We start from the raw sequence: 238,299 nt of genomic DNA, 5'->3' as shown, positions 1-238,299 counted from the left end.
GTTTGAATTTTTTATGATGAAATTCATTTGGGGGATTTACAGAATTATACAGAAGAGGGAGGCAGGTGAAGGTATAGATGAAACAGTATTAGCCATAGACTGAAGCCATAGCCATAGCCATAGGCTGAAACCGGGTTATGGGTACAGGGGGTATTCATTACACTATTCTCTCTACTTCTATATTTGTCTAATGTTTTCCATCACACAAAGGTTTTATTTTGTTTTTTGTTTTTGTTTTAGTTTTATGTGGCAAAGCCTAGGACCCATAGGTTCACATGCATACCATGAGAAAACCATTCTCATACAGATATCTGGGGTTCATAGCTATTTCAAAATCTACTTATTTGACTAGTGACTTTTTACTTACAAGAAAGAGAGTAGCATATCCATGTAGATTGATGACTAAATATGACACATATATGAAAAAAACCCCTCAATTTAGCATCCAAACTGTGTTTTAATACATTAGTGAGTAACTTTCAGAAAAAAAATATTCTCATTGCTTTCACATAGTTGATAAACAACATTTATTGAGTTCCTACTAGGAGCCTGACTTGGCATTTTCTCATGTTATCTCACTGATGAGATTATGAGAATATATTTCCATTTTATAGATGAGAGAACTAAGCCTAAGAGAGGGTGAGTCTCCTGCTCAAGGTCACAATAAGCAGAGATAAAAATCAGGGCTCTTTCCATGCTATCAGTGCTTAATTAAAACCAAACTCTTGAAAAGAAAAGACAAGACAGATAGAAGGTAGGACAATTTTCCTGAACTGAAAACTCTGGCAGGAATTCTCTTCTTCCTAATAGCTACCTCCTACCTCTTGATACTTACAAGCCAATCTGATATGCAAAATACATCAATTTCTGAGGGAAAAAGTGAAGAAAAACTGATAAAGCAGGGCAAAAACCTCTTTTTTAAATTTCCTGAATATCAAAAGTATTTTTGAACCTTTAAAAGATATTTTCAAACCATTAAAACTTTAAAATTTAAATAGTCTAATTCAAAACTATTGAAATTACCAAATGGAATTTCCTTGGAATTAGATATTATTATTAATTTCACAGGTGCTTACAGATTATGAGAAATAAAATATTTTGAAAATAGGAGTCATCTTATTCAATATTAAAGAAAAGCATATTACGGAAGAAATGGCCTTAAAATTATGTCTCTTTCAGTTCTTTCAAATTATCTAAAAGAAAGCTCTAAATTGGGATATTAAGAGAAAATAAAATATGAATTGGCGTATATCTTCCATGTTTTTTTTTTGAACCAATACATAGCTGTATCATATCATAACCTAATGATTTGTATATAATCAAGTATTTATTAAAATATTCCAGCAAAAAAAATTTTTTTTTATAGGCAACCACTCAAAACAGAAAGAGAATGTAAGTTAAGCAGAGATGTATAGTGAAAGGATCAGGCAATTGGAAATCAGAAGAAATGGGTTACAAGTCTGGCTTTGGTACTTAAGACCTTATAAAAATGGGCAAGTCATTTGGTGAAAGGCAAGATAAGACAGAAAAGCAAGAGTAGGAGAAAAGGACCTTGATAAAATTCAAAGTACAATTGGGAGATTTCAGGTAAAATTTCATAACTAGACTTAAAAATTGTATGTGGGAACACAACAGAGTTATTCACAAAGTAGATGTGTGTGTGTGTGTGTGTGTGTGTGTGTGTGTGTGTGCGCGCGCGTGCACTTAACCTGTCCGACATGTTGAACTGGCTATCATTTTTTTTTTAATTTTAAATTAAGAGCATCTAAATCTCCTGAGAATTTATGGTGTCTAGAGACTGAGAAATGGTATCTCAGTTAGAGGAGCAAATGTCAGAGCCATGACTGCGCACAGCTGCTGTAAATAAGTGACCCTCCCCCAGCCCCCACTGGATGACTGGAAATACAGCACATTAATTTTCCTAAACTCAATCTGGTAAATGGTTACATGTCATTCACTATTGATGCCAATGCTGTTTTGCTGAATGCCTTGAAAATAAAATTTTTGTCATGATTTAAAATGTTTCCCTTTAAAAATAATATACCAGTATTTAAAAATACCTGAGGTCTGTCAGTAGGGCTAGTTTAAGTATAGTTGGAGTAAACTGGGAATCAATTCAGTTAAGGCCAACTCCCACTACTAGACCTGTACTTCCTTCCCAGTATAATAAACAGAGTATGCAATTATGAACCTGGGAACAAAGTTCCCCTAGTTGGAAGAAAAGCAAATATGTCTGCAAATCTCAAATGAGATTAACAACTGAGCATTAACTGCAGAAAAATAAGTGCCTGAGGACCAAACCTCAATATTTGGAAGAAGCCCTTGTGGTTGGGGAAAAGTGAACCAAGGCACAATCTTTCATCTCTAGAAGCTAAATGTGGATGGAACTGCATGTGTGCACTGTTGCAGGGTGGAGACCATGTGCTATTTATCATATTGTCCCCAGGACTTAGCAGAGGGCCTGGCACAAAATAAGCACTCAGTAAATGTTTGTGGAATGAAAGAATTCTGCATTATAGTTTATACAGTGTTTCTCCAGCTTTTGAAAATGTGGCCCCACAGTAAGAAATACATTTTACACCAACTCCTGGTACATACAAATACAGACACACGCACACACATAACACAAAAGTTATGAAGCAACACTTTAGGGGAAGAATTCTGATAGTTTCTGTTCTCTTGTGTTCTGTATTATTTGACTTATAAAAAAAATTGGTTACGACCCAGTAAACTGATTTCATAATCCACTAATAAATCAAGACCAGTAGTTTAAAAAATAGATTTATGCTATTTCTATTTCTTAACTTCTTACATTTTTAGGCTTTACTAACTATAGATCACTTTTTAAAATGACAATTTTTATTGTTAGTTAGTTTACACTGTTGTGTTAGTTTCAAGTGGATAGCAAAGTGACTCGGTTATACATTTATATGTTCTTTTTCAGATTCTTTTCCATTATAGGTTATTACAAGATATTGAGTATAGTTCCCTGTGCTATATAGTAGGTCCTTGTCGTGTACCTATTTTATATATAGTAGAAAATCGCTTTTTTTTTAATCTGGAAGAAAGTTTAGAAACTATTCAGATCAACTCTAAAATCTTGTACCAGTTATAAGCTCACTGTAGTGAGATTCCACTTAGTCAATATTGTTGAATTATGAGTATTTCTCCACGAAAAGCAGATTGGCCCTACCTCACACCATACACAAAATTTAACTCAAAATAGATCATAGACCTAAATGTAAGAGCTAGACCTATAAATTTGTGGCCACCAGAGGTGGGAGGAGGGAGAATTAAAGGAGGGTGGTCAAAAGGTACAAACTTCCAGTTATAAAATAATTTAGTACTAGAGATGATAGATATTCACTAAACTTATTGTGATAATCATTTCATGATGCATGTAAGTCAGATCATTTATACGGTACACCTTAAAGTTATACAGTGCTGTATGTCAATTATATCTCAATAAAACTGGAAGAAAAATAATTTAGTACTAGAGATGTAATAAACAACATGATAACTATGGTTAACACTGCTGTATGATGTATAGGAAAGGCGTTAGGATTAAAGCCTAAGAGTTCTCATCACAAGGAGAAAAAATTTTTTTTTCTTTTTATTGTATCTATAAGAGATGATGAATGTTAACTAAACGTATTGTGGTAATCATTTCACAATTTATGTAAATCAAACCATCATGCTGTACACTTTAAACTTATACAGTGATATATATCAATTATTTCTCAATAAAAGGGGGGGAGAAAACTCTGTCAAACTAAAAATCATTGGATTGTACATTTAAAGTGTAGGGTATTTAGGGACTTCCCTGGCTGCCAATGCAGGGGACATGGGTTTGAGCCCTGGTCTGGGAAAATACCACATGCCGTGGAGCAGCTAAGCCCGTGCGCCACAACTACTGAGCCTGCGCTCTAGAGCCCGCGAGCCACAGCTACTGAGCCCACGCACCTGGAGCGCGAGCTCCGCAACGAGAAGCCACCGCGATGAGAATCTCACGCATTGCAAGGAAGAGTGGCACCTGCTCACCGCAACTAGAGAAAGCCCACACGCAGCAATGAAGACCCAACGTGGCCAAAAATAAATAAATAAATTTATTTTTTTTTAAAAAAGAAGAAGTGGGATGCATGCAGCACTTCTATGCTGGAGTGTAGAATGCTGAGCGGTGTCAATCTGACTACCTAAATGGCAGGCAAGGAAATGGTGTTTTTCAGTGATAAATAAAATGGTCCTCTTTGAAGTCCCTATTCAGCTGTGGCTCTTAACTTCCTATTTTATGGGACAGGTGGAAGGCATGAATCTATTGAATTAAGCTCTGAACCTTCTCCGAGGTGATAACCATCCTCATAATGTTTTACTTTAAACTGCAAACAAGGACCAGCTGCCCTAGAGGAAAAAGAACAAGCCATCCCCAACCAATTAAGACGCTAAAGGACTGGAGCAAGTAATCCTGGGCAAGTAATTGATAAGCTTCTTAAAAATCACAGTTTTTATGCACCTTTGCTCCCCAAGGACGGCCAGGCCCAGAACAGGATGTTCAGTAAATGGGATTGGAAAAAGGTAAGGAAAGTCAGGCCTCAAGTCCAGAAGACTAGGGGGCTTTCTGGCTGGGCATCTATCAACCCCCTTTGGACGGGTCACGATAAAGGGAGCAGCAGGAAACGAAGCTGCCCAGAGTCCATCTGGTCCATGCACGAGGAAGCTCGACCCCAAACTGCTCCTCAAACTGCAAACTTAAGATTCCCATGCCCCGCGTCCCGCCCCAGCCCCGCAGCATATGTCTGGGTCCCTCAGCGTAAAAAACACTGCTGAAAAAGTTTAAAAATTCTGTCAGAAGTTAATGAATACTTCAAATTTTTGCAATTAAAACTTTGTCGCTCTAAGTGAATAATGAATACCAGTGGGAAGTACAAATGCGAAAGCGGGGGGAGCAGAAAGTGTGCAGCGCCATTGCGTATGGGATAAAAACCAGGTGTTCCTAAATATGCTCTTCTTTCTTTTCTTTTTTTTTTTTTAAGAATGTCATCGAAAAGAACTTGAGGAAAAGAAAAAAACAAAACAAAACACCCGCAGACCACTGCGAAGGCGAGACCCGCGGGCCTGGAGAGGGAGGGCAGCTCCGGAACTCCACACCTCGGCTCTCCCCGACGTGACCGTGGGCATCTTCCTGGGCTCCGGCCGGTCCCTCCTCAGGGAAAATGGGACCATTTCTGGGTCGCCTCCCAGCGGCGGCTGTGAGGAACAAGCAAGGCCGGGCGCAGAGTAGGGGCTCCAGGGAAGGTGGGCGCGGCGAGCAGGAGTCCTACTGTGCGCGGGGCGGCGGCGCCCCGGCCGCTCCCCTCCCCCTCGAACGCCACCCCCCCCCCCCCGCCCCGCCGCCCGCCCCGCGCCCCCGCCCCCGCCCGCCCCCGGCCCGGCCTGGCTCAGCGGCTGCAGGCGGGGCCGACCGCACTCGGAGCCCGAGCCGGAGCCGCCGCCGCCTAGGGCGCTGGGTCGGCCACCGGGACACCAGAGCGGACCGCCAGGCCACCGCCGCAGGTCAGGGTCGGGCTGCCAGGGGCGGTCGGGGCAGCGGCGCCGGGCGAGGGCCCGTGGACGGAGGGGTTCGCCGAGGGGCGCGGGGCCCCGGAGGGACCCGCGCTGAGGCGCGCTCCGGGGAGCAGGGGCCGACGGGCTCTCGGACGGAGGGGCCCCGGGCGGACGGGTCGTGGTCCGAGGGCACCGGGGCTGACAGGTCGTGGTCCGAGGGCACCGGGGCTGACAGGTCCCGGCCGAGGGTCGCGCCCTGAGGAGACGTCCCGGCGCAGGGCTAATACACAGGCGGCGGAGGGCACGGGCTGCGCGCGGGGCGCGCGGGGGAGAGCGGCGGTCCGCACCGGCGACGCGAGCCCGTGCGCTCCGCGCGGCCGTGACGGGCCCTTCGGCGCGCGCCTTACCGGGGGTCTGAGAGAACCTGGGTCTCCGAGCCCCGGCGAAAGTGCGCAGGGTCCGAGAGCTGCTCCCGGGGTACTTCGGGGCCGGGCACGGGATCCCGTGCGGGTGCGTCCCGCGGCGACGGAGTCCGGCTCCAGCACCCCGACAGTGACCATTGCGGGGTCGTGGTGACAGTTAAGTTAGGGGCGCACTTGGGGGGTCACCCAGCCTAGGTGCCCTTAAGCACTTTGCTGGCGGTGAGCCGAGTGGAAGGGGCCGGGGATGGGGGCTGGCTTGCCGGAGGGCAGGGGATGGAGAGCGCGGCCCCCTCCCACCCCCGCAGTGGTCGGGAAGATGGCCTGCCGGCGCCTTGGTTCCTCCACGTGCCAGGCTCGACTCCTGCTCCTCGGAGCCTGACTGGGGTAGGTGGAGGTAGGGCAGCTTAACCGAAGTCTCTGGTCCCTCCGTGTAAGGGGTGGAAAGTGGGTGTGTATTTGTGGTACTTTCTGTCTCGGTATTTGGGGAGGAGCCTGAGGTAAGGAGGCAGAAACTGGGAGTAACCTATGTGCTGGTTTTATATAAGGTCACTTGTTAGGTAAAGAAGGGGCCTTTACCTCTGCTGGTGATCAGGAGGCTGCGTTTCTAAATTCTTAACTCCCATTGCTTAGGTGAGTCGGCTTCTGTAACTGCACTTTGTTGAAATGTGTTGGTGATGCGTCCCAAATTTGCAAGATGATGATCGTGGTGATGATACTATATCGTTACTGTTTTGTTGTGTTCTTGTCTTACCGCGAGAATTTAATTCACTTGGGTCTGAGAATAATGGTTGGGAAAATAGTGTCAATTATTTTAAGAAGCATAAAGTAAAAAAAAAAAACTAGTCTGTCATGAAGAAGCTGAAGTTTTCTTCTTTTCCTTTCAAAATTGGGGTCAAAATGTAAAATTAATTTGTATAGATCATCATCTGAAAACAAAACCAGGCAAGATGACTGAGTTGTATGAAAAACTCGATTTTAAAGTACATTATTTTCATGTTAACTTTTTATCATTCATGAAACAAATTGTAACTGGAGTTATTGAGAGAGCAGTGACTGACACCCTTTAGAAGGAGCTGGGCAGTTCTTGGACAGATCCCAGGTATCCGGTGGCAGTCTTCTTGTTCATAGCTAAGTGATCAATCGCTGACTGAAAAACAGGACCTCCTGATGGTCTAGATGATTTAGAAAACCCTTTTGGAATAGAGACTGACATAGACACTCATTGCAGCTTCTTTCTAAAGAAATACCTTCCACTCCTATGAACGTTCTGTAGAAAATACTCAGAGATGCTACCAGTTAGCTTTTGCAGTGATATTTCCAAAGATCTTTTTCAAGTTTGAAAACAATTTTTGTGTTGTCTGTTTTCAATGAGATTCACTCTGAAGTTAGTACGGCACCATAGTATTCTTTAATACACAAAATTGTAAAATGAATGCTGTTAGCTAAAAAGTGAGGTTGGTTACAAAAGCATCCATTTTGGTCTTAATGTGTACTTCTCATCATTCTCCTTTATTTAAATTATAATGATATGTGACGCTTCACTTGCCGATGATTATATCTTAACTTTAAAGGTCTTAGAATCAATTAGTGACCGACTGCTCAATCTTCTGCAAGTCAGTGGAAGGGGGGAAAAACCTGGTGATTTAATTTTTAAATCAGAACTTTTTCATGTTTAAACGTTTGTTTCTTGCTTTTATGATAACTGCTATGAAAACATGGCATCAGTGAAGTATAAAGTTTTGGAGAATTCCAGGCTAAGTTTTTTGGGCACTTTTTTTTTCATTCTTTTAAATTTAAAAGGGTATAATTTCTTTTTTTAATTAAAACTAAAATATACACCAGCGTCATATTCTTTATTAAACTTAGAATACCTTGAAAATAGTTTTGCAGTTGGCATTTTTAATAATTAAATACACTATTTTCTTTGAAGGGACTAGTTTCCTTACTGTTCGTTTCTTTGTATATTTTCAGAACTACATTTTAAAAACCATTAAATTGTAGTTTTAAAAAAAATCACATTAATTCCAAAATCCCCGTGACATTAAAGTTGTGTTGTTCCTGTGTATTAAAAATTTATACAGAGAAAAAAAAGTATGACTTTAGGATTGTGTATTAGAAATAATACATTACTGATCACAGCTAATTGCTCTTAGTAAGTTATATGACTATAAACAAATGCTTAGTTTTCTCTTCTGTAATCCTCTGAAAATGAGGATGTTTGCCACTAACCCTAATTATCAAGATCATTTTGTATTCGAAAGCTGTGTGAGTGGCACAGCTGTGGAAGCATACACAGGTATTAATAATACATTTCATTTAGTTTTCAAATTGTGAAATGGTTTTTAATAACGGGAGACTTTCATGAAAACAATATTAAAATAATACTTTACAAATGTTTTATATATCCTGGTCTATTACTTTCTCTTCTTTCATAGGATTTATATATGTCCAATGGGTAGGACAGAAAATGTTGGTCATTCTAATTTGTGGGTGTTCTGCTGAATTCACTGTCACTCGAACTTAGAAACATAATAATGCCGTAAGGTGTGGCAAATATACCGGAAGAACTTTTTGGTCTCGTAGGATTCCACTAAATAAATATCAGCTGTAGAGGATTTTTTTTTAATCACTAATCGAGAAAACTTGTTATGTCACCAGTCTATAGGCGTAAACATATGCCCCCTGACACCTTCAAAATTGTTAAAGTGAATTTCTAACTTGCTTTTCTTATTTTTCCTAACAGATCTCCTCATGAGGGTAGTTGACCTCTCTTAAGGCCCTGTCCCTTTCTCTCTTAAGGCCTAAAAGCAACGACAAGGGCAGCGATTTAAAACGCTTATTACAAAGGTCCTTTGAAACCGATCTAATTTGACTCCACAAAAGTACAGTAAGATCTGTAAATAACCACCTTGCTAGCATAGATAGCCCCAGTATATCAACATTCAGTTAGCTTCATAGCCTTCTAGATACAATTTTCAAATTGAAGATTATTTGTAACCTTCCTCGGCTTTGTCGTTTACTATTTGCATTGTATCACAATACAGAGGTAGGCTTGGGGGAGTTATATGGCATATCTTTTGAAGCTTATTTAATAAAAATGTCATGTTTTAATTTTTATTTACCTACAGTACTTAAGTAGGTTCTTGACAGGAAATCAGCTCAAATAAAATAGACCGTATTTTGGGGAAAACTTTCGGAGATGTTAAGACAGCAGCTATCCCCGATAATAGTATATACTTACATTATTTTTTTATTTTAAAAAACAGGTTTATGTATTCTTCATATTTTTCTTCAACAGTCAATGCACACCTATGTTTTAATAACAAATATTTACTTCAGAATGTGAATGTTTACATTTTTAATCATTTTGTCACAGCGAGGCAAGTCACTTATCCATTCTAAATCTCCATTTCCTAATCAATGAAATGGGAAAAGTAGTGCAATTATTGTTCTGTGCTCTTTTTTTTGTATGGCTTTAAGACTTTATCAGCAAACCTGTGTATCTTAAATGATATGACCTTGGCCCTGAATTTAATTGAGCTAATACTTCTCCCACTATTTAGTTCACCCTAGTATTAATTGTGAGATTATTGTTAAGAATAAACTGAAGGTAATGCTTGCCATGTGGTGATCGATTTATAAAACGTTTCTGAGATGAGAAATTTCATCATTATTCAGCTTAAAACTGTATTTCCTATTCTCTGGTGACTTCAGACAAAAATCAGCCTAGGAATCATTTTTGTTTTGCTGATAATATCTCTGTGAGTCCTGTGTAGACACAGTGTATATCCTTTCGTGTCAGTTTCTATGTCTAATGTGTTTAGAAGGTGCAGGCTGTGCTTTGATTTGATAAAGTTCTATTCTTTACATATTTTTATGGTGCACCCTGTAAATACTTAATGTGTGTTTGTTTTTTAGTGAGGCCTATGATCCTTCAGCTCAAAAGACATTTTAATATCACAGCTTAAAGACCACACAGTGGCTGTGCTTGTCATAAAACTTGGGGCTCTCTCTAAGAAACTGTAGCCAAAAAATAGACCTTTAGTGGCTTGAAAAGTGAATCTGCCTCCTAGGAACCCAACAGTTTACTAGCAGGGACTCACTGGAAAAGCATATAATTAACTGTGCATCATCCAAATAATAAATTTTAAATTCTCCTTATGGATTGTTAAATAATCCATTTTATTGTCTCCTTTGCAAGCAAGTAAGGGCCTTGGTTCCAGGCCTGAACCCCTCACCCTGTTCCCTGAGTATGCAGCTACAGAGCCCAAGTGGGGACCTAACTCAAAGGATGGGGGAGCAGAGGTCAAAGAAAGGCTTAGGCCAGTGCTTGTAGATGCGTGTTCCATGTTTTCAGTGGCTTCCCCTGTGCGGGTGGGGAGTGGGGAGCAGCCCTCATTTCCACTCTCTTCACGTTCTAGTTTGGCTTTCTCACAGCCATTGCTATACCTTCAGCTATTCCAGCGACCAGGCCATTCTCAACTTGAAAATCTTTGGAGGGACGGGCTGCAATGAGATTGTTTTCTCTACTGTGATTTCTCAGATGTAAAGGAGAGAAATGAAGTCATCAATTCATGTACCATGAATCATTTGCGATAGAGATTTAAAACCTTACAGGGAGAATTTACACTCAATCCTGTAATCGTTTAGTTCAATTTGCTTCAGTGTCTTGTTTAAGAAACATTTTTCTTCCACTTCACTGGTTTTTAGAAAATAAATTCATTGCCAGTTTTAACTGATTTTTTAAGGAGCACGTTAATTTGTGGACTCATCTAGGAGAATTGTGATGTGTGGATAAGCCTCTCTGAGACTGATTTCCTGACCTTCTGGGAAGAGTTCAGATTAGCGCAGACCTGGGGTGAGAAGTCTGCACAGTTTACCGCAGATAAGGAGAAGGTAGATAGGAGGGAGAAAAGTAGGGAAATACCCTGAGTGGGAGTGTAAGAGATCTGCGTGTGGGTTGCACAGTAACTGTACAGACACCTGGATGAAAGGGTTGGTTTCTAAGAATTTACCCTGCCCCTCGGTGACATCATAGACTTTTAGGACAGCTTTAAATTCTAAAGTTGCCACTTAGTACCGTTTCTCTCTTGGGCTGTATAAGTTGCTTCAGGAGAGGATCTGGGAAAGTGAATGCAAAGAGGATATTTTTATCCTGCGTGTTTAAGGAGTAACAACTATTCCTTTACAGTGAAGGCGATGGGGAAACATACCTATCAGACTGCCAGGGGCAACGATGAGGTGCTGGAAAGAACTCCTTAACCTTGACCCCACCCCACTGGCCTTCATTTTGCCGCCAACACCATCTGTGTCCTTTGAAAGTTTGGAGTCCACTTGCAAAATGCCAATATTTCCAGCAGGGTTAATTCTTTAAGACATCCTCAGCAAAAATTTGAAAGGTTAGCTCCTGGTTTGCTTGCTACCTGCAAACAAGGCTTTTAAGGAATAGTAAACACACTTGGAATTTGAAAGAGGGGATCAGGAGAAGGAAAAATAAAATTAAAGTGATTCATGTCCCCAGTTTTCCATAAACCAACCTTCGTGAAACCAAATATGAAAATAGCCACTTGAAATAGCCGTGATAGGAAGGGATATGTTCTCCCACACATGCATTTGTTTTTCTCTTAAAAATCAACACACGAGAATTCCCTGGCGGTCCAGTGGCTAGCACTCTGTGCTCTCACTGCCAGTGGGCCCAGGTTTGATCCCTGGCTGGGGAACTAAAATCCCACAAGCTGTGTGGTGCTGGGAGGGGGGAAAAAAAAATCAACATGCATTGTAATTCTTCCTTGAACCATTTTTTTCCTTCAGAAAAACAAATTGTCATTCCTAAATGTCAGTTTATCCAAGAAATCTTATCAGATTTAAGGCCAGGAGTTAGTTGTTGGTTAATGTAATTAGATATCTGAATATTACCTCTCGCTATGTCTTTTCTCTGTGACGTTAAACAAATTATGTAATCTCTTCATGAGTTCTTCCAGACTTTTAAAGTAGCTTTCTAATAGATTGAAATGAGAGGAGTCTTTCAATCATGTCATAAACAATATGCCAGAGACATACAAATAATGCCTAATACTTTGGCAGATCCACAGATCACAAAATTTTATACCTAGTTTATTTTGCCTTTTATTTTTTTGCCAAAAATAGTTATGGGAAGCCAACATGTATGTGATAGAAATAGAAGCTTAGCAGTCACCTCAAAAGCAAGTTCATTAATTCTGTGAATCAGCTGATAGGCAGTGTTTAACAAGTATAGGCCACCCTCATGGGTATGACTAAGCATATCGCTTACTTGTCATTCACTTTTCCACGGTGTTACTGAAGTCTGAATCTAAATCAGAGAATCCCCAAGTCTTACTGTACTCAGTGTTGTTCTTTTCTGTCAGTTGATAATTACCTGGGTTTTGTAAACAATGTTTAGATTGTGTATGGACAAGTACTTATAGAAAATCTTTCTCTTTTTTATATGGTGGATGGAGTTTTGAAAGAGAACAAACACATGAATGGTACATATATAAATGAAGAAGATACTGTAACAAATTATTTGCATATGTTAGTAAAATCCAGAAGAGTGAAGAAAACACTCAGGCATTTGCCATTGTAGGATTACTACATGTTTTCCTAAAGCATTTGGAACTAATTAGAAATACCCTGGCTTTATTTAAAGGCAATATAATATATTTTTAAACTTTGTTTTCAACAAGGTCCAAGTTTGTTGACTTCTAGGACTAGAGCAGTGCAATGTCTACAAAAACATAGAGTATTAATTTCTTGAAGCAGGTACTAACTGGTTTTATTCCTTTTTGTATCTCCAGCACATAGCATGGTACTTATTAGGTACTTAATACATGATTTTAAAAGAATAAAGAAATAATCTAAAGTGTGGTCCTTGGCCCAGCAGCATCAGCATCATCTGGGAACTTGGTAGAAATGCAAATTCTCGGGCCCCACCCCAGACCTATTGAATCAGAGACTCTGGGGATGGGGCCTGGTAATCTGTCCCTTAACAAGCCCTTCAGGGGATTCTCACGTGTAGTGTTTGGAAACCTCTCACTCCAGGTGATGCCTGCATCCCATCTGAGAGCCTAGAGCCCAATGCTCTGCGCAGTTAATTTGGATTATTTTTAGTACGCCTTACTTTTGCCTATAGTTAAGTCCCTTGCCATATTATCCTATTGGTAGAATCTCTTGAGGTCATCCTGTAAAATTACCTCCGTTGGTTTGGCATTTTATTACTTAGAGAAGCTCAGTCTTGTTTTCAATAAGCTTGTGTCCGTAGAGGCTCCCCGGCTCCCGTCTTAGTCCAAGCATCACTGGTTCCTCTTACCTTAGAATGGTTGCCACGAATCCTGAGTCTCCAAGTTCAAAGACTGGATTTTATAAAATCTCTGAGGATGATATGGCCCTAGAGGACCCACATTAAACAGACTTACAAGATATGGATTTGTAAACTTCAGTTCCAGTTTAATAACAGTAGAAAATGTGTCAGTCCTAGCGATTGTTGACAGTTTTTTTTTTTAATCCTAAAATTCTATAATTCAGGAATTGAAGAAACTTGTACTCTTATGTGTAGCTGATGTCCCTGTCACTTAGTTCCGCCTGCTAAAAAAGCAATTGGGCAATATATTACACCGTCTGCTGCTATACCCTCACTTCTGAGATTTTTTTCCAAAGAAATGTAGGACATAGGACAAGCCACATACACAAAGACCTTCATGCGAACATTGTTATAGGAACCAATATTTGGAAATAACTATTCAACAGCAGGGGAATGGTTAAGTAGATTATGGTGTAATCACTAGGTGGAATGTTATGTAATTATCAATGACAAATTAGAAAACTAGAGCAAACCTGAAAAATATTTTTTTTAAAGTAACATAAAGAATGTATGTGCACCGCTGATTGCAACCTTATATAAACATGTATATATAAAGTCTGGAAGGGACCATACAAAAATTATGACAGTTATATTAAAATAGTGAGGTATTGGGGCTTCCCTGGTGGCGCAGTGGTTGAGAGTCCGCCTGCCGATGCAGGGGACGCGGGTTCGTGCCCCGGTCCGGGAAGATCCCACATGCCGCGGAGCGGCTGGGCCCGTGAGCCATGGCCGCTGAGCCTGCGCGTCCGGAGCCTGTGCTCCGCAACGGGAGAGGCCACAGCCGTGAGAGGCCACAGCCGTGAGAGGCCCGCGTACCGCAAAAAAAAAAAAAAAAAAAAAAAATAGTGAGGTATGGAGGGCTTTTTGTTTTTATATTTTTCTCTTTTCCAGAGTTTAGCCAGTAATATAAAATTACGTCTATAATTAAAAGCCTACATTTATTGCTTTTTTTTAGTATGTCTGTGACGCTGATCAGTAAAGATCAAGCAAAAAGTAAATTAAACATTGAGAACCCCTCTAGCTTTTTTTTTTTTTTTTATGCGTTACGCGGGCCTCTCACTGTTGTGGCCTCTCCCGTTGCGGAGGACAGGCTCCGGACGCGCAGGCTCAGCGGCCATGGCTCACGGGCCCAGCCGCTCCGCGGCATGTGGGATCTTCCCAGACCGGGGCACGAACCCGTGTCCCCTGCATCGGCAGGCGGACTCTCAACCACTGCGCCACCAGGGAAGCCCCCCCCTCTAGCTTTTTTATTCCTTTAAAGCCATCGACGATAATGTGAGACATTACCTGAATTCATTGCTGTTATACCCAGTTTTATTTCATACATAATTTTACTTCATATATCGGGCTTCTCTGTACTCTGCTGGACTAGCCTGTATTTGGGTGGAAAAAATATCGTATCTTTGTCACAGCCTCTTAATTTTCTCAGCCATACATAAGGTTGGATTTTGTTGATTTCTTTGGGCCTGTGCACTCTTTGATCTTTAGCATACACCAACAACCAAGCTTTTTTTTTTACAGTGGTTTCCAGAGCTATTTTATTTTCAAGCCCCCCCTTTTAAGTCTTTCTTTAAAAAATATGTATATCTATTATGGGTTTTTTCCCCTAAAATTAAATAACCTCAGGATAGAGTTATTTGTCTTCTAACTCTTGACAGAATACTGAACTTATAACCATAAATAGCTGATGGAGAAGCACATGAAGGTAAACTTCTACTACAGATGGTCATTATGAGACCTTGATGTAATTTGTGATAATAATTTTTAAAATAACAAGAGCTTTAAAATAGCAAATGAGTAGAGGTTTCCCAATATATATATACACAAACACACACATACACAGCAATATATATATATGTGTGTGTGTATACAATACACATACACAGAGCAATATCCTTTGAATTAATTAATTTTTCCTTTTTTCTGTTGCATTGTTCTAGAAATCCCAAAGGGAATATTAAGTAGTTTTGCCTTTGACCCAGATTACAGGTTACATTTTTCTTGTCACTTTCTTTGGAACTTCTTTTGAGAAATTTATATCAGTCTGATGTCTTTGGAATAGTCTTTATCTAAATGAAAACAAAGTTTTAAAAGCTTTTTAGAAGCTTTATATCAGGGATACTAAGTAATATTTCTCTCTTCTTTCGCCTCCCCCCCACCCCGCCCTGCCCCTACCATTTCTGATGATTTAATTCTCAATACAGCCCAAGGCAAACCTCAGCTAACAAAACTCAGTTTATGGCTCTCAGAAGTTGTGGGTAACACAAACTTGGCGATGATACCCCCCCAGAGCAAATCTACTGAGAAGAAGCTCCTTTTTAATGAAGACTTAACTTCTTCAACAAAAATCTATTGAGCTCCTACTTTGTGCCGAGAGCTGTTTCAGAGAAGGAGGATAAAGCAATGAACAAGACAGACAAGTACATCCCTCCTGACGTTCATGACTATTGTTATCTAGATTTAACAAGGATGTTAATGGGCGAGATGGTGACTAAGAGTAGGCAGTAGCCTAATCCCTGCCTTGTGACCCGGCAGCATTGCCAGGCCAGCGTGGAGCCAGGTGGCTGTCTTTCAGTTATGTGTGAAGTAGGGAAAAACCTGTGTCCTTGAATATTTTTCCTAAATCTCTTATTATTAACGTATTTTAGGTTATATGTATGTAGTATGTATCACACATAATGTATAATGTATTTACTATATTACTTTATTTCTCTCTCAGTAGTAAAATTTATTAGCAAAAGATGTAGGAATGCATCTTTTGTTAATAAGCTATTAACTATTCTTGAAAATCCAAATGATAGGGTACTTACTTTGCAGAAGGGTTATTTATTTTATAATATTCTCAAAATGGATATATTTAAATGGTTAACTATCCATGTGAATATAGTTCCTAACTTTATTTACAAAAAAAAGTTATTTACACCTAACAAAAATGTAAAACAAATTTCACTGGGACTATCCCATTAAAGTGAAAAAAAAAAAAAACCACACAACTTTTTTTCCCTGGGAAATAAAGTTAGCTACTTACCTTTAAAAGCATATTTAGAACTTTTACATATTTGGAATATAATATTTGAGTAAAGGGAGACGCAGATCTTATTTCAAATGACCATCCTTTGGTCAATTTAAGTATTATAGCTATTTCCAACTTCTATATTCACAATCCAGTTGTCTGACTACCATTTCAGTTGTTTTCAAATTCACAGAAAATATATTACTGACCACTTAGAAATCCTGAACAGCATGAAACTTTTGGGAAAAAATGATAAGGAAAATAGATTTTGAAGGAATTTATATGAAGTTAAAAAGAATTAATTTTTTCATATATAGACATGGAATATTAAAGTGCATCTCAATGCAGATGTAACCAAAACCTTCAGATTTTACAGATTTGACCATGGTTTATTCAGAATCCATAAACATTTATCAAATGACTGCTTGCTTTTCAGCACCAAATATCCTTATATAGGAAACAAAATCTGCCCACCTGGTGACATGGCCTTATAGATGGTGGGACAGGTGCCTTTCAGACCGGGTAGGGGAACCAGCAGCTAGCACTAGGCAGGCAAATAACCACACAGTGAAAGCTGAGAAAATAATTAAGTGATGGGAACACAGCGTATTGACATCATTGTGTCTTTAGGCCATATCACGATTCCTGTGTATTTGTTTTTTTGTTTTTTAATAAAGTGCAGCCATTCTGCCCATCCCCAACAGATGGTGATGCCTTTTTAAAAAATATTTATTTTCTTTTTCTTTTCTTTTTTTTTTATTTTTTTTTTTTGGCTGTGTCAGATCTTAGTTACAGTCCGCAAGCTCTTCGCTAAGGCGTGCAGGATCTTTCATTGCAGCGCAGGCTCTTTGCTGCGGTGCGCAGGCTTCTCTCTAGTTGTGGCGTGCAGGTTTTCTCTCTCTAGTTGTGACGCACAGGCTCCAGGGCGCGTGGGCTCTGTAGTTTGTGGCACACGGGCTTAGTTGCCCCGCGGCATGTGGGATCTTAGTTCCCTGACCAGGGGTCAAACCCACGTCCCCTGCGTTGGAAGGCAGATTCTTTACCACTGGACCACCAGGGAGGTCCCAATTCATGTGTATTTGCCCATGCCTGCTAGAATGACCTCCAATCCTCACAAAATACAGCGCATACACACAATTATTTTGTTCTTATTATGCATGTTAAGCTTTAAACGTCAGGTTGATTTCCTTTGTCATACAACATGTGTGTGAAATATTTACCCTGGCCACCAGCTTTTGAACTCAGAAAATGCAAACTAACTTTAATCTTAGCTGAAGTAAAACATAATTAGAAGGCAGATCTACTCTGAAATGTAATTTTATGCGCTCCAGATTCTGTATCACACGTTGTATTTGCTGCCTGTTTGCTGTCAGGTCTTATAAGTTTTATGTGCAAGTTCTGTGTAAACAACATTGTGAATTCCTAGAGAGCAGGAATGAATGTTGTAATTCTTCTTATCCCACTTACATATATATGCCCTGCATACCTTCCCTAATTCACAGCCTACAGTACAGGGGACTTGGGCACATTATCAGTACTTTATAAGTACTTTAAACTTAGTTGGATATTGAGGACAACTTTGTGCTTTTTCAATGTGGGATTCTCAGTGCTACTGTTTTCTACATGTTTAGGGAATTGCCTAAATTACTCTCTAAAATGTTTATTTCCATTTTATTTAACATTTTTCGTAACACATAATGATATGAAATTAATGCCAGAAGAAATTTCCATTTTGCTCTCCTAAAGCGGGCAAAATGGGATATGAAAGGGAAAAAAATGTTAATTATAGCCTTCAGCCTTCTAGGTTGGATCTTTTACTTGTTCTGGTCAGAAGAACAGGTTTTTAAATGGCCTAAGGGCCAGAGCACTGTTTTATTTTCTTGCTTGGAGGCTTCCAGTGGCAACTGTAACAAATTCTGTTTAGTACTACAGCTGGAGAAAAGTTCATAAGGATGTGTGATACAGATGTTACTTAGACTTATTACTCATGCACAGAATAAAACCAGTTCCCTTTCAAACTTTTTGGCAATTGTTAGATAAAACACTACCTAGTTTTAACCTATTCATTTGTTTTTAATATATAAAATAACTATACGCTTAGCGATTTCATGTATGAATCACAAGTATTATTACCGTAATTGTTTCACAGTTAATCTCCTTTTACAAGATAGATACACGTTTATGAGCCACTTCAAATCAAAAATACCAGACAAAGGAACTGATGTACATATAAAAGCAAAGCAAATAGATGAACCTTTTTTTATGTGGCCTTGTGACATCTCTGCATGCCCACTTTTCTCAGTAGACCTTCATCTGTGCTTGTAGAACAAAGGTAGGAGTTCTTAGCAAGAGATCAACGCAGGGAATTTGCACCCTCTCCACCCTTGGGCACCCTGCCATCATCTTCCTGCAGCCACACCTGTTCATCTCCTACCAGAGCAAAGAGGTGACCCGTACCCATACGTACAACACTGAGAAGCGCAATGGCAGGGAGGAGAGCATGATAGAAGGAAGGATAAGAACTGACATGGGTTTGAAGCTCTCTCTAACTGATGGTCAAGACTTCACTTTCCTTAACTTGCTCCTCATTCATAAACATCCGGACACAGTGAGTTACACACAGTTTCACTAGGTTCTGGGCACAAAGGGAGACAGCACAGCTCCTAGAACTAGGAGTTTATAATCTACATGAATCAAAAAGGGTTAAACAAAAATTCAAAGCACTGTGTGATTAAAGACTAAACTAAAGAAGGCAGAAAACAAGCACTACGAAAATTCAGAAAATGGCGAGATCAGTGTGGAGTGGAGGGTAAATCCAGGGAAAGCCTGTAGAGGATATAGGGGTTGGACTAGACGTCAAAAGCTGAGGGATTGACAGGGTAACCTTAAGAAAAATGGCTTTAAAAATATACAGGGAGGGCTTCCCTGGTGGCGCAGTGGTTGAGAGTCCGCGTGCTGATGCAGGGGACACGGGTTCGTGCCCAGGTCTGGGAAGATCCCACATGCCGCGGAGCGGCTGGGCCCGTGAGCCACGGCCGCTGGGCCTGCGTGTCTGGAGCCTGTGCTCCGCAACGGAGAGGCCACGACAGTGAGAGGCCCGCGTACTACAAAAAATATATATATATATTTATATACATACAGGGAAAGAAACAGAAAGGAATCCAAGTACGATTCTGTTAATATGAAATACCCAGACTAGGCAGATCCGTAGAGATAGAAAGCAGTTGGTGGTTGCCAGGGTGTGGGGGGCAGGGGGCAGGGGGAGTGACTGCTTGATGGGTACAGGATTTCCTTTTGAGGTGAAGAAATGTTTTTGAACTTGATAGAGTTGACGGTTGCACAGCTTTAAGAATGTACTAAATATCATTGAATCACACACTTTAAAGTAGTTAATTTTAAGAATGTGAATTTTACCTAAAGGCAAAAAAAGTTCAGGGCTTGTGATGGCCTAAGAGGAGGGGGAAAGAATTTCCAGTGTAAGAAAACGGAGCCTGGACTAGTGAATAAGCGTGTGTTGGGGGGGTCATTTTGCAGAGATCGTCCCATTGGAAGTGGGTAGTATGCCAGTGTGAGGAGTGAGAAACGTGATTAGAGATGTAGATTTTAGGTCAGATGAGAATGGGTCTGGAATGTAGGCAAAGGAGTGTGGGTTTTATCTTGTAAGGAGTGTTGAGATTCCAGGTCTTGAGGAGAAGAGTGAGATGATTTAATCAGAAGATTAATTTGGCAGTAGTGTGCAAGGCAAGCAGCTAGGAGGCTATCGCGAAATCTGGACATAACATGAAGAGGGCCTGTCGGAACAGAGAGAGAGAAAGTGAGAGGGATGTCGCGAAGCAGTGAGTGGCCTCTGAGGACAGTTTAGGCACTGATGTGCTCCACACACACTCCTAGTTACTGACTTGGCACGAGGTAAGTGCAGATCTGAGGATAAGCATTTATCAATGTTTATATTAGAAAACAAACTTACACTTACCAAAGGGGAAAGGGGGGCATAAATTAGGACTTTGGGATTACTAGATACAAACTACTGTATATAAAATAGATAACCAGCGAGGATCGACTGTATAGCACAGGGAACTATATTCAGTATCTTGTAATAACCTATAATGGAAAAGGATCTGAAAAAGAATATATTTATGTATAACTGAATCACTTTTCAGGTGTACACACCTGAAACTAACACAGCACTGTAAATCAACTATACTTCAATTAAAAAAAAAAGAAATGAAAAACATCATTAATGGAAAAAAAAGTTTATATTCTCATGACATTTAGGCACACGGTTTTACATTTTATAAAAGTATCCACAACAACAACTGGGCTTCCCTGGTGGCACAGTGGTTGAGAGTCTGCCTGCTGATGCAGGGGACACAGGTTCGTGCCCCGGTCCGGGAAGATCCCACATGCCGCAGAGCAGCTAGGCCCATGAGCCATGGCCACTGGGCCTGCGTGTCCGGAGCCTGTGCTCCACAACGGGAGAGGCCACAACAGTGAGTGGCCCGTGAACTGCAAAAAAAAAAAAAAGTATCCACAACAGATTGAAAAAAACAAATGCCTTCATGCCAGTAGAGCTCCACTCCCCTAAAGGACAAATGGACTGGACTTACTGACTGGGTCCTATAAGGGCAGTCATCAGCCGTTTACTCATTTTTATGGCTCATTTTTATGGTACTTTACTCTGTGCCGTGTGTCGTGCTGGCTCCGGACAAGAGCAGTGACAAGGCAGACTGGTCCCTTCCCTTATGGAGCTCCTGGGTCATAGGGTCGACGTCATAGGGTCATAGGGTCGACGGCCTTGTCGAAGGATTGCTAGAAATTAAAGGGAGGCATACATGAGCTCAGTGTAAAGAAAAAAAGAGACATGTACCACAGTGTTCATTCCAGCACTATTTACAATAGCCAGGGCATGGAAGCAGCCTAAGTGTCTATCGACAGGTGAATGGATAAGGAGAGAATTCTAATGACTACAGTTGTCCAGCGGTGGGGACGGCTGCCTTGTGAGGCAGTGCGTGCTTTTGTCACTAGAGATTCATGCAGAATCTGAACGGCCATCTGTTAAGAAGTCTTGTTTGATAGAAGAAATTAATTAGGGAGCTTATAAAGTCCCTTCCAACTTTAAGCTGATTTCCTGTTCTACAACATTAACTTAGAGAACATATTTCTTTCTCTTTTTTTAAATGAAAGTGTAGTTGATTTACAGTATTGTGTGTTTCAGGTGTACAGAGCAGTGATTCAGCATTTTTGCAGATTACATTCCTATTTCTTTCTTAATTGACCATATTGGAACACCAAGGTGTACTACCATTTTCATCATACGGGTAACTACATTTCCCTAAATTTGAATGCAAATTTGATTTTTAAACATATCTGTGCAGTTAGTTCCACAGTTCTTTTTTAAGAAAGTACTGTTCCCTAATGCCTTCTCAGCATTCATTTATTTCCAATTGTCATATTTGGAGTAAGTTCCTCTTCCATATGATGTTTTTCACAAGCAACGTGAATTTCTGCAGAAGTGAGTTACGTAAATCACAGGCTGCTGATGTGATTCTAAATCATTTGTTCAATGTAACGCCAAGGTTGAACAAGACCAGGCATGGCTACCCATTTGGGGAATGTCTGTGGGATTCCATTTTGATGTGGGTGAAAGTTCAAATAACTTTTATTATTCAACTTATTTCACTTAGTTATTACAGGCTTCAACATTTTAGCAGCTAAAATCATCACAGATTAATTGTACTTGGGAAGATCCAGAGAACCAGACTCCTATAGGAGTGATAGCCTTACCATATTTGGGGGGAAATGCTGGAATGCTTTTAACTTCAGTAAGGGACATGATTTTCATAAGGATTGGTTTAGTGCCAATGGTATCTGGTGGAGAAAAACGTTAGCTGCAGAAGAAAAAATTCATTTCACCTCAAGCCTAGTAGACAGTTTTGTTAAAATAGCTCATTTTCGTTGTGTATTATTGAAACAGCTCATATTTTTCATTATAATCTATGTAACATTTCAAACTGTTCCTAGAACAGTGCCTGGCATATAGTAGGTACTCAATAAATATATATTTTTAAATTAATTAATTTAATTTTTGGCTGCATTGGGTCTTCGTTGCTGCATGCGGGCTTTCTCTAGTTGCAGTGAGTGGGGGCTACTCTTCGTTGTGGTGTGCGGGCTTCTCACTGCGGTGGCTTCTCGTTGTGGAGCACAGGCTCTAGGAGCGCAGGCTTCAGTAGTTGTGGCACGTGGGCTCAGTAGTTGTGGCTCGCGGGCTCTAGAGCACAGGCTCAGTAGTTGCGGTGCACAGGCTTAGTTGCTCCGCTGCATGTGGGATCTTCCCGGACCAGGGCTCGAACCCGTATCCTCTGTGTTGGCAGGCGGATTCTTAACCACTGCGCCACCAGGGAACTCCCAATAAATATTTATTGAATATTGTTCATCGAACATGGGGTGACGGTGGACAAAGCATTTCACATGGGAAACTATTAGCACAGGCACAGAAGTAGGGAAAATGTGAGTTTAGAGAAAAACTGTTTGCTGAAGGCAACATCCTTATGTAATTAGCGATGTGAACACTTTTTGGCTCAATAATTATGGTGGCTTCTTAATTTCTGCACAGTATTTAAAACACGAGTGATGACTTTCTGATGCTTGTATCCACAGTGAGCCGCTGAGCTAAAACAGGAAACGTCATTTCCTCTGACTCTGGTTTCGGAGCCTCTCCTCTCCCGTCTTCTTCCTCCTTGCTGCCTCCTGCCTCCCTCTGCCCCTCAATTCTTGCTCTAGCTCTGTTTTTATTCTCTCTTGTTCCCACCTTTTTTTCCCCCTTTTTCATTCTTGGTGTTTCCCATATTCTGTCTCTTTGTTTTCCTTCCTTTTCTGCCTCTGTTTCTCTCCCTCCGATTGTCCTCTTCCTTTTCCAGTTTCCCAATTCCTAATATCTCTTTTTTTGGTTTGGTCTCTAACTATAGTATGGAAATGAAATGTATTTTAATCTACGAATCAAATAAGGAAGTAGGGATTTTTTTCTTTATTGAGGTATAATTGACGTAAAATTGTAAAGTATTTAAAATATACATTGTGGTGGCTTGAAATACATATGCAATGTGAAAGGCTTCCCTCCATTTGCTAATTAAGATCCATCACCTTGCAAATCTCTCTCTCTGTCTCCCTCTTTTTTTTTGGTGAGAACATTTAAGTTCTGCTCCCTTAGCAAATTTTGATTATACAATACAGTGTTATCAACTATAGTCACCATGTTGTACATTAGCGATTTTTTCCTCTGAATGTAACATGAGCAAAATGCTTATGTTGCTATTTCAGAGACAAAATAAAATTGATTATCACTTATAACTGGATTTCAACTGATTTTTTAAAAAATTAGTGAATCACTAATCCTCAGATTTGGAGAAGGGGATCAATAGACCTTAATTCATAAACTTTAGTAAAGCACAGTAGCTTGTTGAAATAATTCCTAATTGTCTTTAACAACCTTAGGTCCTCTTTTTTTCCACATGGTAGATATATCAGATATAGCATATGGATCCTTTAACACCATCTAATATGTTTTATTACATCTTTATTTACACAGTTACACAAGAGCTGGAATATTAGTCTGTTTTGTTCATTATCCCCAGTGCTTAGAACACTGCAAACAAATATCAGAAGCTCAACAAATAATTGTTGACTTTTTAAAAAAATAAATTTATTTTATTTATTTATTTTTGCGGTACGCGGTCCTCTCACCGCCGTGGCCTCTCCCGCTGCAGAGCACAGGCTCCGGACGCGCAGGCTCAGCGGCCATGGCTCACGGGCCCAGCCGCTCCACGGCATGTGGGATCTTCCCGGACCGGGGCACAAACCCGCGTCCCCCGCACCGGCAGGCAGACCCTCAACCACTGCGCCACCAGGGATTTATTTATTTTTGGCTTCGTTGGATCTTTGTTGCTGTACACAGGCTTTCTCTAATTGCGGCGAGCAGGGTCTACTTCGTTGCAGCGAGCGGGCTTCTTATTGCGGTGGCTTCTCTCATTGCGGAGCATGGGCTCTAGGCGTGTGGACTTCAGTAGCTGTGGCACGTGGGCTTAGTAGTTGTGGCTCACGGGCTCTAGAGCGCAGGCTTAGTAGTTGTGGTGCACGGGTTTAGTTGCTCCGCGGCATGTGGGATCTTTCTGGACCAGGGCTCGAACCCGTGTTCCCTGCATTGGCAGGCGGATTCTTAACCCCTTCACCACCAGGGAAGCCCCATAATTGTTTCTTTTTAATTTCAAATCTACCGTTTCATTCGACTTCCTAATCCTAAATAGGTATCATGACTTTTTGGAGTAATATTACTCATTAGGATAACTTAGTTTATGATTGATTTATAAATGTAACCATAGGATTTCATGCTTAGAGAATGCTTTATTCCAGTTCAGTTTACACTTCCGTCTACTCCACAGTTTAAATCCTCAGCTAAGCTGTCATTTACCCATCCTTCTAAAGGACTCTTTCTTAATTAAGCACCAAAAAAGTACCCTAGCAATTGATAGTCATAGTTAATATTTACTGAGCACTTATTCTGTATCAGGCTCTATTTTAAGCACATTATGTACATTATCTCATTTTATTCTTCCAACAAACTGTAAAAGGTATACACTATTATCTCTGTTTTGCAGATGAAGAAACAAACACAGAGAGGTAAAAATAACCTGCCAGGTGATAAAACTAAGATTTGAACTTAAGCAGCCTGAATCCAGCCACCATGTCCTGCACACTTTAGCAAGAGTCTAATTTTCCAGTATGTAACTTGCCAGAGAATGAGATAACTATACCCCATACTACCGGCACCATTCCACTCTACCCCATACTACCAGCACCATTCCACACTTAACAATTATATCTACACAAGTGTAACCGTATTCAGATGTAACCATGGATTAGATCCAAGCTTTTAGTTGTTCTGGTTCACTGCAAATCCGTTTATGTGTCATGTAAGTGGTAAGCAACTTGAAAGTACTTACTCTTGTTACTTGTGACAAGGTAAGTCAGATCACCAGATCTTTACCTTATATTCAATTCAGTAACGCCACTGTCACTTAAAACCGACCACCCTTGGGAGATTCTTTATTTTCATTTTTCTCTTTCTCTTAAATTCCTCTTAATTCAAATAAAGTCATTTTATTTTGCCACCTCAGGATATAGACGTCAATTTAATAGCCAATTTTGTATGCATGTTGTAAAAATCTAGGGAAGGATGTGATTGGCTCATCTTGACTCTGGCTTCTAAGGGAATCAATCAGCAATTTGCGGGGTTAGTGGGAGACCCATGTATTTAGTTCAATGGGATAAAAATCAGTCGTTTGGGAGTGTTCATATACTTTCACCTTCCCCCAGTGCACCAAAGAGAATTTTCATTTGACAGCACAAAACCCGTTTCCCCTACCCTTAGAAAAGTTGATTTTACAAGGTCAGTTCCTAGATTTTTGTGCTGAAGTATTGGAGAATGAGAAGAAAGGGTCTGGACATGAAAAGCTGGAGGAGATTTAAGTTGCCCTATGTCATAAAGTGCTGGGAAAGAGATGAAGGAGAGATTATGACATTACTGGGCTGAGAATGGAGAAAGTGTTGAGTTGGGAGGGCTTTTGCTGAAGGTGAAACTTTGGAAAGTGTGGGGTGTGAAAAAGTCGAAGGGAAGGGGGAAAGGGATGTGAGAAGTGTTGCCTATGGTTATGAACTGAGCTTCCTTGAATGTACTTTGCAAGGCTGGAGTAGAGAATCGAACACCTTTTATCTAGCAGGGAGCGAGGAGTGGTCCAATATGTGTTGGACTGTGTGTCTTTGATTCTTCAGAGGGAAGAGATGGGTAGCCAGCTTAGGAATTGTTGAGTTGGAGGTTCCTGAAGAAACTCAGGGAGAGGTGTTCCCAAAAAATTGGAAATACAGATTTAGAAGTCTTGAGAGAAGACGTGGTTAGAGATGAAGATTTGGAAGCTGTAAGCAAGTAGATATGTTTATGGGTAAGAGTGAGGCCAAGAAGGAACTTGCAGAACACATAGGATCGAAAAACTCAGGAGGAAGAGGTACCAAGGAAAAGGACTAACATAGTAGTCATAGGGTTAGGATAAGAATTCAAAGTAACTGGTCACTAGGCAGCAAAGGGAGGAGACAGTTTCAAGAGTAGAGGATACACAGAATATCAAATGATGCAAAGGAAGAGACGGCGTGGTGCTGGAGCCAGCTCAGACTCGCTTGTGAAAGTCAATTGTTAAATTTTTAGGATTTTTGTGAGCCGACTGTTATCCACAGCCATTGTTAAAAGTTAGATTGTATATACGAGCAGTGAAACAAGTTATGATAAAAACAGAGGTAGTAACCACACCAACTGCATTGCTTCCTGATTATTTTACATCAATGCGGTGTTGGTGTGGATTGCATCTGTGAGGTGGGGATACCATGTAATATGCTGCTGCTGCCCGGGCTCTGCCCGACTCTGCTGTCGGCCCTAAGTCAGTCACCGTGGGCGTATTTACACCACAGAAATTAGCAAACACTACAAACCAGAGCATTTTTCCTGCAAGGAGAGCCAGTTGTTAAACACTTACTGGCACACAATTGGGCAAATAGAATGAAAATCAAGAAAAGTCTAATGGATTTAGCAAGAAGGAGACCACTTGTCACTTTTGCTTGAGTTTCAGTAGAAAGGTGGGTGGCAAAAGCCACAGTGAAGTGGGTTAAGGAGTGAAATAAGGGAAAGTGAGAAAAGAAATGCTCAAATAAGTTTGAGAACTAATGAGTTAAACAGCTAAGCAGATTGTTATTGTTGACACTGTTTCTTTTCTAGTTGTGGGGCTTACTGAGCATATACAATGCTAATGTACTTCACTAACCTCCAAATGTGAACAACATGTGCAAAGTCATCTTGTGGTGGAAGCTTTTCCATTGGAAAATCTTAAAGAATCTAGTTATCTATAGAACATATTTTGGGAGATGCTGCTATAATATTTCACAATTAAGATGATGTTGGTTGTAAGTTTGAGATTAATATTCTTATTAAAGTTTCTTAGTTCTTTAAGGAAATATTTTCAAGAATGAATGTTGAAATTTATTGAGTATTTTCTTTTGTATTTTTTGAAATAGTCATGTGGTTTCTTTTAAAATTCAACCTAGTGCTGGAACACATTATTTTAATACGTATTCCAATATTAAATCTTCTTTGTCTTTCTGAGATAAATCCAACTTTATTATGGTGGTTTATTCTTTTAGTATACTATTGCATTTGTTCATTAGCATTTTATTTTTACTTGTAAGTCCATATTAATAAGCGAGGTTGGTATTTTTCTTGTGAGGTTTTTTGTTTCTTGTTAGGTATCTTTCTTGTTAGGTTACCTTGTTAACTATTTTGTCTTGTTAGGTTTTGAAAAATTAATTTGGTCACTCTTTTTTTTTCCTACTCAGAAACAGTTTATGTGGCAAGAAACTTATTTCTTCCTTGAACATTTGAAAAAAATGTATCTATAAAATTATCTAGCCCCAGAACTTCTTGGGGAAGCAAGTCTTTGATAAGTTTTCAGTCGTTTTCATTTTTACTTATTTTCCTATTTCTTAAGTCAACTTTTACCATTTATACCATTTCAGACAAATATAGTAAGTTTCCCTTTGGCTTGCATTATTATCTACTTAGATTCTGGTAAAAAGCCTATCTCAGATATTAAAAAGCTGGATGAGTAGAACAGACCCTGTCTAGTGTGGGTTTTGTTGAAATGTGAGGGGCTTGTCTGCTCTCTTCACAGCCTGGTTCTCTGGCTTATATTAATGAGTAGAAGGATTTATAAACTAACGAATATAAACCAGTCTGTATTTAACTGACCAGATGGGGAACATGAAAGAACTGTAATACTTGATGTATACTGCCCCCAGAGTGGATCTCGTGTCTGCCCTACTTATTATATTTTATGCCTGCAAACTGTACCTTCTGTGGTACGGTGCAGTTCTGAATGGGTACAGAAAGACTACTGATGTTACTGGGGGAGGGGGTTTTAGGAAAGGTTATAGATTCTGTCTGCCTTTGAAAATCACAGAAACTGGTCCAGTTTTCTGTTTGATCCAACTCTTAGGGCTACAAGCTAGGAATACACAGCAGTTTCCAGAAATCTTAACTTTATCTTGTCTCTTTCTTGCTGTCTATTTCTTAGTGAATTCATATGTATTTCAAAGAGAAATTGGAATGAGTGTCAAGAAAAGCTAGTATGACTTAATCTTACCCTGTAGTCAACATTATTTAATTTTTCAGATAGAGATTTTGCTCACATTTTTCTTTATTAATACTCTTTCCTTTTGTTTTCACATATTTAAGCACTTTTTTGTTGACTTAAAGGTGAAAAAAGTCTAAATAGTAATCCATTATAAAGTTGTTTCTCATGCGCTATGCATGTTATATGTAATGGACAGGTTTGATGTGGGTACTCATTTCATTTTTGACTAACAAATGAAAGAGTGTTTGTTTCACATGGAGAGTAAACTGCTGTGATACAGATGAGCAGTCAAAAAGCAAAGCAGACAGGTCTAAAACCCTGACAAGCTCGCTCTTTCTATAGAAGAATATGCCCCATTATGAAAACAAAATTGTTACCGTATTGTTGAGTTCGTTAGGAGGTTTTCAGTTTCCAAACAGCAGTACTAAACAGTGTGAGTGAAACAAAGGAGCAAACAAAATACATTGGCTGTAGTTTACATTCTTTCAAAGTAGAAATAAGAAAATGGGAAAACATTTTATATTCATGATCCACTACGTTACCCATGCATTGGGTAATAGAATAGGTTTTGCAAATTCCAAGTGGAAAGGTGCAGCATTAAAAAAGAAAAAAAATTAGAATTTTGGGTAGGTTAGACTGTGCAGAATGTTGGGTCTGGATGTTGGGACTTTGAAGGCCCTGATGATAAGCCTTTGGCCCTGGGTACTGTTTTGTCTTTACGAAATGTACAGCTATTCTAGGATCCCTGAGCCCTTCGTAAGAGCCAAGGATACACATCCCTAGACCTTTGACATAGTTACTCAGATAATCTGCTCTCTGCATCTTCCTTTAAAAATCTGGTCCCCGTGAAATGTGCTGTATCTACTGTCCCTAAATGGTTGTGACGCTTTTACCTTAGGCTTAACAGCCATGTGCCCTCTAGAATGAGCTTATATTTTCATAAATGTAATCTTTGCTGTGTATAAATTTTATCAGTCCTCTATCTCTTGACGTTACTAACCCTTTTAAAATCTAGTTTTTCTTAAGTCTGCCCAACGTAGGTGTCTTCATTAATTTGACATAAAAGATGGATGAGACAAAGGACCCTGACTCATGATCAGTGACAGAACAGGAGAGTAGGCAAAATGAATCTAATCCATGTCTCTTTAGGAAGATTCTCCAGCCCTGAATGGTTTGCAAGTCAGTCTATTGGTTGCTTCTAGAGAATACAAAGCATTCTAGCTCAGGGAAAGCAAACAGTCATGATGAAATCCAACAGAGAAAATACATTCATCTGTGCTTGTACATTTTGGTATCCTAGGTTGTCTAAGAATTTTGAATATGTGTGTATATTAAAAATCTTTTTTCTTTTTAATTGTTCAGATTTGAAAGAAGCCAACTCTAAGCCACAGACATACAAGAAGGCCATTTCCTTAAACAAGAGTTGCCCTTTAACGGTAGGTAAACTCAGAATTTATTGTACTAAATTTGTATTTAGAAAGGTCTTTTTTAAAGAACATGCAAATGCTTCATAGTATTTTATTGTAACATTTCTTAGAGAGCTTTTATTTTGACTATCAGAATACTTTCTACTGTATAATTTACCAGTCAGTGGAAGAAAAGCACAGTAACGTATTTGTCTAAGACAAAACGAAGATAGACAAAACAAAACAAACCTGGGGGTTGAGAAATAACACAAATCCTTAGAAATAAGTCCCAGTACAAGTACATTATATTAGGTTCATGTGTTACTTGTAATTGAGTTGAGAGAAAAATTAAAATATCTTTCCTGATTCTCTGTAGGCCATGCAACTATGATCCCAGGTCACAAAGGAGAAAGTAGCTTAATTTATCCAATGCCCATGCCTATATACTTTATTTGGGGAATTAAAATCCCCAAATAAATAAAGTACTATAGTTATTTATTTTATTGTTCAAATTATTCCAGCTCCCAATGGCCAAAGCTGGAATAATTTGATAAATATAAATGTATATATATAATATCAAATATATTTGATAAATATAAAAAAATTTTTTTAAAACTATAGCACTGGATTACAACCCCCAAAATAAAAAATATATACACATCATTCCATACTGATATAAATAAATGACTGAATGAATAAATTGAAGGAGGAGAACTTTTCCTTACAGAAGAATTTAAATTAGTAAATGTTAAAGGAATAAGGGAAATGGAAAATTGCCATCAGAGAACCTCAGCAGCAGTTACTGCTACAGGCAGGACCCACTGATGAATACTCAGATTAGAAGGTGAAAGGAGGAGCAGAATATGGACAGAACCTCCAAGTATCTCCCTTTAAATATTTATTAGTTACAAAGAGAAAAGTAGTAAGTTTAAGCGAAGAATCCTGGCAGACACCACTTTAACCAAGTGATCCAGGTTAATAGGTTAATATCTACAGTACTAAGACATATTGAGCTTATATACCCCCAAAAAGGGCACATCAGGTCTTCAGTATTCTTCCCAAACATTCATAACGACAGTTGCATCATGAGAAAATGTTAGGCCAATCTAAATAGAGAGACATTCTACAAAATACCTCACCGGCATTCTTCAGCAGCGTCAAGGGCATGGAAGACAAGAAAAATCTGGGGAACTATACATTAAATATGTGCACTTTTCTGTATGTCAACTATACCTCAAAAAAGCCACTTTAAAAAAAAAAAAACAAAAGGAAAAGAAAAGACTGCGGAACTGGAGGAGATAAGGAGCAATGGCAACAAAATGCAATGTGGGATCCTGGATTGGGTCCTGGAACTGAGAAAGGGCATGAGTGGAAAAACTGGTGAAATCCAGATAAAGCCGTTTATAGTAGTGTGCCAGTTTTCATTTATTAGTTTTCCTCATTGGGCTGTGGTTGTAAAATGTTAACAGTAGGAAGCCCGGTGAAAGTGACGTGGGAATTGTCTTGAGTATCTTTGCAACTTTTCTGTAAACCTCAAATTATTTCAAGATGAAAAGTTCTTTAAAAGTTATATTGGAGTCACTCAGTAATCATTCTCGTTAGACTTTTACTGATTTTTAGAGTGAGTTTCTGTTTGTTTGCCAACCTTAGAACATTCTTCTCATGAAGGATACTCCTTGAGCTGTTTCTTGAGCTATGTTTCTGTCCATACACAGAGCCATCCTCACCTCCACAGGTTTGCTCTCCACTTAGTTCTGCAGCCACTCACTTCCAGCCCCGAGAAAACCTGTGAGTGGGGAAAAAAACCCCACTAGGCTCTGAGTCCTCACAGAGCACCTCTGAGCAAAATTTTTAGTTGGTGACGGTCAGGGTGTGGTTTCAGTGTTCAAACCAAGTCTTTAGATTTCATTAATGATCTCTTGGTCCACCAGTCTTCTTTACCCAGGACAACATTTGAACAAGCACTTAGAATTAGTAGCCTTGTATTTGCATGGTGAAGATGAGAGAAGGTCATGCTGTTTTTAGGTAAAATGTCTGGGAATTCTGTGAATATAAGCAGTACTAAGGGAACTTTGATTCTTAAAGGAAATCAATAGCTGTATTAAGTTTGCTTTGAAAAATCAGTTTAAATTTTAAAAATATATGTATATCAAAAGACCAAACTCTTGAAAGACCAAGTAAGGGGCAAGTATGTACTCTGGCGTCTGGAAATGAGTGTTTGGTCTGAATTCAAGCGTTTGGGCATGAGAAACAAAATGCTAAGTCTTAAGGGTTTTTGCCGGCAACTCTCTTACGTGTTCAACCAATTTTGGAAACTTTCCTGAAGGGTTTTTGCCGGCAACTGTCTTATGTGTTCAACCAACTTTGGAAACTACACCAGTTCACACACTTTAGGCGAAACAAGAAAAAACAGAAGTGGCATCTAAAATAGTCAGATTCATAGAGACAGCAAGTAGGGTGGTGGTGACCAGGAGCTGGGAGGAGTGGGGGATGGGGAGTTAGTGTTTCAAGGGAACGTAGTTTCAGTTTGGGAAGATGAAAAACTTCTGGATGGTAGTGATGGATGCACAGCAGTCTGAAGGTACTTAATGCCACAGAACTGTACATTTTTAAATGCTTAAAATGGTCAATTTTTATGTAATGTATCTTTTACCACAATTTTAAGAAGTGAAAAAGAAATAGAAGTCTTCAGCAGTTCCATTCCATTTCTTTCCAGGGTGCCCAGCTCTGAGGAGAATCTCTGCTTGGGGGCATTTCTCCTTAGGAGGAATCTTTTTTAAAAATCTAGAGATGATTTCCTGGACATCCTTTACCAACCGGCAGTTTAAATGGCCCCTATATCATAAATAGTGCAAGTAGCAAGGAACCTGGTACACAGGAAACAGTAGAGCTAGGTGGCTGGGAGAGTTGCTTGTGGGTTAATTTATAACTAAGACAAATGAATCTATAAAAAGAAGAAAAGCCCCATAAGAAATATGTTAACTGATGGTAAGGGAGAAAAAAAGGGCTTAGATAAAAGATATCTGAACTTGTTTGGTCCCAATGATTTTATGGCTGAGGAATTCAATTATAGGTGTACTGGGTGGAGCAAATCACAATTCTGTAAATTACTAATAGGACACGACGATCTTTATCGTTTTCTGTATGTGCTCACATGCAGAGTTCAGGCCTGCCCTCTGTAAATAAGCTCTCTGCTTAGCTATGCTGCTGTGTATGAATTCAAGGCTGCAGGACTGGAACATAGATAGGGTTCTAAAATATTAAAGGTGGGGAGGTGGTACAAACAGAAGTAAGATTAGGAACTGGGACAGATAAATGACTTTGCATTTGGACCCTTGCGTTTGTTTCATTTTACATTAAATTCTTTTAAGACGTTTTTGTTACTGAAAAGCTGTGAAAATATCTTTTAAAATAAAAAGACCACACTTAATCACACATAAACTACTATTCTAACTTCTGTATAGTTTCAGTTCTGGTTGACCTGTATACATGTTTTAATTGCTAACAGTTACAGTATATGTAGCATTTCTGCTTCTTTCACTGTTAGATTACATGTCTTTGTTCCTTTTTACCTGGCTTTCAGATGTCATATTGGCAACACAGTAGTCCATATTAGTGATATCACAGAATTTACTAAGCCAGTTTTCAGGTGGCTTCTAATTTTTTATTATTATACAATTACTGTTTATTCTTACACAGTTACATATAGTGAATATCTTCATGCACGTATTTCACTTTTTAAAAAATCATTTTCTTCAGATAAATTGCTTTAAGAGGAGTTTCTATGTTAAAGGGTCTGAGCAACTATATTACTCCTGCATTATTCATTTTTATGGCATTTCACATTGCTTTGAGGATATATTAGTAGCAAAATGAACAAAAACATATTTCCAAAGCGTATGTTTAAATGATTTCTGTTCATTTAAATCTATTATCATTTAGCTCTGGCTCTGTGTGTTTGACAGCGGAATGAGGGTGGAGAGTGAGGAGTTTTCACCAGTTGTTTAGATATTAGCATAATATGGCTAGTTTTTGGTTTTTTGGATTGTGATGGGGGTGTTGTTTATGTTTTGGGTTAGGAAAAAAACAACTTGGTTGCAATGAAATTGCAGATTATTTCTTGAGGCTATACCAAATTTAAATCAAATTTAAAACCTGTGCTGCAGGTCCCTATGGCCTTTAAGTCTGCATGTTGCTAGTTGTTATAAAGGAATGATTGCTTGCAAAAATGAAGGTTTAACAAAGTAGCACATCCAGAGAGAAGGATACAAATCAATTTTGTTAAAGGATTTATTTCAATCAAATATTTATAATTTGTGGTTTAAATATTTGAGGTGAATAGTAATTTTAGAATAAAGATACAATGATAAGAGAAAATTTTAAAATGCAAAATCATATGGTTAAAATGTACAATGAATAGAAAAAAGATTAGGGGTGTTTGTTTTTCCTTTGTATTCTGAACTTTCATTTGGGGGTTAAGTGTTACAGTTAATGACATGAAATAGAGATTACAGCTTTTAACTACAATGCAGTGTATTGTATTTTTTGCTATCAAATAAGCAACGTAATAACAACAATAAACATTTTAAACAAAAAAATTATCTATAATCTTAACATCCTTATTGAAACTATTTTAATTTCTACAAGTTGCCTTCCAGTTCTTAATACATATACATAGATTTTTAAATATGTGTATGTGGTATTTGAGAAAGTAAATACACAGCTATCCCTGACCCTCACTGTCTATAAAACTAAGGGATTGTGATAAATGATTTCTAAAGTATCTTTTCATTCAAAAGCAATATTTTAAAACCTAGCTGTGTCTAAACTATATAATAAATATCTTCTGGAAAAACATGTAAGTCGATCACAATGAGTACTATCTTTACTTAAAAACATGAGTCACTGTTATAAAATGTAGAGGGTTAATTCCTAAAAATTAAGCTTAAAAAGAACTTCTGTGATATTAACAGTTTGTTAAACTGAAGAATGCATGGTGGGGGAGGGGTTTGATTATTTGAGACTCTTGAGTAATAATTTCAATAAAGCAGTGTTTGTTCTCGAGTAGTAATTTTATTAAAACCTACTGTACAAATGTCTGATAGAAGAGGATACAAAAAATTACTTTTGGCGATTACTTGATTTTCATTTATAACCGCACTTTCATTCTCATAAGAGAAAAAAAATTTTTAATCTTTTTGTAATTTCTTAATTTTAATGTTTTCATGAACTAACAGTGTGTAAAATTATTGATTTTGGCAGGAAAAGTGTACATCTTCCTAATCTCTCCTTCGATGATTTTGTTTACCTTTTTAAAAAAAATTGCCAATAATGAGCTCTGCAGTCCTAGCTGTAGTATGCTCGATTCTTTGGATACTCCCAGTAACTCATATGTTACCAATAATGTGCATAAATTCTGCCACAGTATCGTATAGTAAGAGCTCAAACATTGGAGGCCACTATTATTCCATGGACCATAATGTGAAGCAACTGTGATCTCTGTGTTATTCTAGTTGTTGTTTTGATTTTTTTTTTCTTCACACTTATGAACTCCTTGTCCTTCAGTCCAGATCCTGTGATCTGAAATCATTTAAATTATTAAAAGCTTGATATTTTTAACCTTTTATACTCCCAGTAGACAGGACATAGGAAATTTAGTGACGTAAACATCTTCAATAATCTTTAAAAGTCATAAGACTTGGTAGCTGGGACAAACAATTAGGTATAAATTTCAGGGAAATACCATAATGGCATGACTTGTTTTCTTTTGTTAGCAAGCCACTTGGCTTTCCTCTCAAACCCAAGGAGTACGTCGTGTGGCCCCCCTTTTATGATTCCAGTTTCATCTGCATCACAGAAATATATGTTTCCCTAAGTTTACTCACTATAATTTGTGATTGCTATTTTTCTTATCTGCGAAGGAAGTACAACAGTTCCCACTGGGGAAATACCATGTTAAGTTGATCCTAAAATAAGAAATCTAAGGGAAAGGTCACATCCTAATAACTTGTGCAAATCTAAATTCCCATGGAGCTTTAAAATTATTTTGTAGCAGTAGAATATTAACAATGTGTTGTTGAACTTCTTCCAGATAGCATCATAAAATCGAGAGCACTTTTGTGTACAGAAATAACCACTGAAGAATGAGTACAATTGACAAGACCTAGTTTTTTTTAGTAATCCATTTTGAATATCCAGAGAAATCTAGCATGAATAAGAAACCACAAAATGCTTTTTGTTACTTTCACTGAAACTACAAGGAGTATTATTTAGGAAGTATTATAATAATTATATACAAACAGAGAAAGTGATTTTGCCAGCCCTGACCTCCCGTTATACTTTGGAAGAACCCTAATTCTAGAGAGAGTTGCTGCTTCCAGGACGCCTGAAAGTTGACGCCTGAACATCAGGACACCTGGGTTGTAGTCTGTCCTTTTCTGTTAATTGGCAATCGCTTAAATATTCTGGACCTCAATTTCCTTACCTGTTAAGATATTGATTGTGAGGACCAAGTAAGATTAAATATATACAGTGCTTAGAACATTTTTATAGTACTGTATATCTTTAAGATATTACTATAATCATTGCCTTGAGTTTTCATCTTTTCCAAATGAGGAAATAAAATGCTTATCTGTGTGATATGGCATATGTTCAAAGAATCTCTGCAACTATTCAATATCTCTGTAATATCTTTGTTCAGGAAAGGCATTAAGCTCTTTCACTGTGCTAATTCATTTCTAAATTTTTATTTTATGCACCTACATGAAAAGGGTGAAATGTAACAGATCTGTACCCTATCCCACATTCACCAGAAAAAGTGCTTATTGGAAGCAGTCCCACAAAGGAGACTAACTTCCTTTAAGTTCACATCCTTTTAAGAACTGGGATGAGTGGTGGCTGGAATGTGATGAGGTGACTTGACTTTCACCCTAAGTCATGAGTGAAAGCTAACAATGTTGCCAACTTGTGTCCTCAATATGTGGAGTAACTATTCTCATCCTTTCATCCATCAGACTTTGGAATAATAGTGATAGCAACAGCAAGTAAGAGTCTAAGGAGAATAAATTCTTTGAACACTTCTGCTCCCTGCTGTATTGGGGAAAAAATCTTTATGTGTGAAGCTACTGATTGCTGCTATTATAAATTTGTTTTTCCAACTTTTTAGTTTCCATCGATGTTGTCTTAGTTCAGATTTTCCTTATTCCTCACCTGAGTTATTGCAAATTGTCTGTCCGACTCAATGCACCATTTCCATTTCATCCTCCAAGTAGACAGAGTTCTTTCTCAAACACTGTGTTTGCATTTCACCCCACTTCCTGGGAGCATTACAGACTTCGTGGTCTACCTCGACCTACCCTCTCGGTCTCACTGCCTCCATTTGCATCATGGATATTAGGGCTCGGCCACTCCAGATGGCTCATCAATGTTCCCCTCACAGCATTGGGTTCATGCCTGGAATGTACCAATTATCGTATTGGATTATTGTTGCTTTTGTAGTTAGTTTTATGGAGTGAGCTTCTTTTTTTTTTTTTTAATCTTTCTCTTAATTTAGTCTTATTTTGTTTTTTTTATATAAACGTATTTATTTTATTTATTTATTTTTGGCCGTGTTGGGTCTTTGTTGCTGCGTGCGACATTTCTCTAGTTCTGGTGAGCGGGGGCTACTCTTTGTGGTGCATGGGCTTCTCATTGCGGTGGCTTCTCTTGTCGCGGAGCACAGGCTCTAGGCACGCGGGCTTCATTAATTGTGGCACACGGGCTCAGTCGTTGTGGCTCGCAGGCTCGGTAGTTGTGGTGCACGGGCTTAGTTGCTATGTGGCGTGTGGGATCTTCCCAGACCAGGGCTCGAACCCGTGTCCCCTGCATTGGCAGGCGGATTCCTAACCACTGCACGACCAGGGAAGTCCCTGGAGTGAGCTTCTTGAAGACAGAGACTATCTTCTGGGTGTCCCTAGCACTTAAAACAGTTCCTAGCAAGGATTATGCAAGTGTTACAATTATAATGTAATTAACATTAAATGATTCAGATATACTTTTATGTCTGCTAATTAAGCATAATGCTATTAGCATTCTTGCCTAAATGTTATTTTTAAATTTACCAATGAGAGATGCAAAACATGATGGAAAATTGAAGTAAGAAAATTCTGTGATATAATATGTATTTTACAATTCTGTAGATTTAACTTCTGCATAGGTGGGGACTGCCACTGCTGCTTCTCCTCTCGTCTCCCCCCACCCCCTCCTCCTCCTTCTTCCTCAACTCCTCCTCCGCCTTTCATTTTTTAATTTTTTTGCAGATATTGAAAATGAGTCCATAAAAGCACGTAGATACCTTATCAGCTACTTTTTGCCTGTGTAATTCAGGGATGAGGAATATTCAGCTCACAGACTTGTTATGGCCTTTCAATCTTCTATAGCATTTGAAGTGGGGCTGCTACAACCGTTATTCGTACGGAGGTTTTACTGTTGTTGCGGTTCCTATTTGTATATGTTGTTTATTAAACAAGTATTTCCAAGCCGCTTTTCTATATCCAGCCCTGTTCTAGACAAAGTGGAATTAGGCCATTCCTCCCTCACAGTCTCGTTTCAAGGGCAATACCAACACAGACCACATGAAAGAATTAAATCACAGAGCTGGGGTGATGTGTGTTTGAGGGAAAACGTGTAGTGCAAGTTCACAGAAGAAAGCACATCTGCAGAGCTGGAATACTCAGTGGTTGTTTCACGAAGTGCTTGCACCTGAGCTGAACCCCGGAAGTGTGGATGCGGAAACATGAGGAGGAAGAGCTGGAAATTTTAAACACGAGGAACATCATGGGGCAGGAATCTCAGGATGTCGGGGACACACTGTACTCTAGAGTCAGTGGGAGGTTCACGTAAGAGGGGAAGAGGGCTGAGCTTGGCAGGATACAAAGGCTAGAGCGAGGAACTTGGACTTCGTCTAGGAGGCATTGGGGAACTTGAAGATTTGGGGAGAGGGAAGTGGTGTGACAGAAGCTCCGTTTGGATGGGACAAGTGAAAGAGATATTTTGATAATGTGAGATTTGGTGAGTGAATAAAAAATAAAGAGGATGAAAGAAAAAGAAGAGTCAAAAATGAACTCCAGGCTGATGTATAGAGAGGTGGAAGAAATATGGGAGAGGGACTCTGTTTGGGGGAAGAAAGATGTTGATTTCAGACTTGCTGAATTTGAAGTGAAGGTGGAGTATCTCAGTAAGCCCTAGAGAGAGGTGAAGGTTCGGGACTGAACCTCGTTTCGGAGGCCAGAACGAGACACGTGGTTTTGGGTGTCATGAGCGTAGAGTGAAGAATGCTTCTCAGGAAGCAGCACACAGGTCAAGTTTAAAAGGGGAAGATGAGAGAGTGGCAAGAGTAGATCGGGTCATCACTGCCAAACGAGTAGAGCTTGAAGGAGAGGAAAAGAACACAACCCTTAGTGCCTCCTATGGACCGGGCATTGGGTGAGCAACTTCAGGTATACAATCTTATTTCATCCTCAAAGCAACCCTGTCGCATAGGAATTATGATTACCCCCATTTTACAGATGAATAAAGTGAAGTTTAGCAGGTGAAATAACGTGTCTAAGGGCATACTGCCAGTGCCAGGAGGAATATAATTTAAACTGAGATCCTTCTGACTCCCAAGCTCACATATTTTTTTTTTTACTGAAATATTGTAAAATGGCAGTGAACTGTCAAGAAGAATGAAAAAAGGAGTAATTCCATTAACAGCTGCAAGGAGGAGATCATTGTTTAAGATTATAGGTTAAGTACAGTGGGAGGAATGGGTATTTGGGGAGGTTAGAAGGTAATAGGTGGTGTATGAATGGAGGGAGTGATTTTAGGCCACTGAGGACTGGGGCAGCCAATAGGACAGCTCTCCTAGAAAAGCTGAATCAAGGAAGGGAGGGAAGAGTGCAAATCAGGGAGGAGGTAGTACAGGGCTGAGGCCTCAGAAAAGACATTAAGAAGAGGCAGACCCTGTGAGAAAAGACTGCTTCCACCAAGTTTGGAGGTTAGTGTCACAGTGGAGACCAGAAGAAGGGTAAAGGAAAAAGGTGTCAGACAAAGATTTTTTTTTTTAATTTACTTATTTTTTCCTATTTATTTATTTAATTTTTTGGCCGTGCCACACGGCATGTGGGATCTTAGTTCTCCCATCAGGGATCAGGGATCGAACCCAGGCCCCCTGTGTTGGGAGTGCGGAGTCTTAACCACTGGACCACCAGGGAAGTCCCCTATTTAGTTACTGATTTATTAAAGAATATTTTTTTAATTAAATTTACTTATTTATTTTTGGCCGCGTTGGGTCTTTGTTGCTGCCTACGGGCTTCTCATTGCCGTGGCTTCTCTTGTTGCGGAGCACGGGCTCTAAGCACGTGAGCTTCAGTAGTTGTGGCTCGCCGGCTCTGGAGCACAGGCTCAGTAGTTGTGGTGCACGGGCTTAGTTGCTCCGTGGCACGTGGGATCTTCCTGGACCAGGCCTTGAACCTGTGTCCCCTGCATTGGCAGGCAGATTCTTAACTACTGCGCCACCAGGGAAACCCAGTTATTTATTTTTAATTGAAGCGTAGTTGATTTACAATGTTGTGTTGGTTTCAGGTGTACAGCAAAGTGATTCAGTTATACATATATATATTCCTTTTCAGATTCTTTTCCCTTATAGGTTATTACAAAATACTGAGTATAGTTCCCTGTGCTATACAGTGGGTCCTTGTTGGTTATCTGTTTTGTATATAGTAGTGTGTATATGTTAATCCCAAACTCCTAATTTATCCCTTCCCACCCTCGCCTTTCCTCTTTGGTAACCATAAGTTTGTTTTCTAAACACAGATTTTTTAAAAGCACTAGTTGTAATGATACCTCCAAAGTTATAACTTACTTGGAAAAAAGCACATAAAAATAGACATGGTGGATACAAGACCTTAATCAATCACTTCCCCTCTTCTGGCCTCAGTTTTCCCATACGTTGACAGATTAGGATAGAGAAGACAAATGGGTCTCTAAGGACCCTTCCAATACTTAATTTTCTAAGCATTGTGGAACGCGACAGCCTTGATCTGTTCACAGAGAGGGCAATCATATAGCTTTATATATCAAAGGAACTTGTAGGAATAATTAAAATTAGAGTTACAAAGGAAATGCTTGGAATTTTAAGTCCTCAATTTAAAATTTCTGCCTGTATCCCTTTTCCCCCTTATTAAAAGTTATTAGAATGCCAGTGTGTTACCAACTGTAAACTCTTGAAGGCAAGGACCTCTATCCTATTCTCTGCTATGTCCTCAGCATTGAGCATAATGCTTGATACATAATAACAACTCAATAAATACATATTAAATGAATGAAAGTTGAATTACAAAATAAAGTGTTGCCACTATATAGGCTTCCCATGCTTTTTCTCCCCTTTCGTCTCCCTTCTCCATGACAATTCAGGGGTGTGTTAATTATGTCAAGATAGTCACTTTTCAATGTATCTATATCATTTTAATTGTTTTTTTCATTTGGTTACTATGTTGGTTTTTTGTAGAAAGGGAACTAGGTGATTTGACTGACAGTTAATGGAAGTCTTAGCGTTTTTCAAAATTATCTTTTGTAGAAACTTCCAAATTAATTAGTAATCTAGTTTCCCATCTTTTTTCAGTTTAAATTTTACCAAGAATATTGCCTTTATTAAAAGGAATCGTGTTTTATATTATGGAGGGAAAATGATTTAAAGAAAAACAGAAATCTATTCCTGAACAAATGTAGTGATGCTGGTGTAAGAAAAAAAAAAAAAAGCCACGAGAAATCATCCCAAGTTAGTAATGCGTCCCATCTTAAACACATGATTTCAGTTGTCCCTAGCTAGCTAAAGGTTACAAAATGTCACCATAATACCCTTTACTTCCTTATGAGTTCTTGCTCCCCCCAACACACTCCCAAATATGGTAGATGGAGTTGTAAAAACCCTGAAGTATGACAATATAGTTTATTACACTTTTAGCTAGAAGTATTCTGCCAAAATGAGCTGAGAAATAGAAGAAATGGATTTAAATTTACAGCAGTCCAGTGAGACAGAATATACTTTTTCCAGACCACTCAACCAGCAAGCCAGTTTGTAACTTTAATGCTTCATACATTGGAAAAGTTGCAGCTGTAACAAAATCAACAGAAATATCTCTGGCTAATGTACTTCAATGCGAAGATTGACTGCAGCAATATTTTTTCCAAATGCATACTTTTATAGAATTTATACTACTTTCCAGAATATTATCAGTTTTACTTAGTACTACTTTGGGAATTACTGATTCTTATCTCTCTGGTAGGAATTAAAACCAGAGCTGACATTTCACTGTTAGCCGACTCTGTCTTCAGCGATCTGGTGACCTGAAGATATCTGACTCCCTTTCATTACCAAGCTTCAAGTCTGCAGATTGTCGTTGCTCTTCCCTTTCCCTGAGGTAGAGATTAAGACTGTTTGTTTCCATGGGATACATGAAAATGCTGACTTTAATAAATGGCTGTTTGATTCTTGGGTAGAAACTGGAATATTGGGCAAGATAACCAAGTATCCAAAAATTGAATGATCAGTGGAAGCTTTACAGTTATCTTGGGTTTTGAGTCAAGATGGTAAGTAGCATAGATTATAGAATCAGCCATCCTATGAAAACGTGAACATGAAGGAAGATTGATTTTTATTTCTCCTTAAAAGTTTGTTCAGCTTTAAGTATTTTTTTCAAAATATGCACTCTCACCCTCTTATTTTGAGTGACCAATTTACTGTGGTATATGAACAAGTTGTGTTGAAAGAGGTTATCTTGTAATTTGAAATATGAGAGGTAGAGTGAAAAGAATCAAGTGGTAAAAGAGAAGGAAACTGGATGTTTTAACCCAATTTGCTTCTTCCTCTTTGGACTGCTGTTGATTTTATTTTAGCCGTTCTGTTTGCCTGAACATAGGCAGTGTCACCACTCCTGCTACAATCTTCTGGACTTAGAGAGTTAGAACCACCTATAAATCAGTAGACTGAGTGGAATCTTGGCAGATGAGGTCTCCGTCAGGAAACAAGCATTTTGTTTAGGCAATTCAAGAACCTGGCCTCTGGGCATTCAGTAAGAAGTCAGGGAAGGGAAGCCACGAAGAACAGAATATTTATTATGAATAGATGTCACCTTTCTGCACTCAGGGGTTTAATTCCAAACAGCCTGAGAAAAACTAAAGATACTTCTCTTTCTACTTACTTGGCAAGTTTTTTAACAGACTGAGGAGCCCAAATCAAAGGACAAGGACCACAGCAGAGCACGTAAGATGGCAGCTGGCGTGCATGCTTTTCTGGCTCTGTCGAGAAAGGTCTCAGACCCGAAGTCCGAAGAGGTAGTAAGAGGTCACTGTTCACAGTACAGTTGAGTTACATTTGGCAAAGTCCTTTGAAACATATATTCATGTCATAAAAGAGATGTTAAAATCCCAGGGTCTTTCAGCCAAGAATGGCACTTGCTTCCGTCAGAATCACTCATCAAGTTTAAAAACAAAGCAAAACAAACTGAACAAGTAAAAATAATTCTTTAGCATCTAAATAGCCCTGGCAAAGCTCTGCTGTTTCTTGCAAAACACTGTAAGGTAAAAATAGGAATAAATAGTATTATTTTCTGCTCTTAGAACCTACAGGGGAGAACAGTCGTGCTCTAACCTTTCTCTCCTGGATTCTGATAGCCACTTAATCATTTATTATCACCTCTGCTAGAATGGGATAAAAAGGGTAATAGGAAATCAGAATATTTAGATTTATAGTTCACCGTTTTTCAGTTATCCTTGAAGCCTTTAACATTCATCGCTAAGGATGATTAATAATTAACTTGAGCAAAGTTTGTACTACTTGATAGGTATAAACCAGTTACGGAGACCTCCATAATTCCAAAAGAAGCAGGTAGAATAGGGGATTAATCATACACTTCTTACTCATAGTTCTTGAGGTCCTTGACTGTAGAACAAGTTTTCCTATTAAAACAATGTGTTATGTATTTCATATCTCTATTAGATCATTAACAGTTTAGCAATTTAGATGTCCGCTCAGTAAATGACAAGCTGCCCATCTTCTTTCACTTTTTATTTATCATGGTAAATATCTATGTAACAAGATTTTGACATTTTAACCAATTTTAAGTATACAATTCAGCGACATTCATTACATTCACAGTGCTGTGCGACCAACAGCCCTATCTGTATCCAAAACTTCTTCATCACCTCAAACAGAAACTCTTTGCCCATTAAACAATTAACACCTCATCACCCATCCCTCAGCCCATGGTTCTCTATTCTACTTTCTGTCCCTATGGACTTGCCTATTCCAGTTATGTGGGATCATACAATATTTGTCCTTTGGTATATGGCTTTTTTCACTTAGCACAGTGTTTTCAAAGTTCATCCGTGTTAGAACATGTATCAAGAACTCCGTTTTATGGCTGAATTATACTCCATTGCATGTATATAACACATTTTGTTTTAATCTGTTAATGGACACTTGGGTTGTTTCCACCTTTTGGCTATTGTGAGTAATGCTGCAGTGACCGTTCAAGTATCTTTTTGAATCTCTGTTTTCAATTATTTGGGGTATATATACCTAGGTGTAGAATTGCTGGCATATATGGTAATTTTGCATTTAACCTTTTGAAGAACTGCCATACTGTTTCCACAGCTACTGTACTTTTTTACATTCTCACCAGCAATGTACAAGGGTCCCAGTTTCCACATCCTGACACTTGTTACATTCCATCTTTTTTTTATTATCGCTATCCTAGTAGGTGTAAGTGATCGCTCATTGTGGTTTCGATTTGCGTTTCCCAGATGACTAATGACGTCGAGCATCTTTTCAGGTGCTTACTGGACAGCGGTATGTCCTTGGAGAAAGGTCTATTCAAGTCCTTTGCCCATTTTTTAGTTGAGCTGTTAGCTTTTTGCCTTTTTATTGTTCTTCTCTCACTTTTTATTTTCTTACACACTTCTTTATGTAATCAAAAAGATCATTTCATTTGAGCTCAGAGAAATGCTTTATATCTGCCTTTCATTGCCACATATGTGGAATTAAGGTTGAATGCTTCTCATCCTGCTGCCAGAATTAGTACCTGAGAATCTGTCTCTCTTAAAATGAAAGAATTTTTCTACATGATTTGATGTTACGGAATTCCTTGTATTCTCTCCCAAATCGCAGTTTAATGAGCCCACATGTAGGGAATGATTCACTAAGAAGTACTCAGGAAAATAAACATCTACTTTCCTAGAATGATTTAATTTTAGACCTGGAAGAGACCATCTCTTTCTCAAACTGGGATCCACAGATTTTTGGGGATCAACAAATATATTCTTGGGCTTATAGAATTTCAGAATTTAAAAATATTGCATTAGGGGCTTCCCTGGTGGCTCAGTGGTTATGAATCTGCCTGCCAATGCAGGGGACACGGGTTCGAGCCCTGGTCCAGGAATATCCCACATGCCGCGGAGCAACTAAGCCCATGCGCCACAACTACTGAGCCTGCACTCTAGAGCCCAAGAGCCACAACTGCTGAGCCCGTGTGCCACAACTACTGAAGCTCGCGCACCTAGAGCCTGTGCTCCGCAGCAAGAGAAGCCACTGCAATGAGAAGCCCACGCATTGCAACGAAGAGTAATCCCCACTCGCTGCAACTAGAGAAAGCCCGCGCACAGCTACGAAGACCCAACACGGCCAAAATTAAATAAATGTATTAAACACACACAGACACACAAAGCATCCCATTGCTTTAAAAAAAAAAAAAGTAAAAAAGAAATATTGCATTGTTATATCAACAGTAATCTAAAAGGTCTTTATAAAAAAAAAGCCCAGATTTCACAATTCAAGGACATTTCCCTGGTTTCTTACATTAGTTTTCTCAACTTGGGGATAGAGGACCTCTGGGGAGTCTGAGGACACAACCTTGGCAGGTCTGTAAAATTTTTTTCTGCCTTTAAAATGGACCCACACATTAATGATGCTTAAGAAACTCTGATCAAATTCAACTCCTCGCCTTTTACAAAGGAGGCCTGGAGAAGTTAACTGACTTCCCAGAATAACACAGCAAGTTAATAAGACCAACCAATACCGAAACTCGAGTCTTTAGTCCAGTTCGTTGTGCTCATATGGGGATGCTGCAGGGATCATGTCTTCAGTGGGTTTATAATGTAGGCAGACAATGAGCAAGTAATAACTAAAACGATGAGTGCTACGAGGGAGGAAAAGGGTAATGAGTTGTTTGGAATGATTCCAGGGTGATTTCGCCTGATCTAAGGGTTTGGGGAAGTGATTTTTATGCTGATAATCAAAGAGAGAACAGGAGCCCGCTTAAGAAAGGAGTCAGCTGAGAGAAAAAACGATGTTACAGAGGAAATTATGTGTGAAGGCTCTGAGTGGAGAAAAGCATAGTTTAACTCGAGAAAAGGACTGGGAAGAGGCTTCAGAGGTAAACAGGGATTATTCAAAGCGGCTTGGATTTCAGACAGTCAGGAGTCAATACAGATTTTAAACAGCGGAGTGACATAATCTGATTTGAACTTTAAGAGGTCACTCTGGCTAAAGTTGCAGAATTGATTGGAGAGGAGATAAGAGCCGATTTAGGGAGACCAGGTGGGAAGTAATGTGTGAAAGAGGTGAGAGTAGTTTGGACTGGGATTGATAGCAGAGAGGGCTGAGAGAAGTGGCTGAATGTACTTACCAGGTAGAATCAGAAGGACGTGGTGACCGACCGGATGTGGGTGTAAGAACAGGCTGTCATGACTCCCTTTCGTGATTTGGCATGATCAGCTGGGAGACTGGTGGGGCCATTTACGAAGGTAAGGCTCACTGAAGAAGACCAGTTCTGGGGATAGGTGATAGATGCAGTCTTGGACCTGTTGAGTTTGAGTTGCCTGTGACATATTTCAATGGACATATCAAATAGATATTTGTACATAGGCCTGAGGCACACAAGAGGCCACAAGGACAGAGATAGAGATTTGGTCTCAGTATATCCTTGATCTTTGAAGCCTTCTGTAATGAGATTGCTGAGGGGAGAGCGTAGAGAATTGGAAGAATGAAAAGCCTTGAGGGAGAACCAGTTTTCTTGGTAGGACCTTTGGTATCTCAGGAGCCAAAAAGAAGAGAAACAGTGGAAGAAGGGCCAGGACCCAGAGGTCTGCCCTCTGATAGAAAAGTCAAATGATTAGTTCCACAGAGTATCTACCTACCTTACATGCTGAGATAGTTTTCTGCTACTAATTGTCAAGTTAAACATTTTTCCAGTTCTTTTTCCAGAAGGTGGGCATGTGAAATGTTGATGAACTGGGATGTACGTTGTTCTCGGTAAATTGAGTTTCTGGTCAACTCAGTCAACCAGAAACCCCTTTTCATTTCTGGTTATGTAAAATCCTTCTTAAACACAGTAAGCCATTTTTCTCTCTTGGTAATTATTGTGGGATGAAATAAAATTTAAATCGAATTTAGGTAACTCGGAATTGATGGTTCAGGAACTCTTAATGTCTTAGTTTCATTTTGAATAGCAAATAATATTTTACCGAAGATCTAGAAAATATTGAAGCTGATCTCCAGAAATGCTCTGGGAGCTGCTTTTAAAAACAAGTCACTTTTTAACTGTCTTTTTTTTCTTAGCATTTGTCCATTTTTTCTAAAGGTGTAGGAACAACTTTCAGTACCTCAAGAGCTTTTGATAGTTGATGAAAATTATATTGCATTTATTTTTATGTGGATGTTTAATTCTATAATTCTAACCTAGTAGAAGCAGGTATATCAGTACATTCCTCAGCGTTGTTAATTTCATCAACATATGTACTCTTTGTACTCTTTGTACATATGTACTCTTTGATCACTTTGATCATATGTAATGCGGCTATTTCAGAGTCATTCTGCTGACATTACAGATACGCATATGCGGGCAGTAAAGAGCAATGTGAAGAGTTACATCTATATCAGGTTTGCGTAAACTAAGTCGTGAGGCAGCTGCCCAGGGGATCTTTCCAATGGTAATAATACCAAAGTGAATCTTTTAATAAATTAAAATACCCTTTAAAATGTGGTGTGGGGAGAAGGAAACTAATATCTGTGGTTATTCTGTGCCAAGCAGTTCTAAGTGCTTTGCATACATTATTTCTTTCAATCCTCACGACAATTCTGTTTTACAAATGAGGCCACTGAGACTTAAAGAAGTTGAGTACTTTGCCCAGTGTTACACCCCGGTACGTGGTGATACTGCGATTCTAATTGAAGTTTATCTCATTTTGAAGCGAGTATTCTTTCCATTTACACCTCTACTCCTCCCTGGAAGTCAGGAGACCTATAGTCTAGCTCCTGCCACATCCTCTAACTATGTAACCTTGGATAAGCCACTTACCATACTCCTGTACAACACGATAATGTTTGCATTCACTCTCTCCCAGACAGACTTCTGCTCTTTCCCCTTGTCTAGAATGCTCCTCACTTCCTGTCCAGGTGTTCATTCATGCATCATTAGTCCATTCTTCAGTGGGTCAGACAAAAATAGTGTTTATCCATACAGTAATTGTGGTTCTCTGACATAGCTATGAATAGATATATCCATAGCTTTATAGGCTATAGATACGTGGTCGCTGTTTTTCAGGAGGCATGCTCTCGTCTTATCTACATCTTGCTCATGTGTAAACCGTAGCTGAAATCCCATTTCTTCCATGAACCATCCCATCTTGATACTCTCTTCTGAGTCCCTGTGAAATTGAGTCATTTTCCCGTGTATTTGGCAAGTCACCAGGTGCTACCTTGTGACACCTCGTCTATCATTGGCTGGAATTCTTATTCACATCATGAATCATTACTTAACTTTTCACCTGTTTGCAGCTTGTTTCTCCAACAAGATATGAATTCCTTAAGGGCAGGCTGAGGCTTCTCTGTATTTCCCACCGTGTCTTGTAAATAGCAAAGTTTTTGACTGGGTTCACCCAACAAATGTTTGTTGATTTGTATGAAATTTTTTAAGTTCAGATTTTACTTCCTGGTCAACTGATCTTGGCCAAGTCACATACCTTCCTTGAGCCTCAGTTTTCAATAAAATGGAAATAATTCTTACCTCTCAAGATTAAATAAATAATATATGGAAAAACGCTTTGGGCACTTTAAAAGACTATACAAGCCTTATATATTTATTATACTTTGTGGTGGAAAGTCACCCTATCCTGAATTCCTCCAATAGGTCCTTCATGTCCCAACATTTACTTTAACTGTTCACTTGATCTGCTTTTATCTCCCTTGTCCTACCATATTGCTCTTTACAGTTTAACATCTTTATTTGCTCTAAGCGTAGTTCTAAACTTTTTCTCCTTTATTTTGGGTATTCCCAAATCTTAGTCTTATTTACGACTGTGGATGTAAATGAACTGTCCTCAGACTGCCTTGTCTGATGGGTCACAAGGTCCATCAGATTAATGGGTCCTCACACTGAAAAACTGGAAGTAATAGAAATTACTGTTAATTTTCTTTCAAGGTAGCTTAATCCATTCACTTGCAGTTTCAGATTGATATAAAGGATTTGTTGTTAGGAACGTGATATTGAGATTTTTTTCATCTATATTAGAACTTTGTATATTCTCCAAAATATATGTTAGGACTGGTACCATCCAAGCCTGTGTTGCCTTAGGTCGTGTTTATGGAACCTTGGCAAACTTAGTAAGAACCCCCAAGTACAGTAATTTCAATAGCTAAATCTTATGATTAAGATTTCCCAAGTGTTAAGAATTTACTGAATTGAGTTATTCTGGTCTTTGCTACTTTTGGTGCTTTGGTTAATTGTAGCCATCAAACCAAACTTTATTTTACTCTCTTCATTGAAGTAAGCTTTTTTGAGCATTTAAAAAAATTTTAATAGGATCATTGTTTCCTCTAGCTTTTCTAGAGTGTGGTTCCTACGTGGGTAATGTCTGTCCATCTCTTGGAAACCTTGAAATAAATATATTGACTACTGTTATTGTTATTTATGTTGAAAGAGATTAAAATGAGATTTGTAATCCAAATGGGCATTACTTACTTCACATCTGGTTCCTTGAAAAGTGGCCAGATGCAACAATTCTTAATGCAAGACAGCCTGGGGCAAAACCTTTGCAATTCCCACCCTCCTTTGCAAAACGACTGCCCTGTGTGAACCTTTAACACGAAAAAAGAAGAAGAATAAAGAAACAAAGAAAATTTACTTCACATTTAATTATAAATTTCCAATAAAAGTGTGAATATAATTCCTACATTTAAGAGCTAGCAACCATTGGAAGTGGAAGACAATGTGAAAAAAAAACTATGGCAGCATCGACCTAGTTTTTAGTTGTCAGGACCAAAGACATCATGAAACCTATCTCCTCTCTTTAAAGCTCCTCACTTTGCTTAATTTTAAAGTGATTATATGTCGTAGTGGCCTAGTGACAGTGTCGTAGCGACAGTCTCAGTTTATGCCTTTTGCCCTGTTTCACTCTTCAAAGTGCTCCGGGTTGGGCAATTAAATATATGGTCATTTTATTGAATCCCTAAGACACTAGTCAGGAAGGCTAAGGAGTGGGAATGATGAGGACGAATCAAAGGGACAGCGATCTTCAGGTTGAGGCAGTGCTGAAACCAAAAGGTTGCTGATCAGCATTCTCAGTAAAGAAGGTGAAAGCTGAGCTAGGAATTGATTTGTGAACACATTCTGAACATCACAAGATCCACCAGATTAATGCTGGTTGCTCTTAGGGAGCGTGGAAAGGCGGAGGACAAGAACCAGGTCAGGAGCTTGTGGTATCTTTTATGCAACACCAACAGCATTAGACTTCCTGTCTGAGGTTTTCCAAGTTGAGTCTCTCATCTCTTGACATTCTTTGAGGAGTAGTGATACTGGTAGCTAGTAGGAAGACTTCAAAGGAAAAAATAGATGGAAGATAATAGTTCTTTAGAAAAATAGAAACACATTATTCTTGATAACTTTCATCTTCTTTGAAAAGCTTAGCTAAACATTTCTGCCATTTACCTTAATAATCTACTTAGAAAAGTAATTGTATCAACTATAAAAGGCTTGCTTTTGATATTCTCTTTTAAAGAGTCCTCAGGATTTGACAGCTATTTTTTTAATACTCAGTTGTTGCAGTGTCATTATTTGACTTAAAATAACTTTTTAAATTCTAAGAGTAATAGCTACTATTGAAAAAGATGCAGAAAAATATAAAGCAAAAAATAAGTACTCATAATCCTGTCACCCTGAAGTAACTAATGTTAACACTATAGCATGGTTCCTTTCAACTTTCTTACACATATATATTTTTAAATGTTTATTCAATGAGGGTCTTAAATTATAACCTTACGGAAAATGCTTTTAGTATTCTGGTAACAATAGGAAAATAATATCTTACATTTACATAGAGCTTTAAAACGTGTAAAGTTATTTTATATAGTAACATATTTAATCCTAATAATATCCCCGTACGGCAAGGCAGATATTACTTCCTCTTTTACATATGGGGAAATTGGAGCTCAGAAGTGCTCAGTGATTTGCCCAAAGACATTGGTAAGTAGTAGAGCCTTGATTAGAACCCTGGGCTCCTTCATAGTCCAAGACTCTTTCTGTGTACAACTTGAGAAATTAATTATACTAGAACTTTTAAGTCCTCCAAAACAGAATCAGGTCTAAAGAACTAATTACGAGAAACTGATTCTTCAGCTGGGAAAAGAAAGTAAGGAAGAGGAGTGTTGTGTTTGAAGAATGGCCTTTAGGTTTGTAGAGGGGCAGTATTCAAAGAATGATAACCATCTTTCTTAGAACCTCTTCTGAAAGTCAAACAAGGGGGCTGAGCTTCTTGGGGACATATGAGTTTGGGGTAGGGAACTTTCCTGAAGGCCTTTGAAAAGACAGTGTACTATCTGTTCGGAATTAACAGTCAAGTCTTGAACCTCTAATGCTATATTAAGAACAATAAATGAAATAAAAGGCATACCCTCTTAATGTTTTCAAGGGACTTAACAGAATACCTGGAGGAATAAAACAAACATGTGAAACAACTTAGCTGTAAGTTATGTGGTCTTGACTCTGTGTATAATGAGTTATTAGGCGTAAGAACTAATGAATTAGCATTCAAACAGCATTTACTTTGCGCCTATCAAGAAAAACATATCATTAAGTGTTGTATCATACATAAGATCAGGAAGCCAGAAACAAGTCCTGGTGGATGACAGAAAATAGGAATATACACATTCATTTGCACTTTAATAAAGCCGCTCAGCATTTATTGAGCACCTACTGTATACCACAGGTACATGGGAGTGAGTAGATACATCCTTTTGAATAGAACTTAAGATATGTGTTAGGAAATAGTGAACAGTAAGGTGAGTGAGTGGGTGGGTGTATGGGCAGATGGTAGCAATAATACCATTAACTTGTTAATAATCGGTTAGGCGTGGTTCTGATCAGGGACAAGAGTTTACAACAGATGAGCTCTTAACCCTTAAAATACATTGAATGGAAGAGTTAACATAAAATATTAGAAGTCATCTAATCTACTCTCCTTTCCTTGTCTCAGCTTTATAAATGGGGAATTAAGACCAGAGCCGTTGTGACTTGCTAAGTTCATAAATGGAGTTAGTGGCAGAACTGAAGGTTGGACGCTGGTCTTCTGTTCTTTTCCAGTCACACTGTTCTGCCTCTTGACTCTTGAATTTAGCTAAACATCTTTTCCTTCTCCCTTATGCCAACTGTATGAGTACCAGATCTTAGACCCTAAATTAAAGGTTTGGATTGTAATCATTAGTCATCAGTAGAAAAATATGATATAAAAAATGCATCTGTTTCATGTCTCAATCTCAGTAGATGTCTTATTTATAAAATGGCTAAAGGCTCAGTGAGATTAACAATATACAACCTGTAATAAATGTTTTATAGCCACGGCAGTGAAAAGCCTATATTTTAGACCCAGCTCTATCACTAACTAGCTGTATAATTTTGCGTAAGTCCTGTCACCTCTTTTTTCTTTATTTACAAAATGAGAGGCTTAGAAACGCTTTAAAGTTTGGTTCAGTTATTTTATATAGCTGTATCTTATTACTACTTGAGTAAAGCACAGACTTCTTTGAAGGAAAAAAATTTCTTACGATTCTCAGTGTTCACATAATTTTTATTATAATGTAACTGAAATTTGCTCAAAACTAATTATAAATTGTTTACGCCTATAGCTCTTATATGCAACCAAAATAAATTAAATAACATGTTTAAAGCCCCTTAACATTCAAATTAACAGTCCAAAATGGAAACGACTGCTATAACACATGCTTTTGGGGGTTCTACACCCTGTGCTTCTCAATGCTGTGTATATGATTAAGTTCTCCCTCTGCTTTTCTCTTGTTGAACTCTTCTGTGAAACAGTCCTTCCTACAGTATTAATAGGTCTCATTTGACCTTCACTTAACTCCAGTGAATCACTTACATATTAAAAGTCTACCTTTGTCCTTCCGTCCTTAATCCTGGACAACTAAAGTAGTAGTACTGGGAACCAATGAAATCGTAAATACAAACTGTGGCACTGAACTGACAGTAAGTATTCAGTTAAAAAAAAAAGCATCCAGATAATCTAAAATATGAATTTTTACAAATTTTCTGTCATTAAAATGAAAGAAAAATTGAAAACGTAGGATTAAAAACTTTTAATCAAAAAATTGAAACAATTTAAATGTCCATTAACTGAATGGATAGACAAAATATGGTATACTCATACACAGCCTGGCCTCGATTATTCAGCAATAAGAAGGAACTTACTACAGATACATGCTACAAAGGGATCAAAAACATTATGCTAAGTGAAAAATCCAGACAGAAGAGATGATGTATTGTATGATTCCATTTATACAAAATACCCAATGAAAGCAAATCTGTAAAGGTAGAAAGTAGATTAGTGGCTGCCTGGGGGAGGTGGGAACTGGGATTGATTGTAAATCAGCATGAGAGATCTTATTAGGTGATGAAAATGTTCTAAAACTGATTTATGGTGATTGTTGCAAACCTCAGTAAATGTACTAAAATTTATTGAATTGTACACTTGAAATGAACTTTATGATATATAAAATATACCTCAATAAAGTTGTTTTTAAAAAGCATTTATAAAGCTTTTCTTCTAGGACTTCTTAAGACTATACATCTATGGCTATCCCTCCCCAGAGTAAGGAGACCAGTTGAAAATATATTGGTTTAGTGGAATTAGAGAGAGGGTTCAGTAATTAGGATATCAGGGATTCTAGCTTTGACTTTGTCACTAACTCTCTGTTACCTTGGGCAAGGCCTTGGGCAAGTCACTTAACCTGTCTGTACCTTGGTTTCTCCCACCATAAATGAAAAGGGTTTAGGTTAAATGTTCTTTAAGACTTCCTGCAGAAATGACAATCTCATGTTCACATTTCTATCATCTATGAATACCATACGGTTTCTCAATCCCCTATTTAGCCCCCCTTCCAAATGATCTTTTCAAAGCTCCTTTAATCAGCTTGGCGTATTGCTTGTCTCAGTAATTCTTGATCACTAAAACTTCCTGACCTCAATGCATAGGTCTTTCGGGTGCACAATTCCCAAAATGTTTATCTGAAAGCTCTGTAGGAGACTGAATGTGGTTATCCTTCATTAATCTCCCAGGGGCTATGTTCTCATCCTCTGTAATAACTCTCTTATGGAAGCTCTCCCATAGATAGCAGTACACATCCCCTTCAGGCAGTACATGAAAGAAACAATGGAATCATCCTATTAAATTACAGAGAAGGAGAATCTGGCCCATTGTTTTCTTCTGCTGCCTAAGGAAGAAGTTGTACTCTTTGGATCCCCATAAAGATTTTGGCTTGTCTACCTCCTTGGATTCCCAAGTAACAATTAAGCAATCTGGCCTTCTTCCCACTTCTCATTTCAGTGTGTAAGATATTTGTCAACTTGCCCAGAAGGACTTTAGGCATTTTGTGCTCTTCATCTGAGTGTGTGTAATAGATAAAGACATAATTAGAAGGAAGACTGAGTTAAGACTCAGTTTTATTTTGATTGGGGGAGGGCATACTTATTTTAGAATGGAAAAAGTGGTTTCTTGTCTGTCTTCATATTTTAGTCTTTCCCTCCTTCCCTTTGTGTTCAATAAGATGATTCTGAATGTTTAAAAATGAAAAGTTTATTAAAGTGGAGCTCATGTTTGTAAATATAAAAACGTAGCATCTGGGCTTCCCTGGTGGCGCAGTGGCTGAGAGTCCGCCTGCCAATGCAGGGGACACGGGTTCGTGCCCCGGTCCGGGAAGATCCCACATGCCGCGGAAAGGCTGCGCCCGTGAGCCATGGCCGCTGAGCCTGCGTGTCCAGAGCCTGTGCTCCGCAACGGGAGAGGCCACAGCAGTGAGAGGCCCACGTACCGCAAAAAAAACAAAAAACAAAAAACGTAGCATCTTACTTCCTAGAGCTTAGTGTATCTGAAGAAAACCACCCTTGGAGTGCAGAGAACAAACTAGGTGGTTGGAATGTGGTTTAATTAGTCCACAAACCTGTCAGGAATCTTAGACTCCCTTCCTAAAGCTATGCTGACACACAACATAACTATGGAGGAACCAGTTAACTTTGTATTCTACTTATTCCCTATACATTAGGAACAACCACTTGCTAAAAACTGAAAATCACTATTAATGGAAATTGTCAGGTGAAACTGAAGCCTTAGTTATATTATTAGGGGTTGATAAGTGGTTTTGTATATGCAATAAAAAGAAAAAGGATTAGAGATCTGAAGAACCAAGGGATGGATGTCTTGGTTGTAACTGTCATAGGACCAAAGATAACAGAGAAAAGTGTAGCTAAAATAAAATTCTCTAAAAATAATTGAAGAAAAGAAACTTAGATATGTCAGTATTTTATGACATGAGCATCCAGTGAACAGAAGAAACAGGTATGCCTAACCAAGAAATTTAGGTATTGAAGATATCTACCTTTTTAATAACAGAACAAATTAAACATTTATTCTTCCTTTGAAATAGGAACTATATTTCAGGGTATCCGCATTGCGTTAGTTCTCAATGAAAAGCTCTACATCATAGAAAAATGCCAGCTAATAAATGTAGGAGGAGTGATAGAATTAGAAAGACTTCTTTTCATAAACTCAAAGCATTGATTCAGGCAAAGATTATTAAGTGTGTTATAACCTTTAGGTAAGTGATTGGTGAAGCTGAATATCCTTATAATTACATAGTAACAGCACACAGCTTACTTTCTAGGTGCAAGAAGAAAAAAGTAACCCTACAATATTATCATCATTCTAAATTAATAATTGATCTTAGCATCACTAACGGTCAGTCATATGCCATGTCTCTGATGTGATGGAATAGGAAGCATAGAACCTCACCTATGTTACATTAAAATAGAAAATGTTTCACCTGAATCCACACACCCTTAGATATAACATCCAGCTTGTGAGAAACATGGGGATAGAGAAGCAAGCTAAATGATCCCACAAGAAAACAGTCAGACAAATCCACAGGGTGAGACATTCTACGTGATAAACTGGTCTGATCTTTTCAGTTAGTCAGTGGCCTTAAAATTAAGGCAAGCCAGGGGTGGGGGAGCATGGCTATACTAGATTTTAAAAGACTTAAGGGACATACAGCCAAACATATCAACATCTTGGGTGAGATTCAGGTTTGGAACAAACCAGTTATAAAGAACATTTGGGGTCAACTGGGGAAATTTAAATATGGACTGGGTATTGTTTGAAATGAAACTTTACTAAAATGGAAAGATGGAGATTACAGACTTTAAAAAGCAGGTTACCACCAGTAAGTGCCATATCTCATTTTTACTAAAAAGCACAAGTACTATGTGTATAGGTACATATGTGTACACATATATTTACTTATGATCATACATACGCCCAGAAAAAGATCCAGTTAGATGAACCCTAACAGTTCAACAGTGATAATCTCTGAGTAGTAGAAATACAATGATTTTATTTTTACCAGTCTGTATTTTTAAATTTTCAACAATGAACGTGGATTGGTTCTGTAAAAATAAAACGTACTTAAAAATAAAAAAAGTTTTCATATAGACAAGCAACAGTGTTTTCTGTCCTTTAAGGAAAATTAAAATAAAATGTTTCCATTGAGGAAGAAAGGTGAAAAGACTAGAAAACAATGTAGTATCTTTCAAAAACATCTGACAGTGGGTTTTGTCTGTAAAGTTTTGTCTATTTGTCTTTAGTCAACATGTTGTAAAGAGTCAAACAGAGCGTTTGAATTCAAACTCTGTCACTTTACAAGCGTTTTTGCTTTGGGCATGTCACTTTATCTCTCCAAGCCTCTGTTTTCTCATCTAAAAGAGAGGTTGTGAGAATTAAAGATGATTTAAATAAATCAGTGCCTGGAGCAGAGTGGGCTTTCAAAAATTATAATATTATAAATTCTTATCATCAAAAATTTAAATCTTACACGTGACAACTTGTTTAACAAAATAATAACAGTCATCAGCTGACACCCCTGTTGCTCTTAAATATGTTTTACGAGCATAAGTGTGTTTCACAAAGAAATGGTATATAAGTAGAGTATGGAATCTTCAAAAACAAGTAGGAATTTTAAAAGTTCGCTTAGCAATAATAGAACCATTTTATTTATGATAGCCGTTAGAGAATTGATAGAAAAATAAAGATTAACTCTGTAGCCAAAAACCATTACCAGGTTCCACATCGAAGCTGTATTCAAGAGCTGCTGTTATTTTCTAGTTTGGCTTTAAAGGACCTCCCAGCATCATTGCGAATTTCAATATAGATGAAAACACAGTACAGCTTTAAGGTACTTTTAAAAAATTATAGTATGAATACCTCACAGTAGAAATTTTCACACAGTAATTTTATTATTTTCGTTAGAGGAACTATGTCAATAGAAAGCACGACTGTTTGTACCAGAAGAACTCCAGCCTGCTAGGATGACTCATGAATGCTAAGCATGAGGCAGAAGGACATTTGTCAGCAGAATGGATTCCTGAACTGATTGATCAGATATCACCAATTTTTGATTACCAAGTTGTTATTGAGCACTTCCTCTGTGAAAAGCACTGTCTCTAAACTCTGTGATCAACTGTGGCCTTCCCAGGGGTGAATCCTCCAAGTTAAGTGACTCACATAGTACAAATGCTTTCGTGCCGATAGACTTCTAACATGATTGTTGGCATTAAGAAAAATTGATTAGAACAATTTCCTTGAGCGTTTTATTGCATCATTTTAATGAGATAGAGCACAGTTTGGAGCTTTGGACTGGGAATGAAGAAACCTGATTTCTAGCTCAAAGTCTGCTACTAATTATCTGAGTAGTTCCTTGGGCAAATCATTTGATTTCTCTGGAACCCGTTTTCCTTGTAAAAAATTAAGAGTTTGAATATTTTAATCTCCCTAGTATTAAGTTATATGAGTCTGTGATCTCAGAAGTCCTTGTATTTCCTTTAGGACAGTCACAAAACTGGTAACTTGCTTATCCTACATAAACTAAACTTGCCTGTAGCTCTGTGGCTCTAAGCTTGCTTTAGGATTGTGGGGTTTTAGTGTGGTTCACCCGTGATGGGATATATCTTACCTAGGGAATCTCCATATAACTGATCTTGAAAAATTAATGGATAAAATCTGAGCAATGAAGAAGATACATGTTATAGAAGTTTGGGATTTCCCACAACTTAGATTTGGGTCATTTGATAATATCACCCATGGTATTTTATTATATGCTTAGAAACCAAATTGCTGGAGAATTTCAAATACCACATTGCAAACACAGGTTAACATAGTTTAGGTGGTATGTCTTTGGTTCAAAGGTATAATGACTTGAAAAGTGTCTAGTTGATCCCTAGAAAGTGGTTAGACAAGTTAGGGTTGTTTTTTTGGTTTTTGGTTTTTTTTCAGGTATTACAAGCAAGTTAACTTTTGAAGGGGGAAAAAAAAAAAAAGGAAGTTTCCAGATAAAAGTGCCTTTCATGCTGTACCTAATTAGCCACCGGGTATGAAAAGGAAGAAGTAACTCGGGATTAGAACATGAATAAGAATACAGTATACAGAATTTCCATTACACTTTAAATAAATGAATTACAGGCATACTGGTAAGTATTTCCACATTAGAACCCAAAGGACTTAAAGGATTATTCAGTTTTGCAGAAAGACTTTCTCATTCTAGAGATGAGAAGTGTGAACCCAAAGAGTTGACACAAGTTTGAACCCATATAAGAACCTAAAACCTAGGTTTTCTGGCTCCAGTTTCAGTGTGTTTTTCCATAGATTACATTGCTTCAGGGTGAAGAAGACCTTTTAAAATGCCAAATACACATCTGCTGGAGTTATTGGCTACAAGCTAACATCATTTCAAGTTAATTTTCTTTCAATCAAAATGGTATATTAGCTTAAAATATTAATCCTGTAGAGAAAATATGTTACTGTTTGCAATTCTGAACCAAATTACAGTTTTTGATTAAAGAATGGATTGTACCTTCAAAAAAATGACCCAGGTGTGATCAATGGTGGCCTTCCTTTGTCTCTTTCCGTGGGAATCCTGGGCTTGCCGGGATGGTTGTGGTAGAATTTACATGTTAGGATACAGGATTGTTTGTTCTTTACGTGTTAGGTTACAGGGTTGTTTGTTTGTGGTAGAATTTACATGTTAGGACTCAGAATGTGTCCCACTGGAACATCATTTCTCCCACGTTGTGGTCCCTGTGACTATGGAGAAACCCTGAATTTATGCACGCCCCAGTAGAAGGTGGGGTTCTGAGCCAACTTTAGTTGCACTAGGAAAAGACAGCAGTCCTGGGCAGGGGGAAGTGAGCTTTTCAGTAGCCGTTCTGGTTGTTGGCAGTTATGTGGCTTTCTTTGGAGGACCATCGGGAAATGTCAGTCTTTTCAGAACAAGAAGAAAATTGAAGGTGTTGTCAGTTCCTGAGGTGTCTGAACTCCTTGAATGATCCGTGTGAGACAGATGTGTCAGGCAGCTGTCCTCTCATCGTTCTCATCAGCAACAAAAGCAATAAACACACGCTTTATGCCAACTAGGGACACTGTGCAAGGCCTGAGGGATGCTCACAGGTATTAGGGAGGGAGCTCCTGACCTTTTAGGACCTAAGGTGAGTGGTCATAGCGCTTGTAGCATGAAATGAAGCAAGTTTTTAAATGGGGCTATAGCAAAAGAAAAGAATACTATATGCACCATTCTAACTTGTACTAACTAACATAGCTTGTTTTACAGAAAAGGAAAAGAAAGCAATTAAAGCAGTTTTTCAAATTCAATCTAGAGAATGAAATTTCATTAATGAAATTTAATCTAAATTTAACTTATAGCCCCCCAAAACAGGGTTTTACATAGATTCAGAGAACAGATTGGTGGTTACCAGAGGGAAAAGGAGGTTGAGGGGAGGGCAAAATGGGTAAAGGGGGTCAATTGTATGGTGACAGATAGAAAACTAGACTTTTGGCGGTGAGCATGCTATAGTGTATACAGAAGTGGAAACATAGTGTTGTACACGTGAAACTTATATAACGTTATCAACTAATGTTACCTCGATAAAAAAAGAGCAAGGTTTTAATTAGTTTTCGAGAGCAATGTGACATGAAAACTATTCTATTGTATGGGAATATTTGATGTAAATCATTCTAAACACTGAATAATACTTTTTATAAAACTTCATATAGATATCATACCATGATTTTGTTAATTATACATTTTTAGACATTCTCTTACTTTTTGTCATGGAATCATTTATAGCTGTTATTACTCTAGTTGCCTTCTCTAAATGTACTAAAATTTTGGGAGTATTTTGGCTGAGTAATATTCAGATTCTTTTGGTCAAAGACAGTTTCATAAATAATATTGAAGACCAAATACTGAAGAGTAGCCTTCTCAAATACCAAATTGTCCATTTTTTTTAATGTCATAAACTAGGATAGCATTAAGCTTTTCATCCTCCCCTTACATCATCATTCCTGACTATCCCCATTCTTCCTCCTGCTGATGGTGTGTACCGTACGCACAATCACATCCATACCGCTATGTCATCAAAGTCCAAGGGGAGACGATCTTCTTCTCACCTCTACATGGCACAGAACCCAATATTCCTCAGTAGGGGAAGCTGGGTTAGATTTTGTGCAATTGCATAAGGAAGGTGGCCTTCTCCCACTCCTCCTGACTCTGGAAAATTACCAAGGACTATCCTTCAAAGGGGGTTCCCCATAGGATGGAAGGCAATAGACTTCTATATAGAGGTACCCTTCAGTACCTCTAGAGGTATCAATGCAAAGTGCTGATAACCAGTTGGTGTACAAAACACCTAGACATGGTCTAAAGCTCCAAGACCTTACATAACAGTCCCATTCACCGGCATGCTCTTTTATGCATCTTATTATAATATCCTTCAAATTTTGATATTATAAAGAATAAGATACTGGGGGAATCTTAAGACCTTGAAGATAAAGAAATTCACGTGCATGTCGAAACTCTCATAAATTTTCTGGTGATCACATACTGTGTTGTCTGATGGTAACGGTAAGTAAATATATTATTTATGATATCAGCACATGCTAATTGACCTTCAATGTTAAGTAAGCTAAACTATCACTCTTTTAGGTATATTTGGATAATTTTGATAAATGTAGTTAAATGTGAACTCACTGAGGATAGGAACCTTGGCTTATGAATGTATTATCTCCTATGCCTAGAATAATACCTGGCACTTAGTAGGTATTTCATGAACATCTGAGGGATGCATGAGAGCATAGCTGTAAAATAAAATGTAATGCCTTTTCAATATCTAAGCACAAAACAGCTGTGTAATTAGATACAAATGAGATTGGCTCAGTTTATTTTTGTCCATTTTAATTTGTGAGCAAGTTGTTTCTTAAGTGACCCAGTGCTACAGTGTGATAGGACAGAACATGATCACTAACATAACAAATATGATTAAACAATCTATATTATGTAAGTATTTTGTTAGTAACTTGGGGTACTTTCTGTATTGCTTGATATGTTGTCAAGAGTTTAAGCAACACTTATTGCTCCTGCTATGTGCCAGGCTCTATTAAAACTGCAATTTTTGTCTACTGACTTTTTAAACTCCACCATATAAGAACACATCCATCTTGTTCATCAAGCCAGCACCTAGCTCCACGCCTGCCAGTATAGTGTGATATATTGCCAATAAATATTTGTTGAATAAATAAATGAATGGAAAACGGTGAATAGGTCAGGTTTTTGCTTTCAAGTAATATCGTCTAGGGGAGAAGGGTTGACAGATTGTGGTGCTGTAAGAGTCGGTAGTATTAGATTCAGGTGCTATGGAATAATTGGCTGTTAAAAATAATTTTATGTTTGAATAGCTGAAGCACGCTGTCAGAACTATTAGAGGCTTACAAGTTCTAGTGACACAGGACATAGGCCAAGTTGAATGGTGTCTGAGAAGAAAAAAAAAAAAGAATAGAAGTAACAGTAGGTGAAGAATCCAGAAATTAGTCCCTTTGATGATGGCTGGAAAGAATGAATACTACAGAACTCGAGAACTAGGTGATACTGTCAGCCTCAGAAACAAAACTAAGACGATCCTCAGGTAGAATTATGTGGCATGAATGAGCTACATGGTCATTGAGGAAATGTGGGAATGAGAGAAAGAAGGGCATTGAGAAACTCCCCACACCCCCTCCATAGCCATAGATACTGAAAAGTGAATAACGTATTACTCATTGATGTTCCTTGAAAGAGTTAACATATTTTCCCCTGAAGTCACCCTATACTCTATCCCTGTTGCACCTGATTTATTAAAAGCGGTGATTTAGACACTTGTAAGAGTGGGAGTTGGTGAAGGCCAATAGTAAACTGGCCTGAGAGTTAGATGCAAGTTCCGGCTGTGCCCCTCCCTAGCTGTTCAACCTGGAGAATTCACTTGTCATTTAGGGGCCTCATTTTCTCATCGTATTAATAGAGCCTTAGACCACAAAGGGCTTCTCTCACTCAAAAATGGCTATCATTCTGCAAACTTTATCATTCTTATAATCTATCATAATCTTAAGAACATTTTAATAAACTTGTTCATTTTTTTAAAATTAGAGAGGGGCTTCCCTGGTGGCGCAGTGGTTGAGAGTCCGCCTGCCGATGCAGGGGACACGGGTTCGTGCCCCGGTCTGGGAAGATCCCACATGCCGCGGAGCGGCTGGGCCCGTGAGCCATGGCCGCTGAGCCTGCGCGTCCGGAGCCTGTGCTCCGCAGCAGGAGAGGCCACAGCGGTGGCAGGCCCACGTACCACAAAAAATAAATAAATAAATAAAATTAGACTTTGGAATCGGAAGGCAAGAATGAGGTGATGATAGGGAATTGGTTGAGATACTGCCACTTAATAGGAATAAAGCTGAAATTTGCCTTTCAGACTCAAACACATCTTGGGACATTGAGTAGGAGTATCTGTAGGCAGAATGGGGCTTAAAATTTTGTTCTGTTTTATTAACAAGAAGGAAAGTGTTCTTGACTTTAATCATTTATTTTTATCTATCATAAATTCAACCAAGAATCTTGGATTAACACACCTTTAAATATGTCATTGTGCGAAATTTCCCATTGAGAGGAAAAGAGAAACTCCTTTATGGAGAATTCAAAGTGAATATAGAAAAAACTAGTTCTACGCAACTATAATTCCCCCAGTCATTTGGACTGTCAAGAAACTTGCTTTACTGGTGGGAAGCAGCTGCATAGCACAGGGAGATCAGCTTGGTGCTTTGAGACCACCTAGAAGGGTGGGATAGGGAGGGTGGGAGGGAGACGCAAGAGGGAGGGGATATGGGGATATACCTATATATATATACAGCTGATTCACTTTGTTATACAGCAGCAACTAACACAACAGTGTAAAGCAATTATACTCCAATAAAGATGTTAAAAAAAAAAGAACCTTGCTTTAACTTGAATTACCTTAATAAAGGTTTTTTGGTTTTTAAAGGTTTATACACTATGTAATTGCCCAACTCTACACTTTATTCTGCACTGTGGAGACCCAGTTAAGTGTCCTTCCCACTGAGCTGTTGCCCCATGACTGACAAGGAAGTTCCCTTGCAGGATGACTAGTTACTCAATGTAGATGAATCAGATATGTATTTCTTCCACTTGGGGAATATTGGGATGAGTGTGTTCAGAGATTTGTTGCCATCTGATATACTGCCCTATGTGGGGCATCTTTTTCAATCCATAAGTCACTGCAGTTCTGTGAGGCCACTTATGTGACAGGAGGAGGCCTGCTCCCACATTGAGGTTTGGCACAGCTAGTGTTTCTCTTTGCCAAAAAGGGCAAAGGCCTTGAGCAAGAAGCCAGCTTTTTCCTGATTACAAAACTGACCACAATTCCTCGCCAACCTATCAGTGTAAGTCCGCTTTTTTTTTTTTTTTTTTTTTCTGGTAATGCATTATTCCTCTTAGGGAGAACTCCACTTTTTTCATTATGGTAAGGAATTTATTGTTACAGCATTAACCGATGTTCAGACATCAGCTGATGTATTTGCTATTGATGGATAAACTTAATAATTAAGTTTTCAAAAAGCAGACCCTGATATACAAAATCTAAGTCATAGCTGGACCTGCCTCCAGTCTCTTAACTCTTTAATTTTACGGAATTTGGATAGCTTTCAGCATCATTTTTTACATACTTTACAAAATAGTAGAATAAATACCTTAGAACATTTTAGTAGCTGATAGCAAATTTTAAAATATGATCACATTCTTGAATTCAGATGTTTTCTTCAGATATCAGATAATGTGATTATAGATTCAACCAGGGATTGGCAGACAGAAAAACGCTTTGTCCAAGTAAGTTTATTTCATAACCCAGAGATGTAAAGCTTTCCATTTAAGAAGCAATTGAATATTGAAAAATCTCTTCGCTCCAAGAGTTCTAAATACTGTACTGCTGCTCGCTTGCGCCCCTCACAAGACACGGAACATGAGGGTCACTGGCGAGACGGTGTGGCAATGTTTTCCTTGTAATGTACCAAGTCTTGCCAAAGCAGTGAACAAGATTATGACACAACATTCTGTCACAGCTGGTCTCCAACAGGAGGGTGCCAGCCAATTCAGGCCTGGTCCTTTGTGAGTTTATTCCCACCTCTCCCAAATATTTGGAAACTGATGTCTTGACTCATTGGTGCGTTCACAAGTTCTACTACCACAAATCTTTTTCTTTTAACGGATTGGACTTTTGCAAGAAATAGACAAATATCAGTGTGAATCACAGCAAACTCCTATTCCATGCTGTGATGGGTGAAACTCTGGGAGATTCTCTTATTGACCCAGAGAGTGATTCCTTCGCTGACACACTGTCTGCAAGCACTTCACAAGGTAAAGTGAATTCCAGATACGGCTGTTGGGATACTTCGGGCATCATGGAAGGGTGAAACTGTTCTTGTAGTTTGTTTTCCAAGTTACGTTTGTGCTAATACAGTGACGTGTATAGTTCAGTATTTTGATGCTTGGTTTGCTACTACTGTGTTCACTTATGAGCATATTTAGAACTTCTTAGAAAGCCTAAATTAATCCTTATTTTATCTCTGTGCATGACTCCTATGTTCTGAATTTTAAGCATTAAAGGTATATTTATATTTTTAAAAATCCTATTCGTTTTTTTAAATTGGGGTATAGTTATTTTACAATGTTGTGTTAGTTTCTGCTGTACAGTGAACCAGCTATATGGATACATATATCCCCTCTTTTGTGGATTTCCTTCCCATTTAGGTCACCACAGAGCACTGAGTAGAGTCCCCTATGCTATACAACAGGTTCTCATTAGTTATTTTATACGTAATAGTGTATGTATGTCAATCCCAATCTCCCAATTCATCCCACCCTCCCCTTTCCCACCTTGGTGTCCATACGTTTGTTCTCTGTGTCTGTGTCTCTATTTCTGCCTTGCAAACAGGTTCATCTGTACGATTTTTCTAGATTCCACATATATGCGCTAATATGCGATATTTGTTTTTCTCTTGCTGACTTACTTCACTCTCCATGACAGTCTCTAGGTCCATCCACCTATTTATTTTTATTTCCTGAGTTTATATATGTTTCCCCCAAATACCTAAGGTCTTTTTAGAATACCTGAAGAGTCACTTTCCTGCTTGTAGCCTTCTGTGTTACCTGTCTCTCATAGCAGTGTTTATCCCTCTCACAGCATTTATTCATCTTAAAGTACTCTTTGCACGTTTCTGCTCTACTTTGAAATCTAGATACTTGCATGTACATTTTATCTGTCCCAGAGAATTGTAAGGTTCCTGAGTGTAGGACCAAGTTGTATTCTTCTTTATATTTCTTAGGGTGTGAAGCATAGTGCCTAAGGCTTTGTAGAATCGTGTGGGGACCTTGAGAAGGTCAAAGTGTTGCATTTTACACATAAAGAAAATGAGGCCCCTAATGCCTATTGTATGCTAAGTAAATGATTATTACTCTTGTTCGGTTATGAAAGGTTCCGATACTTCATTTTCAGTATTCCTTTCTTGGCCGTTGCAAGATGTAAGTTCTTATTTCTGTACCTCCTTCTACTGGAGCGTATTAGCACAGCTGATTCTGTTTTGTACTGTTTTGTATGTATTTCTGGGCATTTTCTTCTCCCAGATGCCACATAAAAATAGGTTGTGTTAACTAGTCTGATTCACGTTTTACAATACAGGTGCTGAAGCATTAAGTTGCTTAATTGTTGAAATGGATGGCTTTACATTTTGATTTTCAGTTTTTCTGGAAGCCTGAACTTTGAACATACTGATCACAAAATTTTAAAACATCAAGCTTTTTAAAAATTAAGAGAAAATATTTCATGAAATACCATTTCGTTTTCTTATGATGACTGGACTCAATGTATGTTTCTATCATCTGAGTCTCTTAAATAGGAGTTTAGTTTCATTATATTATATAAAAGTCTGTTTTTCTATAAGCCATTAAGAAGTATTGCTATCTTTCTCCGGTTTTTCGTTTATGCTGCATCAGGGCAGAATGTCCTAGCTATACTGTAAAATAATTCTTGAGTCAAAATTTGATAGTTTTGTCTGTTTGAAAAGGATATGTCCAGAATGCAGTACAACAAATGTTTTAGGTTAACTGGGGCAAGTACTGTTTACGGTAAGGGATAGTTACGGGTTTCAAGTTAGTTTTCATCCTGTGCTAATCTCTTTATTTTTATGCCTTGAATTTTCCCTGGGTTTAATTTGTTTGACTCTCAAATCCCCTTCAAAAGAATAACCCAGTACTTTTCTTCTTCATTAACATGGTACAGAATAGAATTATTGGCAGTTAAGAAATTATATATTGTGCCAATCATTTAACCATTGCGTTATATGGTCTCTGATTACTCCTTATTCGTAAATGTTTTTCTGTTAAAAATATGAGTTCCTTAAGGCCAAAGACCTGTGATTGTAAGCGTCTGTATTTTGTAGGTGACCACTAAATACTCCACCGTTGCCAAAACAAACTTGAAAACAAATTGGGAATCTGGTCGTCGTTAGCTAATTGAGGCCAGCAGAGGTGAAACACTGCAGAGATTAGGTACTTGGCCTCAATACAGGAATTCATCTGTATCACAGGCAAAGGGGAATAGGGATGTTGCAAGGAGCTGAGTGCTGCTACTGAAGACCGAGTGGCTCGTTGAGTGTGAATGATCCAGATGTCCAGCCGTATTGGTCCCATTCGTGAAGCTAAAAACTCCACTGTGTGTAGCCACTGTACCCAAAGGGGACTTCTATACGTTTTCCTGGGCTTCATTATCACTGTGACTCTCTTTATCTTATTTCCCTTTCTGTTTTCATCATGAGCTTTTCAAGGAACCCCAAGTAACCCCATGCTGGCTCTGCAACCATTTCCACTAGAGAAATTGGCACGATTGAAGGGAAGCTCCGTAAACTTAAGCTGAATATGCCTCCCACTTTCAGTGCCAGACTCGGTCCTGTGTGAATTCTCTAATTTTAAATTGTTGCACCAGAGCATTGAAAGATGATGACACGCTTGTCCTTTGGAGCTGGTTGAGCAATGGAAGTGCGCCTTAGAGACATGACAAATGCTGCAATAGAGGATTCTTTGAAATGAGAGTCTCTCCTGAGAGAGGAGTGAGTGATTGATTGGCCGCCATTTCTATTGAGGGAGACAAACTGTGGCTGTGTGACTCCAGGCAGCTATGTACTTGGAAGCGTTTAGATAATTGACCCAAGTCTTTACCTTTCCAGAAGTTTGAGGGGACCCATGTAGTATCAGGGAACGTAACTCCTGAACTTGTCTTGGCCACATACTTTCTGTGTGAATTTAAGCAAGTCACTTATCCTCACTACCCTCTGTTTGCACATATATTAACAGAAAACACAGGGCTATTGTGAGGATTAAATGACACAGTAGTTGCGAAAGCACACCGGACAGCCTGTATAGAGTTTATTGGCCTGGCCTTGTAGTATTAATCACTCGTGGATAGAATGGAAGACATATAATATCCTAAATGTGAAGCATTTTAAGGAACATGGTGGGGAAATCAGCAGGATTCCTTAGGACTCAAAGCAAGTGGCAGTTTTGAGTGAGAAGAGGCCTCTGCATGAGCTCCCGTGAATGTTTTGGTAAGGAAATGATCAGACGTAGAGAAAGCATCATGTCTGATGTTTTTAAACGGGGGAATTACCTCCCACTTTTATTAACATTTATCCATGAAAAGATTGAATATCCAAAAGTTAAGTCCTTCTTTGTGCCTAAATGAGAGCGATGATTATGTTTTCTTCTGACAATGAAAGTTGCCTTAGATCATAATGTTCTCCGTATGATGAATTGCTACCCGACTGCAATTATCCATATAAACTGTCAATTGCAGTGTAAAACAGGGGTCGTTAAGTGAAGAACAGTTTTTATACCTCTGATAGAGGTCGTCATAGATTATGACCCTTGTCAGCATTCTCACTTACACCTTGAATGAGATGAGCTGGAGGAAATTCTGAAATCATCAAAGCTCTTAGTAAGGTATGTATTCTTTGTGTCAGAGGAAATCTGACCACAGTAGATTTCTTAATTATATTCAATCAACAGAACAGACACAAAGTGCCTATTATTTTAGCTTCCATTAGAAAGTTGTCCAGAAGATGCCTCGTGTCCACCTACCACTGTTGAGTATTTGTGAAGATATGTGGTAGAAAATGAATCAGACTCGTCTGAGTGGGAGTTAGTTTCTATAAAGCTCTACGAGATTCACGTTTTTGGTAGACAATTTTGCACCTGTAACTAATTTAGAGACACAGACATTGCACATGTATTTGATAGCAACTGCTATTCAACTTTTATAACCTGGGAATTAAGATCACGTGGCTGCTTGAGAACACAGTTTTTGAGACCCACGTAATTTTTTTTTTTTGAGTAAAAGGGATTGCCAACACAAGATTGAGGTTCCCACAAGTGGCAAATGGTTTGCATTAGGAAGATTTAAAACAGCCAACTGTCAATCACCTACATGTAAATTATGCCTCATTACCTCATGCCAGGATTTCTGTATGGCCTTCTAGCTGAGCTAAATGAGAAACTCTCAGCCAGCCAATCCAATCTGCCAGATAAGTGGTCCTAAAAGCCTGTCTTTCTTACCCGTTTTCTAATACGTGTTGAGCACCTGCAATATATACAAGGCACCAGTGTGAACACTGGCATTCAGAGCTCTTTGTATTCTGGTTCCACCTCATGTACCTTATTTCCCTCCACACCCCAGAGACTGGCCTGCCATGATCTTATTAGACTAACATCATTGTCCCAAGAACAAGCCACACTCACTCTTGCCTCCAAAACTAACATGTCCTGGAACGCCTCTCCTAATTCTTCCTCCTGTTCCAATTCTCTCTGTCCTTCAAGGTCAGGTTCAAGTAATGTCTGCCCTCTGAATACCTTACCGTTAATCGCTCTCCCTCTCCCCTGCAGGAATATGTGTCTTCTCCCCACTCCACTGCCAGCATCTGATACAGGCTACCCACTGTCCCTTGCCTGGAGGGCTATCCCAGTCTCTTGACAGGTTTTCCTGCCTCTGCCCCCAACAACCTAGTCTCAACCCAGCATCCAGAGGGATCACGTTAAAATGGAAGTCAGGTCTGTCCCTCTGCTCACAACCCTGCAGTGACTCCGCTTCTCCTGACACATAAGCCCTACACCCCACGCCGTCAGCGTCCCCCCCTCCCCGCTCTCCAGACACACTGACCTCCTTGCCGTTCCTCCCATGTTTCACACTTGCTCCTGCCTTAGTGCTTTCGCTCGAGTTCTTGCGTCTTCTGGGAACCCTCTTCCTCTGATATCTTGGCTGACTCTCAGCTGCTTCTAATCACTGCCCAGCTCTCACCTTCGAGTGAGAACTGCCTTGACCCCCTGTTGAATTATCTGTCCTCCCCACTGCCCTTCCGCTCCCCCCTGCTCTACATTTGCTTATTTCTAAGCAGTCCTCAACTTCTAGCCTGCCATATAATTTATTTGTTCATCGTTTTTATTGTTTATTTTATTTATTTTTTTAAAACTTATTTACTTATTTATTTTTGGCTGTGTTGGGTCTTCGTTGCTGCACGCGGGCTTTCTCTAGTTGCGGCGAGTGGGGGCTACTCTTCCGTTGCGGTGCTCAGACTTACTGCGCTGGCTTCTCCTGTTGCGGAGCACAGGCTGTAGGCGCAGGGGCTTCAGTAGTTGTGGCACGTGGGCTCAGTACTTGTGGCTCCCGGGCTCTAGAGTGCAGGCTCAGTAGTTGTGGTGCATGGGCTTAGTTGCTCCGCGGCAATCCTCTCGGACCAGGGCTCAAACCTGTGCCCCCTGCGCTGGCAGGCGGATTCTTAACCACCGTACCACCAGGGAAGCCCATATTTATCGTTTATTGTCCGTTTTATCTCACTAGCACATTAACGCCATGAGGACAGAGATCTTTGTCTAGTTTGCTCACCCACTGCTACATCCCAGCTGCCTAGAACATGCTCGGTGAATAGAGGGGCTCAGTAATACTTGTTAAATGAAAGAATAAAATCCTCTATCATTTTTGGTCTGTATCACAGTATTTAGGCCTTAATTGGAGACCGCCTGATACTGTTTTCTGTTTTATATATTACCTAAGCCAAATTATATAGTCACTGAGGATAAGATCCAAGTTTTATTCTCTCCTATATTCCACCAGTATCTAACACGTAATAGGTAACTAATAAGTTCTTGCTGACTTATTAAGACCATGCTGATCCCTTGCTGTACTTCTCCTGAGTTCAGGCACTGGAATCTGTTTAGTGTATAAAAACAAAAGTTTAGTGTACACTAAATAATATTCTAAAACTGATGTTAATATAAGCAACAGTATTCAGTATATGCTAAAAACCAGGTACAAATATATTTTGAATTACCTGTTATTTAGAGTTATTTGCACCGTGGCCCTCCATTGGTTTGAATATCATTAGTTGAATATTAATTTGAATGTTATAAGTTTGTGAATTATCCAAATGCCTGGCTTCTTTTCAAGTCTGCCTACCTTTTGATACTTCAGTATTCGTTTGAACCTCAAGAGGCTTATTTGCTAGCAGAAGAGTACCTTACTTGGTTAAGTAACTAATATCCAATATATAAAGCACTTAGAGCAGTGTCTGGTATGTAATCAGTATTCAACAAATGTTAGTTGTGTCTTCTCACCTCTAAAACGGAAGTTACACTTTGGGATAATACAGATTTTCATTATCCATAGTATCAAAAGTTTTCTATTTCCATAGTTAATTAGGTCAGAGTTACTTCTTACTCTCTTCCAATCTTTTCCTTAGAATTTTTTTCAGAATATTTAGATATTATCTAAAAGATACTTATTATTAATCATAGTTCTAGAAGAAAGAAACCAAGGTTCAATTTCTTGTTTTGGCAAAGAGCCAGTGACAAAACTTAGTACAGAAGTTCTGATATCCTTCACATGTTCCAGACATATGAACACGATGGCTCCCCTTACTTTTTTGGAGAATGTAAAATATCCATTATTCTTTTTTTTTTTTTGCTTTGCGTTAGCAATTAAATATTTTTAATGTAAGATAATTGGATATTATTTTACTATAGTCTTACACTTTACCTAAAACCCTGCCTTTAGTTTAGTTTTAAAAATTAAAAACCTATTGGTAATTGCCTGGCGTTCCAGTGGTTAGGACTCTGTGTTCTCCCTGCTGAGGGCCCAGGTTCAGTCCCTGATCGGGGAACTAAGATCCCACATGCCGCACTGCCAAAAAAAAAAATTAAAAACCTATTATGTAGACTGGGCAAGTTTGCTTAGTTGATTAAAGTATGATGCTAAAAAGATCCAAAGGTGTGAGTTTGACTTAATTATGGTCAGGTTCACATAGAAATATTTCCCATTTACGAAGAAATCTCTTTGCCGTTGATACAACACACCTCTAGCCAATTACAAGGTACAAACAACTGACCAGGAGAAACCAATCCAATTTGGCAAGTGTCTGTCCTATATGAAATCTAATCCTCTTTGGTGTTATATTCATTTTGTTATTATTGCTTAAATAAACTCGGGTCATAGATGAGCCATGCTGGATGATGGAGACAAGTATCTTTTCCTTGGAATATCTTTATCAGTAATAATCCAAATCCCAATCACTCCACTGGGCCCTCATAATTCAAAACCCGTCTCTACCGAGTCGATATCCCCGATTATTTCAGAATGTGTGAGTCTCTGTCTCCTCGATGTTTTTAGAGCACTTATTTTCTCTGTACTTTCTTCTGTTATCAAACATCTTTCATCTTGGTAACTTTTCGAGCTCAAGAACTACATTATAATGTATTTCTTGTGGGGCCTGAAAAATACCTTGTACATAGTTTTAGGTCATTGGTTATCTTGATTTGAGGTGGTTTGGGTTTTGTATTACTGACTGAGCATGTACTGAGGTTAAGATGTTGAGAAAGAAAAATGCCTAAGAAAAGTAAAACAAGGAAAAGTTTTGGGAAGAGAAACACCATAGTAAAATATAATGACTCTTGTAAGAAACAAGGTTTATAAAATAGATTGTTGATACAGAGAAGAGTTAAATAGTTAGCATAAAATTGGTAGTTTGGATTTAACCTGTTGGTTTATTTCACTTAAATGGAATGTCTCAAAAGACAACTCAACTGTTCCAAGCACATTAACTTCCCAAACACGGGACTCCTAATGTAGGCATTAGTTTTTGGAAAAAGATTTCCTGCATTGTTTAAAAAAAAAATACAGGGTACTCGTAAGACAGAATAGGCCAAGCATATCTAAAGCAAAAACATAACTTCTAATACTCATTCCTTAGGATGAAGTGTGCACCCTGTGAATTTTTACCTGCCTTGTTTACACTGATTCGAGAACCTTGGTTAAATATGTATCTAGCCTTTATTGTACACGGAAGCCAGTTTAAAAAATAGGTAGTTTACTAAGATTCATTTCAATACTGCTTTATAACTTCTGACTAGGAAAATTGTCAAATGAGTGCCCTGGAAATTCTACACCAATCCTTTGTAATACAAATGGAAGAGGTTTTGCTGGCTATGTAGTTGGTCTTAACGTTTCCTTCTATCAACCCCGACTTCCCGGACCCGTATGAAACATCTCTCTTATTTACCCTTTTTATTAGAGAAAATGTGTAAATCATTTCACAAATGAACATACTTGTGTAATTTGCACCCAGATAAAGAACAGAACAATACCAGCATTCCAGAAGCTCTCTGACTATTCTAATTTCTAACCTAAAGATTAGTTTTGCCTGTTTTTGAACTTCATGTAAGTAGAATCATACGTGGTTTACTCTTTTGTATCTGGATTCTTTTGCTCAGTACTTGTTTGTTAGATTAATCGTGTTATTGAGTGTAACTGCCCTTCATTCTCATTACTAGATGGTAGGTATTTCACTGTGCAAATATATCACAATATATCTTCCTACCCTACTGATGATGGGCGTTCAGGTGGCTTTCCGTATTGCAAACAGTACAACTGTGAGTGCTCTCGTATTGGTCTTTCAGTGAACAAGTATACACATTTTGTTAGATACATACTTGGGCTGTAGGGCGTGTTCAGCCTTGAGTCACTACCAAACGGTTCTGAATGCGGCCGTACCAGTGTATACCTCCACCAGCAGTGTCTGTCTGAGTGTTTCATTCACTCCACATCTTTCCTGGTTCTTGGCATTTTCTATCTTTTTCATTTTATCACTCTGGTGGGTAAGTGGTGGTATCATCTTGTAATTTTTGATTCTAATTTTTATTTCCCTTTCTCTGATGACTGTAAAGTTAAGCACCTTTTAAAATATTTGTTGTCCATTTGGCTATCTTCTTTTGCAAAGTACCTGATCAAGTCTTTTGCCTATTTTTATATCAGGTACTTTGGATATGAGTTTTAAAGCGACCTTCATCAAATATGTGTATTGCAGATACCTTCTCCCACTCTGTTGCTTTTCTATTCACTTAATGAACAGTTTTTAATCCTAATAAGAGTCCAGTGTATCACATTTTTCTTTTATGGGCAGTGCTTTTTATATCCTGTTGAATGAATCTTTGCCTACTCCAAGGTTGATAAGGCGTTGTCCTAGTTTTTCTTTTTTTTTTTTTTCAGTACGCGGGCCTCTCACTGTTGTGGCCTCTCCCGCTGCGGAGCACAGGCTCCGGATGCGCAGGCTCAGCGGCCATGGCTCACGGGCCCAGCCGCTCCGCGGCACGTGGGATCTTCCCGGACCAGGGCATGAACCCGTGTCCCCTGCATCAGCAGGCGGACTCTCAACCACTGCACCACCAGGGAAGCCCCTAGTTTTTCTTTTTAACGCTCTTTTGTTTAATATTTCACCCTGAGATTTGCAGTTCACGTGAAATTGATTTTTGTGTGTGGTATAAGGTGGGGTTGAACCTTTTCTTCCTCTGTGTGGATACCCAGTTTACCTACTCTGCTTGTTGAAAATATTATCCTTGCCCTACTACAGTGACACTTTTTCATAAACTAGGTGACCGTTTACACGTGGCATTGATTCTGGGCTTGCATTGGTCTATTTTTCTCTCTTTGCACCAACCAACATCTGGTCTTAATGACTGTAGCTTTATCATTGGTTCTGGTATCTGGTAGGATAAGTCCTCCAGCATTTTTCTTCTCTTCAAGATTGCCTCGGCTAGTCTTGGCCGTTTAAATTTCCACATAAATTTTAGGCTCAGCATGTCAGTTTCCAGGCAGAAACGCTAGGATTTTGATTGGAATTTATTCTGAATCTATAGATAAATGGGGAGGATTGACAGCTTTATAATACTGAGCCTTCCAGTCCATGAACATGACACGTCCCTTCATTTATTTAGATACTTTTTCAATATACTTTTGAGTTTTCGGCGTAGAGATTGTACTCATATTTTGCTAGATTTTTTTCCCTAGGTATTTGATGGTTTTGATGCGATTGTAAACATCATTTCAAAATGTCATTTTCTGTTTGTTGCTGGCTTATAGAAATATAGTTGAGTTTTTAACATCAACCTTATATCCAGGAACTTTGCTAAATTCTCCTTTTAACTGTAATGGTTTTATTATTTTTTTTATACAATCATGGCATCTGTGAGTAATGTTAGTTTTATTTCTACTTTTCGAATTCTGTGTCTTGTTGTTGTTGGATTGGATAGGATCTCCAGTGTTGATGATAGCTAGTATCCTTATCTCATTCCTGACCTCAGAAGGAAAGCTTAGGTATTTCATTGTCAAGTATGATGGCTACTTTAGTTGTTTCGTCTTTTTTAAATAGCTGTTCTTTATCAGATTAATGAAGTTTCTCACCCTTCCTAATGAAGAGGTTTTTTGAACTCATGGATGAGTGTTGTATTGTATCAAATGTTTACTTGTAGAATATTTCTGGTAATGCTATAATGGCTCAGGAGGAGGACTTAGAATGAAAAGTGCTTACTAAGGATATTTTAATATCACATGGCAATATGTTTTAAGATAATATACAGTATTGCTAGTGGAAATCTGCACTTCATCCCATAACCACAAGTGATCTGGCTACATCTGTTTTGACACTTTTGTTCTCAGAGTTTGTATAGCTTAAGACCATTGTCTTCTCATTAAGAGTGCTTGGCACAGTAAATTGAAAACAAAAGAGTAAACAGAAGCGTAGTGTATCACTCACTTTGCCAGACTAAACAACTCTGAGTAAGGCCAGCTTTCCCCTCTAGCATAATTTCAGGCTATTAGAGATGCTTCAGTAGTAAAGTTTTCTTTAAAAACACCTACCCACTCTATCTCTTGCAGGAGGTCCCTTACAGTGGTTGACGGGTGGACAAAGCAAGGAGAAACAGTCCTTTGGGAGATCTTTGGTGGTTCCCTCTTTTCTAAGTAGCTACAAACTTGTGGAGCATTCCTTGCATTTTTTTCCTTTCCATTCGGTCTCCTCTCTCCCATTTTCCTTCCCCTGCCACTGCAAAACCAAAACCAAATTGTGCAGAAGGAGCTGGCCAGGAGGAAACATTCCAGTTCCTTTTTTCTGACCTAAGTACCAGTCTTCGCTGGCTGCTGGTGTGTGCTAGGCAAGGCTAGAGTTTCAGCTAAACCAGAGTAACTAACTGTTCAACAGATTTAGCCTTAGTCCTGACTAGTTTTTAGTAAGTCTCCTTTTAGAAACATGTGAAGGTGGTTTTAGCAGAAGAACCAACCTTGAACTAGTTTGACCATGATGAGAAAGAGGACTTGAATCTCCAGCTAAGGTAGCGGAAGAAACGATCGTTCTGGGTGAGGGCATGATCCTATCATCTTTCCTGTCCCCTGATACCTCAGGACTGGATTAAGCAAGCTATCTATACAAGATGTGGCCCATGCAAGAGAAAATGAATTTTTAGAAAGCATAAACTAGCATGGACTTCTCCAAAGCTGATCATATGTCCTTTGTTGGTCTGAATTTGGAAATTTGCTATGAGACCTTCTGGCTCTTTATAAAGAAATGTGCATATAAAGATACGTATTAGAATGCTTTCAACCTCTGCCAAGGCTATCGATGGGAGTATCACCAGGACAGAAGCACTGGTTTTGGTTTGTAATATAGTCTAAGTAGACAACACAATGAAAACATATTTTCTTATATTAAAGAAACAAATGACACACTAAGGAATCCACTAAAATTCCACACTAAGGAATTTTATCCTTTTCTTAATTCCTGTTGTCCAAAATAAGAGGTTCTCTGTTCAGAGAAACCATAACAGAATTCAACCCCAGTTCCAATACCTATTAGTTGTATTGGGCAAATCACTTACCTCTTTCTATCTAATGTTTTCAGTCTATTGGGTAGTAATTATAATTGTTTACAACCCATAGGGCTATTTATATATGTAAGTTATATTACTATATGTACATTTCTAAATTATACTTACATTAACAAATTATAAATTACATATGTAATGGGTCTAAGGTACAGTGCCTGTCATATGATAAGTGCCTAAAAATAATTAGCTACTATTAAACTATACTTCTGCTAATGGGGTCCAGAGTCTTTTTCTTCCTTTGCTAATTAAAACTCATCATACCAGTGAAGGAAAAGAAATGAATTGATAGAATTTATTTTTTAAATGCTTGAGTCACAAGGACAGTCATCTGTTGGTCAAGTATCAGAAATATTTTCTGATACTCCTTTATTTTACTTAAAACTACATTAAAATTTTCTCTACTTTTCCAGGTTATTGCATGATAAGTCCTTTTAAGAGGACTGGGAAACAGACAAGGAATATATTTACTCCCTCTGTTAGGTGAAATCATGGGAAAATACTGCAGTTTAAAGATATTTAACTTAATTTTTAGTTTCATCAAAGTAATATTTGTACACAGTTTTAGAAGTCAGATCGTACTACAAAGCTTTTAATGAAGAACTGCAGTCTTCAACCTACACCTGGTTCCCACTTCTCAGAGGCAATGATTTTTAACTTTTTAAAGCACGTCTCCTGGTCTTTACTGCTGTATGTTTAACATGCTTATACTGCGATTTGTTAAATTGTGTTGATTACCCACTGGCTGACTGCTGCAGAAGATAAGAATTTAGCCCTTTGCCATCACACTCCCTTTCTCAAAACCTACACTCCTCCTCTCCCGCAACCCACCCTCACAGTGTGGTTATTCGTAATTTTAGGTGAAATTAGTTGTCTGTGTTTACATCGCAGTAATTTTGGAAGTGCGCTTACAATTGAGCCGGACAGTATACTGCAGTTTTACTTTTTTGGGGGGGGTGCATCGGGTCTTCGTTGCAGCACACAGGCTTCTGTCTAGTTGCGGCGCGTGGGCTCCAGAGTACGTGGGCTCTGTAGCTTGTGGCTCACGGGCTCTCGTGTCGGGGTGCGGGCTTCGTTTGGGGGATCAAACTCGCGTCCCCTGCATTGGAAGGCAGATTCTTTACCACTGGACCAGCAGGGAAGGCCCTACAGTTTTACTTCTGACCCTGAATAGCTGTTTGTTTTTCTGGAGTTAATCATTCTTTTTTTTTTTTAATTAGTAATTACTCACTTTTGTTGTTGTTCCTTTTCTCCATACCTTGCCACTAGTTCATTCTCAAACTCTCCCTCAGAGTGGGCATTTGCATGTCTCAGGCATTGCCGTTTCTCAGGGAATCTCATGAGGCCACCGGCATCCTCTGATCCATTTTCTAAACAAACAGGTTCTGCTCAGGATCTGTTGTCCTGGGTCTTCCTTCCACTTCTCTCCTGTACCTCAATCCTTTTGCTTCCTGGATCCCATGTTTCCTTTTTGTTCTGGTGTAGAACTCTAGGGAAAAACAAACGGGAGGTGACTTTTTTTTGAGGTCTCATATTTCTGAAAATGTCTTTATTCTCCTCTTACACTTGAGTGATGGTTGGGCTGAATATAAAATTCTAAGTTGGAAATAATTTTTTTCTTTGAAGTTTGAAAATACTGCTCTGTTGATTTTCTAGCTTCCGGCGCTGCTTTTGAGCAGTTCAGTGTCATTCTGATTCCTAACCCTTTTTAGGGGACTTTTTTTTTTTTTCCTGCCTGGAGGCTTTTAGGATAGTCTCTGTAAAAAGAGCATTCGTCTTTACAGTGATTCCTTTCTCTGTGGTGCAAGTTAGAAATCCTTTCTCTCGTTGTTTTAACCAACATAAATCCTTGCCCTTAGTCACTCTAAAGTTAAAGAAAACCTAAGGGATAACTTAATAAAACTTTTCAAGTACATGTGGTAAAGGTCAACTACGCAGAGGATGATAACTGTATGTTTAGAAAATGAAAGAAAAATGTACAAACTCCAACAACATAGGTTAGACCATCATTTCACAAACTCTGTTCCATCAGATGGTAAACTCCTCAAACGTTGTGTGCGATACCCTCCCCTCTCTTGTATTTTCTCGTGGATTATTAGCATATAATTCTAAGAAGTCCTGCAATAGACCCATTTAAACTGGCTTCACCTAGCATTTCCTGAGTTTATTTGCCCATCAGAATTTTTTTTCTTTTTAATTATTTTAAAAGGAACATCATTAACATATGTATAACACAGTTGGGGAAACGCCAGATAAGACATAGACTTTCCTGGCTACAGAAGAGCAGTTTAGCATTGGAATGAGTAACCCAGAGAGGCTGTGGACTCTCCTTTTGCAGAGGCCTTTAAAACAGGACATCTGTTTTAGGCGTAATCCTCTTTGAACAATGGGACTTTGCTGCTGTTTCTTCCTTTTCCTGTCCCCTAGTGGTAGCGTTGGGGAGCTTTTAGCCTACCTTTTACATGATTCTAGTACCCTGGTTACTCTGGTGACAAAAGTTACCACGACTACCAATAATTACATTTATGGAGAACTTACTTTCTGGCCCTATGCTGGATGCTTTACATGTATTATTTAACTGAATCTTCACAGCAACTCTGTGAGGTCGGCAGTATGATTATTTACAGATGGGGATAATTAGGGGTAAAGAGATCACAAAATTGACAAGAAAGAGGTCAGGATTCAAACCCAGGGCTTCTAACTCGCTACTAGCTCTCCATCTTCAGTTGTTAATGTTCAGAACAGCAACCTGCAACGAACAAACAAACAAATAAAATACACACATCTGTATTTATTACGTAAAGACTTGGACAGATACGACGCTCACTTTATGAGACTGTTCCCTAAACCTTTTGATGAATTCGGAGTTTATTACTTTTGTTAGAAACAAATTCTACTACCAATTTCTTTATTCTAATTTGTCAACCAGTAGATGGCTCCTTGCATGAGACATTTTTCCTTCATAAATTTGATGTCATTCCTGTGTGTTAGTTAAGACCGGAAAGTCTGGATCTGTGAAAATTGGTATAGATTAAAAAGTCCCCTTTTCAACGTATTTACACATGGTAACGACTTCGTAATGCAGTGCGGAGGATGCTAGGGGTGAAAGACAGAGAACCTGGACTCTCGTGGACTCGGCCTCTTCCCCTGAGCTCCTGAGCACATCACTTTGCCTGGTTTTCTTCAACTGCCAGATGGGGAGCTTAGATTATCTCCAAAACGCCCTTTCTGCTCTGACATTTCAGAGTGATTTTTGTCTCTGGATATCGGCTCTTGTAACGGGAGAGGAATTAGGAAATTCACAGGTCAGTTCGCACTGCAAAGTGATTTGAATAGATCAATAAGGAGGGGCTGGATGAATAATATTTATGAGTACCATGACCTTGAACTGAAACAAATGAGAAGAGATTGAAAAAACTTGGTGATTAAGTGTCTTTCTAAGGTCACTTCCAACAGGGCTACTAAGTTTTAGACATGTAGGAAAGGCTCTTTCCTGCACCCACTCTTGTTCAGCTTAACATGTTTCTCCAATGAAGCTTCCATTTGAAAATTACCCTTCATAGTGCATCCCCAGCCCCCTGTACCTGGCACATCATAGGTGTTCAGCGAAGCTTCGTCGAAATTAATTGTTATTTAATATGGAACTAGAAGATCAGGAAGAGATTTGTTTTTCTAATCAGTATTACGTTTAGAAAGTCACGTGTGCAGGCTGTGGAGTTTTAGACCATCTGGGTTCATAACCTAGCTGGACTCCTTAGTAGCTGGGTGGTTTTAGGCAAGTTATTTCCATAACTGTGCCTCAGTTTCCTCTCCTTTAAGGGGAGTTATAAGTGTACCTACCTCATGGGGCCATTGTGAGCATTCAGTGAGACAGTCCAAGCATTGTATTTGGTATAATACTTAGCAGAGATTTAGGGTTCTATTAATATTAGCTGATGTCTTTATTAAGGAGGTGCAGCATTTCCCTAGACATTCTAGTAGAAGTTTTTCTTTTCATTTCATAAGGGACAACATAGAACCCCAAAAGTAAACTGTATAGTTCTAGTGCTTGATTTTTATCATTTAACATCTTTTCTGACCCACTTCCATACTCCCGAATAATGATGCCTCTCAGATGAGAGAAGTTGCTGTGTTTTTGCATGATATGTCTTTTTGTTTGAACTACATTATACTTTGGCGTGTTGCGAAGTCTGCTCATTGAGTATCGTAGAGTTTAAAGCCAAGGTGAAGGTCTGAGGTAAATGGCACACGACTACGTCCTTCCCCACAGTGTCTGCCTCAAGACTCCTGCCTGCTTGAAACACACCAAAGGCTGTGAAATTAGTGATGTGCCTGATGTAATGCACTTCTCTCACCCAGCTGGAAAGTTAAGACATTGTTACTTATCCCTGAGAAGGACTGTCGTCCATGCAAGCTTTTTGTTCATTTGTTCTTTCATGAGTAATTGCATGGAGTCACGAAAAACACCTACTCAACTTACAGCTTGGCAGAAACAGTAGCTTATGTTTTCTGAAGACAAAATTAGAAGCAGGCTCCCTGGACCCCATCTTTAAGTCAAAATAAAATGTCTAGGAAACCACTGTGCCTCCCAGTAACCACGGCCCCTGTGGAGTAATATTGTTTAGGTCAAGATGTCCCAGAGTAAGAGGACAAGGAGAAGGGAAAGAGGGGAAGGAAAGTGTGTACTGGGATAATTTGTTTTCATAGAGATGAAGAGGCAAATGGTTTTTCTTTCTTCCTTTGTCCTTTCTATGTAGAGGAAAAGTTTACAGTACCCTAATCTTCCTCCTGCAATTATCAGAAGAGAAAAACTGAGTATACGTTGTTGAGAGGAGGAGTTACAGCTTAAACTGTACTTTATTTATGATATTGAAGATTACATCTTTTCTGGGGAGCTTAAGTCTTAGCAAAACTAAACCACTGAGAAAGTATCTTTATTTTTTCCATTTTCACAGAAAAATGAATACTTGTTCTTTCCTTCCCTATAAAATATGATCATTCAGTTGGCAAGCGTTTAGTAAACAACAACTATGCATAAGGTCTAAAAGGAAAACAGAATAATAAGACCCTGTCCTTTGCTCCAGAACTGGAAATCTAACAGCGGAGATACTTATCCAAATAATTATACCAGAGGGAAAGAGAGGTACTCAGTGCTGTGGGAACACGGAGAATGGAGAGTGTTTTTAAGTTGGAGAATTCGTGGAAGGTTTCATGGAGAGAGTAGCATTTGGACCAGTGTGGGATTCCCCACTACCGTGGGAAAGACAGACGGGAGTTTTGACGGGTGGTGCTGAGGGACAGGAGGAGGGTGAACAGCTTCAGGAAGCAGCATGAACAGACATGAGCGGACTAGACGGTGCAGAGTGTCTGCCCTGGGCACACCGTGGGATGCGCCCAGGCACAGCACTGATGAGAATGGGGGTGAGGTCTGGGATCCCGAGTGGAAAATGACACTGAAAAAGTAAGGCAGACTGTCAGGGAGGGCCTTGAATGCCACGCAGAGACTTTTCAATTTATGATGTAGGTCAGTGCTTCCCCTGCTTTTCCACCAAAAATTGCCCTTAGTAGAAGAGGACAACAAAGTCGGCGTTCTCGGGGGAGGAGGGGAGGGATGAATAGGTAGAGCACGGCGGGTGTTTAGAGCAGTGAAACCATCCTGTGTGCTACTGTGATGGTGGATGCTTGACATTACGCATTTGTCAAAACCATAGAATGAACAACACAGAGAATGGATTCTACTGTAAACTGTGCGTTTTAGTTCATCATAATGTATCACTGTTGGTTCATCAGTTTTGTCAACAAGCATACCACACTAATACGAGTGTTAATAATAGGGGAGATGCACGTTAATAATAGGGGAAACTGTGTGTTTCAGGGTTTGCGGGGGAGGAAGAAAGGGAAAAGGGTATATGAGAACTTTGTAGTTTCTGCTCAATTTTTTTTTTTTTTTTTTTTTTTTTTTTTTTGCGGTACGCGGGCCTCTAACCGTTGTGGCCTGCTCCCGCTGCGGAGCACAGGCTCCAGACGCGCAGGCCCAGTGCCCATGGCCCACACGCCTAGCCGCTCGGTGGCATGTGGGATCTTCCCGGACCGGGGCACGAACGCGTGCCCCCTGAATCGGCAGACGGACGCCCAACCACTGCGCCACCAGGGAAGCCCTCTGCTCAATTTTTAAGTAAACCTAAAGCTGCTTTTTAAAATAGTCTATTCTTTTTTAAAAATAGCGTTCTTGGGCTTCCCTGGTGGCGCAGTGGTTGAGAGTCCGCCTGCTAATGCAGGGGACGTGGGTTCGTGCCCCGGTCCGGGAAGATCCCACATGCCGCGGAGTGGCCAGTGAGCCATGGCCGCTGAGCCTGCGCGTCCGGAGCCTGTGCTCCGTAACGGGAGAGGCCACGGCAGTGAGAGGCCCGCGTACCGCAAAAAAAAAAAAAAAAAAAAAAGAAAATATAAAAATAAAAATAGCGTTCTTTTAGCCATGAAATGTACTACAAGTATAAAGTTTTTTTAGGAGTTTCATAGTATATCTTTAAAATCACGTGAATTTTTTGCTCTGTTTATTTACACATAAATAACTATTTTCTCATTAAAATTTTCCCTGAAACTTTTCAATAAAAGACATGATCCCTAGGGATATGATTCCTGTGTTGAGAAGCCTGACATTGGTTGGCAGGCAGTCACTGAAGTCATATGTTAAAAGTGAAACAAAAATAAACCAGTAAAATGATGAGCAGACAATTTTTCTTGCAACCCAGACGTTTTTTGCATCCTTATTTTCATTTCCCAGTATTCATACAGAAGCATATACACTAACTTTAACTCAGTCAACCTTTACTTTGTCTACAGAAGAACTTTGCAATAGGCATGATGAGAAATAGTTGATGAACCTACTTTTGTGGATATTGCAGTTGAGACAAGAGAGGTGTATTTTGATAGGAAAGTAATATATACTAAGAAAAATGGATAATGAAATAGAAAATAAGCATGCTGAGGAGATGGGCAAAGTAAATGGAGTGACGTGGGTCAGGTAGGTTTAGATGAAATTTGTTCAATGGCTGCCCCTGCCATTAGGAGCACACACTTTTTTCTGGATGTCATTGAGACCCCGTATGACCTTTAAGCTATCACCAGTGTAGTGTTTGTACTGTAACACAGATAACTTCAAGTTGTTTGGGTACTTATTCATGTAGATATTCAGACGTGTGAACCAAACCGTGCCTGATGCGTCCTCTTGGAACCACTGAAGCACATTCACAGCCCTAGCCTCCTTATTTGTGTTTTCAAGGCGCTTTGTTTTTCTTATGAAGACCACAGCTGGAATCTTTAACCTCTTGCAAGAGTCAGCCTTTGAGAGCTACATTCTTTAGCTCTCTGCTAGCTGGGAAAAAACACGAGGCCCATTCCCAGATACCCTTAGGAAAGCCATCCTGCTCTGAAGAGAGCAGGGCTGTTTCTAGGACATTGATGTGGGTATGCCGTACACGTGACACTATTAGAGGGTCCTCAACTGTGACGTCCAGGTAAGGGGTGACTTCCCTCCATTAGTTCAACAGCCTGGACGGCACTAAGAAGGCGGCTGTGTTCCCTGCTCTCCTCATGATCACCTAGGTGACATCACTTGACCCAAGACTCTTTCTGTTCCCTTTCTGTGGATCTTTACAGGATGGCACTGTCCTCCAGGACTAACGTCATACCTATTCTTTTCTCCATTTCAGAAATTACCATGGTGGACACAGAGATGCCGTTTTGGCCCACCAACTTTGGGATCAGCTCCGTGGATCTTTCTGTGATGGACGACCACTCCCACTCCTTTGACATCAAGCCCTTCACCACCGTTGATTTCTCCAGCATTTCCGCTCCACACTATGAAGACATTCCGTTCCCAAGAGCTGACCCAATGGTTGCGGATTATAAGTATGACCTGAAACTCCAAGAGTACCAAAGTATGCGGTTTATTTCACTTTTCAGACTGCTGAGACTAGAATTGGATTAATACCTCACTCACACTGGGGTAAATGCTCCAGAGACTAAAGCCTATAGTGAAGCCATTTACCGTTCATTTATTCACCCATTGATCCGTGAAATAGTGGGCATTTATAATTGACCAAAAAGGAAGGTAGTGTGTGAACACGTCATCATCTTTCTCCGCCCCCACCCCCACCCTTCCTGCCTGCTTCCCTTCTCTCTTTCTTTTTTTCTTCCCTTCTCAGGGACATTTTCCAGCCTGATTACCTTGCCAGGTGCATCTCAGGCTAAGAGTCCATCCCCCCCACACTTTGAATTCTTTTTTCCACTTGTAAGTAGATAAGGAACATTTTGTCACTTTTTATAACTTATCTCTAAATCACTGTTGCATCTTTACTAATTCTGCAGTTTGAACAGCTTCCAGTGAAACCTATTTTTCAGCACAAATTTAAATGTTGACGTTGTAGGCTATTGATAAATCTCCATGCCATTAACGCAATTCACATCAAGCCATCAGACTCGAGAAAAACTAAAGCTGCACTTTTCAAGGTTAAATTTCTATGATGCTCTTTCCTTGATTTTTATCTCTTTGCTGATATGCTGTTTTTCCAGAGCCACCACCATGTAACTGCAGCCATTACTTGACAATAAGTAAGAACTTCCTGTAGTTCTAGTTTTTTTTTTTTAAGATAAATGATATACTTGGTTATATTTATATGTGTGGCTTTCAGTTGGAGCCTGATATGAAAACTTAACAGGCCTGATCCTGACCAACGGAAAGATAGTGCTTGCTTTCCATAGGGCCTCTCTCTATCAGAGATCATTTTACAAACCATCTTTTCTGACTCAACATTGACGGGAACCTGCTCTCTTATTTTTCATGTACCTTCAAACTGGGCTTACCATACCTTTTCATGGCAATGTTCCTTCTGTTTCCTTTACAAGAGTGGTTTTAAAACACTTCTAAAATGCAACACTTAAATTAAAATGTATAATTTAATATTGTCACGAGTGCCAAATACAGCACATTATGTAGCAAAGTAACCTTAATGATCTCAAATACCATATGTTGCCTGTTAGAGCTTTAGTATTACGAGGTATTGGACGGTCATAGAACCACAAAGTTAAAAGTTAACCACAAAGTTAACCCCATTTTTTTTCACAGGTGGGGCTAGAGGTGTTGCGACTTGCCTGTGATTACAAAGCCTACTTTTTCCTGTGTATTTTTCACGTTCCATAGTGCATCTAACTTAAATAATAAAATAATGGCACCAAGGTGTACTATAGTGACTTCCCTGTTGCTTGTCGAGCATTGTTTTTCACGTGATAATTACCTGCTCATGTTTTTCTATACACAGGTGCAATCAAAGTGGAGCCTGCATCCCCACCTTACTATTCTGAAAAGACTCAGCTGTACAATAAGCCTCACGAAGAGCCTTCCAACTCCCTCATGGCAATTGAATGCCGTGTCTGTGGGGATAAAGCTTCAGGGTTCCACTATGGAGTTCATGCTTGTGAAGGATGCAAGGTAAAAAAAACCATTTTTTCTTTTTTGAAATAATTTGCTGAAAATGTACCTATTATTTCATTTCCTGTTGCAAACAGATGGCAAAGAACTGAGATAACATTGTCAAGCTTTTACATATTTTTGGCAAAACCCATTCTTCAAATGGTATAATGCTTGAAAACCTAAGAAAATTGTTCAAAGCAAGGCTACTTTGCCTCACTTCCCCTTTTCCAAATTGGTCCTGTGCAGCACCATCTAATTTGAACCTTGCATTTTGCAGATTTAAAAAAAAAAAAAAAAAGTCACTTGTTCAAGGTATCATGGAAAGACAGTGATGAGCTGACCCAGACTGGTACCCGGATTTCCTGAATATTCTATATTGTTTTGCGCTATACCATGGAATATTCTGTATATGTAGGACCCGATGGATAGATAGATAGATAGATAGGTAGGTAGGTAGGTAGATAGATAGATAGATAGATAGGTAATCTTCATTTGAGCCTTAGAACGGTCCTATAAAGACAAGCTTATGTATGGCCACTTTACAGGTGTAGAAATCATGAATCAGTGAGACTTGCCCATGGTCATCCATCAGTAAGTGGCAGAGCCAGGACCAGAACATATATCTTATGACTCCTAAACCAGTACTCTGTGCTTTCTTGTTCCAGCATCAGTTTGAGCTATGTGTTAGGAGCAGGCAAAGCGATGTAACTGTTTTGGAAAGGAGGTACTCTTTCTCCTCATCTCTTTTCTTTGTGAAAAAGGGTATTTTGGAAAGTTCATTTAGTAATATTCTGCCCAATTATTAAGAAAATGTTAATCTACTCATATTTTATTTTATTTTTATTTTTTTAATTTAATTAATTAATTTGGCTGCGTTGTGTCTTCGTTGCTGTGCGCGGGCTTTCTTTAGTCGTGGTGAGTGGGGGCTGCTCTTCGTTGCATTGCGTGGGCTTCTCACTGCGGTGGCTTCTCTTGTTGCGGAGCACAGGGCTCTAGGGGCGCAGACTTCAGTAGTTGTGGCACGCAAACTCAGTAATTGTGGCTCATGGGCTCTAGAGCGCAGGCTCCGTCGTTGTGGCGCACGGGCTTAGCTGCTCCACGGCATGTGGGATCTTCCCGGACCAGGGCTCGAACCTGTGTCCTCTGCATTGGCAGGCGGATTCTTAACCACTGCGCCACCAGGGAAGTCCCTCTACTCATATTTTAAAATGTAGTTCGTATTTTTAAAGAATTAATTCTAATAGGCTCAATGAATAAAATAGTAATCGAATAGTACTTATTATATACTCCAGAGCTCAGAATAAATTGTTCATAAATACTTACCTTATAAAATAACGCTGCTTATAAAAGGTAAGATCAGATTCAATCGTCAGTTGGGCTTTTTTGTTCAGAATAAAGATATATGACAGCAGTTAGGTAGGTGTTAGAATATCTGGGTTCCTAACTGGACCATGGGCCAAAAAAGGAAGTTAATATTTATTGAATTTCTACTATGTGCCAGATATTGTGCAAGATGCTTTTGCATATTATCATTTTTAAACCATATTCTGTCTAAGTTTTCAGTTCTATAAAATGAGGGTGTTGAATTAGATGATCTCTAAAACCTCTTCAGTCCAATAGTTTATTACTCCAAAGGCAATTTAATAAAGTGAAAGAGACAAGCTAGTGGTCACCTGGCCACTTGCCCAAGGTCCCTAACCAATCACATGAGCACTTCAGCCTTCAGACACCTCATGTGTAAAACAGCTTGGTTAGATTAGCTCCCCAAGGGCTTCTTATTCATCTCTAAGTTCTAAAATTCCAAAATGACTCCTTGAAATACTACTGGCAAGAGATGGCTTTCGTTTAAAACATGAAAACCCATTCATTCTGTGATTGAAACCAAACTACAATATCTGTGATCTTATATGAAATCATTATCTTCCCAAGGAGTAGTGATAACATGTCATTTGAGTTAGATTTATATAATTTTGAGGAAATAGTGGCTAAATTCTGAGAAATACCCAAAGAAATCATTTACTTTTGGTCATCTTGGTAATTTATGCTGATAAATAAATAAAAGTATGGTTGGCTAAGTTTCCACAGTAAATTATTATTTTTATGGGCTGGTAAAACACTTAGAAAACTAGAGGGCTTAAGCAAATAGTTTCACTGGGATTCTGTTCATCAGATATTTGTAGAGAGGTTTTTTTTTTTCTTTCCGAAATTTTTTTTTTTAATTTTATTTTTTTATACAGTAGGTTCTTATTAGTCATCAGTTTTATACACATCAGTGTGTACATGTCAATCCCAATCGCCCAATTCATCACACCAACAACAACCACCCCCGGGGCTTCCCCCCTTAATGTCCATACGTTTGTTCTCTACATCTGTGTCTCAACTTCTACCCTGCAAACCGGTTCATCTGTACCATTTTTCTAGGTTCCACCTACATGCGTTAATATACGATATTTGTTTTTCTCTTTCTGACTTACTTCACTCTGTATGACAGTCTCTAGATCCATCCACGTCTCAACAAATGACCCAATTTCGTTCCTTTTTATGGCTGAGTAATATTCCACTGTATATATGTACCACATCTACTTTATCCGTTCATCTGTCGATGGGCATTTAGGTTGCTTCCATGTCCTGGTTATTGTAAATAGTGCTGCAGTGAACATTGGGGTGCATGTGTCTTTTTGAATTATGGTTTTCTCTGGGTATATGCCTAGTAGTGGAATTGCTGGATCATATGGCAATTCTATTTGTAGATTTTTAAGGAACCTCCATACTGTTCTCCATAGTGGCTGTATCAATTGACATTCCCACCAACAGTGCAAGAGGGTTCCCTTTTCTCCACACCCTCTCCAGCATTTGTTGTTTGTAGATTTTCTGATGATGCCCATTCTAACTGGTGTGAGGTGATACCTCATTGTAGTTTTGATTTGCATTTCTCTAATAATTAGTGATGTTGAGAAGCTTTTCATGTTCTTCTTGGCCATCTGTATGTCTTCTTTGGAGAAATGTCTATTTAGGTCTTCTGCCCATTTTTGGATTGGGTTGTTTGTTTCTTTAATATTGAGCTGCATGAACTGTTTATATATTGGGGAGATTAATCCTTTGTCTGTTGATTTGTTTGCAAATATTTTCTCCCATTCTGAGGGTTGTCTTTTCGTCTTGTTTATGGTTTCCTTTGCTGTGCAAAAGCTTTTAAGTTTCATTAGGTCCCATTTGTTTATTTTTGGTTTTATTTCCATTACTCTATGAGGTGGATCAAAAAAGATCTTGCTGTGATTTATGTCAAAGAGTGTTCTTCCTATGTTTTCCTCTAAGAGTTGTATAGTGTCTGGTCTTACATTTAGGTCTTGAATTCATTTTGAGGTTCTTTTTGTGTATGGTGTTAGGGAGTGTTCTGATTTCATTCTTTTACGTGTAGCTGTCCAGTTTTCCCAGCACCCTTTATTGAAGAGACTGTCTTTTCTCCATTGTTTATCCTTGCCTCCTTTGTCATAGATTAATTGACCATAGGTGCGTGGGTTTATCTCTGGGCTATCTTGTTCCATTGATTTATGTTTCTGTTTTTGTGCCAGTACCATATTGTATTGATTACTGTAGCGTTGTAGTATAGTCTGAAGTCAGGGAGTCTGATTCTTCCAGCTGTGTTTTTTATCCCTCAAGACTGCTATGGCTATTCAGGGTCTTTTGAGTCTCCATACAAATTTTAAGATTTTTTGTTCTAGTTCTGTAAAAAATGCCATTGGTAATTTGATAGGGAATGCATTGAATCTGTAGATTGCTTTGGGTAGTATAGTCATTTTCACAATATTGATCCTTCCAATCCAAGAACATGGTATATCTCTCCATCTCTTGGTACCATCTTTAATTTCTTTCATTCGTGTCTTATAGTTTTCTGCATACAGGTTTTTTGTCTCCCTGGGTAAGTTTATTCCTAGGTATTTTATTCTTTTTGTTGCAGTCGTATAAAGGAGTGTTTCCTTAATCTCTCTTTCATATTTTTCATCATTAGTGTATAGGAATGCAAGAGATTTCTGTGTATTAATTTTGTATCCTGCAACTTTACCAAATTCATTGATTAGCTCTAGTAGTTTTCTGGTGGCATTTTTAGGGTTCTCTATGTATAGTATCATGTCATCTGCAAACAGTGACAGTTTTACTTTTTCTTTTCCAATTTGTGTTCCTTTTATTTCTTTTTCTTCTCTGATTGCCATGGCTAGGACTTCCAAAACTATGTTGAATAATAGTGGTGAGAGTGGACATCCTTGTCTTGTTCCTGATCTTAGAGGAAATGCTTTCAGTTTTTCACCATTGAGAATGTTGCTTGCTGTGGGTTTGTCATATATGGCCTTCATTATGTTGAGGTAGGTTCCCTCTTTGCCCACTTTCTGGAGAGTTTTTATCATAACTCTCCAGAGTTATGGAGCAGGCAGGAATGGGTGTCAAAAGCTTTTTCTGCATCTATTGAGATGATCATATGGTTTTTCTCCTTCAGTGTTAATATGGTGTATCACATTGACTGATTTGCATGTATTGAAGAATCCTTGCATCCCTGGGATAAATCCCGCTTGATCATGGTGTATGATCCTTTTAATGTGTTGTTGGATTCTGTTTGCTAGTATTTTGTTGAGGATTTTTGCATCTGTGTTCACGAGTGATATTGGTCTGTAATTTTCTTTTTTTGTAGTACCTTTGTCTGATTTTGGTATCAGGGTGATGGTGGCCTCATAGAATGAGTTTGGGAGTGTTCCTTCCTCCGCAGTTTTTTGGAAGAGTTTGAGAAGGATGGGCATTAGTTCTTCTCTAAATGTTTGGTAGAATTCACCTGTGAAGCCATCTGGTCCTAGACTTTTGTTTGTTGGAAGATTTTTAATCACAGTTTCAATTTCATTACTTGTGATTTGTCTCTTCATATTTTCTATTTCTTCCAGGTTCAGTCTTGGAAGGTTATACCTTCAAAGAATTTGTCCATTTCTTCCAGGTTGTCCATTTTATTGGCATAGGGTTGCTTGTAGTATTCTCTTAGGATGCTCTGTATTTCTGTGGTGTCTGTTGTAACTTCTCCTTTTTCATTTCTAATTTTATCGATTTGAGTCCTCTCCCTCTTTTTCTTGATGAGTCTGGCTAATGGTTTATCAATTTTGTTTATCTTCTCAAAGAACCAGCTTTTAGTTTTATTGATCTTTGCTATTGTTTTCTTTGTTTCTATTTCATTTGTTTCTGCTCTGATCTTTATGGTTTCTTTCCTTCTGCCAACTTTGGGTTCTGTTTGTTCTTCTTTCTCTAGTTCCTTCAGGTGTAAGGTTAGATTGTTTACGTGAGATGTTTCTTGTTTCTTGAGGTAGGCTTGTACAGCTGTAAACTTCCCTCTTAGAACTGCTCTTGCTGCATCCCATAGGTTTCGGATCATCGTGTTTTCATTGTCATTTGTCTCTAGGTATTTTTTGATTTCCTCTTTGATTTCTTCAGCGATCTCTTGGTTATTTAGTAACGTATTGTTTCGCCTCCATGTGTTTGTGCTTTTTACATTTTTTTCCCTGTAATTCATTTCTAATCTCATAGCGTTGTGGTCAGAAAGGATGCTTGATATGATTTCAATTTTCTTAAATTTACTGAGGCTTGATTTGTGACCCAAGATGTGATCTATCCTGGAGAATGGTTCGTGCACACTTGAGAGGTGTAATCTGCTGTTTTTGGATGGAATGTCCTGTAAATATCAATTACATCTGTCTGGTCTATTGTGTCATTTAAAGCTTCTGTTTCCTTATTTATTTTCATTTTGGATGATCCGTCCATTGGTGTAAGTGAGGTGTTGAAGTCCCCCACTATTGTTGTGTTACTGTCGATTTCCTCTTTTATAGCTGTTAGCAGTTGCCTTATGTATTGAGGTGCTCCTATATTATAATTGTTACATCTTCTTCTTGGATTGATCCCTTGGTCATTATGTAGTGTCCTTCCTTGTCTCTTGTAACATTCTTTATTTTCAAGTCTATTTTATCTGATATCAGAGTATTTCTGCTCCAGCTTTCTTTTGATTTCCATTTGCATGGAATACGTTTTTCCATCCCTTCACTTTCAGTCTGTATGTATCCCTAGGTCTGAAGTGGGTCTCTTGTTTTTGTAGCCATTCAGCAAGCCTGTGTCTTTTGGTTGGAGCATTTAATCCATTCACGTTTAAGGTAATTATTGATATGTATGTTCCTATGACCATTTTCTTAATTGTTTTGGGTTTGTTTTTGTAGGTCCTTTTCTTCTCTTGTGTTTCCCACTTAGAGAAGTTCCTTTAGCATTTGTTGTAGAGCTGGTTTGGTGGTGCTGAATTCTCTTAGCTTTTGCTTGTCTGTAAAGCTTTTGATTTCTCCATCGAATCTGAATGCGATCCTTGCTGGGTAGAGTAATCTTGGTTGTAGGTTCTTTCCTTTCATCACTTTAAGTATATCATGCCACTCCCTTCTGGCTTGTAGCATTTCTGCTGAGAAATCAGCTGTTAACCTTATGGGAGTTCCCTTGTATTTTATTTGTCGTTTTTCCCTTGCTGCTTTCAATAATTTTTCTTTGTCTTTAATTTTTGCCCATTTTATTACTATGTGTCTCAGCGTGTTTCTCCTTGGGTTTATCCTTTATGGGACTCTCTGCGCTTCCTGGACTTGGGTGGCTATTTCCTTTCCCATGTTAGGGAAGTTTTCGACTATAATCTCTTCACATATTTTCTCTGGTCCTTTCTCTCTCTCTTCTCCTTCTGGGACCCCTATAATGCGAATGTTGTTGCGTTTAATGTTGTCCCAGACGTCTCTTAGGCTGTCTTCATTTCTTTTCATTCTTTTTTCTTTATTCTGTTCCGCAGCAGTGAATTCCACCATTCTGTCTTCCAGGTCACTTATCCGTTCTTCTGCCTCAGTTATTCCGCTATTGATTCCTTCTAGTGTATTTTTCATTTCAGTTATTGTGTTGTTCATCTCTGTTTGTTTGTTCTTTAATTCTTCTAGGTCTTTGTTAAACATATCTTGCATCTTCTTGATCTTTGCCTCCATTCTTTTTCTGAGGTCCTGGATCATCTTCACTATCATTATTCTGAATTCTTTTTCTGGAAGGTTGCCTATCTCCACTTCACTTAGTTGTTTTTCTGAGGTTTTATCTTGTTCCTTCATCTGGTACATAGTCCTCTGCCTTTTCATCTTGTCTTATCTTTCTGTGAATGTGGTTTTTGTTCCACAGGCTGCAGGATTGTAGTTCTTCTTGCTTCTGCCTGTAGAGAGTTTTAACATTTCTGAGAACAGCTAAAAACTGAAAGACAAATATTGTAAGTAGCTAAGTTCTGAGGGCATAAAATCTTAGAAGATAAAAGAAAGCAAAGAAGAAAAGTAGCAAAAAGAAAATAGGGAGGCGAAAACCCAAGTGCCCCCGAGTTACAAACAGAAATGTTCTAAGGCAGAAATGGCGAATGAACACTTAAGACCTGACGAATCTAGGGGAGTCCTTCACATACCAGATATAAACAAATAAAGAAAAGCAGTAGAAAAAAGTTAACAGTATAGTATAGTAACCTGCAGCAACTTGGACACCATTCCAAAATATGGATTACAGACTTCCTAGACTAAAATGCAAGGAAGGTTATGCTATCCTTGGAAGGGAAAATAGACATCTGGTCATTTTAAAGGTAAGAACAAGAAAAACATTAGAGGAATAATGTAATTTGGCTTCTCCAAATATAAGTCATCAGTTCTCAAATTGTGATCTGGGAATGGGGTCCTTAAGAACCTTTCGAGACACCCATGAGGCTGACGCTATTTTCATAATAATAATAAGTTGTTATTTACCTTTTTCATTCTCATTCTCTCAGGAGTGTAAGTGGAGTGTTCCAGAAACTACATGACATGGAATGTTACCATAGTTCTGATGCCTGATGGAATGTGGCCTGTGTGTTCTTGTACATAGTAATTTCTCAGGTTTTATTTCTAGTCTGATCAATGCTAATAGCTATAGCCCACCTAAACAAAAGCTCTTTGGAAACCTCAACAATTTGTACAAGAGTAAAGGAGTGTGGGCTTTCCTGGTGGCGCAGTGGTTGAGAGTCCGCCTGCCGATGCAGGGGACGCGGGTTCGTGCCCTGGTCCGGGAGGATCCCACGTGCTGCGGAGCGGCTGGGCCCGTGAGCCATGGCTGCTGAGCCTGCACTTCCGGAGCCTGTGCTCTGCAACGGAAGAGGGCACAGCAGTGAGAGGCCCGCGTACCGCAAAAAAAAAAAAAAAAATAGAGTAAAGGGGTGTATGGAGACCAAAAAGTTTGAGAACCACTGTTACAAGGAATGAAGCTGAAGACATACTGACTCATTCTTTGCTACTATGGAGTTAAACAGAATTGCTGCCACACTCTGAATGCAGCTAAATTAGACCAGTGGCTGTCGGTAATCAAAGATATCACCTTAGTTCATCAACAGTACTCAGTGAAAATGAAATTAACACATGTGTTAGACTCACCTGTATGTATTTTCTGAAAGGTGGTTTGGCAATTTAACATTTGTCATTTCAGTAGAATGTGAGATATACCCATAATTAAAATACAGTTGACCACAAACCTGAAAACTAATTTATGGATTGCAGAAAGTAGTTATAATCCTTAAGATAACTGTCAGTAGGTCTTTTTAAACAGCTTTACAGTGCCAGTGGGACAGGTTTATGTTGGTGATCCTTGCCAAAATTCAGATAGGAATAAAAAGATTGGGTTTGGATTACAGGGAGACAGTGATGGAGTATTTGGTTGTTCACATTACAGATTTAGGCAATGTATAACCTGTAGCTACTGAAAGACTAATAAGTTCTACAGCTTTCACGGCTGGCATTTATTGCTTACAATTTGGACACTTATTTTTATCTCTAGTCGGTTTTCATCATATTTTTATGCCTTTAGTGAAAGATCATTTTAGAACCATAGACTTAGCTAAAGGCATAAGGAAGCACAATCTACCATACAATACAGTATAATCTGTTTTTGTTTTTTGGGGGTTTTTTTTTGCAGTACACGGGCCTCTCACTGCTGTGACCTCTCCCGCTGCGGAGCACAGGCTCCGGACGCGCAGGCTCAGCGGCCATGGCTCACGGGCCCAGCTGCTCCGCGGCATGTGGGATCCTCCCGGACCGGGGCACGAACCCATGTCCCCCACGTCGGCAGGCGGACTCTCAACCACTGCGCCACCGGGGAAGCCCTGTTTTTGTATTTCTATGTATTTTTTGTATCCTACCTCAGAAAGAATTTTTAGTATATTCCCATGTGCCAGTGGCAGCTCGTTGATTCAGCCCCTATGGGCCATACCATTTCATGATAAAGCTGAATGCAGGTCCAACACAGGGCGTTTAATCTGATTGTAAACTTAACAATACCGCTCTTAGGTCTCATTGCACCTGAAGTTTTGTTACTTGTAAAACAATGAAGGATAGGTTGGAGAAATTTTTTTTAAAGCAGAAAAAACAAAAAACAGGCATTACGTTCTCACAAGCAAATATGAAGACTTTATAATAAAAATATACACAAAACCATTTTCTGAAATGGTGACTGATGCATCTCCATCACACCAGTTCACAGACTTTATGATAATCAGAACTGTGAGCTGTTGGAATTGCACATCATTTTATGGACGCTGACACAATAAAAAAGAGTGTTGTTAGAGAGTGTTTCTTTATTGGCAATATGAAGAAGCTTTTGAGAAGCCTGCTTCGTTCTTCAAGTCAAGAAATAATTTTACAGAAGAAACACTGAGAGCCTTGTATCTTCCTCTCTAGATTTCTTGAAAGAGTCAAACTGCAAGAAAATGGTTGGTTATCATGAACTTAGTCTTAAAAGAAAAGTAAATTCCAAGCTCGTGCTGGAGTCTGTACATATTTAGTTCAAGATTTTAGGTTCATAGTCAGTACGTAATTGATATACAGAATGATTATCCTTCAACGTTGGAATCATTATGAAAAGAATGTGATACACTTTGAAAGACATCGTAGGAGTCAAAACAGAAAATAACATTATAAGGGTTAAACTTAAAAAACATAGTTCTTTTATTAAAAAGCCTTCCTCTCCGGGCTTCCCTGGTGGCGCAGTGGTTGGGAGTCTGCCTGCTAATGCAGGGGACACGGGTTCGAGCCCTGGTCTGGGAAGATCCCACATGTCGCGGAGCAACTGGGCCCGTGAGCCACAACTGAGCCTGCGCGTCTGGAGCCTGTGCTCTGCAACAGGAGAGGCCACGGTAGTGAGAGGCCCCCGCACCGCGATGAAGAGTGGCCCCTGCTTGCCACAACTAGAGAGAGCCCTTGCACAGAAACAAAGACCCAACACAGCCAAAAATAAATTAATTAATTAATTAAAAAAAAAAAAAAAAGCCTTCCTCTCCAACCATGCCAAATAGGTGAGTACTCTGGGACCTGTCAGCTAGCCAAGCAGCATTTTCAACCACTAATATTAGGTTTTAACAGTGAACATCAGAGAAGCAGTCAAAGATATAAAAAATGTATGGTCACAATGGCAAAAATCAAAACAAAAATTTCTCACCAGTATTTATCAGTGACAACAGTTCTGTACTTTAGCCTTGTGTGAATCATTGGGGGGAAAGTGGCTTTTAAATATTCAAACCTTCTTATAACCCTTTGAGAATTAAAGAAGCTTAACTTTCCAGCATACCCTACACAGGGCATACTGTTTGAGATATTAGTGATCTCACAAGAGGTAGGGAAAACTCTCCAAAACATTAATAGCAAAACAAACAAACAAAAAAATCTTAGGTCTTGAGATGTAGCTGCAGGCATACTTGCAGGGGCAGGGCAGAGTTTCCTCATGATAGATGCCCATAGGAGTACTGAGGTGCGGCATTGCCCTACAGGTAGATGCCTATGTCAGTATTCTGAGCTGTCAGTGAGGAGCAGCTGAGTCTGGGGTTTCTGAGTTGAGCCACAGTTCTCAAGAGAGTCTGAAATAGTCATGAGCCAGTGTCACTCCTGGCTTTTAACAGAAGGCTCTTTAAATTCTCTTTGGAGGAAAGAATTCCCAATTTAGACCCTGTAGGATTCTCACAGTTTAAGGTCAAGAAATGAGTTCAAAATAAAATGTCAGCAGACACTTAAGTATGCAATCAACTTGATGACATTCACCAGAAGTAAACAAAAAAACAAAAAAACAGACTTAGGCCTCTCCACCCCTACCCAAGGAAAGCAGATAGTGGAATTGCCTGATACAGAATGTACAACAGCTGTGTATGAATTGTTCAAAGATAGAGGGCAGAATCATAGCAATGAATGAGCAATAATAGACTATCTGACCAACAGCTCTGTAAACAGGTGAAACTTCTAAAAGTGAAAAATACAATCATTGAAATAAAAATTCAATACAAGGGTTAAATAACATACTAGAAACAGGAGAAGAAAGGATTACTGAACTGAAAGATATATGCAAAGAAATTACTGAGAATGAGACCAACAATGTCTTAAAGAATATGTCCTACCCAGAATCTGCTAGAATTTGAGGCCTCTTTTAGTTCTTTAAGTATTCATAGGATCTTTGAATATTAAAAATATGTCTTCTTTAGTGATGAATAGTAATGTACAGAACTCTTCTTACTGATGAACTTTGGTGAGAAAAGTTTGCTTTTGCTTACTCTTGCCATTGTCATTATATATTTTTTGTCATCTTATTTGGCTGTTCTGATGTTTACCTTCGTGATGAACATTAATGAGTAATTAATGGTAAGAAGATGAAAAATATAAAAGAGAAGTTGGGAAATACTGAAGGATTGAAAAGAAATTCTAACATTTAACTAATTGGAGTACCAGAGCTGATGAACAAGTGAAACTATGATGCAGAAACCATGTGCAAGAAGATAAATGAAAGAAATCCATGGCTAGATGCACTGCAGTAAAACTGCAGAATATGAAAAACAAAGAGAATATATAAATGCAACCAAAGTCAATTGACAACAGACATCTCAACAGAAACAATGAAAGCACAGGGACAGTGGAATTCAGAGTGTTAAGAGGAAAAACTGAGTACCCTGTGATCTTTCAAGAATGAAAGCAAAATGAAAAGGTTTACAAGTTAAAAAAAAAGAGACTGAAATAGTAAACTTCAAGGATCGTAAGTCATAGAGAGGGGAATATATTTGCAATACCTGTATATAGTATGATACTACTTAATAAAGCCCCCAAACTAGCATACCTATGCAATGTATTATTTAGTTTTATAGATTGTGTGATAAAACTATATTTTCTTAAAGGTCAAGGAAACGATAAACTCAAAATTGGGGATAATGACTATATTGTCAAGAGGCCACAGAGGCAGGAGTTAGATGAGGGAAGAACTCACAAGTGCATGCAAGTGGCTGGTTATGATTTTAAATCTTGGGTTGAACAATGGGCTCATGTGTGATAATTATTATGTTTTATAGTTACATGTATTTCCTACATGTTTGTAACTATTACCTCTAATAAGATAGCAACAAAAACTGAAAGGAAAGGAGTGTGCCAGTGGCCTTGTAATATCTCAGTCATAGTTTAGAATCACAAAATATCAGAGATGGCCTAGAAAGGAAGTTAAATGACACACATATTTACTCAACATATTTTAATGTAGCACTGTTGTTGGCGTTTGGGTTACATCTAGGGGCATAAGAGACCATCCCTTCTCCCAGGGAGCTCCCAAGTTTAGTTGGACAGTAGGGGAAGAGCAGAAAATAAACATAAATATAATAAGTAAATTATATGATATGTTAGGAAGTCATAAAGGCTGTTGGGAAAAAAGAAGAGCAGAGTAAAGGAGAACAAGAACTGCCAAGGAGAGTTGGGGACAGGGACAGGCCACAGTATGAAATAAGATAGATAAGCCTCGCTGAGAAGTCGAGGTGTTAGCACAACTTGAAGGCAGTGAGGGAAACAGGCAGTTGTGTATTTAGAGCAAGAGCTTTTCTTCATGAGAGAAAGAAGTTGAGAGTGACTTCAAGGTTGGAGTTGTATCAGCTGAGATAGAGAGAGCTGCAGTGAAATAAGCTTGCAGGGTATGATTAGGACTTCACAGTTGGACCTGCTGGGTTAGAGATGGTGTTAGATTTCCAAGTGAAGATGTCAAGTAAGCAGCTGAACATACTTGCCTAGAGTTCAAGGTAGAAATCTGGAGAAAGTCCAAGTGCATGTCAGTGGTAGAGTCAGTCCTAATTCATTGCTTTTTGTGTCAAACAGGGCCAGATAAATTTGAAAGAATTAAGAAGCGAGTTTCATGAAGATGAGCACAATAGAAACGAGTAGGAATATTCTGAACAATAACAAAAAAAATGGAGGAAGAAAATGTTTCTCATTAGAATTCTTTTCCTGGTCTTTCAAAACTAGGTAAATGTAATAGAATTCAGTTAGCCTCAAATGGACATATTTGCTATTTTGAGATAGCTGTCAATTTTCTGAGGATTTATGTATTACTTCTCATGTTATTTTCTGTTATCTCTTCTTGTTTGTAGGCTACAGCGATTATGGAGCACTCTTTCAAATGCATAAATAAATGAAACCAATTCTGTAGGAAATTATGCAACATAGAGAATTCCAAAAAATTACCCACATGTGGATTTCTCTTGGCCCTGCTCATGTTTTAGATGAAACGACTATAACTTTGCCAAACTGCTTATAGCACAATTATAAGGCTGGGGCATGCTGCTGGAATGATTTACAGAGAGACTGGACTGATTACATGGTGTTTTATTTGCATTACATTAAATCCAGAGCACTTCTTAGAGCGTGCTGAAATCCAGATGTAGAGCCAAGATGCATTCAATGACATCAGTGGGTTGTGGTCACTGTCTAAGAGCTAAAAAAAGGATACTGGAGATCCTCTGGTTCTTTATATTATAGCAGAGAAAACTGGGAGAGATTAAGTGATTTATCTAAAGTCACCAGTGACAGAATGGGTCAAGAACCTACCTTAGCCTCTGATACCCAGGCTAGTGTACCTTTAGCCATTGTCACAAACGCTCAAAATTTGCTTCCTTTTTTTCCATATCCCTTTGCAGGGTTTCTTCCGGAGGACAATCAGATTGAAGCTTATTTATGATAGGTGTGATCTTAACTGTCGGATCCACAAAAAAAGTAGAAATAAATGTCAGTACTGTCGTTTTCAGAAGTGCCTTGCTGTGGGGATGTCTCATAATGGTAAGTGAACCCTTAGTGCCACATACTTTACTATTCTCATTATGGCTGCCAGATCAGTAGATGTGAGGGCCGTTGCCGAAAACATGTACAGTTTTTCCACCGATTGCCAGATTTCAGAATACTGCATGCTGATAAAACGTTTCTCAATTAGGTCAGAATTTTTCAGCTTTAAATGTGAATCCTTCTCTCTTATAGTTGAGCATCTGCCATGATGGGAGAAAAGACTGGGAAATCTGGGAGATAATGGAAGTAACTGTAGTATTCTGAAACAAATGTAATGATAGTTGCGGTTAAATTTTTGTGTTGCTTTAATAGTATTAAAAACAGATTATACTTTACTTATATATATCAGTAGTTTCTACTTTTATTTTTTTTTAATTTTGGGGGGTAGAGTTGATTTACAAATTTGTGTTAGCTTCAGGTAGACAGCAAAGTGAATCATCAGTTATACATGTACATATATCCACTCTTTTTTTTTTTTTTTTTTTAGATTCTTTTCCCATATAGGCCATTACAGAGTATTGAGTAGAGTTCCCTGTGCTATACAGCAGGTTCTTATTCGTTATCTATTTTATATATAGTAGTTTCTACTTTTAATGTAAGAAAATTCTGATTTCTGGATACGGAACTGAAGTGGTATATCAGAATTTAGATATATGTCCTTTTTTCTCTTTACTATGCAGAAATGAGTAGAACACTCTTCTTGACCTTATGCAGCATACAATTTGTGGTTTAAGCAAATATTTTAAAGTTTCACAAAACTTCAGTATCCATAGTAACATAAGAGAGTAAAACTTTCTACTTTTTAAACCTGTATCTAAAGTCAGGCTTATGATTTGGGATGTCGACTTGAGGGAAGGACTGTAGATGACCCACGTTTTCACGAACTGTAGCACTAACTCAGTAACATCATGGAAGACAGCGCTGTTTGAAGAAATAGTTCTTAATTTGGCTCTCATTGGTTGGCTCACAAAAAATAATTTTGATGTAATTTGGTAGTATTATATTTGTCAAGAATTAGTCAGTTCTTTCCAAAATAATTATGGGTTCAAGAGATATGAAATGCCAAAGTAATCAAATTAAATCCAAAGTCTCATGTCATCATATACCCTGGTTTTTTTTTTTTTTCTTTTACCTCTTCCTCTCTCAAAACTAATCTGGTAAGAAGATACAATATTTAAAGTCAGTCTTCATCTATAAGGACTCCAAAGCATCTGTGAAAATTAAATTTTTGTTCCATCATGCAGATGTTTGGTTTTTATAGCAGAAATCAAGATATTTGGGAATCACTAATTGAACTGATCTACCCTTTAAAAATAGTTTAAAAAATTATATTTGTATCATAATATGGGGTCATTTCCTCTAAAGGCAAGAATGTATTTTGAATAGATCCATCAGCTATACTAGACAGGATGGAAATTTGGTCCAACTTTCCTCAACAGTTGATTATATCTGCTGTGTATACAGCTGCAGTCATTAATTGCAAGATAATTTGCTGGTTTAATTCCATCAGTTTCCTTTTTATTTCAGACTTCATAAAACATAAGGGTCTTTACCAATTTTCAGTTCAACGGTTCTATTTTAGGTGATGCAATCAAGTTGCAATAAACTTTTTTTTTTTTTTTTTTGGGCTGCATTGGGTCTTCGTTGATGCACGCAGGCTTTCTCTGGTTGTGGCGAGCAGGGGCTACTCTTTGTTGTGGTGCACAGACTTCTCATTGCAGTGGCTTCTCCCGTTGCAGAGCACAGGCTCTAGGCACACGGTTTCAGTAGTTGTGCCATGCGGGCTCAGTAGTTGTGGCTCACGGGTTCTAGAGCACAGGCTCAGTAGTAGTTGTGGCGCACAGGCTTAGTTGCTCTGCGGCATGTGGGATCTTCCTGGACCAGGGCTCAAACCCGTGTCCCTTGCATTGGCAGGCAGATTCTTAAGCACTGTGCCACCAGGGAAGCCCTCAATAAACTTATTTTATCTTTATGAAGGAATCCTTGACTTTAAGGTCATTATTACTAAGACTGCCTAGGAAAGGAGACCAGTTTTGCTTTTAATGCTATTTATTTTTTCGTCCTTTAAAAATTGTCACTTTTCATATTGAAGAAAAATATATTTCCTAGTGCTTGCACACATTCACATAAAATATATCTCCTATTTCTTATTATTTATTTATAAGCAAATAATATTTAAAGTCCAACCTATATAGTATTGATGGTATAATTTTATCTTTCCAGAAAAGTCAAAGAAAGCTATCATGAACTTGATAATAAGGTCATCTTTTGACTTGTTATGACAATTAGCTTACTCTATTCAGAGAGAGGAGCAGTCTTAGTAGAGTGTTTGGTTAGTTCATGCACAGGCAAAAAGAAAGAAAGAAAGGTCAGGGGCAGGGAGAGAGAGAGAGAGAGAGGGAGAGAGAGGGAGGGAGGGAGGGAGAGAGAGAGAGAGAAAAAGAAAGAAAGAAAGAAAGAAAAATTAAATGTCATGGCATCAAACACATGCAGTTCAGCATTTACAGGATTGCAAACATGACTAAGAAAATCCCTTTTCATTGGTTTTGATGGGAACGGGTTACACAGAAAAGAAAACATCCATCTGATCTATACACATGAAGGGGAACTCAACAAGTAGGTTTTGATTAGTTTTGTCTATTATCCTGATGAAGGAAACATTTCCAAATACAAAGTTTTCTAGGATATTGTAGTAACTACTTAAAATTCCTTGCTCTGGCCATTGTGAGGCCAACAGTAATGAGGTTTCCGTTCTTATAGAAAGTCTTTTTCTTAGTGGTTTGTGTGAATGGACCTCAATGTAATAACTGACCAACTTATCAAAAGAGGTTTCTAGGGTTATACCCAGATCAGCTCCTTTTTTTTTCTTTTAATACTTTTTTTGGTATTTTCTTTTTTTTAATTTATTTTTATTTTATTTTATATTAATATTTTATATAAATATTTATTTTATTTTTGGCTGTATTGGGTGTTCCATTGCTGTGCGCGGGCTTTCTCTAGTTGCAGCGAGCAGGGGCTACTCTTCATTGCCGTGCACGGACTTCTCATTGCAGTGGCTTCTCTTGTTGCAGAGCACGGGCTCTAGGAGCGCAGGCTCAGTAGTTGTGGTGCGCGGGCTTCAGTAGTTGTGGCTCTCAGGCTCTAGGAGCGCGGGCTTCAGTAATTGTGGTGCATGGGCTTAGCTGCCCCGCGGCATGTGGGATCTTCCCAGTCCTGGACTCTAACCTGTGTCCCCTGCATTGGCAGGTGGGTTCTTAACCAGTGTGCCACGAGGGAAGCCCCCAAGATCAGCTCCTTGCTATTCACAGTACACACGAGAAGAAATAAACATCCCCCAAAGTGAATTCTCTCCTTTCTGTGTTACTTTTACTTCTGCTCTTTGGTCTCTCTGTTCAGTCCCTTCAGTGAATTTAGCTTCCCGGTTAGCCATCTGCTCCCACCTTTGAAGGAGACTTTGAAGTCACCTTCAAGGATCCCTAGGGACTCTGGGAACTATTGTTGGAAAATCACTAAAATCAATGATTGCGGGCTTCACTGGTGGCACAGTGGTTAAGAACCCGCCTGCCAATGATGCAGGCGACACAGGTTCGAGCCCTGGTCCGGGAAGATCCCATATGCCGCAGAGCAGCGAATCCCGTGCACCACAACTACTGAGCCTGTGCTCTAGAGCCTACGAGCCACAGCTACTGAGCCTGTGTGCCACAACTACTGAAGCCCACGCACCTAGAGCCCTTGCTCCACAACAAGAGAAGCCACCGCAATGAGAAGCCTATGCACCACAACGAAGAGTAGCCCCCACTCGCCACAACTAGAGAAAGCCCGGGCACAGCAGCAAAGACCCAGTGCAACCAAAAATAAAAAATAATAAATTAATTTTTTAAAAATCAGTGATTGCTAAGTCCTTTCAACTTTGAAAATTCTGTGATTCTATGTAACTCAAACAACCTACCTCACTTTTCAACCAGCTAGTCCATGTCTTACAATGCCACAGTCTTCCAAATATCTAGATATCTGTCATTTACCTGAATTTAAAAGTTTCCACCTATATGTTTTTCATATGCCTGAATCAGGTCTCCCATATGTTCTGATCAATTCCTCAGTATGTTTGATGATCTCATAACGATGTAACCCCAGAGTACAAATCCAGGGCAGTCTGGGGTAGGGAAAGTATAAATGGTATATTTGATTAATGGTTCATGGTACATGGTTCCATCTTCAAATGGAACTTTCATTTTGACTGTGACATGTAGTCTAAACATCGTAGAAGGACATGATTTCAGAATTCTTCCATGTGGATACATAGTTGTTTCTCAAATATCCAGCATTAGGTAGAAGAAGCACCCAGGTGTTGGATTGATACGTTTTGGGAAGAAAGTTTTTATTTTTCTATAATGATCAAGATAAACGAAGTTCCACTTATTTTGGTATTTAACAATCCATCATTTCTAGACCATGGTTCAATCCTGCTGACGGCTCCGAAGTCTTCCTGCGTTGTCCCGAACACAGTCAGCTCAATGCCCTGTCTAGACACCACCTGTAGAGGAAAGCTCTAAGCCAAAGGAAAGCAGAAATAAAGAACCAAATTCCTAAGTGATCATTGTGTCAGCTACTACTTGTTTTACACTTTGAAATAGGGATGCTGGTATCCCTGTAGAATCTTAATAAAAATACTCTTGTATATTAATGTTGCTTCTTCAGTCAAATGGATACTCATACACATTTTTATAGTTTTTCAAAGTACAATTTGTGTTTTGAAGTCCTACTGTCAAGATCCCTGACATTAATCATATTTTTTAAATGTGTCCTCTTTATTTTTAATAGGATAATTTAGTCATTAAGAATTTTTTTTTTTTTTTTTTTACGTTATGTGGGCCTCTCACTGTTGTGGCCTCTCCCGTTGCGGAGCACAGGCTCCAGACGCGCAGGCTTAGTGGCCGTGGCTCACGGGCCCAGCCGCTCCACGCGGCATGTGGGATCTTCCCGGACCGGGGTACGAACCCGTGTCCCCTGCATCGGCAGGCGGACTCTCAACCACTGCACCACCAGGGAAGCCCAGTCGTTAAGAATTTTGACTAGAGAATATTTTCGTATGCTTTTCGTATGAACTAAATAATAATAAGTTTAGGGTGTGCATTTTTTTAAAAATCTGAAGCAAAGAAGAGTTGACTTATATTACTTATGAGTCATGCAGCTAGGTTTCCCCATACCATTCAGTTTGGACAAAAATAATAATTTTTATAAATATAAAAAGTTAGTGAAACCTTAGCTTTACTGATTAGGATATCCTATTATATAAATGATGGATTTTTTTTTCTTTTATTGAAAAAAAAGCGACATCTTTCAAAATAATTTTTTAGCAGCTTCATAAAATGCTAGCAAAATGGTTTCACAGATTTTTGTGGCATTTAGCATTTATAAGGTAGGCCTCTCCTTCCTTGTAAACAGAAGCACTATGTATGTTGCAAAAAAAAAAAAAGCCTGAATGGCAGATAAATTTAAACTGCAACATGTTACTTTTTGTTCCTTTCATCTTCTTTGTGGTGTGAGGAAAAATTACCCAAATGTTACCTTTCAGAAAATATAACAAAGTAAAAAGTCCTAAAGGAGCTGTGGTACTTATACCTGCAGGGTATTCATTACTGCCCATAATCTAGCCTTCACCTCCTTTTCCCTCTGCTGCCCTTTCCACTTACATTTCAGACAAACTGCGTACTTTGCTGTTCCTGCAAAGTGCCCTGTGGTAGAATGCCTCTGGGGCTCTGCGTCTTGTGTCCTTCCGTCCCCTGTCAAAATCCTATGTGGTGCTGAAGGCCCAGTTCAAAAGCCTTCTTTTCCATCCGACTTCTAATTCCCTATTCTTCCTCTTCTGCGTGTTTCTTACCTTTCCTGTAGCACCACATTCTTATAAAGCGAGGGAGTGATGAGACCTATATTACCAAAAACCAAACTACTGACAGCTCAAAAGGAGAAGTTAGGGAAAAATCGGGGACAACCATCAGGAGACCAGTGCAGTATTGTGATCTAAAACATTGGGAACGGTGAGACGAAATGGCATTGAGAGAAATCTCTCAGCAGTGACCAATGAATACAAGTGTCCGAGGAGAGAGGGGTTGTCAGAGATTATTTGAGGTGTCTAGTTTGGGTGATAGAGTGAATTAATCAAGAAAGGAACACAGTAAGAGGAGACAGTTTGGAGGGGAGAATGAAAAGTTTGATTTTATGTTGCATTTGAGGTATTTGTGGAATATCCAGCATCCATGTGCAAAGGAACACAGTAAGAAGTGAATAATAAGGGACCAAATCTCAGGGAAGAGAGGGCAGGAGTCATTAGCACGTTTTCTGAGTTAGAGAGAAGATCCAACTAGGAATAGCAGAATATAAGTGAAGGAAGAGGCACCGTCAAAGACGTCTGGAATATAGCAGGCAGAAAGATAGGAGAGCCAGAAAAGCACAAACCAGTGTGAGAAAACTTTGAAATAAGAGGGTGGAGAAAGTCAACAGTATTAACGGCTGGGAGGAAGCTGGGAAGCTCAAGCAGAATGAGCACTTAGAAGAGGCCCCTAGATCTGACTGTGAGGAAAGCTTTGGATCCTTTTTTTTTTTTTTTTTTTTTTGTGGCTCCGGACTCACAGGCTCAGTGGCCATGGCGTATGGGCCCAGCCACTCCACAGCATGTGGGATCTTCCCGGACCAGGGCGCAAACCCGTGTCCCCTGCATCGGCAGGCGGACTCCCAACCACTGCACCACCAGGGAAGCCCCTGGATCCTTTTAAGAGCGAAGTTTTGGTGAATTTAAATGAGGAAAACTAGATTGCAGTGGGTTGGGAAGTAAATAGTAAGACAGAAAGGGGAAGACGACTCTTTTCAATAAGTCCAGTGGTGGAGGAAAGAGCATGAGGGGGAGATCATGCCAGGGTCAGAAGCTTAAACTCGGCTTAGGTGGAAAGGAAGGAGCTCGTAAAGAGCGGTACATGAGAGAGAGAATAATCCGTGTATATTTAGGCTCCTTTATATCTGGGATCTCCTAGACGCGTCCCTTTCATCCTTGTGTCTCCCAGTCCAGTCTGTCAAGCCAGTGTCTTCCATCAAACAGGTGTTCAGTGAGTGAATTAAATGTTGTCAAGTAAGACTTCAGGGTCAGGAGATGAGGCTGTCGTGTCTTGCTCATCTCGACCTTGGAAAGAAACCTAGGCAAGTGTTTAAATATTCTTTACACATAGTTTGAAAAATGTTACCCCAACTTAAAAATTAATAATGGCGATAAGGCTGCTCCTTGTTTTACTTTAAAGGAGCTGGAAAATAAAGCGATAGTTATTAGGTTGCCAAATCCTGCAGAACCTCTAAATGCGTACATTTTTTTTTTTCCTCAAGAAAGAGAGGTGGAAAAACATAAGTTATTGGCAACAGTCATATGAAAAGCAATAGTGTTGTATAAGTCTCGTTTACAGGCTGCAGCTGTTACAAAATCAGCATGTTAAAAGTGGAAAACTGACCGTGAGACGAAGCCTTACTCATTGTCAAAAGCCTGATATGACTGCAAGTTCACCCCTTAGATGTTAAAGGACAAAAACATTTTTAATAAGACTCAACTTAATTCATTTGCCCCCCCATGTTCATTACAGCATTATTTACAATAGCCAAGAAATGGAAACAACCTAAGTGTCCATTGATGAACGAAAGGATAAAAGAAGTTGTGATGTATATATATATACAATAACGCAGTCATTCATCCTGCCGTTTCTTTTCCTCTGTAGCCATCAGGTTTGGGCGGATGCCACAGGCCGAGAAGGAGAAGCTGTTGGCAGAGATCTCCAGTGATATCGACCAGCTGAACCCAGAGTCTGCTGATCTCCGGGCCCTGGCAAAACATTTGTATGACTCGTACATAAAGTCCTTCCCGCTGACGAAAGCAAAGGCGAGGGCGATCTTGACAGGAAAGACAACAGACAAATCAGTTAGTTCTCTTCTACTGTCTTCATTTGGGGTGGCTGGGTTTGTTGTTGTTGTTTTCCCTTTGAGTAAATGAGTTACCATGTTACACACAGACACACACACACACATGCGGGAGTACCGCTCAGCTGTTGGCTGGTACCTACCACAGGCTGAGTCTGAAACAGAGGAAAGGAAGTGTTTTCAGATAGGGTAAGTAAACATTTTGAAAAGGGAAAAACTCCTTCAAGTTCTCCTAATAAAATTTTTGAGAATAGTGTAAAAAGGTACAGGTCATCTTAACTTGAACAAATGAACTCTGACCTCCCTCGTCCCACCACGCTCTTTCAGGATCCATGTCTTTTCTTGGCATCAAAATAACTGGCCACATCTATATGCCTTCAAACAGCTCTGCTTTTCTCTGGGAAGGGCCTGACCTAGGTCTGGAAAAGGTAGTTAATCCCATTATTGTATCATTCAGAACTACTCAAATTACCTCTTAGAAGTTCTCCCTGGGGTATAAAAATACATTTCAGGTATTACATCACTTTTCTTTCCTTGCAGCACTGTCCTGATTATTCCTGGGAACTGGAAGCTCTGTCCTTTTATTGTGTGTATGAATTTTATCTTCTTGGAGGCTCTGAGCAGCCAGGCCTACCCCAATGCATTCTCAGACATCTGCAGGCACACTGATGACCACTGTTTAGGAAACCCAGAGTGGGTTATAATGGTGATTGAGTCACGTTTTCTAAGAAGCAAAATGCTTCCCTGATAGGAACCTGAGAAAGCAACTTGGAATTATATTAAAACAAAATATAACTGTGCCTGAATTCTGGTCCCAATTCTGCCATCAACTTGCACTGTGACCTGGGTCACATCTCTGTACCGCAGTTTTCACAGGTAGGGTCTGACTCTGAGTATATCTGCAGCAGCTTCCTAGGGTAGTAAGAGCCACAGAACATTCAGAAGACACTGTCCCAGCCCCTGAAAGCCTTCTTATGCTGTCGTTTATTTTCAAATGAACCCCCGCAGGAAAGGTGTGCAATTACTGGACAGAAATGTGTAACTCTTTCCCCACTCAGTTATATTTTGGGAAAAGTTTTATCACCTGTTAATGTATTTTGATGACTATCTCAAGATGGGGTTCCCCCCCCCCTTTTAGCTAAACCGTAAGAGTAGAATCAGCTAATAGAAAAAGAAAACTTCTGTGGGATATTGCTGCGTTAAAAGCCAAATATCAAGAAGGGCAGTAGGTTTTCTGACAGTATTATACCTGTATCCAGCTGTTTATAATTTTTTTTAATTCTTGCGTATTTATTATGTTCAAGACCCATGACCACCTTACAGCTGCTGTTATTATCCTCTTTTTAAAGATGAGGAAACTGAAGTCCAGAGAGGTTGAAAACTTTGCCCTGAGGTCCCAGAGTTAGCATGTGGAAGAAGCGACACCGGAACGCAGGCCCTGTGCCTCCCACTCGGGTGCGTTCTCCTCCCTGAAGCCAGTCCTGCCCATCGGCCAGCAGTGGCCAGGCTGACATAGACACTGTGGAAGTTTCACCTTGGGAAAGCATTCTGAGTTACGGTTTATTTTTATGAATATTTAGAATGACAGGAATTGTCCACCTTGTTCTGCTGTCCCAGTACATTCACAGTCAGGGAATTTTCCTTTTGCTGTTTTGTTCTTGAATTCTAGTGAGGAGGGCTGCTGTCTTCTATAGGGCAGGGCAACGGAGTATAGGTCATAGTAAAGCTGAGTCTACGTGTTTTTTAAATGAAAAGATCAGGGCACAGCAAAACAAAAGCAAATGACCTCAAACAAAGTAAACCGTGTTCATTTAAAGGTAGAGAAACAAACGGAAGATCAGGGTGACACAGCCAAATAGGGTTAACAATTGAAGGCAGCTTGCGCCAGCTCGCTGAGAGCCCATGTGGGACAGGGAACCTAACCGGAGACCCTGAGCTGGGAGAGGCTTGATGACAGGGGGACAGCCCAGAGCACAGTGTTTACTCCACAGTTTGCCTTGGGCCATTTAGTTTCCAGGAACTGCTTTCTCACCTTCTTTTAATCTCCCAATCCAGACCTGCAGTCCACACTGGAAATCCTATTAATTTAATAGTACCTGAAAGATAAGAGGAAAGCGTTTAAAAAGCAAATTTCCTCAGCAGTCAAGATTTCAAATTTACACTCCCAGTGGCCAGCATACTGTTCAGTGTGTGACCCAGGGGCCACAGCCCGATCCACTGTAAATCACTTTAAAAGCTCACTCCAGTTGACTCCTTGGCTCTAAATCTTTGAGTTGAAACTAAGGTAATTGTAGACTTTTTATGGGGTAAATAGGTATTAAGCTTTTTTAAGGGAAAGGGCTGCAAAATGCTTGATTATAGGCTTCTCAAGTTTGTCCTTTTTCCCTCTGTAGTAACTAGGACTGTGCTTTGTGTTACTCAGAACGTATCTGCTTAATTGAATTAAAAGCTGCTGCCTAGGGCTTCCCTGGTGGCACAGTGGTTGGGAGTCCGCCTGCCGATGCAGGGGACACGGGTTCGTGCCCCGGTCCGGGAGGATCCCACGTGCCGCGGAGTGGCTGGCTGGGCGCGTGAGCCATGGCCGCTGAGCCTGCGCGTCCAGAGCCAGTGCTCCGTGTAACGGGAGAGGCCACGACAGTGAGAGGCCCGCGTACAGCAAAAAAAAAAAAAAGCTGATGCCTATGCCCTTGGAAATTCTGGACTTTCATCAGAGGGTCTCTAACCCAAGATTTTCCCACCAACCCGGGCACCATTAAAGATCGGGATAGAGGCAAAATTGCCTCTTGTCAGGGTCTGGGAAGGAAAACGAGACTGGGCCAAATCAGAATAGTCCATCCCCTGATTACACAAAACTGCAATAGAATTGTTTGGCGCTCTCTTTTCTCCTTATCTTGCAAAATCAAATTAAGCACTAGTGGAAAGAAATAGTTCAGAGAGGAATATGCGAAAGGGAAAAAAAATCAAAATGTGACTTCCAGTGAGACCAGAGATTTCTTCTTTATCTTACGTGGTCATGTTATTCCTTTGATGTTGTCAAGTAAGACAGGGCTTACTTGACAGGGCTGTTATGTTATCACTTGCCCAGGACTTTTGAAAGATAAGATTTGCATTGATAGGAGAACGTTTGCAGAAGTGTGGACCCTGGAGAAGGTGGGGCATGTGGAAGAGGGGCTGTGGCTGGTGCGATAGAGCCGTTTGCGTCTCACTATACACCCTGCTTGAACTGATGTCGTTAGGGTTGGTTCAGTCAAGCCTGGGGGAGGCTACTCACCATAGTGGATGGATGACCAGTTACCCAGAACCTTTGGGAAAGGAAACGACTTTACTGAAGAGGCCATTCTTTAAATTTATCTTCCTGCTCCTTTTAACCATTGCTTAGGCCCAGCTGCAGCATTTGCCTCCAGGCCAACCAGCGCTTCTCCCTTTCCCACTAAACTCTCTTCTATCTCTTATTCGCTGGTGCCACCTTGCAGAACAGAACAGATAAATGAACCAGATAAATTAAATGCCCCTTGTCCCCTCCTATCTTTTTAACTTAGATATCGTATCTTTGGGATATGATTGGCCCTACTTTCGTTGTCTTGCCGCAAAGAATAATGCTTGGGAACTTTAGGCTTAGGGAAAGATGGGAAATGGACTCACTGGATGTGGAACACCGGAGAAGAAATTTTAGGAGCACTTGGCCTTTTAGCCACCCTCAGATAGGAGTAGCACTGACTGTCCTCAGTCTACTTCCCTTTCAATGGCTTGTTCCAGCCCAGCCCCTTCTTTGAGAGATCCTACTGAACTCTAAAAACCACAGATATGCTAGAGCGAGGGTGCTTATCTCCTGAAGGCAACCTGAGAACTGAATGGACTTTGGAAGTTCCCAGTGTTTGACTACTCCCCTGATGCGATGATCACACTGGGTGTGTCAGTGTCACGTGATCCCATGTTTGTTGATGAAAATAAACAGAGAGTGGTTTTCAAAAACCATCTTCAGTGCCATGGTTTGTCATAAAACAATAAATAGAAAAACCCTTGGTGTGTCTTCCAACTTTTCACTCCATATCTGAGACATGGTGAGGCCCTCCTGGCTGCACTCTGTCTGCAAACAAGGAATAAAGCTTGTTATTTGTACTGTATTGGACTTTGGGTCCCAAAGCATCCCACTGCTTATGATGGATCTATGTGGAGTCACTGTTTTAATAATTACAGGAGCAAACTGGTGCCATCATAAAAACAGTTCTTCTAAATAGTGTGTGAAATATGAACCTTGCAAATAGTAAAACCAGTATTGAAATGTAAACTTTTGTGAAAACAGTTCTGTACCCATTTAAATTTTCACATCCTAAAATTTACAAGGGCCCTCAAATCTGGTAACTCAAACTGTTGGAAAGATATCTGTCCTTTTAAATCCTACACTTAACAACTAAACAAAGTGTGGTCTCTTTCCCCCTTTCACTGTGGAAAAGCCTGAGTGAGCTGGAATTTGCTCCCCTGGGAAGAAAGATACCAAACAGACCCTCAGAGAAAAGAGCCTTAGAAACCACAGTATAAAGAGCAGGATGGTAGTGCTGATTTGTTTCCACGGTGACTAAAGAAGTTGGACTCCTGGAATCATTAATCCATATGTTCATATTAAAAAAATAAATTTCTTTATTTCCAGTACTGTCGGGAATATAGCTAAAGATATAAGAGATCTGAACCAATGGTGTTCTTTCAGACAATAAATTAAAAAGATAATATTCTATATAGTTAAGAAGAAAAGCATTTTAATTTTTTTTTCATTTTTTAATGATTAGACTCAGTTGGCCACTACCCTTGTTTGCCAGCTGAGTAACATTTTGGCCAGCAATAGACTTTTCTTTAAGAGCTGTGGCTATGTGCTGGTTCATTAGAGTGTGAATGATTCTTCGTATTAAGTTTTTATTTGTCTTAAATCTCTAAACCATGTAGGAAAACAAGATTACGTTTGAGAGACTTTCAAACTTAACTTCGATCATATACAGCACTTAATTGGCATCTCTAGGAAATAATAGTTCAAAGGACACTGCCTCCAAGATCCCGGCATGTAAGAGTTTAAAAGCTCCACTTCCTCCCAGAATAGTCATTGTATTTAAAAAAGCAAAAGTGGGGAAGTCATGTAGAAAGCAACAGAAAGAGAAAAGAATTAGTCATGAGTGAGGAGATCTGGTTTAGTGTTTGCTATAAATAGCTGTTTGACTTTGGAAAGTCTCGAGTTCAGTTTATTCATACATAGTCAGAGAATGATGATGTAGGTTATTTCTGAAGACCCTTTAGTTCTCTAAACCCCATGGTTCTCAACAAGAGGGAAATAGGAATGACAGGGGAGAAACCAGAAAGAAGTTGAGGAAACCCAACCAATGCATTTTGGATTAACATTCACCCAGTGGAGCTAATCAAGGAGAACCGTGTGTGTGTCTCAGAAGATGAAAAGTCAGTCAGAAGTATAAAAAGAAAGAAGAAAAGAAGATGAAGAAGATAGGCCCTAAGAATTCAATTTTCTTCCTTGAGCCTTTGCTCTAATCTGTCAGGAAAACTAAGACTACCAGGAGAGCCCCGAATTTCAATCTCCCAAATTGGAGAAGTCACCAGAATAATCTGTGCTTTCTTAGTTGATTTTCTCATTTATCTCCTCTAGCTTGCCAGTTTATTATTCAAAAGGAGCTGTAAACTTAGAGCATTCATGTGTAATCACTAAAACAACCTGTATATTAAAATGCTGCTGTTGTTGGACTACTAAGAAAAATATTGTTCTGTCTGTCCATTCAAAACAGTAAAGTTTTATTCCTCTACTTTGTTTTCATTAGTAAGCCAGCTTCCCCCATGATCTTTGTGTTATACATAACAGGTGTGCTATAGATCTAGAACTAATTTTAGTTATCTATAAAAACAGTACCCTTAATCCCATCCCGGTTTTGATACGTGGAGCCGTTTTTGAAAATCAAAACATATCAAAATAAATTACACTTGATGTATCTCTCCAAAGAAAACTAACTTCCTCTTACAGAAACCGTTTTGTTTCCCTGGAGAAACATTGTGTTCAAGTGCCATTTTCTTCATTCCATTCTGACCTTGTTCTGGAGTGTCCAAAATAGGAGAAGTACAAGCACTTGTAACAGCCAAAGGCCGACTCACCATGAAGCAAATGAAGCTTCAGGGCCTCTCCCTTGTGCTGAGCCCCTTCCAAGGCTCAAGAAAGGGCCTGAGCTATTTATTCTTACAATTTGTATTACTGAACCCAACAGTTGTTGTAAATGTCTTCAACAATCGTGTACCTTTCAGGCCCCACAAAGCCTGGATCTATCCCTGATAACATCCTAGACATAATTAAGCATTCTTTCCTGTTAAGGAGAGATGCTTATCTAGCCATTTGATACAGTGTCTGAAGGTAAATACATTGTTAGCCCCCAACTAAAAGTGTAAAATCATTAAGACCACATTTGAAGAGGATATGGTTCCTCTTAAAATGGCAGATCATCCAGTGATAACGGTGTAAGCTAATAGAGAATGTAAGACTTCCCTTTGCTTTGTAGAAAATACAGAAACATGGAAGTGAAGTGCATTTTATGGGGAATATTTTACCAGAAGTGTAATGTTAAATTCATGATCCAAGATAAACTCCACTGGCTGAATTCCACCCGTGGTTTTAAGAGGTCAGCCCTCTGCAAACCAGGTGGGCCACTCTCTGTTCGCTGTTTCAGGATAAGGAGGTCCCAGTGTGAAATGTGCAGGTGAAATGTTTGCAGTCTAAGAATTGGTGAATTGGTGGCGAAGAAAGGCAGATCTCTGGGCGGATCGTGTCCAATCACTCTTGCAGTTTGACAGATCCGCATGGGGGTTGAAAGAATCTATGCAGACTTCAGAAATGCAAGGAAAACAGCACAATCAGCTATGACGAGGAAAAACAAAGAAATCCACCTGGGATTCATTTGCATGTCAATACCCATAATTCTCTGCCGGTTCACGTTTTGAAAACGCTGAAGGGATCTTTTTTTTTAAAAAAAGAAAAGACTGGAATGGTTTGGCATGATGGTGGGGGCTGCTGATTCCTTTCTGTGTCCTTGAGTGTTTACCGCCAGGAAATCCTGACCAATGCCGATTGCCAAGGGGTTACCAAGTCACATTGTTGTTAAATTGAGAGAGAAAATTAGCAGGATTGTGCCCTATGTGCAACTCGCACAGAATTTCGAAAACAGGAACCCGGGGCTTTATATGAGGGGACAGGGGAAGTCAAGGGGAAGAGTCACAGGGTGATTTATCAGGGCATAGTTCCAGAGAAATTGCTTACATGGAGGTGGAAGAATTTGATGCATCCATTCTGTGCCAAGAAGCTGAGTGGTTGAGCTCATCCAAAAGTTGAAGTGGGCAGATCGAGGTACCGTCTTTTCATATGTGAAGAGGGGATGATGTTATATCCGTTGTTTTTGGTACTCGTAGAGGTGCAGGGGGACTCTGCAGGCACCGTCAGATTCTCATGGCAGTAAAGAAAGCCAGGCTCTTGTTAACGTAAATTATAATACGCTACAAAACTCCTGAAGGACAGACACGACCTCTCCCTAGGCTCTGTTAACATTTTCCTCATGATTAGAATGTGGCATTCTGGAGAAACTTAGCACGTGTTAACTGATGTGACTGTTTATCCACTCCGTCCTTTTTTTCCTCTCCCGGTAATAATATCAATCTGAAGTGGGAGCGGGCGGGCGGGGGGGGGGGGGGGGGGGGGGGAGCGAAATTCCCAAAAACATAGTAAGCACTCTTCACTCCTGGTTTCCTTGAAGACTTAGAGCCACCAGGCGAGGTTACTCTTGGGTTACTCACATCTGTCCTACTTTGTGGTTTTGTATTTGCTAAACAATACAATTGAAGTGAATTTGGGGGTTTAAAAAAGTAACCATTTCTGGAATAACTCCAGTGAATGGTGTGGAAATAATAGGCAAGTTTGGAAAGCTACTCAACATCGAAAACCCCTTAGTATTACTGTTATTTCCTTCAGTGTAGAATAGACTTATTAGTTCGGTGAAGGGAATTCCCTGGCGGTCCAGTGGTCAGGACTCTGCGCTTTCACTGCCAGGGCCCGGGTTCAATCCCTGGTCAGGGAACTGAGATCCCGCAAGCCATGTGGTGCAGCCAAAAAAAAAAGTTTGGTGACGATCATAGACTCCTATAGAGATTAATAGTCAGATTCTCTGAACCAGTGGGTCTTGAAGCTGGCTACTGCTGGCACTCACTGCATCTGCTTCCTCTTGCCAATGAGGAGAGAATTCTCAGCGTCTCTGCTCAAAAGAAATTTTATTTTTAGTACATCAAAGACTTCATGTTTAGTGGACATGTAGTATGCATGCACACTCACACAGATACACACACACACATACATCACAGACACTACATCTGAGAAATGCAACTAGCATATCCTCAAGAGAAGAGTTGGAAACTTGCAATGCAGTCCACTCCCCTCAGTTGAGAACTTTGAGGCCTTGGAAAGATAAATGACTTTTCTAAAGTCACGTAGTTAACCGCAGAACCAAAGCTGGAACCCAGATCCCCTCAACTCTTATTAGGGGTAACTCCTTATGGAGCTCAGGAGATCCACTGTGTATATAAAGTGTAGCCACTTCTCCTTCAGAGTAGCCTTGAGAATTTCACACAGACCACAAACCTTTGGTTAATTCTCTACGAGGAAATGAAAGAGAAAGATCATCTATGACGAACACAACGTGCTTTTGAGAGCAGCCTACTGCAAACCTGAGTAACTGATAAACGTGTTTTATTGATTCCTGACCCTTAAGGACACATACTTTGAAAACTAAGTTTTTTAATTTGACGCTTTTGCAGCTTTTACCCACAGGCCTTACACAGCTGCTCTTTCTGAAACAGATTGCTTCCAGAGCATTAAAAAAAGTGAAACAGACATTTTCTTGGCTCGGTATTTTTAATCTGCTTTCAGACTGATTTTTTTTATAGTTAAGTGTAGTTTACATGCACACTGTGTTTCTTTCAAGATCTGAGTAGATTTAATGTATAATTGCAAGATTACTTTATGTCCAGGTGGGTCTGTTCAACCCTGAGTTGCTGAAATAATTTTTTTATTGAAAGAAGTTTAAAAACATACACCATTGAAAGCCAAAATAAACAGTAGATTTCGTATCATTTGAAAAATCAACAACAAAGACCCTCCAAACAACAGAAATTGGAGCTATTAGCCAGCCCCAGGTAAGGTGTTGCAGTATAAATGGAAGGAAAGGGAGGCCAATATTAGTGAAATATGTTTGGTCCCAGAAGACAATTGGGAGGATTAATCAAGACACGAGTATTTTCTCATTATTAATTAAGTGTTCTAGACTTTAAAGATTTTAGTTAGCAAAGCAAGTGTACATAGAGAACCTGGGGTGGTGTTGACTGAATTAGAAATCTCCAACTCAGCCATTTTCTCCCTTTTTTCTTTGCAGCCATTTGTTATCTATGACATGAATTCCTTAATGATGGGAGAAGATAAAATCAAGTTCAAGCACATTACCCCCTTGCAGGAGCCAAGCAAAGAAGTGGCCATCCGCATCTTTCAGGGGTGTCAGTTCCGTTCCGTGGAAGCTGTGCAGGAGATCACAGAGTATGCCAAGAGTATTCCTGGGTTTGTAAATCTTGACTTGAATGACCAAGTAACTCTCCTAAAATACGGCGTCCATGAGATCATTTACACGATGCTGGCCTCCTTGATGAATAAAGATGGGGTTCTCATATCCGAGGGCCAAGGATTCATGACGAGGGAGTTTTTAAAGAGCCTGCGAAAGCCCTTTGGTGACTTTATGGAGCCCAAGTTCGAGTTTGCTGTGAAGTTCAATGCACTGGAATTAGATGACAGCGACTTGGCAATATTTATAGCTGTCATTATTCTCAGTGGAGGTAAGCTGCTTCTTTGGATCTTCCGTGAAAGAGGGTGGCATGGTGGTGGGATGGCTGAAAGAATTTGGACTTTCCTTAGTGTTAGGCTATGTGCCTTTTCTCTCTGCACTTACCACACTTTTCATATGGAAAATGCCAGTGGTATAATGCCACGGGAGTCTAACTACCTATGTGACGTACCGAGAAAGAATATTGTTGACTTCCTGTTTGAAGGCTGTGGGTAAGTCAGGTACTTTTCTTTTATTCTTCAAAATATTTTTTCTAGTCAGATCCAAACATGGAAGACAAATGCCCTTGTCTGCTCTTTTTTTTTCTCTTTATTTTCTTTTTCCTTGTCTTTTTCCTTTCCTTTCCAGAAGGCCAATCTCTTCTTCATTTAAGTAGTGACATATATAACTTTGTAAGACAATGCTCACTTGACATAGAGAAAGCACCACTGTGTTTGTGATCAAATTATGGTCTGGCCCCAGCATCAGTGAGGTGTTACTTTGAATTGCTTTCCCAGGTTCAGGGATCAAGGAACACACATTTACTGAGCCCTGTCTCCTCTCCCGTGTGGAGTCCTCTGCCGGCTCTCCTTGAAGTACCTTTGTGAGGTGGTTGGCTGTGATTAAGAATGCAGTCTGAACCAAAGAACACCCAGCGGAGAAATAAACTGAGTTGTTTAGCCATTCATTGTACTTTTGGCCTTGCTAGGACATGATCTAACTAACCAACTCCGACAGCCAGCTTTTATACTAAATCCTACTTTCATTGGCCTTCCACGTTTCCAACTTGAGTAGAAGAAAGTTTTAGTGTCATCTCTTTAATATAAAGATTGTTTTCAAGTGACCAGTTTTCATTACTGAAATGGACTTCAGGCGAGCTTCTTGTGTGTACCCTACAGAATATCCTCTGTGTGTGAAAACTGATGTGTAGGGGACAGTGGTCCTATAGATGTAAGCTGTGTGTAACTAGACAGCATGTTACAAAGAGCAGTCCTTTGTTGTCCAGTTACAACAGCGCAGAGTGCTTCTGAAATCAGGTGCGTGGTGTATTAGTAATGATAATAGTAGCAAACACTTATTAAGTACTTACTGTGTGCAGGAAGTGTTCTGGCCACTTCACACACATTCATTTAATTCTCACGACCCCAGTAAGGTAAGTAGCATTTTGCAAACAAGGAAACTAAAGCACTGAAAGGTTCAGTCACTTGCCCAGGATTACCCAGGCAGCAAAGATGGAGCCAGGATGATGAACCGAGGCAGTCTGGCTCCAGAGTCTACACTGATACTGCCCTTTACATGACTAGGGTGCATATAGATAACAACACAGCGCAAGTTAACTCTGAAGCAGCACCCCTTTTTTGTGTTATGTTCAATGTAACAAAAATACACTATCCAACATGTTTTGATATCTTGACGGAATCTACTTCTTAAACAAATTGACCCTTGATCATCTGGGATCTGTGATTAATTCAGCAAAGAAGAATGAGATTCCAGTTTATCTGAGGTCCACTGGGAGAAAAAGATTCAATTTTGGAAAAAACCAGATTAGAAAACAAGTTGGTATTGTTTAACTAGCTAATATTTTAAGGCACACTTTATTTTTATTGAAAGTTGGAAATATAATTATTAACATGTGATATATTTCTAAGATTTTTTCCTAATCATACTATACATACCATATTTATATTCCTTTTTTCACTTAACCATTTTCTCATGCCACTATTACTCCTTATTAATATTTTTATTAATTTTAAAAATAAAAGTAATATATGGTCATTTTATAATTCAAGGAGTACAGAAAGGTGTAAGTGAAAAGTAAAGCTCTCTATCCTCAGAATAAAATAGGATTAACAGAGTCCTATTTCCCCTTACCAAAAAGTTTCTATGTATGTGCTAGCATATATACAATATATATATATATATATATGCTACCATTTAAAAAATTTTTTTTATTGAAGCATAGTTGATTTACAGTGTTGTGTTAATGTCTGCTGTCAAAGTGATCCAGTTATACAGATATACATTCCTTTTGTGTATTCTTTTCCATCATGGTTTATCACAGGATATTGAACATGATTCCCTGTGCTATACAGTAGGAACTTATTGTTTATACACTCTATATATAATCGCTTACATCTGCTAATCCCAACCTCCCACTCCACCCCTCCCCCACCTCTGCTCCCTCTTGGCAACCACAAGTGTGTTCTCTATGTCCGTGAGTCTGTTTCTATTTCATAGATAGGTTCATTTGTGTCATATTTTAGATTCCACATACAAGTGATATTATATGGTATTTGTCTTTCTCTTTTTGACTTAGCTCACTTAGCATGGTAATCTCTAGTTGGATCCGTGTTGCTGCAAATGGCATTATTTCATTCTTTTTCATGGCTGAGTAGTATTCTGCTGTGTGTGTATGTGTGTGTGTGTGTATACACACACACACACACACATACACCCCTCATCTTCTTTATCCATTCATCTGTTGATGGACACTTAGATTGTTCCCACGTCTTGGCTATTGTGAATAGTGCTGTTATGAACATAAGGGTACATGACTCTTTGAATTATAGTTTTGTCCGGATATACGCCCAGTAGTGGGATTGCTGGATCATATGGCAACTCTATTTTTAATTTTTTGAGGAACCTCCATACTGTTCTCCATAGTTGCTGCACCAATTTACATTCCCACCAACAGTGTAGGAGGGTCCCCTTTTCTCCACACCCCCTCCAGCATTTGTTATTTGTGGACTTTTTAATGATGGCCATTCTGACTGGTGTGAGGTGATACCTCATTGTAGTTTTGATTTGCGTTTCTCTTATCTATGCTTCCATTTTTAATGACTGTAACGTATTTCATTTTGTAAAAGACCGTTACGTACTAAATTATCTTCCTATTTATGTTTGGGTTGCTTATAATTTGTTATAAGAACCTGTAGAGAAGAACATAAAAAAGCATGGGAAATGTGTTCTAAATTCCACTGGAGTAATCCTTCTTATGTGTCAATTTCTGTTAACATTTCAGATTATTTTCTCATTCTAAATTACCAGAAGTAGAATTGCTGGGTAGATGGCTATGAACACTTTTAAGTCTTTTGTTTCATTATTGCCAGATTTTTCCGTATAGTTTGTACCAGTTTATATTCCTACCACAGATAATAAGGGAGGCATTTGAAATAAGCCATTCAAAGATACTTAGTTTCTGTCTAGGAAAGTTCTAGACAAGAAATAATCATGATAAATCAGGGCTTTTTGAACCTGAGCAATGTTGTTTCATGGGCGCATAAGACAACAGTGTGATTTCATCTAGAAAAGTGCCATATACTGCCCATAACACACAAGCTAGATTATTTGAAAATCAGTGATTCAGTTAGGCCTTTAAAATTTTTCTAAATTGGTCAAAAATAGCTCTGAGAATAACTTATTCAATTTAATAGATACTGCAGACTTTGACTTTCAATTATGAAAATTTAAAACGGTATCCTTTAAATGTCAACGCTGTATAAACAAGTTGCTTTTAGCATTTCCCAGACTGTCTTCACAGCAGCCAATATCCAGATTTCATTAGATCCTCACAGCAGTGAAAGAAATCTGAAGGTAGCTGCCATTCATACGTTCTTAAAATCTCCTATCTATGGTTATAATGAGAAGAAAACCCTGTGAATCATTTGAGACTTCCTTTAAAAAAAAAAAACAAAACAGAATTTACCATTGACTAGTTCCCATATCACAAAAGGCACATCCTTCCCTGATCAAAGTTTGCTTTTGTAGATGAAGCCAACCTATGGGCACTAGGTAAGAATGAATAAACTGGACCCCTGGTGTTTGTTCAACACCAAGGAATTTGATTCCCTTCTTTACCCAGAGAAGCTGGTTGGGTAGAGGCCAGAGAAAGAACTACTCCAGTCATTCCCAATCCAAAGACTGAGTTCCAAGGGGGATCAGTGTCCCAGTCATCTATAGATGGTGAAGCCAACATCCCAGATTGGGGTTTACTGGAGTACAACATATAATTTGTTGTACAACATGTAATTTCTCAATTCCCGTCCTGGGTTTTCCAGAAAGGGAAAACATTCATGCAAGCAAGAAGGTTTGATCCCGTAAACAAATTTCTGATCCTGCTTATTCTTAACAAGAGGGATTATTTTCTCCTCTACAGTTTATTCTGAAGCCTACAGATAGCTTTAGTGACTTGAGAGAGAAGCACTTTGGGCAGGGATCCCAGTGACCTTCTTCTAAGCTGGCCTTAGAATCACAGAAGAGTTTCATTCTGGTCAAGGCTATGAACCTAGACTGAAGGGAAAATGGGGAGATGGGCATTATGTAAAAGTGGGGTGGTGAGGGATTGGGGAGATAAAGGGCGGGGGATCCCCAGAGGACCCAAAGGGGATTTTTGGATGAAAGTACCTGATTTGACCCAACTAAGTATTTGCTGAGAAAACTGGAGTTGCAGTAGTAAAGATCACTGTCACTCAGCTTCAGTCCTAGAAACTGCTGATGCTGTTAGATTTGGTCCTTAGATTGGCCTGGTGTTCAGCATTTCTACTATGTATTCAGGTCGCAAACCACTTGCTGAGGAAGATGACCTAGTTCTTCTCAAGGTTTTCTCCTCTCTCCCTCTTTCTCCTCCGAGCTTCAGGCAAGAAGAATGAGACTAAAAAGAACAATATTCCAGAACCAAAGGACAGCACTTTGTCCCTTTCATTCTCTCATTAGATCCTGACAGTTCTCCTGTATTTTCATTCTTATTCCATAGAAAGAGAAGAGAGAGTCATAGACTTAGGTAAGCTGAGAACTGGTGAGCAGCAGTGCTAGGAGGGAAACCCAGGTGTCCTCACTGTCATCTCCCAGTGTCTCTTCTGCCACCTGGCTGGCGGATGTGGTCAACTCCCTCAGGGTGTCGGTGGCCCCAGCCTGTGGTCCCGTCCCTGCTCTCCTGAAGGCCTGGCCCAGAGTCTAGAAGCACAGCTTCCTTGGGAGTGGTGATAAGGGAAGAACTTCCCTTGCCCCCTCTGGTCTCGCTGGCTGGATGGGTGGCGTCAAGAGTAATCACACTGCCTCCAGCAAGGGCATGCTTGCAGCTGGCGCCACAGCCTCACGCCAGCCACACCAGCAAACTCCTCAAACCCACCAGCAGCCAAGGCCAAGTAGAAAGCTCAGTAAAGCTGACAAGCCCCAGGACACTCCACTGGACACTTTGCCCCCTTGGGCGTTGGCTGTTTGCTGGAGAAAAGCTTAGGAGGGTTCCAGCTGGAACCCGGCAACAGGAAAAACAGGAAAAAGCTCTTTCTGTTAATTCAAAACAGTTTGGAATCCATTACAGTTCTTCCCAAACTTCCAAGATATGGGGAGGAAATTCACTGGATTTTACAATATATTTCTCGAGGCCAATTGTCATCGCCATCCTAATGACAGAGAAGCTGTAAATATTGGTGCAGCAGTCACAGATGGCAAGTCATCCAGCCTCCTCATTTACCCTCTTGGGTCTGGCTCGGTTATACAAACCTCCTATACAGCAGTTCCTCCTGTTTCCAGCCGTCCCATTCTTTCTCTGTGAAGCGATTTTGGACAGCTGCTCTTGGAGCGATCCTGTGCGTTTCTGCTGTTGAGTGGGCAGGGAGCATAGGGTACAGGAAGGGGGAACTGTTCACACATGTACATCTACAGATCAAGGAAGAGGGGGTATTCTGTGACAGTTGGAAAACTCCTAGACCTCTCAGGTCAATACCATGGAGCTCTGTTTCTTACCCTTGGTCCTGACTTATATGTGTATCAATATATAATTTTTAATTTGTTGGAATTAGAATAGAATCATAGTACAGCACCTGGCCCAGAATAAGTACTAATACATCCTTGTTGAATGAATAGTAATCAAATATTAATAATAATAATACTGCCATTTATTGAATACTTCATTGTGAACCAGAATAGATGCTAAGCGCTTTACCTGCATTCTGAATCTTTGTTTAATTTTTCCTGCGATTCTAGAAAGTCTCTCATTATCCCCATTTTATAGATGGAGAAAACAGAAGTTTAGAGAGATGAAGCGATTTTCCCAAGGTCCCAGAGCTCCTAATCGGTGAGGCCGAGGTCTGATCCAATCTGACCTTAAAACGGATGCCCGTAACGGCCACTGCCTTTTGTGTATTGAGATGTGGAAGCATCCCAGGTGCTTACCTTGGACTTGGGGTTCTTTGGCAGTTATCAAAAACTACCCATTTCCATATTGCCCCCCAGTATTTTAATCGAGAGTGTCCCGTTCTAGTCCAGATCTTACTTCCTGCTATCCAAAGCCCTTCTCAAGACACCATTTGTACCTGACTGCCTAACAAAATTCCACCCCAGGTTTGAGAACTGTTCTGGGACGGAACAGAGCCCAGTGTTAATGCGAGACTGGTGCTGGTTCTTCCATTTGTTCCAGTAGCACAGACCCCGTTCGCAGAGCTCCCTGCAGAAGCTGACCGTAAGCTTTAAGTACCTAAGTAAATATGTCCGAGCTTAACCAGATACCATCTTATAGCAGGTTCCGATGGAGAGAAGTGGTTGCAGGAGAATTTGTGAGAGAAGTTTAAAATGGTTAACAATACCTTCCAGTACCTTAATTTCTTCCTGCCCTTCGGAGACAATCCCAACGTCGCTCCTCCCGTTCGTGTACAGGGGACCCCTCTCCCTCCAGCTCAGAGAGCACTAAGGATCCGCAGGACAGAGCGGGAGGGGCTCTGGGCTTGTGGGTGTCCGTCTCCCCTCCCCGTCCCTAAGTGCCCTCCAAAATCTTGAGGATAGCGACAGCTCATGTGTAATCCTTCCATTTTCCTGCGGAACTGTTTCTACCAGTTAGAAGGGACAGCCGAGCCCTCCCCTGGAACAAAAGATAGAAGGCACGTGCCTGAGTGGGCCTGTGCTGTTCTTGAGGAAACTCCAGCTCAGGGGCCCTCTGATTCTCCACAGCCCAGCTGCCCCCATGTCTTCTTTGTCTGTTGGCATCATCCTTACTAGTTAACTAGGGGGAGACAAAACCAAAATTATTTGAAAACTGAGGCATTAATAATACTATGAAGAACAAGAGGCCAACTTTCTTCCATTCTCCTGTGGCAGTTAAATACTCACCTACTTTATCCATACAGTGTTTTTGGACAAGACTTAGGCTGGGGTCTGAGTGGTAAAAGTTGTTTTTCTGACGGTTCTCGTGATATTGAGAATAAACACAGACATCTGATTTCTCGTGTGACTGAGCGTCGAGCAGGGCAGTTGAAGAGTGTTGATTACATGGTTCATATCTTCCATCTGGCCCATGATTGTGTCAGAGAGTACTTGCCTTCATTTATTCATTGAAAACTATTGGATGGGCCCCTGCTCTGTGTCTGCATGGGGTATGGCACTGCTCCCTTCGCCTGCTGTCCTGGTCTCCCCACTATGCTGTCATGACCAGTGGGCAGATCCTGTCAGGTGGCCGGGATGGCTTTGAGTAATGTCTCAGTGTGGGTTATCTAGAAACACCCCATTCGTTCACTCTTCTCATAACCTCACACACTTGGTTTAGACAGAGGGAGGTATATTTGTAAGTTCTCAGCTGGCACCCAAATTCTCAAAACCAGAGAATTGGGGGTGGGTGTGGGTAGGGAGAAGAGAAACACACTAGAATCATCTGAGAAACTTGAACTACACACACTCGCATGCGCGCGCACACACAGAGAGGCTTTTGTCATTTGTGGGACATTGAAGCATCTTTATCTGTGACTGCTTCAGAGATAAAATCCCCTCCTAACCCCAGGCCTGCTAGGCTGGGATCATTCGCTGTACTTGACCTCAGAGACAGACATGGGCTTGAAAGCCAAACTGCTGAGTCATTCCTGTCCCCACACCAGCATCTTGGAAGAGGCTCAGCCAGCCAGTCAGTGGGCCGCTTTGGGGAGCACTTGATCATTTTGGGCTCTCACAATGTGTGTTTAAACTCTGGGTGACCCCAGGCACGCTTCCAGACTGGCACGGCACTCAGACAGATCCTCCGCAAGTGAGGAAGAGTGAAACCGGCCCCGGGTCCAGAGGCCGGCGCAGGTGTTGAGGCGCCCCGCGCTCCGGGGAGAGCGCCTGCCCCCAGGGTCCCACCGCGTCACCCACCGGTGCACCGGCAGAGGCAGGCTGGGGCGGTGGGGGCCGGTGGGCTCCCCAAACCCCGCACGCCACCACTTACTGGATGTGTTATTTACCTACCTGAGCCTGAATTCCTTATCGGTTCCCTAAGTAAATGAAAGAACATTCTGTGAGGCCTCTGGCACAATGCCTGGGACGTGGTAAGCACACAATAACTGCTCATTTTCCCTCTTCCCTGTACTGTATAATTTGAAGTAGCTCCACACAATCCTGCCAGAGGATTGCTTGAAATTTCACCAATAGCATTCTTAAAATCCCTTAGTACCATATAAATACTCCTAAGGAGATAGCAGCTAATCCCTGTATCAGCTATCACTTTAAGGGGATTAGCTGTGGATTGAGAACGAAACCCCAAGGGACAGAGATACTGGAGGGAGGGAAGGGAGGGGAGAGCTCTGGGCCTTGTGGCCCCTGAAGGAGGTACCAACGAGCAGGAGTGTGGTGGGGAATTCTGTAAAGTTTGGGGGACATTATGTGTTAAGAGGTCATATTTAGAGGTTGGAGATCACGCCTATGTTTTGAGGTCACAGGTTCTTCTCCAGGACGTTGGAAAGGAAGACGTGGGGGGAGGGGAGAGGTGCAGAGAACAAATCCTTGGCCACTTTTTATTTTGTTGACTCCCTTTGGTGTGCCGTTGGCATTTCTGGAGGTTAAGGAAGCAAGGGAGAGTCATTGGATTCGGAGCACGCGTGTGTCAGTCCTGATGGGGAAGAAGAAATCACTCTCCATCTTTCCGCTCGAGCCTGGTTCCTCTACCTCCCAGTCTTGATCAGAGCTGGTGTGGGACGTAGAAGGGGTAGAAATTTATCTGCATCCCTCAGCTTGAGGGGAGCCTGCTGCTCCCGTGGTCTGGACACAGAGAAGGGGAGCAAACCATGGGGCTGAGCTTCACTTGAGTGACCACAAATGACCAGAACGAGGGGACCCAAACCCTTGGCGAAAGGAGGCAGGAAAGAAGGGACTTCCCAAGGGCAGGACGGAAGCCTCTGGTCCCGTTTCCATTCTGAAAGAGCTGGAAATAAAACAGGCCCCACGCTCCGTTCACCGCAGGTGCCATTGAGAGATGAAACGAGCTCTGAACGCGGCAGAGGGGAAGGCGCTGCCCACCTTGTTACCAGACACTTTTGTGTTCTGTGCTGTAGCTGGGGAGGTGGCTTTTGGAGGTGGTACTTGAGCATTTGAGGTGGGGGGACTTGGTGCGCAGTCGCTACTTAATGGGCAGATAAAATACGGCCTGGGCTTGGTTTCATTTTGGTGGTGGTCACCTGCGCCCTCCATCCTAGCCGAATCGTACGTGTCATTGCTGTGTCATTTTGCGGTTGTCGTTTGGACACAGACAGAGAAAGCATTTATTTAAGTGTTCTTTAACAGGGATATGTTAGAACGGGGACCACTTCGGAGGCAAGGACTCCACTAGCCACACGTGCGTTCACGGCAGACATGCTTGTCACCGATGAGCTTTATCTGTCTGGTACAAGATCTCTGTCCTGTTGTTCCCTTTCCCTGATAGCAGCCATCAACCACATTTCTCCCCAAATCGTCCATTGTTCACACTTCTGATTAATTTAGGCTGGCCTTGCTAGGATTCTAGACACCATATCCCCAGCAAGGTGCAGTCGCAGGAGTGGAAAAGGAAAAGCATCTAGAAGGCGGGGTAGAGAAGAAGGGAGCAATTAAGGGCGAAAGAATAGGAAAGATACAGAGAAGACCCAAGAGCATCGCAGAAATGAGGAGAGGAGAAAGGTAAGAAAGAAAAAGGCACGTTGGATTGTACTGGTCCACTAGCGCGAATAGAAATAACTAACTTCCCGTGTGTCAGACGCTGCTCTGAGCACCTCCCACCTAGTAACTCATTTCATCCTCTCGACAACACTGCGAGCTAGATTACTGTCATGTCTCCATCTTTTAAATGAGGAAACCAAGGTACAGAGAGGTTAAGGAACTCGCCCGAGATTACCCAGCAAGTAAGCTTTCAGGTTGAGATTCCAACTGCTTCTCACTACACCAGTGGTGTTTGCTCTCAGCTTCCCATTAGAATCACCTGGAAGCTTTTAGGAACATTGGCGGTCATACCTCAGGCCAGGTCAATCGGAGTCTCTCAAGATGGGACCCAGGTATTAGTTTGGGTGTTTTTAATTTCCCTAGATGATTTCAGTGTGGAGGCAGAGTTGAGAATCAAGCCCGCACTTGGTCAAGCCCCGGTTCAAATTTAAATAGGAAAAGAACATGGGAAACGTTCTTAGGTTATTTTCTCTTAGCGGTAGGATGGTGGGAGGGAATTGCTACAGGCCAGACCAGTTTACCAAAGACAAACTTGGGTGAATTCAGAGTTTTCCCTCATGATCCCCATGATCCTGACAGTTAGGCCAGGAAAGGACCGCAGAATCCCTAACACCATCTCTAAGGAAGAAGTGAATTTCGGCTCAGGGGCTTCTCTGTTTCATTATTGTTCTCAGTCCTGCTTACATGTGTTCAACTACAAGAATGAGAACTTGCCCCAAACCCCAAACGTGTATCTGCATCAGGAATCATTTTCTCACGCTCCTGAACTTACGCTCTACCGATAACAGCTCAGAAACCTCCCATTTCCCAGCGGCACACATGCCACCCCACCCCTGTTTACGCTCCGGACCCCATTCCTGTGGAAACTGCCCCTGTCTGAACAAACACAGAGAATAGTAAAATGTTACGAAGCTCCTTTACCTGACTCCTTCTAACCATGACCTTAGGAAAGAAACACCACAGTCGCCTTGAAAATTCAGCCAAAACCCAGAAAGATAAGATGACATGTCCAAAGTCACATGGAAGCGAAGTGGAGGAGAGATGAGATCAAGTCCTCAGTTTCCAAATCCACTCCTCTTTTTAACACATCTGTGAACTTAGGAAGCAATGGAATAAAGGAAATTGGGGAGCAAGAGTAAAAGGAAGTGAAATGCAAAGTGTGAGCTCCCGAAGGAGCTCTACCCCCCTTCAGTTTCAGCCCACACCCGAGCTAAGTTTTTTCATTGCCTTCGGATCAATTTACAGCTGCCCAGCTATCAGCTATCAGACTTCTTTTTCCTAAATGCCCTGGGTGCAATCCTTTTCCGATTTTGTCTCCATCAGAAAGAAATCCAATAGGAAAAAATTGGGAACAGCATGACAGCAGCGACTAGAAAAGAAACAATACCATGCGCTTTGATTTGTCTGCATCTCCTTCAGGAGATGCCGCTGTGGCCATCTGGTTCCCTAACCGAGACCCCTCCTGAGAAAAATCTGGTCTAGGGAAATGCCTGGCCCAGGTGGGCAGATCCCAGGAGGGTCCAGAGAATTTGAATCTGCTTCAGATAAGCCCTTCACTTAACAGAACCAGATCTGGATAAGATGGGAGCTTTGTAGATTTGCCCACAATCAACAGTGCTCTCTAATCAATTCCAGCGCTGCACGATGGGGACCGGAAAGGTTTCTTTCCCAATTCTTTGCAGCCTGGGGAGTAAGGAACCGGTAATTGACTCCAGCTTCCTCGAGCGTTGGGTCCTGGAGCCTGAGTCAGCACGCACTTTCCCAAAAGGGCTTTCTAGGCAACCTAGGGCCAATGAAGGAGGTCCCTTGACCCTGATCCCATTCCAGACCCCAACTCTAACCCTCAGCAGGGTGTAGGGAGAGGACCTCAGACCAGCCTTCTAAGAGCAATACCTTAGCAGGCCCTGGGCCAATGGGAAAGGGAGAGGGAAGAGAAGGGACCCAGGACGGCTGGATCTTTAGACAGATTCCTGTGGCACGTTTGTGGTGCCCAGCTTAGCTCAGTAAGTGTTCAAGTGTGAGTAGAAGGAAAGTGGAAAGAGAAAGACAGGCAGGGGAAGCAGGGAAGGCCTTGGAGCTGACTGGAGGGTAAAGGGTGGGGACAACCCTGACAAATCCCTTTTGCCCTTGACCCTAGGGAGTACTTAAGACCAAAGGAAGCTTTTTTGCTTTTTCAATAAGCCAAATGTTTGAAGTTTAATGTGTAAGCCCGTTGATATACGTTTTTATTTAGATTTTGAGTTAATTTCCCCAGTTTAATTATGTGACTTTTGTAAAGAGAATTACAAATAAGAATAAAGCTTACAACTTTTGAACTAGGGTCTTAGAGATCACCTCTCTAATCCAGTCCTTTTCGTTTACAGAGGAGAAAATTGAGGCGCAGTGAACTTGGTCAGTTTGCCCAAGGTCACAGAACTGGTTAGTGAGAGACCTGAAAGTAGAGCGACCACTTTCCCGCTCTCCTGCCCTCCGTTCTTGCCTTGACTGAGGCTCAGTAAGGGCGACAGTGGGACAGATCTGTAAATGATCTAACTTGTCACTAGAGAAAATATAAATCAGTGGCCACAAAATTTCAGCCAAACTTCATCTGTCACATCATAAAAAATAACTTGCCAAAGAGAGGTTTGAAAATCCAAACCAGATCCTTCTCCACTCCTAGAGGGAACAGTTCCATTGTACTGCACGACAGCCAAGTGTTTCCAGCAAGCCCAATCAGCTGCGTTTGAGGGTTTGCTTGTTTGAACTGTCACGATAAATGAAACCTAGTAGATTAGCATAATCTCTTCTGCAGAAGTTCTGACCCCACGGATGCTGCTCTAGGGGAAGGAGAAAGGGCTCTGAGGGGCCAGGGCCCCAGCGAGCAGAGGGTCTGCACAAGGGTGTACACCGACGCCTCGACACAAAACGCTGCCGCTGCCCACGCACGTGCATTTGCTGTCCGGTCCCGGCCTTTGAAATCTGGCACGTCTGTTCAGGGGGAGGATCGGCAACCATTAAACCCAAGGCACCAATCCAGGATCTGGTTTTCCGTGAAGTGTCAGGGGGTTTCATTATTGCGTAGCAACTGTGAGAAAGGACAACTCCTCCAGGGGTGTGATTCTCTAGGCCAGGACTAAATCATCTGTTTCATTCTCAGAAGCTGAGATTCTTGCTAATGTTTCCAAAATTAAGTGCTGAAATTAAAAAAAAAAAAAAAAATTACTCCAGTCAATGGGAGATGTTGGAGAAGTTGAGGGGAGAAAAATCAAACTACAGGTAACTTTCTGTCTGTAATTTAAAAAAAAGAAAAAAGAAAAACAAAATTTAAGAGCATGTTTAGAGTTCCGAAAATCCCACCTGAGATCATTCTCACCTTGCTCTCCTGTGTCTCGCCTCAGCGGGTAAAGGTTGCTCGAGTTTACTAAATACAGGAAAACGCTATTTCCGGAGACTTCTTCTTTGTGCATTGATCCTGCCTTTAGAGAACTGTACTTTTCAATTCAGGACTCTTGGCTAGAACAGCCTTCTCACTCGTAAACTCAGCCAACTGAGTGCTTCCTGTGTCTCCACTGGAGCCTCAGAGATGATCAACACATAGTCTCTGCCCTCTGATCTCTCGTGGCCAAGTAGGGGAGATGAACAAGAAAATGAGTACCTACAATACAAGGTAATAAGAGCTAAGAGTATAGCATTCGGAATCAGATTCAAATTTCAGCAGTGCTGTTTACTAGCAAGTGGCAGATCTTGGGCAGGATCTGACTCCCTTCTCTAAATCTTCATTTTCCCCTCCTTAAAGCACTGACCTCGTAGAGTTATTGTGGAGATTAAATGATATATTGTATATAAAGCCTTCAGTACGATTTTTGGGAAATGATAACCACTCAATAAATGTAATCTACTAGGATAGCAGCAATTGAGGTGTTTGTAGAATGCTATGAGGACCAGAGAATGGGGATTGGAAGAACAGGGGCAAGGAAGGGGTGACCTCCAGGAAAGCTCTAGGACATAAGAACACGGGCTAGATTTTGAAGAGTAGGTTGAAATCAGTAGGATGGTTGGAGGGAAGGTGAGACTGCTCCCAGCAGGAGGAACAGAATGTACCTAAGCACAGTTATGACAGAATGTAGGATGTTTGAGGGACTTGGTGTGGAAAGGGCTTAAACAAAGGCACAGTGATAAACGGAGGCAAGACAATGAGGAACATTAAAAAGGGAAGTAAAAACTTTTATACGGTGCTTTAGTTTACAGTAAAGGGGAGAAGAGTTAAAATGAGAAAAAGAGGGTGATTGGCCTTCAAGAGCTAAAATTTGGAATCAGTACAAGGTATCAAGTGAGTGCCCTGAATGTCATACATAATCTCTGTGCCCCTCTGCTGAGCCGTAATGAGAAAACCTTATATTCTAACCAAATTTAGAAATTAGGAAAAACAAAAACAAACACTCAGACTTTCCACTTGGAAATCTAAAAACATGTCTCTATATGACTCTTAGATTAAAAGTGAAATCAAAATAGTAAAACAGACTATTTAGAAAAGAACTGTGAGAGTATGATTTACCAGAGCCTATGGGGTGAAACAGAAGCGACACTCAGAGGAAATTTTAGAGCCTTAAACTCATCTATCAGAAAATAAGAAATACTGAAACGAAATGAATTAAGCATTCAACCCAAGAAATGAGAAAAAGAGGAAAAGAAAAAAAAACCTAAAGAAAGTTAAAAGAATGAATTAGCTAAATTGAAAACAAAAGGCAATTTTCAAAAACACGGTTGATCAGTAAAAGCAGGAGTTGTGCTTTTTTAAAAAGCAAAAAATAGATAAGCCTTTGGCAAGTCAAAATTTTAAGTGAGACAGTACACAAGTAAAAAGCATTCAATTAAAGGAGTTATATGTAAGAATAATAAAAGATTCAGATTCTAAGAGAATATTATGTACAACTTTATTCCAATATAAATTACTAAAATTTTCCTTTATAAGTAGTAGGAAACCTGAATAAATTAAAAGCTATAGGAGGAAAATTAAAGATAGTCAAAGATTTACCACCAGGCTCAGATGGTTCTGCAAATATGTTCCAAGAAACCATCAAGGAATAGATCATCACTACATAGAAACAGAAGGAAAACTTCTCAAGTCAGTCTATAAGACTAGTTAACATTTATTACCAGAAGAGGCAAAAGGTAGCACACACACACACAAAAAGACTCTGGACCAATCTCACAAATTTAAAAACCCTAAATAAAATATTAGCAAACAAATGCAAGAGTATAAGAAAACCTATTAATGTAATTCACTACACTAGATTAAGATAAAACCATATGGTCATCACTCTAGGTAGAAAAACTTTAAAACATTTGATGAAATGCAACAACATTCCTGACTAAAACAAACACTTTAAAACTATTGGGGAGCCAGGAGAAAAACCTATCCACCATAATCCAGTAAACATCATACTTGTGGTAAACCATTAGAAGCATTTCCTTCAAGGTTAGGAATAAAACAAGAATGCCTCCCAACACTACTATTATTTAATACCATACTAGAGACATTAGCCAATGCAGTATGGCAAGAAAAAGAAATGAGAACTATAAACACTGGAAAAGAAGAAATAAATAAAACGATGATTATTTGCAGATGCAATTGTCTGTCCAAAAAATTTTTTAAACCCGTGATAAAAACTATTTGAATTGACAAGAGTGAAATTGGAATAGATTCAATATAACAAAGCCAATCGTTTTTTTTTTTAAACATCAGCAGGGATACATTAGAAAATGTAATGAAAAAGAAGTATAGAATACAAGAAAGTAAAGAAGAATACTAGAAAGTATTTAAGGTTGAATCTAAAAAGATCTACATGAAGCAAAAACATTAAAAACTTAAAAGTAATTTAAGCTTGCCATTTAAAAGTTCAAATAAGGAAAAGTATAAAGAAGAAAGTGAAAATTACCTGCAACCTCACTAATCAGAAGAAGCCTATGTTAAAATCTGGTCTGTCCTTCCCAAGTGTAACAGTATTTGAAAACTATGTCTTGTCTCTTGGAAAATGCATGAGCTATATTAAGCAAAAAGAAGACAAAAATCTGTGTTAAAAGTGTGTTTAAAGTAGTGGTAAGAAAGTAAGTAGAGGTTATAAAACATAGACTCATCAGGAAGGAACAGAAGTTGAAAATGAGATTTCTGAGTGAATAGAAACATGCCAGCAGAAGAGTCCCCCGTCTGGTGAGACAGTTGCCTTGCCACCCTCTTCTGTCAACTGGTCACACAGATTTAGTCTTGGCCGGGAAGAGAACGGCCCTGGAAAGAGCTTTGATAGTCTTGGTTTTCATTCCATTCTCCTTGTATGCAGTTCTTGCCCACTATCTGCTTTCCTTCCCTCCATACCCTATTTTAGAACCAAAGCAAAACCAACAAAAAGTGAGTTGTTTGGCTGAATATGCCTCAGATGTGGAGCCAGAGAATTTTGTAACTGAACCTGCTGTTCTGTCTTCCATTTCTGCTCCCCCAGACCGCCCCGGTTTGCTGAATGTGAAACCCATTGAGGACATACAAGACAACTTGCTGCAAGCCTTGGAGCTGCAGCTCAAGCTGAACCACCCCGAGTCCTCTCAGCTCTTTGCCAAGTTGCTCCAGAAAATGACAGACCTCAGACAGATTGTGACAGAACACGTGCAGCTGTTGCAAGTAATAAAGAAAACAGAGACGGACATGAGTCTTCACCCGCTTCTACAGGAAATATACAAGGACTTGTATTAGCAGAGAAGTCCGAGTTCACTGACAACATTTTCCTTCTTCCAATTGCACTATTATTTTGAGGGAAAAATCTGACACCTAAAATATTACTGTGAAAAAGCATTTGAAAAAGAAAAGGTTTTAGAATAATAGATCTATTTTATGCATATTGTTTATAAAGATACATTTACAATTTACTTTTAATATTAAAAATTATTACATCGTGAAATTGCTGTTGTATTTGAAGACTGAGTCGGCTGTGTCCCCAACTCCACCCTCTAGGCTTTTTTTCCTTTTATCTCCTCCGCCTGCCTTCCTTCCTTTTCTTTTTCCTTTCTTTCTTACACATGTGAAACACTATGAATGGAATTGCTGATCAATTTTCATTCTCAGTCAAATAATTTTTTATACTCAATTTACAACTTTTCTGAACCTTCTATCTGCTTTAAAAATCACAACTAAGAATGGAACTTCAGGACCAAAAACTGCTCAGAGCATGTGTTTCTCAACCCAGAAGTACTCGTCTGGGGCGTATCCCTAGGCCTACCAAGAATTCAATCTTCTTCCCCAATCCCAACCAAGATTTTCACTCACCACCAGCAGCCCTCTAACAAGATACCAAGGCATGTGCAAATACCCAGTGGCAGGTATTAACGGCTAGATGCTGTGGATAACACAGAAGTGTTATCAGATGTGGCACCTGCCAAAAAGAACTTACCATTGAATTGAGGAGAAAAGATGAATCCTTCTTAAAAGCAGATTAAAATACACAGTACGACCATGTGCCAAATGAATGGTTCAGACTCCGAGTACTCTAAGAGTTCAAAGTAATGAAGACTGGAAAAGTCATGAGTGACTCTAAGTTCATTCAGGCGGGCTTCAAAGGATGTGTTGGACTTGGGATAGGTAGACAGTGGAAGAGAAGACATTCTAGGAAAGCAAAATCGCAGGACTAACAACAAAAAAAGGAAACAAAGCCAAAACAAAACACGAATGAGGGAGAAGGGCCGCATTCAGGTCCCGACGTACGTGGAACAATGTTGCCGCAGGTATTCCTGCTGGCCTCCTTGGGACCACCTTGCCCAGGGAGCTCTGACTTTTGTAACCTCAAAGGCTAATTATCTGTTTAGGTAATGCATGCCTCCCCAGCAAAATAGATGATATGTTCCCTAAAAGCAGGGACCTTCTTGGCATAATGCACAGATTTGTTGATTGAGGCCACCAAGTTCAATAGCGTTGCTTAGCCATGAACACATATGATGACTCCGAAGAACGCCTCAGCAAACTATGCTGAGGTCTCTCTTCTCTGGGATGATTGTTTCCACTGACTTAAATTATCCCCCTGCCGCTTCTCCCTTAGTTTACCTTTTCTCGTGGTGTTGATACTGAGGAGGACATAACTTTCGAGGCTTTCAAGCCAAAATATCAGGAAAGGCCTTTTCATCCTCTACCCCAAAATAAACAGATCTCCAAAGAGTCAGGTTAGAGCAGTGAGTCCAGCCCTAAGTATGCAAGATCCCTAACCCTTTAGGAGAGACAGCTCCTGAGCTCGGACCTTTAGAACCAAAGGACTGAGGTCGTTGTATAAGTGACCTCAGAACGTTGGAAAGGAAAGTGACAAATTCCGTCCATCATGGGGCTGTTCTTTCTTTCCTTGATGCCAAGCAGCTAGCGGCTTCCCTGCTGTGCCTCCTGGAGAGTTATCATTGGGGGATCCTGAGAAAGTGCGGGCAGTAGACAAGGTGAGGATTCCACCTCAGAGGAGATCCCTTGTTTACAGGAGGGCTTGAACAAAGAGCCTTTCAGTGCAGCCACGGCCAGTCCAAAGCCTCTCCACGTTCTCGGGGCTGTCCTTGCCAACGCAGGGAAGAAGGGAGCCGCTCTCAGCTCTTTGGCACTGATGGTTAGCATTAAATAGCTTTTAAATCCTGGCAGCTTTCAAATTCCCATCTCTCTGACTTTTTCCCTGTGGTTTGGACGGTCATTTGCTAAATATTTTACGACACGTCCTATGCAGCCTCCAGAGCTCCCGCTCCACTCTCTGGACTCCCCTCTCCCCCAGGATGATTCACAAGTTCATCAACAAATGTATCATCAGTTACTCACAGCACTTTCTCCGGACACAAACACACTTAGGGATTTGTGTTGACAAAAATAGGAAGAAAAGTAACCATGGTCAAGAGCCAAAAAAAAAAAAAAAAAAGGAAGAAAGAAGGAAAAACGGTTTCGAGGCTCCCACAAGGGCCCTTCCTCAGCACCCGCCTTGGATACGGCCTGGCTCCTCCCCCATCTCCCCGCTGTCCATGGAACACTGGAGCGGCGGGGCACCCAGGGCAGAAAGTGTATCTGTACACCCTGCTTCTCTAGACACGATCAGAAATGGGGGTGACCCAAGGGCTTCTTGCTGAGGAGCAAAGGACTGGGGCTCTTCAGTAAGAACTTGAGCTGGGAAGTCAGGCTGGTGCCACCCTGCAAATGCTCCATCGTCAGCTCGGGGGCAGAACCGGAGCGTCAGCTACATCAACTCCGCTGAGGGCAGCAGGGCTGAGGGACCAGACTGCTGTGTAGGTTTACTTAGTTGCTCCTGGATTCCAGTGCCTTTTTCCGGGCCCCTCGAGGCTACCAGGCGAATCTTTTTTGTGAGCAGGCCCTAACTTGCTTGTGTCTCCTGCCGTGTGGTGCTGGTAAAGCAGGGCAGGGCTGACAAGGTTGGAAATTGGCCCCCGGATACCTATTCCCTTGGAAAGAGTCAGGGTACACAAGTGAGTCCCTAAAAATGTAGGATCCCTGAGCCTTTAGGAGAGATATCTTCTGAGCTCAGGCCTCTAGAACCACAGACACGATCACATCAACCGACCTAGGACCTGGGGTGGGGATGAGACGCCTGTCTTCACTAAGTGCCCACCCCCCTATTTTCCTCTTCCCTCACCCCAGCCCGGTCCTTGGCCCCTGGCCCCTGGTTGCCTCCATTTACGTAATTATCACTATTACTCTCTGTATATCCCCAGCCTTCGCTCTGTGCCTGGGCATGCTGGGCCCTCCATTTAATGCTCATTGGAATGAAGGAAAAGAGTGGCATCTTAGGAGTTTAGAAGATGGTCAGATGCCATCTAATCCCACCTCATTCATCAAACGTATGCGCCGGGGCTTCCCTGGTGGCGCAGTGGTTGAGAGTCCGCCTGCCGATGCAGGGGACACGGGTTCGTGCCCCGGTCCGGGAAGATCCCACATGCCGCGGAGCGGCTGGGCCCGTGAGCCATGGCCGCTGGGCCTGCGCGTCCGGAGCCTGTGCTCTGCGATGGGAGAGGCCACAGCGGTGAGAGGCCCGCGTACCGCAAAAAAAGAAATATTCGCCGTTCGGTCGCCGGTGGCGTCTGCCACCATGTGAGGGGGGCTGTGTCGAGGCCCTGCCCTCGAGGGGGCCACACAATGCTGAGGAGATCAGATGTGCTGGTGATGAACTGTCTAGAGATGGGAAGAAGGGTTCACGGCGGGTGTGGGGAGGCAGAGAAGTGTCACAGTATTGAACAAGCTCAGAAAACAGCAAGAAGTTAGGGGTGGCTGCCCTAGCAGAGGGAGTGAGACGTGCGTGTGGCCAAGTCAGCATCGGGTTGGGACAGCCTCACGCTCCTTGCTGAGGAACCTCCTTGGACTGTATTTGTAAGGCCGTAGCGATCCAGTGGATGTTGTCAGGCAGAAGAGGGATGTGATCAAATTTGCATTCTGGAAAATCTCTCTAAACGGCAGATCCCCTCTACACTGCTTCCAGTGGCTATCCGACGGCTGAACAGCTGCCTGGGGGCATGGGAAGCTCTCTCCATTCCAGACCCCTTGGTGATTTCCATCTCACAATCTTGTAGGCCCAGCTCTGCCCCTGGGGTCATGCATACCACACGCTTCTTCCTGCGCCCTAGAGGTTCTGACTCACCGCATTACCTGGGGTCAGGTTACAGCCTTTGGCTGAAGGACCCTGCCACCCTCCCTGTCACTGGTCCCAGGAGCCAGGGCCTCTCATTCCCCTCACCACAAAGTTCCTGCACCTTGATGGCAAGGTCATTTCTACCCCATGTGCACATCCTACACCCATTTCCAGACAAGGCTCTGCATTTGTCCTGGAATTCCAGAAAGTTAGAGCTAAAGGAAACAACCAACTCAAAGGACAGAGGAAACCCTGAGGGTCAAAGTTAAGCAACACGCCCAAGGTCCTAGGAGTCTAGGATTAATTTGCTCAAAGGTGTTGAGTTACACAGTTTAACAAGAGAAGCTCAAAGGGGCAAACATGAAGCTAGTATGAGTATCTGCACTGGGGAGCAAAGGAAAAGGATGGAATCAAGTCCTGAGAGGGATTATCGTGACAATCAAGAGATTATTGTATAAATATTGTATAAATGTTGTATAAGTCACTTAGGGCTGTGTCTGGCCTATGGAAAACACAGCTTTTAGGGGAGACGGTATCCTCGTGTGACTTTTTTCGTGTGTGTGTTTTGGCCATGCCACGCAGCATGCAGGATGGTTCCCCAACCAGGGATCGAACCCAGGCCTCTGTAGTGAAAGCGCTGAATCCTAACCACTAGGCCGCCGGGGAACTCCCCTTCATGTGGACTTTACTGTTAGGCTGATTTGGGTTAAAACTCTAACTCCACTGCTCACTGGCTCTATGACCACATGGCTTTTGGCCAATCTCTTAACCTCTCTTTAGGTCTTAATTACCCGCATATGTAAAATGGGATAGTAATCCCCATCTCATAGGGTTACCATGATGATTAAATGTAATAGTGGTTGTAAAACACTCCACATGGTCTCTTGGCACATCTTAACCAGTGAAATCTGTGTTGGCTACAGAAAACATTATTGCCCTTGTTATTAAAGTACCCTTCATTTAAGAAGGCTTCCTGAGCCCACGTGACAGTCTCTTCCTGTTCAAGTATCTGGGCCTTACCTGAATATCCTATAGATTCAAAGCCAGGTAAAGAGACTGGATTTCTGCATTTGGCAGTACACTAAAAATACGTTCTCTCAAAAGCATTCTGCCCTCAATCCATAAGTACTAGGAGAAAATAATTATTTGAAGCACAGCTGCTGTGTTCTGATTTAGAACGAACGCTGGGATGAGGCTAGGAAAACATTTTCTCCAAAAGTAGTGGGACTTTTCTCTTGTGACTTATGCTCCTAATTTTAGACTAATATTACATAGTTTGCATTTCCAGAGGGGTTATAAAGAATAAGAAAATTGCTAATTTGGGTCTGTAGGGAGTGGGCTGGGATATTTCCATCCCCTCTGGAGTTTTGTAAATATGTTCCAGGCCAAAAGTTCCCAGGAAAGGGTCATTCCTGGGATCTATTTTGTGCCACGGGCTGGGCTCAAGGAGGATCCAAGTGGCTTTCTGCTAGAGTCAGAAAACTGTGATCCTCTGGCTACTTGTCCACAATCCTGGAGGCCAGGAAGTGTGTCTAGAGTATCCACTGTTTGAGGCTCAGCTCTGCCAGGTTCTAGGTGTGTAACCTTGGGCAAGTCACTTTCCTCTCTGGGGACATAGTACCTGGTCTATAGAAGCCCCTCAGCAAATTACGTCTAATTCATTCATCATGAATAAAGGAACAGGTCTCAGTTGCCCCATCTGTAAAATGGGAATAATAGTACCTAGGCTGCGTGTCTTACAGAATATCACAGGAAGGAAGCAGGGCAGGCCTGATCACCATTATTCACAGCTAAGAAAGTGAGACCCAGTGAGGTGAAGGAACTAGCCCAAGGTTACAGAAAAGAAAGGGAGGGGCAGAGCTAGGCTAGCCCTCCAGCTTCCTGAGGCCCACCCCGTCTAGGCTTCTTTTATAGAACAGCCCACTGTCTCTGCGAGAACAAAAGGCAGTGCTGCCTGGGTGTCGAGCATAAGCCTACAGCACCAAAGACTTAAAGTCTGAGTGTTGGCTCTGCCATTTACTAGGTGTGCAATCTCAGGCAGGTTGCTTCCTGCCTCTGGACCTCAGCTTCAGCATCTAACTTGTGAAGACCTCGGTTCCTATAGGTTTTTGTAAGGAATAGAGATCATGTATGGGGGACACGCCTAGAGTTCCTAAGCAATTAGAATCTTCTAAATACAAGCACCTCCAACCTCACACAAGCTTGCTGGGTGCTGGTGCCCACCGGGGCACACTGGTGACCAGATGGTTTCTTCTCAGCCAGAGGAGAAATCCTGATTCCAGCCTGTGAGGCATGTGCAGCGTTGGCCCGGGTTCTGACAGCAATTTGCCCAGGCCCTCGGGAAGGCACTTTCCCTGAGCCTCAGGTTCCTCATCTACACAGTCAGAGGCTCCATTCTCTCCACTCTGGGGCTCTGCTGCCCCAGGACCTTGGGGTGGAGGGAGGGGAAGCTGGAGGGGAGGGGGCTTGGCTGACCCTCGGAGCCTGTCTGTGTTCCCTGCGGCCCGGGCGCGCCCTCCCCTCCGCGGCCCCCTGGACCGGTCGGCAGCCAGTGCTCCTCGGGGGCTGGGCTGCTCCAGCGGAGGGGGCGCCGGCGAGGGGCGAGGGCCGGGGGGCCGCGGAGGCGCCGGTTCCCACCCAGGGCTGAGGGGAGGGGGGCGTCGTGCTGAGTCAGCGGCTGGCTGCCCTGCGCTGGGGCTCCCTGGCCTCGGGGCCTGCCAGCTGAGCCCCGGCCAGGAGCCCCCGGGAGCCCCGCTGCGATCGATGACGCTGCCGCTGCTGCCACGGCAGCGGCAGCGGGAACCGGGCCCCGAAAAAGCGTCTTCCCAGCCAGGCCTCCCAGGGCTCCGGGGGGACCAGCTGTCGGTGAAGGAGCGGCCTCCTTCGGGCAGGATCCTGGCCAGCGCCACCTCTGCCCTCCCCGCCTCCCCGCTAGATCCCCTAACGATGGTCATTATTCCTCTCACCCATGCAAGCTTTACTTATAAACTGCTTTGCGGCCATTTAATCCTTCCAGAAACCCAGTGAGGTAGTTTATGAGTCAGGGCCGCACAGCAAATAAACAGCTCACTCAGAAGGGACCATTGGGGAGAGTTTAGTGTGGGACTATTTGCAAAGTTGAGGGGGGTGGGCGGTGTCATGGGAAACCAGTAAAGCTGGTGAGACACCCCAAGGCTAGCCAGGGCCGAGGGGAAGGGGGAGGGTTACTAAAGCCCGAGAAATGCAGCTGTAAGAGAGGGCTCCCTGCAGGAGCCTGGGCCCAGGGAACTGAGCGGCCCCATCACTGAGTCCCCCAGATGACAGAGAGCAGCTGGGGAATAAGGACCCCGTCCCCTCTCTCCTCCCATCCTCCCATCTCAGTCTCCCATGGGCCACATCCTACCGGAAGCCAGAGAACAAAAGAGCCCGCAGATAGGACCCATGATCCCCCCTATGACTCAGCCCCTGGGGCACAGGCAGGGTAGAGAAGGGGGTGGGTCGGGGGTGAACCTGCCGGGCAGGTAGAATCCAGCACAGGTGGGAGGTGTCATTAAGCCCACGATGCTGGAAAAGGAAGCAGAGACTCTTAAATCTGAGGTCACAGAACAGTAACTGCCCATCCTGGGATTCAAACTCTGGTGCGTCCAGCTCCAAAGCCCTAGTTCTTTCCACCGTATTAGACCAGCTGTGAGAGCAGACCGAGGGGACCAGGGTAAGAAGACGGGAGGGTTGATTCGTTCAGCATCTCCTAGCCAGGGTGTCCTGGTATCCGGGAACCCAGCCCATCTCACTCAGTGCTTCCTAACCCATTTCCATGATATTCCCTGGAGACCTGAGGAGTGTAGCCTAAAGCAGCCCGTGCATGTTTTATCTCTAAAGTTAACGTAAACTTTGTAGTTTACTCCACCAAATATATATATATATATATATATATATTTTTTTTTTTTTTTTTTTAAATTTTTTTTTTGCGGTATGCGGGCCTCTCACTGTTGTGGCCTCTCCCGTTGCGGAGCACTGGCTCCGGACACGCAGGCTCAGCGGCCATGGCTCACGGGCCCAGCCGCTCCGCGGCATGTGGGATCTTCCCGGACCGGGGCACGAACCCGTGTCCCCTGCATCGACAGGCGGACTCTCAACCACTGCGCCACCAGGGAAGCCCTATATATATTTTTTAATTGTTTAAAATAAAAATAACTTAAAAGTTACTTTATTGCTACCTACCCCAAAAGTTCAAGGAGAAAGAGACCCTCCAGGGAGTGATGCTACACTTTTTCTCTGGCGTCAGGTGCCCCTAAAATAAGGCTGTGTACCCCACTGTGAGAAGCACAGAGAAGTCCTTTAGGGAAAGAAGTTCCTTGCCCAACATCACACAGCTAATAATCATACTTGGAATCCCATGACCCTACTCCCTGCGTGGTTGAGAGAAAGGAAATCAGGCCAAATGGAGCCCAGGAGAGAGTCTCAAAAGGGGAGGTGGTCACTAGTGGTCGGCCTGAGAGGGCGGAGGGGGAAGAGATTTGAGCTCGGTGTCAGCATATGTCCCCTGGGTTCTCTGTCCCCAGCTCTGGGGACACTCAGAGGAGCCTGGTGAGGCTCGTGTTCTCAAGGAGCTCACACCCTGAGGAGACAGGCATAGAAGCTGGTAGAAGGGCTGGGAGGCAGGCAGTCCCACCAGGCAAGTGGCAGGAAGTAGAAGGGCTGGGAGGCAGGCAGGTGGGTTCAGAGCCCCAGCCTTGCCCCTTGGCTGTATGACCTTGGGCAAGTCGTGTAGCCTTCCTAGGCTTCTGATTCCTCTTTTACAACTGGGCAAGCTCCTGCCTGCGTCATAAAGCTAGTGGGAGGAAGCATTTGGTGCCGCATGGCAGCACCTGCACTGAAGCACACGTGAATTGGTTGGCATCTCTTTATGATAAACCCTGGGCTGGAGGGCTGTGCGGCCACGGCTAGATGGGACAGCCGCGCTCCCCCAACCAAAAGTCGCATTTCTTGGTCCAACGTCAAAAGAGGTTCTCTCAAATCTCCTGGATGATCTCAGCTCTGTGGTTTCTGTTGCCGTGCAGCTGTGGGAGAGGTTTAACTCTGCCCGGGGCGGGGGTGGCTAGGGAAGGCTTCACAGAGGAGGTGCCCTTTGAGATGGACCGAGAGGATTTATGAGGGTCGTCCCGGGAGACAGGGGAGGGTTGTCCAGGCAAAGGCGAGTGGCGTGTTGGGAAGGGTGAGTGTTTTGGTGTAGGTAGAACAGAAGCGGGGAAGGAGAAATGGCTGGAATCAAATTAGGGTGGGGCCCCTACCAACAGATGGAGGGGTTCGGACTCTATCCCAGGGGGAGAGCAGAGCCGTGGAGACTTTAAGCAGGGAGGTGGCAGTTGAGGTACTCACTCTAGCGACCCCTCTGTCAGCAAGCGAGGAGATGGGACATGATGGGAAGGTGGGGAGACCTCTAGAGGCTATGACAGTTATGAGACAAGAAGAGATTGTGGCCCAAGTGAGGGGGGCACATTAGCCATGAGGACAGAAGGAGAGGAGAGATCTGGGAACCAGTCCAGGCTCAGCTTCAGGTAGGGGTGACAGAGGATGATTCTCAGGGTTTGATGTGGCTGACACGGAAAGACATGCTTTTTATCGAGATGGGGGCTTGTTTGCGGGAAGGAGCACAAGCTCTGTTCTAGAAATACTGCGGTGGTGATGGGGGCACTTGTTAGTCGTCAGGGCGGGGAGGGCTCATCAGCTGTCACACAGATGGGTGTGTACAGCTCAGCGGGAGGTGGGCTTGGGGGCCACGTGGGCACGATGGAGGAGGGCGAGGACAGCAACAGGAAAGGAGACCAACTAGTATTCCAAAAGCCCATTTGACTCCCTAAGCCCTGTTTTCCCACCAAGGTCAATAGGAGATTTGACTTTCTCCGTTTTCTTTTTATCCATTGGCTCCATAATATTTATTGAGTGCCTTCTACGTGCTGCGGGCCGTTGGAGAAATAGGATTCTATTCAACGGCCAGTTCTTCAGAGCCTCCTGTGGGCAAAGTCACACGCCATCCCATTTCCCCTAAGAGTGACCGTCAGGGATGAACAGTATTCTTTCCATTTCGCTCTCACCTCCAGGAATGGGGTTAGAGGCTGCATGCATGGGTCCCCGTGGGCATCCCATGGGGCCTCTGCACGCAGAAACGCCACTTAACAGATGCTTTGCTCTGGCTCCTTTGTATAGGGCTCAATACTCTCCCATAACTCAACAGAAACCTCCCCTGAGCTCCTAGCTCTCCTTTTAGAGAGAGTTTTATTATCAGGAAGCCGTGGCCCTGACAGACGGCGGGGCCCAGGGCCAGAGTCCTTTCACTCTTAGATTCCTCTTCCTCCAGTTCCCAGCCTGGGAGAACCCCCCTCCCATCCAGCCTCACCCCAGCTTGTGTCCCTGCACCTCAGCTGGAGCCCCAGACTAGACTTGCCGTGGTTGAAATTCAGCCCCTGATCTGATTCCCTGGGTATTCTTTCCACCCCATTTTTTCCAGGCCTGAAACCTTGGGGCCTCGGTTTTTTCATGAGTAAAATGGACATGATTGCCAGTTTACAGATGGAACAAGGCTGTTTGGAGGATCAAATGAGATACTGGGAGGAGAAAGTGCTTTGCAAACACTGTAAACTAGAAATCATGGGGCCACTGAGCTCCTGTCACTCTTTTTAGAGCCGTGTCCCCACCTGCCTCCCTGAGTGCGGCCCCAAGGCAGGAGCTCTCAAGACTCAAGCAAGAGGTCTGAGGTGAGGAAGATAAGCCCAGGGGCTAAGGTTCAACCCCAGGGAATCAGCTTTTGTCCCTGGAGCTATGGGAGCCAAGCCTCTGCCCAGGTTTTATGAGCTCAGAGAGGGTTTACACTATGACTAATAGCCCATCTCACTCCCTGGGTCTCCTACTACCTGCTGGGCAGGAAGTCTGCGGGGACTCAGCCCCCCTTAATCACCGCCACCTCCCCGTGACCCGCCTCAATCACGTCTCTTTACAGTCGGGCAGAGCCCGCTGGGCCTCCTCAAACTTCCATATCTGCGCCGGGAGATCACTGATACGGCTCATGGCGTTTGCTCGCTTCCACGCCCTGGGCCCAGCATTTGGGAGTCACGCAACCCCACAGGCCCAGGGCGGAAGCAGCGAGGCCAGGCTGGGAGCCTCCCCGCCCTGTAAAGTACATGAACCGAGCCTGTCTTTACGGCCACCTGGCCGGCCAGCCTCAAAGCCACTGGGCAGTCTTCCTCCTTCCCAAGGACTGTCCCCCTCCACCCCTCCTGCCCCGCCCCACACACGCATCTACGTTCTCCCTGGGCTCCAGGGATCTCCAGACACCGCATTTCTCCCACCAGGGAGGGAGAAAGTTGCTAACCTCGTCGCCACGCCAGTCCATCCCTCATTCACTCACCCACTCAAGTGTTCCTTCCGGGCCCACAGAGCATCCTCTCTGAGCCCGGCCCTGTTGCTGCGGACAGAGATGAATGAGCCTGTCGCTGCCCTCAGGGAGGGCGTTGTCAGAATTGGAAGGGGCTGCAGAGACCGTCAGGGGGGCGTTGCAGGAGACAGAGGGAGAAGTCCCAGCGCATCCCTCGCCCGCACTCCTTGCCTGCACCTGGCCGCCGGCTTGGCCTGATGGTCTTTGCTGGGGTCTCTGGGGTCTTCCTGCTCCCAGGGAGCAGCCCACAGTCAAGGGCTGATGGTAGTCGGGGGCACACACCCAGCTCCCTCACCCCTCTGGTGCGGACTCCCAGGGTTTCCTAGTGGGATTAAGATGACGTCTCCCACCGTGGTAAACGGCTTGAAAGCACAGCTTTTTGGGGGCCAACTTCTCTTCCCCCAGCCTGTGGTGTTCTCCTCGCCTCCCAGTAACTGACGTCCACGCAGAGCCCTGCTCAGGGTCTGCTGTGGAGGGGCCCACGCTAAGGCACCCCGTTAACAGTAACGGCAGCCAGCCGTCCACACGGGCTGTGGGAGCGCCCGGAGCGCCTCCTGAATACCAGACTCTGGGTGCGGGGGACACTGGACGGATCCAGTCATGGGCCCTGCCTTCAAGAAACACCCTGTCTAGTGAGGGAGACAGACATGGAAACCAATGGTTACCGGTCAGAGTGATGCGGGCAGTGACGGAATGTGGTCCAGGCTGCTGTGACAACACAGAGGGGAGCCCCTAACTCAGCCTGGGGGTGGGAGAGGCATCCAGTAAGCTGGGTCTTAAAAGTCCCGCGGGAGGAAGTGTGCAAGGGTGTTGCGGGTCAGGAAACGTATGCGTGAAGGCCGAGTCAAGCATGGCCTGGCTCTGGAGACACTAAGTAGTCCACTGGGGGTGGGACACGGCTCGTAAGAAAGAGCACCGGGAAATGAAGCCGAATCCAGATCCTAAAAGGCCTCTTATTTTTCCGTTTGCGTTTTTCAAAGAGAATCTGAAGAGGGCAATGTTTAAGCCGAGGAAATGAAGCTGTAATGGTGTATTTCAGGCACCAGAGGAGCCGTTATGCAAAGCAGGGTCCTTCACTGCTTCTTGTCCTGCTGGCCTGGCTGTGACCAGGTGGCCGTCTGCAGGGGGACTCAAGGCTTTGGAGGACAGAGTAGAGCAGAAGGCAGCAAGCAGGGCGGCGCCGGGCTCCCCTCTCTGGCCAGCGCAAGCTAGCCCTGAAAGCCCCCCCTCTCAGGCCTGGCTCCCACTCTTCCCAGAGATCCCTGTCTGTTGGAAATATGGGAAAATCAGATTTTGATGATAATTTATTTGGGTATGGAGGAGAGGCGATTCAGACATTCCTGGGCCCGTCAGGTGAGCCGGTGGATTGGAGCCACAGAAAGTCAGTTCCGTGAGCAACAGAGAAGCCTGTGAATTGGGTTCAGGAGCCTTACTGGGTAACAGAGTCTTCAGTGTGGGGAGGTGCATTTCTGAGCCCAGCGGGGGACGGTCACTGAAATCTCTCCCTGGCCCAGCTCCACAGACTTATATCTGGGTCCTAGGAAAGAAGAGACCTCTGGGTTAAGCCTAAAAGAGCTTCTTTAATAAATCTCTGTTCCCAGTTCTTTTCATGGGTTCTCTGGCTGAGTCTTACAAGAATCCAACGGGGCTCTTGTAAAATTCCTATGCCCCTTTTTAAGAAGAGGTAAGAGAAGCTCAGGATTGCTGAGTAATTTGCACGTTTTTAAGTTTAAGGGGTGAGCCATTTTCCCACACTGCACCTCAGCCCCAGATGAAGCTCTGACACTCCCAAGAAGTCCGGTGAAGTCAGGCAGCCCCCAGACCAGGAACAGCCGGTCTTTTCAGGTAGCACCTGCCAACCTCTAGAACCTCAACCTGATTGGCCCACCAAAGTCGCATGACACACCACCTACCCAATCCCTGCATCCAGGAGAACGCTAAAAGCCAATGGGCTTATCCCTGTGTCTCATGCCCACCCCTGAAGCAGGGGATGGAGCCCCGCCCCTTCCAGCACTTTGGGAAGGTGAGGACATCTCTAAACAAAAACCAGGAGCTGTTGCTAAAGGAAAAGGAAGTGATTTCTGGAGGAGCAAATAGCTGGTGACGGCTTCAGTCGTGTGAGGGAAACGTGATATATTCCATCCACAGCAGACGTGGAGCACATACAGAATTGTGTCAGGGCCCCAGCAGGCACGCTCAGGCTGAGCAGTTTGAAGAGGGCTGAAGAAAGGGGTCTCTTTCTAAAGGGGCGGGCAGAGTGTAGAGAGACCACAAGGGGCAGTGCAGATCCAGGGCAAGGCTTAGTGACAGAGACAACAGTCACCAGAACCTGGAGGGAGAGTAAGCTGTGGGGAGAAGACAGCTGGCAAGAGAGTGACTTTGGTCCAGGGAGGTGGCCAGCTCATGGGGCCCTGACAGGGCAGGAACCAGGGGAATAAGCCCCCATCCGGCTCTCTTTCTCTCTCTGTCTCAGGTGTGCGTCCTGTTGACTACAGCTGGCCAGAAACCACAGGGCAAGGATGTCGATTCATGCAAACTGCTCAGGTCAGCCTCCAGCCTGGAGAAAGGTAGGATGTGGATCTAGGGAAGCCGATAGAAGGTGCCCAGCACACTGATGGCTCAGCAACTCTTGAAAGCAGTGCCCTTGGTCCTCATGCTGGGGAACTCCACTGCAAGCAGCGTTGTCACTGTTAAGGGTGCTTGAAAACGTGTCCCGGGACACGTCCGGACTCTGATTCGGTGTCTTAGAATGGGTTCACCTGGGTCTTGGGTGCAGGTGGTATCGGGGGGAGGTGATTACAGGAAGCAGCAGTGAGGGCGTGAGGAGAACCAGACAGGCAAGGAGAAAAAGTCAGTGTGAGTGTGTGGTGGCAACGTTGCTAGCCTCTCAGTGGATAAGTACTCCCAAGATTGTTCACCGGAAGCGCAGTCCCCGTCCCCCACTGGTTGAGGACTGACCCTGGGGGTGTGCTGACCGTGTCTGCATGTGCGTCTCAAAGGCTCCCACAACCTGGGAGAAAATCCTGGGGCAGAGTGTGGAAAGATGTGCTACGCGTACCAGACATGGGCCTCTGACAGCTCGAGGTGAGTCTGAGCCTGCTCAAAAGCATCCGCACGGCTGTGGCTGATTAGAAGTGGGCCTGGGATGTGACGTGGGCACCAGGTGCATGTGCCAAAGGGGTCTCGTGTGCAGCCCCAAACCCGCACTGTGGGTGCACATCCCAGGTGCTCCTGAGAGAGACGGTCAGTAGTCCACAACTGGGCAAACTTCCAAGCAGGAGAAAACGCTATGTTTTAGGTACTGGGGGCTGTGAGTGAGTCAGAGTCCCTCAGAAGAGGGAATGAGTGGTTGATTGCGCTGCTATATAATCTTGTGCCTTGAGTGTGTCAGTTATCTACTGCTGAGTAACAAATTACCCCAAAATCTGGTGGCCTAAAACAATGATGATCATTTGTTGTCTCACACAGTATCTCTGGGTCAGATTTCAAGGCAGCTTAGCTGGGAGGTTTTGACTTGGATTGTCTCAAAGGTTGCATCCAGGTGTCAGCTGGGCTGCATCCTCAGAAGGCTTGGCTGTGGCTGTGGGATCTGCTTCCAAGATGGTGCACTCGCGTGGCTATTGGCAGGAGGCCTCAGCTCCTCACCACGTAGACCTCCCTGCTTGAGTGTCCTCACAACGTGGCAGCTGGCTTCCCCCAGGGTGGGGGATCCCAAAGAGCAAGGCAGCATCCACAATGCCTTTTATCACCCAGGCTTGGAAGTCACATTCTGTCATTTCCACAAGGTCCTATTGGTCACACAGGCCAGCCCTATTCACCGTGGGAGAGGTCTACACGGGGCATGGATACCGGGAGGCTTGGATCACTGGGGGTCACCCTGGAGGCTGGCTACCACCCCAGTGTTTGCCCAGAGCCTGGCATGTACAGCCAGCCAGTTAGTGTTTGGCGAGCGTTGACTCTGTCCCAGCATCGTGCAAGGCTTGACGCAGCCCCTACCCACAAGGACTCGTATTATTCTTGGAATTTTAAGATAGAGATTTAATAAGGAGAGGCCAGTACAAGCTAGTGGTCAAGAGAACCATAAACGAATAGGCTCAAGGAGCTCAACGTGGCCCAGGAGGTAGTCCAGACGCCTTGGTGGCAGGCGGAGAACCAGCTGAGCCCCTGTTCTGCCCTCAAGGGGAGGTTCCTTACTGCTTGCGAGTTGGGTGCAGGAGGTCCTGGGCCTCTAAGCCGAGTGGCCGGGTGACATTGAGCCGATTCTGCCCTCTGTTTCCTGCCCGATGACTGACAGCACCCAAGATGGTTGCTCCAGTTTGGGACAAGCCTGGAGGCTGAGAGCTGGACAGGCCCCGAGAGGCCGTCTAGTCTCACATCCAATGTGAAGAAAGTGAGTCCAGAGAGAAAAGAGGGTTATCTAAGGTCCCTGGAAAACTGACACAAACTCGGCACCCACTTTGAGCCAGGCCTTGTCCTGGAACCTTCACCCCCATCGTGCCATTTAGTCTTTACAGCAACCCTGAACTGTAGGAATGATAAACCACGTTTTACAGAAGAGAACTAAGCTGTCCAGGGTCAGAACTAAGAAGTGGTGGGGCCTAGATTTGAACCCTGGTCTCTCTGACCCTGAAAGCCATGCAGGGTAGAAGGTGGACAAATGGAAGACGGTAGAGTCGAACGTCTGTGCCCCTACCAACGGTGGGCTCTGGGGACCGTGTTTATCTCCAGCCCCCTCCAGCCCTGGCTGAGCTCCCTGGATGGTGCCAGGGACATGGGGCGTGTTTAGCAATCCCCGGGTAGAGCCGGCCGCTCTGGGACGGAGCACGCAGTGGTGACACCATGGAGCTCTTGGCTGTCTCCACCGTCCCCGTTGCAAGAAGGGCAGCCACCACGTGAGACAGTTATTGCCACACACGTGGGGCTCAGCATCTTAGGATAAGGCCACGGGAACTCAGGGGACCTGAGCTCTGGTGCAAAGGCTCATATGATCAGGACCGATGTTGTGTAATGGTTTGGGTCAAGGGTTTGCTAGTCAGAGGCCCCGATAAACAGTGCTGGGCTCCTTAGATACAAACACAACAAGCGTTTATTGGGTATCCGCCGAGTGGCAGCCACAGGCCAGGGCGCCGAATATACATTATTTCACATTTTCACAGCATTCCTGGGACGGGGGCGGTATCGTCATCTCTCTTGTAGGTGAGGAAACAGGCTGAGGGGGGCGATGACATCCACAGTCACAGTTATTTAGGGCCTGAGTCAGCATTGGAACTCGGGGCTCCGGGACTCTCAGACCCCCTCCCCAGGCTGCGCCTCTGTTCTAAGGACGGGGACCTCTGCCCCAAGGGTGCGTGGTCAGAGGGGAGGCCCTTTCTTTGCATTGACCACAGGGTGCTTCGTGCAGCACCGGTCCAGGTTTGCAGTTTCACCCAGGGGTTAAACGTGGGCCATTAGGTGTCTGAGAGAGTGGCCTTCAAGCGCTGCCACTTGCAAGCTTTGTGGCTTCGGACAAAGCCTCTCAAGCTGTGTGAGTCTCAGTTTCTTCCCACCTAGAGCAGCCTAAGAATCTGTGCTGCGGGCTGCCCTGAAAGGGGGATGTGGCTCAGGTACTCCGTAGCCGGGATCTTGACTTCCACGAGAGCCTGGGCACCCCTTAGCGGGACAGTCACCATCTTATTAACCTTCGCATCTGCTGAACACGGAGCCTGGTGCACTCCAGTCGACGGCTCAAGGCCCCGCGTAAATGTCATCACCTCTGAGAAGCCTCCCTCGATGCCACCGGCCCCCTTCACCATGTTCTCAGTTCTGTGTTCCTTTAGCGCCCTGGACAGACCTCTGTGTTGGCATTGATCGGGTTGGAGAAGAATATAGTTTCATGGCGAAGAGCAAGGCGGATCTGGAGTCCAGTCCACCCCTGCCTTTCTAGCGGCCCTGGACAGGTGACTCCACCTCTTTGATCGTCAACATCATTTCCTGAAGATAGGAATGGTAACCCTGTCCTCTCAGGGTAATTTGTTCATACTCCTAGCACAGGAATTGACACAGACTAAATGGGTAGTAAATGGTATCATCGTTGTCATGGTTGCCGGCATTGTTACTGTTGTTACGCAAATACTCTTTTGTCTGTCCGTCTCTTCCCTCCGCTGACCAGTCTGTTCTGTGCCAGTATCTACGCTGGGGGCTTCGCTTATGCTGTGATCCTGTTTGACTCTGCTGGCCTCACTCTCCTCTTTCTTACGGAGAAATGCCCTGAGGCCCAGAGAGGTGAAGTAGCGTGTGGAAGGCTGCACGCCACGGAGAGGTGGAGTGGGTCTTCTAAGCCCAGCACGACAGGGACCCGAGAAACGCCTGTTAACGAACGATCAGCGTCCCAGCTCAGGCCGTGACACATGACGTTTAGGAGGGGGTCTGCTTAGGCCTCGGGGTGTGTACTTTGCAGGGGCAGAGAAGGGCACTTTCTCCCAGGTCTGATGCAAACACTCATGCCGGGATGGATGAGGGTTGCTGGACACACAGCCACTGGAATCCGGTCCCTCCCTGGCTGGCCCAATGTCGTTGCTCCACACTGGCTCCCGTGGGGACCGTCCACCTCAGCCCTGGCCGGGCTCCACATCCCCTCTGGACCCCGACTTAGAGCATCCCCACCCCCATGTCCTTCTTCTGGGGCTGGAGGGAACAATCTTTCATTTATTTTTCTTTACTCTGCAATTCATTTTATTTTAGAAAAAATATATAGTTAATAGAGGATGAAATTCTCTATTTATTTCAAATATTTATTTCAAAACGAAAACTGAGAAGTTACGGATTAACCACAACATGACACGGAGAGGCGAGCGCCGTTCACATCTTCCAAACTCCCAGTCTACGTGGACACACGCATACCTTTACATAAATGTCTTTTCTACCAGAATGCTGTTTGGAAACCTGCTCCGTCATCTAAAAAAATATTATGACAACAGTAATTCCTGTTCGTGATAGACAAAGCGCAAACTGTGGATGACACAGGACAAAAGCAAACGTGGCCACCACTGCCGACCTTTGGTGGGGATTTCCTCTCCATCGACATTTCTTTGCTGTAGGTGATGCAGACAAGGCTGTGCCACGGTGCTTGAGGATAAGCGTCAACATGTTTTCTCTCTAAATCCGATGAGGATGTTTTCAGGGTGGGTGAACATGGGAAGTTGAAGCAGGGCCTCTGGTCTTCACGCTCCCGTGGCCACGTGTGCAGGACTCGCTGGTCTCTCAGAGGCGGGCGGCTCTGAACCCGCAGGCCCAGCCAGGGTGGAAGGGTTCCCTGACCCAGGTCCCCCCCAACCCCGGTCACAGTCACTGCTCCAGCATCCACCTCTCCTCCCCGGCCTCCGTGCCATAGGCCCATCAGCAGCTCAGCCGCCTCCAGGCCACCTCCCAGGTCCCCAGTCTCTGGGGACACAGCCCCTTCCTTCCCACTTCTACCTCTTCTATCCAGAGCCATCCAGCACCATCGCCTCTGGGAGCACAGGCTTTAGGGGAGAAAAGGCCAGAAAATTCTTCTCTGGGAGAAGCTGATGTGGAGAGGTGGAGATGCAACCTCTCTTTCCTCCTGGAATCTCCTACAGCAGTAAGAACGAGTCAGGAGTTAATATGCCCACGCGGTGTCCCGCCCACGGCAAATGCCCGTAGCAAACAAATGCCCAGTGGCACTCTTTTGTAACCTCTTTCCATTCCCTCTCTCCTTAATGTTTTTTCTCCTGTTCAAGCTCTTCTTCTCCTCTACTTTCCTGGCCCCTCCAGCCCTCGCTGGCCTTGCCCTCTTTTGAACTCCTAAGGCTGAAGGACCCCGGACTGCAGGGCCTCCAGACGGGGTGGCTCGGGTCACCGCTGTGTGCGCTGGGCTTGGCTGGCCTTCAAGCGCTGTGGGCTCAGGCACTGCGTCTGCCCTTGGTGGATCCCGGGAGGAAGCGGCCAGGGACTTAGCAGGAGCCACTCTTGACCGAGAGGTAGGAAGTTAGATGGAAGACATCTGTCCGCAAACCTCATCTCCATTGGTGCAACATAGAGGCTTCTTCTAGGGTGCGTCTGTGGGCCCAGAGCAGCAAGTGTCAGCCAGAGCTTAAGGGCAAACCTGGTGTCTGTGGCTGCCGTGGAGTGGTGGGGAGAACCCGGAGAAGCTTCAGCATCATCTGGGGTGTGGGCAAGCCCGAGGCCGGCAGCCGGAAGCCAGCATCCTGGTTAGTGGCAACACCACCTGTGCAAGGCGGCCCAAGACCAGGCGGTACAGACGTGGGAGGTCTTGGAGTGTCTGAAGGAAGTAAAGGTGGATGATGGGTGTCCGATGGCTAACCCAGTGACCCCAGTGGCAAAAGAGTGGCCTTCTCAGTGCCCCAGCCCCTCCTGTGGCTTCACCCAGTCGATCTGGTTTAGCTGGAGCCTAATTCAGGCCACAGCAGGTAGTCAAGAGGAAGGACCCAGAGGAAGGAACTGCTTCTATCACCTTTCTTTTTATGTGCTCTTTGCATCTAGATTCGTGGTGGCCATAAAATGAGCGATCCCTGCCTTGGCCAACATGGTGTCCAGACCATCGGTGACTTTTTCTCATTGCCAGTGTCATCAGGATGAACCCCAACAGAGCGGCTAGTGCAGAGCTGTCTGCCCCTAAACCAAGTGGCCCTGACAAGTGAACTCCTGCCTTCCCCTGACTGGCCTGTGATACTTCTGCTTCTTTCTGTGCTGGTGGCTGCACCTCTCATGAGTGTCGGGTTTCAGCAGTGCTGCCCGCTCCCTGAATTATCATCTGCTCTCTGAAAACTGAGTCACCTCGTAAAAACTCTACGTGTATTTAAGTCATTTCTAAATCCAGCAGGTACCCAGCGCATCGCGGGTTCTCAGTCGGCATTTGCGCTTTCATTCAATCGGAGAACTCAGGGAAGGGGCCTAAAGGAAACCCATTTTCCCTGTCGACTCCGGCGTAGCTGCCAGCAGATCCAGGCCCCTCTGGCCAGGTCACTCCCTTGCTCAGATACCTTCAGTGGCTCCCTGTGACCTACAGGATAAGAGGGTCATTGAAGACCCTCACAGTCTGACTCCAGCTGGCCTTTCCAGCCTCACCTCCCAGTCTAGCCACACAGGGCCACGAAGCCTTCTCCAGCTGTCCTCGGTCCGTTCGGCGTTCGAGGCCCAAACCCTCCCTGGGTCATTCCTTGGTTCTTCCGTAGCACTTCTATTCTAATCCTCGTCAAAAGGGAACTTAGATTCCCGTAGGGTTTTGACCGTCCGTCACAGGGACTGGAACTTCCTGGGTTGGAGGTGTTGTCTTAGCTGAGACTCCTCCATGCCCTGCGCTCAGAGGAGCTCAGTCAATACCCAGTCACTGCGCCAGATGCTTTTTACAAACAGGAGCTCATCACTATGGCAACCTCGCAACCAGGCAGTGCTTTCCCCCAAACGGAGTCTCAGGTTAAGCAACTCGCCTGAAAGTCGCGTCCACTTAGCTTCAAAGGCAGAACTCTTTCCAGTGTGTCCAAAATACGAAAAATAAATCACTCTGCTTCGCAGAAGCAGTGTTACCTGGACCTAATCCCACCTCTCGTGGAGGCTCGCTACCAGGGCAAACAGCCCCCTTCTCTGAACTTCAATTTCCTCAACTGTTACGGGGCATGATATTAATAGCTTCCTTCTTGGGCTGACAGAGATAATGCACGCAAAGCGTGCGCCCTGGTGATAAGTCCTCTTCCTTCCCGGGTGCCCTGCCCCATCTCCATGTGGTGCACAGGCCCCTGCGATGGCTGAGCAGTGCTGGCTGGGGCAGGGCAGGAGGCAGGGCCCGGTCCTTCCTGAGGTCCCCCAGAATCCCACCTCTGGCCCCTCTGGGCGGGGGGTGGGCGGGGAGCCAGGCTCCCTGGTCGCTGATGAAATATGTCTGTTGTGTGCCTGTTGGGAAATGCTGAGAGCGGAGAGGACGGCACAGCAGGCATTGCGTCTCCCTGCCGGGTCCAGGCTGCTTGAGCAACCCCCTAACCCTGGCAGTTGCTCCATCTGCAAACAGGGCGATGATGCCCCAGGGCGAGTGTTGCACCATGTTCTTAGAAAGCTGCCTACGTACAGGCATTTCCATCTGGGGCCTGGGCTGGTTTGTTTAGTCACTGTCTTTTTCACTTCCAAATTTCTGAGGGCAAATTGGGAGACAGCGAGATGGTGAAATGAGCATCCTTAGCCAGCTCTCTCTGAGGGCTCACCCTGCGCCCTGCGCTGTGCCGAGGCCTTACGTGTGAGATCTCGGGGAGTCCACACCCCAACCCTTGCACTAGGTACCGTTCTTCCCCTCACTTGCCGAGGAAAACGCTGAGGTCCAGAGGGTCACGGGGCTTGTAAATGGTGGAGCCAAGATGTGAGCTCAGCCTGCGGCATTCTGGGACGCTTCCCCGCTGCTCCGCGCTGACCGAGGGCTGACAACCTGGGTTTTGAGATCAGGTTGTCCTGGGGTTGAATCTCAGCGATGCTCCTGCCTCGCTCTGTGTCCTTTGTAGGCCCTGCCTCCTCTCTGGGCCTCCATTTCCCCACCTGGAGAATCAGTGGCTTAGAACAGATCACTGGTTCTCAAATGTTCCTTTAGTTTTCTGTAAAAAAATAAAATGCTTCAAGCAGCTATGGACTGCAAACAGGCAGGAGAGAACTTCGTAGGGTGAGGGAAACGTTCTAAAAGTGGATTGTGGTGATGTCTTTTCTAAAAGACCTTGAATTGTATACTTACAACGGGTGAATTTTATGGTATGTAAATTATCCCTCAATCAAGCCGTAAAGAACTAGAATGTTTCATGAAACAGCGACATTCAACCCTCAGGACCCCAAAGGATTGTTTGAAAGCCATCGGGCCACTTGGACTCTGGATGGCCTTCAGACTCTGACCTTGTGGAATTCTGAGGTCATTTTAGTTCACTTTGCGCAGCCGGCTGTGGGTTCTGTGGGGACAGGGATGCCACCTTCTCTGCTGCCACCCCAAGCCCAGCACGTGGCCCGTAGCAGGTGCCCCTGGGAGTCGTGAGATGAGTCGGTGCGTGGCGGGAGGGTCGCCTTGTACATTCTCTCAGTGTTCACACGACTTGGGGCTGCTTGGAGGAGGGCATTATGTTTTCATTTCTTCCTTTCTTTCTTCCTTTTTTTTTAAACCATGCTGCATGGCTTGCTGGATCTTAGTTCCCCGACCGCAGATGGAACCCGTGCCCCCTTTGCAGTGAAAGCACAGAGTCTTAACCACTGGACTGCCAGGGAAATCCCATGTCTTCATTTCTGAACCCCAACTCCCAGCACGGATGCACAGAGTAGGTACCTGGTAAGGGTTTGTTGAATTAATTTAAAAAGTGAATGAATAAATGGCTCAGTCCCTGCTCAGGGGACAAGCTGAGGAGGCAAACATCAACTTGTTTTCAGACCTAAATGGCGTCGGACGCACAGCGTATATGCACACTGTGTATTACTTAGGGTGTAACTTCAGGGCAAACGAAATTTACTGGGAAGGCCCGCGGGGGACTCGCAGCTCATGCCACGGGAAGGATGGGTCCCGGGTCTATGCAGCAGACCCAGCTCATCTCTTTAGGAAGCCTCTACGGGACCAGGCCGCTGTAACCATTCTCGTTCCTTGTGTTACTCCCCATCGAGATGCAGACCCCAGGAGAAGGGCATCTGATTGGCTTGGCTGGGGCACTTCCATTAACAGACTGCATTAAGTGAAGCAGAGAGGGGCTCAAAACCCAAACTGGGTTCTGCTTCTAGAAGAAGGGGAGATACGTGCTGGGCAGATCAAAACAACCGAAATCCACTGGAAAATTTCTCTAATTGCAAAAGAAGGAAATGAGAGTTGGAAGAGTTACCAGGGGGGCCACCCAGGCAAGGCAGGGAAGCTCAGCACCGCGAACGTGGGGCCATCACTGAGCGCCAGATACGGCGCGGTGGGGAGAGGGGGCCAGAGGGCAGAGAAGGAGGTAGGCGGTGGGCTAGGAAGTTAAGGAGAACCAGGGCAACTTATAGTTTGTTCTATAAAACTCTTGGCCAAGCTACTGACTAATCCTGATAGCCATCTCTCAGCACCTGGGGCCATTTCCTCTCTGTTCTGGAAGCCTCAGGAGTCCACTGGCTTTGATGAAATGGTCCGAGGAGGACCAGTGTGGGCCAGGTGCGCTGATGCCTCTGGGGTCCTCAGGCGCCCACCTGAGGCGTTTGCTGTGTAGCACTTGCTGCAGCTGCAGCCCCAACTCGTATTCCACAGAAGATGGGGGAAAGCAAGAATACTTTGCTGTGGCCCCTGCTGTGGACCTGTTTTCTGATTTAACGCTCACCGCTGGTCTGTGGGGCGAGTATTAACCCCATTTGGCAGTCTGAGCTGCTGAGAGTGACAAGTAGCAACGTCAGAATTTGAACCCAGGACCGGCGAGCTCCCTGCTTGTACCACGTGCCTCCCCACTGGTTGCTTCAACTCAGACAAGTCCTGCGACTTCTGTGGGTTTCCCCACCTGCAGATCAAGGAGCTAAAAGCTGAAAGAGAGGGTCGTCTGCAGCCCTAGTGAGACTATTGAGAAGCATCCCAGACGGCCCCAGAGGCGACGGGGACAACCCGCCTCTGGTCTCCCTGGGCCCCTACCCCCCACCCCCAGAGGCGTCCCGTCGCCGGGGCACAGGCGCACAGCCTCTGTGGTGATGAGTACGTGCTCCGACACACACACAGACCTCGCAAACAATGCAGGGAAATAAAGTTCTCACAGGAAACATTATCATATTGACTCACGACAGACCCATCCATAAAACAAACTCCGGGTACCTGGGACCGGCTCACAGAGCAGCGGCCTGGGAGATAGCAGCCAGGCCGCACTCTCCTGGGCCTGGGAGGAAGTGGGTGCCGCCAGGGGGAAGGGCAACTTCCCCTGGCTGCTCTGATGCTGGCCCGGGATCTGAGTTATTTGTCAAAAAGAGAAAAAAATGATGATTTTTCAAAAGACGCACAAGTCCCAGAGCGTTATGGCCTCTTTGCCTTGTCACAAGAGCTCTGTTGCAAAAAGCCCACTCAATACCGTGGTATTTTGCAAGTGATTTGCCACGTCGATGCAGAAAATATGACCGTCTCCAGAGGCCTGTGTCTTCATCAGTCCTTGCTCAGCAAAGCAGCCTTGACCATTGCCAGTGTGGAAAGAGGTTTTGATCCAGCCTCTTTTCAGATACGGGAAGGCAGGTTGGTGTGTGTGCGAGGCCTCAGGTGGACAGAGCTCTTGCTACATGTAATCAAACTCAGTTTCCTCATCTGCAAAATGGGAGCAGTCTTGAGACTTCAAGGAAGAAAATGTAGGTTTAACACACGGTCCAGCGTTTGTTTTCCTGACCCTTTGTGAGAAGCGCCTTAGAAACGCGACTTGGAAACCTGGAGACCTTCACCCGAGTTCTGACTCTACCCTTTCTTAATCCTGCGAGCGTGGGCAAGCCCCGGCCCCTCTCTATATCTCGTTTTCCTCCTCTGGAAAAGCAAGGGTCTAACCAGCCCTGACCCGCCTGCCTCCCAGGGTGTGACATAGCTGTTAGGGGAGCTGGGTTGTCAACCAGGCTTAGGCCACTGAGTCGTGAAAGGTTCGAGTACCAAGGAGGTGGTGCCCGGAGCGTTTGGGTGGTTGCAATCTCGGCTGAGCCCTGGACATGGTTTCACATCTTGGTGCCTTATGTATGTTCTTCTAACAGGTAGGTGGTTCCTTCTCTTATCTTCCAACAAACTTCTATTCATCTTTCAGAGCTCAACTTCAATATCCCCTTTTCTCTCTGACAGCCCTAAACCTCCTCCAAACAGTTGCTTTCTCCTCTGTGCTTCCACAGTGCCCTGTCCTCTCTGTCGTAACAGCTACCATGCTGTCTTATCATTTACTTCTTTATAGATCTGTCTCCTGCCCGGGGATAGAAGCTTAGTCAGTTCGAAATTGATTTCTGAGTATTTTGCTCTAAACTCTTAAAATTTCCTCACCACTTTTAGGAAATTTCCTTCCCTACAGTGCTAACTGTGTGGACCGTTGTTCTTTAAGGAATCTCCGAGGATGCCCAGGTTTACAACAAAGTGTCCTTCAAGGAAGTCAACTTTGCCTTCAAGCTTTAGAAGCTTGTTTTCCTACCAAATAGACGCCCAACGAGTCTGCACTAAAGGCAGATGACGCGTGCCTGCATTTTTAAGAGGTTTTAATGTGTAACTGTTTTAATTCTTCCCAGGAAGATATTTTCTAGGCGATAGAGATACTTTGTAAATAATACGCTTCTTTTGTGTTGGAGGTAAAGTTTCAATGAAAAGTCAGTGCACCAAAGTACAACTGTTTCGCCGGCCCCTAAAGTCAGCTCTGAGGATGAGAGAGAGGATGCGTTTCAGCTCTAAGGAATGAACTCCTTGGGATGGACGTCTGTCAGGCAGAGTTGTCTAGAGCACTTCCTAGAAATCTTGACCCGTCGCTGTCAGTGGGGAAGGCTAATTAAAGGAAATAAAAGACTAGTAGCCAGGAGATTCCAATGTGCTGAAAAAACAAAGGCAGCCAACCTGGAAACTGAGAGTTGAGTCAGCTCTTCACTTCGTTCCGTCCGGCTCCCCCACCCACCCAGACACTCTTTTCTTTCCCTGATTTTTCCACCACCAACACCCACTCGCCTCTGTTTACCCCAAGGGATCAGTGGAGACAGGCTTTGAAGCTAAGGCTACTGCAGTCTCTCAGGCCCTGACACCAACTGTGGACCCCTTGGGGGCTGGCGCTGGCCAGGCAGCTGACCATGTGATTCAGAGTGAGGATGGGGAAATGCAAGGTAAAACTACAGCTGCCTCTCTTCCTCCATCACAGTGACTAAAACTAAAAAGACTGACCGTAGCAAGTGTCAGTGAGGATGTGGAACAGCTAGATCGTTCATATACTCCCGATGGGAATACAGAATGGTACATGGGGAACCACATTGGCAGTTTATTGTGAGGTTAAATATGCACTTTACCATATGACCCAGCCGTCCACTCCTGGGTACTTTCTTTTTTTTTTTTAAAGGGCTTCAAATGCTTGGCTTTTTATTCTTATTATTATTTTTTTTTTATTTTGGCTGTGTTGGGTCTTCGTTTCTGTGCGAGGGCTTTCTCTAGTTGTGGCAAGCGGGAGCCACTCTTCATCGTGGTGCGCGGACCTCTCACTATCGCGGCCTCTCTTGTTGTGGAGCACAGGCTCCAGAAGCGCAGGCTCAGTAGTTGTGGCTCACGGGCCTAGTTGCTCCGCGGCATGTGGGATCCTCCTGGACCAGGGCTCGAACCCGTGTCCCCTGCATTAGCAGGCAGATTCTCAACCACTGCGCCACCAGGGAAGTACCCTGTGTACTTTCAAAAGTGAAATGAAAACGTATATCTACACAAAGGCGTGTATGTGACTGTTCAGAGTAGCCAAAAGGTGGAAACAACCGAAAGGTCCGTCAGAAGATGAACAGATCAGTAAAATGTGGCATGTGCATACGGTGGAATATTATTTGGCCATAAACAGTGAACGAAGTCCTAATAGATGTTCTATTACATGGATGAACCCTGAAAACTTTATGCCAAGTGAAAGAAGGGAGTGACGAAAGACCACGTATTTTGTGGGAATCATTTTTATGAAATGTCCTGAATAGGCAAATCTATAAAGACAGAAAGTAAATTAGTGGGTGCCAGGAGTGAGAGGGAAGAGAGAATGAGGAATAATTTTACTAGTGGGTAAGAAGTTTCTTTGGAGGGTGTGAAAATGTTCTACAATTGATTGTGGTGATGGTTTCACAACTCTGTGAATATATTTAAAACACAGTCGTACACTTGGAAAGGGTGAGTCGTGTGGTATGTGAATTACACAGTGGTGAAGAGGTCCATGACTCCAGCCCGACAGAAGCATGCACCCAAGGTAAGGAGCCCCGTAATTAGGTCTGCACATCAGATCGGGCTGTGGAATCCTGTTCGGCTGGCAGCGTTTGAAAACCGTATTTGATCTCTTTGCCTGGAGGCTGGGCATGTGCTCTCCAGTCCCCTGTTAGGCACTCAGGACTGGCTTGTTCACTCAACCTGCTCGGCTTCACGTGTCCACCCCTGCACCAAGCCTGGGGGACCCCTGGGCGCCCAGGGTTGTGGGGACATCGCCCTGACCTGGACTGAGCGCCTCTGGAAGCTGGCGCACCTCATCTTTTCACGGTGTCCGATCATAATATGCCCCACGGCTGGCAAATAGAGCTGCCGCATCGGTGAATCGGCAGAGAGCAGACCCAGGGCTGGACCCCACCGTCAGATGGGTCTGACGTGCCGGTGTGCCCTCTTTTGCGTGACAGAAATAGTACAGACCACTTATGGGGCGCTTATTGTGCCAGCGCCAGAATAAACCTTAGTCTGTAGCATCTCACTTAATCCCCACCACGACCCCACGGGGGACCCCCGGGTGTCCACTGGTGGTTGTGTACTTTGCTCAAGGCCACCCAGCCATAAGTGTAGAATAGGGAAGGGACCCCGGTTGGTTGGGCTCCAGACCCACAGGTGGCCTTGCCGGGGTCACAATGGCAGAGCCGGAAGGGCCAGCGTGTCACCTGCTCATACCGCACCTGCGCCAGGAGAGAGCAGAGGGCGGGGAGGACACAGGGCTTGCCCGAGGGCCGACAGCCAGAGCTGGGCTGTTCACCCCCTGACCCTCCGGCCGGTTATACTGGCTGCAGATCAGGAGCTCAGAGGAGTAGGGGTTTTACCCCGTGACAGGCAAGAAGAAGGGGACAGAAACACCATGGGCGTTTCTGACCTGAAGAGTTAGGTTTAGAAGATTACCAGGCAGAAAGTTACCACACTGAGGGAGAAGATGGGAGGGAGGGGAGGGGAGGGGAGGGGAGCGTGGCAGGGAAGGAAGGAAGAAAGTCTTCTCAGCTCAATGAATATTTGGTAGATGAGTGGTTTTATTTCCTGGTTTGTTGGTTGTTTCTGGAGACATCCATAATGGTCCAAGCAGAGGTTCAGTTCTGCTCGAAGTAGTTCCAGAACCTTCTTTTTATTCTTTAAATATTTATTTATTTATTTGGCTGCATTGGGTCTTAGCTGCGGCATGCGGGATCTAGTTACCTGACCAGGGCTCGAACCCAGCCCCCTGCATTGGGAACCCAGAGTCTTAGCCACTGGACCACCAGGGAAGTCCCCAGAACCTTCTTATTGAAGAAAACCCCAGCGGCACACAGGTGGGAGCCCAAGAATTCTCCAGACTTTGAGAATGGATGCTTTTGCTTTTAATCTGTTTTGGCCTTTGCTGATGGCGAGCGGATAAGGCTTTCTACATTTGAGCCAGCTTTCTCCGCCGGGCTCTTTCACAAACATTCCAGGTGGACTTATCATCTTGTGGGTTGTGGGAAGTTCTCATTCACTGAATTTATATCACAGCCTAAAAACGAAAGAAACAGGAAGCTGTATTCACTTTGAAAATGAATTCAAGTGTACCAATCAAAAAGAAGTCTGTAGCATTTTTGAAAACGCGTTTACAGATTCCTTTTTTCCTCTCTTCGTTACTGCAAAGGACTTACTCTTTTCTGGTATCAGGACACGGACAGTTACCCCCAGCTGCCGTCTCTGCCTCTCTGGAGAGGCTGGAGGCTGAGTGCTGGGTCCAGTGGGCACAGAGATGAGTAAGACCCAGGCCACCAGGTCTTCACAAGGCTAAGGCATGCTCGCTAAACAGCAGCGCATGCCAGGCCTAGGCTGATAAGGGCTGTGGGAGAGGCTTAGATAAATGTCCTGAGATTGTGGAGAAGGGAGAGGGCCTTCCGTCCAGGGGAATCGGGCAGGGCTGAAGGATGGAGACCAGCTGGCTGGGGAGACTCAGTGAGGAAGGCCATCCTGGCCGACTGCCCTACGGCTTCCTCACCGGCACTGCAGCTGCCGTGGGTGGTCCTCTGGCAGACACCGTGCCCTGCACATTATCCACACGTCGTTTAATCCTCAGAGCAACCCTCAGAGGCAGTCCCCCTCCTGCCCTCTCCTTTCAGATGAGCAAACTGAGGCCCCCGGGGGCTAAACCCCTGCCCAAGGTCACAGGAGAGTTGCAGAAGCAGGCTGTGAATCCCACTCTGTTTGAAGCCAAAGCCCTTGCTCTTAGGTCCACTTACCATTTTCAGAGAACTTTCTAACGCATTTATCCCATTGATCTTCCCGTACCCGAGTTTCTCTATGTCTCACCAGCCTGTTGGCACAGATGAGTCACTACCGGCAACGGCATGAATTTTACCTGCTCGGCCCCTCCCCTCCCCTTGCTCACCCTGGTCCTGGGGCCAGGTGCCAAGCCTCACCACCGCCGGCTGGTGTCACTGGGAGTGTCCACCTTTCCCTCCACCCACCCCCCCATTAAAGTTCACTGCCCAGGCCTTCCCCAGCCAGCAAGCCGAGCGTCCAGCACGTGATCAGCTGCCCCCCTATCGCCCTTCGGTAAACCCTCATCTTCTCCTCTGGGAAGGAAGAGGGGTCAGTTCACTTCCCCACAGGTTCCCTGAGCAGCAGCTAAATACGATGGTGAACCACAGAATTGAGAGAAACGTGTCAATCAGCCCCGGCCCTGGTAAGACACCCACAGGAACAATGACACCCTAAGCACCACGTGTGGGGAGAGCACCACCAGGGCATCCCACTGCTGTGTGGAGGGCCGGTCGTGGCTGGGGAGAGGCCCATGTGGCCGCCATCCACAGAGGCCGTCGCCTGCACCAGATCCCCAGCTCCGAGCTGTGCTGGCGTCAGCTCCGGTCATCTTCGCCCAGAGCCAGCCCGGGGCAGCGACCAGCGTTACTTCCACGTTAGAGAGGAAACGCTGAGGCTCAGAGGTGTGAAGTCGCCCCCTGCCCGAGGTCACACAGCTAGTGAGAGGTGGAACTGGCCCACTCAGGTCTGAGGGCCGGTGCTCTTGGTGGCCGTCCTCACGGAAGTGGGGACAGCAGATCTCGGCGCTGGAAAGCCAGCCCAGTCCCGGCTCCACCCCTTCCTGCCTCAGGACTCTTGGGCTAGAATCAGGTTGTTACTTCCCAAGCTGCAGTCAGCTGGAACAAGATTCCTGGAGCTCAAGTAGAAACCATGGGGATTGTCTCCCAGTTCACAGAAAAGACATCAAGTGGTCGGTCAGAGCTGTTTCAGCCTCGAGTCTTTCTCCCGCACGGTTTTCAGAGGCCTTGGGAGCCCATGTCCCTCGTTCCTGCCAGATGGAGCGTGCGATGGGACCTGGCTGGTCAGACACCGTGACAGTGAATATCACCCAGCCTGGCGAGCGCCCTACACGCTTTGCTTCGTGTCGTCCTCCCCACGAGGGCATATTTGATCTCTGTCTGACAGGGAACAGCGGCCCAAAGGGGGGCGCGTCCTGCCACAGGTGACCCAGGCGGTGAGTGGCCGGCCCTTGACCCACGTCTGGGGGCCCTCAAGCCGGAGCGTTTCTTATTTTCCATTTTCTCGGTGGTTCTCAGCCCAGGCCGCACATCTGAAAGGCCTGGAATACTGCCTGGACCCATCGCAGACCAGTTAAATCAATCTTCAGGGGTGGGAGTTCTAGGAAATGCCCAGTGGTCCACCGAGAGCCTGAGGCTGACCTGGAAAGAGGAGAGAATTGAACTGTAGGGCAGGGTCGGGGGTGGGGGGGAGCTGATTCTTCTCCCCCTCACCTTCCCTTCCATCTCCTCCGCCTCCGGCCCACCAGGAACTGGCCTCCAGCCTCCCTCGTGGTCTGGGACCATTTGGCATTTGGGCTAAGATTTCCGTGTGGCCTCTCCTCAGCCTGGTGCATAATAGGTGCTCAGTAAACATTTGGTGAACAGATTCATGCAGAGCCCCTCCAGCCACTCCTTCCACGATGGGCTTGATGGTTTTCTGCTGCAGGAGTCTAAAGAGCCCAGCAGGTAGCATTAGGCTCCCGTCAGCAGCACATGGGGGTGTCTCTTGCATCACCCCTTTCCCAGCAATATGTATTCACTTAAAAAAAGAAATCCTTTCTAATTTAGTAGGTAGAAAACAATCTCGGTTTTGGTTTGAATTTACATTTCTTTGAATACTGGTGAGGATGAACATTTTTTTCATGTGCTTCTTAGTCATTTGTATTGCTTGTTCTGTGAATTGTCTGTTCCCAATTTACTAATTTACAACAAGAAATATAACTGCCAAAGGGACCGGATACACGTGTCCTCCAGCCAACACCCTACTCCCTGTAGGCACACTGCACGGGAGGCCAAATTCTAATCAGAACGATGCTTGGTGAGCACAGAATGAGAGAAGAGAGGGGTTGGTTATGCGATTCCAGGGTTTCAGGGCATCAGAGCAAGCTAGACCCGCTGCCGGGGTCCACCGAATCCTTGGCCGGGATGGCGTCCTTCCTCCTCTGTCCTCCGCCTCCCCAGCTGCCTGGCCCTTCTTCAGATGGACATGTTCTCTCTTTAGAAACATTACTATTTAGAAATTACTACATTCATCTTGGGCTCCCTCTGGCCTCGGAGCCCTCCTGGGTCAATGCCTGAACTCTCGAGGCGGTCTTCCGTCCTAATTCCTTTGCCTCCTTGGACCGCCTCCGCATTCCCCATGGATTTACAGAGTGTAGCTGGTAAACTTTAGGGTGTCTGCCTCTCTCTCGTTGTCTTGGAATTGCCCCTTCCCGTAAGTGAAAGCAGCTTCAGGGGGTCCGTGAGACTCCACACACATTCCACGTTTGGAACAGTTCTATCCTTGAGCAATTTTCCAAGCCTTTCCTTCGGCTCTCCTAGAGCTCTCTGACCGCCGCAAGGTTAAGATCCATGGCTAGAGAGAACCCTGAGAGTGCAAAGCAGCTACCCAAAGAATAAGAACTCCAGAAACCAGTGAGAGGGGCGCCAGGCAAGCGTGTGGTCTGGGAGGGTGCCTAGAGCAGGAAGGACAGGAGATTTCCTTCGAGGGTGAGAGGAGAAGGAGGGTTTTAGGTGGGCAAGGCCTGGGGATCTCTGGCCTGGAATACGCAGCAGCCTCCTTCCAGGGGGCTCTCAGCCCTATTGACCCTCCTCTACCCCCGGCCCTCAGAGTGACCTTACGAAACCAAATCCGACCGAGCCACTCCCCGCCTTCAACCCTTCCTGCGTCCGCATGGATAGCAGTCAAGGCCTTTCACAGCCTGGCCTCCACTTTCCTTTCCAGGCCTGCTTCTCTTCCCCATTAGACTGCTGGATGGTTCCTGAATATTCCATGTAGGCAGGGCCTTCTGCCTGGGACGCCCTTCCTGACTTGGCCAATTCATGCTCATTCCGTAAGTCCCAGCTCAAACGTCCAGTCCTCCCTGAAGTCTTTCCTGAGCCCCCTCCCCTGCTTGAAACCCTTCGTGGTAATAGCATTTACCACATTTACGAGAGTAGCTTTTCCAAGCATCCCTTCCTGCTGGACCCTGAGAACTCTGACATCAGATACCACGTTTGGTTTATCTGAGGGTCCTAACCTCCAGCTCGGTGCCGCACGGAGCAGGGGCTGGATGGACAAGAAGACGGCAGCTGCAGACGTGCTCATGGGGGAGCACCAAGCCCAGAGAACAGGGAGCTCTGGACCTGGCTCTGGACCTCTGGGGCCTTGGGCAGATTCCTTCTCCTCTCGAGACCTCAGTCTGCTTCTCCATAGAAGGAGAGCATGGGGACCCAACTACCTGCAATGCCATTGATTAAGACTTACTCTGCATCAGGCACTATTCTAGAAATAAACATATTATAATAATTATATAATATACGTAATAATAATGTACAGGAATGTTTCTGGTAGAATGAAAATGCAGAAACAAAGTCCTTGAAGTTACTTGCAGTCTAATTATAGAACCAAGGAAGGCAGGACCAAGACCTCTCGGGGGAGAGAGTTTTAACTTTTGGGGAGCAATGTATTTCATTACAAGAAAGTCATGCTGCTCGTGGCCCCAAAGAGGAGGTGTAGAGAAGCAAAATAAACGTGGATGTGAGAGTCAGGCAGAGCACAGCTCAAATCCCAGCGCCACAACCCTCCAGCTGTGTGACCTCCAGCCAGTCACTTTACCTCTCTGAGCCTTGAAGGGTGGAGATTGTCTAGTTATCTCAGAGAGTGGCTCAGTGAGGACTCAGTTGGATGTAGGACTCTGTGAATACTAGGACCCCTTTTCTTTTCATCCCAAGGAGTGTAAGCTACACGGAAAGGGAGCTTGGACATGGGACTTCACCCTTCTAAGCCTCCGTTTCCGCATCGGCCGAGTGAGGGCCGCCACAAGGGCTGAGGTGAACTGAGATTGTGGGTGCAGAGAACTGTGCTGAGATGTTGAAGGAATGTTAGCTTCCCTCCCAGCCTGGCAGGGGGGCATGAAGCCCAGCCCCATCTTCTTGGGCAGAAAGCTTAGAACAAGGGATTCAGAGCCCTGGAGACAGCTGAGAAGGAAGCACAGTCAGGAGTAAGAGTCAGAGGCTCTGGAACACACGACGATTTGCTTTCTCCCGTCAGAAAATGCTCTTAAACAAACAGCAAGTTTCCTCCATTAATAAGGCCTGTGGAATGCAGATGAGATTTTTTTTCCTTCTCCTTTTTTTGCTGATTAAGTTCCCCCAAAACCCCCTTAAGAATTTTAATAAGAAATGCGAAAATCAACAAAAGTCCAGCAAACCCTTTCCTGTTATTAAATAAAGGGAAAGTAAATATTGCAAATTGGACATATTTCATAAGAGGATGTTTTGTTTGGGCGAAAAAAAAATGAGAAAGAAAAGAAAAAGCTATTTGCTTTCTGGCAGCAAATACATGTCTTTGCTGAATTTTGGTTTCAAATTTGATGACTGGGGCATTATTCCTGGTTTGCCTGGAATTCAGGCCTTTTGACTTCTGAGGCGGACATACCCAGGAGAGCAGGAAAGCCAGGTTGGGGCCACGTTGGGCCTCTTCTCCTGTCTCTCCTGTGAACAGACCAAAGAGTTCTTCAACCACCCAGGAAATTACATTCCTGAGCTCAGATGGGGATGACCTGCAGGGGGTCACACACAAGACAAAAGCAACTTGGAACAAAGAAAATTTCCATGAGAAAGAGGAAAAACAGAACAAAACACAAAATGTTCTCTTTACCTCCTTTTTAGGATAAGATACAAGACCATCAAACTTACTGTATCAGTACAGCACAGTGGCCCTGCAGTCAGGCAGACCTGGGTTTAAATCCTACCTCCGCCACTTCTTCACTGGGTTACCTTGGGTTAATTACATAACTTCTCTGACTCAATTTCCTCACCTTCCAAATGGGGAGTATAAATGTATTCACTAATAGAGCTGTAAGGAGGATTTAAGTGAGTGGGAAAATGAACCAATACAAGGAAAATGCTAGGCTCTACCTGTATGTCTCATTATTTTGTGTATTATGACAAATGTAAAGGATGAGGAAAAAGAGAAAAAGAAGACTTTATTACTTTGTAGTAATAGTTAGCGCTCATGACCTCCCATGCTGGTCACTGCAGCCCCGGGAGGTGGACAGAGTGAGAACTGCCCTTAGTTTCTGGTTGCAGCACCTGCTTCTGGAAAGTGGGCGTGACCCCTCCAGGCCACACATTAAATGGTCCATGTCACCATGAGTTCAGAGAAAATGACCAGAGGAAAGGGAGGGAGGGAGAGAAGCCAGAGGGTGTAACCGCTTCCAGCCACCTCTCTGGCACACAGGAGCCACATCTTCCCGGGACTCCTACACCCCGTCCTGGTCCTCTCTGGCCCCCTCACAGGGTTCCCATGGCCTCACCTGCCGCCTGCTGCCCCCCGGCAGGCACGACAGTCACAGGGTGGTGGGACCACTTGTGTGATGCCAGGATGGGCTCTTCCTCTGGAAACGCTGGAGAACTGGACCCCACCAGCCATATTCCCATAACAACAGAGCCAGGCCTGTGCATTTCCGGCCTAACCTGTGTGCCCCTTCCTCTGATCACCTTCTCCCAGGTTCCTCTCCGACCCTCCCAGAGTACTGGCACCCACACCCCCATCTTCAAACCGTTGATCCTAAATAGGAAAATTATTTTGGTTTTGTAGTTTTCTATCTTTGTAGTTATTGGTTTGACTGAAGCATCTGTTTTTGCAAAGATTAAAATGAGAAATGAATACAACAAATAATGTAACAGTCACCTATAGTCCCAACCATATATTTGCTTCTAGTTTTGTTTTTTTTTTAAGAAATAAAATGTAAAGCTAAAACCCCTTATCTACTACCCAAGTCCCACAGATAACTAATGACTTTGGTGTGTAACCTTCCTGTTATCTTAAAAGAGTTTAGCACACCTATACGTACACTCAGGACTTGGTGCTGCTTGGGGTGTGTTTTTATTTATACAAAAGGTATCATAGGATTCATATTCTGCTTCTGGTCTTTATGAGCCAACATGTTTGTGAAATCTATCCATGTTGATAATCGTAGAAGAGCTACCTTTTCACTGCTGAATACTTTTCCACTTTATGAATCCTTCGTACCACATTTTATATGTCCATTCTTCTAGGGATGGGCATTTATGTTGTTTCCCTTTTTTATTATAAACCATCATGCTTCGATTTAAGAAAAAAAGGAAAATCTTTGTATGTGTCTCCCTGGGCATCTCTGCCCAAGTTTCTCTAGGAAATTTACCCAGAAGTCGAATGTGTTTGATTAATCACAGGGAGGAGTAGGCATACCTGGGACCCCCTTCCCCCTCTAGTGCTTAACCCCAGTGTGTGACCTTGGGCAAGTCACGTCACCTCTCTGAATCGATTTTCTTACCTGTAAAATGGGTGTGTGTTAGGGCTTCGCTGGTGGCGCAGTGGTTGGGACTCCGCCTGCCGATGCAGGGGGCGCGGGTTCGTGCCCCAGTCCGGGGAGATCCCGCGTGCCGCGGAGCGTCTGAGCTCGCGCGTCCGGAGCCTGTGCTCCGCGGCGGGAGAGGCCACAGCGGTGAGAGGCTCGCGTACCAGAAAAAAAAAAAAAAAAAAAAAAAATGGGTGTGTGATAACCCCTAACTCACTGGGTGGTTGTCAGAGAATTAAGTGAGACTATCTCTAAAAAGCAGTGGGAATTGAGCAAATGGTAGTTGTCCAGCGGCTCCCACCATCCAATCCACGCTACAGGTTTTTCTAGCAGCCAAAGTAGGATCTAAAGGCAGTGCGCCGCCCTTTGCACTAGGGACTCTGGGCCCAGCAAAACACTGCCTTGGGGTCTTGCCCAGCCCACCCCTTACACCTGCTGCCAACTCTATCTCCCTTCCTAGCCTGGTGTCACCTCCGTAAATAATTGAGCAAATGTAACCTTCAGCGTCTCAGTTTCCTCGCCTGTAAAATGGGATGATAACAGCTGCTTTGAATGATTGTTGTGAGGCTTAAATGCTAGCGAATGTCTGCAAGGAAGTTGTTAAAGTGGAAATGCCCTTTCCTGCACGCCCTGGACCCTTTCTCCTTCACAGCAGAGAAATTATCTGAGGTTTCGTCTCGCCGGCAGGGAGAAGCTGAGCTGAACTGTGTCCCTCGTTTGATTTTCATTTCCAGCCCTTGCGTTTTCCGTTGCGTGCCGCGGGTAAACGCGTGGAGCCTTTCGCTGGGTCCCTGTGTTTGTTTTCCTCGCTGGAAATTGGAGGCTGGGTGGTTTAAATTTGCTAAAATATCCCCATCTAGTGGCCTCGCTGAAATGCTGCAGGGCTCATTCGGGCCCCCGTGTGGGAAAAACAATGAGGCGACGGCGGAGGCCGCCCAGCCCAGCTCAGAAACGCCAGTGGCTCCCCATTGTCTACGGGGTAAAGTCCAAATGCCAAGCCTGGAATTCAAGCGCCTGCACGATCGGGCCGCGCCCTGCCTATCGGACCTTATCGGCGTCTTCGACCTCGTAACCCGCCAAGCCCGGCTCCTCCCTCTGCAGAACTTCCAGGCCCACACCTCCTGGCACGTGGGCCTGCCCTGTGCCCCCGACTGCTGTCTCCTTCCTCCTCCACGCTCTCCCCAGGCTCAGCGCAAAGGCCGCCTCTTCCCGGAAGCCTCCCGGGTCCTTCAACCCATCTGGGTCTTCCCTGACCTCCCACCAAAACCTGCTGTGGGTCATTTTTGTATTTCCATATTTAAAGCTGTGCTTTGTCAATGCACTGCCCTCCCGTATCCCACATGATAGATGAAAGTGAATGCAAGCCCCTTGGTCCCGTGGATTTGGATCCTCACCTGGCCTCCACTACTTCCTAGCTCTGAGACCCTGGGCAGGGAGGGAACCTCAACTGTGAAATACTGGTGAGAACACCTATCTCACAGGACTGTGGTGACAGTCAAGATTGGATGCAAAGTGGCTGGCACATATGAAGGCCCAATAAATTGTTAGGTGGTCACATAAAATACAGGATACCAAATGAATTTGAATTTCAGATAAACGATTTTTTTTTTTAGTATAAGTATATCCCAAATAGTACATGCAGGTTCTGTGTTACCCTTCATACGCACATGACGTTAAGGATTATTGTTCATTTTCTCAGATGTGTTAATGATATTGGGAATATACATATACAGTCAGTCGTCATTATTGGCAGATACTGCATTTGCAAATTCACCTCCTGGCTAAAATGTATTTGTAATGCCAAAACCGATATTCACAGTACTGGATCACTTACAGACACGCACATGCGTAGACAGGAGAAAAATTTCAGTCTCCCAATATGCCTGTCCTCAGCTGAAGTCAACCGGTGATACTCTGTCTTATTTCAGCTCTCATAAACAAGTGTGCTTTTTGCCATCTCGTTAGTGCCACGTTTTTCATGTTTTTGTGATTTGTGTTGGTAATTTAAAAATGAACCCCAAGGGGCTTCCCTGGTGGCACAGCGGTTGAGAATCTGCCTGCCAGTGCAGGGGCACGGGTTCGAGCCCTGGTCTGGGAAGATCACACATGCTGCGGAGCAACTAAGCCCATGCGCCACAACTACTGAGCCTGTGCTCTAGAACCCACGAGCCACAGCTGCTGAGCCCACAAGCCACAAGTACTGAAGCCCGCGCACCTAGAGCCCGTGCTCCACAACAAGAGAAACCACCGCAATGAGAAGCCCGCGCACCCCAACGAAGACCCAATGCAGCCACAAATTAAAAAATTAATAAAATCAATTTATTAAAAATTTAAAATAAATAAAATGAACCCCAAGCAGAGTGCTGAAGTGCTGTCTAGCGTCCCTAAGCCAAGAATGCCGTGACGTGCCCTGTGGAGAAAATACACTTGTTAGATGAGATTTGTTCAGGTGTGAGTTATACTGATGTGGGCCATGAGTTCAATGTTCATGAATCTACAACAGACATTAAATAAAGTGTTTTTAAAAGAAAGTACACATAAAACAAGGTTGTGTATCGATTGGTTGATGAAAATGTTGTGACCAGAGGCTGCCAGGAACCGACCTGCATTCCCTTAGAAGCAGTGGTTCAGTGTTCACCAATTCAGTGTTCATGGTGACTCTATAGAACTTCTGTGAATAACAAGAATCAACTATATAGATATATATGTAATAAAATTTAAATTCTTACCTGTTAGAGTCACATATTTAAATAATATGAGTGAAATTATATGATGTCTGGAATTGCTTTAAAATACACCAGCAGTGGGGAAAAGGTGTATTTATGGAGAGTGTAAAAGAAACAAGATACCAAAGGTTGAAGATGCTGGAAGCGATCTACTTTTGTGTATGTTTGAAAAGGACCATAACCAAATGTTTAAAATACACACTATTGGGAGTTACCTGGTGGCCTCGTGGTTAGGATTCCGCAATGTCACTGCTGTGGCCTGGATTCAGTTCCTGGTCAAGGAACTGATTTCCCAAAAGCTGCACCACACAGCGGGGAGGGGGTGAAACACCAAGGAGAAAATCTTGGGGGAAGAATATCTTGTTCATTAGCTTTCACTCTGGACCCTCTGTGGGGACAGGGCTGCAGATGATGGCCCCTGAGATCCCATTACGGGCGCCTCCCAAGCCGAGTGCCGAGCGCCGAGCACCCTCTGAGGTTGTGGAGACCTGGCTCTAGTCTCAGCGCCCCCTCAGACTTGCTCTGTTACCTCTGGCAACTCACGGTGCCTCTGAGCCTTTTTTCTTATCGGTTAAGTAAGGAAGTTGAACTGGACAACCTCGGAGTTCCCTTTCATTTTTAAAAGGCTCTCATTCTAAATCCAGTATTTCCTCCATTGGCATGTTCTGGTGCAATATTACAGCCTCCCTCCACCTCTCTCTTCCCAGCCCAAACCATCCTGATACCACTATTCTGTGAATGTTGCTCAAGTTCTCCCTTTTTTGCAACGTTGTAACCAGGAAGATATTCGGCTTCTGATTTCTCTAAAATCTGAACTCCTGAACTAAGCAGTTAAGGCCCCTGCAGGCAGACCACCCACTTAATGCCACCTCTTGAGCTCTTTCTACTAGGAGCTCGCAGTCCAGTTAAGGAAGACCAGGCATCAGGGACAGCATAGGGGGCACCAGACTACTGTGGGAACACAGAGGCAAGTCACCCAAGCCAGCCTGGGAAAGCAAGAGGAAGTCAAGTCTGAGGAAGAGATATCTGAGCTGAGGCCTAAAGGGTGACCAGGAATCACTGCTCCAGACAGGGGAGAAGGATGTTCCAGGTAGAGACAACAGCGTGTGGGAAGGCCTGGAGACAAGAGGAAGTTAGGAAAGGTCCAGATTTCAAAGCCTGTCTCACCTAGCCCCATAAATCTCTCTGGCACAATTTGCCACCCTTCCCTGTCACCCACCTTCCCCACCTGCCCAGCATGTGTGGTATGTGTGCTGGGGACCCTGGGGTTCATATTTAGGAAGGTGTTTATTACACTCCCTACCAGGCCTCCTTTAAAATAACCAGGTGGGAGAAACTTTTACAATTCCCAGGGCACTTTTGTTTTGCTCTTCCCTCATAATCCTGACGACCCATTTTTCAATAGAGGAAACTGTGGCCCAGAAAGGTTATGTCATTCACTCAAGACCAACCACACAGCCAGTGAGCGGGGAGGTGGGGATGCAAATGCCGGTCTGACTCCCGGCCCGTTGTCCTTGACTTGTTCTTGACGCTGCACAGGGCGGCCAGTGCCTACAGGGGCTTTTGGTCAGTGCCCTGTGCGAGGGGGCACTTCTTACAGGTTCCCTGCATGCTGCACTTACACAAAAAAGCATTGAGAAAGCTGAAGTCTGCGGGCTGAGCTCAGCGGACCCGCTTCCTCAGGGCTGGGGTCATATCAAGTCCGGTCGCTTCAAGAGCCCCATCTCCCCAGGGGCGAGGACCCCAAGTCCTTAGACCTGAGTTCTGAGTCTAGTCCTATCACTCTTAACTCCAGTACCTCCCAACTACGTGACATTGGATAAGTAACTTAGATCTCATCTGTAAAATGGATCTTGCGGGATTGTTTCGGGGATTAAACGAGAACAGCATGTGTGCACGGGGGTAGCGATACGATCACTGGGAAGGCAGGAAAGAGGACGCGCCGCCTCTGCCTTACACCTCGCGAGGAACGAGCAGCACCCACCGAAGACCCGCCTTAAGGCCCTGCGCTGCGCGGGTGCGCTCCGCAAACACCCGGTGGGCCCTCCCTCGGGCTCTGCGGCTGCGCAGTCGTCCGGCTTTGCGGCCGCACTGCTTGACGGCAGCGGTGCCGCCCCCCCCGGCCGGCGTTGCCGGGGTAACGGCGAGCGCGTTGGGCAGAGGAAGGTAAGGCTCCGGGGTCCGGGAGCAGGTCGCGTCCCGGGGAGCTGAGCGCGGTGCCGCAGCACGAGGGGGGTTGGGGGGGGGGGGTCTCCGCCGCGGGAGGAGACATCGCCTTTTTCGAAAGCCCTCTGTGGCGAGAGCGGAAACGGCCCACAGACGTTCCCCGGGTCTCAGGGTCGCACCAGACTGGGCCGGGACGCGGGGCCTGGCTTCCTTGTTCCACCGGAATTAGCCCCTTTCCCCTTCTCCGTGTACCCGTAGTCCTCTTTTTTATGTTCTTTCTGGAAACATTAACGCCACGTGCAGTGCTGGGGACAGAGGACGTCAAGGTGCACCTGACACCGGCTGTGCCCGAGTGGAGCTTTAGCCGCTAGTAGGATTGCTGGGGGCGCCACTCTAGGGAACCAGCAAAGGGATGCGTAATGACAAGGAGTTGCGGGTTTGTTGGGCCCTTAACACTTCTTGATCATTAGTTGCAGCTACAGCTTCCGTCGGGCTAGCACTTCACATGGTAGGCCTGGGCTCCTTCGCACAATTACCCATCTAATCCTCACAACAGCTTGCAAAGGTTTATCGTTTGTTTACATGTCTAGTCTCGGGTTCTAACCTGAAAACTCCCCAGAGACAGGATTGTTTGCCTTCTCCCTTTAATCCTTGCCTCCCCTGGCCCAGGAGGTACGCATTCGGAGCTTCAGTGGTTTTTTTTTTTTTTTTTTTTTTTCAGTGGTTTTTTAATTGGGAGAATCTGAGTTGTGCTGAGTGGGAGGTTTTAACCAGGCTGGTTTGGCAAGGTGGGCCCACAGGGTTGGAAAGTCAAATGAAGCTACCTCCCCCTTTTTGTTTTACTTTGTTTCGTTTGGAATAAACATTTACTGAACACCTAAAAGGTGTTAGCTTATCTGCTCAAGGGAAGAATTAGGAACAAGTCCTGATTTTGATAGAAAAGTAAATGTACTTAACATTATTGGTGCCTCGAGTTGGTATGCCCAGGTTTAGAAAAGGAAGAGTAGCAACTGCTTCCTTACATGTGCGTAGCAGTCAACCCCTGAGTCCCTTTCCTCACCTGTACAGTGGAGTTGGCTGTTGGCACTGAGTTTGAATAGGCCATCCTATCACCAGTAGTTGACAACTTTGGCTACATATTGAAATCACCTGGGTCCCACCCCAGAATTTCTGATGTAATTATAGGTAAGGCCTGGGCATTGGAAGTTTCAGAATTTCCCCAGGTGATTCTAAGGGCGTCGAAGCCTTGAGAGCCACTGTTATATATGACCCCAGTTTAATTTTCTTAATCTTTTCTTTTAAACTTTTTTTTTTTTTTTTCCCTCTGCCCTGCCTAGTGGCTTGTGGGATCATAGTTCCCCAACCAGGGTTGAACCCGGCCCCTCAGCAGTGAACGCATGGAGTCCTAACCACAGGACTGCCAGGGAATTCCCTCTTAATCTTTTCAGTTGTCATTCCCGGCTTGAGAAGCTGCACAGGCATCAAGCCTTCACATCCCAAACCCCCTGACCAATGGCCCAGTCCTTCCTGTACATTTGTGTGTGCTTCAGACAGGGGTCCTCTTTGAAGCCAGTCTTCTCACCGTGCCCTGTCTCCCTGCCTTACTGGCCTCTCATCTTCCCAGCTGTGGCGCTGTGGCCAAGTGACCTGCCCTCTCTAAGCCTCCATTTACTCATCTGTGAAATGCGGGTAGTGGTACCCACGTGTGTAGTGTTGGCACAGTCGGTGCGTGGCATGTTGTACCTCCAGTTGTTGGTTAGCTGTTGTAATTGTACTCACATCCCACATCTCCCATCATGCTGATCTCCTGTCTTGGCACTGAAGAAACATTTCTGAAATGCCTATTGCAGATATGGAGAATAACAAACTCAATCCTTCCTCCCCTGCTTTGCCTTCCCAGTTCCACACAAGGCAACTCTTCTATGAAACTACGACACGAGAGATCTTCTGGTTTGTCCTATTGAATTTTTTCAGCTTTATTGAGAGATGATTCATATACCATAAAATTAACCCTTGTGAAATGTACAATTCAGTGATTTTAATACATTCCGAGTTACGCAGCCCAACACCATCAATGCAATCTAATTGTAAAGCTTTTTCATCCCTCAAAATAAACCCCATACCTATGGGCAGTCATTCCCCATAGCTCCCTTCCCCCAGCACCTGGCAGCCACTAATCTACTTGGTGTTGCCCTTTGGATTTGCCTGTTCCTGACGTTTCATGTTAATGGTCTTATACAATGTGTGGTCTTTTGTGACTGGCTTCTTTCACTCCACATAATGCTCTCAAGGTTCACACATGTTGTAGTCTGTATCAGTACTTCATTCGTCTGTTAATTGCTGATAATATTCCATTATATGGATATAACCCATTTTGTTGATCCATTCGTCTGTTGATGGACATCTCGGTTGTTTCTACTCTTTGACTATTATGAACAATACTGCTGTAAACATTTATTTATTTATTTATGTATGTATGTATGTATGGCTGCATTGGGTCTCCGTTGCTGCGCGTGGGCTTTCTCTAGCTGTGGCGAGCGGGGGCTACTCTTCGTTGCGGTGCACAGGCTTCTCATTGCGGTGGCTTCTCTTGTTGTGGAGCACGGGCTCTAGGTTCACGGACTTCAGTCGTTGTGGCATGTGGACTCAGTAGTTGTGGCTCCTGGGCTCTAGAACACAGGCTCAGTAGTTGTGGCACACGGACTTCGTTGCTCCGCGGCATGTGAGATCCTTCTGGACCAGGGCTCAAACCCGTGTCCCCTGCCTTGGCAGGTAGATTCTTAACCACTGCACCACCAGGGAAGTCCTGTGTACAAATTTTTGTACGAACATGTTTTCAGTTTTCTTTTATCTACCCAGGAATGGAATTGCTGGGTCATATGGTTACTTAGTGTTTAACATTTGAGTGGCTTCCGGACTGTTTTCTAGTTCTGTTCAATTTGAAGAGGAAGAAACTGGGTTCAGGGAGCTTTACCTGGGGTGTTGAAAGTCACATGATCGTAATGGCAGCTTTGCATATATGGGAGGCCTACTAAGAGCCAGATTCTTTTTTTTTTTTTTTTAAAAGCTAATCTTACTTTATTCCCCATCAGTCTACAGATGATTCTGCTTTTTTTTTTTTTTTTTTTTTGTGGTACGCGGACCTGTCACTGTTGTGGCCTCTCCCGTTGCGGAGCACAGGCTCTGGATATGCAGGCTCAGCTGCCATGGCTCACGGGCCCAGCCGCTCCGCCGCATGTGGGACCTTCCCAGACCGGGGCACGAACCCATGTCCCCTGCATCGGCAGGCGAACTCTCAACCACTGCGCCACCAGGGAAGCCCAAGAGCCAGATTCTTGATGTGCTTCCTGTCTCATGTGCAGAGGTGGCACTAAACCTGGGATTTTGAAGTTTTGTGAAAAACTGAGAATCTTTTGTAGCAGGAGCCTTCTGTCATGCAAACTTGGGTAGGAGTACAGAGTTCTTGCCATCAAGTGTCATAGCTCATTTTTGCCTTTTTTTTTTTTTTGAGAGTGTAATAGCAATCTGAAAGGGAAAATCCTAAACAAACCAGGCAAATTGAAACAGAACTATTTCACTTGTCTGAGAGAATTTAATTGGAAGTTTTTGAAGTTAGCCATTAAAATTTTCCCTTTCTTAAAAATCTCAAATGTAATATATACAAATCAAATACTAACCAGAGGTTAAGTTATAAAAGTGCGATGATCATAAAAGTTCGAATTATTCCTGGAAATCCCTAGAAGGTGCCTCACTAGAGACCCACATCCTGCCTCAAACAAGCCAATACGACATCGTTTTAATTTTTAGAAAAAATCGCCGTTTCTTCAATTGAATGCTAAATGCAGTACAATTGACCCTTGAACAACGCGGGGGAGTCAGGGCTCTGACCTTCTCTGCAGTCAAAAATCTGAGTGTAATTTATAGTCGGCCCTCTGTATCCCTGGTTCCTTCATATCCGAGGTTCTGCATCTGCGCCAACTGTGGATGGTGTAGTACTGTGACATCTACTCTTGAAAAAAATCTGGGTGTAAGTATACCCATGCAGTTAAATCCCATGTTGTTCAGGGGTCAACTGTAGTTGCTTGGGTTGAGTGATAAATTGGCAAGTGAAAAATCTACTTAGAATGCCCTTGGGAGGAAATCTTAATTGTCCATTAACATGTGGTGTACGTAGTACTGTTATGAACGCTCTATCGCGGTGTGCGTGCGTGTGTGTGTGTGTACACACACACACACGTATGTAAAATGATACAGTTGTGCTCATTGTTTAATTCCACTGAAGGGCTCTTATTTAGAAATTAAATTATTTTAGCATTTTGCTGCTTGGAATACTTTGGCAATTCTATGGCGGTTCCAACTTGCTGATTCTTACTTTTTATTGTTACTTTTGTAATTGATTTATCAATGTCTCTAACTTCCGTGGTCTTTGTTTTTCTTTGTCCTCATTTAATTCCTCAACATCTTTGGGAGGGTGGATAAAGGAATCATTACACATTGGACAAGGCTTTTGATTTCTTTTTAACGGGCATAAACCCTTAAAGCCACTCCGCTTCCTGCCTCAGCTTTGGCCGCCTTCGTTGGCTGTTTCAGGCTTGATTACATCCTTTGCCCAACAGGGTGCTGGTATTGAGTGCAGGAGGCACCTAAATGATCAGTCGTACGTGTTCCCCTGTGAGAGTTTGGAGCCATGGAGGCTAAACACGTGTGATACAGCTCCACTGTATCTTCAAGCACCAGATGTGCTGTCCGTGTAAGTCGGGTCCAGAGCCGGGACTGAGGATGCAGCAGATTCCGGTCCCCCGTCTCATTCCGGGGCACCTGCCCAATGAGTGGAGCACCTGACCCAGTCCCCTGCACTGTCTGTGTTTCCCCCTTGCATGTGGTTGAGTTTTCCTGAGTTAAATGCATCTGCTGTGGCTCTCTGTCTTTATCGTACAATGCACTCAACTTGACTTCCTTCCCCCAGCCATTATTGAATTGCAGCCTGTGTGTGTTTTGTCCTTGTTTTGTCTTCTCGGGTTGAGGGTAAGGCCTGGAAGGGAGAGGTACTGGCTTCGCCTTCCTTTCCTCCCTCACAGTACTGGGCACATGGTAATTCCATCATTCTCCATAATTCTCTGTAACCCTTCAGCCCCTAACCTGGGGAAACAGTGAGCCTTCAAACAAGAGGAGGCCTGCCTGTGCTCACAGCAGAACCCAGAGGGAATAGCGTGGCCTTTGGCATTCAGCAGACCCGGGGTCATCCAGGGCCACCACCCTCTAGGCCTCTGACACCATCTGTCCAACCTGGCTGTGTTTCCTCATCTGTCACACGGTGTTCTTAGTGTTAATAGTAATAGTGCCATAATAGTAATCATAGTGGACGTGCAGAGCACTCAGTGCTGCGTGCCGGGGCTGTTCTAAGCTCCTATGGGTCTAAACTATAAGATGGAGTCTGTATTTATCCTTATTTTGCAGATGGGGAAACCAAAGCACAGAGAGATCAAGTAACTTTTGCCCCACATCACACAGCTGGGCGGTGGTGAAGCCGATTCCCATCCCTGCCCTCTGGCTTGACACTTCCTGCTCTTAGCCACTCACGCTTGGTGCTGAGGAATAGACCCTTCAATGATGACTGCTGCTGCTGTTGTCACTATTATTAATTTACCCGAAAAACTGGGAGATGATTGACCAAATGTTTGGAACGTATTTTAAGGTCCTTTTTTGGAAAAGGAGGTGCTCACTAGATTTACTTCTTTGAGGACAGGGTCCTTTTGGTTTTCTCTTTATATCCCTAGCACCTCTGATGACTGGGAGCCTCTGGTGGGTGCTCGGTAAATGTCTGTCGGCCGCTTGAGAGGCTGGGAGGAATCCTTATGGGCAGAAATCCTCTTGTGCTCGCTGTCAGGAGACCTACGAGTGGCACTGTGACCATGGACGTGTCACTAGGCCTCAGTCTCGTCAGCTGGAATGAGAAATGGTACCACGGCATTGTCGTGGGAAGTAATCGAGATGCCCTAGGTGGGTAGGCTTTGTGCTGTGCAAACAAAATCTTCTCGTTACTCTCTCTTTTTGTTCACTGCTTTGTAAATATTTTTCCCACAGACCACAAGGTTTTCTGAGCCTGGATATAAATGTACTCACATGTTTGGTCGGTATAGTTATTGATTGACTTGTTTCTTTCTCCCTATTACAGTCTTTAAAGAACAGTTACCTTGGAAAATGGCAGAGGCAGTTTTCCGTCCCCCAAAGAGGAAAAGAAGAGTGTATGAGAGCTATGAGTCTCCACTGCCAATCCCTTTCGGTCAGGACTGTGGTCCTAGGAAGGACTTTAGAATATTCCGGGCCGAGATGATAAACAACAATGTGATAGTGAGGAACGCAGAAGATATGGAACAGCTCTATGGGAAGGTATGTGCGGGCAGCCTCAGCCCTGCTGCTTCCTGACAGCCCGGAGCCAGCCACTCTCTCCCCATCCACCCCCAGAAACAGACCATGAATGACCCATACGCCTTCCTTGCCGTTTAGTCCAATGTAGGAACGGAATCAGGTGCCCCGAAGCCATAAGCCCAGAGGACAGCTCCCAGCCACAAACCCACATTTCGTCAGTGAAGCTGGGTCAGTGCGTTGACCTTTCTTGTTTTTTGATTATAAAAGGAACACATGTTCATTGTAAAAAAAAAAAAAAAATTCAAGCAATTTACAGCAATGTAATGGGTAAAAAGTAAAGATTTCCCTCCTCTCACTGCCACTCCATCCCCAGAGGTAACCGTAGGATGGCACATCATTCTGGCTCAGGACAAACCAGATGGGGCTTCAGCAGGTCCTTTGCTCACTCTCCTGGTTGAGGACCTCTTCTTACATGAGGACGAGTTCCAGTTTTGGCTTTTTCCATCAGCCATAGGTTTGGAATGAGATTGGAAGCTTGCTTATTTTTTCCCCCATAGCCAATTCAACACTGGAGGCAATTTTTTTTTTTTTTTTTTTTTTTTGCGGTATGCGGGCCTCTCACTGTTTTGGCCTCTCCCGTTGCGGAGCACAGGCTCCAGACGCGCAGACTCAGCGGCCATGGCTCACGGGCCCAGCCGCTCCGCGGCATGTGGGATCTTCCCGGACCGGGGCACGAACCCGTGTCCCCTGCATCGGCAGGCGGACTCTCAACCACTGCGCCACCAGGGAAGCCCCAATACTGGAAGCATTTTTAAAGCAGCTTTATTGCGCTATAATTTACAGCCATAAAATTCACCCATTGTAAGTGCCCGATGCAATGACTGTTATAAATTCATAGAGCTGTGCCCCCACCATGACAGTCCACTTGTAGAGCATTCCCCGCGGCCACAGAAGGCCCCCTGATGCTCACTGTACTTAATCCCTGTCCCCACACCCAGCCCAGGCACTGCTGATCCACTTCCTGTTTCTGTAATGTGCCTTCTCTAGACATTTTATATAAAATACATGTTGTAGTCACCTTCCCAAAGTGGGATACAGTGGGTGACACTGACCCCAGTGAGACAGGGGTCTAGGCCAAGGACAGTCTCCTCCCCATTCGTGATATGTAACATTAAGCGGAGGCTTTGTGAAGCGCCATACACATGATTTATTGTGATTGTCAATCTGGGTGGAGGGTATAGGGTGTTCATTTTATTATTCTTTCAGTTTTCTATGGGTTTAAATATTTTCTAATTTTAAGAAATGGGGAATGGAGAATCAGTGTTTTTGGAGTCAGCAGGAGGGAGAAGAATAGTACCTCAGTTCTGCGAACAGGAGAATCCGAGAAGCTTTTTGTTCCTGGTGGACTTGGCTCCCGCTTTTAGGCCACTGTTCCTAATCCACGTGTGCAGAGGAGATCCTGCCTCTGCCTGCCCTTCACCTTCAGCTTACCAGACCTGGACTGAGACCACTACTCACGAGACAAGCGAGGTGCCCTGGAAACTTCCCAGCTCCCTTCAAACGATCAGAGAGAGAAGATGCTGAGATATTCACTAGTAATCATGAATTATCTATAATCAGAGGGAAGATGTCAAGCTGTGAAAAATGCAATGACTGTCTTGTTAACTCAAGTAGTTATTCTCCCTCAGCTAAAAAATTGGTAACTAAACCTGAACTATTTTTTCTCTTCCCGGAAGGGTTATTTTGGAAAAGGTATCCTGTCCAGAAGCCGTCCAAACTTCACGATTTCAGATGCTAAGCTGGTTGCTAAATGGAAAGGTAAACTTGTGCAACATTCAGTTCTTTTGGCCGATTATCTTTTTCTTCATTTTTAGCTCTAACAGCAGATTATACAGTAAAATTCTAGAGGAGAAGTAACAGGCCACTGGCAGTTTTACTGGTAAAAATAGCAACTAGAGTGATTCTAATCAAGGTGAAAGGGTTCTTATGATTGGTGAAAATGTGTTTCGTCTAATTTCTGGAATTATCAAAAGTGTTATTTAGGCTTTTCTGTTGTTAAGCATTGCTCAGCAGAGTCCTGTGTGTGTGGAAGGTACTAGTAATTAAGTGCCTCCTCACCTGTGTGCAAGGTGGGTTTTATATTTTATTTCTAGAATTGGAATTTACAACAATAACCATGACATTGATGTATTTGTGAAAACATACTAATGTATATGGTTCCCATTTGCTGTTCCTCTTTAATTTATAAAGCTTTCATCTGGGTGTATTTTTCTAAGGGAGTCTCATGGTAATTATATAACCAATACCAGCAGGGTAAAACAGAATTAGAAAGGATTTTTTAAAACATTGTATTGCAAGACAAAATACAAATTAAAACTGCACTGAGATACCATTTCAGCAATCAGAGTGACAGAAATCAGAAAGTTTGCCAATGTGCCCCGTTGGTGAGCCCCTGAGAAGCACTCTCGCACATTGCTGGTGGGCGTGCAGGTGGTATGGCCACTACGAAGGGGACTTGACTGTCTCGAGAAACCATATATACATTTGCTGCCCCCCCATCCTCCTCTCCCCCTAACCCCTGGTAGCCTTAATATGCTTTCTGTGTCTTTGATTTTGCCCATTCTAAATATCTCATGTAAGTGGAAACCTTTTGTGTCCTTCACCTAGGATAATTTTTTCAAGGTCTATCCATGCTGTCTATCCATATGTTTTCATTTCTCTTCTGTGTATACCTAGGAGTAGACTTGCTGGATCATATGATAATTCTATTTTAATTTTTTGAGGAACCACGAACTGTTTTCCATAACACCTGCATCATTTTACATTCCCACCAGCAATGCGTAAGGTTTTCCAATTTTTCCACATCCTCACCAACTTGTTCTTTTCTGTTTTTGTTTTGGATGATAGCCATTTTAATGAGTGTGAAGTGGTAAAAGTTTTTCATTTTAATGAAGTCTAGTTTATCGTTTTAATTTTTTTTTTCTTTTCATGTGCTTTTGGTGTCATACTAGGGAACAATTACCAAATCCAAGCTTGTGTAGATTTTCCCTGTGTTTTCTTCTAAGAGGTTAATAGTTTCAGCTCTTCTATGATGTAGTTTCAGCTCTTCTATGATGTAAGGTATGGGTCCAGCTTCATTGTTTTGCCTGTGGATATCCAGTTGCCCAGTATATGCATTTACTTTTTGGTTTTTTGTTTTGTTTTTTTGTGATATGCGGGCCTCTCACTGTTGTGGTCCCTCCTGTTGCGGAGCACAGGCTCCGGACGCGCAGGCTCAGCGGCCATGGCTCACGGGCTCAGCCGCTCCGCAGCATGTGGGGTCTTCCCGGACCGGGACATGAACCCGTGTCCCCCGCATCAGCAGGTGGACTCTAAACCACTGCACCACCAGGGAAGCCCCTATGCATTTACTTTTAACCCAGCAATTCCACTTCTGGGAATTTATCTTAAAGATACACTGGCAAAAATATGAAAAGAAAGAGCCCAAGGCTATTCATTGCAACACTGTTTCTAATGTTAAAAGACTGGAAACAACCAAAATGTCCATGGAGGGTGGGGATCCCAGCTGAATGAACTATAGAACATTCATATAATGACATGCTGTGGAGCTGAGGTAGGAATGGGACATCACTAGGATATATTTCTAAGCAAAGAAAGCAAGGTAAAGGAAAGTATGCTATGGCTTATCTAGAGGCAGGGGAATATAAATATATTTTTGGAATGTAAGGAAGGATAAATCATAGTTTTTTTAATGCCTGTGGGCGAGGGATGGAACAGGATGGAGAGAGAGGTGAGACTATAGGTTTGACCTTGGAACCTTGTAAATGTATTACATGACAATAAGGTGGTGTAGCCACAGAGGAAGCTCTTTTGAGTGACTTTAAAACATGGTAATTTGACTGTTCAGTCCTAATGGGATCGACTTTGTATCTCCTGCCACAGTGTTGTTTAACAGACCACCCCCAAATTCAGTGGCTCTCAACAGCAACCAGATTGCTCATTGGAGTTGCTGGGTTTGCTGGGTGGGTCCACTGATCTTGGCTGGATGTGCTCACCCATCTGGTTAGTTATGGATCCACTGGCTGCACTATTAGAAGTCCAGTGATGGATGTAGCTGGACTCATTGGTGTCTGGTTGTCTGTTGGATGGCGGTCAGCTGGTCTAGGATGGCCTCAAGTGGGATGAGGCGGGGAGGGTACCGGGTATGTCATCCTCCACAGGCCAGCCTGGGCATGTTCTCATGGTGATCGTGGATGTACCGAACCATTTAGAGATGAAGCGATATGAGGGATATGTTTCAGAATAATCTGGGGGCCAGGGGAATGGGCAGAAGAACAGGTAGAGCACCATTGGCCATGAGTTAATTTCAAGCTGAGTGATGGACACATGGAATTTATTACACTGTTCTCTCTACTTTTGTATGTTTTCAATTTTTTCATAGAGTTTTTAAAAGGGAGGAAAAAAAAAATAGAGCAAGTAGCATAATGACCCTGCCTGTCCCCATCACCCAGCTTCAGCAGTTACTAATATTTGGCCCCCCAAAAATAGAAAGTTTTCAAATAGTGTAATGGTCTTAACAGTTGGGAATCTTTTCCTGATCTGTGTAGTAACCAAGTTTTAAGTAGGGTAGAAATTTGAAGGAAATGAATTTAGGCCAAGGAAACAGAGATTAAGGTTGTGGGCTGCCCTCAGGAAGTAGGTCTCGAATGTCCATTTCAACATTTTGGCTTCAACCTCATCTACCCCCTCTCCACCCACCGTCTTCTACTTGTTGGTACCACGGCCACCTTGGGCTGCCGGCCGATGTGTGAAACTGCCATGCGTTTGCCATCCCCAGCCTTTGTGCATCGTGTCCTCTGCCTTTTTCCCCTGGTCCGCCTGGCGAACTCTTACTCATTCTTCAGAGCCCCACTCGATTATTCCTTCTCCTTTGTGTTTTTTCCTAACCCTTCCAGGTAAAGTAAGCCAGTCCCTTTACAGTATGTACTGTCCTTGCTCAAGAAGGGTTAGAATCAGCTTGGGTTAGAGTCAGTCATGTCTGGTCTGTCTCCCCAGCTAGAGTGTGAGTATCGCAAGGAGAGGGGATTTGCTTTATTACTTCTGTATATCTCGTGCTTGGCACATGGAAGGCTGTCAGTAAAACTTGCTAAATTGTAGCTTGTTGTTAAATTACCAGAGGAGGGAGGTCTCCTTAGGTCAAATTACTAAGGAGATAGGTGTCTGTGAACTCACCTCCCTAGGATTTTAAAGCCGAACGTCATCAATTCCAGGCCTTTAGGGCACCAGAGAGGAAGCCGAGTATGGATAAAGGAAAGATGAGCTGCCCAAAGGCAGGGTGAGGGAGGACCAGGACAAAAACCCACTCTGTTAGTGACCTGGTCAACATTTTAAGGGCAAGACTCTTCCAGCCAGATGCCCAGAGCTGGAACTAGAGCCTGGAACTCCCAAACCCACATCCAGAGCTAACACCGCCATGAGATCTACTCCAGCATCCCTTCCCTTAGGCGCACGTAAGCAGCTGTCACAGAAGGTGCTTGATGGAACACGGAGAACGGAGGTAAAGTGTGTAACTTTAGGGTTTCGGTACTCTGGCCTAGAAGTTGAGGGCCCGAGCATTCGGAGGTGGCAGAGTTTCCCCTTCCATGCTGCCACTGTTTAGCTGGAGTGTTGAGAAGGATTCCGAGGCCACATCTGAGCCCAGCAAGGGCCCTGATGGGTCAGCAGCGCCCGCCAGGGCGCGTGTGCAGGGAGTGATGGTGCATAAAGCATCTGTCTGGCTGCTTGGACAGGATTCATTCGACCTTCTAGATGTGAGATTTTGTGAATCTTGAAATTCTTTGTCGTTTCTGGGTTGTCAGTGTTTTCCCCCTTAAGGAAAATTTGTCTAAACTAATAGCACTTCTTTGTTGTTGCAGATGTGAAGACAGACATGCCTGTAATCACGTCAAAAAAGTAAGTCTTGGTGGACTTTGACCTTGGGCGGAATTATGGTTTAAATCAGGTCTGTTTTCAGGGAGCCTTTTCTGATGTGGTCGTGCACACCTTTTTTGTGTGTGTGTGGTAGTAGTAGTAGGTGTGTCCTTGAAAACTATGTCTGAATTTAATGTGGATCAAATCATATTTGAATTGTACTAAGTAAGTTTATTTTAAAAAGTAATCCTAAGCCAAAACCTTTGCCAGTTCAATTCCTTCCAAAATATGAACACTAATCCGGTAACGTATATTGTCTGTAAGCACTAAGGTACTTAGGTTTGGAGCTGGCCTCCTGCGCTGTGTGGGCGTCAACAGCCCTGTCCTCTTTCATCGCTCCACACTTGCGGCGTTAGAGAAAGCCGCTTTCCCGGAGGCTCTCACACAGACCACCCACACAGCCACGATCCTTCCTTCCTCTGGGCTTTTGTTTCTGCTGTTCGCGTTTCCCAGAACACTTCTCCCTAACCTACCAGGCACGCGTGCTGCTGGGTATTCCTGCACGTCCAGCCTACGTGCCAGTTTCCTGGAGCATCTCCGCGCCGCCCTTTCCTCTGCTGCCGCCGCAGAATCTGCCTTGGCGCCTGTCGCTGTGCCGTACGTCACACACTGGACTTAGACTGTCAGTTGTCAGAGGGCGGGGACCATGCCCGGTTCCCCTCTGCAGCCCCACACCCAGCGCTCCCTTGGTAGGATTTTGTTGAGTAAATGTTCCTCATTCTAAACGCTGGTCATCCCTGCGGGACAGCTCAAGTTGCAACTCTGCCATGAAGCCTTCTGAAACCGCTCAAGCCTATAGTGGTTCTTCATCTTGCTTCTGGCATGTACTGGCAGAATCTGACAGCTCCTTTTCATGCTCTGAAACCCCACGGCCAGGGAGTGCCCGAGAGGCAATGGCACCTGGAAGATCTCAGGGGCTGCTCTGGCCATAGCCACAGGCTGGGGGACGGCATAGGGCCTGAGAGGACCTGGCCGAGCCCCCGTTCCACTGGGAGCTGCAGTGTAGAAAGGCTGCTGCAGCCAACACTAGGATGCAGAAACAGCAGAAGCCCGTCCCTCAGAACCACATCCCGATCGAGCTGGCAGGACAGATGACACGGCAGCAAGCCCGTTTGAATATGTGAGGTTCTCGGGGGGTGGGGGACTGCTGCCCCCCCCCCCCATCTGAAGGTTAACCCTCGGTAAACTGTAGAATGTGCAACATTCCAGGAATTCTATTGAGCCTTGCGTCAGTTTCCTAGGGCTGCTGTAACTAAGTACCAGAGACTTGGCGCTTTTTTGTTTTTTTTGTTTTTTTTTTTTTTTTGCTGTGTCAGGTCTTAGTTGCGGCAGGCGGGATCTTTGGTTGCAGTGCGTGGGCTTCTCTCTAGTTGTGGCACGTGGGCTCTGTAGTTGCAGCACTGGCTCAGTAGTTGCAGCGTGCGGTCTCAGTTGTCCCACAGTACGTGGGATCTTAGTTCCCTGACCAGGGATCGAGCAGGCATCCCCTGCATTGCCAGATGGATTCTTAACCACTGGACCGCTAGGTAAGTCTCAAACTTGGCATTTTAAGAGAACAGAAATTTATTCTCACGGTTCTGGAGGCCAGAGGTCCCAAATCAAGGTGTCAGCGGGGCTGTGCTCCCTCAGGAGGCTCTAGGGGAGGGTCCTTCCTGCCTCGTCTTGGCCTCTCGTGGTGGCCAGCAGTCCTTGGCCCTCCTTGGCTTGTAGACACATCACTCCAGTCTTTTCCTCCATCGTCGCATGGTGGTCCGCCTTGTGTGTCTCTGTGTCTGTGTCCAAATTTCCCTTTTTTTGTAAGGACACCAGGTAGTTTGCCCTCATCTTAACTTCATTACATCTGAGAAGACCTGTTTCCAGATAAGGTCCCATTTGCAGGTGCCAAGAGGTAGGACTTCAGCACATCTGACAGTTCGGTCAGGAAAGTATGCCCTCCCCAGCAGCTCCCGCCCATCAATACTTGATTCATCATCAGTTCATAAAGCTTGTGGTCACAATCTAAATTTTGTTAAATATTAGAAAAATGGACTCTTTTTCATACCTTGAGGTTAATTTTCCAACTTACGTACTTGTTATAATTGTTTATTTCCTCAGAACTTTGGATCCCTCTTTCCAGTGGATTCACTCTAATTGGCCTTTTTCCAACAGTAGTCGTCCTTGGGTGATGCGAACCTTCCGTGTGATCTTTTCTGGACGTGAGCATCCAAACCCTCAGGTGATGCACCTGCGGGCTGAAGATTGCGGGGTTGTGTCGTGGAAGGACCAGCCCTGAGGATGGTGCTGGCCCCCTCCCGACCTGTGGTCCTCTCTCCAGCCAGCACTTACTGCGGGTGCCCACGTGTAGGGCACTGGGTAGGTGCTGGAGATACAAGACGAGGAAAGGTCTCTGTCCTCTTCTCGGGGATTTAGAGTCTAGTGGGAGGGGAAGAGGAGTAGACAAATGAGCTCTTCTGTGATGAATATTATGATGAGGTATCGCCAGCAGCAGCAGCGTTGTCATAGCCGATCGGTACTGATTCTCCAACAGTGCCGTTACCGGTCCACACGTTTTACCCGTATCCTCTCAGCTCGTCTTCTGGAGAAACCTTTGAGTTAGGTGTAGTTGTTTCCGTCACGTGCATAGGGAGCCTACAGAGAGCTGCCCAAGTTCGTGAGCTCGAACCAGGAAGCATGACTGCGGAGCCTGGGCGGTAATCGCATAGTTGTATGTGCCGGCATTTCTGGGGTGTATTCCACGTAATAGGCACTGTGTTCATAACAGCTTTGTGGACTAGCTTTTCATGTCCTCACATCACCCCTAGGTGGTCAGTCCTGTAATCATCTGTCTTGGACAGCAGAGGAAAGAGCACCGGAGGAGGTTAATTAACTTGCTCAGGGTCAGTACTTGGACCTAAGCAGCCTGCCTCAAAACCGTTTTGCCGTGAACTTCCAGTAATAATTAGGCCTCAGTCAGTAAGAGGTGAAGAAGGATGTTGGCTGCAAATGGAAGAGGTGTGCTTGAGGGCAGAGGCACCTGAGAAGCTGAGCTGTATGCACACGGCCCCGCTCGGTGCTCTTGGGGCCCCGGCACGGCTCTGCACCACCAGGCGCTTCGCTGCTTCTCATCGCACCTGCCACCTCCTCCCGCTCTCCCCTCATGTTTTCCAGTTTTTACTTTTTATTCTTCTCTTCCTGCTGCTTCTCCAGCAGTATTCAGGGTTAATCACAGCAGGACTTTCTAAGGCATTGCCAGCCAATGAGAGGACACCTTCTGCTCTGTGCCCCATTGCCGTGTGTCGATCACAGGCTGAGTCAGAGGCTTCCTTCCACAGGCTTCAGCAGCCGCTGTTGCATTCAGCTTCCATAAACAAACATCTGAGGTCATCAGAGGCAGGAAAGCGGTGTGATCCCGGCATTTGGCAGAAGAGCAGAAGGTGTCAGATGCTGAGTGGCTCAGCCCAGAGTCACAGAAGAGCCAGCTCCGGAACCCAGATCTGGTACAGTGCTCGACCCGCACGGCTGCCCCTGCTCCCAGAGAGCGACGCATTAAGGTGTACGTTTCCATCCATTAAAATGTCATCTGTATTTTTAAATGTAATAAGTATTGAGTCGAAATGATTTTATTTTTCAAGTCTCCCCGAAATATCCCACAGTCATAAAGTAACAAGTATTTATTGAACACTTACTATGTGCTGAGCACTTCACGTCTCATCTCCTTTCATCCTTGCACCGCCCCCCGAGGCAGGTCCAGTTATCCCCGAGCCTTGGAGGGGAGGGCACGTAGCTGGTACGAGAGCCTCTTGCTCACAGTGAGGGCTTGAGCTCACATCTGCCTTGAGCGCTCTGGTGCTAAGAAACAGAGCAGGGACCTGTGTGCGTGCGCACTCGCTCGCTCTCAGTTCCACATCTCCTGCTCAAAGCGGGAGCTGTTGAACCTTTAATGCTGTGGTTCTTTCACATATTTTCAATCAGGGAATTTGGTGAAAGTTGTGGATCCCTTCCCCAGGAAAATACACATGACACGAAAATTTGTGTTCAAACACAGGAGATTCATAGACCCGTGAAGGCTTTAGCCAGTGTTACAGGTGACACGAAGAGCATAGATCCTTTTAGATCCCTCACATGAAAGTCCTTCTAACTGCACATGAGAGAGGCTGTACCTTTCATGCAGGAGAGGAGACACCCTGCTGCTCTCTGGGCAGCTACATTTTATGCTGATTATAAAAAGGAGTGCATAACGTGATCCTTATGAGGTAACGGTACTATTATCTCCATGTTAGGGGTGGGGAAAGGGCACAGAGCAGTTAATTTATTGGGTTTGTCACCCAGTTATGAGGGATAGAGTAAGGGCTGAACACAAAACGTGCAGGACCAGAGTCGACATGTGTGATCGCTGCACCATCCTGCCTTGTAGGTGTAGAGCAGCCTCGCCAGGTCTTAATCTTTACATCTAAGATACAGTCCCCAGTATATAGGGCTGCATGCTTACCCCCCCCCCCACCCCGTGTAGGATAAGCAGGGTGTGGGCAGCTTGGAGACTGTTCTGATGAATCAGGGTTAATCAACCACAGATCTCTTTTTCAAAAACAGCAGAATGGGACTTCCCTGGTGGCACAGCGGTTAAGAATCCGCCTGCCAAGGCAGGGGACACGGGTTCAAGCCCTGGTCTGGGAAGATCCCGCATGCCGCAGAGCAACTAAGCCCATGCGCCGCAGCTACTGAGCCTGTACTCTATAGCCCACGAGCTACAACTACTGAAGCCCGTGTGCCACATCTACTGAAGCCCACGCACCTAGAGCCCGTGCTTGGCAACAAGAGAGGCCACCGCAATGAGAAGCCCACGCACTGCAATGAAGAGCAGCCCCCACTCACTGCAACTAGTGAAAGCCCACGTGCAGCAACGAAGATCCAGCGTAACCAAAAATAAATAAATAAAATAAATAAATTTATTTAAAAAAAAAAACAGAAGCCAGCTTCCTTGCTTCACCGTGTGTAATTATCGGTTTATAGACTATGATGTATCCCATCATCCATACACAGGCAGGATACTCAAGGTGAAGAGAAAAGTGACATCTGTCTTCCCACAGCCACGTGTCTTCTTCCATGCTTTGCAGACTGATTGCTGTAGGTGGAGGCTAAAAGTGCTTGAGTTTTGCAATGTCTTTCGCCTCTGCGGATCAGATTCCACACATGTGTGGCATCTTACGTCACATGTCGCATCCCAGCAGCCTTGTCAGGTGTTGACGCTGCTTCAAATAGGCAGAATCCTTTTGTCTTGCCTGTAACTTGGGAAGTGTTCAGGGCTTGCCTTCAAGTTTAAGAAACTAAGCATGTATTTTCTCATTAAAATATACTTTGAAAATTATGGGAAAAAGGGCCATTTTTTATTAAGATGCTTGGGTGTATGTAACTGTAATCATGTCTTTCCGTACACGGGGGAGACGTTCGTAAGTACCGTACTGTGAACAATGTTTATTAAAATTCTCGTTTTGCTCTCCAATACTAAACAAAGACTTCCTGCTATGACTGAGATACACATCTGAAAACATGACAACCAAAACTGAAAATAACGCAAAACAAATCCTGACAAAGGATGGCCATTTTCTCTTTAAATTTACCTAAATCATTTGGTCCACCGGTTTTAAATTACATAAATTTTCATACTTTGTTAAACTGGGGTCATTTTTTTTCAAATTAAGCAAATAAGATGAAGCTGTGTAATAAAAACAAAAAGTAATAGGGCTTCCCTGGTGGCGCAGTGGTTAAGAATCCACCTGCTGGGCTTCCCTGGTGGCTCAGTGGTTGAGAATCTGCCTGCTAATGCAGGGGACACGGGTTCGATCCCTGATCCGGGAAGATCCCACATGCCGCAGAACAACTAAGCCCATGCGCCACAACTACTAGGCCCGCACACCTAGAACCCACGAGCCACAACTACTGAGCCCGCGTGCCTAGAGCCTGTGCTTTGCAGCAAGAGAAGCCACCGCAATGAGAAGCCTGCGCACCACAATGAACAGTAGCCCCCGCTCGCCACAACTAGAGAAAGCCCACGTGTGACAACAAAGACCCAACACAGCCAAAGATAAATAAAATTTAAAAAAAATTTTTTAAAGTAGTAGATAATTATTGCAGAGCAGTTAGAAAATGCAAAAAAGCATAAAGAAAACAACCTACAGCCCATCGTTGAGAAGAACTATAGACATTTTGGCATACTGCCTTCCCATCTTTTTCACACATTCCGCTGTCTTTTAAATATTGAAATTTAAGTGTTGTTACTAACAGAATTTCTGCTTTGCAGGTATCAGCGTAGCGTGGAATGGGCCACAAACCTCATGCGAAGACAAGGCCAGGATGAGAGCACAGTGCGTAGACTCCTTGAGGATTACACAAAGCCCCTTCAGCATCTTTGTCTGCAAAGGAATGAAGAGGTCCAGTTGTGTAATGAGCTGAACTCTGAAATGGTTTCCAAAACAGAAGGCACAGCAGACAGAGAGAAGCTTTCTGCCATGAATGGGGTTTCAGGAAAGTCACATGATCTGGAGGGTCCCAGCAAGCGACCAGGCCGCCTGCAGGAGGGCTCCAGGCCTGACCCGATACCTACCCACGGCTCGGGTGAACACGTGGCGGAGGTCACTGCTCCTCTGCCCCACGTGCACTGGGGCAAACAGGATGTTCTCCTCCCGCCCTCTGGCGCTCAGCCTGGGGACAGCAGCCAACGAGCGGGTCTGGTCCCGGCCAGAGAGAGAGGGCCTGAGCATCACTGCGTGCTGGTGGAGGAAGTCGTGTGTGACGTGAGTGAGAGGGAAGACGCCTCAGGTGGGAACGTAAGTAGAAGGAGAGAGATCACCTCCTCTAGAGCCATCTGTGTCTGACCCAGAGGAGATGCTGGCCAACAGGGACGTCCCTTACTCGGAACCGGTAGCAGGCCCGTGTTCAGCACCCGGGACATGTGAGAGCTGGTGCAGGACACACACTGCAGACCGTCCAAGGGCACCAGCCAGCCCTGGGTCCCAGCCCTGAGGGCTCGGTAGTTGTGAGGGCTGTTTCAACCGAAACTTCAAAGTCTGTGAATAGCTTAACTTTAAAAAATACATGAATATATATATATAATATTTAAATAACATATACCTGTAATACATAACATAACATATAAAGTAAAGCAGGTCCAGTAACATTCTCTCCGTTGTGAGGGAGAAGAAGAAATGCAACGGTAGTTACGCAGTCCTGAGTGTAGTGGTGGGCAGGGGCTCAGGTGGGGAGGGCAGCCCTCACAGGAGGAGGCTGGGGCGCAGAACTAGATCCACTTCATTCAGGGACCTACAAGATAGTTGCCCCAGCAACATCTGTAGCAGCTAAAAGTGAGAAACAGTCTAATAGTTAAATACCATGAGAAACACCCGTTTGAAGAAATATCTCGCCTTTAGAGTGGAGTTTATGACGTCTCATTAAGAACTTGGCATATGCTTGTGAGGTGCAGTTGGGTGAAAAAAAGCAACACATAAAACTGACCAACAAAATGATCACAACTGCAGGAAAAGTTCATGGGCGATAAAAGAAAGGAACTAAGTCAAAATGTTAATACAGTTGACCCTTGAACAACATGGGTTTGAATGTGGGTTCCCTTATGAAAGAGGATTTTTTTCCGTAGTAAATACCGTACTGCTGCGTGACCTGCGGTTGGTTGAATCTGCAGGTAGGATAAGAACGCAGACGTGGAGGGCCAGGGCCGGCTGTGAGTTACATGCAGACCTTCGACTGCCCGGAGTCAGCACCTCAGCCCCCTTGTTGTTCAAGGGTCAGCTGTAGTAGAAAAACGAAAACTTACTTTTCTACATAAATAATAAATTATTTTTCTACATAAATAAATTATTTTTTTTTTTTTTTTTTTTTTTTTTTTTTTTTTTTTATAAATTATTTTTTAACAGAATTAATCCAACAAATGTGAATCGGGGAAACTTAGAAGAAAACGTTCGTTTTAAAATGCACCCTCCTCCAGGTAACACGTAATGCTTCCATTTGTTCTGTATGTATTTTTTTTTTCTCTTCAGATGTCGCCAAAAAAGAGACTGATATGCAGAAGAAATCCATTTAGGATCTTTGAGTACTTGCAGCTCAGCCTGGAAGAGGTATGTTCCCAGCATGTCGTCTTCTCAGCTGTCGGTCTCTGGGCCTGGGCAAGCCACGTAGGTGAGTCCACCTCAAAATGCAGTTCCGCCTGCAGTTCCGCATGCAGTTCAGTACTGAGGTCGCCACAGGCAGAGTCCACGTGCAGTGAAATGCCTGCATTTCACTCCTCGGCCTTCATTTCATCGATTCTAAGATGTCCATTTAGGGCGGGCCTGCCCCGTATCATCCCACAGGGGTTTCAAGGGGGTTGTCTGAGCACTTCTTTTCACATCAAGGTTTCAGATTGTCCAGATATTGTGTTACTAATTTTTAGCAGTTTCTAAAAACATACAGGTTTATTGAGACACAGAGCACGTACCATACCATTCATTCATTTAAAGTGTGTAGTGGGTTTTAGCATATTCATGGAGTTTCACCAGCTTTTCACAGGCTTCGATGCATGCCCCGAGTCATGTAGTGACTGCTAATTACGTAAATGGATTCTAGGTATTTCCTTCTGCAGAATTACTAACACGTGTTCCCTTTACTGCGTTCTCAAAAGTTGCTGCAAGTGGCTTTCTGAACCTGCCTTATATTTTCCGTCTGATTTGGGGTTCCTCTGTCCTGTGTTCACGTGGCCATCAGTCCCCCCTTTTTTGCTTATGTCTGTACTGTACCCGAATTTGATGACAGCGCCCCTTGCTCTGTCTCCTGTCCTTGGCTGTGCCCTTCTGCAGGGGTGCTCCTGCCTGTCTGGAGGCTCCTGCAGCATCTAGCTCAGTGCTTGGCGTATCTGTTGGTCTCAGGCAGTGCTTGTTGAAAGCGTCCACGCTGGTCGTTTCATAGATGTGTTCACAGAGAAGTGACTGTGTCTCCGTATTCTCTTCACCTGCTAGGCTGTGCTTCCTTCCTTGCAGTGAGGCCAGCGGTACAAAGAACGGGCTCTCAGAGCAGGAAAGGATGTTGGGATTTATTTACTTCATCTCCTCAGTTTACAAGTGAGACAGCTTAGTCTGCTGTTGAACACAGCCACTAGCCGCGTGTGACTGTTGAAACTAATTAAAATTGTGCAAAATTAAAAATTCTTTTCTCGGTTGTGCCAGCCACATCTCAGACGCTCAGCAGGCACCCGTGGCTGCTCTGTTGGACAGCGCTGGGGACACCATCCTCTAGGTCCTTGACTTCTCTGAGCCTCAGATGTCTGCTCTGTAAGATGAGGGTGATGTAACACCTTGTTCATAATATGTTCTGGAATTAAGTAGTGCACGTGATGGCTTCAGCACCGTGCCGGGTGTATCGTAGATGCTCAGTAAGCATTGTGCCTGCTGTTTCTGTCATTACCATCATTATTAAGTCACTTGTAAAAGCTGTTTAGTGGCTGCTTGGAACTCTTCCTTTTGCGATCAGTGTTTAGCAAAAAGACTACCAGGGACTTGCTATGTGCCGGGCACTGGGCTGAGTACTGACGGTACAGAGAGAAGCAGAACGTGGCTCTGGTCCTAAGAGAGCCACAAATTGCAGTTCAGTGTGACGGGCCCCGTGTGGTGTGTGGGCTGTGACTGCTCCTCTTGTACCCCACGTCTGACATCTGTGAGGCGCTTGATAATTATTTGTTAAGTGGATGTGAACAAGGTGGGATGGGCACAGAAATTGGTGGGCTCCAAAGGGATGCGAGCCACCTGGAAAGACTTTACAGGGTTGGTGGTACCTGCAGGTGTTACAGAGTAAATAGGGGATTGCCACGTGGACACGGGACGGCAGGCCCTTGCATGCAGCGTGGTCCCAGAAGCGGCCGCCCAGGGGGGGAGATCACGGAGGGCGCGTCTATGAGTAGCGGTCTGACCTGGTCCTGGTGGCACCGGGGCAGTGCAGGCGGCTGTGCAGGGGAGCGGCAGGGACCGGAGCTGGCATCCGGGTGAGGGCAGGCTGGAGGGCTGAGCGTCAGGAGGCAGCCAGCCTCTCAGCTGTAGGGGCAGCAGCAGGGGGCGGAGGGAGAGGATTCGGTGTCAGAAGCTGGGGGCCGAGCCTCACTGCTCCAGGCGGGGACCAGCGGATGCTTTTCACTGACCGTGTTGCTCCCTCTTCCCACACACTCGCTGAAGCAATGCCACAGTAATGGGAGGCAGGAGGCGAGGTGGTTCTCGTTCTTGGAGGCCGCTCGGTTCCTGAGAACATTCCAGAGACGTGTTGCAGAAGTTTCCAGGGAGCATGCAGTTAAGCCCGGCTCCGCTTCCCAGTTCTGTTTTGGCAGGTTTCCCGTGTTTGGCGGCACCACCCGTACAGTGTGACATGTTTCCATAAATGTCCCTCAGGAACACGGGCAGCCCTGCTGTGGTGATTCAAAGCGGTTCTTAGGTTTTGAGAGTGGTAACACCGAGCTGACTGAGAGATCTGTCTCTGAGAGCTGTTTTTCATTTTAACGCTTCAGGCCCTGACCGGATTTGGTGACAAGACACTAAAACCATCATTAAGCTCATCCGTCCATCTTATTAGTACTATCACAATAAAAACTTACTCATGAGATTTCGAGGGTCCAGTCTCCAGCCTCCACGGACCTCCCCGGTCTGCTGATGACTTAATTCTAAATAAAGCCAACTCTGTTGGATTAAGATCCTCCCCATCTATAATAAGTGCCTAAGAGCAGCTTGTATAGGTTCATAAAAGCTATTTTAGGCCAATTAAAAACGAGGCTTTGGTTTCATCCGTTCTTAGGGAAATGTGTGTTTGCTAATAATGGAAAGTTTCTGAAGAACTTAGATTCTTATGGATACCAGGAGGTCATCTCTTCCTAGGCAAGGACTGGATTGAACCTTTCCCAGCTACAGTGTCTTTTTAGAAAGGCAGGGAAACGAAATGAATTGAGCAGTTAGGAGCTTTGCATGCTTTTGGGGTGGGGTGGGGGCGGGGGGTGCTGTGCCTTGCGGTCTGTGGGATCTTAGTTCCCCGACCAGGGATTGAACCTGGGCCACAGCAGTGAAAGCAACTCCTAATCACTGGACCACCAGGGAACTCCCAGCATGGTCTTTGTAAGTCTTCAGGAAATCTAACCTCATTAAATCTTTTAAGAAGGCTTGATCATCCTCATTTTCTAGATGAGGTGGGAGGGTTTAAGTGATACTTCCAAGCTCATGAGATTTCAGCCCAGGTCTGCTTATCTCAGAGTATCTTCCTGTTCTACCACTGTGAACCCAGAAGGGAAAGTTGAGGGAAAACGAAAGGAAAAGAACGAATTGGCTTTTTGAGGAGCCGCCTTTTCTTTTCTGTTGCACCTTTTGGCCACCATCTGTGTCCGTCTGAAAAAGCAGTGTATTGCGTTAATAAGTAGCGGGCCACAGGAGAGCTAGCGGGAGGCTGTCACCGGTAGCTAACGGAGAAGCAGGACAGTGTCCGCCCTGAGGAAACGGAACTGGGACACCTGCCCTGGGTAGCCTGGCCACGTGCTCCAGACCATGGGTGGGATCCACACCTGCTTCTTCATTCTTTCAGCAGAAGCATTGAGCCCCTTCTAGGTCAAGGGCACGGCAGGCAGAGTTTCTTTCTCACAGAGTTTACATTCTAGCTGGAGAGACACACTTAAGAAAGACACTTTCAGGCGAACATAGATGCTCTAAGGAAGTCGATCGGGACGGGGTCCCGCAAACTGGGTGGTCAGGCAGGAGCTCTCTGAGGAGTGACCTTTGACTCCGGGTGTGGGAGCAGCAGTTACAAAGGCGAAGGCAGGAGTGAGCTCAGTGTGTCCAGGGACGGAAGTGAAGCGACCATCTAGGGAGAGCGCTGGGCGAGTGCCACGAGACGCCTGGGAGCCAGGGGCCTTCAAGTGCTGAGAAGGTAGCTCGGGCTGCCCTAGGGGACGGGCTGCGGGGCCAGAGCACAGAGGCCTTTGCAGAAGTCCAGGCGGGAGGCAGCGGCGGCCAGGATCAGGGCACTGGACCCAGCGAAGCGGGCCTGGCAGGTAAGCACCTGCATCTTCAGAGAAGCTCTCGATTTGGATCTGGGTAGAACTCAAGTAGTTCTCAGGGACTTCCCTGGTGGCGCAGTGGTTAAGAATCCGCCTGCCAACGCAGGGGACACGGGTTCGAGCCCTGGTCTGGGAAGATCCCACATTGCCGTGGAGCAACTAAGCCCATGCGCCACAACTACTGAGCCTGCGCTCTAGAGCCCCCAAGCCACAACTGCTGAAGCCCGCACACCTAGAGCCCGTGCTCTGCAACAAGAGAAGCCACCGCAGTGAGAAGCCCGCGCACCGCAAGGGAGAGTAGCCCCCGCTCGCCGCAACCAGAGAAAAGCCCACGCGCAGCAACAAAGACCAAACACAGCCAAAAATCAATCAATCAATCAATCAAATTTAATAAATAAATAAAGTAGTCCTCAAACCACTGTACTCTTAAAAATTATTGAAGGACCCCAAGGAGCATTTTTACGTGGATTATATCTGTCAGTGTTTACCAAATTATACATTAACATGAAAACTTAAATATGTGTTTATTAACTCATTTTAAATTAATGATAATAAACCCACTATACATTAACATTATTTTTATTAAAAATAACTGTATTCTTTCAAAACAAAACAAACCCAATGAAAAGAGTGGCATTGTTTTTCATTTTGGCAAAGACTTTAAGGTCTGGCTTAAGAGAAGTCCCCTGGATTCTCACATCTGCTGCTGTGCTCAGTCTGTTGTGGTGTCACATGTCTTGGAGCCTCTGGGAAGAATGAGTATGAACAAGGCCAATAATGCCTTGATCTCACAAAATGGTTTTGACTTTGAGAGCTCCTGCAAGGGTCATGGGGACCCCAGGATCCCCAGACTGACCACACTTAAAGGACCACTGCTGTAAAGAGAAGTGTCATCAGGTGGCCAGGAGAGGATGACGGTGGGGTGGATTGGGGCAATTCCTGAGGGTCAGGAAGGTGTTTCCTTAGCAGGACCTTGTCGCTGCTTGAAAGCCCTGCACCTTCACAGCCTGTGTACTCTTGAGTCCTGAGCCCTGAGCAGGGAGGAAAAAAGCCATCAGCACCACTGTGGTGGAGCAGAAGCCTGAGGGCTCGCGGCAGGGACCACCTTCCTGCTGCCACCTGCACCAGAGGGCCCTCCAGGATACCTGAAATCTCGTCTTCCATCCTCATGTTAAAAAAGAAAGTAGTTGGGCTTCCCTGGTGGCGCAGTGGTTGAGAGTCCACCTGCCGATGTGGGGGACACGGGTTCGTGCCCTGGTCCGGGAGGATCCCATGTGCCGCGGAGCGGCTGGGCCCGTGAGCCATGGCCGCTGAGCCTGCGCGTCCGGAGCCTGTGCTCCGCAACGGGAGAGGCCACAACAGTGAGAGGCCCGCGTACCGCAAAAAAAAAAAAAAAAGAAAGTAGCATTTAGAGCCACCATTTCTTCGTCACTGACTACTACAGACCAGCCTCACCTGAGCTCTTGAGGCATGAACACAGACCCTAATCCCCTTGTACAGGCAGAGCTAACACCAGGGCCTGTTTGCTGTTGTCAGTGCTGGGCATCATCTTGTTTTTGCCAGAAAGTTATTTTTATTTCCGTGTCAGTGTGATTTTACTCAACTGGGCCCGAGCTTGTCTGCCGTTCCTCTTGCCTCCCCATGTGCGTGAAACATGGTGCCTTTTAATGAAGTTAATGGAAAGATGGGGTTTACTCGATCGCAAATCACTTTACAGCAAGAGTGACCAAGAAACTCATTTGGTTTACACAAACCAAGTCTGCGTTGCCCACTTTCCACAATTTTCTACTTATTTTTTTCTATAAATTCTTTTCTCACTTTAGTAAGGTTATTTGATAGAGGAAAATCCAATGAGCAAAGGTTTCTATTGTTGTTTTTGCTATTTACATCATTTTTCAGTTTAGCCGTGTGGTTTTTATAAAGAAAAAATACATGGAAAATTTCATAGAAATGTTTTGTACTGATTCTAAACCATTTTATGACATTCATATTTTAATCCTTGAAATTTAAATGAACCATTTATGTTTAAAAATATGTGACCATTTGGATGGTGATAAGGACATTAATTTGTATTTAACGCAAAGAGAAATCAGTCTGTAAAATAATTTCTCAACGTGGAACAGTTTCTGATGAGCATTTTCTGCTTGCCCTGTTTTTAGGCCTTCTTCCTGGTCTATGCTCTGGGATGTCTAAGTATCTACTATGAGAAGGTAAGATGTTTTATTCAGACACAGTCCACTTAAAATTTCCCTGATGTGAGCTTCCCTGGTGGCACGGTGGTTGAGAGTCCACCTGCCGATGCAGGGGACGCGGGTTCATGCCCCTGTCCGGGAGGATCCCACATGCCACGGAGCGGCTGGGTCCGTGAGCCATGGCCACTGAGCCTGCGCGACCGGAGCCTGTGCTCCGTAGCGGGAGAGGCCACAACAGTGAGAGGCCCGCGTACCGCAAAAAAAAAAAAAAAAATTTCCCTGATGTTAAAAGCAGGTTGTAGTAATTTTCATTGCTTTAATACAAATGTGTCCACTTTCACTGGATAAAATTGGAATTGAATTTTTTCTCTAAGTTTAGGCTTTGGGTCCTGAATTGGGATTGTTCAGGCAAAAGCCAGCTTTGACCCTTTCAGACTGAATTTCATTCCCAGAGACTAGGAGGATAGCAGTATCTTCTATAATGATCAGGAAATCTGTCAGAGCAGTACCAAAAATGAACAGCAAAAATAGAAACTACCCGTGTCTTAGCACCTGCTTCGGTAAAGGCTGTGAGTTAGGAACTTTATATGCAGTACTTCTAGTCCTCAACTTGCGCCTGTAAAGACTTTTATAGACGGGGTAACTGAAGCTGAGGAAGCACGTAACTCACCCAGGGTCACACAGCTGGTCTGGTTAGAATTCGTATTTGAACCTATGTCAGGACAGCTCCAAAGCCCATGATTTTGTGCTGTATCCTGCTGCCCTTAGCAGAACGTTAATCCCAGTGCTTGCCTCCTAGTAGAGGAATTGGGTGGAAGGCGAGACTTCACCGTACACTTTTGTACTTCTTGAATTTTGGCCCATGTGAATACAATACCTGTTCAAAATAATTCACGTGAAATTAAAATTAAGATGAAAAAGGTAAGCAGAACATTAGAACAGAGAAAATACATTTTATTCTGTTGTTGGGGGTACGTATTTTGTCATTCATCCGCTTCTAACTGTGTAAGTCCCCTTCATGAGTATCCCAGTGGTTTGGAAACGGGTGTCTGGCTGACGGGTGACCCATTGTCTGAGAGGGGGGCCGACCTTAGCCCACCCCACCTCCTCCCCTGGGCCTTCACTGACATTTGTCGGGGCGTTCCAGCTGCTCCGTAGAACCCTCAGCCTCTGAAACTCGGTGGGCTGTCCAAGCCAGAAGTTCAGCCTTCTCCACAAGACTGTTGCTTGTTTTGGAGGGCAGTGGATTTCAAGACCACACACACATGGAGTTTCCACCTTAGGAACAACCGGTTGTTTTGTTTTGTTTTTTTAAAGGAGAAAAGAAAAAACAAAAAAACCCCAACTCTAGCTCATACTTATGGTGTTAAAATCTCAGACTGAGACAAACTGAGCAAGTCTCATTGAGTGACCGATCCGTAAACCAACTAACTGAAGGACTGGCCGTTTTAGTCAGCACTGAAATGAAGCGGAAAACCTTCCAAACTTACCTGGTCTTTCCTGTTGTGTTTTTGTGTTGGCACATCAGAATGTTCTCTGAACCGTTCTCAGTGTCTTCAAGTCCGACCTTAGCAACAAAATTCCCTTTGAAGCAGTTGGATTACTGACTTGTGCCTTGCGATAAATGTTCTAGTTTCAAAGACTAAATGGAACATCTTTTTGTAAAAATGTTACAGAATTATTTTTGGCTTTTCTGAACGTGGCCTGACAAACCGCAGCTACCCATTAGGGTCTGTGCGTGCTGCAACGTGCGCCCTCTGGCTTTGGTGGGCACCCGGCCCGCCCCCATTCCTCTGCCTGGACTGTTCTCCCACCAGCAGCCCCTCCGCTGCCCTCCCCCGCTTCGCTTGGCTGTTTCCAGTCTGCAGGGTTGCTGTCTCAAGGGGGCCTCTCACAGGTCCTCTGGGGCAGTGCTGTCCAGTAGAAATATGATGGGAGCCTCAGATGGGAGCCACATGCGTAGTTTTAAATTTTCTGGTAGACACATTAAAAAAGTTTTTTCTTAAAAGTCAGCTGAAATTGATTTACATTATTTACATAGTATATTTAACCCAACATATTTAAAATTGCTGGGATAATTTATATTCTTTTTTTCATTCTCAGTTTTGAAATTCAGTGTTTTTTTTACACTGGCAACACATCTAAGTTCAGAGGAGTGGCTGGCTGCTGCCACACTGCACAGCACAGGTCTGGATCTTGTGGTTAAACCCTTTGTCATGGGCACCGTGTTTGTTTATCTTCTGCTCACACTTAGTATAGATGTTGTTGATTCACCGGCTGGGTAATGGGTGGATACATATGTCATAATGCTTTGTTTTCCCCCAACAACCGTAGGAGCCTTTAACGATTGTGAAGCTCTGGAACGCCTTCCGCATAGTTCAGCCTACGTTCAGGACTACATACATGGCGTACCATCACTTCCGAAGCAAGGGCTGGGTGCCCAAACCGGGACTTAAGTACGGAACTGATTTGCGTAAGTGATTCTTGGCTTGGCAGGTGTGAGCACCAGGGTTCACATCAGATCCTGGGGTGAAAATCGAATCGGTTATATGTGCTGTTGCTGTTTTTTCCTGAGATGATGGATGTCCTCCTGCCTTAGATAATCGTGTTTGGATCGGGGTGGAGGGTATGTTTTCCTCTTTTCCGCTCTGAGATCTTAGAAGAGAGTCCACAGCCCCTACCCCCGCCTCTCATTAGTGTGTGATCGTGTGATGTAGGGCAGTCCCTTATCTTCTGGGGTAGTCTCACCTGTCAGATTGTGTGCAATGCCATTAATAATCATTGTAGAACTGTGGTGATAATCACAGCTGACATTTATTGAGCCCTTATTGTGTGCCAAGCATTGTAGGAGACGGTTGACCTGCACGACCTCGTTTAATCCTAATAGCAGTTCTACGAGATCAGAGCTCACCATCCTCGTTTTTCTGATAGGGAGACTGAAGTTGTGAGAGAAAGGGTCATTTGCCCCTAAAAGTTTCCCGGGTCAGTAACTCACAGGCCTGGGCTTTGAATGCTGGAGCCCAGGTCCTTGGAAACTTCTACACAGTACTGCCTCCCTCATCTTTATTTATAGGAGGGAGTCGGGACCCGGTGAGCACCTCATTCACCAGATAATTGCTCAGGGTCTTGTGTGAGCCAGATCTTCTTAGGTGCCAGGAACACAGAGGTGCACAAGACAGACAAAACTGCCTGGGTGGAGCTGCTCACGTGCTGGGGCGGGGCAGGGGTGGGGAACAAACAAGTAAACACCTAAATACGTACTGTAATTTCAGGGTACTAAGAAGAATAAAGCAGAGTAAAGGAACAGAGAGTAAAAAAGAAACTTAGGGTGGTTAGGAAAGGGACTCTCTGAAAAGATGTGCCCCAAACAACAACAGAAACGTGACTACAGTGAGGGAACAGGTCACTTGACAGTCTGGGGAAGAATACCCGAGGCACAAAGGAGCAGCCAGTGCAAAGGCCCTGAGGCAGGACTTAGGAGCAGCACAAGGACAGTGCGTCTAGAACTTAGAGGTCCGAGGGGGAGAGTGATGTGAGGTGACATCTGGGTAAGATCACGTGGGGCTGGGCAAAGACTCGGGATGTTATTCTGGTTATTGGAAGTCCTGGGAGATATTGAGCAAAGGAGTGACATATTCGGTAACTTGATTTAGTGGGACCTTTGTGTACTTTCTTACTAATAGACGGCGGGGGGCGGGGGGCAGGGGACGGGAATGGAAGCAGAGGGAGTAGTTAGGGAAGCTGACCTGACCAGCTCTGCAGACAGAATGATCAGGACCAGCTCGAGATTAGTTTGCCAGGTTTCCAGATGATTGCGTGGCCCACAGGTCACAGCGTTTCAGTAAGTGACGTAGCTGTTGCACTGCCGCCACTGGCTCCCCGTCCTGCTCTCCTTTTCCTGCCCTGTGAGAATAGCCGCTCCGTGTGAGCGCTTGGCAGGCCAGTGTGCTCACCGAATGGGTGAAACCTGAGCAGAACTTTCCAGTCGGCCAGGCCACAGTGATGCGCTCTGAGGAGGTAGGGGTAACGGAAAGAGCTCTCCGGGCTCACACCGGTTCCATGTCTTACTACCTGTGTGACCTCAGGGAGGTCAGTTCATCTCTCTGAGCTTCCGTTCACTCATCATGTAACATGGATAACAACATCTTTATAAGACAGCATCTTCTTTATAAAAAATAAAAACAAAACGTTGCCAGGGGGAGGGACCTCTGTTGAGTGCCTTGTAAGCATACCTTATTGCGTGTGTTTTCAGTACTCAAGCCGTATTTGTGGATGGTGAGTAGAGAAAACTTTCCGCATTTAAAAATAAACTGCCTTATAAGGCTGGATGAAAGGACAGACAGATGGACAGAGTTTTAAAAAGAAAAGAAATACATCAGCTGCTGTTTCCCAGCCCCCCAAGGGCTTTGCCCCAGGAGGGGACATGTATCGTGCCCTTGGAGCTGCTTGTGTGATTAGCGTGAGACCAGGTTTCTGGCCCAGCAGTGCCATGAAGGGTGTCTTCACGTCTCCTGCTTTAGGGAGAATTCAGGAGCTGCGCTAGCCTGGGGTGAGAAGAGCAGCTTCCTAAACTTGACCTCTTCTCCAGGCATGGCTACATGGTGCTGCTGGTCTTTTAACAGTATCATTTTAATTTTGAAGGCCAGTGACGTGATCACACATACCCTAGAACTGCCGACACAGGCTACGCCCAGGACGTGCTCCCTTAACAATTGTTTCTGCTCACAGAGGTAATGACTCATGACAAAGGGCCCTTAGGAAATTCACATCTTATCAGGGAAACCCTTCCCTTGACTAAGTCTTGCAGCCAATCAGATTTCATTCCAGGAGCAGCGCTTGGAACAGGTGATAAGATCTCAAATCAGGCACAGCTGCCCGGCCAGTTGACCTTGATTGCCCTGTGCTGAAAACCAGGCCAGAAATCACTTGGGAGCCTTTCCGTACATCCCCCCCACCCCAGAAGCTGCTGCTGGCTCGTATGGTGACCAGGTGCCAAAAGCACCAGGTGCCTTGGTGCTTTTCTTCTCCCGTCTTATTTCATCTTCACGCTCCGTGAGCCGTGTGGCGCTCACCTCCTTCAGTAGCTGAGGAAATTGAGGTTTCAAAGGGTCAGGGGAGTTGCCGAGGGTCCCGCAGCTGGTAAGTACAGAGGTTAGGGCTGTTTGGGTCCCGGCTCTGTGTACTTCCCACCACACCTGACTAACATTGCCAGCCAGAAAGCCGAAAACCAACTCCAGCCTTCTATTTTTGTCTTACGCATTCCCACCCATTCCAATTTTGGGTCCACGTGGACTGAGTTTGACCATGTGATTCCCCAGCTCCCTGCAAATTAGAAGTTGCAAAACAGGTAGAAGGAGGGGAGCCGTTAGAAGCCAGCAGAGTTACAGGATGTCCAGAGAAGAACCATCGCTGGTCGTGGCATCGGCCCAGAGCTGGTGGCTGGCTCTGCCCCCGGGGAGAGGCACTGGGGCCCTGTGCTCCTCACAGAGCAGGGAGGTGCACCTTCCTCCCATCCCCATCTTCAGTTCTTTCCCAAGCCACCCTCTTGGCTTATTCTTCTAATCAGACTTTAAATGTTTTTGTTAACATTTTCCACATTTGCACACATAATCCGTATTAAATCATAAGTGTTTTTGCATGTAACTCCAGAGAATATTCTCCTCCATAATTATGGCATCATATAATACCTAAGAGAAATCAGAATTATTCATTAATATTAATCAGAATAATTAACAATTCATTATTGATTTTTCATTAATATTAATTAATTATTCGGTAATACAATATCATCAAAAATATCCAGTCCATATTTCAGTTTTCCCACTTGTCCCCACAATGTCTTTTGTGGCCGTTTGGTTTTTGATTTTTTTGACAGGCTCCACTCAAGATTCATTTGTCACATTGAGTGCATTTACCACTTTTAGTTTCCTAGGGAGGCCATGAGAAATGACCACAAACTGGGGACCTAAAGCAGTAGAAGGTCTAGAGGCCGGAAGTCTGAAACCACGGCATTGGCGGGGCCGTGCTCCCTCCGTTCCTTCCCGCTTCCAGTTTCTGGTGGCGCCAGCTGTTCCTTGGCTGTGGCTGCATCCCTCCAATCTCTGCAAAGATCCTTTTTCCAAATAAGGTCACATTCACAGGTCCCAGGGATTGGGACGTGGACATATCTTTTGGGGGCCACCATTCAACCACTGCAGTCTCTTCAGTCTTTTTTAATCTAAAAGAGTCCCTCCACCTGTTTGTTTTCTGTGACGTTGACTTTTTTTGAAGAGTCCCGTAGGGTGTCCCACAGTCTAGGTATGTCTGATCACTTCCTCATGGTTAGATTCGGGCTTGCCGTTTTTTTGCAAGCACGGGTGATGTGTGTCCTCACTGGGCCACGTCCAGGGGTGCCTGATGTCAGGTTGTCCTACTGCTGGTGATGCCGTTTTTTATTGTATTTTATTTTTATAAAAATAATTTTTTTTATTTTTAAAATAGGGCCGCCATTGTCGGGTGTCTGTGCGTTTCCTTTTGTAGTTCACAAGTGACTTGTAGGGTGACACTGAATATCTGGTTCCCTAGTAGTTAACAGTGGTTGCCCCAATTGATTACTGCCCTGATCGCTGTGTTCTGACTCTGTCATTCCTTCCGCACGTCACGTCTGGTGTTAGTGTAAGAAAGCACGTTTCCTCTCTTCTCCCTCTTCGTTCAGACTTTATTTTTAAATACCCACTATTTCTTAGACTTCTGAAGCTTTCATCTTTCTACCTGGGAGGCATTTTTGTAAAACTGTTTCATTTTCCCCTCTGAATACAGTTATCATCGTAATCTCTGTTTATCATGGGTGACTCTTCGAGCACCTCCACCTGCTTTATTACCCCCATTTTCCGTAAGGAGATTGAAACGTAAGTGTCATCATACGGCCTTGGCACTGCTGAGCCTTGAATTGGGGTCTGACTGATGCCATGTTTATGCTTTTAACCCCCAAGCTGCACCCCCATCGTAGTCAGGCATCTGAATGGCCTGAGTTGGGGGTCGGAGCTGCTTTCAAGCTGTGTCACTTTCCAGATGCATCTTAGGCGAAGGATGTGTAACTGATCATAGATACTAGCGTATGAAGGCTAGAGAAGATTTTAATTTCCCCTCATGTCTTCATTTTATGATTTTGGAGACTGAGGCTCAGGGAAGTTAATAATGTGTTTAAAGCGACACCATTAGGAGTGGCGGAGATCAGGCCAAAACAGAGCCCCGAATTCAGCTCATCCCAGTACAGGGTCTCCTTCCACTGCACCACATCCCCAGAAACTGAGAAATGGGTGTTTAGATATTTACTTAAATGTGGGCCCTTACACAGTGAATTTGAGCTGACTTGCCAAATACTTTAAATACAATTTAAATAGGAAATATGTTCATAAGAAGGAAAGGTGACCATGGAAGATATACGTGAAGGGTTACTGTATCATCCATTGGGTCCTAAACTTGTTCTGACCTCGTGGTGCGTGAGCTAAAGGGAAACGTGATTAAATACCGGGTTTATGCCCAAAAGGAAAAGTTCTGCCACTTCCTCAAAGGAAACAAAGCTTTTCTGCCTTGGTTTTTGCACAAGCTCACGGATATAATTGTTAGTTAAGGTAATTCCTGCGGCTGTAGTTACATATAAATTCCAGATTTCATGGGCTTAATTAACACTAGAAGTTAATTCTGTTCATGTGAAATCCAACGCCAGTGTCTGAGTGGTAGGTGGACCAACTCCCACAGGGACTGCAGGGGCCCGGCTTCTTCTTGTGGTCCCACGAGCTTCACTCAGCCTCACAAAGGAACAAGCACAGGGGAGGGTTTTCTGGGCCAATCAGGAAGTGCCCCGGGACACACAGCCACTCCTTGCTGCCTGGGAGGCTGATATGGTGTCTCTCACGTGCCTGGAGAGAGAGCAAACGGATCTGGTGGGCAGATCTCCGCACCCTGCCACAGGCTGTGCGCCCCCGAGGGCTCGCCTGCACTTCCACGGTCCACGGTAGACCCCGGCCAGCCACTCTGACCTCCACAGACTGAATGAGGTGGGCAGGCGGGTCTCCGAGTGGCGTGTGTGCTTATGTGACTTTTGCCCCACTTGACTTTGAATTTCCTAAAAGTAGGCATGAGTCTCATTCATCTTTAGCACCAGCACCTATCCTGTACCGGCCAGAGGAGCTCAGACCCTGAATGACGATTCAGAAGATTTGAAACGAATAACTGAATGTTGGTCCTCATTATACCAACTTGACATGCTTGACATGATTTCACACTCTCTCTGGAGAGTGTAAGACAAGAAACAGGACAAAAATTGCTTATACTTGGATTTGGAATTCATTTGTGGGGTGCAGGTGGGACGAGGGTATTAGGGTCTTGGCAACAGATTTGCTTTGCTAATTTTTGTTCCAGAGGAAAAAACAGTTTGGGTTTTAAAAATAGACCACAGGGTGTATTACAGGTTACCCACATAGAGAGCACTGGGTGTTTGAAGAAGAAAATACTTTATAAGTATAAAATGAGACTTTGATTTCGCGTGGTTACACGTTTTCTTTCTTTTTCTTTGCAGTGTTGTATCGAAAAGGCCCTCCATTTTACCACGCAAGGTTTGGAGTGATTTTTTTTTTATTGGAGTATAGTTGATTTACAGTGTTGTGTGTGTTTCTGCTGTACAGCGAAGTGATTCCGTTACACATACACATATATTCATTCTTTTTTAGTTTCTTTTCTCATTTTGGTTATCACAGAATAATTGAGTGGAGTTCCCTGGGCTATGCAGTGGGTCCTTGTTGGTTATCTATCTTGTACATATTAGTATGTGTGTGTTCATCCCAAGCTCATGATTTATTGGAGTGATTTGTAAATAAGTTAATGGCTTAAAGTGACAGGAGGAAATTTCTGAGCCCCAATTTAATTTTCAGAGGCACACAAATAATTAGGGTCAAATTCCTCCTGGTTTAATAGGAATAGATACTATATGTCTGTCCCTTATAAGTTGAAGTTGTTACACTATCTATAAAATAAATAGGTCAGGATAATTTATGTTTTAGCGTTAAACATTGAGTCAATCTATGCAGTTACTACTATATAGTAATTATTCATCTTCATATCAGTGAGTGTTATTATCTAAACAGTTGAGTGAATTCACGGGTTTCACGCTGGGAGAAATATTTCTGTTCCTTTCCTGTAAGTGCTGAATCAGGCTTAGAGTTTGTAATGTAAAGTGTGAGTTTTTCATTAGTACTTTTCCCAGTAGTAGTCTAGGGGAATTCAGGATCAGATGCTGTGTGTTTTATTTTCTGTATTTTCGTTCTTGGTAGGACAAACAATGTTATTTTTATTTTATTTTAATATTTATTTATTTATTTTATTTTTGGCTGCATCGAGTCTTAGTTGCGGCACGCGGGATCCTCCGCTGCGGTGCGTGGGCTCCTCGTTTGCGGGGCTCGGGCTTCTCTCTAGTTGTGGTGCTTGGGCTCCAGAGCACGTGGGCTCTGTAGTTGTGGCACACGGGCTCTCTAGTTGTGGCCTGCATGGTCAGTAGTTGCGGCACGCGGTCTTATTTGCCCCGCGGCATGTGGGATCTTAGTTCCCTGACCAGGGATCGAACCCACGTCCCCTGCGTTGGAAGGTGGATTCTTAACCACTGGACCACCAGGGAAATCCCAAACACTGTTCTTTGTAAATGGGTTGACTTCATGTTTTTTATTTTTAAAACACCTTTGCCTTGTTTTCCAGTTACTCTGTCATCATCGAGCTGGTGGATGACCGTTTGGAGGGTTCTCCTCGCAGACCTCTCAGCTGGCGGTCCCTGGCTGCCTTGAGCAGAGTTTCAGTCAGTGTCTCCAAGGTAACACCGCATCAGCTCTGGGGTTCACATGTCATTTAAATGGTTGGATTTTTCGTCTTAATTGTGGTAGAAGCATAAAAGTCACGTGTAGGGACCGCAGAGCATTTATGTGAACGAAGCTCTGGAAGCTGGTCCTCCTCTCCGTTTTTCCCCCCACCAGCTGGTGCACAGCTCCAGGGATGGAGCTCCGAGGTTTCCCATGGTGATGGGTGTCAGTGGCCATTGCCTTCCTTCCTGGGGGCAAGCCCAACCAGCACGTGCTCAGAATCCACTCCCACTCATTCACAGAGGACTCAAAAAACATTGACGTGTTTGTTTTCATAGGTAGCAGGTCTCTCAAAGAGAGAGAGGAAGGGAATTAATATTTATCGCTAAACACCTTATGTCTTTTCTCACTACCCTGTTATTATCCTCATCCAAAGGGTGAGGAATCAGAGTCAGAGATGTTGGGTGACCAATCCAAGAGCACACAGCTCATGAGCAGAGCTGGGATTCAAACCCAGAGCCACGTGACTGCCCCACCTGTGTTCTCCGCTATCCCACTGCCGTCAAGCTAGGAGGGACATTTCGTCGCATACCAGGACTACGAAGAATGAAAGTTTTGTGTGTTCTCTGTTACTCAGTAACTCTCTGAGTTCTCCTTCCCACAGCTGCTGGAGGCGTGCAGGGCGCTGAGGCCGGAAGGGCCAGCAGGGCCAGATGGCAGCTGCCTGGGCGCAGGCTGCGTTGCTTAGGCTTTATCCTGTGCAAGTAACTTTGTCCTAGAGAAATAGGGGTCTAAACTGTTTGCAGTATTGAATATTTTAAATGCTGTGTTTATAATCAGCATATGTGCTCTGTTTGCATTCTCCTGCCGTGTCAACGATGACTGAACGGCAGGTGTTTGGTCCAGAGTGGGGACTGGTTACGTTCCCGGGAGGAAACGGACATGCTTTGTGAGCTTCGAGTAGCACACACTGAGAGGGGGTGGAGGCGGCTGCGTTTCCTGCCCAGATTTGGATTTGTTTTGTGGGATACGGAGTTTGTTTTTCATGTCTCAATAGGAATTTATGCTGTGCTATTTGATTAAACCCTCCACCATGACTGACAAAGAAATGGAGTCACCAGAATGTATGAAACAAATTAAAGTTCAGGTAGGTGAACTCGGAAACAAATTCATGTCGTCACAAAGGCTCTGCCCAGCATATCGCGTCCCTTGGAACCTGTGGTCCCGAGACAGGACGGGAAAAGCGTCTCGCCTCGGCAACGAGAGCCCTCTCAGGTCCTTCCCCTCTGAACCCAGCCTCGCTCCCCCTTAACCCTGTGGCCCCTTGTCCTGTGATGTCCTCTGGTTTCCGCCCCTGCCGGGAGCAGCCCAGACCTCTCCTGGGTCTCGGCCCCTGAAACAATAAGGGTCAGTGTTGGCTCGCCACCTCCTTGAACATCTTGTCTGGCTGCTGGGGGCCTGTGTTGGGCTGAGGCTCCCGCATCTTCCTGGCGGGATTTTCTCTGCCGGCACTGCCGACCCGCCATCCAGTTGCCCATCCCGCAGCAGGCCAGCCGTTGGTCCCCAGGGCCCAAGCGCCTCGTCCCCCTGTTTATCCTGCTCACACCCAATGGCTCAGCTCTTCATAAAATGCCAGTCGAGACCCACGTCTCCCTTCCCCGTGCTGCCCCAGACACACCGGCACCGTCACAGACCTGGTACTGTGTTGAACGGTGGGTTCGCACCAGCACTCCTGTTCCTGAAATGTGCTGGTAGGAGACCACAGCAAGGGTAGCTCTTAAAATCTTGGGGTGATTACTGTAGATGCTGTAGATGTTTCCACATAAGGTTTGTTTGCTACATTCACATTTCTCCAAATGTTTAGTTACAAGGAATGGGGAGCAGGTATCATCCTTGTACAGACAGCTCTCTACAAAATGTCTCTGCGATGCTGTGTGCCTGGCCTGTTCACGTTCGTTCATTTCTGTTTTTGCAATTCAGTCACCTTTGTATTTTGATTGGTTACAGGAGGTGATTCTAAGCCGTTGGGTTTCTTCACGGGAGAGGAGCGATCAAGACGAACTTTAACAACTCAGCCTCAGGTTTCTGATTTCACCAGCAAATATTACTGAGTCTCCTGTATAAGCCAAGTTCAGGGCGAGGTAAAGAGTCCTTTTATTGTAATTGCCCATTAATGTAAAAGTTTTAAAGAGCGTGGCACTCCCAGCACCGGAAAGTGTTAGTGTGTTAAAAATTGAAATTACCCAGGGAAGAAGAGCCCTGTGCGGGGACTACAGGTTCTGTCCTTGGATCGGTCACTCACTGACCCCGGGCCTCTCGCCTCAGGGCCTCGTCCTTTCTGCGAGGGGGCTGGACTAGGCCAGTCCCAAGAGGACCCTCCCAGCAACAGGCAACTTCTGTTACTCTCTGATTTTACCTGAAATGGTAGTTTCTCTCCAGGGGGCTCTGCAGTGTTCAGGGCACCACTAGGCACCTGCCTCTCTCATTACCCACGTCCAATCTGTCCTGGAAGAGGGGCCTCTGTCCACAGGTCTCCAGCTCTCCAGGAACTTCAGCCAATTTCGCAAACATGGGAAATTCCATTCACTGTCTACCAAGGATTTCTGTATCATAGGAAGCATTTTAAAACACATTACCTCATTATTTAATTCTCAGTGAACTTATTGGTGGGCACGTTGTGTAGAGTACACAACAACATTGTACAGGATGAGATAAGAATTGTATCTTGCTTCACTGAACTCGTTATAAAATAAAAATATGTGGTGAAACAATGATTGGAGATATATAGTGAATGCAATTAATATATGGTAAAACACAGTAAACGAAGCCCTTTTTTAAATTGTTTAGATGACAATGAAGAGTTGCCTGAGGGGCAGCGGGGAGTGGGGGGGGATGGGCGGAGGGGACGGTGAACAATGTCTGAGATCCACCCAGCGCCCAAATTCACATCACTGGCCGGCAGCCTTCTCCTTGACACCAAGTGCCCCAGAAGCGGACGGCTGAGAACCATCTTGGGAAGCTGTGGGATGAAAACACCAAAATGGGCCTCTGTTTGCATTCCCTCGACCTTGGGCTTAGAGCTCCTGATGCCTGAAGATTCTGCTTGAGGTTGAGTGTTTAAGGGGTTGCTTCTCTTCTCCTCACGATACCGCTCTGGCAGCCAGACCGTTTCGTCGGCGTGATCTGCGTCTTACAGATTTGGAGTCCAGGTGGTGGAGCTCCCCTTCCTTCCCTGTTTCAGACCAGTAAGGCCCATCCGTTTGAAGGAGCCTGTGGCAACCTTCTTGCTCTTCATCAGTGATGAGAATAGTTGGTCAGCATTTTTACCGTCCACCTTGCTTACTCCAGGCTCCTTACACCACAGAAGACTTGGCTTTGAATCACCACTTTATCAAAACCTTGAAAGTCAGCAAAAAATTTCAAGAGCCGTTTCTTTCCTATTTCATTCATCATTTGTGATGACACTCGTTTCCAAGCCTAATCAGTGCATCGAATGCCTTTATGGTAAAAACTCTGCCATGAATCCTTCATCAAAGTTCAGTCACCCTGTCAGCTCTCCAGGTACTGTATCATCAGCTGATATGCTTTGAAGGTTGCGGTGACTCCTTGGAATAACGGCTACATTAAAGGTGTGTGAAAGCGGAAAGACCACAGTTATTATCCGTAACTGAAAGCTCTAGAAGGATGCCTAGAAGCATCGTCTTCCGTCAAAGAAGCCTTGTGTGAAAGATTCTCCTGCGTCATGTGTATGGTTTGAACACCGTGTAGCAGGCCATGCGCTTTGTTTTCAAAAAAAAAAAAAAGCTCAGGTTCATCAAGATTGGAAATTTGCTCTGCAGTACAGCCACCTTCGGGAATCTCAGGGGTTCACTGGGGGAGCTGCTGCAGCCTTACATGCAGCTGCAGTCAGGCTTACATAACTCTCCCAGACCTTCCAGGCTGGCTTGAAAACCGAAGTCCGCCACCAAATCCTCATTCCCCGTCACTTTTCTAACTCTCCATCTGTACCAGCGTGTGCTCAGCGGCATCACGCTGACTGGCCGTGCATCCTCCATACACGAATCTCACTAGCTTGATAAAATAGCTCCCATGCTCCAGAAGACTGCGAGACTTTGTGGAACCCACGCATTTCACAAGTTGTGCTTTGTCACCCACCCAATGCAAAAACCATACACAGGAAAGGGACGCACGTACTTGGCCGAGGTTGTATCTTTTATATGATCACCCTTCTCAGTAGACTGTCGCTCCAGCTTTTTTTCCTAACAGAGGGGATTTCCTCAGCCTCTGAAACTCACCTGCTTTCTTCATGGACTTCTTCACTTCCAGAGGAGACAGTTTCACCTAATGAAGTGGGGAAAGTGAGGTGGTAACACACTAAACACCTAAACAGCGTACGTTCCCGGCAGTCGGCTGAGACAGCGGCGTGTGCTGCGGCCTCTGTTCGGTTCAGACACTCAGGACCTGAGTGATCTCGCTGTGGGCTCTTACGTATTCGTCATTTTTCACTTGGATCGCCAATATGGGCTAATGTTTTTTTGCAAACCATTACAGCCGATATTTGGATAGTGAGAGTCGAGATGGGGCAGATACCTCTGTGTTCTTGTTTAGCCCGTAGCAGCCTCTGAGTTCAGGGAGTGGGACGCTCCACAGGAGGAATAGGGAGGCTCAGAGGTGTGGCCGCCGTATGCCACCGCCAGGATGTCCACACGGGGGACTTGAACCAAGAGCCCTCGGTACCTCTGTGAGATCACCACAGCTGAAGTGACACCGGCCCAGAAAAATCATGTGAGTCAACAGAACAGCCCTGCTAGGGCTTATCCAGTGGAGGTTAGAGGGGAAGGCCACCCACCACTCCAGGCAGGGCCTGGGGTGTGCTGGCAACGCTGGGCAGTGGTCCCCACCTCAAGGTTGGGGTAGAGCCCGGGGTCCCTGTCACCAGGAACGTGCTGGTCCATGTCACTTGGCACACAGTGTCAGGGGTTCGCAGGTTCCATGAGGACCCTCTGTGGATCCAAGGTCAGGAACGTCGGTGCAGAGTGTGGTTCTTAGCTCGTAGTTTCCCCAGAGAGAATTTTATTGAAGTCAGTGTAGTGGAATGAGCCTTCTAGAAAGGAAACATTGAGATCTCAGCTCTGCCTCTCGTGGTTCTGTGACCTTGGACGATTTACTTGCCCTTATGAGCGTTGATTTTCTTATCTCTAAGATGGGCCGATGATACTGTTTATGACTCTCACCTCACCTCAATAAAAGAAAGTAAAAATAATGATATAATGTTAGTGGGAATTCCCTGGCGGTCCAGTGGTTAGGACTCAGCACTTGCACTGCCATGGGCCTGGGTTCAGCGTCTTGTCAGGGAACTGAGATCCTGCAAGCCACGTGGCACTGCCAAAAAAATAATAGTGTTCCCCCAGCGGGTTGCTGGAGGATGCAGCGGGCTGGTCCTTACAGGGTGCTTTAAGCACAGAGCCTGGCCCGTAACACCCTTCAGCTCCGCAGCTGTGAGGGTTCATCTGGGGGAAGGAGGAGGCACCATGTCCTTACAGCCACAATGCACACTGCCTGTGACAGCTGCTGTTTACACGGGTGATTATCGTAGGTTGATTCTCCTGCCTTTGTAGAGGCTGGCCTTTTCTGACCTCAGCCCCAAACTATAAGGGAAAATGGTGATATCTGTGCCTTCACTGTTCTAAAATTCCCTCATAAAGAGATTCAATTCTATAAAATAATTCGTTTATATGTAACACTTGGCAGGGATTAAACCAACATGAATGGGACATAGTTTTAGGCAGGTTTACCAGGCTGGACCTGGTTAGGTTTCCTAGCATTTTTGAGCATAGTATACAGATCTGAAAGTTCATTGTTACCTATTGTTAAAGTTTTTATTTTGTCTTAATTATTTTACCTTTATTAAACCATTTTCATTTTCTTTAAAAAAAAAAAAAGTTGCTCTTTACTTGAATGTGGTTTTTAGTGTTCCCCTGTGGGGAAAGTACTTAGGCTAAAAAGAAATTAAATGTCTCTCCTCCCCATCACCCACCTCCCGTTTGTGATTTTTCCAACCGAATTGAATTTTTAAAAACCTGATTACAGGGACTTCCCTGGTGGCACAGTGGTTGAGAGTCCGCCTGCCAATGCAGGGGACACGAGTTCATGCCCCGGTCTGGGAAGATCCCACATTGCTGCGGAGCGGCTGGGCCCGTGAGCCATGGCCACTGAGCCTGTGCTTCAGGAGCCTGTGCTCCGCAACGCGAGAAGCCACAACAGTGAGAGGCCCGCGTACCGCAAAAAAAAAAAAAAAACCTGATTACAGACTCAATTATCCCATGAATGTTAATTTCCTTAAGACTGTAACTGAGGCCCATTTCTAAAATTGAGAGAGATTTAAATCCATGTGCTTATCTTAAATCTTTGGTCTTTTATATATAAGCTGAAAATTTTTAGTCTTTTTACCATTTTGTGAAATATACGCTTGCCTCAGTTAAGAATACATGATATGGAAAAGCAAATTTGTGAAGTTGTTAAACTAAGGCAGTACTTTTTATTTCAAAGTAATTCACTATGATTTCTTTTAAGTGAAAGTTTTTTAGCATTTAAAAATTTTTGGAATCTTTCCATTTTCAGAAGCAGTATTTCAAAGGTAGATATTCTTCTTCCTGACGTTTAGATGGCACATTCTGATAGAGTAGAAAGGGTGGAATCAGAAAAATCTGGGTCCAGGGCTTCCCTGGTGGCGCAGTGGTTGAGAGTCCGCCTGCCGATGCAGGGGACATGGGTTCGTGCCCCGGTCCGGGAGGATCCCACGTGCCGCGGAGCGGCTGGGCCCGTGAGCCATGGCCGCTGAGCCTGCACGTCCGGAGCCTGTGCTCCGCAACGGGAGAGGCCACAACAGTGAGAGGCCCGCGTACCGCAAAAAAAACACAAAACAAAACAAAGAAAAGAAAAACCTGGGTCCAAGAGTCCAGATCTACACTAGGAAAACAGTGGTGACCTTGGGAACATTGCTTACTCCCTCTGAACCTCAGTTTCCTCACCTGTGAAGTGGGCATAATTACTAGCTCCTGAGTTTGTTTCGCAGACTAAATGAGATGGTCTGTGAAAGAATCTGGCACATTATAGGTGTGCTTTTTTCCCTTCCAGATGAACCAAAAGTATGAGCATTGACACAATTATTTCCTCTAGGAAGTAAAAAGCCTATTTTATGCCCTGGTAGGTAACACAGTAGAGGAGGAGGTGACAGAAAAAGTTCGAGGTAAAGTAGCGAAGACAGCTCTGGGGATGGGGGAGGGGTACCATGGCAAGCACTTCCTGCACGAAGGGAGCGAGGTGCAGCCATTGCGGGTGGCTTCTTGTTTTTTTTAATATTGTTTTTGGGTTTTCCTGGTTATAAGAGTAATCCATGCACGCTGTGGAGGCTTTGGAAAAATGCCTTCGTGTGGGCTACTTTAGTCTTGCGGATCGGTGACTCTGTGGCCTTGCTGTGAACGGGAGCCCAGCCGTCCATCATCCCAGGAGCGCTGACGGAGACAGATGTGTGCCCAGGGCTGCGCTCACCGCTGATGTGAAGGAGCGCACTTGGGCTGCCAGGTGGGCCTCTGAGATTTCATCTGGGGTTGGAGTTGGTGCCAGTGCTAAGGATTCTCAGCTCACCCTTCTGCAGAGCTGAGCCACGTCGCCCATCTGTCTGTGGTATTCTGATGCCCCATTTCCTTTACTGGGGTAAAGCCTGTAGGCCGGTACTGTGGTTTTGTGAGCAGGGCATTTGTAGCCTGCTGAAGTGAAAGAAGAAATACGAGGCCGACCGCTACCAAAGGCACCTCCAGGGTGTAGAGCAGCCCCGAAAATAGGGAGTGGGGATTGTTAAAGCTTTGTTTGAAAATCAAGGTCAAGCACTTGGAGAAAGTAGCATGAAATTAGCGTTTCTAATATTAACAATTGTGTTTTTTTTTTTTTTTGACTGCATTGGGTCTTCGTTGCTGCGCGCGGTCTTTCCCTAGTTGCGGCGAGCGGGGGCTACTCCTTATTGCGGTGCACGGGCTTCTCATTGTGGTGGCTTCTCTTGCTGCAGAGCATAGGCTCTAGGCGCGCAGGCTTCAGTAGTTGTGGCGCGCACAGGCTTCAGTAGTTGTGGCATGCGGGCTTAGTAGTTGTGGCTTGCGGGCTCTAGAGTGCAGGCTTCAGTAGTTGTGGCACACGGGCTTCGTTGCTCTGTGGCATGTGGGATCTTCCCGGACCAGGGCTTGAACCCATGTCCCCTGCATTGGCAGGCAGATTGTTAACTACTGCGCCACCAGAGAAGTCCCAACAATTCTTATTTTAACTGTTTTATGACATGTTTCTTATCTCCTGTTCATATTTGAATGCTGATGAAAGCAGAATGCTTATCTTCTCGTAACGATAGCAAATTACTGACCCGGTTGCCGTGCACCCTGCGTGCCTCTGGTCGCTTTCGGGTTGCTGGGTGCTGGAGGTAACTGCACAGGCTTTGCAGTCAAACCTGGTCTGAACCCTGGTTTTGCCACTGGGTGCCTTTGGGCAAGTCCGTTTCCCTTGTCATCTGTAAAATGGGCATGATGTCAGTACCTACCTCACAGGATGGTCTTAGAGATTAAAAGAGAAGAGTAAGAAGTGTTTACTCTGGTGTGGAGTCTTTTATGAATACGCGTTAATTGCAGCTGTTATGATTACTAATAATAGGGTAAAGAACTGGTCCAGGGAAGCAGAGTCCTAAGACAGAGCTTAAAGAGAATGGGGCAAATCGGATTATCCCCCAAACCCCACGCTCCTTTCATCTTTACCCGCTGAGGCCTTTACGATTCCTTGAACACAGAGTAGCAGGCAGGTTGTTTAAGGTGGTCTCATTTTCCAGGTAGGAAGTTTTGTATTTCTTAAAGAACAGTCCTAAAACTTAACAAACGCAAATGTTGAGCTGCCTGCATTTTTTCCCACTGAAGTCGCTCGTGTGGAACACTGACCAGTGCCTCTTTGGAAACAAGCTTGAAGAATCTGTAGCAAGTTTTCGGAATATCTTTATTACTGAGTAACTATTGCTACCTTGAAGATGGGTTTGGTTTTTGGAAATTAGGCATCATTCGGTGCCCACGCTGAGGAATAAGATTAGGTGGATAGTATATCACGTTTGGTCAAAAACAAAAGAGTCCTGGAAGCAGTTTCCAAAGAGGAATCCTGAAATGTTTTGATCACTGGCTATTTAAAGTCTGATTCCCTGGGTGTAAAAATTCTAATGTGCTTGTTAACAATCCTTGTGGTTACTCATCTCAGTCGTCCCCTTCCTTCCTCCTCCTGAAGGTATGAGAGAAAGAAGACGGACTTGCATCATGTCCTTTCTGAACTCTGCACCTAGAGTGGGCAGAGGAGGTGATTCGCTGTGGTAACTCCAACACCCCAACTCCCCACCTCAGGCCAGGGGAACAGCTTGATTGAGGAACTGCCAATCCTGTTTGTGCGTGTAGACACAGAAAGGCTGACCCAGGAGGAGTGCATGGTTCCCGGCTCAGATTCTGAGACCTTTTTTCTTTTTTTATTTTTTTAACTATTATTGATTGTCAAAAGGTTACCATGTGCTTTTTATATAAAAACAATGAGGTGAAGGCAGTCATTACTTCATAAACCGTAAGGGTCTCTTCCTACAAATCCCCAATTTCTGGATTCACAGTGAAAGGTGAATTTGTTCCCTACTTAATTTATAGGAAGAGTTCTCATTGCTCTGTGAAAAGAAGATGCTGCCACTTTACGCTGTAACGTGGACCCCAAACTACTGTGAAAACAATTTTAGTTGTGGTGCCTACGATTTTGAAAACCCAGGACCATTTTTATTCATTCCGTAAATTCTTACACTGCAGTAAGCTGACATATGTGTAAAGGGAAGCCGTCTGGCTCTTTTTTATTAACCACAGTTGAAGACATGTAGAGGCCCAGTAGCTGTTCCAGGCGGGAACCCCCAGACATCACTTCCTGTCTGCTCTCAGGCGCAGTGCGCGCTCAGCGTGAGCCGCTTCCCGGATGTGGGCTTGTCTGGGGACCAGGGGGCTCGATGACGTAGAAGCCGTGCTCTTCTATCATGCGGTAGAGCATGATGTACTTGGAAGCCTTCCTCGTCCTCGGGATCACGAACTTCTCCGTGAACTCGTCCCGGTCCAGCCGCTCCTCGCCCTGTGTGGCCAGGACGCAGTTAATGAACTTGAGGGCGTAGCTGTAGCAGTTGTGGTGGTCTTCTTCGTACCTTATGGGGCAAGGGCGTCGAGAAGACAAGGCTTAGCCCTGAGCTGCCCAAGGCCTTTCATAATTTTAACCTCGCTGCAAGCTGGGCCCCCATGTGTGCTGGCCCCCTTGATGACAGTGTCCAGAGGTGCATTTCAGAGGGACACTTGGCATCTGGGGCTATTTCTGCTTGCAGCTTAAGTACAGCTAGGACTCACCGAGATGTCCAGAGTGGTGACTCAAGTTGCATATAGGCCCCAATTTGGAGAACTTAATTTCACTGAAATTCTAGATTCTCGAAGTGGAATTCCATGTCTGAGTTTTATGATATCCTACAGTGTCTAAACTTATTTCAGGGGAAGCCTCAGAACCATTTAAGTCCACAGGTATGCTCTGTATCTTCTACACTGATAAGGGGGCAAGGAATCGATAAATTAATTTCAAACTTGCTGAAACTTAAAATGGGGGGAGCTTTAGATAGGTTTACATTTTGAACCTCATTTAAGATTGTTTTGTTTTAAGGGAATATAATACTGTGGGTTTTGCTGTACGTATTATTAAATGTCAAGTGTGTAAAAGAGTCAAATAAGTAAAATAACTAGAGTACTAAGGTCTGGTCCCTTCAGCTCTTAGAGTGCTGTGGTTCTATTGGGGAAATGTGTGCTGGCTCACCTCTGCAGGAACCCCAAGTAATTCAGCCCCTGCTTAATTCTGTTACAGACGCTACTATCTCAATACAGGCTGAACATGAAAGTCAGTGCATCTTAGCATCTGTGATGGCACCTGGTGGTGAGTGAGGGCCCTGTCCTACCTGTGAGGCAGCCAGGCCCCCGTGGTGGAGAAGTCTTCCAGGTACTTGTCCCACTGGTCCATCAGTCCCAACATGCCGGGCTGCAGGAGCGGGATGCTCACGCTCTGCCCCCAGCCCGCTTTGTCTCGCTGGACACCGTGCACCGTGTAATTATACACGACTCCTGCCGCCAAAACCAAAATCACACGGAGGCGTCAGGGGAAACGCACCCCGGTGAACGGGACAGCAGCCACCTGCTAACTGCACACAACAGGAGCCCAGACAGCACTTCCCAATTGCAGTCCGAGAGCTCTCGAACCCCCTCCTCCAGGGAGCCTCTGCCTCCTTGCTCTCAGCACCCCAGGTTGTCCCAGAGAAACGAGACAGTAATAGGTGCTGGGGTGATCATCTCCAGATATTTTTGTTGAAGTTCTCTGTCTACAAAGGCGTCCGTCTCACTTCCTTAAATCAGCAGTACATTTCTCCTGACAAAGACTGGTGCAGATTTGACTGTTCGTGACAGTCAGTGAGTTCAAAACCCAGTCCTAGGTTTCTGTTCACGGTTCTCCTGCCTCAAGGGAGCAGCAAGGGCTGTTATCAGACTTCGCTTGTCGGACCTGATCGCAGCCGCAAGTGGCTGGCCTCGCTCACCATTCCCAGGCCTGCACCCTCCTGCTGGCGGCACTCCCCAGGCCTTTTCCTGCAGACTGTGCCCTCCAAGCTAAATCTGGCCAAAGGAACCGTTTTATTTAAATGTGCTGCTTTTCTGAGTTTTTAAAGCAAACTTTCGCAGGCCCTACCGCACGCTCAGGTGCTGTGTCCCCCCAGTTTATCCCTGGTGTTCCTGCTTGGCCCCTGGAGACCCCAAGTATGAGGACCCAGTGGCAGTGGGCTGAGTACAGCAATGGGAGCAGAGGGTCCGCTTCTAACGCAAGATGAGGTCTTGGACAGCTCAACCTCTCTGGATGTCTGTTTCTTCCTCTCTTAAAAACTAACAAAAAACATACAGGTTTGCAATGTTTTTAATGTTTTCTCAGCTCTTGGCTGAGAAAACATTAAAGAGCTTTCAGATACTCAGCACTGTTAGTGATGTTGCCACGTTACTTTTTCTGTAGAAATACTGCTCTCTTCTAACCAGGTATTGGGGGAACTTTTTAAGCTATGAAAGTGCACTTACCATTTGTGTTGGTTATCCCCACGTGAAGATCAGACCTTCCATCATACTCCCTAGAAGAAACAAGAGCGTTTTTGTCCTCTCATTTGCACACACTAGGCGCGTGGAATTGGTATTTAAAGTGGGAGGAGAACAGTGGGCCTCCCCTCTTGGCCGGTGCCAGAACTCGGCCTCGGTGCCAGAGGCCAGGTTAGTGGAAAGGCCAAGAGTACGTGTGAGGTAGAAAACAGTGCCCTGCACCCACTCTGGATTTTCTTGGCCCCCGCAGTCCTAAAGGTGAGTGTGCTGGAAGGCCAGCCCTGCTGGAGCGCAATGTCAGCATGACGCCTGGCTCTGCAGCAGAGGGGCCCACCCGGCTGTCAGCTGTTGAGGAAGCTCCTGATTCTTTCCTCCTTAAGTGTGAGAGGGCAGCCTGTTCCTCAGGCCAACGTGGGTGAGAGGGTCCTGAAAGCACCTCAGTGGACTTCTACCTTTGAAACTCATATGGTCTTGAAGCCCGTGGCCACACTCACTTTTCCTGGACAGCCCTTCTTTCCTGAAATTATTCTTCCCCCGAGGCTGTGCATCAGATGTAAAACTCCAGGTAATTTAACCTCTATATATGATCCCAGGCTATCACTTATTTGCCCCGAGACTTTCTCACCTATAAGATGGAAATAGCATTAAGCCTCCTAGCAAGCTGGTTGTAAGAGTAAAATGCCTATTGAGTGCTACCACGTAGAGGTGCCACATAAGTCAGGTAATTTTTAAATGACGCGCTCCTTTGTCAGACCACAGTTCTGAATGTTTGGTTCCTCGATAAACCAAGCAGTCCCGGGGTTCACAATGGCCAAGGACACAAATGGCTGCCCCACCTCTTCGGAGCAATCCCCCCAGGCCGTCTTGTTGCAGCCACTGTGAGTTTTCTGAGACCCTGTGGGTTCAGAGGTTGAGAATGAAGCTGGGAAAAACAGTAAGTCTTGGGTGGCCGATCACGGTGCTGGACCTGGATGTGTGCCATCCCCAGATCACTCCCTGCATGTACAGCCTCTCTGTTTCCTGCCTAAATCCCAGGCATTCCCTCTCACTCCCGCTCTCCTCCCTCTCCTTCAGTTATTTCTCATTCATGCAACATGTCAACTACGGGCCTGTCATTTGAAGTGAAGGGCTAGTGACACAACGGGAAATGAGGTCCCTGCCTCACAGGGTTTGCCTGCTTCCAGAGAAGACTTTTTTAGTTTTAGTTTAACAAGTTGTTAATAGATTGAGAAGTGTTACAGAAGCATGTGATGGGGCAGGGCCAGGGCCACCCCTATCCCATATGATAGTTTTGTACAGATTAAGAAAAGGTGCCCCTTCTTCCTGCAGATGCAGCTCTGCCCAGGGTGCTGCCCAGGGTGAGTGGAATGCAGGCTGAGCTTCAGTACCCGCCACTGCCTTGGCCGGGGACCTTTGCACAGTCCACAAGCTGCACAGCCCTATATGGCAGCCCTGAGGGATCCTCATCTAGTTAGACAGAGCCTCCGTGATTCCCTTGAGTCACTGCTGCTTCTCTTAAGAAGTAGATGAAATTGTCTCAAGATGAGTTGTGAGAGTTGGTCCTGAGGGTTTAGAAACAGGATGAGAGGGGAAAAAATAGTCTGGAACTCGGCCTTCAAGGGACTGGTGGGCAGGGGGCTACTTGGGTTCTGCAGATCCTGGCCTGAGTTCCTGAGGGGGATAGGAAGATACCTAAGCACACGATGTATTTCAACACCACCACCTCCTTTCTGCTGCTGCCGAGGGAGGCCAGGCCTGTTAGTGTCACCACCACATCACAGAAGAGATGAATGCTTTTCAGGGGCTAGCCTGAAAGCCTGTCGCGTGTTGTGTCATTTCTGGAGAGCAGGGCTGCAGCTTGTTCACTGTGACATCCCTAGCATTTCCCACACACAGCTGCTCAGTGAGCACCTGTTGAGTGAACCAGCATTACAGGAAATGAACTCTGAATTTTAAGCTCTGTTCAAAAGCTTTCGGAATCCAACCAGTTACTAACTCCAAGTTAGCGTGAATGAGGGGCCTTATAAAACAGTTTGGGCTTCACAAATCTGGTTAAGGTAGAAATGAAGGTTTTCCCAGTCACATTCTGAGCTGAGTATGAAAATATTGGGACAGGAAGGAGCGTGTTGGTTCAACGTCGTGCCTGGCACCCGGGCCAGCTTTATCGGCCTTTTCGCTGACCCTCACAACTCTGCAAGGTCAGCGGGTCCTCATTTTACAGGTGAGGAACCAGAGACTCGGAGAGGGTCCTGGAGCTGGTCTGAATCAGGGTAGGAATGGGGGGCTTCTTGGCGTACAAGCCTGCACAGTCCCCTCTGCATCCCGCTGCCTGCCCGAGGAAGGGTCAGGAGTGCAGTCTGTTAAGCCCCTAGTGTTTGACCAATGCCTTGTACACACGTCGGTTCGTTTCATCCCCATAGGGACTGGAAGGAAATTGATTAAGGAAGTTAGCCAGCAGGGAAGTAGTCAACTCCAATTTTCTTATCCCAAACCGGCACTAGAGGGCACGAGGGACTCAGGAGGGTATGTTTCAAGGAGGCAGGAAGGTCTGGGCATCAGACCACAATAGTGAGCACGACACACTTCCCAAAGCTCACACCATTACTCATCACTGTTCTCTTGAAACCTAGCTTGTGCAGGGCCAGTTCCAATTCCACCTGTAAACTCAGGACTCTGAAGAAGGCACCATCCTTCCTTTTGATTTCTGAAATATTTCTTAAAGTCAGGTGACGTCTGCCATTGAAACAGACCAGCTCTAGTCTCAATTTCATGCACCTCCATGCAAAATAGTCTGTACGTGGCCATTCTTCAGGCTCTGTGCAGGGTACCTGCTTGTCACAAATGTTACAAACTAACTCGAAGTAAAGGTATTATTTTGATGAGATTAGCTGCTGGGTCATTTTCCCAGTTAGCCTCTTAGCACAAAATCTATGGGTAAAAAAAAATCTCCAGGCTATCGATTCCTCTCTCTTAAAATTGCATAAGCAGGTTTGACCTTCGTATATTCTTGTACTTATCATTCCAGGAAAGTATGCACCCTTCTATTCCTATGAAACAAAAAGGCCTACATTTTAGGATTTAACACCAGACCGCTGAAAAGATTATCCACCAAATCTCACACTGTATATAGCACGTTAGAAAAAGAAAGTTTAAGTGACTAAAACAGAGAAGGGAAGCTTTGCACATCCAATGCAACACATAAAACACTGTACCTAAGAAACGTCCCTTGAGTTGGTCTGAGGAGGAATGAACACTCTTCTTGATGCCCATCGGTAAACGGATTAGGGATGCTGACAGGTGCTTCCTCCAGCTTCCTGGAGCCCACGTCCTGCCGGCAGAGGGGGCAGCATGGCGGCACGCTGAAGCTGTAGATGTACTTTTGACAGTGGTTGAATTTGATAATAGGCTTCCCAGCCTCTGGGTGCTGCATGGCTTTCCCCTCCTGGGCAAGGAGGGGTGCGTTCCCCAGGACTTCCTTTTCCGCGTTACATGGCCAGCAAATGCCCTCCATCCGAGTAACCTGATAACAGTGATGTCATTCTGACTGGTGGCTTCAGAAGCCAAAACAGCTAGGGTTAACCTGTAACCAGGCCTCCCCATAAACAGGTGTCTTAAAGAGCCAGCTTCATTTGTGCTCACAACGTTTCTTTCTAGCCTTTGTACGTTTTGCAACAGTCGATAGCCAGCTCTTCCTCATTCTCCAAAGCCCTACCTTTCTGTGAAACCTTCCTCAGCTTCCCCCAGCATTCCCTTACGCTGGAAACAAACTATATTTGTTTCCACCAGCGCTGTTATTTAATTTGTCTGTGAGCTTCTTGGAGTTAGTGACCCACAGTTACTTTTGGTTTTCTAGAATAGGTTATATCGTTTGGGTTTTGGATAAATAAATGGAATCCTTACTTTGAGGCGGTTTTTCTTTTGATATTTTATATTGTAGAAGGACTCATGCTCATAAAAAATTAACAGCACAGGGATAGGGATAGTGGTTACCCGAGGTGGTGGGTGCTGACTGGAAGAGGGCATGAGGGGGCCCTGGGGTCTGGGGTTGTGCTGATTCATTATCTAGGTGTTGATTATACGAGAATATTCAGTTTGTGAAAATACATCAAGCTGTACGTTTTACTATACGCACTTTATGATTCTTCAGTTTTAAAATAATTTTAAGCAGCTGCATAAGGATATGTGGAAAGAAAGGTAATGCCCCCCTCCCCATTTCTCATAGCATTTTTCCACCCACCATATTGTACTCCCGGGAGAAAACTGCAAGGTAAAATAAGTGAATATTTCCACATACTATCTTCAAACCCCAATGTTGTTTTACTGTATACTGTTTTGAAATTTGTGGTTTTCTCTCATCTTGGAAACTTTTTCACACTATCAGTTGTATAGGTCCAGCTCAGCCTTTCAGATGCCTGCAGAGGAGTCCAAAGTTTGGTGGCAACACACTTTCCTTAGCCAATCGCCTCCTGATGCCTGTGGTTCCAGAGAAAAGCGATCGTAGAGGGAAGACCCAGAGAGAAGGTGTCATGGCAGGTAAAGGCGCTTCAGAACGGTGTTTCCTAATGGGCATTTAAATAAGGCACGGTATGCTGAAGTGCAGAAAAGCACGTATTCAGTGTAATAATATGGAATGATGATCAGACTCACAGCAATAAAAGAGACCTTAGAAATCATTTCAACCAACTTTCTCTTGTTACAGCGAAGGCAGACAGGTTATAGCTAGACACGCAGCTCAGGTGACAAGGATCTGAGATTGTTCATTATTAATATAAACCACCGCTATTGTTCGATTGTTTGTGTGACCCAAGTTACTTTCAACTGAGAATATATTCATCTTCATGACACCAATACCAAGAGGTACTTTTAGTCCTCTGAAAAGAAACAGAGGAACCATGCCTTAATAAACATTTTTAATATGCTAGCATTCTTTTTTTTAAATCGTTTCTTGATCTTTTCAGTGAGCAGAGCAGGGTAAAAAAAGGTGCACACACACACATGCATACATGCACGCACATAAGGATTACATGCTGTTTCCAATTCAACTTCAGGACTAGTGTTTTTACTTAATCTCTTCTATATTACGTTTGTATCTCTTTTCCTCCACACTGAAAACGCTGGTCTCAAGGATACAGGGCATGCTTTATCCCACTTTACACAATCTCAGAGTAGCAATAGTAATACCACCACCTCTAATTATGATTAGAGTGTTTTTTAAATTTTTGCACATACTCTCCCCATCTTCCTCTCATGTATTTAAATGGTTATCCTATTTCTTCACTGTCAAAGCATCTGCCATTGTAAACAATAACCTCTCCCCTCTAGCCCTCGCTAAGGCTTAGTTTTACACACAAATATCTTTTCATGCTCACTATTAGTCCTTTCCTCACTCTCTAATAATTATGAAGTTCATTCCTAGAAGATTCCTCAGGAAGGGCTCATAGGAAGGCTAGTTTCTGAGTTCTTTTTTTTTTTTAAATAAATTTATTTATTTATTTTTGGCTGTGTTGGGTCTTTGTTGCTGTGCGTGGGTTTTCTCTAGCTGCGGCAAGTGGGGGCTACTCTTCGTTGCTGTGCGCGGGCTTCTCATTGTGGTGGCTTCTCTTGTTGCGGAGCACGGGCTCTAGGCACGCAGGCTTCAGTAGTTGTGGCTCACGGGCTCAGTTGTTCCGTGGCATGTGGGTTCTTCCTGGACCAGGGCTCGAACCCGTGTCCCCTGCACTGGCACGTGGATTCTTAACCGCTGAACCACCAGGGAAGTCCTTCTCTGAGTTCTAGTATGTCGATAACTCATCTCTGTTCTTTAGGTCGGTTTTGCTGGATATAAAATCCTTGGCTCGCATTTTCTTTAATATGTTATTCCATTTTCTTCTGGTATAAAGCACTGCTGTCAAAAGTCTGATGACAAAACAATTTTCTTTCTCCTATAAGTCGTGTTCTTTTTTGCCAATATGCCCAAAGGATATTTCTTTTTTTTTTTTTAAAGATCAGTAATTTTATTATACGTCTTGATGTTGTTTTTTAGGTTGATTTATTCAGGCTTGTGGTATGTTCTGTGTAGTTTTTGAACTTATAAAACTTTATTTTTTTAAAAGTTATAGTCTATTTATAGTTATTATAAAATATTGGCTATATTCCCATTTTGTACAATATAGTCTTGTAGCTTATTTTATACCTAATAGTTTGTTCCTCTTAAACCCCTATCCCTATATTGCCCCTCCCCGCTTCCCCCTCCCCACTGGTAACCACTAGTTTGTTCTTTGTATCTGTGAGTCTGCTTCCTTTTTGTTATATTCTGTGGTGTGCTCTTTGAATATACAGTTTCGTATCTTTTTTATTTCAGGAAATTGTTCATAAATTATAATTTTGAGGATTTGTTCTGTTTCCTTAGTTTTGGTTTTGGTTTTCTTTTTTGGGGGGGGAGTATAGTTGTTTTAAAATGTTGTGTTAGTTTCTACTGTACAGCAAAATGAAGTAGAGTTCCCTGTGCTATATAGCAGGTTCTCATTAGTTGTCTATTCTATATATATTAGTGTATATATGTCAATCCAATCTCCCAATTCTGTTTTGATTTTCTTCTTCATGAAATTCTATTCTCTGTATGTTGGATCCCTTTTTCTATCTACAATATGCCTTACTTTTTTAAAAAAATTGAAACAAAATTTACATATAAAAATCACCCATTTAAAGTGTACAGTTCTGTGGTTTTTACCTAATCTAAGTTCAGAACATTTTTATCACTCCAAAAAAGAAACCTTGTACCTGTTAGCAGTCACTCCCCATTCTTCCCTCCTACTAACCCCTGGCGACCACTAGTCTGCTTCCTGTCAATGGATTTGTCTATTCTGGACATTTCATGTAAGTGGAATTATATGATATGGGGTCTTTTGTATCTGGTTTGTTTCACTTGGCATAATGTTTTCAAAGTTCATCCATGTTGTAGCATGTACTGGTTGTTCATTCCTTTTTTATGGCTGAATAATATACCGTTGTACAGAGGTACCACGTTTTGTATATCCTTTCATCAGTTGATGGACATTTGGATTGTTTCCATTTTGGGGCTATTATGAATAACACTGCTATAAACAAGTTTCATATTACTGTATAAGATTTTGTGTGGACATATGTTATCAATTCTCTTGATTATATACCCAGGAGTGGAATTTCTGGGTCACATAGTAACTCTGTATTTAACATTTTGAGCAACTGCCAAACTTTTTTTCAAAGTGGCTGCATCATTTTCCATTCCCACCAGCAATTTAAGAGGGTTCCAATTTCTCCCCATCACCAACACTTGTTATTGTCTGTATTTCTTGTTTTAACCTTCCTAGTGGGTTCGAATTGGTATCTCATTGTGGTTTTGACTTGCACTTCCTTAATGACTAATGATGCTGAGCATCTTTTTTTTTTTTTTTTTTTTTTTTTTTTTGCTGTATGCAGGCCTCTCACTGTTGTGGCCTCTCCCGTTGCGGAGCACAGGCTCCGGACGCGCAGGCTCAGTGGCCATGGCTCACAGGCCCAGCCGCTCCACAGCATGTGGGATCTTCCCGGACCAGCGCACGAACCCGTGTCCCCTGCATCGGTAGGCAGACTCTCAACCACTGTGCCACCAGGGAAGCCCTGATGCTGAGCATCTTTTCATGTGCCTGTTGGCCATTTGTATTTCTTCTTTGGAGAAATATCTATTCAAATGCTTTGCCCATTTTTTAATTGGGTTATTTGGGGGTTTTTTTATTGTTGATTTTGTTTTTTTTTTATATCTTTGCCTTTTTTTTGTATTTTTTGTTTCTTTATATATTCTGGATATACTATATATATTCTAAATACTATCTTTTCACTTTCTTGATGGTATTATTTGAAGCACAAATTTTTAAAAAATTGAGTAAGTCAAATGTATCCATTTTTTCTTTTGTTTCTTATGCTTTTGGTGTCCTATTTAAGAATCCATTGCCTAATCCAATGTCATGAAAATTTATGATTATGTTTTCTTCTAAAAGTTTTATACAGGGTCATATCATTTGCAAGTAAAGATAGTTTTACTTTTTCTTTTCCAATCTGAATAACTTTTATTTCTTTTTCTTGCCTAAGTGCCCTGGCTAGAAATTCCAGTATAATGTTGAATAGAAGTGTTAAGAATAAACATCCTTACCTTGTGCCTCATTTTAGAGGGAAAAGTTCTAGTCTTTCACCATTGAGTCTGATGTTAACTGTGGGGTTTTGGTAGATGATCTTATCAAGTTAAGGAAGTTCCTTTCTCTTCCTAGTTTTTTTGAGTGTTTTTGTTATGAAAGGGTGTTGGATTTTGTCAGATGTTTTTTCCATTTCTATTGAAATGACCATATGTTTGTTTTCTATTTATATGGTTAGTTACATTGATTGATTTACATATGTTCAACGAATCTTGCACTCCGGGGATAAATCTCACATGGTCATGGTGTATAATCCTTTTTATATGCTGCTGCATTCCATTGGCTAGTATTTTGTTGAGGGTTTTTATAAAGTATATTGGTCTATAGTTTTCTTGTGATGTATTTGTCTGGTTTTTGTATCAAGGTGTAGTACTGGCTTCATAGAATGGGAAGTATTTCCTCTTCTGTTTTTTGTAAGAATCTGTAAAGGATTAGTGTTAATTCTTCTTTGAATGTTTAATAGAATTCACCAGTGAAGCCATTGGTTTGGGGATTTTCTTTGTGGGAAGTTTTTTGATTACTAATTCAGTCTCTTGTTAGAGGTCTATTCATATTTTCTACTTCTTGAGTCAGTTTCAGTAGTTTGTGTGTCTAATCCAAATATGACGTGAAGAGAATGGCACTTCAGCTCCAAGTTCTTCCCCCAGCCCTGAAACCCGTAATCCCAGTCTAATCATGAGGAAAACATGAGATAAATCCCAGTTGAGGGATATTCTGCAAAATATCTCACCAGAACTTCTCAGAGCTGTCATGATCATCAAAAATTAGGAGATTCTCAGAAACTGCCATCCCAAGAGAAGCCAAGGAGACAGGATGACTAGATGCAACGTGGTGTCCTGGATGGGATCCCGGGACAGAAAAAGGTATAAACTAATGAAATCCGAATAAAGTATGGGCTTTGGTTTATAATAACATATTAGTGTTTCAACATACATTGCCATATTGATACAAGATGTTAATAATAGGAGAAACTGGATGTGGAGTGTATGGGACGTCTCTGCTATCTTCACAACTTTTCTGCAAATCTAAGACTATTCTAAAATAAAAGGCATGTTTTAAAATGGGAGCAAATACTTCCTCATATAATAAAGGCTGAGAAAATTAATCGTTGGAAGATCTTCAGTATAAGAAATACTAAAAGAGTTCTTCTGGCTGAATAAAAATGATCCTAGATGGAAACATGGAATGGTTGAAAGAAATGAAGAATACCACATTTTAAAACAACATTCATTACAATATGTTGTTGGGTTTAAACATATGCAGAAGTAAAATATATGATAACAATAGTACAAAATGGAATAGGAGAGTTAATGGAGTTATCATAGGTTTTTTGCATTGTTGAGGAAGTGGTACTAGTACTAATTTAAGGCACTAGTACTTTAGTAAATTCACAGACACATATTGTAATCTCTAGGGTAATCGTTAAAAGAATAATTTTTAGGGGCTTCCCTGGTGGCGCAGTGGTTGAGAATCTGCCTGCCAATGCAGGGGACACGGGTTCGAGCCCTGGTCTGGGAAGATCCCACATGCCTTGGAGCAACTAAGCCCGTGCGCCACAACTACTGAGCCTGCACGTCTGGAGCCTGTGCTCCACGAGAGGCCACGATAGTGAGAGGCCCACACACCGCGATGAAGAGTGGCCCCTGGTTGCCGCAACTAGAGAAAGCCCACGCACAGAAATGAAGACCCAACACAGCCAAAAATAAATAATTATAATTTAAAAAAAGAATAATTTTTAAATGATAATTAAAAGTGTATAATCAGGGCTTGCCTGGTGGCACAGTGGTTGAGAGTCCGCCTGCCGATGCAGGGGACCACGGGTTCGTGCCCCGGTCCGGGAAGATCCCACATGCCGCGGAGCGGCTGGGCCTGTGAGCCATGGCCACTGAGCTTGCACGTCCAGAGCCTGTGCTCCGCAAGGGGAGAGGCCGGAACAGTGAGAGGCCTGCGTACCGCAAAAAAAAAAAAAAGTGTATAATCAATAAAGAAAAATATGGAATAAATGAAAATACTTAATCCAAAGGAATACAAGAAAGGAGAATAAATAACAGATTATATGAATGGAAAATTAATAGCAGGGTGGTAAATTTAAATCCAACTGTATTACATTTAATGTAAATGGTCTAAATAATCCAATTCAAAACAAAGACTATCAGGATTTTAAAATTAATCAACTATATGCCATCTACAGGAGATACAGTTTAGATATAAAAATACCAGGTAAGTTGAAAATAAAAGGATGGAAAAAGATATACCATACAAAGACTATCTGAAAGAAAGCTGATATGATTATATTAATATCAGACAAAGTACACTTTTAAATTAAAAATTTCTGGACACATTCTAACACATTCTTTCACTGATATAACACTGCCCTAATTAACGTGCAACTAAGCACAAAGAAGGACATTTCTTAGTGATGTGTTGAAACAAAAAAAAGCTAAAGCAATCTTAAATTTGTCTGAACCTAAAACACAGCTTCAAAATATATAAATCAGATGTTGACCAAACCAAAAGGAGAATAGACAATTCCACAATGGGATTACACTAGAAATCAGTAAGGAAAAGATAACTAGAAAGTCCTCAGTTGTTTGGAAATTAAGCAGAACACTTCTAAATAACATACGCGTCAAAGAATGGAAATTAGAAAATATTTGAACTGAAGGATAAGGAAAATATGACATAAAAACTTGTGGAACACAATTAAAATGTGCTTAGAGGGAAAATTATAGCTTTATATAGTTAAAAAAGTAGAACATTTGAAAACTGGTGATCTAAATTTCCATCTCAGGAAGCCAGAAACAATAGCATTGTGAATTCAAAGAACATAGAAAAAGAAAATAGTAAAGATATGAGCAGAAATCACTGAAATAGAAAAAAACATGTACAATAGAGAAAATGAATAAAGCCAAAATCTTGTCCATTGAAAAGATTAAAAACATTGATAAATTTCTAGTAAAATGGATTTTAAAAAGAGATAAAACACCAATTATTAATATCAGTAATGAAAGGAGACACCATTACAGATCATTTTTTAAAAGAACATATTATTAACAACTCCATGTTTCATAATTTAGATGAAATGGACTAATTTACTTGGGGGAAAAAAGCTTCCCAAACCTGATAGAAGATAAAATCTGAATAGCCCTATATGTAATACAGAATTAAACCTTTAATAAAAAATCTTATGACGTTATGTGCAGGCTGAGATGGCTTCAGTGGTATGTTCTTCCAAATATTTAAGGAAAAAAATAATAGCTATATTACAGACTTTTCCAAGGAATAGAAAAGAGGGAAGACTTCCAAACTCACTTTATGAGGCCAGCACATCTCAGGTACAAAACTTGACATGGACATTACAAAAAAGGAACACTACATACCAATATGTCTTATGAATAAGGATGCAAAACTCCTAAACACAATATTAACAAATAGAATCTGATGATTTATAGAAAGAATAATATATCATGGCCAAGTGGGGGTATAGCCAAGGAATCTGAGGTTGGTTTAACATTCAAAAATCAATCAGTATAGTTCAACACATTAACCGAATAAAGGATAAGACATGGTTTTCTCAATGGATGGTTTTCTCAATAGATGGGGGGGAAAAAACAGATTTGATTTAAAAAACAAGACATATTCATGATTAAAAACTCTAAGAAAACTAGAATGATAAAGAAACTGCCTTAATTTGATAATGGATAGTTTCAAAAACTCTAGGGCTAACATTTTAATTAATGATGAAATATTAAATACTTTCCGTGAACTCAAGAACAAGACAAGGTGTCCACTATTACCACTTCTATTTACACTTGCACTGAGATTTTCAGTAGTGCAATAAGACAAGAAAAATAAAGGATATGAAGGTTGAAAATAAAGTGAAACTGTCATTATTTGTTGATGGCATGATTGTGTGTGTAGAGAATACAAAAGAAACAATTAAAATTAATACATGAGTGTAGTATGGAGCAAGCAACAAACAATTAGGACATTAAAAAAATATCATTTAAAACAGTATCAAAAAAACTCATCTAGGTACCTGGGAATAAATCTAATAAAAGTTGTTGAAGACTTGTACACTGAAAACTACAAATTTTCCAATATTCTTCCTAAGTTTCTGAGAGAAATTTCAAAAGGTCTAAGTAATTGGAGGTATATACCATGCTCATTCATCAGAAGACAATATTTTTACAGCAAAGTAAAAACAACATACAGCTGTGTATAACAACATGGGTAGATCTCGCGGAATGTTGGTCAAAAGAAGAAAGACAAGAGAGTACATAGTGAATTATTTCATTTATATGAAAGTGAAGAAAAATTGAAACAATTGTTCAAAGAATTGAACAATTGGGAGGTATTGACTGGGCAGTGGCATAAAGGAGCCCTCTGGAGTGTTGATAAAGTTCTTTATATTGATCTAGTTACTGGTTTCATGAGCTATACATACGTAAAAATTCACATATGTATATATGTATTTTGTGCACTTCCCTGTACTTTGCTATTATCTCAAGTTTTTACAATTTAAAAAAGAAATTTTGAAAAAAGCAATGGGAAACTACTGAGCGGTTAATAGAGGTGAATGACATGATACAATTTATGTTTTAAAAACAGGTTTTGTGGGCTTCCCTGGTGGCGCAGTGGTTAAGAATCCGCCTTCCAATGAAGGGGACACAGATTTGAGCCCTCGTCCGGGAAGATCCCACATGCCCCGGGGCAGCTAAGCCCCGTGCGCCACAACTACTGAGCCTGCGCTCTGGAGCCTGTGCTCCACAACAAGAGAAGCCACAGCAACGGGAAGCCCACGCACCGCAACGAAGAGTAGCCCCGGCTCGCCGCAACTAGAGCAGTACCGCGTGCAGCAACAAAGACCCAACGCAGCCAAAAATAAATAAGGTAAAATTAATTATTATTTTTTAAAAAACAGGTTTTGTGTGACAGACTAGAAAAGGGCAGGAGCAGAAGCCAGAAGACCAGTTAAGAGGCCAGTGCATGGGCCCAGGCAAGGAGTGCCACTTGCTTAGACAGGAACCATGACGGTGGAAATGGAGAGAAGAGGGACGCTTTGGAGACGGGTGTGGAAGCAGGCTCTGCAGGATGTAGTCAACCAGAGGAAAGTGTCACGAATGTCTTTTGGGGTTTCCACCAGAGGAAATGGAAGATGAACAGTTGAGGAATGCCAGGAAAGAAAATGAGGTCTAAATCTTGGGGTGAGAATGG

At 43.5% G+C, this 238,299-nt stretch overlaps 3 protein-coding genes across 10 annotated transcripts; 2 read left to right on the top strand and 1 right to left on the bottom strand.

The window, feature by feature from the left end:
• Positions 1–5,469: 5,469 nt before the first annotated feature.
• PPARG (peroxisome proliferator activated receptor gamma) lies at positions 5,470–135,568 on the top strand. Of its 6 annotated transcripts, none has more exons than XM_065886489.1 (8): positions 5,470–5,550; positions 29,944–30,017; positions 84,945–85,172; positions 86,553–86,722; positions 100,722–100,860; positions 108,618–108,817; positions 118,269–118,719; positions 135,113–135,568. In XM_065886489.1, exons 3-8 carry the CDS (start codon positions 84,953–84,955, stop codon positions 135,358–135,360), a joined length of 1,428 nt encoding a protein of 475 aa, XP_065742561.1. In that variant the 5' UTR covers positions 5,470–5,550; positions 29,944–30,017; positions 84,945–84,952; the 3' UTR covers positions 135,361–135,568. The 6 variants fall into 6 exon arrangements, with proteins under 6 accessions (XP_065742561.1, XP_065742560.1, XP_065742562.1 ...); XM_065886488.1 differs by lacking the exon at positions 5,470–5,550 and adding an exon at positions 6,523–6,593; XM_065886491.1 differs by lacking the exons at positions 5,470–5,550; positions 29,944–30,017 and adding exons at positions 65,284–65,454; position 66,309.
• A 46,928-nt stretch (positions 135,569–182,496) lies between these two features.
• TSEN2 (tRNA splicing endonuclease subunit 2) lies at positions 182,497–214,763 on the top strand. 3 transcript variants are annotated; one of them, XM_065885523.1, is made up of 12 exons: positions 182,497–182,685; positions 184,401–184,482; positions 188,580–188,616; positions 194,912–195,148; positions 195,317–195,437; positions 196,662–196,739; positions 202,837–202,887; positions 205,204–205,342; positions 211,430–211,466; positions 212,599–212,710; positions 213,754–213,843; positions 214,704–214,763. In XM_065885523.1, exons 1-12 carry the CDS (start codon positions 182,497–182,499, stop codon positions 214,761–214,763), a joined length of 1,233 nt encoding a protein of 410 aa, XP_065741595.1. The 3 variants fall into 3 exon arrangements, with proteins under 3 accessions (XP_065741595.1, XP_065741593.1, XP_065741594.1); XM_065885521.1 differs by having other exon boundaries at positions 194,912–195,437; XM_065885522.1 differs by lacking the exon at positions 196,662–196,739 and having other exon boundaries at positions 194,912–195,437.
• A 7,932-nt stretch (positions 214,764–222,695) lies between these two features.
• On the bottom strand, positions 222,696–228,341 carry MKRN2OS (MKRN2 opposite strand). The gene is made up of 4 exons (XM_065885099.1): positions 228,109–228,341; positions 224,882–224,931; positions 223,726–223,888; positions 222,696–222,936 (listed from the first exon to the last, which is right to left on the bottom strand). The coding sequence occupies exons 1-4, from the start codon at positions 228,324–228,326 to the stop codon at positions 222,696–222,698; spliced, it is 672 nt and encodes a 223-aa protein (XP_065741171.1). The 5' UTR covers positions 228,327–228,341.
• Between the last annotated feature and the right edge of the window lie 9,958 nt (positions 228,342–238,299).

The sequence above is a fragment of the Phocoena phocoena genome, chromosome 10, assembly GCF_963924675.1.
Source record: "Phocoena phocoena chromosome 10, mPhoPho1.1, whole genome shotgun sequence".
Taxonomy (NCBI): domain Eukaryota; kingdom Metazoa; phylum Chordata; class Mammalia; order Artiodactyla; family Phocoenidae; genus Phocoena; species Phocoena phocoena.
Note: the sequence above shows the minus strand (reverse complement) of the source record. Positions and strands in the feature narration are given on the sequence as shown.

Coding starts and splice junctions, on each gene's coding strand:
- TSEN2 (XM_065885521.1), top strand. CDS start 182,497: ATGGCAGAGGCAGTTTTCCGTCCCCCAAAGAGGAAAAGAAGAGTGTAT. Junction 184,483..188,579: donor GCTGGTTGCTAAATGGAAAG/GTAAACTTGTGC, acceptor TTGTTGTTGCAG/ATGTGAAGACAGACATGCCT. Junction 202,888..205,203: donor TAAGTATCTACTATGAGAAG/GTAAGATGTTTT, acceptor CAACAACCGTAG/GAGCCTTTAACGATTGTGAA.
- MKRN2OS (XM_065885099.1), bottom strand. CDS start 228,326: ATGCAGCACCCAGAGGCTGGGAAGCCTATTATCAAATTCAACCACTGT. Junction 224,932..228,108: donor ACTCAAGGGACGTTTCTTAG/GTACAGTGTTTT, acceptor TGTTTCTTCTAG/GGAGTATGATGGAAGGTCTG. Junction 222,937..223,725: donor GGGGCCTGGCTGCCTCACAG/GTAGGACAGGGC, acceptor TTGCCCCATAAG/GTACGAAGAAGACCACCACA.
- PPARG (XM_065886487.1), top strand. CDS start 65,259: ATGGGTGAAACTCTGGGAGATTCTCTTATTGACCCAGAGAGTGATTCC. Junction 85,173..86,552: donor GAAACTCCAAGAGTACCAAA/GTATGCGGTTTA, acceptor TTCTATACACAG/GTGCAATCAAAGTGGAGCCT. Junction 108,818..118,268: donor GAAAGACAACAGACAAATCA/GTTAGTTCTCTT, acceptor TTTTCTTTGCAG/CCATTTGTTATCTATGACAT.